Below are 288,358 nucleotides of genomic sequence, written 5' to 3' on the forward strand. Positions count from 1 at the left end.
TATTCGCCCGAACCTAATGTACAGGCAGAGGTAGGCTGATGTGGTGGCCATGTTGAAATGCGCCACAGAAGCTTTAATATCCACTGTTGCCCGTCCAAGACCATCACACAGCTTCGGCCGGCCTTGCCAGGAGGGGCCCGACTCTGCCAACAGGTGCTGACACTGCCAAGATCCCTGGCACACATGCATAATACACGCACACGCTCCCCAACAGCACCTTCCCTGACATCCAGAAGGGCACAGAGCTTCAGAGTGCGCCGGTGATTTGATCAGCCGTGATTATTATTTAACACTCAATTATCTAGTAGAGAGCGTATAACAAAATGTAAAATATAAAAGGCCAGTTTCTCCAAGCTGTTCATTCACGCCAACAACAAACGATTGGTGCTGGTACAGGCTTAGTTAACGCATCAGGTAGACTTGCTTATTGAAAGAAAGCAGTGTGATCTTTCCACATAAGCCACCTTGATTCTGACAGATCGCTACACTTACTGAAATTTTTTATAGCATAATAATCACGCTAGGTATTACAGTAAGTCTCTCAAATCAGAGATTACATTATTGGATGCTCAGTCTTGCTCCCTGCAATGTAGCCGACGATGATTCAGTTAAGTCTTTAGTTTTCTGTCAGCTCATGTTACAGTAAGCCCTTAACATTTAAAAACTTGCAACTAGCGTGCACTCTTGCTGTTTCTCTTAAAGTCATTACATGATACACCATCACAAATGAAGCATCATTTTAATTTTATGGAGCCCCAAAAAGTCAGAAATGTTAAAATCTCCCACTATTATTTGCATCTGCATAAGGCAGTTTGCATTTCAGCATGCTTAAGCTTTGGAATGCTGCACATTTGCATGAACACTTTGTTTAATTTGGTTTAAAATGTTCAGCTTTGTCCTCTGCTTCACCCTCCCCTATGTGCGCAACCTGAAGTTTGGGCTTAGTTAGAAATGCACATGGCAGAGAATCAGTACAGCATACAGTAAATCAGTGACGGAAACAGTTTCTCATCCAGACCCCTTTCACCAGCGCTGTCCTGATCGCTTGTGTAGGCGTTGTTTTGTCTCGGCGTTCGCCAGTTCTGCGACGTTAAATGTGCATTAACGTGATTATTGGAGCTTGCGTTATAAATCAGGGCCAAGTGTATCTCGGCAGTTTGATAATGTAACCAGCATGGGGTAGAGTCATCACTGCCCACTTCGCTCTCTCTCTCTCCGCGAGGCTTCTGCACGCTGATAGAGCCAAATATACTGGATATCAAATTCAGTATTGTAGTTTGACATGCATGTCTTTGCTTAAAGGAACGCTCCAGCATTTTTCAAGCTAATTTCTATCTGCCGTATCTGTAGCATGCAGTTGATTACCATGGACAGACGTTTTCCTGTACTTAGGAATAAACAGAAAACCCATTAATTCAAAACACACTTATAATAGAAGCCAGTGGGCAGGTGCTTCAATATGTATAGTGTCAACGAGTTCTCAGTTCTTTTACTAAGCACGGGAAAATGTCAACATTACTGTCTATGGTATGCGCTACAGAGATTACTTGAAAAACACTGGAGTATCCCTCTAATAATGTATATGGCGCACTGCTATGGATGGTCCTCATACACTGTGCAGGCCTAATTTGCAGAATGTTCAAAAATAAAAAATGTATTACTTCCCAATTGCTATATATGCAGTCACAAAATTGGATGAGAGTGATGCAGCTACCTAGTCTCTTCTCTCTCTCTCTCTCTCTCTTAGTGCAGACAGATTCCCTTCATGGACTAAGCCTGTGATGAGCACTGTAAAAAATCCCCTTGTGGCTTTTTACTGTCTAAACGTGTGCCAGTCTGAGTGTGTGTGTATGTGACTGTGTTGAGTAAGTTAAAGGTACGGCACTGTCCCGAGGTTTGGCCGCAGCAGTTATGTTTCCACAGCTAAACATTTAAACCACAAAAAGGGCCCTGCTCTCCACCGCCCCCCGCAGGAGCCCGTATTAATGATTTAAAACCAATTATTCCCTCTCGGCACATGATGAGAGAGAGAGAGCCTCTTTATCTGCTCATTCCCCCCTTGTTTATTCCTCCTGCTTTTATCAAATTATAAAACAAATTAGTCAGAGAACAATCAACTAACATCAGTTTCAAGGCCTTGGAAATGACTTTTCTGTCACTGGTGCAGGGGCAGTATCACATGATCGAATAATTAGACCTCTAATTCCTGCCTCGTGGATTGCAACGTATCAACGATTAATAGAGTAAAAGAGACAGGGTGGTGTGTGTGTGTTTGTGAGTGAGAGTGTGTCGCTGTGACCCTTCGGAAGATTTCAACTGAGAAAGACAGTCGTTGGGAAATAAATTTGTGTGGATGGCATTCCTTTGAATCATATTGAATATTTGTGATATATTTTTGATACTTTTTTTTTTGATTGACTTGATTCAAATAGATTATATATCTAATCTAATTATCTGAATTGATTCAAAATTAGCCATTGCAGAGTGATATGCAAACTTAAATGCAAATAATAAGAACTAAATTACGGCTCTTCTGATTATAATAAAACTCAGGCCATTTCAGAGAGAATGTATGGACAGTCGTTGCCAAAACAGCTGAAAAAGAACAAGATGTCATTTCTTATCATAACGTCCTGCCCTTATATGCCTACATGCCCTGTGTGAAAGTTTCAGAGCATATGTCTATATATTACCCCGCGTGAGGCGTGAGGACCCCGAAACCTTTAGCTGAACTTTCAGGCCAACCGGTTTACAGGCCTTACTTCGAAAGAAGAACTTTATCGATACTTGTCTTGTTCTTATTCTCTCCTTTTTTTGTTTGCCTGACTGATCAAAGCATTTGTCCTCTGTGAGGCTGGAGAACATTGCACATGCAAAGATTTGAATAGTCCTCACTGCAAGCTAATCTGTGTCTCTCTAAATCTCTTTCTCTGTCTCTGTGCGCGTGTACGCAAGCGCATGTGCTGCAAAAAAGAATATCTTTTTAAATTGTTTCTTTGGAAATATGTGGGTGGGTATTAACAACCTGATCTTTTGCAGCGTGCGCATCCGTCAGATGCACACTCTTCTCTTTCTGTTCCTTCAACCAGAACAAAGGATTCGAGAAAACCTACACAGATCGGATAACGACAAGCATAGAAATAAGAGACAATGGCGAGAGATCAAAAAACATATGGACGGCCTAAATTTAGGTTATCGAAATTTAAGAAGTTGAAGGTCCCGCTAAGCGCGTCTTCCAAATTCTATTAGGGATGGTACTGCATAACATGATAACATTGCTATTCCGATTTTACACATATTTCATCAAGTCTAACCATGGCAAAATCGACATGACGCACTTTTGCAGTTTTGTGTTCTGTTAGTATGTAGCGATGATTCCCCAGTCTGCATATGAAAGGGGCCGGAGATAAAAAAAGAAATGCAGCGCTTCAGGAATAAAACATAGACTAGAGATATTTACACTCACGTGCACGGCCGTCAAGTTGGTTAAACGTGCTGAGGCAGAGCAGCCCCGTCCAAAAAGTTGGAAAATGTGGCAAAATTAACCCCAAGTCTGAAACTGCACATTAAAAAAATGCGTCTGGGGTGGTATGTCTGTAATTGCCAGCCTTTTTACATTTTTGACTCAGAGCCCAGGAATGCACAAACAATGCCTATTAAGATCCCATTCATTATTATTATTTTCTTTTCTTTTTTTTTTTCAAACTGGTCTCAGCTTGTCATCAAAAAGCCTTCATTATTACCCTTCTTCTCTATTAGGAATCATAAGAGTGATTTTCCAAAGGAGGTGGAATCTCCAAACTGCCACATATCTTTAAAAAAAAAAAGAAAGAAAAGAAAAAAAGACGAGACAGGCACCTTACTGGCGACAGTCTAATAAATACATGCGCTGGCAGCTAAACAGGTATTTACTGGGCTCCAAACCACAAGTATAATTTCACTCTTTGCTGAGCTGTTATTTCACTGCAGCGTTCATTATGGCGGTGGTAAAGACGATGAATGGTTTTACCCTAGATATCAGTCTCGCCTTCCCAAGCAAACCAAAAACACAGACAGACCAACCAGGATGTTCGCGTTAATGTACCTTGGGCTGGGGAAATTCTGGAGCCCCCTGAAGCCTGCACAGTTGGGCTCCTTTTGTTTTCCCTCCTCCCGTGGAAAAGGGAGGCGACTGAAACACGGATGAGTTGAAGCCCTGTCATTTATAAGGGGACAAACCAGGTGTGACAGAATGGAAATAATTCATCAAGGACTGGATGGTTTGATTATGCTCTGAGGTGCTTTTCTCCCTCACCTCCAACCCACTGATGCACTGGGTGGGTTAATTGGTCTCAAAGGGTCTGAGGATATATGTTGTTTCACTCTCTCGCCCTTCCTCTCACTCTCGCTCTACTGTTCAGTCATAGCAGCATGTACATCTTTTGTAAAGAATCAAACCGCTGCGCTCTGACCACCCTCGCTGACGCAGCTTCACTCTTGCCTTGTGCAAAGTCGTGCTGTCTGACAATTTGGAGGCCAATTAAGCAGGAATCTTACGCTGAGATGTGGCCTGATTGAGGGTGGGGTGGGGGGCTATTGGCTTGTTTCTGAATCTCTAAACACACTTTGACTTCCTGCAGTTACTGGCAAGACTTCAGCATGCACTACTTTCATTTTAGGGGACTGATATAGTGACCTACATGTGCCCCAAGTTCACAAATACACACATGCAAACATTCTGCTATTTAAACAGACAAAGGAGGCTGTACTCAATACAGCTCTATGACAGTGCAATGTATCAGAACTGTATTCTTAATATTTCAATATTATATGTGATCTTAACAATACTCATATCATCAGTCATAATTATTCTTCACTAATTTAAATCATTTAGTGACAAAACTTTGACTTGCACTACTTTCATTTTGAAAGACTGATTTACTGACCTATGCAGGCCCCAAGCGCAAAAACATAGTCCTGTCCAAGAAGGCAGGAGTCATAATAAAGCGTAATAAAGCCATATAATACAACTATGTGAATTCAAACACTTCTATCAGTGGAGTCTTGCTTTCTTTTAAAACACAATGCATATGTATATTTCTCTGATTTAAAACAGTTGCTGGTAAGTCTTTGACGTGCACTGTTTTCATTCTAAGGGACTAATATACAGGCCTATGTGCACCTAAGCACACACATATACAAATATACATATATCAACTGCTGTCTGTAAAATATGTCCATATGTAAGGCTGGGTCCAATATTGTGCCATGGATTAAATTCTTAAAACTATGGCTATTTGTTCTTCACTGATTTTTAAAACAGTGTTCTTCTTATTTAACCTATCAGGTCTTTTTTCCACATCTATCAGCTATTATATGGCAAATAGAACCGCATTACGTAATTAAGGGCCTGCCAATTTCAACCCTTAATAAACTACCTTAGAGAAGGAATAACCTGTATGAAGCCTGTATTCTTCCAGTCTTTATTAGAACACATTCCTCTGTTCATTAGCCTCGTGGCGAGTGACTCAGGGAGATCTGTATCTCTTTATGCAGAGCCGGCTATCACTGTAACGATCACAGTGGCAAGTGTGAAAATGAGGTTAAGTCATGCCAATAAGGAGGGTTAACCTGTTTGAGTCGAGATCAAGGAGATGGGACCGGTTTCACATTAACAAGACTGTATAGATGAGGACCACAAAAAAGAGAGAAGAAAAACAAAATGAGAAGAAGACTAAGAGCAACAGAAGGGGAATTAACGCTCATAATAGTGCCTTTGATCTTAAACAGCACTTACAAGAATTGGCAGTGGCAGTGACAGGAAGAGCTCTGTGGCTCTGTTCTGCGAAATAGTGACCAGACAAACCGCGCTAATTCTACCCGAGGAGAACAAAATCACCTGAAGAACAACAACCTGAAATTGTCACCTCGCTCACTGAGCTAAAAAAAAGAAAAGAAAAGAAATGAGCGAAAGGTGAAATGGTGCAGACAGTACACTGTGCACTAGTTTTTTTTTCCGTACTGCTCAAGATAAACAATGCTTCTTAAACAATGTATCTTAAGCCTTTCAATTTAGTTTACACCTCAGTAAAAGATGAATGTCATTTTTAAATGAATTCTAGGCTTTCAGGGTAAGATATACCTGCATACACTGCTTCAGCAAGGGCAAAAATGTACTGTGTTTGTGCTTGTACAGTACATATCAAATTCACGTTTCATATTCATATCACACTTCAGATTTTCTCTCAGTCTGTATATATTGCTACAGCTGAAATAGTCACCTAAAATCAGCTTGTTTCCAGTGCAAAAATAAACTGATTTTATGTCTGCACTATTCTCACACATTCAGTAGCTGTGTGGTTATGTTGCTTCAGCAATGCAGGCATAATCTTTAACTATAATAAAAAATGAAATGACTTTGTGCCTGTGCCATGAGCACCAGTCACCTGAACAGTTAATATATCATATTAATTTCAGGACCTGTTTGTGTATGAGTTGCTTCAGTAGTGCAGGTATAATCTTTAACTATAATCATCACGTTTCCAGGGCAAAAACAAACTGACTTTGTGCCTGCTCCAGCCGCACCAGCAACTTGTACAGTACATACATCAGACGTATGACCGTTAAATGAGACTTGAAGTGTGTAAGACACTAAAAAAAAAGTGAAGGTGCCCACTCATCCCTCAGACCGCACTTCCATTTCCAAGAAAAGAACTGCGGGATGGAGCCATATCCCGGAGCGATGCTTTCTCTACGCATGCATTTTCAGCATCCATCATCAATTGAATCTATGTATAGTTGTATATACGTGACAGCTGTCGGAAGAGGGTGGACGGCTAGATTTAACTTAGACAGAATAAGGTCTGGGTGACAAAGTCTGTCTGTTTATCACAGTTATGCAAGTTTGAAAGGGATCACAGACGGACACATGTGGACAAGATATCTGCATTTAATTTAAAAAAAGAAAAAGAAAAACAAGGTGTAGAATCTACATCCTACAAAAGATGAAGACCAAAATATAGTGGTCTGTGAATCAAACAATTGTGTCCAGAGTATAAAGGCCAATTAATTTTGTACACAGACTTAACTCATAAGCTCAATACTTGCATGGATTTTTTTCTTTTATACTGACAGTCTGTCCTTTTGCATCAGATTTTACACATCCACCAGGAAAATCCCACAGACGTGGTGCTGTCAGTTCACCTAGCACCAAGTTTTTGGCAAACGTGGACCAAATATGAGGAGAACAGCACGAATCATGAATTGTTTAACTGCCTTGGTTGTGAAGAGAAGTGTTTAAGAATTGAGTGCATACCTTTTTTCCTGGCCTTATCTATTCTTTATCAAGTGATTGATGAAAGAGGACAGCAAAAGGATGTGACAGTGAGTTATGAAGGCTCATCAATAATACAGGGAGCTTGTTTTTGGAGCAGGTGCTGTTGTAGCTGCTAAGTTGTGAAGGTTTTCAGTCATGCAGGTCATTGAATTGGCTAGTAGTAACTTAGTGAGTGACGTTTGAGTGGCCTGTGGTAAAATGCCTTTAGGATTAATACACTCTTAAAAAAGACGGTTCTTTAGTGAAGGCAATGGATCTATTTAGAACCATAAGTTACATAAAGAACCATTTGCATGCTTAAACGGTTCTATGCATGGTGAAACTGTTCTTCAGATTGATTGGGAATGTGTTGAATATGGTTCTACATAGAACCTTTTTGAAAGTGCTTCTCTATAGCACCAAAAAGGGTTCTTGTGTCGTTACAAGCTTAACATCGTATCACTAACAGAACCAAGAACCATTTTCAGAAAGGTTCTACACAGAATCACATTCAACACAGTCTCCCTCAGTCAGATAAACAATTTCACCATGCAGAGAAGCATTTAAGCATTAAGTGGTTATGCACAGACCTCATGGTTCTAAACAGCACCATTTTTTACTAAAGAACCCTTGGAGAACCGTCTTTTTTTAAGAATGCACTACAGGTAAGCCGCCTTACCAATAACTTAAACGTTAACGGCAACATTTACCTCAGAGAAGTCAGCACTCACCTCGTTTTTGCGTTGTTTTGCTCTCTTTTCTTTCTCCTTTCTCCCATCCAAAGTGAAACCAGCTCGTCTCTCTTCGTTCTTCCCACCTTGACAGGTTCGAAAAAAGCGAGAAAAGTCCTTCAAAATGAACAAAACAAACGAAAAAGACGCGCACAGACCCTGACAAACAGCGAGCGTTACGGGGTCGCTAACGGTCAACGCGCGCGCACACGTCAAATCGCTTCTAGAATTCTTTTTCAAAACACAAAAAGTTGGGAGGCGCGCGGCAACGCGGCGCGAGAAATGCGGGCAGCGCGGGACCTGCGGTCCGGGATAGAGCTGAAGGAGTGGGAGGGGGAGGAGGAGGAAGGGGGTGTAGGGGGGGTGCAGAAAAGGGGGGTGAGAAGTAGGGGGGAGGTGGGGGCAGGTATAAAAAGCGAACCGCCCCGTCCCCGCCTCGACTCGCTCTCTCGCTCTTTCACGTCTCCTCTCGCTCGTGCCCCACTTTGATTTCGCTCGTGCGGCGTCCTACCACTCTCTCCAGGGAAACAGAACGCTGTGGTGTTTTTTTTCCACGCCCGTATTCCATCAAGCCCCGCCCCCTCCCGCGCTGGGATTGACTACAACAGGCAGAGCCGCTTGTAATGATGAACTACTTAGCCAATCACAGCACAGGGGGGCGGGGTTTGTCGGAAAGCGGGTGGGGAAGAAAAAAGACATCCTTGAATATGAGCTGCTGGGCAGGAGACGGGATACAGCCAGCGCGAGCGCAGGAAGCGAACTTTTTGTCTGCGTCCAAAACCGTGTAGTACCAAAATAAACAGTGCGTCAAAACAGCACATCAATCATACACGGCGCCATTCATTATTATAGTACCTACAGTATGTACAGTGTAGTATACACACTTCTTCAAGGGTTCTTTAGTAAAGGCAGTGGTTCTGTATAGAACCATGAGAGCTATGTGGAACCATTTCATGCTTAAATGGTTCTCTGCAGGGTAGAAATGGTTTGGTGTGTTGTATATGGTTCTATATATAGAATTTTTTTTGAAAATGGTCCTATATAGCACCAAAAGGTGTTCTTCCATTATTACGTTGTCAAGCTTGTAACAACAGAAGAACGCTTTTTAATGCTATCTAGAACCCTTTCCAAAAAAATTCTATATAGATCTCGTGGCTCTAAATAGAACCATTCTTCTTACTAAAGAACCACTGCAGAACTATGCTTTTTAAGAATGTGTTGTATAGTATAGTAAAATGTGTGTTTTGGACATACATCAGAATACCAGTGGAAAAAAAACGCGGGAAAACAGGACGGCGCGAGGAGAGGGGCGGAGCCAACAGGAGAACCGTTAAAACTCCTCAGATTTTTTTTCACACAAAATCCGCGTTTAAGTGTAAAAAAGGTACGAAATCGCTTTAAACCTTTAAATCTGCTACTTTAACAGTGTCTGCTGTCACGTACGGTCACAGGTATTTAAAGCTTACATTGTTTCACTCTACTTTCTGAAGACGTAAAGAAAAATATGACATTTCAGGTGATGTCTTTAGATATATGAAGCGCTCCTGTAAACCCTCGTCATGGAAAGAGGAAAACACTTCGAGCTGACAGAGATTTAATGCTGTTTATGCTAATATATGTCAAACAAAACCTATATATTAAATATTACACATTAAAAATGTAATATTTACTATATAATCAAGAGATTATAATATTATAATAATTATTTTTACCTGTTTGGACTTGTTAAAACGTCTGATAACAGTTTTAATCCTTTTTGTTTGTTTGTTTGTTTTTTAAAGGGAAGAAACATGCAATGGACAAAATAAAAAGCACAGAGATATTCTGTATATACAGCCTAGTGAAATGAGTCATGGCCGTATTCTCTGTTTTTGAACTGAGAGTGATGAGGTGGGTAAAACAGGTGCCCTGAGCTGATCTTTCCTTGTGAGCATTAAAGGGGAAAATCAACATCACGATATCTTCAGTGCACTGGAACAGAAATTCTCCATGAAGAGCAGATTTCCAAAGGCAAAGGGGACTTTTATAGCATTAAACTGGAGCCTACAGTCTGTAGCTCTTATTTAAAAAATAAAATAAAACAAAATAAGGGTGTTTTTTTTTTTTGCACTGGTTGCTTCCACACAAGCACTGAAACCCATCACAGCACAGAGAATGAGAGACTCGTTTTACACGGATAATATACAGAAATAGAGTTAACCGTTATTGGTTCATTTAAATGCGTGTTCATTCACGCCTTTCTTCTATTTATTTATTCGTTCATCTTTTCGTTCATTCATTCATTCAGTGCATATAAATGCTGTGAGCTGAGATCTCAGGTTGAAGGCTACCCAGAAGCACACACTTGTTGCCGTTGGTCAGCTCTCTTGGTTTCCGGTTCTTTTCTCTGTCGTACCGCGATGCAGTAAGGAAAAAAACACTACCCTTAACCCCCCTCCCTTAACCCCCTCCAACAAACACCACCACCAAACCTGCAGCTGATGTGCAGCCCGAGCTTCATCCTGCGGAAACAAGAGTGAAGAGGAGGTGCAGAGAGTCCAGCAGCTCTGAGCTCTTAAACTGGGTCACTCTCACTCTCCTCTGCAGGACCTCGGGGGAAAGAACTCTCTTAAAGGGGATTTTCAACATTTCTGCATAATGCAGTGGTTGAGATGTCATTCAGGCTGTTTTTTATGTGAAATGGTTGATTGTAGAGGCTCTGGTGGTGATAGGAACCAGAGGTCACCATGACTACAACACAAATATAGAGATTTTATTTACCATCCCAAAACCAGCAGTGAACCTACACGAGTCTTCTGAGTTTTATATGCAATGTTGATGATGGTAAAATAGTCATGAATCTGAAAGAATAAGTTTTCTTTGGGGACTATTTTGCCTCACAACGCCCTGCATGTACCCCTCCGCCATGGATGGAATAAAATAAATTGATTCAAACTACAGTGTCTCAGACATCAGGCAATGTATTCTTAACCATTTTATGTAATAACTTTCTGTGAGGGAGCTTTTAGACGTGGACGTCTGGTTCCATTCATTCTAACGGACCACTTCACATCAAAACACTGAATGATTTTGTTCACATGTTAATCGTGTAATTATGCGGAAATTTTGAAAAATCGGTGGAGCTCCCCTTTAAATAACATTTAATAACACCAGACAAATCAGGTGCTTCAGAAGAGCTTGTATCCCTCCTGAAACTGACGCTATAGACTAATGAATCTCTCTCTCTTTCTTTCTCTCTCTCTCTCTCTCTCTCTCTCTCTCTCTCTCTCTCTCTCTCTCTCTCCTTTTTTAACGTTAGTCGTTGCTCGTTATCGGCAGATTGGAGCTGTTTCTCAGAAAAAGTCGCCCAGTCGTGGTTTTGGGACTCCACAAAAGCCATAAAAAAGTTTCATCTGTCACCGTCACACCTCTGTTTTTCTTTTTCTCTGTATGAATCACTGCCGCACATTGATTTCAGTGCGTGTGAGGTGCTGATAGCGATGAGATAATAATAATAATAATAATCCACCTGCACTGTAAATGTCAGTCTGGCTCATTTCACGTTAGTGCTAACGTTTACATAGAACGAGCACAAACTTAAGGCGAGCTGAGCTGACTTTGGTTTGTGCGATTCCTTTCGTGGCCACAAGAGGGGGCGTGTGGGCGCAGCTGCAGATGAGCAGAGCACATGGGGTCAAACTCAGGGTCTGGTGGGCAGTTTACAGTGGGGACGCTGGAAATATGCCCTCCACCACCACATTTTGAGAGCTGAGTTTGTTGAAAAGCTTAGAAAAAACTGTCCAAACACTTAATAAAGACCATCAGCATGTTTTTTTTAAGTCATTCCTCACTACTGAACGGAAATTCCACCGATTTTTCAAACTTTCTGCACAGTTTAATCACTGAGGCATAAACACAGTCATTCAAAGTGGTTTGATGTGAAATGGTTCATTGTAGAGAAACGGACTGATTTCTTTATAGGAACCAGCGGCTGCAAAGTCTACAAACATTTACTTTACATTTTATTTACTGTCCAAAACCACCACTGAGTTCTGAGTTTATATGTAACATTTATGATGATAAAAATAGTGATAACTGAAACTGAAATCTGAAACTTTTCTTTGGGGATTCTTTTGCCTTACTGCACCCTGCATGCACCTCTCGTCTTAAAAATACAGTTTACAAAACTTATTAAAACTATCATAAAACAATGTCTCAGGCATCAGGCGGCATATTCAAAGCCATTCAGTGTAATAGCTTACTGTGAGGGAGCTTTTGGAGGTGGATGTCTGGTTCCATTCACCACCACTGTGAACAGTTCTGACTGCAAGTTTCTCTAGAACAGGGCACTTCACCCCAAACCACTCTGAATGGCTTTGTTCTCAGCTTAACTATGCAGAAATTAAGCAGAATTTTTTAAAAATCTGTGGAATTCCCCTTTAAATTGACATATGACGACAATATACAGACACATACAGAACAGTTGTTCTTATTGATCATGGAAGTTTCTACTCTCTCGCTTCTCCCCAGCACTTTTCAAAACAAAGTTAGGCCAATGGAACAGAACTGTAGATATCAGCTCCGTCAAGAAAACAAACGTATTAATGAGAGAAATGCTGAACTGTGCAGTTTATTTGAGTTTGAGATACAGTCCTAAATGGAAAGTCTAACCACTTGGCAGCTATTTTAGCCCAGGGGAAGATATTTCCAGGCAATAAACCTGACCTATATATGTGAAATCTCAGGGCTTACATTTCAAAAACATTTGAAATCACTGGTAAAATGTGGGGAAAAACTGCAAAAAATAGTTTGTGCACAAAAAATTGTGTGAATAAAAAAAGTGAAAACAAGTTAGAAGAACACATTTCAGCAAATTTTAATGCACAATTATTGTTTATTGCCGAAACACACTGGAGTCATAAATGTGACCAGTACAAAATTTATGGAGCATTTAAATTTTTCCTTCTTTATTTTCAAAATATGTCAAACTCAGCAAATAAATAGAAACTATGCACTAGAATTTGCAGGATGTAAGAGGATGTGTTAACTTAGCCCTTAGAAAATCAATATTTATTTTTTCAGGTTGTTGCAGCTACTAAGCATGCACTCTCCAAAAAAGATGTGTGTAGTTAAATGCGGGGTGATGTGGGGTGGTTGGGAGGGGGGGGGTGGTGTTTTCCCCATCTTTTTATGGCTTTCTATATACTGTAACTACTATAACAACTTGAAGGCAAACTTATATAGATACTGACATGACTGTACACCCACGACTCATCCACTTTCTCAACAACATACCTCACCATTTAGCTTCCATCAACACTACACAGACAGAAATGACATCTATTTATCTTCCACTGATTCATAATGATTTTTATTCATGGTATTTCAAAAGGGCCTGCAGAATTGTATATTTATCATTCATAATTCTTGCAAGATTTAAATGATAGATTAAAAAATATGTATTTTATTAAACTGAGTATGTTGGTTTCTCGGAAATTTATGTAAACTTCTTATTTGCCTGAAAGCTAAATATGTGCCAGACAGCTAAATATGGTGTATAATTACCCTGATCCGAACATGTTCACATTTAGGTGAAAGGGTCCATAACCTAAACTTTTTTTTCTTTTGTTATGACATTTATCTTACACTTATGACATTTGCGTGGTTTTTATGTACCAAAACAAGTCATAATTCATTTTTACTAGATCATTTTCTGACCCCTCTTTATCCTTTAAAATTAAACAGGCTGTGCCTTTAAAGGGCCCATGTCTTGGAAAATAAAAAAATCCCTTTTTTCCAAATGAGAGTTTCATCTAGTGTGTAAATATTATTAAAGTTTCAAAATATACCATTAACTCCCCACTATGTACAGCCCATATATGGAAATGAAGCCTGTTTTAAATTCAGTTTTTGTGATGTCACTTACGCCTTTTCATTAACGTATATCTGCACAGCAGTTTAGCCCTGCCCATTCACACTGACGGTATAGAGCGTGTTTCAACCTGGACTATATTTTGAACAAGAGCACAATACAGGACAGCCAATCAAAACACAGCTCATTTGCATATACCAGTCTTAAAGGCACAGTAACAAAAACTGACAGTTTTGTTCATGTAAAAAGAAGAATTATGACTGTTTCTGGCATATAAACATTCACAAATGTGAACCTGGGTGGGGGGAGAAATAAAATGCAAGAATAATGCAGGATATAGGCCCTTTAAGGCTGACATATGTAAATGAGCTCTGTTCTGATTGAACCTCAGTGAAAAGCAGCCCGGGCTGAAACACTGCTGAAAAGCTGGATGCATGCAAACGCATTGGTTTTTGTGATGTCACAAGAACAATGGATTTATAATTGGCTGTTTTTGCAGCTTTCTATATAGGGACTATATGGATGGGTGGAGTGAATGGTATGTTTTGAAACTTTCAACAACTTCTATGCGCTACATTAAAGTCTTAATTCATAAAAAGGGAGGAAAATTTGGCTTTTTTTTATTGAAAAGTAATTTTGAGAGTAATTTTCATTTTGCACTGAAGCCAATAAGATCCTAGTTAAACTCATATTTCGGTTCACATTTCAACCAGTGAACTATCTCCTCATGTAAGCCTAATTTCTCTGTCAAAACCTTTGATTTTGACCCCCGCACGACCACCCACAGGATGTCTTTCCTGTTTATGAAGCTTCATGAAACCATTAATAACCAGCAAAAGTGGGCAGAGTTGCAAAAGAGATCAAAACAATTTATTAATGCACAGATAGATGTGCACAAGGGTCCAAAATGCACCACTTTCATAGGCTCAAAGTTAACAACGTTAGCCCTAAAGAGCGACGTGTGAGGGTGCAGCAGCGGCGTCAGTGCCGGGACGTATCATCAGCGCCTTGTTGTTGTTGTTGTTATTGTAGTAGAGTAGGCTACAGTGGGTGTGGAAGTGGTCGTGTGGGTGTCTGAGACAGGAAGGATGCTTAATTATGTTGACAGTGCTGCACTTTCCCTGACGCAGAGCAAATCTGCACTGAAAGGAAAGCAGCAAGACAGCCTCAGAAGAAGAAGAAGAAGAAGAAGAAGAGGGGATGAGGAATAGTTGGGGGGGGGGGTTAAAAGTAGATATGTCACACTGTAACTTTCGTCCTAGGTATTTTTATCTGTTGGCAGCAAACAGCAGCATGAAGAGAAACAGATTAAAAAGAGAACAACACCCTGAAATTAATGTTTACAACAAACAGCCTATGGGACGCGAACACTGCTGCGTTTTCATCATGCGGGTGTGCTTTAATTACAGGCGTTATTTACAATAGAGGGCAATTTGTCTTAAAAAAGAATCCCGGTGGAGACAAGTCAGGCGTCCTGTCTATTTATGGAATGCTTTTTATGATATTGTTATTGTGGTGAACATTTACTCCATGTGTGAATTATCAGTGTCCTTTCATCTTCATAAAATACTCGTAAAGAAGTTATTCACGGCCCACGGGTTACTGTGGAGGTCTGTAATCATTTTAGACAGGGGTCTGGGGCTTCATCTCTCTCTGTCTCTCTGTCTCTCTCTCTCTCTCTCTCTCTCTCTCTCTCTCTCTCTCTCTCTCTCTCTCTCTCTCTCATGTTGTATCTGTTAACTATTAGCTATTTCTTTACTCTAACATGTAAATCTCTTAATCAAAAATGCTTTGATAAAGGGGCTTAAAAGTCGAAGTCTCTCTGTCTACCTCTCTCTCTATTTTTCCCTATTCTCTCTCTACCTTTCTCTCCCTTTACCTCTCTCTCCTAACTTTCTCTCCCTTTCTCTCTCTTTTTCTCTTCTGACTTTCTTTCCCTGTTTCCCTTCCTCTCTCTCTTTCTCTCCTTCTCTCTCTTTAGCTTTCTCTCATTTTCTTTCTCACTCCCTCTCACTCTCCTAACTTTCTCTCTCTTCCTTTCTCCAACTTTCTCTCGCTTTCTTTCTCTGTCTCCTCCTCCCTATCTCTCCTAACTTTATCTCCCTTTCTACCTCTCTTTCTCCCAACTCTCTCTCTGTGTCTATCTATCTATCTATCTATCTATCTATCTATCTATCTATCTATCTGTCTGTCTGTCTGTCTGTCTGTCCATCTATCTATCTATCTATCTTAGTCTTCCCTGTCTCTCTCTATTTTCCTAACATTTTTGTTTTCTCTCTTTATCTTTCTTATTCCCTCAATTTGTCTTCCTTTATGTCTCTCTCACACTTTCTCACTCTCTCTCTCCCAGTTCACTCTTGCTTTCTCTTTTTCAATCTCTTGATCTTACTTTCCCTCCCTTTCTCTCTATCTCTCTTTTTCTCCCCTTCTCTCCTAACTTTCTCTCCTAACTTACTCTATCTCTCTCTTTCTCTCTGTCTCTCTCTCTCTCATCTCTGTCTCTCTCTCTCTCTCTCTCTCTCTCTCTATCTCTGTCTCTCTCTCTCTCTCTCTCTTTATCTGTCACCTAACTTTATCTCCTTTTCTCTGTCTTTTTCTCCTAACTTTCTCACTCTCCCCGTCTGTCTCTTTCTCTATTTTCCTAACATTCTATTTCTCTCTTTTTCCCCTCACATTTTTTCTCTCTCTCTCTCTCTCTCTCTCTCTCTCTCTCTCTCTCTCTCTCTCTCTCTCTCTCTCTCTCTCTCTCCCCCTCTCTTTCTCTCTCCCTAGTTGCTAACCCCCGGCCCCCCCCGCTGGTCTGTTTGTGATGGTGGAGGGGTCTTTAAGTGTGTTCTGGTGTATTAAACACACGTTGCGCTACAGCCGAAGCACCATTAATCCCCATTCATCATCTCCCTCAGGAGCGCGCTCTTTGTCACTGCAAGGACTCCACCGACCAGCATCAAGGAGAGGGAACAAAGTGACCCAGAGAGCCAAAGGGCACGTGCCGAAACAGCACTGACATTGGACCACTGAGATAACAAAGGTATTTTGGGCACTAGTGCAAAAAAGGTGAATGGACTCACCATTATAAATTACAGTGAATAACTGAAGGACTGTGTAAATGTGTATTCACACTAGACACATACAGTACTGTGCGATAATCAGAGATCACCCATCATTTTTTTCATTTCCAGTCAAAGCAGCCATTAAGTACAAGTTATCATACAAGCCTCAACAAGTAAATATAATATCAAATAATTCAGTATTTAGTGTGTCCATCATTTGCCTTTATTACAGCTTCTAATCTTTTCAGGAGACCTGCAGGGATATTATTCCACACCTCCGCAGTTCAGTCTTAGAAGCTGGATTTCCTTTCTGCTTCTCATAATCCAAGTATTCCCAAACAGTGACGTTGAGGTCTGGACTCTGGGTGGCCAGTTCATTTTTCTCAGAACACCAGCAGCTTCTTTGTTCAATTTGCAAATGTTCTACATTTTTGTCCATTTCCTTTTCTCAGCAAGAGCTTCTGAACAGTGAATGGGCATTACATAATGGCCCTTTTGACTGGAAATTTAATAAATAAAAAAGTATTTAAATATTGAAACACTAATGCCTTTTATGATGTGCAGTACACATAACAGTAATGCCAAGTTTGAACTATACTAGCTAGCTAGATAATTATGTCTACTGAAACCCCATAACCCTCAGCAATCCTGGGATACCATAGCAACAGTCTAAAAACCCCACAGCACTGTAGCAGTGGCCTCGCACCACTTTAGCAACCACTTGGGACACCATAGCAATGGCCTTGCCCCACCTGAGCAACCACCTGGGATGCCATAGCAATGTCCTTGCACCACCTTAGCAAACACCTGGGATACAATAGCAATGTCCTTGCACCACCTTAGCAACCACCTGGGACACCATAGCAATGGCCTTGCAACACTTTAGAAACCGCTTGGGACACCATAGCAATAGCCTCGCACCACCTTCACAACCACCTGGGACACCAAAGCAGTGGCCTTGCACCACCTTAGCAACCACAAAGGACCCCATAGCAATGGCCGTGCAACACCTCAGCAACCACCTGAGATACCACAGCAATACCACCTTAGCAGCCACCTGGGACACCATAGCAATGGCCTTGCAACACCTTAGCAACCACTTGGGACACCATAACAATGGCCTTGCACCACCTTAGCAACCACCTAGGACACCATAGCAATGGCCTCACACCAGCTTAGCAACCACTTGGGACACCATAGCAATGTCCTTGCACCACCTTAGCAACCACCTGAGACACCACAGCAATGTCCTTGCACCACCTTAGCAACCACTTAGGACACCATAGCAGTGGCCTCGCACCACCTTAGCAACCACCTGGGACACCACAGCAACAGCCAAGCAACGACACCTAACAACCGCCTTCCCTTTCTAATTAGTAATGAATTACTATTCTAGAGAAACACTCTAAACACTTCTAAGACGACTAATATTTTCCCTTGACTCTTTACTTTTCATGTTTGAGCCGATGCAGTAGAATAAAAGCAAAAATCAGTAATAACATCAGTTACGGTAACAATGTATGCAGTGCACGAGCCACTTTTCTCATAACAGCACAAAAAGTTCTCCAGGCTCTGCTTTTTCCATATACAGAGTGCACAGTGTGAACACCGCCTAATTTGCTTGTTTACTTACAGTTGGTATGACTCAACCAAGTCGGTGCTCTAACGGTTGAAGTAGATTATTAAGTTATTGTGGCTATGCATGAGTCATGGGTGAAAAATTGCACAAGCAGTGATAAAAGGGGTCCAATAAAGACATAGGGGGCTACCACAGACCCCCTCGCGCTACAGGCCCCATCTGCACCTCCTTTATTTACACTACTGCACAGAGCCCATTACAAGTCAGACTGGAGCGCGCCTCAAAAATTATTTATCATGTCTGGGCCAATTGTGCGTTTCACAATTACACCCTTTTCCAGCCCTCAGGCGCTGGAGCACAACCACTTCAGCTGATTAGAGCCGAACGCGCGGAGAAAGTTACCACCCAAGTTATGCCTTTCAATGGAGAGAGAGCTATGCAGTTCAGAATGAATTCAAACCACAAGCTGCATTGCAAGCAAGTTGAGCTAATTTTGTCTGTTTGCAAATTGTATTTAAACCCTCAAACTGCAGGCTTATCAATCTTAAAGGAATACATCAGTGTTTTTCAGCCTTAGTTCTACCTGGTGAATTTGTAGCATGCAGTCAATTATCACAAAAAATATTTCAAATGCATTTCTCTATACTGAGAAAAGAACAGGAAAAACATAGATTATAAATACTCTTACAATAGAAACCAGTGGGCAGGTGCTGAAATTGCTTATTCTGTAACTATTTTGGGACTACTATGAAACAAATATATAAGTAATGCAGTTTGAGAATGAGTGGGTGGGTTCACATATGAGCCCTTGCAGTTTAAGGAGTTTAACTCCTTAATTTGCCCAGTGAGTGCAAACTTTGATTACAGGCTTAAGGATAACTCAGCTGGTCCATGTGTTTGGGTCATTCTGCCATTGCAGTGGCAACAGAGAAACCATGAAAATGGCTTGTTGTTGGTATATTCTTTGTTCTATTCTTAAATTAATCAACAAAACACTGACATTTTTTAAAATTATTTTTTAATATGAGTGTCTTGCAGCTTGTTTCTCAGTTGAAATTGTACAAAAAGCATTAAAATTATTGTCTAAAATTATTGTGCTAGGTTATATTTACTTTGGATATATTGATATAATTTGAAATTAATAACAATAACATTGTCCCAAGATTTTTTGTCAGTGGTGTTACAGAAACATAAAATATCATTAAAAAGGTTGTTATGTAAAACAACAATTTTGCTGCATGTTTTTCAGTTTTCAGTTAAAATAGTAAAAAAAAGCATCTAAATTATTGTCTTTCATAGCTTTCATATATTATTTTAAATTTAAAAATATAATTTAAATTTATTAGTGGTCAGTGCTGCTACTGTCAGTGTTGTTATAGTCAGTGATATTGTCAGTGGTGTTACAGTCAATGATACTGTCAGTGGTGTTACAGTCAGTGATGTTACAGTTACTAATGTTCCAGTCAGTGGTGTTACTGTTAGTGGTGTTACAGTCAGTGTTATTACACTCAGTGATGCTACAGTCTGTGGTGTTACAGCCAGTGATGTCACTGTCAGTGATGTTGCAGTCAGTAATGTCACTGTCAATGATGTTAGTCAGTGATGTCACTGTCAGTGTTGTTACAGTCAGTGGTGTTACAGTCAGTGATGTTACTCTCAGTGGTGTTACAGTCAGTGTTGTTACAGTCAGTTGTGTTACAGTCAGTGTTGTTATAGTCAGTGATGTTACTGTCAGTGGTGTTACAGTCAGTGATGTTACTCTCAGTGGTGTTACAGTCAGTGTTGTTACAGTCAGTTGTGTTACAGTCAGTGTTGTTATAGTCAGTGATGTTACTGTCAGTGGTGTTACAGTCAGTGATGTTACTCTCAGTGGTGTTACAGTCAGTGTTGTTACAGTCAGTTGTGTTACAGTCAGTGTTGTTATAGTCGGTGGTGTTACTGTCAGTAGTGTTACTCTCAGTGGTGTTACAGTCAGTGATGTTATTCTCAGTTGTGTTACAATCAGGGTTGTTGTAGTCATTGATGTTACTGTCAGTGGTGTTACAGTCAGTGTTGTTACTGTTAGTGGTGTTACTGTCAGTGGTGTTACAATTTTATGGATGTTATGCAATATAACAGACTGTAGCCTGTTTACCACTGTAATGGTATAATGACCCAGTTACTGAATAATAAGCTCTAGGATGTAATAAGCCTGTGATTTTTGTAGGTTAAAGCATCTATCATTTCTATAAATTTCTAAAATAAATAAAAATTAGTTTAGTATCTTTTACAAAGTAATAGATGTAAGTGACCTCAGCATCAAGCAATTATTTGGTGACCAACCTGAATAAAATTAATTCATTCACTTTCTATAAACTGGGACAGAAATTCAATTTATCAAGGACTCTTTTGGAAAAAACAGACATCACCGCTAACAATTCGCTGCCAAATCGCCGCCATGCATCTTAACACAATGTTCGAGCCCCAGCAAGACATCATATTTTCAGAGAGTCCATTACGCTTGCTTAATTAAACAGATGTGATTAGGCAGATCTGAAGTCAAGCAAGCGCTATTCTGATAAGGATTCCTCCATGAGAAGACTCGCCTGGCTAGGCTTTATTAGCCGTTCCTGCTAAAGAGGCCCTGGGCAAGAAAAAAAGACATACTAAAAGCTAATAATATGTCTCTTTATGAACTGCATGTTGCCACATATCAAAACGTCTCGATGCCTTCACTGTAAGCCTCTTAGTCATGTAATTTGTGCATTTTTATCAATTAGCATGAGACTCAAATTGCTATGCGCTAACTAATTCATAACTCGCACTTAGACTGACAAAGTTTCTTTCTTTCTTTTTTTTCCACGGGGATTTTCCTGCGTCTTTTTCCACTCTTTTTACACAGCTTATTGCAGATTTATGACCTGATCCAAGCAGATCCCAGGTAATTCAAGATAAAGGTTAGTCACGTATAATGAAAGCGCCTCTAAACCGCACGTTAATTCCTAAAATTCCATCACTGGGTTCCAATTGCGGCGCTTCGCAAATGAGCGAGAAGATTGCTTGCCTTCAAACAAGCGCGTGATCTACAAGAATGGACAAATCGCTAAGCCCCGTCTCTCTCTCTCTCTTCTCCCTCTCTAATGGAAAATTAGAAATACTTTGGCAAGGATTGACGTGTACACAGTATATTTACCCTTTGTTGAGAAACCAAGTTCAGCTGTTCTGCATAATTACATAGGGCCGCAGGATGTAACCATGGCAACATCTGTCGGCATCAGGGCACACCTGTGTTGGTCGGGTTTGGGGGGGGCTGGTAGTGGAGGAGGAGCAGGATGGAGAGGAAACTAGCTTCATTAAGACCATCAAAACACTTCAGTGCAGCATTTAAGACGTGACTTGATAATTAACATTTGTCCAAGAAGAAGCGGTTTCAGACAAAAAAAAAAAGATACCGGTGGGGGCGTCTGTTTTGTGCGGCCACACTGACAGCTGGAGAGCCTCTCCAGAACATTCTACAGTCTGTCCCACAGCCCTTCTGAAGCAACATGAGGTCTAGTAGTTCATGGTCAGTTGCTCAAGTCAAGAGAGATGGCTTTGAACCCACAATACTCTGCTGTACTAAAATTACAACTAAAGTAGCATGCCCTGTAGCTATTGTGCTAACACTGTTGTTAGAAATAAAGGTTCTGTGCAGGTACAATGTTTTGTTCATCAAGGTACAAACAATGTAAAAGTTCCCTCAACGGTACAGCAGTGGTTTTAAGGTCCAACTGTGTACCCTAAATAGGTTTTTTCAGGTGAAAAATACATATTTGTACCTTTTCATAACCTGATGTTTTGAAACAGAACAACAAAATAAAAAGCCTGGAGACGAGACGGTTTTACAAAAATATAATTTACAAAATATAATTTCAATGGATTATGGTACAATTATGTTCTCTGACTAAGGGTACTGAGATGGACCCTTAAAGGTACCACCCCAGTGACAAGAGGGGTACTGCCCCAGTGACTGTTTCATACCTTTATTTCTGAGTGTACTGTATTTAGGATCACTTAAATATTAATGCTCTGTGCCATAACGGTCCATATGTGGACCTACACGTCAGTTTCTCACTTCATAATATTAACTGAAAAATTACAAATTACACTTTGACCTGTATTTATTTGAAAGCAATACCAAGACATTTAATTTTATCTTATCAATGTCACTGTTTTGTAAATATATGATCTTTCTGAAACTGACGCCTGCAGCATGTTCAAAAAAGTTTGGACAGGGCAATTTAAGATAGGAACATTATATTCAGAGGTAACTTACACATCTGTGAAAGCACCATTGACGCTGGAAAATATACACAACATGCCTTTTAGATGCCGTCTTTTTCAGGGACGTCCATGCTTATTTTAACATAACAATGCCAAGAAACATTCTGGACTTGTTACAACAGCATGGCTGCATAATCAGAAAGTGCATTAGCATCACAAGACAATGTAATTTTCTCTGTAATTTTTATGTTGTAATGTACTGAGTTGTACACTTGAGGTAGGTCAGTACATATCCATTTGATTTTAGCCACAAAGAACACAAGTAAATGCTACTTTGAGTATACATATAAAGCTTCCTTTTCCACAGAATGTGATAGCATTTTTACCAACATGTCAACTCACTTGATCAATATAACCTGGTGTTATTTCTATAGGAGGTAAAAGATGCCGGAATCTTTTCTGACACCAGAGTGCGATGTCCATAAAAATGAAAGACGGAGAAACGCTGGTAAAAATGACATAAAACTAATCATGTCCGAATATTGATCTTAACTAGTAGGTCTGAAAATGTACTACTGAGTATTTCTTTCCTCAAAATAGTAATTTTTTTCATAAAGCTTCAAATGACAGTGAACTTTATGCAGGCTAGATTTGGCCCAGCAACATCCTCTTATAAACCATGGCCTACATTTGACCATAGAAAGAATTTTTGTTTAAATTGTTTCATGAATTAGTTTAGTTTTATAGGGGAAATCCAAAGATTTAATTAACTAATTAATTTAAAGTGGTTTGATATGAAATGTTCTGTTGTAGATAAACACACTAATTCAGAATTGTTAGCCGTGGCAGTGATAGGAACCAGACATCCACCTCTAAAAGCTCCCTAACAGAAAGTTATTACATGAAATGGTTATGAGTACACTGCTTGCTGCCTGAGACACTGTTGTATGATAGTTTTGAGGTGAGATTTAGGTGTAAAATGTATATATTTTTAAATACAATACAGGGTGGTGAGATATATGCAGGGGGTTGAAAAACAGTTCAACCACTATTCATCAATATTACATATCATCGCTGTTGGAACAAAACCTCATATCTATAAAATGGTAACTTTGGAAAAACATTCTTAAATTGTAATGGGAGTTAATGTAACAAGATATTTTCAAAGTCATTTTTGGTCATTTTTATTCATGAAATTTTAATGGACAAAACATAAACACAAGAATGGAGATACAAGGTTTTTGCATGACAGCAACAATATACAAACTCAGGAGACGCGTGTAGGTTCACTGGTGGTAAGTAAATAAAATGGCTGTATTTGTAGTTAACATATCCTCCTGGTTCACCACCACTGTTAAGAAATAATTTAGTAAGGTTCTGTATAATGAACCATTTCACATCAAACTGCTCTGAATGACTTCTACTGCTCTGATTTTTTTTATATGTATAGTAATGTTGGACCATTTCTGTTAGACCATTCACCATGAAATGTTTATATAGTTTAAAGGGCAGCCTAAAGGTCTGCCATGACAGTGATGGTGTGCTACTGATGACGTTTCCTTTTTCAAAGTAGAAAGCTTTTCAGAAAGCTTCAACTGCTACTGAACTTTTACGCAGCTGTGACTCTCTTGTACTGAGCACTGTCTCTTGTAACAAGTGGCTTACGTCTGACTCTACAAAGACTTTCAATTATGTGCTCATGTTAAAGACTTTTCCCTTTCCTTCTTTCCAAATCATTAATCCTCTGATATTCCATGTTGCTTTTGACAGCCACTCGACGACACTCCTCTGAAAGCAATGGGGGTTCCCTCCTCTCCGGCAGAGAGAGAAAGCCCCGGCTCCGCCTCGTTTCCCCGGGAGACCGTGACAGAAGTCAGTAATTGACGCCGCCTTGGACGACTTCATTAAGCGTAGCGCTTGTGTGCACGGCTGTACCGCCAACAGCCGTTACGCCGTTACTGCTTTGACAGGTGGGGGCCTGCGCCCTCTGCGGCTTCAGGCCCCGCAGTCTTGGGGACTCGCGGGGTAGCCCTATCATCACTCATCCTGCTGTCATTAGCCGGTAATGATTTGATTATTTTGCAGATGAATCGGGGCATAAATCTCTTTCACAAACATTTCCTCCATGTATTAATCAAAAGCGTTAGGCCATGAGCAGCCAGGGAAGCGGAAACACGGCTCGACTCAATTTTAAAATGCCCTGCACTCTTAAAACTAAAGGTTTATGAACAGTTTTCGGCTTGGGTGTACAGTCCTTTAATTGGAAGGTACACTCTTTAAAAAAAGGTGATACTACAGAAGAACAGCTTTTGGTTCCCTAAAGAACCATGTTTCAAAAATAGAACCTTTTAAAGGCTTATATAATAAGCTTATAAGCTTCACATAATCTAAATATTCTTTACCAATTTAATAAGGAATTCCACCATTTTTTTCATTTTCTGTGTAATTCAGTGGTTGAGATGTAAACAAAGTCGTTCAGAGTGGTTTGATGTGAAATGCTTCACTGTAGAGAAACTTACTGACTCAGATGTCTCAACAGTGGTGGTGATAGGAACCAGAGGTCGCCATGGCTACAACACAAAAATAGCTGTTTTATTTACTATCCAAAGTGACCAGTGAACCCACACGTGTCTTCTGAGTGTTTATACGTAATGCTGATGATGGTATAGTGATACATCTGATATTATGTGGAGGTTCTTTCAACTTTGAAATGGTTCTTCACACTCACACATCTCATTTACAAAAATGCTTCCCCCAAGAACCACCATTTGGTTCTTTAGGGAACCAAAAGCAATTTTTCTATTGCATGAAGAACCTTTTCTGGCACCTTTTTTGAGTGCATGTAGAACCTTTACATTACATACACAGTGTAAACTTCACATTTGTATATCTTAATGTATACCTCCACTTTTGTCAGTTTTCTTTTTTTTTCTTAATTTAAAAAGTCCAGATATCCTTTTCCTTGTTTTAAAATTTCATGATGAACAGACCAACAGAAATGGTCCATAATTACTTGGAAAAAAATCATTTGTATAAGAATGTAGACAGTATTATCAAGCCTTTTCCTTCTCCTGTAAAGATGTCTCCTGTAAAAGCATTTTGGAGATACAAGGTTTGTTCAGACAGTGACGATATGCATAATTCAGAATCATACTACATGATTCAGAATATACCCGGGTGACTGGCTTTTTAATATTTCACATTGTGCATGGAAGAAAATTCAGTCATGGGCATAAGTTGACATGACATTTGCTAATATCAGAGCCAAGCAGAAGGCTGAGAATGAAAAGGCTCATGTTTTCATTCAAACTAAAGCTATTAAACAAACAACTGAACTATTTTTTAAAATTAGAGCAAGACTCTATCAATTTCAAACCATCAGTTTTTTTAAAGAAATCTGCTGGAATATCTCTCCACACCTCCAAAGTTCAATCTTAGATGTTGACTACACTTCCTGCTTCTCATCCAAGTAATCAAGTAAAACATTCGGTGATGCTGAGGTCTGAACTCTGGGGTGGTGAGTCCATTATTCAGCTTCTTTTTTTAATGTGTCACACATCCTTTCAGACCCATAGCGCTGAGTTGTCTTCTCACAGTGGAAGGATGGACAGAAAGCTTTAGCCCAGAGAAGTCAGCGGCGTTTCTGGATGTTGTTGATATATGGCTGTGGATTTGTTTCAGATTTGAAGCAGCTTGATTTTCTCCTCTCTTTCAAAGACCAGAGCTTGAATTGCTGTTCATTTGATGGGGACAGTGTTGGTGGTCCACCAGGTCTAACAGTCTACCAGGAGTCCCACTTTCTCTGTAGCTTTTATCATTTTTGAACTCCAATTCTGGAAACTCCTTCTGCAAGTGGATTATTGTATATCTAATCTCCTCAGACATATCTGGAAAATGAATAACTTGTACTTAATGGCTTTTGACTGGAAATTAAATATATGTAGGGTGGTCTCTGACTTTTGCACAGTACTGCATATGAAGATGTTTGTTAATGGAACCTGTAATGATCTAGCAGAAGTGCAATAAGAATCAGTGTTGCATGTGCATTTCTTAAATTCACCAGTTTCACAGAGCCAATTTAGATCTAATTAGTCCAAAGAATCGCACATGCATATTAATTTGTGCTGGCTGGAGAATTTTGTCTTTAACTCTTATCACATCTCATCTTTTTACTGCCAGCAATCCTAATCAGCTTATTGTCTCTGTAGGTTGTGTTAAAGGCCTTTGCACCACCATGGCAGGTAACATGGTGAATGTTTGACATGTAGCCATAGAACCTAAAGATAATTGTAAAGTTAAAGAATAGTATTGGCTAATCTACCTATACTTGAAGCTACACATTTAATAGCTTAAAATGTTTAATCTGAAGTCCAATCTCCCATTTAGCAATGAGCCTGATATTGAAAGAGCAGCCTTATCAGACATCCTTTAAGGGAAATTCCACAGATGGCACAGAGACATAACAAAGTGGTTCACATCAGTGGTTTGATTTCGGTGGGTTGATTTGATTTGAAATGCTCCATTCTAGAGAAAATCACAGATTCAGAATTGTTTACAGTGGTGGTGAAAGGAACCAGACGTCTGAAGAGTTCTAAAAACTCCCCAACAGAAAGTATTGCATGAAACTGTTATGAATACACTGCTCTAGTTTTGGGCTGGTTTTAGCCTAAAACATATTTTTTGAAATCTAATCATGGTGGAGAGGTACATGCAGGGTGCTGTAAGGCAAAATAGTCCATAAAGAAAACTTGTGTAGGTTCACTGGTGGTTTTGGATAGTAAATAAAATGGCTATATTTGTGTTGTAAAAATTGTGACCCCTGGTTCCTATCACCACCACTGTAAAGAAATCTGAGTCTGAATTAGGCAGAAATTTTCAAAAATAATCCACTTTAGACTAAATTAACTCTTCTTCATGCTCATTAGAATCATTTTAGAACTAAATATAGATGACCTTGTATGTGACCCTGCCTCATCATTTGCAACTGACAGATGGGATTAGGAGGTGCTTCTGAACAAGGATCTTGCATCTGTCATCAATACATTCTCAGTAATATATCATCACTTATCTTATCAAGGCATAGTAACTCCTGTTTTTTTGGTAGTTTTTCATTTATTTATTAATTCTTTTTTTAGTTTATTTTGTATGTTAGCATTCTAAAGTGTACATTAATGTGCAATAAAGTTAAAAGTTCTGAAAAGTTCTTACAAAGTTGGCAATGACAGGTTTTGTTTGTTTAGCGCCAGTATAGAATTTATTGATAGTTAGGTGAACGTCAATAAAAGAATGACAGAATTTCGCTTCCAAACTCGCAGTAAAGATGAGTTTCTTTGCATTTCGCCACTTGCCATTCATCTAAGGAATGTGAAGGCTGTGGAACTGGCCCCCGTCCCCAGCGACCCAGAGCGCACCTCCAGCAAACACATTCCTTTCATCCCTCCCAGAATGCACCGTGACGCAAAATAGCCCCTTGTTGAAGACATATCATACCCAGCCACCGCTCTGGGAGCCATCAGAAGCAGCGGGCTGGTGCCAGGCGCTCAGGGTTGGCCGAGAAACCCGTGAGGATGGGGTGGGGTGGGGTGGGGGTGGGAGAGTTGTACTGTCTCTACAGGCCAGTAAGCCCCAAGGCCCCCCAGCCCCCCAGCCCCTCCAAGCCCTGCTAAACATGGCGAATTGTGAGCAAGCTTGGCAGTGCCTCACCGTTCGCCTAAGGTCTGTCACAGCTCAAAAAGAGAGCCGGCGCTTGCCCAGCAATGTTGGGGGAGCGTGTCTTTGGGTTCATCTGGATTGGCGTTGATAAGCGACGGTCGTCGTCTCCTCGGCGTATCGCTGTGCCGCACCGTGCGATGGCTTGAGCAGAGGGAGGCACTCGGGGGGTGCCACAGGCCGAACCACTGCAGGCCAAGCTCCTGCATGCCAACACTGGACACTGCCATACCAGCACAGGATGCCATTCTTCGGCTGCTCCGCTATGCCTCGGCAGGCTAGCTCAAAGTCCTCGGCTCAGTGGCAGAGTGTGTCACCGGCGGTGCTGGCGCCAAACACTGGCTCCAACCACGCTATCAGTTAAAACAGCAGGCCTGAGTTTGGTAAGCTTATCTGTGGTGTTTAGCATCTCTTTAGGAGCATAGAAATGGAAGAGTTTTCACAAGTAATAACTTATTGCAAATATTACTTACTTTCAAATACATTTGAGATTGCTCTTAAAGGGAGTTCTTATCAACACTTTTCGCTGGAAATGCTTTATAGATGTTTATCTTCACCTCTAACTGACGTTCAACTAAATTTTAAGTTGTATTATGTGCAAACCCAATTCCAAAAATGTTGTGACAGTATGTGAAATGCAAGAAAGCAGTGAATACAAGTAAATGCAGATTGACCTGTATTAAATTGTAAACAGTGCAAAAACATGATATTTGATGTTTTTCCTTATGAACTTTAGTTTTTTGGTAAATATATGCTCATTTCAAGTCTGATGCCTGAAACATGTTTCAAAAACATTGGGATAGGAGCATGTTCACACTGCGCTACATTACCTTTCCTTTTAACAGCACTTAATAATCATTTAGGGACTGAAACTACAAAATGATCCAGTTTGGAAGACCAAATGTTTTGCTATTCTTCAGTTATTCCGTGTGACGCTATATGTCACTGCAAAATGTTTACATATCTTTCAGCATTAAAAGTACTTTCTCAGATGTGAACGTTACCCATTAAAACCCTACATACCGTGACAGGCACTGATTTTTATACTATTATGCTGGTAACAATCTGGATGGTCCTTTTCTTCTTTGGCACAGAGAATACAACATCCATTATTTCCATAAACAGTCTAAAAGGTTTACTTGTCAGATCACAATACACGTTTCCACTGAGCATCGGTGCATTTCAGTTGAGCTCGAGCCCAGAGAAGTTGGCAGCGTTTTTGGCTGTTGTTGATATGTGGCTTCTGCTGTACACAGTACAGTCTTAACTTGAGTTTGTGGATGCAGCAATAAACAGTTTTTATTAACAATAGTTTGTCAAAGTATTCTTTAAGCACCTTACAGAAATATCCATCATAGAAAAATGACAGTTTTTATTGCAGTGCCGGCTGAGGAGTCGAAGGTCATGGGCATTCAGTTGTGACTTTTGGGCTTTTTTTTTATCAGATTCCCTGAATCTTTTGATGATATTATGCACTGTAGAGGATTGAATACCTAAAATCTTTGGAGACATTGTTTTGAAACAGTTAAAATATTAGCTAATGCTAGTAGTAGATCATTCACTCACATCCTCGAAAGACACCACGTTTTGACTATGTTTTTATGAGGAATTACACATTTCCAAGAGAGAGGTCTTCAAATCCCCAAAACTTGCATAGTGTAGCTCTACAATAATTTAATATTGACTTAATTTAATTTAAAATTAAACTGAACTTTTCCCTAACCCTAAAGCTACTCATGGGCCTTCTGATCTAAATGCTATTGATAAACTACTGGGTTTCCCCAGTTTTTTTTCTTTTTGAGCAAATTTAAAAAATAAATATATATACAAACTTATGTTTTTGTGTTGAATTAATATTTCCAACTCATTGTGCTGCAAATAAATGTATAAAAGGATGTCATGTATGTATGTTAGCCTCGTGCAACTAAACATTTCAAATAATTAACAAATAAGTTCTGTACAGTATATACAGTATGTACGATTGTAAAATAGCTGATAACGCAGTTTAGCAAATTTGTAATGAACTCAATCATGTCTGATAACTAAAGTTAGTGTGAGAAGGAAAAATGTTACAGTGAAGTGTAACAGTGAAGTGATGGTATTCTATATGAATATAATTTTGATTATGTGCCATATTCACACTTCTATTCATAATGAAATACGGACTTTCTATTTTGTTAAAATATGACAAAAAGGCTACATTTAATATGATAAAGTAAGATAAAAACCCATTTGAGATATATGGTTTAGATCTGTGCTCAGGCTTCTTCACAGCTATTTGAATAAGACAATATGTTTATATGTTTATTGTTATATTTATATATTATTGTTGTTTATTTGAATATATACATCCAAATATATAGAAATCCAAAAATACTTGGAATACAATATTATATTAACTTACTTTAAAATTTAAGAATGTTTTTTCATTTCTTTTTTCATCAGAGATACAAGTTTATTATGTTTTTATTTTTATTTCTTTATGATTTTCATTTATAGGACTTCTAGAATAAAACAAATAAAAAAGTCATATTAATAATGTTCGCAACCACAGATCACATGCTTGAGTGCTTGAGATAGGAACGTGTTAGCAAACTGAAACTCTGGAGGACTTTTCCCTCACTATATGAAAAGACCTAAAGATCACCTGTGTGCAGATCATCAAAGCGTAGTGTTCCTTCAACTATTAAAGTTGGGTAGGAAATACCCACAGAAACCTAAGGTGGGGGAGGGGTGGCTTGGGAACCGCAGACAGAAATGTGCCAAAACTTTATGTAAAGTCAGATTCTTCCTGTCATCTCACAGTTCTTATAAACGAGTGGTTTAAGATAAATGGTAGAAAAAGCTAGTTTATCTGATTAAAGAAGCTTCCCAGCATTTACTTCAGAGAGATAACTGGCACAGGTGCTGAGTTCTGGGACATTAATATTAAAGATTACAGAATGAGTGTGTAACTAACTCATTCTAAGCTCCTTAGCTTTAGGTAATCAATATTGAAAATAGCATATGCCATAAAAAGTAAAGTACTAGCACTTATTTATCTTGCATTTTTGGTATTTTATTTTTCTCCCTGAAATCCACTTATAACATTTGTGTGGTTTTATATGCTAATAAGAGTCCTAATTTATTTTTACCTGACATTTTTCAACTCTTTATCCTTTTGGGCTAAACCTCTCCTTGTAACTTCAGTGTGAGTGGGCAGAGCAAAACTACTGTAGGCTGAATAGGGGTATATATGTAAATGTGTTGGTTTTCATGACATCACAAAACCAGTAAATTCAAAACAGACAGTTTGTGACTGTATGTATGAACTGAGAAGTGATCAGTGTTTTGGAATCTTTGAAATGTTTACATACTACATCAAACTCTTCATATTAAAAAAGGACACCGTTTTCCATGATATGGGCCTTTCAAAACTAATTACTAATTATGTTGGCAATAAACTGTTTATATTTTACCCTATAAACTTTATAGATTTTTGTAAATATTTGATAATTCAAATATTTGATGCTTCTAACACATTCCAAAAAAAGTTGGAAGGCACGGGGCAGTGTATGACTGGGAGGTTTGTGAAATCATGAAAAACAACTGTTTTAGATTTTTCCACAGGTAAACAAGTGAAAAAGTAACAGGTGATGCTGTTATGATTGGGTATAAAAGGAGCATTCATGAAAGGCTCAGTCGCCACTGCCAGAGCAAAAAGTCCAAAAATTTAAGAATAGCATTTCTAAATGCACAGTTTCAAGGAATTTAGGGATTTTGCCATCTACAGTTCATAACATTATCAAAAGATTCAGAGAATGTAGTGAAATCTCTGAGCATAAAGAGCAAGGCTGAAAACTAATTTTGAATTCCTATGGCCTTCAATCCCTCAGATGGCACTGCATTGAAAACACACTTCTGCAATAAATATAACCACATGGGCTCATGAATATTCAAAAAAACCTTGTAAGGAAACACAGTCTGTCACTGTATCTACAAATGCAAGTTAAGATTCTACTACGCAAAACGAAAGCCATATATCAACAACTTCCAGAAATGCTGCCGACTTCTCTGGGCTAAAGCTTTCTGTCCATCCCAAATCAAACAAAGAAGGTGTTGGTGTTCTTAGAACAATAGACTGACCGCCCCAGAGTCCAGCCCTCAACGAAACTGTGTTTGGGATTACTTGGATTATGAGAAGCAGAAAATGCAAAACAACTTCTAGACTGAACTTTGAAGATATCATATAAAATATCCCTGCACATTTCTTTGAAAACCTGAAAGCGAGCTTCCTGAAAAGAATAGAAGCTGTAATAAATGTACAGAGTGGACACACTAAATACTGAAAAAAAATTATATTACATTTAGTTGTTGAAGCCTTTGTGTGATTTTCTGTTGAATATGGTTTTTTTTGACACTGACACTGAAAAATGAATTCATTCTTAATAGCTGTTTTGACTGGAAATTAAATAAATGAAGGGTGGTCTCTAACTTCTGCACACTACTGCATTTCATCAAGCCATTGTTCAGGTTTACTCTTCTATATGCCAGCAGTCATTGAAAGATTTAACAGATTACAATCAAGAGCACTGATCTTAACTGCTAATCCTGGCTTAAACCTTCCTCAAATTCCACAAGGCAACTTCCCAGGATTCCTTTTGAGTATGTTACCCACTTTTGGCAACCTAGAATTGGCAAAAAATCATACAAGCTTTTCTAGAGAGTTTAAGGAATGTAATGGTGCTTTATACAGACTTAAAAGTTTTGTTAATTTAGTACTAAAAAGATATTTTCAAGCCTACAGCTTTGTAGAAAGTGCATGATCGTGTAGTTTTAGCACGTGAAATTGAAAGTCAGCCTTTCAGTTCTGTTCAGGTCTTTCAGGAAGGTACTGCAGCGGTAACATCCTCTAGCAGTGTGTTGTCGAAGTCGTAGTGGAAAGAACAGGCGTGACTGACTTCAGGTAAGCTGTAGGAGTATAGAAACAGGACCCGCCACATCAGAGGGTAAAAACACCAGACATTTTTTCAATACGGTGAGTTCAGTGAGTAATATCTGAACTGCAAAAGTCATTGTAGTGGTGCGAAAAATTCGATATGACACGCGGCGGATTCCCCTGATTACAGTAAATCGATTTCAGTATGTTCTCACGTTTCGGCGGACTGTGGGAATTGTGCCCCATGGCGTAGTCTCATTAAAGAGTCGGTTTCGGGTCTGAAAGCTGAAAATTGCTATTTAGTTATGATTTGAGCTTTTGAGCTCACTTGTTGTAGGCAACTGATGGTTGTCTGGCAACCATCGAGACTGTTTACAGCGGAAATTGTGAGGAATCTTGACAGCAGGGTAGCCACGTGACGTCACAGGCCGTCATAAACAGAGGCCGCATTTACCTGCGAATGGGCATTCCAAGCCCGAAGTATTCCGAATAATCCAACGCATGTAAACACGTAATTGTTTCTATGAACACAAATTCCAGTTGTGCAGTTTTTCCAATTGTGCCTTAAAAAACAACCTGAAAATGGAAAGCTTGTACACCCAGTTCCATACACTGATGTGGTTTGCATATGCACAGATTTGAAAGGTGTCATGAGAGCTGAATTATAAATGGCATGTTCTTCAAAGTGACACCAATGCTGTTTGCTGCTGACTCGCCATTTTTCCTTCCCACGTGTGCACATACGGATTAGAAAAGCCGTTCATAACAAAATTATACTTCGCAATAAAGCAATACTACATGTTCCTTATTGAATTTCAGCTTGGTTTGAACCTCTGGGAAAAGCATGAACATGCTCATTCTTAGATTACAGGTGATTAACAAGTGGTATTCATGCAAGAATATTCAAGCTAACCACATGAACATAAATAGAAAGAGTTTATTCATTTCAGAGCCAGAAAAAACCAAAAAGACTTTTCAGTGCCTCATCATGACTAAAACAAGAGTCATCATTCGGAAAATGATGCGAATATGGTCAGTGATGAGCTGACATTTACTTCTGTACCAAGGCTATAGCTGCAAGTGTGATTTTTTTTCCATGTAGGTGAATTAATTTTTCTTATTTTAGAAGCACTTTTCTTAGAGCTTTTAAAAAGGTTCCAAATTGGGTGAGATGCAGTTCCAAAACAAACCTTGCGTGGAAAATCACATGACTCATCTCCCCACAACAGAGCCCATAATACTGTAGCAAACAAACTGACCCTAGCAAAAAAAATGCTAATTCAATTTTGTAACCTCAGCAAAAAAACAAGACTACTTACCTCTCAAAAATACTACACTGTGAGGAGATAAAGCTGAATTCACTCCTCATGTTGTGAACTGAGTCTTAAAACTGCTTAAAACATAAACTAATCACTACTGTGTTGCTAGCATGTAGGCCTAGTTAGCATCTTGGTTGACAGTCTTTGTCAGGAGCTGGTGGTGACTGACATTGGTCTAGTGGAGTATAGTCTTGGTCTGGAGGCTTATTGGGTTTCAGGCTTAGTAATTGGTCTTTTGGATTCAAATATTGGTTTAGATGTGTGGCCTGGGAGTGGCTAATTCAGCTAGCAAGTCTGAGGGAGGCTAGCTAAGCTACATACTCAACTCTGAACTCTGCACCTAGTCTTGGTCATATTTTGGTTGCAGACACAAACCCAAAAGGACTACAGAGAACTGTACATGCCCCATTGTGCAGAAACCAGTTCACATTTTCAAGAAATCTGTGACTACAGTTGGATGTTGGAAACCGCAAGCTATAGTTGACACCTTTGCAAGAGCACCTTCCACTATATGTGTATAAAGGGCTCTTAAAATGCTTAGAATCCATTTCAGCATGAATTCCAGTCCATGGGATTCCACTTTCCATTTTCAATGTGCAACATTTTCCAAGACGTGCAACAGTCTGATAATGTGTTGAGTTTTTCTTTCTTATATTATGATTATTACAAATGCCATTTCATACAGGAAACTTTCTTCTAAAAAACAACCCAAGACCACAGGACATCAGCAACCAGGAAATGCAGAAGTGTAATAGATTTAACCCATTCGGATCCAAAAACTAAACTTAATACATGTTCTAACTGATCTAAAGTGATGAAATTTGGTAATCATACAGGATTTTATTATTATTATTATCACAAAATCTATTTGTTGTGGCCCGTGTTGAGGTTACATATACAAATAAAAATGTATGAGTGTCCAAATTTCAATTTTTCATTTTTATTACAGGATCTGTTAAAAAATGTGTGGTGTTTAATTTCAGTAAAGTAAGTAGCAAGTAAGTAAACAATACTGTTTTACCATCATCAACATTACATATAAAAACTCATGTGGGGGCAAGTATAGGTTAAATTAATTGGTAAATAAAATGGCTATATTTGTGTTGTAGACATGGCAACCCATGGTTCCTATCACCACCACTGTAAATCTGAGTCAGTTTTCTTACTTAAATTCATGACCAAATTTGTATTTTCTTACATTTTTTAAAAAATTGTGTTATCAAAAGGCAGAATTTAATAGGATAAGTGTAAACACTCACTTTTTCTTTATACGTTTTGAACTTCCAAAGGAAATATGGATATTAATGGGTCACATCAGGTCCATGGTGATCAATCAGGGAATGGAATACTGTCTTATATGGAAAACTTTAAGATATTATTTTCAATACAAATGCATGAAAAGCTCAGAAATGTTCTTTTCTCCTCAGCGCATCACAGAGAAATGAAATTTAAAAAAAAAGCAAAGTGTCTTTTTTGTTCAACTATTAAAAGCAAGTGTGCCTCGACAAAATGAAAGTGACCATTATTCACCCTCCCTCTCTCTTCCCAAGCAGCCACCAGGGAGGAGCAATTACACGTACCCATGGAGAACATGGCAGGTCTAATAAGAAACGTAAGTAGAGAAAGAATCAATTAAAGCGCTGCTGACCCTGGGTGAACACGGCCCTGCTTGTTCAACAAGCCTGCCCGCAGGCCATGTCCAATTTTGCTAAATGAGAACGAAGCAAAAAAGACCTGTATGCAAAATGATATCACATCAGATAAAGGACCACTAAAGCTGTCTTAAATTAATTAGCCACGTCAGCGGCACGCAGTAAATGGTATGTAACCGGTAAACAGCACTGGGTTTTAGATAAATCTGCATTCGTTGGTTCAAAGATGAGTCATTGCAGTGCAGAGTGATCTCCCCACCCTTCCCAAATGAGCACAAAGGTGCGAAGCAAGAGGAAGCCTGCAGAATACGCCCCCCAACCCGAAAGCAACATGAATTAGTGGTGACTTAACGTTACATCAGTCCATATGACATGACATGAAGTGGTTCAATAATATATGTTTTACAGGGACTGAGGAATTGCTCAATGGAGAATTCTGCTCTCAGCTGTGGGTAGTGTACTGCCTAATTGGATGGTTAGACGGATTTGTATTTGCCATGTTTGCATGCAGAGAGAGCGCCTACGAGTGACAAACGTTGAGACAGGAAAATTCCTGGTGGAACGCCGCTTTACGCTGCAGAGAATTCCCCTGCTTTCATGCAAAATGGCACAGACTACAACACCTGAGTAAGAACACTGAAGAAATAGTGAACACACCACGAGAGAGGAGAGCAGGCTAATGAAAAGTTGGATTGTCTCAGTTGTGCGGTGTTTAAGAAAACAATTTATACATGGAATTAAAGAGTGCATACAGTCCTCCTAATTTGGCTCTAATTAAACAGTCAGCTCTAAATGCTGCATTCGGCGACCAAATGGTCGTACGAGCTGAAATGCGCCGTCCCAGGATATTAAGACCAAAATAAAGTTAGTCCCGCGAGAGGATGCCAGCCTCGGATCCTCCTAAATGACAGCTGATGGCTTCCAAAAGACAATTAACTTTTCAATTAGGACAGCATCTGACTGTTGTGTCAACTTGAACAAGGAGTTAGCAAGAGAGGCTGTTATTAATTCAGGATGTATGTGTAAAGAGTGAAAATAGGCAATGTGAATATATAGGCAATATATGTATACATACACAATTGTCCACTTACCCCAGATGTAGTTAATCAGACAAGACGCGTTTGATGTCCAAACTCTGCTTTTTTTAGTTTAGCATTGAAGCTATGAGGCTAACATTGCTAACAAACACTAGAAGTCAATAGTCACCCAAATCTCCCACATCCTCATCCCTAAAATTTCTCTCAACCCATTTAAACCGCATCCAGGTCTTCATTCACGTTGCACAGACTTGTGAATGAGGTTCAGAACAAAGTGTGACTTACTGTGAACCATAAAAATATTGTCTAAATACATGTTGAATATGATGGCTTCCTGCAGCATTCAGCTACGTGGTGAAGTTCTGTTAATTTTTTTCATTCACAGTAAATCATACTGTGCCCTAAACCACATCGACAAGTCTGCGTGACCTTACTGAAGACCAGGATGTGGTTTGAGCAGGTTGAGAGAAGTTTTGGGGCTGTATTTACAGAAAAGATCTAGGTGACTATTGACTTCTACTGTCTGGTAATAATGTTAGCCTTGAGCTCCAGCACTAAACGAAAGAAGAACAATTTGGACACCAAACATGTTTTGGCTGTTTGAGTAGATCTGAGGTAAGTGGGAAACTGTGGAAGTTAGATTTTTTGCCTGTGTTTTTAATCTAAGATTTTTTTTTCATTTGGAAAGCAGTGCATTTTGTTGAGTGGACAAAATAAGCAAATGTTTTTGCTACTCTCAATAATTATAACATAAATCTGAATAATCACATGAATGTAGGGTGAACATGGAAATGAGGTGAACACTGTTTCTAGTTGTCATCACTGACATCCAGAAACAGTGGCTGTATGTTCTCAAATTTTCCACGAATCTTGCTTCTCGCTCTCATACCCTCATGTTACATCTCGTTTTGAGGGGAATTGGAGCTTCTTTCCACTTTTGCTGTTACTTTTGTTAACTTGCTATTCATTGATTACCCATAATTCTCCTGCGAGCACTGTCCAGCGTAGTCTGCTGAAGGTGTCTTCTGATGCTAATGTTACTGATATCACTGAAATTGACAGCCAGTAAATGATACTTCAGACTCGTTGTACTTCAGTGATAAACAAATTTACAGCATTGCAAAACTGAAAACAACTTTTATTTTATCAAGAGAGCCACCAATAGAAATGCTTGCTGTTTAAAAGTTGTGTTTGAATAAGACGACGACAATCAAAGAGTCATAGCAACATAAATTGCGCTACAGTTGGACTTCATACTAGAACTACGGATGGTACACAGGGTCAAACTTGGAAAACTGTGTCAAAGTTAGTGTGTTAAGAACATGATGGATTATTAATGCCACTAATGTTCTAATGTTTAATATTATAAATACATATATGGAACCCCAGGCCAATTTGCATGCTTTGTTCATTTTCTAAGTGAAAATAAGTGAACTCATCCTCGGCAAAGAACACACTTTAAATATTTTAATGCACAATTACTGCTTATTTTCTGAATTTAGCATACTGGGGGCAAAGGTAAAATATAAAATGTGGCCTCTGCAAAAGTTATGGCACATTTTATCCTAAATGTTTTTTTTGGAAAACTATTATTTTTACCAAAATGTGGCAGAAAAGGCAGTGACTTCTTACTGTTGATATAAAACTTATTTATTTTTATTTTAATGTTATATAAATAGGAAAACAATTTTTCGTTTTTTTATGAAATAAAACTTCGTTTGTCCGATTAACGAGCAAATAATGTTGCTTAGAAAAAACAATAATACTAATCAGCTAAGAAAAATCAGCCAAAAAAGGCTCATTTGTAAAGAAATTAGAATAGTTATTTATTTATATATTTATTCCACATGCATATTTACCACTCTCGACTTGTATTTGATATAATGTTTGCTTTTGTCTCTGTAGTTATTCAGTATCACAGCCCTGCTGCTATAGTATAGCTGAACTGATCTGTTGTACACTAAAGAAATAACTAACCACTAAAGAACCGGTTATTAAAAACCACTGAGTGGCCAGACAGTGGCATCAAAATACAAAAAAGCTTTTGTTAGGTATCCATTATTTCTCCAAACATGCAAGTGCATTTGTTTAGAAGACATTGCGCCGTCTGAATTTGATACATTCAATTAGTGAGCGTCTATTAATTTGCCGCTAATATCACAGCCCGCCCTGTTTTTTAATTGAGACGGCTGTGGAGCCATGTGCATGGGAGAGGACGCGCCTGATAATTTACCCAGCCGCTCTCCACCTGGGTTTCATCCAAACTGAGGGTCAAAGGTCAGGCAAATCTGTACCATAATTATTGACAGGCAGATGCTATAGAATCATTTATGGTAATGCAATCACAGTAAACGCCTTTGTGTTCCTAGGGATAAGAATAAACGTGCAACGTTTGGTTAATTCAGTAAAAAAAAGCCACTCAATGGAGGCGCGCCGAAAGAGTGTTTGCAGGGTGGATTCTGGACAAGAGCCGCGACCTCCGTGACTCTTTTGACAGCTTGTATCTACTGCTGAGCTGACAAGCACTTCCCACCGGCTGAGACACGAAAAATAACCCCGTCTCCATCTCGACCGGGCCCTAAGACACCCAATATCAGCAGCTAAAATGGGAGCGACCCATTTATAGTTGCTTTTACATATTGTCTGTAGCCATAAGTCTCCCATATCTGTCTCTTGAAATGTGTCAGGAATTACACCAAATTTGAGCCTCCCCAAATCCAAAAACATGCATTAACCCCCTCCTTAGGTGCCACCACTCTTTTTCTGCTCACGAGGCTAAATATCGCAGCGAAACACGGCTCTTTCGAAGGCAGCAACCTGGCAGCCGGACGAAAACAGCCCGGCGCCGGGAAGAAAGCATGCGTGTTATCATGCGCACACATGTGGCCTGTGTAAAGATTAAGCCGTATTCATCCCTGGCTGCCTCCACTCCCTGCCTCAGTCCATCACAAGATATGGCACCGGTTCAGCCAAGCTAGCAGGAGAAGTGCCACCAATTTCTCACGCTTTCCCGAAATGGCGGGCCCAGAGATCCTGAGGTGTGGTAACTCCCAGTCACCCACTTATTAACCGCCAAAACAGCCCGGCAACCCACATCCCGCCCCCCGCCAACCCGGCTACGACAGAACCTTCCGGTACCCGCTAACAACATTCACAGCGCCCGCAATTAACAATAATCCATGTCTGGAATTCCCTGAACGTTGGCTGATCCATCTCTTCCAGGAAAACAGCTTGGAAAGCTTGCATTTTTCCCCTCGCTCTCTTTTTGTCTTGGTAGATGAGCATTCTGCTAGCAAACTAGCAAGCGAGCACTGTGCATCGGCTTCGTTCGCTACATTTGAACGCACCCTCGGCTTGGAAAAGGGATCAGCAGAGTACCTTGGACTCGAAGAGAAGGCTTACACCACCGGAGCCGCTCTGGGGGCCCTCCGAGTGCTAAGCTGCTAATAATTCCTGCTGTTTGCTAAAATAAAAAGGGGGCAAAGACCGAAGCACAAAAAGCACAGAAAGTGCTGAAAGCTATGTAGACGATAATAGTCAGCCTAAGAGGACAATGGACGGCGGGCTTTCACAAAGCAGGCTCCACCGGTGGGACAGACTAATAGGCCACAGTGTTTATTTAGGCAAAATCATGATTAGCCGCAGAGCTAGCCAAGCTAACAACAGCTGAAACTATACTGCAGGACTTTCCATAAAACCGCATGCGATGTGGATGGATGCGTCTGTCAGCGCTGCATATTTAAGCAAAGCGATCCCGTTCCTTGCTCATTTGCACCCTTGCTTCATAAACGTTAAAAATACCCGCCTTTGACATTCGCCGAAGCTGATTGTTCCTGGAGGGCTTTTGCACCAGTTCAACCCAATTAAATCACTCCAGAAAGCGAAGATCAGACAACTGGAATAGAACAATCAGGTGCAACTCAGGGTGTAAGACTGACGTTTGAAACTCCCCTCGACTCGTCTGAGCCGTTAACACACTCCTGCAGGTAATCGTGCCTGTGTATTCAAAAGTCAGCCTTCAGGGGGGTCTGCGAAGGGGCTGCACTTTTCCAACCGCTGCAGAGACCCCACCAGTTTTCCCTTATGTCAGTTATTTTTGATTTAATAAATAAATAAATGACTGGATGAATGAATGAATGAATAAAGCCCCCTACTCACTGGTGCAGTATATTAGCCATAATTTCTGTTTAGCATCTCTTGGACCCCAGATGACTTCAACAAACCATTTAACACTTAAGTTGGCGCACAGCTTCCCCGCTTAATAGCTATTCTGCCTGAAGGAGCACTGTAAAGATTTTAAATCATTTCTTTGAGCAAACACTAATGAATAGTGTCACAATAACAACTATCCGGAAGGGCCTGCAAACCAGTGGCAATTAGAGAGAGAGAGAGAGAGAGAGAGAGAGTGTCATTGTGTCACATTTATGTTCATAAAATATTTCCAAGCCATATAACTGCATGAAGTATTACTTACATTTTTTTAAATTATATATCACAACAGATCAATGTCATATTTAAATATCTGTCTGTACATAATTGTTTTTATATGTTTGAAAACTGTGAAAAAAAAGTTCTTAACATAGAGAGATATTAATGGAATGAGATTATTTCCAGGTAATTTTGGAGCATTTGTATTGGTCCATTCATCATGAAAATGTGACACATTGTAAAAGGTAGCTGTCATTTTCAAACTGTGGTAAAAACTCTATATATCAGGATTTAATTGGAAAATGGTATATATATATATATATATATATATATATATATATATATATATATATATATATATATACCATTTTCCAAAAGTAGAAAAGTACAATTTTTACTTTTCTACATCTACTGCAGCGGCTGTTATTTTTATTGTGTGAAGACTTTATGAAGATTGAACCAAAAATGCTTAGAATACAATCTATTTACATTAACTTACATTGAAAGTAAAGAATTTTTTGACCTCTCCTGTTGCTATTTTGGAGATACTTGTTTCACTTTGGACAGCGATATATATATATATATATATATATATATATGCATATATGGAGAGAGAGAGAGATTATTGTTCAAAAGTTTGGAATCATTGTTTTTAACATAATAAAAAATACAATATTGTTGTTAATACATGCCTACTATGGTACTATTCTACAGTCTTCGGACTATTTGTAGAAAGCAAATTAAGAAAATTTCAGTTTTAAATAAATGGAAAATTGGAAATTTCTAAATTAATGACAGAAATCTATATAACATTAAGAATTAATACCCAGAATGACTCATATTCAACAAGCAGTGGAATAACTCTCACTGATCAAAAGCTTTTCATAGCAATGTTCTGACAAAAGGTTGCTATAAATAGACAATTACAATTATTGACAATTATTGATGTTCTCTAAATACAAAAATACATTTTTGTATCTAGATTATAACATTTCAATCTATACTGTGCAGGTTATTACTGGATAACAGTTATTAATAGGGCAAGTATCTTCTGCATATATATTATTATTAATAATAATGATAGCAATATTCCCTGTTAGTATCATAATAATTGCATTTGTTGCTGCAGTAAGTCTGCAAATCCAGTGCTGTTTATAAACCACTCTTACAAAATGGCACTATGCAGTCAAATTTAGAAAAAGGCAATTAGACGAGTTAAATTTCTGTTTGCTACACAGGTACATTTAACCTTACGGTATTAAATGAATAATCAGAATTCAAAGTGCAGCACTCAAATATCTGTGATATTAAGAGTGCCTAAAAATGAATATTTTGTAATAATTTAGTGTTTGTTGAGACTCACATAATACAGATTTTTTTCAAATCCTCATGTGGAGGAGTGGGTTGGGGTGGGGGTGTTTGTGTGTGTGTGTGTGAGGATACATATCACAGCCCAGCCTCTGCGCGCTGACACAAGCAGCGTATTAAGGAATTCTCCTCTCCAGCCCCCATTTGTACAGTCAATTACACTCCAGATCACGGCTTATTTACTCCCTCCTTCCATAAACTTGATTGCTCTTTGAATAAAAACACTTAAATGATCATTTTCCTGTGGACAGTTATAATGGGAATTATTAATGTTTTGAAAAGTACTGGTGCTGGAGGTAGCCGTAATGAAAGCCAGTTAAAGACAAAGCTTACCTGAGAGTAGACATCATTTGCAAAGTGGTTTTATTGGACACATTCAAATAGACACTATAGGGTTTTGTTATGTTTGACTCATGTAATTTCATCACAGCGTAATTGCTGCATGTCCTTTCTGACATGCATCATATTAAGAAGTTAACAGCCGCACGGTGAGGCGAGCACAGCGGGTCAGATCTGACTAATGATTCCTGATGGCATCACAAATTCACCGTGCCAAAGTAAGGGTGGCGAAAATGCAACATCATGATACTTCACATATGCAAAAATGCTAACACCTCCAGTCAAATTGCATGTTTTGTTGAATTTTTAAGTGAAAATAATTTAGCATATCTCATACAGGGAACTTAAATATGGCATTTTTCTGCAAAGTTTATTGCACAGTTTGTATTTATTTGCTTAAGTTCAACATGCCAAATGCGGAACATGATAAAACATATAATGCGCCGTACGTTTTGTATTATTTTATATATCTGTTGTCCCATTATGTTTAATTTAGCTGATAAACAGTCTGTAGAGAACGTGTACTTAGAAAATTGCCTGCCAATCAACAAATACGTTGTTTGTCCGGGGGTGCCAAAACTTTTGCACATGACTGTACAATACGAGAGTTTTTTCAAGGTCTGCGAATATGTTCGAACCGACAAAACGTAGCAGCAAAACAGTAGGTCGTGTTTTAAAAAGGCAATGAAAACCTGAGCACAATGAGTTTTTACTTGTTACTATGCAGTTCATCCATTTACTTTACACTGACTGTTGGGTCTCTATAATTGGTCTAAATGTGTTTTTATTATGATCCATGCCTTTTGCGGTGTTCTAGACGTACTGATGACACCTGATGATATTGATATTTATCACAGAAACAAGAACAACATCATTTCCCACCACTGTAAACGCGATTGGAATTTTCTACATGCTAATGCAACTGAAAATGAAAACGTTCACCAAACGTGGACTTTTCCAGACGTTAGCAGGCTTGGGGACACTGACGGGAAAGTCCACGGTAAGCTCCGGCTCCTCGTTCCACCTTGCCGAAGCTTGTGAAGGTGGACTAAATTTAATTACAGCCTCAGAAATCCATTTGGCAAATATTTCAAGGTGCAACGCGAGCCCAGAAATGGCAAACAGGACTGGCAGAGGCACACAGCGGTGGCGACGGCTCAGTAATCCACCAAGAGAGGAGACGTAAATGACTGCGTTTATTCTCCATGCATGCTCTCTATCCCCTCATCTGTTTGTTCTGACATATTTACATGAGGGAAAAACATGCATCTGCCCAGCAAATATTTCAAATAATACCTTCTTCTTTTTTCCCTGTCCCTGTTGTTTACAGCTGAAAGCTGAGCGTCTTTGCCAAAAACCCACATGTTCACAAATACCCCTCTATAGGATTCAGTTATTCGTGGGTTAATTTCTCATGAAAGGCACAGTTTTTGCACATTTTGAAAGAACCGCTCCCACTAAAATCACAACAAATGTTTTGCTCCTTTTGCAAATAATGACATCATTGCTAATTCCTCTTTTCTGAGGTAAATACAAGTGTCTAGCATCACAAACATACAGTTAAAAGATCTTTTATTGCAGTCTGACTGTGGTGAGTGACAACAATCATATATCTAGTTGTTTTAAGTGATACTTCAGCCAAAAAATCATACAGAAACAAAATGACTGCTAGTTGTGTTTTTAGCTATGCTAATGTCCTTTTTCTAGCTATCAGTATGTCATACAGTGTCACGAACCTCAAAAGCAAGTCTATTTGAGATTTCTTATCCTTTCTTAACACAGTCTGAGACAAGTGGGATGATTTAGGCATGTAGTTTGCATGATACTATTTACCTGTTAGCTACATTAGCCTTGTAGCTCACGTACACAATGAAAGAAGCAAACTTCAGACACTAAACACGTCTTGGCTAACTGTCTACATTCAGAGTAAAGAGTGAATTGGGAAAGTTTTTTTTTTTTTCTGAACTTCTTTTCATATAAACAGTGAAGCACGGCCTACATTCTGGAGGCTGCGCCTGCCTGGCAGATATAATCTTCCCTAAGTTTGTTGAATGAGGCATGCAAGCGCCAAAAGACCACACAGGCGCTGCCTCTGACGTGAGATTACATCGCCTCACCCACGCTCCCCCCTCACTCCAAACGCCAAACCCCGGCTGCCCGAACACCTCCAGAAGCTCAAGAGATGCGGCAGATGCAGCTTTCTGGGGCGCTGGGTTTCAAGCCGACGCGCTGCTATTAAACCGCCACGCACAGGAAATGCAAACCCTCCCTTGACCTATATTGCGCGTGTGCAGGTGCCGCAAACCCCCTCTGCATTTTTTTTTTTTGGTCTTTTGTTCACCTGCCTGCTGTTCGTTGTATTTCTTTCAATGCACTTCCTGAACAGATGAACATGAATCAGGAGCTATAATGGCAGCAAATGTAGTTGTTTTTAGGAATCGCAAGAATGTTTTACCGGCATATTGCTGCATAATATATTTCACTACTGTAGTTAAGCCACGTCAAAACTAATATGTTCTCAACTCTAGGAATATTAAGTGAACATATTGTATGGTGCTACTTAAACTTTGCTTAGAAATAAAGACTTTTGGCATTTAAGAAACTACAGGATGGGATGACTACAAGACATACTTGCATCCAAACAAATCGGCTTAATGGATCTAAACTGTTTGCTTGTTATTTTCTAGACTACCGAAGTATTTTATTAACATGCTAAGTACAATTTTAACTATGTTAAGAAAACAAAATAGCTTAACAACCACAAAATGGGAGGACTACGCCAATGTAGCCATACCCAAACAAATGTGACTCAATTACTTTGAACTAAAATCTATAATATACGCTGATTATTTTCTTTTTTTGTAATCAAATGTTTATTTGGGTTTTTTTTAGGATAATTTTTTCATACTACTAAATACTTAAGTATGTTCAGATATATTATACAACAAGACAATCAGATCAAGATAAATTCAGGCTTTAAGGTGCGGCTACTGCTGTTTTTAGCTATGCTAACATTGACATTTGCTCGTTTTTTATAAAAACTGTATGGCGTACAATATCAAAAACCACATAAGCATTTCTATTCAAGATTACTTAAATGTGAATTGATTGTTTATTGCTAAAATCTAAAGTGTACGCAGATCATTTTCATACTACTTAAATATTTGCTAGTTTCAGCTAAGCTAGCATTTAACTTTCCTAGTATATAAAAACTATGCCTGTATCTGCACCCAAACAAATAAATATAAATCAGAAGTTCTGAGAGTCTAAACTTTACAGTTATTGGAATTTATAAACGTACCATATGATGCTATTTAAAAAAAAGAATTAAGCTTTTGCGTATGGGATGGAGCGACTATGCTAGTATTAATAGGCCTTCATTTTTTAGGCGTTACTGTAACAACTACAACATATAAATGAAAGAATGAGGTGCCTAAATACGAGTTACAAGTTACAAACATTTATGTTTAAGCTAGAACTTGAAATAGATGCCATAAAATATGAACATGCACCACTGCCAGGTTTTCCTTTTACATAACATAGCAGTGCTAGCAGAAATTAGCCTTATGAAAGTGGTACTCATTTATTTTAGGTCTTTACTGTAAAAACTACAAGATACAAATGAAAGACTATGTTACTAGCTAGAACATGAAATAGATGCCATTATAAATATGAATAAACACAACCTTGAGTTTGCTCTTAACAGAACTTAGCAGTGCTTGTGGAAATTAGCCTTGCGCTAGTGGCGGTATTCAATGAAAAGGGCTGTTCACAAAGAGAATGGCAAGGTTTCTGCATGAAACATTACTATTTGATGGCATGCACAGCTGACACATCCATGATTTTATGACTAACATTTTCAAAATTATACAAAATTATAGAAAATTATACAAGATTATAGAAAAGAATACCTTTCAAGCCCTTTACTGAGCAGCTGGCAAGAAGACACATCAGCGTAGAGCAAGTAGATCTAAGATCTAAACAGTCTTTCCTCAAGCAAATAATTATGTATGTACATACATATATGGATGATTTAAGGTGATCATTTTCCAATCTATAGGAATATTTTACTAACATACTGTATGCTATTTTAAATGCGTTTGGAAAAGAGATTCTTTAAGCTATGGTAAGGAGCAGCTACGCTAGCTGTACAAAAAAGAACATAAATCTCTTAAAATGGTCCTGTATAGTGGTCAAAGTACATGAATATTTTACTAAGCCACTGTACAGTGCTATTTTAACTATGTTAGGAAAAAATAACTTTTAAAGCAGCTACATCTGTTTAGCGACTAGCCTTGCAGCTACGCTAACTACATTTGTGAGCAGTCGTCCTGCCACTGCTGGGTATAAAATCAGAGCAAAAGTATGACAGTGAGGTGGAGACGCCATTCCCAAGGCCAGGCCGGGCCGCATACAGCGGGACCGGGCGCCGCGGAGAGGGGTAGCGCTAATCAGTCATGCTAGCAGGGGGAATGAGCAGGATAAAGAGTGATTCTTGCCACGGGGCATTGCGGGCTCCTGAAGAGGCACGGACCGGGGGCAGGTGGGAGGGGGCATTGTGTGCTGTGGCTGCGCGTTATAGGATTGAGCCGCAGTTGCCTTTGTGCGGCGATTTCTGTTGAGGGATTATGTTCTTTGATAGAGTTGCGCAGGCAGCCGCTCGGGATGGAGGCGGTGATGGGGCGGGGGGCGCTATGTCTTTGTTCAAGGGGGTGTAGAAAGAGAGAAGTAAAGAGAGTCAGGGGAGAAACAAGAAAGAGGAAGGAGAGATAGAGAGCAACGAAAAAGGTGGAGAGAGACATGGGGGGGGGTCATTTGTGATACTGGTGTCAATGAGCTGCTAGTCAGGCCATGTAAGCAGCCATGTAACAATTTAAAATCAATTTACCGCCCAAGAAGGAACTGTTCTCCGTGGACTGAGTGTACTCAGTTCAAATGTGTGCATCATTTCCACATGAATAAAATATATATTACATTCTCACAGTTATTGGAAAAAGTAAGTAAACAAAAAGGTGAAATTGTGTTGATGTAATATATAGTTTATTCATGTGGAAATGATGTGTCGCATTTGAGTCAAATCAATTCATTGCAGTGCAGTTCACATTAAAAGCCTTATTGCTCTACTTTCTGTGCAGATGAGATATTTCTGTTTACATATGCATGTGTAGGTGACCCATATATGAACAAATTTGCACCCCAAATGGGCCTGTATGCTCGCATTTTAGCATCAAGTTAGCCAGCTAACACACTAATGACACAATATGACTAGAACTCAATAGTCACCCAAATATTTCTGTAAAAATACTTCCCCAAAAGTGCTCTCAACCTGCTCAAACCACATCCAGGTCTTCATTTAAGGTCATGCAGACTTGTCAGTGTGGTTTAGTATACAGTATGACTTGTTTAAGAACATTTTGTAATGTGGGTTGTGCTTCAGTCCCCTTCCCCAGCTGGGTTAATCTGATGATTGTGAATGCTGGAAGAGTATTCAAAGAGAACTCAATCAAAACTTGGCAAAGGACGTGTCTTCCAAGGATGTAAGAGATTAATCTGCTAGTGTTATCATATATTATGACATAAACATTGAGTTAGACCTCCATTTGAGTCATATTTCAGTGTGTTTTTTTCTCCTGACTTAATAATTTCTTTCAATTTTATCTCCTTAAAAGGTCAGAACCTGCCAGCAGCCTCAAAGTTTTATTACACACTTCTATAACCTAAGAAAAGATCAACCAGTTTGCATTGAAGTCCCTGTAGTTATTGAGTATTAAGTCTTAGCCTGGGATTTTAAGGGGTTAACCTATGAAAAAAATGAAAGAAATTAACATAAAATGGTAAGCGTTTCAAAAACCATGCTGCTTCCCTGCTAACCCTGATGCTGCGTTTACATTATGGCGATAGATGGACGATGGCAAACTGGGTATTCTATGTTTTTCAATGGAACAGCGGCTGCAGCGGGCAGCGGCAACTGCAGCCTATCGCAGCGGTCAGTGGAACATTTTGTCAAGGGTTCAGTTTTCAACATTTGCCGTTTGCCGCGGCAGTGGAATAAAGCAGATATTAATATTTTATAGAAACATGGGCGCTAAGGGCTAGTAGTTGTGAACATACCTGTTCATGTACAAGAAATCCAAACTTTAACACATTATTAGATACATTAGCATGTGTGTAGAAGAAATTTTGGATAAATTAGTGGCTAACACCATCATATTCACACATTTTGACCCTGTCATTTGACCAGCGGTGTTCTAAACTTTTGCATACAGCTGTAGACAATGACCAAATTGAATAATTATGCACAATTCCTAAACAAAAATCACTTTACAACTGCCTCCAGTTAGGTACGTTAATGAAACAGGATTTTATACCAAGTGATTTTTTTAACACTTCTATTAGTTCATTCATAAAATGTGTACACAAAAAAGAGTTTTTTTCAAGTGGTCCAAAACAACAGAATAAAACTTAAAAGAAAAAAGTTTTAATGTGGTAGTGATGAGATGAATTTTGAAACTGTTAATGTTGAATGGCCACATATGTATAATGTAGGTGCATGAAACAGGCTTAAATCCGATTTTAAAAAACTCAGTTTTTGTGTTCACACTGAAGCAAAAAAATCTGATTTCTGCCACTTCAACCCTGTAATGTGAATGTAGCCTCTGTCCATTTAAATCAGTCCTCTTTAACATTCTGGTGGCAAAGCAAACGTCTGCATCACATCTAGACTGAGAAAACTTTCCCTCAAAGTTAGTATTCAGTGGACGCACACGAGCAAAGAGTGTCAGTCCTGCACTCTATAAACCCACCGACGCCTCAGGTTTTCAACTCCGCTTATCAGGTATCTCCGACTTGTTAAAGCAGCACACGCAGCATTTGCATAGGATAACCAACGTATAGCACATCATTTGCATGCCTGAAAGTACACTTGAGTAACCGTAATTACACGTGACACCAATTACTCTGTTACTTTGTATTAAATTATAATGGAAAATTCCACTGGAGAATTGGAGCCTAATTGCATCTTAATTTGCATAATTTTGCATATTAATCACATCTCAGATGAATAATAAATTTCAGCAGATTTTTTAATTTATGCATAGATAGAAAAACAAGTTGAAAAAAATCATTTGCCGGGGAAAAAAATCTGAAACTATTACTTAGAGCATTTGCACTAATTTTTCTCATTATCTGGAGCTGAAAAGTTAGAGTGGAGATATTGCTCTGTGTGTGTGTGTGTGTGTGTGTGTGTGTGTGTGTGTGACTGATTTTGTACAGAGTGTTTTATAAAAGTCATTTCCTTTTGGTTAATGGGGTTAAGGTCAGTGTTAGGTGCTGGATCAGGCTTATAAAATTATTATTACATACAGATGTTTACATGCATATCATGTATATGGGACATATTATTACATATAGATTCTTACATATGTATGAAATCCATACGGAGCATATTATTGTAATGACATATGGTGTTTTCTTTGCTGAGAAAAATGGTCTTTAACAACATGCATAGATGCCTAAGAATTTCATGATGAATGGACCAAAATTACTTGGACAAAAAGTAATATAAATATATATATAATGCATATGCTTATGCATACATTTAATTATATTATGGTATGTTATTATTATATATAGATATCACATTTCTTCACTACCCAAAGAAAAACAAATATCTCCAAAATAACAACTTTTAATGAAAAAATGGAAATGGAAATGAATGTAAAGTGATTTTATTCTAAGTAATTTTCAGGCATTTCTGTTGGTCCATTCATTATAAAATTTTTAACACAGTGTAAAGAACAGCTTATGTGTTCAAATGATGTAGAAAAATGAAAATCAATAAAAACAAAGATGTTGACTTGTTTTTTGGACAGTGATAGTATATATAATACATATACATATACAATTACAACACTATTATGTTAGTATTAACAACACTGTGCAATGTGTAAACAACAATAAATGTGTACTGGAGTCAGATTTTTGGCCAATATATTAACTGATATATATATATATATATATATATATATATATATATTATATATATATATATATATATATATATATATATATATACATATACTTGTGTGTCTGTGTGTGTGTGTGTGTGTTATACATAATTATATATGTAACTCTAATATAATCACATACAAGTCCTACCACATGTTTGCAGAGTAACACTGTTCTCCTGATACACAGCCTGAGTTAACGAAGCTCCATCTGATGATGTGCATTGTTCAGAACAGCGCTGCATAGTGGAAATATCAGGAAAAGCCTTCATCATCTGAGTGAGTTTCCCAGCTGTAACACATCTGAACCAACTCATCACACCTTCCTGAGGTGAGCATGAGCAGGCAGACCCTTAAATACAATGCAGGGGGTCTACGGGGCAGACTGGGATAAACTAGTCTTTTGAGATCAGATTAGACCAGATCAGGTTAGATTATTGCCCTGTCGCAGTTACACAGGGGAAGAGTAAAGCTCCAACAGTCACAATCAGAGAAGATGAAGCAATGTCATGCAGTGATGTGTGTGTGTGTGTGTGTGTATACATATATATATATATATACATATATATATATATATATATATATATATATATATATATATATATATATATATACATATAGCTCAGTAGTGTTTAGAGTGTGAGGGCTCATTAACTTATATATAATGTAGTGATGTCATGAATATTAATTCATCTCATGCTGATAAAAGCTTACAAAATTTGAAAGGAAGATTTTATAAGCAAAAATATGTCTAAAGAGTAACAGTGTATTATTGTGGAAAACCTGTATGATGCTGCTGGGCTCAGCCCACAGAAGGCTGAGTGGTAATTACTGCAGTGCATCATGCAGGATTTCAGTATCAGAGCGCTTTAATTACTGATCAATACACTGAGCGCAGGTGTCCCAGTGACTGCCTTCAAAGTCTATGAATATAATCATCATTTACTATCGAGGCAAGAAAAAAGAAAAAAAGAAAAAAACCCCAGAAAAAACAGATACACGCGCGCAACGAGCAAAATAAATAAATAAATAAAGGAAATAAAAGCCTCTGACCTGTAATCACCAAGAACAGCGGGGGATTTAACGATGGTCTAGTCTGCTGATCAAATTTAAGCTTTTTTGAAACGATGTTTTTTTTCCTCCTTTGCACCTGTGCAGTGGAAGCCTGTTAAAAAATTTATATAAAAAAGTAAAAAAATTAATTTACATTTTAAATATATGTACCCTGCTGTTTTTTGTTAGCTGTAAATATTTCCCCAAATTTTGTTAACATGTTTAATAAAAATATATATTTTTTTCTCATGTAATAGATATATTCTCTACTTTGTATTACTACATTCTGATAGATTTAGTGGTTTTTTTATTTGTTAAGTAAATAAATCTACGTCAGAATGCAAAAAAACCTGAATCACTGAACAGAAGCCTGAAATTTTGTCTAAAGCAAATTCAGAATGATTTTTCCCGTCCCACTCATCTTTTCTGCTCTAAAGGTGTGTATCTGCATGTATCTGGTTTCTAAATGATGATCGAAACTGATCTGATGTAATCCGAAACTTTCTCACCAGCTCGCCTCGCTTTCACAAATCGCGGTTGTTTGTCTCCATCTGCTGGTCAAACGCAGCAACGCCACAGCGCAGCCCAGCAGTCTCAGCGTTATGGGTACCACGTGGGTGAGTTTCGCAACTGTTTTTATTTTTCTCCGCACCCGTATTGGATCTAGCCCCGCCCTCCAGCGCTGGGCTGGATGGCAGTGTTACAGACTGCGTGCGAGTGTAAACTAGTAGCCAATCCTAGCCATGAACGCGGGCCCGTTTCAGCCAATGAGTGCCTGAGCATGCTCGTAGCCAATCCCAGTGTGAATGAGCTCCTATTAGCCAATCCCAGCGTAGGATGTAAAATACAGCTAGCCTGTCCAAGCGGAGGAGGCAGTGCACGGCTAGCCAATCACAGCGCAGGAGAAAAGGCCTTACTAGCCAATCCCAGCGCGGTAGGCGGGGCTTTCCGGAATACAGGTGGGAAAGTATACGGTGTCTGTCAGTGTTGACGGAAGAGACCTACCCGATTTTGTGTAAGTGCTAAATGACCACCGACGCGCCAGCACATAAAAACCCGGAGCTGTTTCACCATGAGGCGGATTTCGTGTCGAGAACTGTCCGGTGTTATGGTGGCTTCATCACCGAGCGGCAGCTGGACGAAGGAGCTCTCTGCAAACAAGCTTCAGTGGTCAAAGCAGGCGTGCAGGGCCCTGTATGGTCCACGAAGAGAGTCCAGGCTGTGCTCAGCTCGTGTAGACAGACACTTCTGCAGCAGTACTGTACCCTACAGACAGTACTGCAAAAGCACTGACCATGATAAGGGTCATCTGGGTATCTCCGTGGTGGGCACCCCTGATCCCATCACATGGATCAGGAATAAGATAATACTGGCTCTGACTGAGCTCTACTTCGACCTGGACTTCAGTGTGGAGTTTGACCATGGAGTCAAACAGGTACTGGTAGCTGAAAGTAGTAAAAGGCGCAATGGTCCTTCAAAGGTTCTCTAGTAAAGGCAACAATTTTATTTAGAACCATGAGTTCTGTATAAAACCATCTCATGCTTAAATGGTTCTTTGCATGGTGAAATGGTTCTTCAGATTGATGGAGAATGTGTTGTACATGACTTTATGTAGAAACTTTTTGAAATTCGTTTTGTGTAGCACCAAAAATGGTTCCACTATTGTGATGTCAAAATTGTAACAGAAGAACCCTTTTTGGTGCTATCTAGAACCATTTTCAAAAAGGGTTCTGCTATTGTTATGAAGTCAAGCTTGTACCAATAGTAGGACCCTTTTTGGTGCTATCTAGAACCATTTTCCAAACAGGTTCTGGTATTGTCATGATGACAAGCTTGTAACAATAGAAGAGCCCTTTTTGGTGCAATCTAGAACAATTTTCAAAGAGGGTTTTGCTATTGTTACAACGTCAAGCTTGGAACAATAGAAGAACCCTTTTAGAAGCCATCTAGAACCATTTTCAAAAAGGGTCCTGCTCTTGTTACAATGTGAAGCATGTAACAATTTCTGTATAGAACCATATACAACCAATTCTCCAACAATCTGAAGAACCGTTTCACCATGCAAAGAACCATCTAAGCATGAACCACTCATGGTTCTAAATGGAACCATTGCCTGTACTAAAGAACTCTTGAGGTATGTAGACCTGTGGTGCCAACCAAACATCCTGTGTCACTGTTGATGAAGGCTATAATGAAGTTTGTTGAATTGTGTGGTGTGGAATCTTCTACTGTGGTGTTACAGAACTTGTTCTCTTCTGTTCTGTAGGCAGTGTTCCAGGTGTCCACTATGGTGTCCAAAGGCAGGTTTGAGGAGCTGATGGGCTTGATGTCTGAGGAGGTATTCAGCACTAATGCTAGCTATCAAAGGCATGACAGTCTGAAGTCTATGAAGAAACAGTATGATAATACATTAAGTAACTATAAGGCCTGTATACTGTGGTATAACAATCATATAACATTCTGTAATAACAATTATATAATATTCTGTAATACGTTCACCTTCATATAATATTATTTTGTTCTGTTTTATTGGAATTTGTAGTAGTTGTGTATCAGGCTGGGCTTTGAAATTAAATACTTTCATAATAATGATCGAATTACTACTAAGTATTTAAAAAATTCCATGTCATTCAATACCAAATTTTAGTACCTTAGTAATCAGTTTTAGCGTCAGTGAGCCAATAAGGATGCTTGTTCCAAAATCTAGACTGCTGATTGGCTAACGACTGTCTAAATCACCTTCCAAACGAGCGTTATAAATGTCCGCACTTCTTGATTATACATTTGTGGCTGATTCACGAAAGACTCCCTACTCCTTAAATAGTGCACTACACACTTAAAAATGATGGTTCTTCAAGGGTTCTTTAGTAAATAAAAAGCTTCAATATAGAACCATGAACACTCAAAGAACCCTTTGCATGATTACAGGGTTCTTTGCATCATGAAAGGGTTCTTTCTTCAGATTGATAGAGAATGTGCTGTAGATGGTTCTATATAGAATCTTTTTGAAACAGGTTATATGTAGCACCAAAAAGGGTTCTTCTTTTGTTTCAGGCTTAACATTGTAATAATAAAAGAACCTTTGAAGAACCATCATTTTAAAGAGTGTATGTAAGTCACAAAAGGTTGGGGTGAAATCTTTAAAAGGATCTTTAAGGAACAATATACAATAGGTCTCCATCATACACGCGTAGCAAAAATGGTTCTATATAGTACCAAAAAAGGTTCTATCACTTGTAACAATGGCAGAACCCTTTTTGTGCTATATAGAATCATTTTTAAAAAGTTCTTTAAGGAACAATATACAACAGGTTTCCATCATGCGCTCAGCAAGAAGTGTTCTATATAGTACCAAAAAAGGTTCTATGACTTTTAACAATGGCAGAACCCTTTTTTTGGTGCTATATAGAATAATTTTTAAAAGGTTCTTTAAACAACAAAATATGCAACAGGTTTCCATCACAGAGAAAAACCATTTAACCATGCAGAGAATCGCTTATGCATTCAAATTGTTCACAGTTCTATATTTAACTATTGCCTTTACTGAAGAATCATGTTTAAGGGTGTAGAGAAGGACCATTTTAAGCATTTAAATATGTTCTTTGAGTTGACATGGTTCCATATATGATTACTGTCTATACTAAAAAAACCTCTGAAGAACCTCCTTTTTAAAGATGCATGTAAATACCTGTTGGAGTTCTACAGAAGGATCTCTAATTATTTTTTTTAGAATTACTGCTGTATAAAACTGCTGGATGTGTTTTGTGTGTCGAGGCTGTAGCAGATGTCAGGAGGAGGTATAACACTCTAACAGAGGTCCAAAGAAGACATCTCGCCATCTCTTTGGACGACATTGTGTTTCTTCTTCCTGAGGATGTTTCTGTAGTTTTTGATAGTAGAGGTGAGCGTTCCTAATGGTACAAGATCGGGGCTGATTAAATTATCAGCATCGCCCAGAAATGCTACCATGACTATTTGAAGGCTAGCTCCATAACACATGCATAAGCACTGAATGAGCTATTAATGAAGCAATACTTTGCCAGATGACACTATAAAGAGAATGTTCATTAATGCTTAAAGCAGTTGCAGAACACTGTTGGTTGTTTTTGATATCTTAATTGGGTGTATATAGTAATTCAAGGTAGTTGCTATGGTGTTGTTACAAGGTTAGTATGGCATTGCAGTTTGTTGTTAGGGCTTTGCTTTGTGAGTGTTAGGTGGTTGCTAAGGTGTTGCTAGGCTGTTGCTATGGTAGCCCAGGTGGTTGTTAAGGAATTGTTAGACCATCGCTATAGTGTCCCAGGTGGTTGCTAGTGTGTTGCTAGGCTGTTGCTATGGTAGCCCAGGTGGTTGTTAAGGCATTGTTAGACCATCGCTATAGTATCCCAGGTGGATGCTAAGGTGTTGCTAGGTATTTGCTATGTTGTCCAATGTAGTTACTAAGGTGCTGTTAAAAAGTTGCTATTGTATCCCAGGTGGTTGCTGAGGTGTTGCTAGGCCTTTGCTCTGGTATCCAAGGTAGTTACTAAGATGCTGCTAGACTGTTGCTATTGTATCGAAAATGGTTGGTAAGCTGTTGCTTGGCCATTGCTCTGGTATCCAAGGTCATAATTAAGGTGCTGCTAGACCGTTGCTGTTGTATCACAGGTGGTTGCTAAGGTGTTGCTAGGCCATTGCTCTGCTGTCCAAGGTAGTTACTAAGGTGTTGCCAGGCCTTTGCTATGATATCCCAGATGGTTGCTAATATGTAGCGTGGTCATTCCCAGGAAGTTTCTGAGATGTTGCTTGGCCTCTGATATGAATATAGAACTGACTTATGATGTTTGTAACAAGGCTTCTAGTTCCATTTCTTGGGAATGATGCGTATAAGAGTGTTATAAGCTGAAAAAATGTCTGTCACCTGAGTTTAATGCTGTATATGTCAATGCAAGGTCACTTACCTCATAGAATATCTGATGTTATTTTGCGGATACTGGCATGAATTGTTACCGATTCATGCATTTTGTCCCAGTGTAGGTAGCCTTTAAATAAAGCGTTACCGTGAAAACTAGTCAGGACCAATTAGCGTATTCTCATCTTCATGACTGAAATTGGCCCTGTTCTAGATTTCTTTTTGTCAGCACTGTTTAGCAGCTGTCACTTTAGTTTAGTTCAAATATGATTCTTATGAAATGATTCAAATGATTGCATACTTTATTGAATATTATAATTGATTATACTTGAAGCCACCATTCAAAATCAATGCAGTTGAATCAAAATCTGTGCAGTTGAATCGCCCCGTTCAGATGCATGTTTACACCTTGGTGAGCTTCAGTGATACTGCAATTATGAATTTGTCAGCTATGATTCTTTTGTGCTGTTTCTCCAGGCAGGAAGTTCTGCAGCATCATCATGAGACTGTGGCACCTGACCAGTGCGGATGTTCCAGAGGACCCAGAGAGCACTCGCATCTTCAAGGTGGACCCTGGCCTAGTAGATGGACCACCAAAGAAAATCATCACTGCAGTTTATGAGTGAGTGTCTCCAGTAAAGGTTTAATGATACACAAAATTATTTTTATTTGACAGATGATAAATGAAAGACTCTTGGAAGAAACTGAGGAGTGTATTGACAGTACCATTATATATATTAATACACAGTTTGAATTGAATTTGATTTTTCGATACATATTAAAAGTAAAGAACATGTTGCTTGAATGCCTTAGACACTTCAAATGTGCAGCTTTTGGTAGATCCTACCTTACATCCTATTAAACCCAGTGTGGAAAAATGAATATTTGGTGCCAGTAGCTGGATGCTAACACAATACAGGAAATACAATAGAGGCACTTACGGGAATCAGTATTACAGTTGCAATGGAAAATTGATCAGATAAAGCTACTAAGTGAAGTTTTTCTGATTTTATCGGAAGAGACTGCTGGTTGGGACGGTAAGGCTTGTTTGGACTACATTTAACACTTATTTGAAATAACACAGTAATTTACATTGTGAATGAAATGCTCTATTAATTTCTAAGTGGTTCAATTTTACTTTCAACCAACAACAATGACATGGAATAATTTCAAAGATTCAGAGAAATCTCTGGGTGTAAATCGCAAGGCCGAAAACCAATATTGAACATTCAATCCCTCAGAAGGCACTGCATTAAAAACAGACTTGCTTCTGTAATGAATATAACCACATGGGCTCAGGAATACTTCAGAAAACCCTTCTCACTAAGCACAGTCTGTCTCTGCACCTACAAATGCAAGTTAAAACTCTACTGTGCAAAGCAGAAGCCATATATCAACAACATCCAGAAACGCTGCCGACTTCTCTGGGCTAAATCTCATGTGAGATGGACTAATGCACAGTGGAAACATGTATTTTGGTCTAATGAGTCCACCAGACCTGTCTCCTATTGGAAACGTGGTGCATTATGAAGTTCAATATATGACAGTGGAGACGCTTGACTGTTATATCGAGCAAGAATGCGAAAAAATTACACTTAAACAACTACAACAATTAGTGTCCTCAGTTCCTGAATGGTTACTGACCATTGTTAAAGGAAAAGTGTTGTAACACAGTAGTAAACATGCCCCTCTCCCAACATTTTGGGACATGTTACAGGTATCACATTTAAAATAAGTGTATATATACATAAGACAAAGTTAAATAGTTGAAACATGCACTATTTTCTATTAAACACAGGTCAAAAAAGAATTGCAGATCATTGCTGTGTGTTTTTTGTATTCTATTTTTCTGTCCCAACTTCTTTGGAATTAGATTTGTATCTTTCTAAGCCTGTCAAACTGCACAAATTATGATGACTCCGCTGGAGTGAACGGTTTATAATACAACTCAGAAAGCTTTAAAAGTAGTTTAACATTTATAGCATTTTTATCGTGGCTTTTAAAGAGTAAAACTTTCTCAGTGTCTCCATGAGCAGCTTGTTGAGATTGCCCCCCCCCCACCTCTTTATGAAGTGTTTACATACTCGATGCCATGAGACTGGCTGATAAATGTGACGAGCTGTAGATGCTTTTAAATGTAGTTAATGGGTTTCTTCTCTTATGACAGACATTTGTTTTCTGTGCTGCTCTGATGGATATATAGTTGCTAATAGGTTTGCTCTCAGCTATTTGCACGCTTTCTCTCTCTCATGTCTGAAAAATCACCCCATCTGTCACATTAGCGCTCCAGCTTTCCGCACGTCTCACGCATACTGTCATTTATAAGTAAACTTTAAGGAAATGTCATTTTTGAGTTCAGCGTTCCGTGAGTCTGATTTACTGCCGCCTTCATTTTGGGTCGGGTAGCGGAAAGTTTAACTTTTTACAGTCATTGGTCATTTTACTGCACTTTTTTGTGTATGTTGTGCCACAACATTTGAAAAACAGGCCAAAAAAAGGGTGCTACAATTTGCCGTGACGTTGCTCATAATTACTTTACAACACTATAATGATTAACTTGTTAAAAGTAAAGCTTGGTTAAAGTAAAACCCAGTTAAGTGTTAAAGCACAGTATGAAAATGCTAACTTTAGAAACTGTGGTAACTGCTTAAACTGATCTGAACAGTTGATTTTTCAACATTTCTGCATAAATTAATCGCTAAATTAAAGTAAACAAAGTCATTCAGAGTGGTTTGATGTGATATGGTTCACTACACATGCATATACGTCTGGTATGCTACAAATTGTTATAGTTTTAGACCAAAATCTTCTCAAAACTAGCAGAAAACAGTGCAGCAGGCATCAATCAACATATTGGTAATCATTTTAGGTAATAACTTTTTTTTTATGCATTTAACTCTTGACATATCTGGTTTCTGTCACTAACATTGAGATTCTGAGTTTCTCTAGAACAAAGCATTTTGTGGATTGTAGAGACTGCTGAAAAGTGTGAATTTACGGTCCAGAATTCTATACAGTTGACCAAGATATTTTAATCTACAGGCTTGAAAACATGGTTGGTTTAGACAGACAAGTTCTTGCCTGGTTTAAGTCTTAATTCACAGACCACTTCAAATTTGCAGTGTAAATGGGGAGCGTTCTAAACATAGAAGCTAAATATGGTGTGCCACAAGGCTCTGTTTCAGGGCCTTTATTGTTCTCCTTTTACTCACGGCCACTATCCAAAACCACCAGTGAACCTACACATGCCTTCTGAGTTTTATATGTAATGCTGATGATGGTAACATAGTGGTGCTCACAACACCCTGCATATACCCCTAAGCCATTAATGATTTAAAAGAAATATATATTTTTAGGTCAAAGCTTACTCTCAAAACTATCATAAAACAATGTCTCAGGCACCAGGCAGCACATTTATAACCATTTAATGTAATAACTTTCTGTGAGGGAGCTTTCTGAAGTGTTGAAACTCTTCAGACGTCTGGTTCCATTCACCACCACTGTGAACAATTTTGCCAACAACATTTCTCCAGAACAGAGCATTTCACATGAAACCACTCTGAATGACTTTGTCTACATCTTAACAAATTATTTCTGCAGAAAGTTTGAAAAGTTGGTGGAATTCCCCTTTAAACTTTCCACGTTTTATTGTTTTATAGTTATGATGATACTATTTGTTCATTGGTACCTAAGTTTGGGCGCCCTTGTTTATTTTTAGATGAGTTTTGTTGATTTTCTAAGTGAAAATAAGTTAACAAATCCTCAGAGAACACACTTCTGCACAATGTACTGCACAGTTACTGTTTATTTGCTGAGTTTAACAATTTGGAAAAAAATAAAACCGGAAATGTGGCCTGTGCAAATGTAATGGCACCTCTGACATGGCCTGTGCAAATGTAATGGCACCTCTGACAAGTTTTATTTTAAATTCACCAAATAAACAAGTTGTATTTTAAAAATGTGTATGTTTTTGGTGCAACTCAGATATAAACAATACAGCATAATAATAAATAGGTGCCTAGTTGTGATCATTGACTGTGGCTTCCACAAAAGACTGTAAATGAGACAATCATTAGAGACTGAGGAACTTACTGGCCATACCGTTTTAAATGTCCCTAGACTGTTTTAAACATTCCTTTCTTATATTGTTTGACACTGTACTGAAATTGTCACACTTTTAAGCCCTAGTCCAGTGAGTTAGTGTGGTGTTTTGAATTTTCTAGATGTTTACGTTTGTGACATTTTCTGTCGAAGGTTTCATCGGGAGCTGACGGCTGGGGCTAACCCCGACTGGATGGTGACTCATGTCTGGCACTGGAAACAGCTTGAGTGAACCTGGCAGAACGAGGAAAACCAAGGAACTCATAAAGCCAGAGAAGCCCAGCTGAACTTAACTCCAGTAGCCCTATAGAAAGACCGCCTTTAGGTCTTTAACTGAAGCACAATACACAAACCCCTAAACTGGAGACCACTCCTTTTGTACTGAACTTTTCTCTCTAATGTCCACAGAGCAATGCGCTACAAACCCATGACAGGTGTTCAGAGGTCAAGACTCAAGTCTTTTGCAGAGACATTTACTTTAATCTATATTAGTCATTTTTAAAGGAAAGAAACAAAACAGCTTAAAACCACTGGCTATTCTGCAGATTGTATAGAATGTATGCTACTAGCTGGTGCAATCTTTTTAAGGGAATGTGATCTGTAACTCAATTAAACCTTAGCTAGATGTAGCTGAATAGCAGCTGTAATAGCTTTTGCGCTAGCTACCATACTTGCTATCCAAACTATGTGCTATCCAACAGTTTTGAGTTGTTTTGCCTCTTTTTTAAACACCACTTTTACTGCCTGAAGAACTTTATTCTGTCATTCAGAATTGTAGGAGAGTCTGAGTCAAGTCTCAAGTCAGTTAAGAGAGAGTTTGAGGTAAGTTCCGAGTCAGTTAGAAAGACTTCTGTTTAAGTTGCTATTGAGTTTATGAGTCTGAGTTGAGCTAAGAGTCAGTTAGGGAGAGTCCCAGCTGAGTTGCGAGTCAGTTTGAGGAGAATCTGAGTTGAGCCACAAGTCTGTCTAGGGAAAGTCAGAATCAAAAAATTGTCAGTTTAAGGTGAGTCCAAGCTGAGTTGCGAATCAGTTAAGGAGAGTTGAGCTACAAGTCGCTTAAGGGTCAGGCTAAGTTGAGTTGCGAGTCAGTTTAAGGTGAGTCCAAGTTGAGTTGAGAATCAGTTAGGGAGAGTCAGAGTTGCAAGTCACTTAAGGGTGAGTCCAAATCAACTTGTGAGTCGTTGAGGGAGAGTCCGAGTTGGGTTGTGAGTCAGTTTAGAGAGAGTCTGAGTTGAGTTGTGAGTCTTTTATGGAGAGCCTAAGTTGAGTTGCGAGACACTTAGGGAGAGTCCTAGTTGTCAGTCAGCTTAAAGAGAGTCTAAAATTGAGTTGCGAGTCAGTTAGGGAGAGTCCGAGTTGAGCTGTGAGTCAGTTAGGGAGAGTTGCTAGGCAGTTTAGGGAGAGTTTGAGTTGAGTTGCTAGTCAGTTAGGGAGAGTGCGAGTTGTGAGTCAGTTTAAAGAGAGTCTGAGTTTAGTTGTGAGTCATTTGAGGTGAGTACGAGTTGAGTTGCTAGTCAGTTAGGGAGAGTCCGATTTGTGAGTCAGTTTAAAGAGAGTCTAAGTGGAGTTGAGAGTCAGTTAGGGAGAGTCTGAGTTGAGTTGCGAATCACTTAGGGAGAGTCCAGATTGTGAGTCAGTTTAAAGAGAGTCTGAATTATGTTGTGAGTCGGTTAGGGAGAGTCCGAGTTGAGCTGTGAATCAGTTAGGGAGAGTCCGAATTCTGAGTTAGTTTAAAAAGAGTCTAAGTTGAGTTGAGAGTCAGTTAGGGAGAGTGCAAGTTGAGTTGTATTCAGTTTAGGTAGAGTCCAAGTGGAGGTGCGAGCCAGTTAAGGGAGAGTGACAGTCTCAAGTGAGTTTAGGGATAGTCTGAGTCACTGACTTAAGTCCCCACCTCTGACACACGTTGACCAAACCGTACCGTACCTGTTCTAAATTCGGTTACCCTTCATGCTTGGGGTACCCAGCATTGCTTTTAACAGAAGTGTCACATGACAAATCACGTGACCACATCACAATCTTCAGAGAACCCCGCCCCTTTCTATGTTTCAGTTGTGTGACACAGGTGGTGGACCAGGGTACAGACAGTTCTAGATTTAGATTAGTAACCAGACTGTCATGGGACACTCTGGAGTAGCCACACATAAAGGTCATCATGCCTAGTGCAAAGCATGGGCTAGAGGGTTATAAAGCCCCCCAGTATTGGACAGTGGAGCAGTGGAACTGTTTTCTGACATGATGGGACGAGTTGGAGTGATCCAGAACAGATCATCCAAGACCACTAATGCTCTTGTGGCTGCCATCAGATCCTCACACCAATGTTCCTACATCTAGTGTAAAGCCTTCCCAGAAGAGTAGAGGCTGCCACTATTAATTAATTAATACCCTTCATTTCAGAAGAAACGCTGGATGAGCAGGTGTCTGCACACTTTTGGAGATGAATCAAAGCATTAATCATTTTCAGCCAGTCAGATGAATTCAGTCATAACATCATATCTTCTATGTGCCAAAGTAATCGTGCTAAGCTAAATGGCTACTTAACACAAGACAAATGCTGTGTATAGAGCCTTAGCCAGGCCAGCATGCACTCCTCATACAATCTTATTGAAAAGTCTGGGCGTCCCAGGTCAAGTGATATGTCTTGTTGATAAATATGCGAAAATAAGTGAGCACATCCTCTACACAGAACAAATGTGGGCTGCGCAAAAGATATATTTTATATTTTTTCCAGTATGTTGAAATCATTAATTACACAGAAACTGTGCATTACAGTTGCATTTGCAGAACAGTGCCATATTTAAGTGTGTTCTCTGAATGTGTTCACTTATTTTCACCTAGAAAAACAACAGAACGTCATTAGACCAGGAGTGTTCAAACTTACACACACGACTGTGAGGTTTTTGTTTCCACCAACTAAACACCAACTTCCCCTTTACATTGTGTGAACATTTTACCACAAATGGACCAAAAAACCAACAGACAGTGCAAAATTACCCAATTAATAATGGCTGTTATCATAAATAGTAACAGCTGTTAAGCAGTTCCACCTATAAAATCACTGATTTGGACATACAAATTGTCTAATTTTCCCTGTTTGTTCATACAGATGTGCTTCTTCACTTCTTTTGCTGTTACACAAACGCACAATGTTGTCACACTATATGAAATAAAGACTTGTTTTGAAAACGCCAGCTGGCCTTAACATGGTGCAAAACAATTCATGATGAATGAAACATTGTCCAAAGTTACTTGGAATAGAATATTTTATGCTAAATTCCAGTAAAATTCTAAACATGTTTCCTTTTCCTGTTTTTTTTTTGCAATGAAAAGTTTGTAATTACCGCAATTCCTAAAGGCATTAATCTGGTCTGTATTTCATCCTGGACACCCTGGAAAACCTTAAGTGCCAAACTAATGTTAATGTTAAATACAGGCTTTTTAGTAAATAATTTTTCATGTTTTATTTGATCTGGGACATTTGCAGTATGTACACAGTCACAGAAAAGTTTAAGATGAGTGTTTTTATTGATATAAAACACATTTTGTTGTAGATAAATGTATAAAATAATTGTAATACAGAAGCCCTCTAATACTTATGAGGGTGGCTGTATAAAAAAAATAGATCCATAATGAATATAATATAAAATGACTGAGAAAGCTGTATGAAGATCATAAAGTTATAATAAAATTAAGATCCTGAGTGAAGTTATAGTACCATTAATAGCCGATTAGATGCTATAATAAAATTATTATCCAGAATTAAGTTATATATGAATTAAGTTATATATGATAACGTTGTATAGTATATATAACTATATATATATATATATATATATATATATATATATATATATATGTGTGTGTGTGTATAATATCAAGAATGAAGTTTTAACAATTTATACTAAAATAATCCAAAATTAAGTAAAAAATAAATAAATATCCCAAATTAAACAATATCTATATTGAAGCTTTAATCAAATTACTCTCCAGAATAAAGTTATAATAAAAATAATATGCAGAAAGTATATTACAATAAATATCCCGTATGAAGTTCTAATAAAATTCATCTCCTGAATTAAGTTCTAATAAAATTAATATCCAATATGCCCCATAATTTGAAAGAGGTGAGCAAATGTCATGCAGATAGCTTGACAGTATATTATTTAATTAATTTATTTATTAGTAATATTAATAAGCGAATGGTTAAATAGGCTAAATGGTCAAACTAATCTTATACTCTTTTACATTATATATTTTTACATTTAATATTCATATCTGATATATAACATATAATGAAGTGAATTCATGTTTATTCATTATTAAATGGAGGAACTTCATCAGCAGCTGTGCATTCAGATTGTACAGTGTTTTTCCCTTTAAAATGCTGCTGTTTACTGAATCCCATATTCAGCTGTGGAGAATAATTGCTGCCTTATTAAGATATGAAAAATACATCCTTTATGAAACTGACAGGAGAACATCTCTGAAACACGCATGTCATCCTATTTCTGTGGAAAGAAAAATCCTTTGTGCCATATTATTGTTCGTGTAGTCTTGGATTACCAAGAAGCAATAGAATTATATCATTGACCAGAATTCATTAAATCATTTAGCAACATGGTAGCAGGATTATAATTTTCAGCAGTAATGGATTGTTCAAGTTTGCGGGGTTCGGCACATGTGTGCAAACAGGTCTTAATATGATTACCGGAGTGGATATCATTTCAATTTAAATTAATACGTTAATGCCATTTAGCCAATTAATCATGCAGGCATCAAACAGAACAGAACAATGCAGGAGAATATAAGAGCACACTGTTGTAGATGTGCACTATTTTTACAGTCAGGGCTCATTTTCACTTATTAATCTGTTTATTATGCAAAACACAAACTCGTCTCTGTTCTCACGTTATAGTGTAATAATAATGCAGCTGAACAGTGTGTCAGAAATCCCCTCGCGCGTGTGTGTGTTGTTATTCTTCACTCGGCTTTGGGAGATTGTAACTGAGAAGCCGATTAATAGAATAGCAGAATTAATACGTGTGAAAATGAATAAATGAAGTGCGCGGAGTGACAGTCAGACTGCTCAGAGAGCAAAGCATCTCCTACAGGAGAAATACTCCACTGAGGCTTATAGAGCTTCACACACACTCACGCACACACGCACAGACCGATCAGACTGATGTTACAGATTGTTTATAGTCCGAGATTCTCTCTGAGCACAGCAGCCCTTCATCACAATAAACTCACTCGCCTTATTCCGAGAGCCTAAACTCTATCAGCCTGGGAGGATCAGCAATATGAACTGAAGTTTATATCACAATATTTTCCTCTATCTGGACTCTGATGATATGATATATTATTATTATTATTATTATTATTATTATTTCTGTTGTTGTTACTGATATTATTAACACTAATACTACTATAATATAATAATACTATGTTACTTAGAATAAATAACTTCTCCATTATCTTCCATTGAAAGTAATGTTTTTCCTTCTCCTGAGAAGTTCAAGTCATATAATTTATATATAGCAACAAATTGTTATTTTATATAAATAAAATAGCAGATAATATTCTTGAGAAATCATGATATTGTCATAGCCCTGATAATAAAAATGTATTATTATAATAATAATTATTATTATTAATAATAATAGTAATAATAATAATAATAATAATAATAATTTTGGTATATCATAATATCACATTGTCATTTTCCAGGTTGTGGAAAACAGTATATTACACACACACACACACACACACACACACACATCCTCTAAACTGCTTATCCTTCTGGGTCGCGGTGGGGTGCTGGAGCCTATGCCAGCTGTCATTGGGCGGAAGGCAGGATACACCCTGGACAGGTCGCCAGTCCATTGCAGGGCAGACATTGTCATTGTCCCGATAAATAATATTATTACTACTACTACTATTATATTATTATTATTATTATTATTATTATATTTATAACATTCACCAACTGATCAATTTTAATAATAATAATAATAATAATAATAATAATAATAGTAGTAGTAGTAATAATATTATTTATCGGGACAATGACAATGTCTGCCCTGCAATGGACTGGCGACCTGTCCAGGGTGTATCCTGCCGTCCGCCCAATGACAGCTGGGATAGGCTCCAGCACCCCACCGCGACCCAGAAGGATAAGCGGTTTAGATGATGGATGGATGGATGGATGGATAATAATGTCATTGTCAAGGTTGTGGAAAACAACCTTATATAATAAATTTAATATAATATAATATGATATAATACATGTTATTTTATGTTATTATGTTATAATATATATAATATCATTTTGTATTAAATGATACCTTTTTAATGTAATTGCAAATATTGTTTTTTGATAGAAGCTCACAAAGAAAACTGAAGAATAAATGTGTCTCATGCATCATAACCTTTTCTAATACTTGGTTAATAACATTTCCAGTTATGTCAGCTAAGCATTCCAGCCAGTGTTCCTGTGTGCCCTGTTCCAGCATTTCACCTGCTGTTCCAGACTGAGAACTGGGATGGACGTCTGGTGATTTTGCTGGTCAGTCAGACAGTCTCAGTGTTCCAACATGTGTGTTGAACCAGTCACATACACACACCCTACAGCTGTCATCTTTGAACGCAGATGCGTCAGTACTGTGTTCTGCTTGGACATGACAAGCACAAAGTTAGAGGAAGAGTGGACTAAAATGGTCAGGAACTGACCCCAGAGACCGGTATAATCCTTTCCTGACAGGACTGCTCTGTAAGCTTGACCAAGTTTTATGATGATGATGTTATGATGCCATACTGTCACTGTCCAGAGACCTCTACTATACTACTACACTACTATACTACTATAAATCCTGTGTATCAGCTTGTACATTGGGAAAAGCCAGGAAAGACTATCAGCTCTTTACCCTCTGAACTCCCTCTTTTCACGCTGCTACTTAACACTATCGGAACTATTTAAATCCAAGAGTGAATTCATTCAGCAAGAAGTACTTTGAATTGACTTGATTCAAATATGTACATAGTTTCCTCATGAATAAAACATATGACAACAGCACTATTATTGTCAGTAATAAATAAACAAATTAAATGTAATGATAGGATATATTTTATTCATGTGCGACTGATGAAGCCAATTCCAAGACCTTTTTGATCAAGTCTGTTTTGATCTCTGTGCTGTTTTGTGTGCACAGTGTGAAATGAACACTGTAAAAGCAGACAATGCTGCACATTTGTTAATGTTCCTGACCTCTTTTGACCTCTTCTTATCCAAAGTGTATCTTTTTATAGAATTCCCGCTACTGATTACAGGAAAAGGTCAGCAAGGTAAATGCAGCCTCTCAGGAAGCAGCAATGAAAGCCTGTTAATATGTGCCTCGTGGGTGGACATGAAGCTTTATAGCTTATAAATCGAGCAATTAACAAAACACGAAGCCAAATGTTAAACTGGCGTAGCTTGTATTCTGCCTCAGCGCCAAAAAGTGTGAGAAATGAAATCAGTTATGAGTTAATGATGCTATTATTAGTCTTTATTGGACGTGGCATTTTTATAAAAACTAAAAGATAAACATTTGTTCGGAGACACTTAATGTGTGTTTATGTATATATGTATATATATATATATATATATATATTATGTATATATATATATATATATATACACATACACACACACACATATATATATATATATATATATATATAAATATGAAGATTAATTCTTCTTAATTTGCCTGTAGTTCTCTGAGAACATTCCGGAAGCTCTCCACGCACACTTCACCAGCAGGATGTCTCATGGATGCTAACTTCCAGGCCTCCTCAAACATCTGTTCGGAAACACGCAGGCCCACATTCCGGAAAATCTGCAGTATCTGAGACAGAAAAGGTACACACAAAAAGGAAGGTTCTTCAAGTGTTCTTTAACAAAGGCAAAAGTTCTATTTGTAGAACCATGAGTTCTATATAGAGCCATTCCATGCTTAAATGGTTCTTTGCATGGTGAAATGGTTCTTCAGGTTGATGAAAAATATGCTGAGTAAACTCTTAAAATAATAGATGGTTCTTCAAGGGTTCTTTAGTAAGGAAAATTGTGCATGATTAAAGGGTTCTTTCTAGCACACAAAAGGGTTCTTCTTTGTTGCGATGTCAGGCTTGTAACAAAAAAAGAACCCTTTTCAAAAAGGGTCTAGATAGAACATGATAAAGCATGCTGGGTATTGTAGTGTGAGGACACTGATAAACAAAGACATTAAAACTATATAAAATTGTGAACTTTATTGAACTGATGAGGCTCAGGGACACAACGCTGCACTACAGAATACTGTATAATATGACAAAAAATTATATTCAAACTCTAAATTTAGGCCAGAATGCCAGTGAAATGGAATTCTAGAGTGATTTTGAAATCACTACGATTTCCCATAACGCATCTCTAGTCAATACCGGTCACTTAGCTGAATATATACCAAAATATATTGCAGGTCTCTTGTTACTAGGCAACTGGCAGATGAGAAGTTATAATAAAAATAATATATAGATTGAAGTTATAATAAAATAATACCTACAGAGAAGAAAAAAATAATATCCCTGATGAAGTTATAATAAAGATAATATCCAGAATGGTTAACAACAATAATAATAAATTAATATGAAATTATAATAGAATTAATATTAATGATGAAGTTAATACAAATAATAGATAAAATTTTAGTCCTAAAGAATGACCAAATTACAATAAATATTTATATGATTATAATAATAATAGCAAATGTTTCAAAAATAATATAAAATATAAATTATATACTATATCAGTGAGGATGTTATAATAAAAATAACATCTACACTGAAGCTAATAATGAAATAATATATATGTGGAACAATATAATAAAAATAATAAAATGAATGTCCTGAATAAACTTATAGTAAAAGTAATATCTAGAACACCTTATATTTAAAAATGGTAAATAACTTAAATTTATATATAAATATCATAATTTTTTAAAATTATTTATTATTTACATTTGTTAAATGTAAATACATAATTACAGAATATTTGTTATTCTTGCTCTCAAATAACTTTAAATATTTTTTTAAATTATTAATACGATAAGTGACTTCACACTTTTAAATAGCATTGTATGAAGTGATGCTGATGTTGTTGTTCTACCTCATCTTTGCTGCGAGGGGAGAAGAAGTGTTTCTCATGCACTCCAAAAAGTGAGTGCAGGGTGGGATACAGCAGGTCATACGCTGTGGCCTCGTCTCCATAGTTTGTACGGTCGCTGATGCGCTTGATACGCGGGGCGGGTAGATCCGTACGCACTGATGGAACTCCGTACGTCCGATAATCTAAAAAAAATATGCAGAAACATGTTTTTAAAGGCAGATTGACACAGCAAAAATTAGCATGTATATTTACGTTGACACTTTCCCCCTGCAGGAGGAACAGACTCTTATTAGTCTTATTAGTCTTAATGCTGCCAAATCACAGATTGCTGCATTTCAGTAACTCCAGACCAGACCTCTAAGAATGTTCTTAACCCTGAGAAGGTGCAATTATCACAGATGATAACAAAAGCATGTTGTAATTATATATATTTGTGTTACTCTTCGCTCATACACCATTGAAACAAGCAGTGGAATTGCGTGGAAAATGCAGATTCTAAACATTCAACGCACACCACAACTGTGGTTTAAGATTTGAATTTAATGAAAAGTCATTGCTGAGTGTAGTTGTTTTGCAAAAAGATCATCTTTACATCAAAACAGAACAAAAACTGGGTTGATACAAAATGTAAATATTATGAATTACTTAACAACGCACAGTCCCATTTCCAAAAACGTTGGGACGCTGTGCAAAATGTAAATAAAAATAAAATGAAAATCATTTAAACCATATATTTGATAGAAAGTAGCACAAAGACAATGTATCAAATGTTGAAACTGAGAAATTTCATTTTTTTTTTTTAAATATTTGCCCTTTTTGAATTTGATGCCAACAATACGTTCCAAAAAGTTGGGATGGGGGCAACAAAAGGCTGGTAAAGTTGTGTAATGCTAAAAAAAATACTTGGTGGTTGATTGACAACAGGTCAGTAACATGATTGGGTATAAAAAAGCATCTCAGCTTTCAGAAGTAAAGATGAGGGGTTTCACCACTCTGTGACAGACTGCATGAGCAAACAGTGCAACAATTCAAGAATAACGTTTCTCAAGGTAAAATAACAAAGAACTTTTGTTTTTCATCATCTACAGTACATAATAACATTAAAAGATTCAGAGAATCTGGAGAATCTTTGTATGTAAGGGACAAGGAAAAAAACAGTATTTGTTGGCCATGATTTTCAGGCCCTCAGGCGGCACTGCATTAAAAACAGAAATGATTCTGTAGAGGAAATCACTGCATGGGCTCAAAAACACTTCTGAAATATACTGTCTATGATATATAAATATACTGTCGCTGCTTCCACAAATGCAAGTTAAAACTCTAAAATGCAAAGAAGAAACTGTACATAAACAGGATCCAGAAATGCTGCCACCTTCTCTGGGCCCGAGCTCATTTAAAATGGACTGAGGGGAAGTGGAAAAGTGTCCTGTGGTCTGACGAATCAACATTTGAAATTCTTTTTGGAAATCATGGATACTGTGTCCTCCAGGCTAAAGACCACTCAGCTTGTTATCAGTGCACAGTTCAAAAGCCAGTATTCATGATGGTTTAGGGGTGCATTAGTGCACATGGTATGGGTGATGTGCACATCTGTGAAGGCACCATTAATGCTGAACAATATATACATATTTTAGCAACATATGCTACCATCCAGACAACGTCTTTTTCAGTGAAGACCTTGCTTATTTCAGCAAAACAATGCCAAACCACATTCTGCATGTATTACAACAGCATGGCTCTGTATTAAAAGAGTCTGGGTGCTAAACTGACCTGCCTGCAGTCCAGACCTGTCACCCCCTGAGAACATTTGGCGCATTATGAAATGAAAAATAATTTGTAAAAAAAATAATAAGTGGGAGGCAGGCTTTTGTGTCATGTGTTGTGGACATCTAGAACAAAATTTAAGGATGCACTGATATAGGAATTGTGGGCTGATATCTGATATTTTTCACGTACATATCTGCCCATGCGGACACACCAACATTTATAAATATCAAAATTGAAACTAGATACATCCATGTACTTTTTCAAGCCTTCTAAAGAAACAGTAGATAACATCTACTAAACTACTACCTTGCACCTGCCGCTCACACGTCTTAATGTTCAACCCACTTGTTAATCTGACTCACCGGTAGTGGGAAGCCCACCCACGACAGCGGAGATGAATGACGAGGAGGTGACGAAGCGATCCCTCTCTGCTCTCGACCTGCAGAGTGTTCTGGGGGTCTTTAGGGTGCTCCACACCTCCACAGGCTCCAGGTCTTCAGGCCTGGCCAGGCTTTCTGACCAGGCCTGCTTCTCTGAGTCTGATCTCTGGAGCTCCACTCTCTGGATGTTGGCTGGGGCACTACTAGCATTGCGTCCTGGGGGGTGGGACGAATGGAAAGTTAAAGCCATCACTGGGTGCAGAAGCCCCCACTACTCAATGCTGGAGTGGTGAACTTTTTTTGAGTTTCTGAATGATGTTGCTAAAGCGGTCGTCCAGTGTTTTTCAATGTAATCTCTATATGACTGTGTTGTATAGAGTGACATGAGAGAATGTCTTACCAAAGCTCGTCTTAGACTAAAATTTAAACTAGTTGCATGCTGTAAGTTGCATGCAACATCATTTCTATGCAACTTGACAGTTGCACAAAGCAGTTAAAAAACAATCATTCTATTTCAACAACACATTCCATCACTCCACTAAATAACCAAATTGGCATCTTGTATTTTTGATATATCATTGCATTCTTGCTATAAAAAGTAATATTTGCAAAAGGTTATGGCATATTTTATATTTTTATTTTTACATTTTTCCAATATGTTAAACTTACCAAATAAATACAAATACAAAATGTGCACTGTAATTTGAGAAAAATGCCATGTTTAAGTTTGTTCCTAGAAAGAATGTGTTAACTTATTTTCACTTCAACAAAATGCCATTTGACTGGCGTTGTTCAAAATTTGCATAAATAAATAAAAAACTCTTTTTCTTATTTGGATTGTGGTTATCTTTGCATTAAGTGTTGTACCGCTCCAGGTGTTCTAAATGACCAAAACTAGCTGTTCCTTCATGTTGTTGGCTAGAGAGCGATCATCCTCGAAACTGACTGGCCTGCTGTGAATGACATATAATACTTTTTCATGGCGCTTAGTGGAAAAATGGACATAAACGCGTGAACGAAAACCAGGAAGCATGCTGTACAGGCTAGAGTGGAGCTTTGCAGTCTATGTGCAGATAGCTTCATTAATGACAATCAAAAGAAGTGTTTTAGAAAGAGTTTGAAAATATATTGTGTGAACACCTCTTTAAAGTATCACTATGTAAGTTTTGGGGATTTGGAGACCTCTCTGGTGGAAATATGTAATTGCACTCAATGTGTGAAAGAAAATTCTGTAACATTGGTTGTGCATCAGAACTCCACAAGCAAATAAGTCTGACCTTTGTGAATGTACATAAAGAGTATACGAAGATAACGCAGTCAAAACTTGGAGAAGGGTGTGTTCCGAGGGTGTGAGTGAATTATCAACTATCATCAGCATATCAGTATAATGTTAATTTTGAGATCATTTGAAACCTAAACATCAAGTTGGACTTTCTTTTTGAGCCTGTGTGTGTGACATTAATACGTAAAGATGCATGGCGTGGTCAGAAAAGCGCCAAATCCATCCTGATACCTCTGACTTTCAAATTATTCTTTCAGGTTTTACAGGGCGACTCGCAGCAGCACACGGTCACCATATTTAATGTGTTCTTTTCTCTCCACACTCAGTAGTGCTAATTCTTTTAGTTCTAATTGAAATGTTACATAGTGCTGCTTTAAGTAGCTGAATTCACTCATTAGAAGGGCTGTCTGGATACTTTTGGATATACAGTGTATCTGTGTAATACTTAATGCTTTGAAACACCACCTCTTGTTAAAATCCTCTGCTCTGCTTTACTGATGGGCATTTTGTCTTTCCAATTAAGAAAGTTGGCAAATTCCAGGAAGTTGATGAGGCCGTCTTTATCGACATCGCAGTAGTCCATGAGGCCGTCCAGGACGTCACCGCTCAGGTCCAAGTTAAACTGATGGCACATGTCCCGCAGGTCCTCCTTATCAATCTTCCCCTGATCTTTCTGCACCAGCACAAACAAGCAAAAATAGCATGAGCAAGCCTGTGAAAAATGCTAACACAAATGATACTGAAATGCTAACACTCAAGACATGGCTAGCTTCAACACGTTGGTTGCGGCCGGCACTTTACAGATCATGCTAAAGCTCACAGCTGCACCAGGGACCATTCATACAATGCTGCCATGTATGAGTCGGTCCCTTGTTTTTATAGTAATAGTGATTTACAGCCAAAACGGCCATTAAGTACAAGTTATGAATGTTTCAGCAATTAAAGTAGCAAACATTCATACCAAAATGCAGTCTAAACATAATTTCATATTTGCCAGTATTTAATGTGTCCTCACTTTAAATTTATTACAGCTTCCATTCTGTTCAGAAGAATTTTCCACACCCTCCAAAGTTCAGTCTTAGAAGTTGGTTTTTCATTTTCTGCTACTCACAACCCCAAACACATTTAGTGGTGTTGAGGTCTGGACTTTGGGGTGGTCAGTCCATTGTTCAGCTTCTTTGTTTAATGTGTCTGTCTCCTTTTCTCAGTGGGGCTTCTTGACAGCTACACATCCTTTCAGACTCATAGTGCTGAGTCGTCTTCTCATAGTGGAAGGATGGACAGAAACACCTGTGGATTTTTTCAGATCTGAAGCAGCTTGATTTTCTCTGATTTTCTGGTGTATGTGCCAAGTGGTTGCCAGGTGGTTGCTATGGTGTACGTAGTGGTTGCCAAGTGGTTGCTAAGTGGTTGCTATGGTGCATGTAGTGGTTGCCAAGTGGTTGCTAGGTGGTTGCTATGGTGTACGTAGTGGTTGTCAAGCGGTTGCTAAGTGGTTGCTATGGTGTACGTAGTGGTTGCCAAGTGGTTGCTAGGCGGTTGCTATGGTATACATAATGGTTGACAAGCTGTTGCTAGGCTATTGTTGAGTGGTTGCTATGGTGTGCTTAGTTGTTGCCAAGTGGTTGCTAGGCAGTTGCTATGGTATATATAGTGGTTGCCAAGCGGTTTCTAGGTGGTTGCTATGGTGTATGTAGTGGTTGTCAAACGGTTGCTACACAGTTATTAATAAATAAAATGAATAACTTGTACTTAATGGAGGTTTAAACTGGAAATTACCCAAATGAGGGGTGGTATCTGACTACTGTATGTTGCTGTAGTGGAATATTAGCAATAATAGGAGCTTCTGACCTTGTCGTAGTGTCTGAATGCTTGCAGCAGGGAAGTAAAGTTGTGGAAGTTGGCCTTCTTCAAGTGCTGTTGTACGGCGCTGACCAGAGCACGCCTCCTGTCCTGCCCCCTCACGTGCTCTGAAGGTGGGGTGGAGTGGAGGAGGTCACCTGCACCTGGAGGGTCCCAGAAGCTCTCTTCAGTATGGAGGAACAGTCTTATAATGAACTATACTACTGAACGGTCCTACTCTGAATATTATAGCACTCAGATTTTTTTACACCAAAATCATTCCCCACAAACTCTCCCAGTGAGATTTCAAAGTGATAGTTTAGTGAAAAATCAACATTTGCACTTATCATAAATGCAGTTGCTCAGCCAAGACATGTTACACAAGGCTAGTGTAGTTAACAAGTAATTGAGGCTTATACCCCACCAATTAGCATCATGGATAAAATGGACTAAAGTCATACAGTGTCAGTAACCACATAAGCAAGTCTATTTCAGATAGTATGAGGCAAATGTGTGACAATTTGGGCACGCAGTTTGCACAATGCTAATTGGTGGGGTATAAGCCAAAGTCCATATAGGAAAGTCAGTAGACCTAGCAGCCCTTTTGGCAACACTACTAATTACTAAACACTAATAAAATCTGAAAAAAAAAATCACAATTATTTATTGAATTTGGCTCAAATAGTGCACAAAAACATGTTGTTTCAGTTTGTTCTGGCTACTGTGCATATGCAAATCTCCACAAATGAGAGTGGATTCTCCTGCTTTACCAACAAGCTGAATGGCTCTTTTTATTAAAATGTGGGACTTTCCCTGTAAACAGACACAACATTGAGCGTGAACTGTCTCCTCCTCCTTTATAATAACTCTGTATAAGCTTCCATTGCTTGTTAGCTATATTAGCCTCATAGCTCCAGCATAAAACTAACAAAGCAAACTTCAGACACCAAACATGACTACATTTGGGGTATGGTGGGGGGGGATTGTGCATATATAATTTTTGCTAAACTATCACTTTAATGTTGCAGAGACAGAGCTGGTTAGATTGATTGCTGTATCCACATTACCAAACTTGTCTGGAGGCAGCAAAACTCCAAATGTGTGGTCAGCTGGGACCCTCAAGGTGTCTGCAATTCTAGAACAGATGAGTAGAGGCTAATGATTTCCCTGTGACTCATTATAAACGAAAGTGATGCACTGAAAAGCCCTGTATTCCATGTTTTGCTGGAAAATGAAACATAAAATGTGGCCTTTGTGAAGTTTTGGCACATTTAAACACATTTTATGTTTTATTTTTTGTTCCTAAATGTAAAACTCAGCAAATAGACAGAAACTGTGCACAAACACTTGCTGAAAAATGCAAATTTGCAGTAAAAAATATCTAAGTTTGTTCTCCGTAAAGGATGTGTAAACTTATTTTCACTCATTTTCAGATCAACAGAACTTGTCATTTGACCGGGGTGTTCAAACCTTTGCTTACGACTGTATACTGAATGTGGTTGATTAGGACTTACGGGTCATGAACTTTGCCTATCTGCGGCTGTGTCCTCTCTCTGAAGTCTTCACATCGCTTTGAGACAAGTTTTGCACTGTAGTTCCTTCAGGATATAAAGATTCATTTTAATGTGTTACATTCGTAAACTTTACATCTGTAAAAACGGGTCCATAAGCTCTGCATTCTTTTGTATTCGTTTCACAAAGTCTAGTACTGATAATAAGCTGGTGACCTGTCTTTAAATACCTCCCAAAATACATCTCAAAGGCTGAGCTCTAGAGGGCTGCAACTCTACCGAAGATGTTATTAATATTCAAACTTCATACATTATTATCCACAATTAGAGTGTAACTCTAAAATGTTTACATCCATTCCCACAGAACTCTATAGAGCCTTAAAGAGACACTCTGACCAAAATGAAAAATTCACTACATCTGCTGTAAACATGCCTACTCGCCTCTTACTGTGGCGCCGCATCAGTCCCGGGTTTAAAGACTAGAAAAGTCCCCTTCTAATGATGCATTTTGAAGGTGGACATAAATTCACTCGCTGGATCATTCGTTCATAAATAAAATAGCAACTCACAAATGGCTAATCGCTAATGCTACCTACACCACATATATGTCGTACAAGGCTTTGTGAGGTAAAATAATAGCCAGTGAAAACATGTTATTTTGGACAATTTACAACTATTTTACCATCGACAACATTACATATAAAAACTCAGAAGACACATGTGGGTTCACTGGTGGTTTTGGATAGTAAATAAAATGTCTATATTTGTGTTGTAGACATGGTGACCCCTGGTTCCCATCACCACCACTGTAAAGAAATCTGAGTCAGTATGTTTCTCCACAATGCACAATTTCACATCAAGCCACTCTGAATGACTTGGTTTATGTCTGGATGACTGAAGCAGGCAGAAAATTAAAAAATTGTTGGAATTCCCCTTTAAATATGATTAAAATCATACCCTATTCTAACATAACATATTCACCACCTGCAGATCAATGCATCATAGTACACTGATTCATTTAAGGCATCAGTCCGAATGAGACGCTTACGCCTGCATGTCGCCGAGCCAATGGAGAGACCTGAACACGTTGTGTCCGTCATGGCGATGGGGAGTGGACACACCAAACCTGCTGTCCTTACTGTATGTACTCTTGTTGTATCTTCTATCCACACGCTCACCTGAGATAGCAAACAAAAAACACACCCAAATATCAAAATTTCAGGAGATTTTGGTAAAATATAACTCAAATAGAATCAAATGCATGAAACAGAAACATGTATATAACCCAAAGCACAAAGCAGAAAATAGCTGAATATAAAACAGAGGCATCAGCACTAGCTGTTGATGAACTGTGCTGATAAACTCTTACCGACAAAGTAGGAGCTATGTGAGCGAACATACTGCTCATGTCCTTCCTGCGCCTCCTTTTCCACCTGCCCCGCTGTTTTGGGGGGATTGATGATCTCGCCAGCGTTACAAGCTGCAGAGATTCAACAAGGAGGGACATCACAACAATTAATTTGTAATGATGCTGTAAAAGATGAACCTGAAGTTTAAGCCAAGTAATGAAGCCTTCAGTAGTTAAAGGGGAATTCCACTGATTTTTCTAAAATTCTGCCTAATTCAACAAGTGAGATGTAGACAGAGTCAAACAGAGTGGTTTGATGTGAAATGGCTCATTGTAGAGAAACTTACTGACTCTGATTTCTTTACAGTGGTGGTGATAAGAACCAGGGGTCACCATGACTACAACACAGATATAGCCTTTTTATTTACTATCCAAAACCAACAGTAAACCTCCATGTGTCTTCTGAGTTTTATGTGTAATGCTGATGACAATACAATAGTGGTGCATCTGAAAAAATACATTTTCTTAAGGGACTATGTTTACTTTAAATGATCTGCTATTATACAAATATGCTTTAGGCTAAAAATTTATCGCAAATCTGTCATAAAACAACGTCTTAGGCATCAGGCAGCGTATTCATAGCCATTTCATTTAATAACTTTCTGTGAGGGAGCTTTTAGAGGTGGACGTCTGGTTCCTATCACCATCACTGTGAACAATTCTGACTCAGTTTCTCTAAAATGGCACATTTGGCATTAAACGATTCTTAATGACTTTGTTTACATCTTAACCATTTAGTTATACACATGTTTTTAAAAATCACTGAAATGCCCCTTTAATATAACAGTGCAGGCAATATGGCACAAATTTGATGACATTTTTGAAGATACACAAAATATATCACATTTCAGAGGTTTGCAAACAAGCTGCAATAGACAAAATGCCAAAAATGTGTTTTTATTCCAATGAGCAGAAGGAAAAAACAATAAATAAATGAATAAAACTAGATGATGTCATAATGGCCTGAAATAGTCAGCTACTTGTTACTATGCAGTTTTTACAGTTACTCTACACTGACTATTGTTCACAGGTTCTCAATAACTGGTCTGACTGTATGTTCATTATGACACATGCAGCTGAAGTGTTCTAATACTGAAGACATCTGCGATATACTAAAGCAATAGAACACAAGAGGGAGTGTGTTATCGCGAAATAACATCACGGCTGTGATTTGGTCGCAGGCACTAGCCGAGGGTGGCCTCAGGTGGCTTATTTTATAAAATGGTGGCCAACATAAAATATGATAAAAAACACAATTTCAGAAAATAATTTAAGTTATTATTAATAATAATTGACATAAGCATTCCGCCAAGAAATGTAATTCCTTTACAGTGTGCTATCGTTGCCAAGCAACCATGGACCACGGAATAAGAAGAACGTTCGGTCGCCCATCGCTGCAAATTGCAGTAATTTCATGAATTTCTAAACTTTTTGTCATATAACAATTAATATATGATAACACAGCACTGTTTAATGCTAAAACATTGCTTTATAAGTACATTTCGGTCTCCAAATTACCACCACGAGTCTTATTTAGCACCCTCCCCTCGTCGTGCTGGGGCTGAATCTCAAACGGCTCCCTGCTCCCTACATAGTGCACTACGTTGGAATTTAAATACTGGATCCTGCAGCCCAACAGTGCAAAATATAGCTAAGAAATAGTCATTTGACACATCCATACTCAATAAATAGTGCACTATTTGTAGAGGCTAGACTTTCTAAACTTTCATAGCTATTTTTCATACACTATTTAGGGAGTACAGAGCCGTTTGGGATTCAGCTTGGGTTTGATGCTACTCCTGACTGAAACATGAACATTTGAAGCGTGTAATCCATTCAAGTGACATTTTTAGACTTTTATACTGTCGTTTTACAGTTAATTATACCATAAGGACTTTAATTCAAGCCTGTGATATTAATGATGGAGTTGTTTAGGCTGTTAGCTATCTTTTAGCCTGCTAGCTCGCTGAACAGCATAGTTCTAGTTAAGAACATAAGTTGCTACACCCTCAGTTTAAACAAAAAAACAGGTTCTTACTTTATCAGTATACTCTGCGGTCCATGTGAGCAGCATAAACTTCAAAGATTATTCCATTTTTTCGTGCCATGGTGCAGTAATACACAATTCAGTTGTTGTGCGGTCAGTGTGCGTATATCATGGATTTTGGAATGGTTTTGAACGCAGCTCAGCCAATCAGATTTTAGGAGCGGAACTAACCATTTTAAAATCATAAAACAGTACCGTGGCTTAATTTATCACAATAACAGTACCACAGTACTGTCATACTGCCCACCCAGTAGCCCTGGATATGATTCTGTTATGACTCTTACGGAGAAGCGATTTAACACCAAACGCTGTTTTCTCAGGGTCAATCCAGTCTGGAAGCCCGGGACCCTTAACTTGGGACCTTCCAAGAGGAGCTTTCTGTTTGCTGTCATAAATGGCCTCCTGAAGCTCACAAAGCCTCTCCTGGTAGCGAGTCTTAGGCTGTGGGTTGATCACAGATCCACTCTGTGTAAACCAACAACAAAATGAACATTCATAGTCTAATCATTGTAGTGACTCTCACATATTGAATAAAACTGCCAACATATTACAAAAAAAAGAACAAACAGTGAGTTAGAACTTCTTATAATGGCCTCTTTTATCATAAGCAATGTATTAACATGGTTAGGGTATTTACAGTGATGGACGGTCTTGTGCTTATTCCATGGACTAGTGTACTGGCAATATCAGGGTCATTCGCTTTTCCAAAGAACACCCGGATCACTCCTGCCTCCGGCCGGGTGCTGCTGAGAAATTTCCTAACCACTGGAGGTGTGGCAGTCTGCAGGGAAGCGCAAAGTTAGGAGTCATGTTTGAGCAAACAAAATATCTTTTGTATTTCATTCATCGCTTTGAAGGGGAATTCCACCCATTTTACAAAAATTGCATAGTTAAATTGTTACAATGTAAACAAAGTCGTTCAGAGTGGTTTAATGTGAAATGCTTCATTGTAGAGAAATGTACTGACTCAGGTTTCTTTACAGTGGTGGTGATAGGAACCAGGGGTCACAGTGACTACAACACAAATATAGCCACTTTATGTACTATGCAAAACCACCAGTGAACCTACACATTCACGTTTTTATATTGAATGTTGATAATGATAAAAATAGCAGTAAATCTGGGGAAAAAATGTTTTATTGGGGACTATTTTGCCTCAGAACACATTGCATTGACCTCTCTGCCATTAATTATTAAAAGAAACATGTTTTGCCAAAAGCTAATCTCAAAACTACAGTAAAACAGTGTCTCAGACATCAGGCAGAGTGTTTGTGATAATTTTATGTAATACATTTCTGTGAGGGAGCTTTCTCTAGAATGTTTCTCTAGAATGAAGCATTTCACACCAAACCACTCTGAATTACTTTGTGTACATCTTAATGATTTAATTGTGCAGAAATGTTAAAAATCAGTGGAATTCCATTTTAACAAGCTAACAAGTTCACACAGAATTTCTAATAAAATGCCCAAAAAACGGGCCAAGAGACGCCTTCAAAGCTCATATGTGTATCGCCATCAACCTAATTCACAGGCTAATAAAGCACACAGAGCGAGAGAAAACTCACCCTTGGTGTTATTTCCTGCAGACAGGCCTTTGCCCTGTCGCCTAGTGGTATGACTTTCCCTGCCTTTTTGAAGAAAAGAAGATTATTAGTCACTTGGAACTTTTGGTTTCTACAGAGCCCCTAAAGTGGCATGGTGATTATTTTTTAACTAGGCAGGGCCACAAATTACTATTTTGATGCCAGGAGTTACTGTATCAAGGTGACAATTTACTATATTGAGGCCAAAGATTCATGTTTTAAAGGGGTGGCTGAAGTGGCCAGAGCCTCTACTGATATCTGACTGTCCACCTCAGATGCCGCCCCATATTTCTGCCACATCATTGGCTTCCACCTCATTGTGGGGGGTGGGTGTTTGCACCTTTAAGAGGAAAGAGAGAACAACTCTCCCTGCAACTGAGCCCATAAATGGCTACTGGCTACTGAGGCCACAAATTACTATTGTGAGGCCATAAATTAATATATTGAGGCCACAAATTACGATATTGAGGCTACAAATTAATATACTGAGGCCACAAATGAATATACCGAGGCCATAAATTACTATATTGAGACTACAAATTAATATACTGAGGCCACAAATTAATATATTAAGGCTACAAATTAATATACTGAGGCCATAAATTAATATATTCAGGATATAAATTACTATATTGAGGCTACAAATGAATATACTGAGGCCATAATTTACTATGCGGAGGCCACAAATTACTATGCTGAGACTACATATTAATATACTGAGGCCATACATTAATATATTGAGGATATAAATTACTACATTAAGGCTACAAATTAATATACTGATGCCACAAATTAATATATTGAGGCCATGAATTACTATTCTGAGGCCACAAATTAATATACTGAGGCCATAAATTAATATATTGAGGCTATAAATGACTATACTGAGGCCACGTTTTAATATATTAAGGCCCTGAGTTATGAGAAACATATTAAAAATAAAAGAAATAAAAAATAATCGTCGTATCACCTTAGAGGCTCCTTAGGTTTCTTAGTACAGAGATGTACTAAAACACCAGCTTGCACTGCAAACAGGTAGTTAGCTAGTATCTGGCCACAACTGCTGCATTAGCAGGAAGCGAACTCGTAGCTAGTTAGTTAGAGTTCTTAGAGTTTAGAGTGGTAAACTTACCGCTCTAATATTTGGAAACGTGTCCCTGCGTCTCCAGGTGGTCGTGTTCTTCTCTGAAAGAGTCATCGTAAGCGCTCAGTAATGTCCGGATAACAGCGCATTCGTTATTTAATAGCGAAGAACGAAGCAGGTCGTCTAGCCAAGCCAGCGCTGCAAAACGTTACCGACAGAATGTTTACATCCTGTTACTAGGCAACGCATTCTGACGCGTTCACCTCACTGAGACTTCAGGTCTATTAAACAAGCAGTGGATTAGACCTGACATACATTATCAATGATATACATTATCATAAACACCATGAAGACATGGTGAGGATATTTCTAGGATATTCACACCGTTGAGCGGTCTTGTGTTTACTACCCTGCGGCTGTCAGTAATGGGATCGTTTGCATTATTTTCAGAACGTCTGCGCTTTATTGCCTTTAGTTTCTTAAACGGGAATTTTTCAACATTTCTGTATAATTCAGTGGTTGAGATGTAAACAAAGTCATTCACAGTAGTTTGATGTGAAATGGCTTATTTGTAGAGAAACTTGTGTACTCAGATTAATGTACAGTGATGGTGATAGGAACCAGGGGTCCTGATGTCTACAAATATAGTCATTTTATTTACTATCCAAAACCACCAGGGAACCTACATATCTTTTGAGTTTATATATGTCATGTTGATGATGGTAAAATTGATCAATCTAAAAAATAAAAAAAAACATTTTCTTTGGGGACTATTTGCCTCAGAACAGCCTTCTTCTATCCCTCCACCATTAATAGATTAAAATATGTTTTAGACCAAAACTTTATAACAGAACTATCATAAAACAATGTTTTAGAGATCAGGCAGCATATTCATAACTATTTCATGTAATAACTGTCAGTGAGAGAGCTTTTAGAGGTGGATGTCGTTCCTATAACCACCACTGTGAACAATTCTGACTCAGTAAGTTTCTCTAGAGCGAAGCGTTTCACACTAAACCACTCTGAATGACTTTGTTGACATTTTAACCATTTAATTATGCAAAAATTTGAAAAAATTGTGGAGTTCCCCTTTAAGAACAAGAAAAATTCTTATAACAAAAGAAGTAAACCTTATTCAATATTTGAAATTGTTGATGTTTTACCATTTATGTTGTTTTAGTTTTAAACGAAAGGCCCCAACTATAGTCTTGGAGGCATGAAGGTGATCTCATTCATCTCATCCAAAAAAGTTCATTAGTTCATCATGTGCATTACTGTATCTGGAGAAACAGTGTATGTTGGTGACACCAGCAGACAGCTTAGCTGGCAATGTGTGTTAAAGTGCAGCGAGTTACGGCTGAGGTTGGTTAAGAGGGCTGCTTTCGGTTTTAATTCAAATTACAAACCGGTTATAAGGGTGTGGATTAGGCGTGTAGTGTGTGTGGTAGAGCAGGATCTGTTTATACAGGGGTTGTTGGAGGCTTCATAAACTCCCCTCAGCATGGAGGATTATAATTTTATCAAAGACTAAATGTGGAAAACAACACTAAAAATGAAAAAAGTAACCACTGCTTTGTCTGTTGTGAACATGGTGACTTGATTTTCTGATTTAAAGCCTAAACCCTCCCCTTACAATAATATATTTTAAAGGTGGGAGGGACTGTTTAATTACTTTTTGTATTTTATTGTAATTTTTTTTCCTGCAAGATGGCTAATGCAAAAGGAAGCCAGATAGCTAATGATACTGCCAGTAAACTGAATCAGTGGTCAGTATTTCTCAGCCTCTACATCACTGCACTTCTCTACTGGCATTGGGGGATGTTGTTGGGTGGCGTGTTGTAGCATTTGTACAGTGCATGCTGGGTATGCAGAACATTGATAAACAGAAACAGAAGAAGGACAGAAAATTCATCACTGAGCTAGAGAATATTACATTACATGACAAATAACAATGTGGTGTCAGAGCATGCCTGCGCTTTAGTTAGTTCAAGAAATGTTGTGCATGTTGGTTTTAGGTTATTTGTTCTCCAGTGATTGTTTGCTTGGTTCATTTTGCTAAGGACTGTGAAGGGCAGGGTTAGGAACCACCCCTGAGCTGAGTGTATGTGTGTCTGAGCTGAGAGAGGGGGGAGTTCTTTGTGCTTCTTCTGAGAACACTACAATGGTGTCAGAAGTGGGACTGTCATTCTTGAGCTTTCGAACTTAGAGTAACGAAGAACCATTTCACCATACAAAGAATTATTTAATCCTACAAATGGATCTTTGAGTGTTTTCTTTACTAAAAGCCCTTGAAGTGCCATCTTTTTTAAGAACATGCTTTGTTTTGACAAAACACTACAATTTGAACTACTTTTAGGCCAGAATGCACCTTTAAATGATAAAAGTGAGGAGTAAAAGCCTAGAACCAGAGCATTTAAGGGCGTAAACCACTAAATTATCAATGTAAATAAAATGATTGTATTTTATTATTTCATTCCCTTTTACCTTCTTTACCTGAAGTCACCCTTGTGAATGGGGAATACAGCTGCGAGATTTTGCATCCTGATTGGCTGGCTCACTCCGCTGCGTCATCAGTTGTCAATTCCAGTCATCCGTTCTGTCACCCGTTTGCATGTAAAGGGGGGGAAGTTGCGAAAAAACAAACGGTGAAGAAGGTTCAAGCTGCGCTCCTCTGCTGCTCCTGTGGCTCGGGTTTCTCTTTAGCTTTGGTCTGTAGCTCAACCGACTCCCTGAAAACCCTCCGGCTCATCTGGAAAACAGGAAAGCAGGTAACGATAGGGCTTTCGCAGGGGTTGTTTTGCCTTCGTCGCGGCTAAAGCTCTCATGCTAGTCGCTAGTTAGCAGCAGGTCGTCGCTTGAATTGCGGCCTGTCATATTTTTTATGTGTCTTAGTAGCTCAAATTGCTATGAAACACCTCCACAGTCAATAATATAACGTGTAGTTTACGAAGGGAGGTCGTTAGTTATAACGAAAGTGAAGTCAGCTTTCTATTCGCCAGCTTCTTGTTCGAATTTTCCCGTTCCACCTTAAATGGTGCAGCAGTTACGTTCTGGCGCCTGAGGTTCAGAATGTAACTGCTGCACCATTTAAGGTGGAACGGGAAAATTCGAACAAGAAGCTGGCGAATAGAAAGCTGACTTAGCTAACTTAGTGTAATTCTGTATTCCTAGCCTTTAGCTAATTGGATCACTTCTTCGCGTCATAAATGGTCATAAATATTTGTAATTAGATGGATTTACAGTTAGAGAGCTGATTTCTATCTGAATTTGAACTACAATCCTGATAAAGCTGTTATTACTGTGTGGAACACTAACGTTACGCTGCTAACCGGCTAGCTTGCTACAAACCTCTGTCATTACAGTGATTACAGTGCTGTCGGTTAGGTAGCCAGCTGTAGTTAGCATTTATGAGAGGAGATATTTGGCTTACAAGGTTCTTTTTCTCTCATGCCAATAAGTCGTTTTAAGACTATTTACAAGCTGCATAACCACTGAGATCGTAGTGCACCACCTCGCTTCTTTCTTGTGGGTGTTGTTTGTTAGCTAACTAGCTAGCTAAGTTAGCTTTTCGTATCTGTCTCTTCATAGCTGGTCAGTGATGTTTTGCTAACCCAGAAGTTGTCATTGCAGAGCTAGACTGAGAAAATCACGTGCTTTATCTTATAACAGCGCTTAGAAAGCTGTCAAAAAAGTCATGTCTCTTTACATATAGTGTAAAGGAGAATTCCACCGATTTTTCAAAAATTTCTACATGATTAAACGGTTGAGATATAAGCAAGATATAAACAAAGTCATTCAGAGTGGTTTTCTCCTTAGAGAAGGAGCATTTCACATCAGAGAAACCTGCACAGTCAGAATTGTTCACAGTGGTGGTGATAGGAACCGGACGTCTGAAGAGTTTAATGCCTCTTAAAGCTCCCTCAGAAAGTCACTGTATTATATGGTTACGAATATGCAGACATTTTTCACTCACGTTTTAAGGTAAGGATTTGGCCTAAAACTTATTTTCAAAAGCCATTCATGGCGGAGTTGCACATGCAGGGCATTGTGAGGCGAAATAGTCCCAAAAATGTACCACCATTTTACACTCATCATCACATATACAAAATTAGAAGACACATGTAGGTTCACTGGTGGTTTTGAATATTAAATAAAATGGCTATATCTGTGTTGTAGACATGGTGACGCCTGGTTCCTATCACCACCACTGTAAAGAAATCTATCTCTACAGTGAAACACTTCACATCAACTGTGTTTATTCACAGCTCAATCACTGAATTATGCAGAAATTTTGAAAATTCAGTGTGATTCCCCTTTAAGTACTTTATTCCACCCATGTTTGCTGAGTTAGTAAGTGAATGGGGGCAGGTGTTGATGTAATGACAATATTGTGTAATATAATGTACCTAAAGTGTATTACATTATATAATGCTGCTGTTACACAGGTTGGTTTGTTTGCTATTTGTGGACTGACACTGATGTCACGACGTGTGTTAGGTCAGATAAACGTAATAGCAGGTGGATCATGGATGTGAAATGAAACTGCAGGTATATCATGTTGGCCTGCGGATAGTAAGCATCTGCAGTCAATGGTCAGATAAGATAAGCAGTGCTTCTGCAGACTCTTAGGTCAAGGGGCAAAGTGTTTAGTATTCCTACAACAGGCTTGAGTGTTTGCAGGTACATCTTCTGTAAAGACAAACAGCAGTTTTACAAGCTTTCTTAAAACACAGTTTGAGTGAAGCAGGCTCATGCAGAGGGATTTGTGAGTATGTTCAAGGTTCATTCTTGAAGTGGAATTCCACAGATTTTTCAAAATTTCTGTCTAAATAAATGGTTAATATGTACAGCTAAGCTGTCTGCTGGTATCACCAATGTACACGGTTTCTCCAGATATGTAATGCACAAAGGGGAACTCCACCAATTTTTCCCCATTTCTGCAAAATTAAATGGTTAACACATCAACAAAATGTTTCAAAAATGTTTTCAAAATGTTTTGTTGTGAAGTGCTCTGTTCAAGAGAAACTTGGAGTCAAATCTGTTCACAATAGTGGTGATAGGAACCAGATGTCTGAAGAGCCTTACACGTCTAAAAGCTCTCTCACAGAAAGTTGTTACAGTAACTAATTTAAGACAGGTTTAAGTTCACTGGTGGTTTTGGGTAGTAAATAAAATAGCTATATTTGTGTTGTAGACATTGTGACGCCTGGTTCCTATCACCACCACTGTAAAGAGTCAGCAAGTTTCTGTACAGTGAACTATTTGACATCAGAATGATCTTTGTAACGGAAGTATGCAGAAATGTTGATGTTTGAAAAGTTGTTAGAGTACCAAAATGCTGCCATTGCAATTATTTGTGATGTGCCATTCAATGCACTAAAACGCATTATGTGAGGTCAGCCTTTAACTTTGACCAAAATGACATTTTTGTTTAATGAAATTAATCTCAACTCATCAAAACAATCACAGGAACAGATCTGCTATTGTGATTGGCTATGAGGCTTCAAGCAAACAGTTAAAAAAAAAATTGGTGATTGGCTAAAGAATGCATTTGCAGGCCAGTATTGTGATTACTAATAATAGACATTGTATTGTATTAGCCCTGGAGTTGTTGATTTCAGTATACTGCAACACCATTTCTGTAGGCCTTAGAGCCACTGTTTTGATCAAGCACCTTTTTTTTTCCTTTTCTCTGTTCAGATTCATCAGTCGGAAATCACCTTTAGTCCTGAACAGGTGACTGGCGTCTGGGTCATGGCAGGAAGAGGTGGAGCTACGAGACCTAATGGGCCGAATGCAGCCAGCAACAAAATCTGTCAGTTCAAACTCGTGCTGCTCGGAGAGTCTGCAGTGGGCAAATCCAGCCTGGTCCTCCGCTTCGTCAAAGGCCAGTTTCATGAGTTTCAGGAGAGCACGATAGGAGGTAAAACTCGTATGAACTGGGGATATTAAGGAAGTAGAGCTTTTGTTTACAGTCAGCTTCCCTGTGGTAAATATTTCTGTGCTTCAGTGTTTTCCTGATGGCACTGGGCTTTTCCAAAGCTTGCAGCTAATCTACAATACATAGTATTAGGTAATCTTCCTTCTGCCAGTCTGGAAAGGTAGAGCAAAATCAAAAATGCAGACAGAGTCTTTGTAAAAGGTGACATGCCTCATTTAAACTCTTTTTCCCACACATAAAACCCAAGCCTTGAGATTATTAAATGACAAAAATGACTATGAATATGCTATGGATTTCATCCATGTATTGTACAGCTTACCAACTTTCAGGTCAGTCTTTGTAGGGAAACAGAAGACTGTAGAGCCTCTATGCAATAGTGCGTACATATGCAGAAATCTTTTGTCAGAAAGTGCTTTTATTTCAGAGGTTTGAAAAAAATTAAAGCCATTGCAGAGATTAAAATAAGGAATAAACAGACCAGCGGTGTCTTTTATCTTTATCAAAAAAAAAGAAGAAAAAATAGGACCCAAGAATTACTGCAGCAGCATGATGTGCACGGTCTATATACTCTACATGCAGTCACTCAATCCCTTCAAACATGCACATGCCAGAAATGGTAACAGTTAATCCACTAACGCACAACAGAAAAGGTAGTCTAACAAACTGCGAATGCAGTGCGTTTACACGCACGTAATAATCAGATAATGGGAATTCGCAGAAGACGAGACTTCTTGCCGCGGCTTTTAAAATCGCTCCACTTTACCTGAAACTATGAATATACATCATCTAGAAGATAAAGAATATTTAAATCGTTTATTATATTCATTTTTTTTACTTGGTGTCAGCGTCGCTCCAGAAGTGTTTTGCTGCCATCTTGCGGCAGTGCTGCGGTGTGTTTTCGCACATGCACAGACTGAGAAATCAGAGTAAGAAAGAAACCGAAAGAATCTACATGTGCTGAGAAATCTAATTACTGAGCTAAAATTCAGCTCTCTTTATCAGATTTTTTTAATCAGATTTTTAGACTTTACTCTGATCTAAGAAATCAGAGTATACTGTTTACATGATCATCTAAGTGATCAGATAATTGCAGAAATCTGATTATGATCGGATTATTGAGTGCATGTAAACGCACTCAGTGTTAGCTCAGTTATTACAGATTCGGGTTTTCTGTTTCTGTGTAGTGTCCACAGAAATACTGAGCTCCAGTCTGGATTTGAATGGTGATTCAAAAGTCCAAACTTTTAAATTCTTTGTAAAATCTTCTGCCACAACGTGTTTTCAACACATGGTAGTGTTTTTCAATACAAATGACATGTTTTGTTGCAGTTTGGGTTATTTATATCAACAGCAACTGTTGTGTCTTTCGTAGACTTTCAGCAGTGTGTATGTTGACATATTGAAAGACTTGGAGTAAAAATGTTTATTATTTTAACAGATCCTTGGTTGTTGCAGTGCTAAGATGATGTAGTTCAGGGGTGTGGCCTTGCCCATGCAGTGCAGAAGTAGCCAACTGATCAGTGCAAAGGAACTGCAGGGAATGTGGGAATCAAGCTTAATAGGTTCTGGAATAAAACTTCATTATCTCTAGAAATGTCATGATTTTTGTTCTGAGCATATATTTAGAGGGAAGGAAAATTGAGCAAGAGAGTGATTTTTGTTTATTATTTTAAACGATCAATGCCTGCAGATGGCTGCTACTACTCTTTTTAGGTATGCTCTGTGCTTCAGCCCATTTTTAAAGATATCTGTACAGCATTTAGTGTTGGAAATCACAAAAAGTCTGTTACTTACAAGTGTGTTATGATTTAGTTCATTATTCTGAATTGCTAGGCCACAACTATTTTACTTTTTAGCTACATTTAGCCTCACAGCTCCAGTGCAAAACTAAAGAAGCAAACTTCAGACACCAAACATGTATTTAGAGGAAAGTTGTGTAAATTGTAGGTTTTGGCCAAACTGTTCTTTAACCTTACTGAATTTAGCACTTATCTGATCTGCCATTGTTTTTCTCACTTCCTCAGCTGCCTTCCTGACTCAGACAGTATGTTTGGACGACACGACAGTGAAGTTTGAAATCTGGGACACAGCTGGTCAGGAGCGCTACCACAGTTTGGCTCCCATGTATTACAGAGGAGCGCAGGCTGCCATAGTGGTGTACGACATCACGAACGAAGTGAGTCTGTGCATCTCACTTTTGCCTGACCAGGGCTGCATGATATGGATAGAATACATTGTGATTGTTCTGCTGCGTAGTCCAGTTATGATATGTGAAATGATTCATTATAATATGTGTATTAAAAATGCATGGGTGAATCAATAGTGTCTCGTTTAAACACTGGCTTGAATTATTGTTTACATTCATGTGAGTGGTGTGATTTGTCAAAATAGCACAGAAAAATCACCAAGAAATGTCTGTGATTGGTCACGATGTTCATAACACAAAGGTTCCTTTGCATGTTACAGTGTCTTCTGCAGTGTCAGTACTGATTAAAGGGGGATTCGACTTTTGTAAGTTCTGATAATTCGGTGGTTGAGTTGTAAACAAAGTAATGAAGAGTGGTTTATTGTGAAATGAAAACTTACTGATGGGAACCAGGGATCACAATGTCCACAATTGAGATACAGCTATTTTATTTACTGTTCAAAATGACTGGTGAACCTACATGTCGTCTGACTTTGTACAGGTAATGTTGACAAAGATTAAATAGTGGTAAATCAGAAAAATAAGTTTTCTTTGGGGACTGTTTTCCCGTATAACACCCTGCATGTGACTCTACACCATGAATGGGTTTACAAATATGTTTTGGCTCAAAATCTCATCTCAAAGCTTTCAAAAAACAATGTCTCAGGCATCAGGCAATGTATTCAGAACAATTTCATGTAAACTTTCTGCGAGGGAGCTTTTAGAGGCGCTTCAAACGTCTGGTTTCCACCATTGTGAACAAGTCTGACTCGATACGTTTCTTAACATTGGAGCATTTCACATCAAACCACTTTGAATTACTTTGTTTACATCTCGAATTATGCAGAAATTTTGTAAAATCAGTCATGAACAAGCGATATATCACAAGCCTGTCCCTTTAACATGAGCAACAGTCTCCATAATTGCATACTCGCACTTTACTCTGCAAAAGAGAACAAACAATAGCTACTGATGTGACATGAATTTCCTTTTTCCTTGAAATAGTATGCAAGCAATTATCCAGAGGAAGTAATCTGTTATCTTCCTTTCTTTGGCAGGAATCATTTGCACGTGCAAAGAACTGGGTTAAAGAACTTCAGAGGCAAGCAAGTCCCAATATTGTAATAGCTTTGGCTGGAAACAAGGCGGACCTTGCAAACAAGAGAGCACTGGACTTTCAGGTTTGTCTGTAATGCTCAGTTGTTTTTTTTTATAGCTGCAGTGTCTTTGCATTGCACGGTTGTTGAATCGCTCTCTTTTTGCTTGCAGGATGCACAGTCTTACGCAGACGACAACAGTCTGCTTTTTATGGAAACATCAGCGAAGACGTCAATGAACGTGAACGAGATTTTTATGGCTATTGGTAAGTGTCTTTTAGCACATTTGCCAGAGAAATGGAAGGACCTCATTCAGACTGCAAAGAGGGACCAGTAGCTTTATAATGGTAGCCAGTAGGTATGGGCAATATGACAATATTTATCGTTATCATGATAACGATGTCATGGTATGCTTTTCTGAGTATGTTGTGATAGTTCTCTGTTGTAATTGAATTTAGCTTGGCACATAATTCAGTAAGTGATGTTAAATAAAAATCAATGCTGATACTTCTTGATATTTTTTAAAAAACTAATTGGGGCTTTAGAACTTTTTACTATATCGGTCTCCTCAGTAGCCCTGACCCTGCAAGCTTTCATTGACCATGTTAGACTTTTTGAGTTAAAGTGAAACTTGGAAACAAATAAAATGAAGGCAGTTTTGAGAATGACGTTTTGCAAGGCTAATGTAGATACATGTAATTTTGCAGGACTGTGTCAGAGCCAGAGACCATTTATTTATTTATTTATTTATTTAATTTCCGGTCAAAATGGCGATTAAGAGCGAGTTATTCTTTTCTGGGGAGTTTCTATATATGATCATCCACTTGCATAAGGAAGGAGAAAGTTATAAGAAAATAAGTGACTTTTGTAAGCTGTTATATTTAAAAATTCAATTTCAATTTGTCAAATTGAATTTTAAAATGGCTGCTGACTGCAAAGATGGGAACCCTGGGTTTTGTTCCAACTACAGTGATGCCTCTGATCCTATTTTGAGCTAATTAGTGAAGCCAGGCTATTAGAACATTTTTTTTTTGTTTTGTTTAACAGTTAACTTTCTGGACCTCAGCTGCCCACATCTGGTTTTGTGACGTACTGTACTTTGCCCATTTTTATATAAAACAGTATGTCAATCTCTGTCGAAACCAGCAATGTGATGATGAATTAATCATGCAGTTTGCATAATGCTAACTGGTATACGATACTCATTAGCTAGGTTAGCCTCATAGCTCCTGCTTAAAACTAAAGAACATGTCTTGATAATAAATGTAGTTAATCAAAGTTGGCTTGACAAAGCCAATTCCTTTTCTTCATTTTATAACTCTGTGCTTTTTTAAATTTAATTTTCACAGGTTGCAGTTTTTGAGCTGGAACCTGCTTAGCAGGATCATAGAGCCTATACGGCAGAGGTGCTCAGTCCTGGTCCTGGAGCTCTACCACCTTGCAGCCTTAATCTTACACACTGATGAAGGCATTTGAGGTGTCTGAACATTAGAGCCAGGTGTGTTGGATAACGACTTTCCAGGGTGGTAGATCTCCAGGATCAGTGCTTAGCACTCCTGCTGTAAGGGAACAGTGTGCTTATGCTTTTGGGACTGATCGCATGTACGGTGTTTGTATAGCGTTCATACACCCCCCCACACACACACACACACACATATATACACATACATCTGGGATACCCTTGCAAACACCTTAGCAACCACTTGGAATTACTTTGCAGTGGCCTAGCCACAAACTTTCTATTTGTTATGTAAATCTGTTTTTTTTTTCTCTCCTCAATAACATTTATCCATCGTATTTTTCTTTCTTCAGCAAAGAAACTACCCAAGAATGAGCCACAGTCTGCCGGAGCAACCACAGGCCGCAACCGAGGAGTGGACCTCGAGACTGCCCAGCCTGCCAAAGGGCCCTGCTGCAGCAACTAACCACCGACACACCAACGCACACCTCACCTCCCAACTAACTCTGCATCACTTCTGGACATGGGGCGCATCCTTCCAAACCTCGCTCCTGGAACTGCTAAAGACTCTGTATAGCTATGTTTCTAATACCGTTTTTGTTTTGTTTATCTTTTACTTTTATTTTTTAAGAAAATATATGTACTTCAGTATAATGGATGCATGTATCACTACAAAGCCTAAGTACACATTTTTAACTTAACTCAGCAGGAAAGTTAACTAGATTGAACAAAAGAGGAAGAGTGCTGTGCGTGTGAGTGTGTATGTGTGTGTGTATATAGTTTAGTGTTAGGAAGTGATTTAAAGCTGTGGAGGCACAGGAATCTGACCCTGCTAGGGATGGGTCATATTAATGCTTGCTTTGGAGCACTCGTCGGATGCTAGTATTAGTCACGTGGTCCAACCGAAGAGTGTGTGAGTGCCATAGTGTGGGGAAGATGCAGAAATCAGTTGCCCTGTGGAGGCCTGACCAAGAATGGATGTATGTTCACCTGTACAAATTATACAGAGAAGCTGATGTTCATTAATCTGGGACAAGCATTTTTTTTTGTTAAAACTAGTGTAGCATCCAAGTCTCCTGAATCTCCTGCTTGTAATTCTGAATTGTGTCAATCGGAAATTAGCAGCTTACCTCTCTTATCTTAGCACTTGGACGCAGCACCGATTTCAGTCTAGTGTTTATCAGTCTGAAAGGTATTAAAGAAGTGATGGATGCCGAACGCGTTTGTTTCGCGAGGGCTTGGTCCAGACCTTTCCCCAGCTCCTGGTTCAAGTCTACCTGTTGTATCTGCTTGTGCAGTACTGGTGCAGCGATTAGGCAAGGAATCCTCATTGTAACTAAGCATTCCTCCTTGTGCCTGATGCCTGAAGTACAGCTTCTCCTCACTTCTTTCCTCCCTCGCACAAAAGAATATCGGTGCCTGGTGGCTTCGCTGCATTCATTGCTGTCGTAGAGATGCTCTGTTGCTTACTTGTTGCTAATTTGACGAATAGCTCTGAGGCATCATGTTATTTACTGAGGGAAACCGAAATGAGGTTGGTGGTCGCTGAACCGTCTGAGTGTTAAGAATAGTTAGGCAAATAGTCCACCTTTACCCTAAAGCCTTAATGTAGTCGGTTAGCAAAGCCATGTTTGCTAGTTATGTTTGTTGCTAAGTTTGCTTCTTTAGTTTTGCACTGAAGCTATCAGGCTAATGTAGCTAAGCTGCGGTTTGTCTCACAAAGCAGCTCTCTTATTTTAACATCTAGTTTGATGTAACCCTGGATTTTTTTTTTTCTCAGGATGGTGGATTACTTGCTGCTACCAGTCTTATGAGTATCTAAATCTGGATCAAAAGAGAAAGCTGTTAACTATCGTTAGCCATGTTAGCCATAGCTGGAATTTGTTAGGTTTAGTGGAGCTGCAGGAACCTTCACCCGCGTGCTTCATAAAAGAGGCCCCTGATTTGAGAATACTCAACAGCTCTGCATGGTTTGAGGCTAGCAATTTAGGCAAGCTGTTGTAACTGGTGCAGCTTAAGTTTCTGCTGTTAGCTATATAAGCCTCTCGGCTCCAGGGAAGCCTTAAGAAGCAAACTTAGAACACCAAAAATGTCTTGGCTGATCAACTGCAGGTTCAAAAATGGGCAAATTTGGATTTTTTCACTGATCTATTGCCTGCTGTATGGACTACTGTTAGCTCTGCTCTCACTGTGTTTTTGTCTTTGTGTTTCACATATTCTAGTACTGCTTTGTCCGGGGCAATGAGCAAGAGAAGAGCAGTGGGGGAGAAGCCCTCTTTGTTCTCTCAGATATGTGAAGGGTTTGGTGGCCTGCAGTATCCTTCATGATGTTTGGGCCAGCCATGATTGTTTCACAACACATGGCTGATGCAGTATTAAGATGCAGTCTAGCCTTCGCGGCTAACGGCCGATCAAAAGCGATACTTTAAAGACTGCGCCCTTTTTATTTATTCGCTATATGAACATATTCCAGTCTTTGAGGGCTGCTCGATAGTAAAGAAGACGAGACGAAATAACCAAGATTGTCGTATGTGCTGTGGACAAAGGCCCAGATCAAATATTATTGTTCGAAAAACCCAGTATATCTTGATACATCTCAACTGCTACTATACCAACCGCTCGCCATGACAGACAGTATGTATGCACTCTTCTACATTGTACAGTTCCCTTTAAAAAAGCCTTTCTTTTCACAAATTGGTCAAATAATGTTTGATGGTAGTTTTTTTTCAGTGTATGTAGTGTTATTAACAAATCAACTTGACATTTACCCAGTGGTCTGTCTTGTACTTCTTCTCAAGATGCTAAAAGTTTTTTTTATCGTCATTATTATTTCTGAGGTCCTATCTAATTGCACAAGTTTGGGTTGTGTTTTTAATGAGTTATGATGAGATTTGGGACTGCTTGGTGTCTCCAGAGTGGGATCAAACTCAAATCGTCCACTGTGTGCTTCTGCTGCCACAGTTGGCTGAGGATGATTTATCAGCAGAGCCAAAAAGGATTCAGTGATGAAACAGCATTAATCACTGAAGGACTGATTTGTTTTTTTTATGTCCAGGTACTAGTTACTATTTCCAATAAAGGGGGTGAATTGTATATGGATTAATGGTGTGGACATTTGATTTAGATCAGTTTTGAAAGAGATCTTTGGAATAGAATTGCACAGAATCGAAATTCCAACCCTTACGGAAGAACGATGACCAAAATATTGTCCTTCCATCTGGCAACCAGAACTACCTTCACAAGTTCCCAAAAAAAGGTGGCTTACCAGATGTTGGAGCTTGTTTGGGACGTCCCAGTGGCTATGGCCTGACCCAGCTCCAGCTTTTCTGGAATGTTTGAGTTCCTGTAGTGCAGTGGTTTTCAAACTTGGACCTTGAATTCAGTTTCTGGTCTTGGATTTTTGTGGCTGTTAGCTCTAAGACTAAGTAGCCTATCAGTTAGTTCATTTATCTATCAGTAATTCTAAGATTCAGGACCTGAAACTGGTTGTCAAATGCTTCAACACCTAGCATGGTGCCAGACAATCTTCTGGATTACACCTTCCATTATCTCCTCTGATGCTTCAACATTATTCCAGCATGGAGCCAGAGAATCTGGACTGTACTTTCCACCACCTGATCACCTGATGCTTCAACAGTTAGACCAATATGGTGCTGAATGATCTTCTGGATTGTACTGTCCATCACCTGGTCATCTGACGATCCGACACTTTGCCCAGCATCGTACTGAATGATCTTCTGGATCGTACCATTTACTATCTTATCGTCTCATGCTTCAACATTTATACTAGCATAGTACTGACCATTGTGGCTGCTGAAAGGTTAGCTCCGTGTCCAAAACCACTATTTGGGGCACAGGGATTACCGTCCTCTTTGGCTTAAGGTCCCGAAGTGTCTAAGCCTTCAGTTTGCCCGTGATAACCCCTCTACCAATTCTTGCAGTTTGTTGAGGCTGAAGTGGCCACCCCAGTGAAGGATGATGCTCTTCCAGATTGGATGTTACGTGGTTTCTGGTCAGACACATTGCCTTAATTTTGGTATCATTTGTCCAGTTAATAGTTGCTATTATTTTATGTGATAGTAAATTAAGAGCAGACTAAATGCTAAATAATATACTGTAAGTATCTTTTAGAGTTTTTTTTTTTTTGTCAAATTATGTGTTTTCATTTTATTATAATGTTGTTTCTCATTTTAGAATCATCTGCAGCTCTGTTCATCATTCTGAACACATCTAACATTTTCTAAATTTTCCTACCAATTATTTGAAATGTATGAGTTCTGCGTGCTAACATTATAACAGTCAGATAAGGGGATCCACACCTATTCAAAGGATCTGTATAGTTCCCAGCTCCACCACACCTGATTTGAAGACCCTTATAGCGTTCCTTCTGTGTATGTAATTATGTATCCACTGCCCATCAAACATTTGGTGATATGTTGCCTTATTTTGAAAAAGAATTTTCTCACTATTACTTGTAAATTAAGAAACAGCAACTGCAATAGGTTTGTTAGCATAAAGCAGCTATTTGCTAACCCATCATCTTCATGTCTTGCTATAATATAGCGCCTGATCGATATATCCTATAAACCTGCTGCAGTTAAGGTTCTACTGCCAATAAAGCACTGGTACACTGCCAAAAATGGTATCGTCAAGTAAAATTATCGTCAAATATTCAATATATATAATATTCATCATGTTGAGATCGTTGTAAGTTGCACACGATTGAACTTATTTCTGCCATCAAAAGCCACTATATTAGGGCTTTGCTTTATATGCACAGTTCTAGCGTAAGCAAATCACAGATAGGGATGCACTGACATGGGAATTGTAGGCCTGGTACATATATATCGGCATTGGCAGATAAACTTTATATAAAATTGATGTAGCATTGCAGAGGAAAAATAAAATTTCAGCTCTAGAGGATTACAAATGCAGTCAGGTGAATAAAAAATGCATATTTAATGCAGAGCCCAATCTTCATTTACTTCATCTACAGTTATAACTGCCAATAAGTACAAGTTATTCATTTTTAGTGCCCTAAAAAAAGCAGCACATATTTAACAGAACATTATAAATGTAATATCACATTTCCATCCTTTTCCTTTTATTGCAGCTTCCTTTATTTTCAGTAGACCTACTTTCAATTTTTCAAAGAAATCTGCAGGGGCTTTTTTCCACACCTCCACAGTTCAGTTTCCCTTTTCTCTGTATCTTTCAATCTTTTTTGAAGTTTTGGAAGCTTCTGGTTTTTCACTTATTTTCTTTGACTTTCTTTTTCCTCATGCAAGTGGATCTCATCTCCTCAAAAATATCTCAGTGAAATTAACAGTTGTTTTTTGACTGGTTAGATTAAAGTCTCTGACTTTTGCACAGCACTGTACGTCATCAAATTGAACTGGCGGGTAAATCTCACAGAGCCCCTAAGGTGACATGGTGATTATTTTTTAATAAGACTTGGACATGAATAAATACACTGAGGCAACAAGTTGATATAGTAACATATTAATATAGTAGTAAAGTTAATTGTTTCGTCAATATAGTAACTTGTGGTCTCAATATAGCAAATTGTAGCCTCAATATAGTAAATTGTGGCCTTCATATAGTATCTTGTGTTCTCAATATGGTCATTTGTTGGCCCAATATAAAATCTTATGGTCTCAATGTAGTAAATTGTGGCCTTTAAGTAATAATCCATGGCCTCAATATAGTAAATTGTGGCCTTAATATAGTATCTTGTGTTCTCAATATGTTAATTTGTGGCCTCAATATAGTAATTTGTGACCTTTATATAATAATCCATGGCCTCAATGTAGTAATTTATGACCTATTTATATTAATTTGTGGCCTTCATATATTAATTCATGACCATGCCTTATTAAAAAGTTATCACCCTGTCTCTTTAGGAGCTCTGTAAAATCCAAACATCTATCCGATGCCAATCATTTTTATGCGGTTATCCGCTGATTCATCCCTAGTCACTATGCTTTGTCATGTTACTGGCTGTAGTTTCCATGGAGCGTGGTGTATAAATCTGAAGGTGACAACTTCACTTTCCCTTCAGCTGGATACTTAATCAAGTGACAGTCACCACCTTGTTCCAAACTGACTGAGAGAGTCTTTTAACTGGAGTTAATTAAAAACACTTCAGCAGAAAAACCCCAGCCAAGAATAGCAGTGGCAAAAACAAATAGCTGGCTAACATCCTTCAGCAAAACAAGCATAATTTCAGACTTCAGCAGGCCCGTTTGGAGTGCGTACCATATTTCCATTCTGCTCTTGAAATCCTTAAGTGCCACTTGGACCAAGTTCAGCTGTTCACTTGCCTCCCCATAGCAACAGTTTCCTTAGCGACAGTGTGAACTATGACAAAGGCCATGCAGCCGGTGACCAGAGTCTGCCAAAAATCTGTCTCTGGGCACAAGCCGAACCCTTCAGATTCAAGCAAAGGTCATCCCAAGTGGATTTATAGTGCATATAATGGTAATTTAGTTTTTGTTGTGGCTCCATCGCTTGTGCACAACCAATCATAATTAGCTTCAGTAAAAGTCTAATTATGCTGTATTCTGGCTTGTAATTTGACTTCTGCAGTTTGTACATTTTGTCAGATCACCCTTCCAGCAGAGTTAACAAACTGAAATGGCATTTCATCAAAATAAATAAAGGAAAATAAATAAATAACTTGCTGTGCAACTGCTTGTTGTCCAGTAGATGGCAGCACTGTGCTTTCCATAAGAACCTGTTCTACATAACAGATGGCATGAAAAGAATGAGGATTAACCTTTGCAAAGAATCCAACTGTGCATATTATTTCAATAAATGGGCCTTTTCAGCTAACTACACCAAAAGCTTTGCCTTAATCAGAAGAGTTGTTGCCAAGGTTCTGACGCTCCGTCAGCGCTGTGCGCGACGCTGAAGCGGGTCCAGGCTGTCTGGTGCTACATACTGCTTGTAATTTTTATCATCTGACAGCCATCAAACTGAATCAGCACATTTTTGTACAAGAGGTGCAAATTACTCTGAGGTTTCGTGGGTAGCCTAATCAAAATCGATGCTCATGCAAATTGGACGGGGCCCAATTTACATGGGTCGATGCAGCATATTCCACTACAAGAGGCCGTTTCTTCACATCATACTAGAGGTGGATAGAACAGCCTAGGCCCACTGTTACTTAATAGAGTGAATGACTCAAGCAGAAGTAAAACACAAAAGTCATGTAAAAAAACAACTGTAGTAAAGCGTCAGGTGCAAAAACTCCTCAAGCACTAATTTTCAGACCTGCAGTGGAATTTTTTGGATCGTTTCTTGGGATTATTTGGATGGTGAGAAGCAGAAAGTTCAAAATCAACATCTAAGTCTGAACTTTGGAGGTGGAAACATATCCCTGCAGATTTCTTTTGAAAAAAGTGAGCCTCCTGAAAAGAATGGAAGATGTAATAAAGGCAAAGAGTGGACCCACAAAATTCTGAAATATGTAGCCCATAATACACTCATTTGCAAAGGTTTGGGTGCCCCTGATCAAATGACAAGGTTTGGTTGATTTTCTGAGTGAAAATGAGTAAATAAGTCCTCTGTAGTGAACACTGCCACTGGACTCTGGAGCAGTGGAAACGCATTCTGTAGAGTGACGAATTACACTTCTCTATCTGACAGTCTGATGGAGGAGTCTGGGTTTGGTGAATGCCAGGAGAACATTACAGTTGGCGCCATGCAGTCAGGCAGGTAAAGTTTGGTGGAGAAGGAATAATGCTATGGGGTTGTTTTTCAGGGGTTGGTCTAGACCCCTTGGTTTCAGTGAGGGGAAATCCTAATGCTTCAGCAGACCAAGACATTTTGGACAATTGTAGCTTCCAACTTTGTGAGAACAGTTTGGGGAAGAACCTTTTCTGTTCCAGCATGACTGAGTCCCAGTGCACATAGCAAGGTCCATAAAGGCATGGCTGGGTGAGTTTGGTGTGGAAGAACTTGACTGGCCCTCACTCAGCCCTGACCTCAACCCCATTGAATACCTTCCACTTGAATGGAGATTGTGAGCCAGGCCCTCTCGTCCAACATCAGTGTCTGACCTCACAAATGCTCTTTTGGATGAATGGGCAAAAAGTCCCACAGACACTCTCCAAAATCTGGTAGAAAGCTTCCCAGAGGAGTGGAAGCTGTTATAGCTGCAAAGGGGGAACAACTCCATATTAATGCCTGTGGATTTAGAATGGGATGTCAGAAAAGCTCATTTAGGTGTAATGTGTAGGTGTCCTAATACTTTTTGTCCATTGATTTAATGCACTTAATGCACTTGTTTGCTAAATTTAACATATTGGGGGTGTTCACCATATTTAAGTTCTCTGTAGAGAATGTGTTGACTTTTTTCACTTTGAAAATAAAGAAGACATGTACTTTGACTTTGCATATGACTATAGAAGTACATGTCTTCTTTATGTAACCAGTTATACCAAATTTTATTTGAATAAATGGTATTGCAGTATTGACCCTTGCAGTATTGATATTGTAAGTGACTACAATATGCGAATGAGCCTATCACAGTATGAGCATACTGAACAATCTCACACTAGATCTGCACAATATGTTGTTCGTTAAGCGCTACTGTGATATTGTAATTTTGATATTGTATTGGGAATATGCAAATGTCCCTCTAATTGCAATGTTTTAATGCGTTTTGAGCATCCTGAGGGTCTTTTGACTAATCAAGGCCTTCAACTAACCCAATAAACATAAGTAAATTGGTCTTTCCAGTGCTGGCTACTCTTTAACCGTGACATCAAGGGTTGTCCAGTGTGTTTTTAATAAATTGCAAGGCATATTGTAATTGCAGTATTGTTTTATAGCCATATTGTGTAACCCCTGCTAATTTTGTCTTTGTCTTTGTGTGCATGTTTTATTATTACCAAAACAACAGCCCCAGACTCTGTGCCGTTATCTTCCCCTGATCTGCCAGGTCTCCAGCACGCTTCACTTGTCCCACCTGTCACCTGGAGTCCTGAGATGACACGCCGCTGACAGGCCCATTAAGATGATAACTCTGCTGCTGCATTCATTACTGTCATTCGTGAGTTGGGATGGAGAAAACTGAGGGGGATGGAGTCCCCCGTCCCGGGCAGAGGTCTGGATAGCAGGCCGATTGCAGTGTCGCTCGGTGTATCGAACGTCTTTGACACTGCGACATGCTCAACATTTCAATACGCTGACTTTCGACACGTTCAGATCTTTATTTAAATAGGTTTGTGTTTATATGCACTTAATAATCTGAAAACTGCAGAACACTTGATTTGGTTAGTAATTTGTTCAATGGGTTTACATGCACTTCAGTAGTCAGATAATGGGGAAACTCTAGGTCTACATGAGCCAATAAACTCACAGAAGACACGACGTAAACAAAACATGAAACTCAAACTTCATGCTGCGGCTTTTTTGAAGAAAATTAGAGTCTTCATGCCGTCGAGCGTGTAGTTGGTTTCAGCGTTGCTCCAAATGTGTTTTGTAGCTGTTTTGCGGGTGCTTTGTTAAACACTGCCTGCTGTTTCCAGATTGTTTCCAGAGATAGTTGCAAGAATATAAGATTATGTAACTTTTTTCTAGAAGTTTTTTTACTTAGGCAATTTTGTTAAATTATGTCACTATATTAGCAAATAATTTTGCTTGTTTTAAGAAAAACTGTTAGAAACACACAAAATGATCTGCCAATGTAAAGAGATAATTTGAATTTGAAACCAAGTAACATAGAAGTAATGCAATAAGTAATGAGATTCCAGGAGGTAATACATAATCCCATTACATTTTGTAATTAGTAACTTGTAATGGATTACTTTTTGTAAGTAATTGTCTTAACACTGCAGCTATAAATAACATAACATTAACGCTGGCATTATGTACAGTTCACTGAGCCATTGCAGCACTCTGTTCTAACTGAATATATATCCACACATGCCTACTCTGATTTAACATTTGGACAGCTTTGTTTTGATTCCAAAGAAAAAGATTAAATGTAATAGATATGGTAAACAAGCATTCTGGCCTAAATTTAGCACTCGCTGTTCGACTGAAGCTCATAACTGAATTTCTCATCTATGACTGGGAACTGTCGCCCTGTCAACTGGGAATTCCTACTTGCAATGTCGGGATAGTGTTCTCAGTTCCGAGCTCAGTGTACTGTTCGCCATTGCTGGTCCACCCTCGGACCACCCAGATTACTGTCCTGCATACAAGCTGTAGCTAGTTTTTAGTCTCCTCAAAACAGATTTTAAATGCACAGAAACTTATTTCAGAAAATAAACTTATAGACAAAAATAGGCCTAAAATAAAATGACTTTATAGAAAATGTTGTTTCTGACACTGTGCTGGATTAAAATTATTTGCTAAACTAATTTACAAAGTGTAACTAAAGATAAGAAGGAAGGAAAAATCAGTAAATTGGACTCTAAAACTCTTGGAAAATAAGCAATAATAAGCACAGTTTTGCCTATTACTCTGCCTAACTGCTGGTGGGCAGCCCAGAAAATGCTGAGCAAAACGTCAGTGGACCGCCAGTTTAGTCCACTATCCTCTATCAGGGTCCTCTATTTTTAAATGGGATTTGCTTTAAATCAGTCAACATACAGACACATCAGTTGGTCAAACTGTAGAACTGACCATAAAGTTCACTGTTTAGAGAAGGTTGATACATTGCCAACATTTAAATTCACTCCTATCACTAGCATTAGTGTGCTAGCCTGTTGCTAACAATACCTACTTTCATGGAGACATTTGTGATTTTCCTATTTTGTAACTTGAATCCACAGAGGGAAAAATTACATAATTCCAAACTCCGACGTCCCCACCTTCAAGTCAAGTCGAACACAGCTTAGATACAGCTACTGCCACATGCAAGCTAATACTGCTGTGCATTGTTAGCATCATAGAACTGGAAACCTGATCAAAATACCCCACAAATCATTTAGCTTCACTAAATGTGGTAGTTAAGTTGCTTTGACAGTTTTAGGCTACAGTTTGAGTAGCTGGTGTTGGCATATAATAGTGTTAAAGTTAACTTTCAAGCTGTGTCATTTCAGTGCGCAGGAGTGTTAGCTTGCTTGTAGCATACATGTAGCATCATTCATATTTTGGCTGCTAAATGAGCTCCTAATTCTAAGTATCTAGTGACATTCAATAGGGAAATGTACACAGGACGAAACATGTTAGATTTGGGATGTTTTAGTTTACCACAGAGCGCAACGGAGGGTATTTATGAAAAAATGGAATTGATTTTTCCCATAGAAAGTAACAGCTTAGACCAGAGTTTCTAATATGGGAAAAACGCTGACTACACAGTGAACATGACTTTAGTCCATGACCACATTGATGATAAAGAAATCCAAACTACTAGCATAGCCACAGATGTAGAGGCTAATTTGGCTTCCTAGCATCCTAGTTTTGTTAGCTATCTTTCTTCCTTTTCCTTTCCAGTTAGCGGGAAAAACATTCCACACTATCCTTCCCAAAGCAGTTGTAGTTTTTTCACCTTTATGATACATCATCAGGAGGGGTTTTTTTCCTTTTTTTAAACTGGAAAATCTCACTCTAGAGACAACTGGGACACTGCTGTAAGTAGTCAAGTAGGCACGTTTACAAAAGACAAGGCAATGGTTAAGTTTTAATCTTGACCAGTGTACTTTTAAGCTTTATGAATTGGAATGTTTTCCAGTGTACAGTCCAATTAACATTGCCATGGTATCATTTTGGCATCAAGTGTTGTGATTCTACACTGGTATCGGGCCAGTCCTACCAATGGTGCACTATCCTGAGGGCCCACTATCATGTGTGCCCATTTCTGTAACGCATTTGTTTTAACTCAGCAGGTAATTTTCAAGCCCTTTGTGGACTGAATCAGGTATGTAAGCTAATACTTTGAAAAATAATGATGTTGCTATGGACTGGACCCAAAGTAAAACCATTAATGACTGACCTCATCTCGATAAAAAATTCCAAAATATCATCTTGCATGGAAACAGCAGAACCATCTGAAGCTGTAGTTTTTACTGGACTCATGGGAGACTCCATTTAAACAAGCTGCTATGTGTTTCTCCCCACCCGCAAGCTAATATTTAATACATTTATGTGGAAAGATAGTTAGTATGACCACTTTCCTGACTGTAATACATGACCTTATTCCAGTATACACTCACCAGCTACTTTATTACAGACCCCTACCTTGTAGGAGACTGTAGCCCATCTGTTGAAGCTTATGCTAGCCATCCTCTAGCACTGGGATCATCAAATAGCGGCCTGCTGGCCAGATCCTGTTCATTAACAAGTTCTCTCTGGCCACAACTCATCCTTTTTTTTATCCCTAATACAATGATGTGATGTCAATAAAAAGGATAAAGCTGTAAACACTGTTCTACCACCAACACCTACTGAAACATATAAGCATATACAGAGGACATTGTAGCAGCAGAAAATGAGGCCTTTTTTCATGAGACAGCAGCCACTGTGTTCTTTGCATGCCAGATAGCTTGGCTAAGCATTTGGGAATGATGGTGAAATAAAGACATTTTTCAGTCTATTTTATACAGTTCAAATTCCCTTATTTTGATCTCCACAAAAAATGTAATAGTTGCATTTTTGTGTTACCGTAAAGCTAAGTGATTTATACTCACTGCTCCATGTATTGCAACGCTACCTCAAACATGGACATTTGAAGCTTCTAAGAAGCATTCAAGCCACATATTCTTCAACAACCCCTTTAGCATTACTGGTGTGGGTTCACAGCAGTTTCCTCTCTTTCAATGATGTGCACAAAAACCAATACTACGTGTACTACTAGCTCCCCCAGGTGGAGAGCCTTTAGTCTGCTATATTCATTCATTTATTCATTATTAAAGCTGTTTATCCCCCTGGGTTGCAGGGGTAGCTGGAGCCTATCCCAGAGCTCATTGGGTGGAAGGCAAAAACACCCTGGACAGGTCACCAGTCCATCACAGGGCAGATACATTCACATACATATACACGCTCACACCTAGGGGCAATTTCGTATCTCCAATCGACCTGACCGCATGTCTTTGGAATGTGGGAGGAAACCAGAGCTAGCCTGCTACAAATATGTATATATAACATGGCCAAAAGTATGTGGACACCTATACATCACACTTCTATGAGTTTGTTGGACATCACATTCTGAAAATGGGGTTTTATATGTAGTTGTGAACCCCCCCCAACCCAACCCCCCCACCATGTTAAAATCAGTAAATAAACAGTAATAGTAGATTAAAATGTGCAGAACTACCCTATATTGACAAAAGTATTGGGACACACAGGATTTTGTGATATCCCATTCTAAATCCATAGGCATTAATATGGAGTTGGTCCCCCCTTTGCAGCTTCAACAGCTTCCACTCTTCTGGGAAGCTTTCCACAACATTTTGAAGTGTGTCTGTGGGAATTGCAGCGAGCCATGTACATGGTTCCATAAACTCAAGACTGAGCAGTGAGCTGCGGAAGAACTCTCCTTAAGTAGAGCACACACAGCTGCACCTGATCAGCCTTAATCAGCTCTTCCCGGTTATCTGACTCCTCCTAGTGGTTGGAAGTGGCCTAGCAAGAGGCCTGGGTGTTACACTAGCAGCACAGAAATTTCACAGACATAGCCACATACTTTTGGCTATGTAGTGTGTATATGTATATATATATATATTTATATATGTATATTTGTATACACATACGCACTTATCAAGCACTTTATTATTGTCCATTTTATCAGTTCCACTGACCATATAAGAGCACTTTGTAGTTCTACAATTACAGACTGTACTCCATCTGTTTCTCTGCATACTTTGTTAGCCCCCTTTCACCCTGTTCTTCAATGGTCAGGACCCCGTCAGAAACACTGTACACATAATATGCAGCAACTGGGTTCACTCATGTGACTTCCCACCACAAAGAACCTACAGCATTAGGATAATTCCTCCAAATTCAGGGTCAAGAATCATTAAATTATGCATTTTGAGTAGGATGCTCTTGATATGAGGAGACAGTTAAATCCAATTAAATCTTAATTTAATTGAATCCAACTCAGTCTTAACTGCATAGCTCTCTTCACAACAGGCATTCTCAGAAACCAGCTTTATAGACTCCCTTAATGAGCAAGTGGAGGGCAACAGAGGCCAAAACTGTTGGAGGCCAAAAACTATTGTAATTTACATGGACCAAGATCAGTCATTTGTTGCAGCGCTAACTGACCTACTGACAGCAGTTCCAAACTGCAGAGCACATGAATTGAGTAGTGCTTTGGAGAAAAATCAAACTGATACCGTATTCCTCTTACAGTGTAGCTGAATGGAAAACACATGGCTGTGTTTGCTACCTTAGTTTTGCACTGGAGCTACAATGTGACCCTGCTAGAAAAAAGAGCATAGCACTAGCAAAACCAGCATGACCATGCGGGCTGACCAGCTCAACCAGCATCACACAAGCACAAGACCCGCATAGACCAGCTTAGACCAACATGGACTTTGTGCTGGTCTGTGCTGTTTTTTCAGTAGGGTAATGTAGCTAACAAGAAGTAAAGCTTCTGACCACCAGTTAGCTTTGTCCAAACTGCTAAAGTCATCACATACTTGCCTCAAATTGCATCAAGTTGTTAAGTAATCCCGAACAGACTTGCGTGTTTGGCTCCTGGCACCGTATGACATACTGTTATCTTTTAAAAGGGACAAAGTATGGACAAAATATAGGCTTCAAGACAGCTGTTAATACCGTTTTTGGCTATGCAACATAGCTTTACAGTAATACATGTGGAAATAAGGGGTTTTTGCTGAATTATTGTTTTAAGTTTAAGATGTTCCAGGTCTTTAGTATGCAACTCAATATTGCCAACACATAGCATGACCACTCAGCGTCTACCTTCATGCTCTGGATATATTTATAGGTGTTTTTCAGTGCAAAGCATATTACAGGAAGCTATTATCAATCCCTTCATCAGGCCCATATGTTGTGCAAGTTCTAATATTTCATTTCAGTGCCAGTTTTTAAAGTTGCCTTTTAAGATTTTGGCTTCTGGACTTGATCAAACTATTGTCACAAGCCAGTAAAATTTTGGATTTGTAGGTTTAACCCAGTCCAGTCCTACTGCTCGTTTCACTACCGGTTTTAACTCGCCCTCATTCACTTGGCCTGACACAATTTTAAGGGCTGTTCCGTTACTTTACTGGTTCAAGTGAAGTTTATTAGTTGAGTCCTTGGCCCTCGGAGGGACGAGTGACCGAGTGATCACAAATGTTGACTTTTTTTTGGCAGCAGAACTTCCCCAGAAATCAACATGATCTGATGCATTTCCCTTTATATACCTCATAAATGGTGGACAAAGCTGTTCCACAATGACACTTTTTAAAATGCTTAATATTCCAAAACCATAACATTCAATTTGCTATATTCAGACTGAGGTTTAGGTAGCAAATTACTCCATCTGTTCTACTGATTCTGCTGACACAAAGTCATTAGTGAACAAGCTAAAGGCTACATAGCTAGCAACAACAAAAAGAAAGGCATTATAACACAGTTTTAGACCAAAGCATATCTACATGAAGCAGTTTTTCACAAAATGTGTGTAATTTATATTCAGAATTCTCCAAAAGTGCTCTGCAATACAGTTTGCATGGCTACATATCTAGCTTACTGAGGCTGTGCACACTTTGTAATGGAGAACGGCTTTTAAGAAGTCTGAACGTAAAGTAAAATAAGTTTTGTGAATGATTTCTTCATCTGCTATAAGATGTAATCCAAAACCACGTTGGACTGACTTTCTTTTTGTTATTGCTAGCTAGCCTTTAGCTTGTTTGCTAGCTAAATAATTACCATAAACCATGTAAACTTTGTAATACAATTTTCAAGAATATAAACTACATCAGTTTTGTGAGCAACTGCTTCTGACTATAACCTGGTAAAACTGTGCTGTATTACTTGTCTTTTTGTTGCTAGTTGATTGCCTTTTAGCTTGTTTGCTAATTAGGTAATTGGCAAACGTAGATCTGCAAACATAGCCGTGCAACGAAAAACGGGTGTTTTTAGTCATCACTTCGCTAAAACTGAGCTCGTACTGCGGTGGGAAGCACCGTTCCCCTGCATTAGCTTAACCTAGCTGGCTAAAGTTTAAAGCACTTCAGAACAGGTCCATTTTTGGCTTTCTGTCACTCCAACACCGATCAGCTGACTTAGCTGTCACTGGTATAAGTTTTTTCATCTATACTTGTGATAGCAGAGCAGCAGTTAGTCGAATCAATACTGCACTGGGGTGTTTGGATCTCTTCAGCTAAGCTAAGTTAGCTAGGAGAGAGGACCTGGGTAGCATTAGTTTAGCTAGGAGGCTCCAGCTCTAGACACCAGAGAAAAGGTTTCGGCTTTCTGTGCCTCTAATGTTAACAGCTCGACTTTACGTCCTCAGATTTTAGTCATTATTATATGAATTTGTGTCAGTAAAGCTTTTGTTAGTCAGAATCGAACCTCTGTGGTGAGCAGAGATGGCAGCAAGCTAGCTAAGCTAATACTAACAGCTTTTCTCTCAGCTCTGTTTAACATTTAGAAACTGGTGTTAGACTGAGGGGCGGCACGGTGGCGCAGTGGTTCGCGCTGTCGCCTCATAGCAAGAATGGCCTGGGTTCGATTCCCGGCCAGGCGACCGGGGCCCTTTCTGTGTGGAGTTGGCCTGTTCTCCCCGTGTCTGCGTGGGTTTCCTCCAGGTACTCCGGTTTCCTCCCACAGTCCAAAGACATGCAGTTGTGTGTGTGTGTGTGTGTGTGTGAATGTGTATGTCTGTCTGTCTGTCTGTCTGCTCTGCGATGGACTGGACTGCGATGGACTGGCGACCTGTCCAGGGTGTATCCTGCCTTCTGCCCAATGACAGCTGGGATAGGCTCCAGCACCCCACCGCGACCCAGAAGGATAAGCGGTTTAGATGGTGTGTTAGTTAGACTAAAATTTTTATATTTATTGAGTGGTGGATTTAAAATCATGCACTGCTTTCATTTATTTGGCATCTGTGTGAGTGAACTGAACTTATTATATTGCTTTTGGCTTTTAAATAATACAAGTGGCACAATATCGACATAAACATTGACAGTCCCACATAATGGTTCTGTGGCACCGAGTACGGTTAGCTAACCATGCTGGAAAAACTGTGCTGAGCCCGGTTTTAAGGGCTCCGTGTTGAACCATGTCAGTGTGGAAAAGCCACTGGAACTGTTACCCTCCGCGCTCAGAACTGTCTTTAGTGTAAAAGAGGTGATAGATAACAGAACATCCAGCTCGTACAGATTGCTATGAGAACAAATTTCAACAGGTGTAAAAGAATAAATGTTCGGTACAGAAGGGGCAGACCCCAAACTAGTTCAAATTAATTCCCACCCAGGCTTGCTTTTATGGGTAATTGATATGGGAGTTCTGCTCACAGCAAAAACTCCCTTGATTTAAACCACTCTGTAGTTTGGTGAATGCATGCTACATTACCTCCAAGTCAACCTGAAATGAAATCTTTTCACGCAGATATTTAATTACCTTCCACCGAGCATGCAGTCAATTCCTGTCAGACGTAAACGGCCCCTCCGAGTCGGCGGCCTAGATCATCTCTATTTTTCTTTCTTAAAAGTAAACTTCGGTGCATGTATTAGGCCTCATAATTGTCTTTGGGCATGTCAGGTATGGCACTTTAATGGATAACGACAGTCATTAAGAGCGGGCCGATATTTCAAATCCTGATTAAAATCTTAGACCCCTGATGAAAACTCTGTCAACATGATCCATGGAATTCCTCTGCCGTGCTGCGGGGGATTAGCATGATGCATGGTGAGGGTATCGCTGCTGCGAGACACTCGGTACAGTACAGAATCTGCCGGAATAAAGAGATCTAAATCCTCCTGGACTGGAATGCTAATTGCTACATTTGTCTTGATCGGGAATCAAAGCAGCACTCCGGCAACTGAAGCGTTTGAATTTGCCCATCCGTCTCTGGGGGATTTGGGCGGCCCTCTAGATCCATTAGTTTTCTTCACATCCTCCCTGAGGCACTTGAAGAGAAGGGCAGAGTTTCAAGTGGTGCGAATGTGCTGTGTTCGGGGAGGAAGAAGGAGAAAAATACATACCGGGAACACACTTTGAAAGACAGTGAGCTGAAATAGCCACTGAGTGGAGACATGAGTGGAAACCCATCAAGCCTTAGAGGCCATTTGATATTCCCTATTTCTCATTCGTAGGTTGTTGACACAAGTGGAGAAATTCTGATTCTAAACTTTCATACGACACACTACTATATTTCTAATGTGACTTTTGTGTTTAAAGGGGAATTCCACCAAATTTGATGTAAACAGTCATTCAGAGTGGTTTGATGTGAAATGGTTCAGTGTGGAGAAACTTACTGACTTTCAACTTTGAGATTTCTTTACAGTTGTGGTGATAGGAACCATGATGTCTACAACACAAATATAATCATTTTAATTACAATCCAAATTGACCAGTAAATCGATATGTTTTATATATAATGTTGTTAATGGTAAAACAAACAAATAAATCAGAAAAGTTGTCTTTGAGGACTATACTGACAGCACCATCCATGTACCTCTCCACCATAAATACAAAAAAATTAAAAAATACATTTTCAATCATCATCTTAAACCAATGAGTGCGTTTACATGCTAACATGATAACTGCAGAAAATCAGATTTTTAAGTAATCTGATCAACGTGTTTACATGCACTTGAGTAATCAGATAATGGGAAACTCCGGGTCTACATAAGCCAAGCAAAAATTTCTGATTTCTGCTTCGCTACCAGCCAATAAACTCACAGAAGAAGACGTGACGTATTGTAAAACTCAAACTTCTTGTTGCAGCTTTTTTCTAAAAACATTGTGCTGCTTTACCTGAAAATATGAACATACATCATCTAGAAGATGAAGAATATTTAAATCCTTCATTTCGCCAAGCATGTTGTCGCTTTCAGCGTCGCTCCAAAAGTGTTTTGTTGTCATCTTGTGGCAATGCTGCTCGCTTATTTCCGGTATCACAGTCTGCTTTCGCACATGTGCAGACTGAGAAATCCGAAAGAAATCAGAGTAAGAGTTTACATGCACTGAGAAATCTGATTACTGAGCTAAAATCCAGCTTTGTCAGATTTCTTAATCAGATTTCTAGACCTTGCTCTGATCTAAGAAATCAGAATATGTTGTTTACATGAACATCTGGATAAGCAGACTACGATTGAATAATCAGATTATTGAGTGCATGTAAACACACTGAACGTCTATCACAAAACAATGTCTCAGCATCAGGTGGTGTATTCATAATCTTTTTATGTGATAACTTTCTGTGAGGGAGCTTTTAGAGGCATTAAACTCTTCAGACGTCTGGTTTCTATCACAACCACTGTGAACAATTCTGGCTCTGCTTCTCTAGAATGGAGCATTTTGCATTGAACCACTCTGAATGACTTTGTTTACATCTCAAACATTTAACTATTCAGATTTTTTTCTCTCTAACATTAGGAGATATTTTATTAATTGAATGTTGAAAGAAGTTTTTACAATCTTCATTTGGTGTACAAAAAAACTTGCCACGTTACCAGTAAAATAAGTGGAAAGTCGGGAACAAACGTCTCAACATAGAATGTCACATGAATGTACATACATTATACATTATGTGTAAACAATTATTTTTACATGACCTTTTTCCAACTTCTCTCGTCCCTTAGAATTAAGCAGGATGTTTTTGTTACCGTGCCTTTAAGAGTGACCTCACTTCTGATTAGCTGCCCTGTATTGTGCCTGTGAAGTGAATGTTAACTTTAACAGTGTTTACATACTACATCAAACTATTTTATTGGACAAAAATGTGAAAAAGTCAGTGCTTTTATGAAAGTAGGCATAGATCAAGTCAAATAGTTATACACTGTTGTAACCACATACAAAGCAGTTTGGTAGCTTCATGCTCAATGCAGTTTTACTTTGAAATATATCCGCCTATTCGGCCTACAGCAGTTTAGCTCCACCCACGCTATACAGCATGCATGCTGCTTTTTGCATGAGGCACAATACTGGGCAGCCAATCAGGACAGAGCTTATTTACATATACGTCTAAAAGGCACAATAGCAAAAACAGCCTATTTAAGGGATGAAGTTGGAAAGTGGTCATGTAAAAATGAATTAAGACGGTTTTGGAGCATAAATCTATGCAAATGTCATAAGTGGACCTCAGGGGGAAGAAGAAAAAATAGGAGAAATATAGAATATGGGCCCTTTTTAAGCAATAGCTCCAGCATACATGCTAATGTTACCAACAATGCATGGAAGCTAGTAGCACCGATTAGCATAATTGAACTGAATAATGCTAATCTGTGACTGTTCCCTTTTTATACAGCGTTAGCAACATTAGCATTGATGACTGAACCATTACTTTAAAGTGTATTTTCAAAAGCCTGAGGTTAGAGCGTCATACTCGATTTGCTTTAACTGCAGCGTTGCTTCCTCCACTGGCTAGGACGCAACCAGCAACGTGTGTCTTTGTGTGTCTGCGTTTATACGTGTGTGTGCGCACGCTGACAGCTTTCTGGAACAGCAAGTCGAGACGAGCACGTCCCACGTACAGTCGCTGGCCACCATTAGTGCAGAAATAAAGTGCTGGAAGCGGGACGGCACTAGCAATACCATTCAGCAGCTCCTGATATCTGCTAGCCAGACTAGCGACTCTGTTGGGTTTGGACAGTGGCGGAACAGGGAGTGCGTTCTAGGGGGATTTTTCCCATCTCTTTCAGGCACAGATAAGTCATAGTGGGAGCTTTTACGCAATGCAGAGAGCGAGTTCAAGTATAGGTCCGCAGAGGGAACAGCTGAGTTTGTCCAGCACCTGGAGACTTAGCTTTTTTGTCAAATATGACTCACTGAAGGCTCAGAAAGAGAAAGTGGTTAGCAACAGCAGTGCTTAGAGGACACACGGAGTTGGGCCGTGTTTTGAACCAAAGTTGTCGGGGTGATGGAGGCCACAGTACGTGATTTGGCCTGTTTATTGTTCTCTCTGGACCTATCAGCGTAGGGTGAAAAGAGTTCGAATAGATTTATTAATTACTCGTGACTGATTTTTCACTAGCAACATTTCAAGCACCAGAATAAATAGAAACGCTTCCAACAATGAACCAAGATGGATGGGGCTATTTTCTAGCAATCCATCACCAGTCATGGAAATAATCAAAACAACCATATATAGCGTGAGTGTAAGTGCGAGTGAATGAGTGAAAGCAATAATTTTGGCAAGAACAGGTTAGACAAAAGTAAAGTAAGACTTTATTCATAATTGTTCATCCTTTTTTTCACATTGCTAGATAGACAAGCTTCGCCAACCTCGTGACTCATGTAGACTTTTGCAGGGGTAGCTTTAGGGGGAACGGAGGACATACGCATACCCACACACACACACACACACACACACCGACAAAGTGATGTTTTGAATTTACTCAGTTCAAATGTGTTTCCACATTAATAAAATATATGACATCAGCACTGTTCTGTCTTTCATTTAACTAAAATTTAGCATTAACTGTGTTGATGTAATATACACTTCCCTTGGTGGGGAACCCTCAGGGCCGTCAGAACAGGTCAGTTCATTCATATTTAATAGAACTGTAATGCCTGTTGTATTTAATTTCTACAGGTTCTGTACTGCAGTAATACTCTTATTTCAAACAAAAGGGTTGAAATGTTGAAATAGCTAATGAAAAAATGGTCCAATCAGGATTGTATCTATCAGTCACATTTTGCAGGCGAAATTAGATTAATTTCAATGTCTATGCACAAAACTGTTTTGATCTAACAGAAGATCTTAGATCAGATCTTTGGAGCGAATAAATTTCACGTGTGAAATTTGCATCAAGATCAACTTTTATGAACTTTGACAAAGTTAGCACTTTGGCTGTGTTGACCATGGCTGGGGCAGGGCTTCATATAGCAGCACTGAAGATCCAAAATACATTAAATGCTAATTTAACCAGAGTTTAAGCTCAAATCTTTTAAAATTTTTTCTCCACTTGCTACAAATAAACACATGAAACACTGTATGATACACAGATAGACACGAGACAGTATTATTATCTTAACTTTTGTGGTTTTACTCTTTGTAGATGAGTTTGCCAGCTTGCAACTGCAATGTTAACTTTTTGGCTAATCACTGCTGCACACAAGTCACAACCACACAAGCTATCAGTTTTTTGTTACGGATCAGTGTGCTGCAGTATAGTATATAGTGTATAGTGATCTGATATCATTGTGTTCACTTTTGTGTTTTACTGGGTTACTAGCTTGCTAACTGCACCAAATATTGAGATTTTTTTTTTTTTTTCTCACTAATCGTCTGGACCAGCCTCAGTTTCATGAGGTGATGTCAACTGCGCATAAACATTAGATTAACTGAAGGATTAGATGAAACAAAGGATTTATTGAATCAACCAATCATGTTTTGATTTACAATATGACCAATTCTGTGAGAAAAAATGTCAACCTAGGCCTTCTGGAAGTTCTAGATACATCACTGACTGCAAATACAAGTTGTAGCTTAACCAGATTTCAGTTTTTAGAAATGGAAAACAGTGGCAGCAGCTTTATGCTAGGACTGTTTTCTGAAAAAGTCTCTGTAAAACTGTTTCAAGGTAAATGTTAATATCTGTTACAGGCTTCAAAAAAGCAAATCGAATATCTTTCACAAGCTTCAAATGAATCTAGAATGGCCCAAAAAAATCATTAACATAACATTCAAATTCCCCTAAATGAACTAGCAGAAACAGTGTTTTGCTATTTATGGCCCAAAATGAAGGTCTAGCTCTGATACTCACAGTTTGCCACTGTTTTTTCATGTGAAACACTGTACTCTCATGAGTCAAGTAAAATGCATCACTTTTTTGCACACAAACACACACACACACACACACACACACACACACACACACACACACACACATGTATCTGCTTAGCATGTATCCAAGGTATCCTGCTGTTCTTTTGCACCTAGCTTTGAAATATATCAGCAGTATTTCACTTTGGAGAAGACCCACTTTTTTATTCTCATTTTCCATTCACACTACATCAACACGCACACGCACACATATAAAAACAAAGACCATATACAGGAAGGAATAAGACACGTTCTAGCCATCTAAAGCACTGAAGACATCCACAGAAGGAGAGGCTTAAAGTGCAACCAGCAGAGCAGTAGAACTTATTTTACCCCAGACTATTTTCAGCCTCTTTATTTTCATACAGAAAAAAATCCCTTTTTCATAGAAGCAACAAGACACTATATCAAAAAAATAAACAGAAAAAACAATATATCCCTAAATACATTTATAGAGTCAGTGTGTCACGTGGTGATGACAATGCATAGTTACCTGGTTTGTCTCTTTAATTATTGCGGTACAGTATCATACATCATGTCCAGTCTTGTGTGACACTGGGTGGGGATGGAGAAAAAGGCAGTGATCCATGTTACGACTGGACCACATTACCGCAAAGGCTGAGACGGTGCATCAGACTTATCGGAGGTCACAGGTCAGAGGTCAGTAGGGAGCAAACAGTACCGGTGCATGGGAGGTCCTAATAGGCCCGGGGGCGGGACGCAGAAGGGCCGCAGGGAGGGACTGAGTCTGAAAGACAGAGGGATTATGGCTGGCACGCAGCGGGAAAGCAGGGCCTACAGCAGCGGCTGCTGCTGCGACAGCTGCCAGGTGGGAGGGCACTATCGTAGCTGTCAGCGGCTGGCACAGGTCCTTACCCAGAGGAAGTTTCACCTGCTGAGAGATGACATACAGTAACTCAGTCTAAAGCTTGCTTTTTTGCTTTGGCTTCATATGTGAGCAAAAACCAATGGGGATAAACAAACAGAAAAGAGAAAACAAAAAAGATCCCAGGACTGAGCCCTGGGGCACACCAACATTATATATTGTTTTTCCACACTTTAACATACTCCTGGCTTTACATAGTAAAACCTCCATGCAAATTTAACTGCTAGAAACTTACTGGAAACAGCAAATGAAGATGGCAATAGTGTACCAGGTAAAGATGATATTATTTAAACTGACTGATATCATTTGACACATCATAGCCAAATAAAACAGGATAATGACTATGGTGAGAGAGATTAACCTGATTTACTTTTTGAGAAGGTTGGTTTTACTTTTAGAAGTTTCGCTAAGGTCAGTGAATAATGTTTCTTGGGCTATTTACTGTGACCAGTTAGCTTACTTGGCCAGCTAATGTCAACATGACAGCTGTTCTGCCACTGTTTTTTTCTGCTTTGTTATATAACAGAGTTCTAGAATATCTAAACAACGATGTGTTGATGCAAAGCACCACTGTTAAGGCTGTCACACACAATGTGATTTATTAATGCGATTTATTCATTTGATTTAATCTGACTACAGTAAATTAATTCAAGCACACATCTTCCACACCAAACATGATTTTTCAGATGGCAAAAATGTGGCATTAATTAATTCGCCATTTGTTAGATTTTTGCAAACTTTTGCCAGCGACAAAAACACCCTGACCAATCCCGGTAGCCAAGCTGACGGAGCAGCTGTGGTCTAGCAAATACAACTTGTACACAAAGGCTAAAGGGATCAGATGCTCCAAAAGCAGCTCAAACTGAGCTACAAACTGTACTACGAACTAAATTATAGCCTGTGTGGAAGCAGCTTCGGAATGAAGCGATGAAGATATTCATGCTACATTCACCTTTCCATAATGGACAGCAGCCCAGTGTCATTGTTTACTTGATCTGTGAGGAATGAAGGAGATCTCATTGCACTTAAAGTCATTCTGCCCGTTTGTGCTTCGTCTGCATCTCCAAAATCAGCGCAGACTGAGTTATGGAGATCCGATCTTTGAGTGAACGCTTTAGCGCCTAAAATGAAATGGAGAAACTCTCTTTTCTTTTTTCCAAAGTGGAAAGCATCCTGCACACTGTCACAGTTTGCCCATTCTGTGAGGAGCAAATGAGATCTTATTTGCACTTGAAGAACTATGCAAGACTTACGCAGGTATGCGCTCTGTGCGAAAGAGTTCATGAAGTTTTAGCTCCTGAAGTGAGATGGAGAAATGCCCTGCTCTTCTTTCGCTTTTCCAAAGTGGAAAGCAGTTCGCCCATTTTGTGAGAAGTAAAGGACATTGTCACAGATGTTCTGCCCATCTTTATTTCATGGTGCGGACAATTTGGCAAAATGAACCTTTTTCCTGTAATTTTTTGGCGTCACGTTCGGTGTGTAACAGCCTTTTTGAAGTAGCAAAAGCTACTTGAGTGCTGTTAGTGCCCCCTTCTGGAGCATTATTAGACTGCTAAAGGTGAATGAGTGAGTATTTGAGTGAATTAGTCCCTCTGCCACTTAGCCCTAACCTTCTGTTTTGGTGTAGGGGTAGGGTGTCCCAATTCTTGTTGGGATAGAGGGGTAGGGCGAAGTGTTAGGGCTACATGGCCCTCCAAACGGAGGTTTTTCAGAGACAAACTCCAAACAGAGGGTTATAAGAAATCAACACACAAATCAATAAATACATTATGTGTGTACCACAAAAGGGTTCCTCAAACTTTAACAGAATCCAAAGTCACTAGCGTCGTACATGCTAGCTAGTATGTTGTGTTGCTAGGCTAACTACAACAAAACTTGATTGCAGTCTATCCTACATACCACAAACCGATCCACCAGCATTCCCAGGCGTTTGTAGAAAAAGATTTCAACCACTATACCTTGTAACTCAGTTCCAAGAGGGAAGGTGTCACTCAAAAACAAGGGGTAGGGGTAAAAATAAGAAATGGGATTGGGCCTTAGTTACATAATAGGCTAAGCTCACAATGTACTTTGTATGAAATACTAGTTACTAATGTTGCAACCTCTTGGAATAATCAAATATGTTTGATCTGCTAAATCAGAACTGTTGTGTGTTACAGAAATATATACGTTTTTGAAGTTCTAGAGGTATACTGTACTGTATCGCCAAAAATGGAAAACACTCAGCAACGAATGACACAGATCATTACAAAAATATACAAAAGTATGCAAAATTGACATCTCGCTGGTGAGGTAAAGAACATTTGCCCTTCCATGTCCTTTCCCTTCACTTCATGCATGCTAAGTTATGATGCTGTTTTGTGTTTTCAAGTACCCACCGTTTGCTGTTTGGTCTGTCCTCTTTGAGTCTTGGTGTAGGGGCTGTATTTGGGTTTGGCGGGTTTTCCAGCTGCTCTATCCTTATGACGCCGGCTGCTGATATGCTGAAAGGAAATGCAGAGTGGGAAATTAAACAGAATTATTGGGCCATCTTAAAGCTTCATAAAAAAACAATAAATGAAGCCTCTTTTTTCTGTTGACAAATGTCTCAAATTTTCACATATCCAGCAGTCCTAGGTGCAAGACTGCTTTCCAGCATCCATTTAGCTTCTGACCTGTTTGAGCTGCGTCTCTGAGTTCACGTGCACGTCACATGTCTCACAGTGGAACGTTTTGTTCTGGAGGCCTGTGGTTGAGCCTGTGGGCATTGTCAGCTTATTCTTCACTCCTGGCCTGGGGAAGGATTTGATGGAACCGTTGCCACTGCGTGCCTCCAGCATGGTCTTGTGCTTGGTGCCTGAGGAACATGACAAGACAAATGTGCTACCAGTGAAACACGTCTCTACTTCTGTGCTTCTGTAAGTTGGAAGTTGAAGTTTGCACAGACTAGTCATCCAATATATCATCGCTGTCTCATCAAACCCTCATTTCTTGACGAACAGACCAATACAAATGATCCAAAATGACTTGCGATGAAATCTTGTCATAATAACATACATTAAACTCGCTGTGGACAGTGTCTGATTGTAATAATGAATATGGCAGTGGCACAAACAGGTCAAGGGTTTCAGAAGGCAGTTTCACTGCCAAACACTAAGCTAAACAGACCAAATGCCCTGTGCATCCTGGAAGTGGCCACTCCCACCTGGACAGAGATGCTTCATCATAGAAGGTCATCAGTCAGAATAACTTACGTATGATTTGTTCACTATAAATGGACACAAACCATGCCAGCAAAATGCCCCCACAGCATAACAGAGCTACCAGACCCCCTCACTGTAGGGGTCAAGCATTCAGGCCTACACTCTTCTCTTGGTGTACGCTGCACATGCACTCTCCCACTTGTTGAGAATATGGAGAAGGATGAGTCATCTGATCAGATCACTGTTTTCCACATCTCTGTAGAGCAGTGCTGATGGTTTTTACTCCAGTGACCTCTCAAATGGTCATTTGTCTTTGTAATGAGGGTTTATGCTCTGCAGCCCAACTATAATATCCCTCTCCATGTAGTTGTGGATGGACTGTTCTCGCTGACAGTCTGATCACCTCCTGCATTGACACACACAACTCCACAGTTCCGACAGCCAGCAAGGGAATTTCGGTAATTTCACGGTACAAAGTCACTTAGTCAGCCTGGAAAGAGGAGAGAACGGGGAAAAGTGCATCACACAGGAGGCCAGCCCAGGAAGCCTTGAAGGCTGAAAATGTCCTTAGCCACGAAGGGGTAGCATTTTCCTGCAGCTGAACACCACCAGTTCAGGCAGCCTCGTAGCTGCAATGCAGCGTCACCCAAGTGGCCGGCCCAGGCATCCACGTAGCTGTGATGTAACGACGTTTAGGCAGCCAGCCTTGGAGGCTTCATAGCTGCAATGTAGCGCTGCTCATGCAGCCAAACACCTGGCCTGTCGATGTCATGACGTTTAGGTCCACAGTCCAGAGAGCCTCGTAGCCGCAATACAGCGTCTCTCAAGTGCGCAGTCCAGGCCGCATCATAGCTGAGATGCAGCGTTACCGAAAGAGCCAGCCCAAGAAGTCTCTGAGCAACAGTTGGAAAATCGCTCTTGATTGCACTTGTTACTTTTCACCACTCATTCATTTTTCCTTTAGTTTGACAGTCATCTGTACCTCACAATGAAGCATCGGGCACACAGCATTATTAGAGGGTTAGTACACAATAGATACATACATGCTAATGAAAATGACATAGATAGGCATATTATAGCTGGGCTACAGAGCATAAACCCCCATTACAAAGACAAATGACCATTTGAGAGGTCACTGGAGTAAAAACCATCACCACTGCTCTACAAAGGTTTGGAAGAATTGATCTGGTCTGACGAATCATGTTTCTCCATATTTTCCACAAGTGGGAGAGTGCATGTCTGAGTGAACAGTGCAGGCCTGAATGTTTGACCCCTACAGTGAGAGGTTCGTGGGCTCTGTTATGCTGTGGGGGCATTTCGCTGGCATGGTTTGGGTCCCCTTAGAGAGAACAAATAAATACAAAGTTATTCTGATAAATGACTTTTCATGATAAAACATTTCCATCCTGATGGGAGTGGCCTCTTCCAGGATCCACAGGGCCTGAGAGATCCCTGAATGGTTTGATTTGCATGAAAATGATGTAAATCATTCACCAGATCTCAACCTCAATTGGGAGATTTTTGACTGCCGTGTTGGTCAGCATTCAATATTACATATTGATGTGTTTTTGCTGCATATGCTATTGGCTTTCTAGTCTTGCATAGCTTCCTTTTTAACGTGGTCTGTGTTTTAAAGCATCCGTGAGTATGAGAAAGGCACAATATAAATGAAAATAATGATAATGATCAAATACTAATGGCCTAATAGTAAACACCAGTGTGCAGAACACGTTTGTTGTTTTATTTTTATCTTTAACTATTTGTAAATGATGACTGGTTGACCACTTTTTTGAATAACCAACAATTAGTGGTGAAGCATATTCAGAGTTGGATATTGCATCACATTCCTCACTCTGTTTTGGGAATAATAATTCTTGCTTATAGGGACAACAACTGTTTTGTTGTTTAAGGTCGTACAGTAGGGTTGTTTTGCTCGGCTGCAACTGTTTGGCAGTGATTTTGAGTGAAATCTCACTGGTGACTCATACTGCAAAGATGTGCAAAGACAGCTGTTGTGTGTTCTTGTTATGGTCAAATACTTCTGCTGATGACGTCTATTTCAGCACAAATTATAGCTGTTTATTTTAACAGAGTATCAAGCTTATTGCTCTAGCAATTCTGTCTGAAGTAGGTTGAAGAGTACTGACACTGAATACGATTTATGCTGGGCTTTTTAAATTACTGTGCTGTCTTTGCGGCAGAATACTCTGAGGAAATGTAAGTCAGTGGTTTTAGACAGCATTGCTTTGTACAGAGGCCTAAACTACACATTATGACAGGATTTCAAGCTATAAAGCAGCACAGGTTTGAGGAAAAAATAGTTTAGTCCTAGTTAACCTGTCTTTTCATGTCTTTAAAGCAGGGTCTCATATTCAAATTGTCTGGTGGCCACTAGCCAAGTTGACTTTACCAATGGGGACGGTCTAAAAAAAAAATACAGGGAAAAAAGTGCTATATTTGTTTTTCCAGGTATTATTTTTTACTATGTAACATATACACTTATTTAAGTGCATTTGCATGCACTTAATAATCCGATAACTGCAGAAAATCAGATTTTGTCAGTAATTCGATCAATGCATTTACATGCACTTAAATAATCAGATAATTGGAAAACTCCAAGTCTACATGAGTCAGGCAGTAATCAGATTTCAGCCAATAAACTCACAGAAGAAGATGTGACGTAAACGTATTGTAAAACTCAAACTTCAAGCTTTTTTTAAAAAAAACATTGCGCCACTTTACTTAAAAATATGAACATACATCATCTAGAAGATGAAGAATATTTAAATCTTTTATTTCGTCAACAATGTGGTCGGTTTCAGCGTCGCTAGAAAAGTGTTTTGCTGCATCTCACGGCAACACTGCTCGCTTATTTCCAGTACCGTGGTCTGTTTCGCACATGTGCAGACTGGGAAATCCGAAAGAAATCAGAGTAAGAGTATAAATGACAAATCTGATTACTGAGCTAAAATCCAGCTCTCCTTTTAGGTTTTTTGGATTTCTTAATCGGATTTTTAGACGTTACTCTAAGAAATCAGAGTGTGCTGTTTACATAACCATTTGAATAATCAGATAACTGCAGAAATCCGATTATGATCAGATTATTGAGTGCACATAAACGTGTTTATTAGCAATTCTTCTGTCACGACAACATTCGTTTTTCAGGTAAAACAAGTTAACTCACATTTAACAGTGGAACTATAGGACTCTTACTGTGAAGACACTGGCATTCCTGCTAAATGCGAGTGAAGTTATTGCAAGTGAAGTGCTAAATCTGCGTTCTCAGTAAAATCGTTTGATAAGTCCATTCATTTCTTAATTCATGCTACCACTGCTATATCATGAATGAATCCACAAAGGCAGATGTAACTAACTATCAGTCTAAGTTAAATAATAGCTAAGTTAGTTATAGCTAAATTACAGTCATGCCTGCTCAGTTTACAGTGTTTATGCTGCCAGGTTTTTGTTGGAATAGTTCCACTTGAAGGCAACGCTGTATTTTCGCTTTTAACATTATTATCATCAGCCCAAGCTGATTTTGTATAACTTATGTTGGGTAAGTGAAGCAAATCAACCTGTTAGATTGGAATATTTAGATGCAGAAAAATAAAAAATGGTTTGTGGACCATATGTGAGTCTATATGTGATAGGCCATATGAGCCTGGATGTGTTGTGTTTGGCAGGCCGGTAGTTTGAGACCCCCTGCTCTAAAGTAAATAAAATTCCATCTCTTCCAAAATGGCAATTTTCTTCATTGCAGTTCATCAGTTGTTCCCTTAGTCATGACCGAACACAGCAGTCACCAATCTGCCTCCTGGATATCTACTTTCATTCAAAGTTCATTTCCAGTCTTAATAAGCAAGGGTGCAAAATTTTGAATGAAAATGAAAAACTACAATTTGAGGACCACAATTTGATGGAAAAAGAAATAATGTTGTTTCAGTGTCAACAGGGCCATCATGGCTATCAGAACAACTGTGGGAATTCCCAGCAGGGCCCTTTATCTGTAGGCTGTGCTGTTGATTTGGAAACAGAGTGGGAGAGAAAGGGAGACAGTGATAGAGGACCAGGGGGAGACCAAATGACACCGTGAATGGCTTAGACACGCTGCCTCTATAGTGCACCTGTCCAATCACACAAACCAGATATAAACCTCTCCAACAACCCAGAAATCCAGCCGAATGTACAGAGCGTAGAACGGAGGAGACATGGATGAAAGTAGGGCTGTTTGATTCCAAAAGCTTAGGCGTCGACACTGTTTCCAAATTCAAGCCATGAGAATTTATGGAACTGATTCCAAAGATTCCACACATTACATTTTCTTGATTCTTAATTCTAGAACTCAAGACAGTTTTGGCTAAATTGAGTATGACATTCAGTGCTTAATACGCTATTATTATTTACAGCATCAGTGAAAATAGACACAGATTCAGTTAAGGGAGAGTCCAAGTAAAACACGAGTTAGTTAAGGGAGAGTCCACATCGAGTCGCTAGTCAGTTAAGGGAGAATCTGAGTAGAGTTGCTAGTCAGTTAAGGGACAAGTCCAAGTAGAAAAGCGAGTCAGTTAAGGGAGAGTCTGTATCGAATCGCTAGTCAGTTAGGGGCGAGTCCGAGTGGAGTTGAGAGTCAGATAAAGAAGAGTCTTATTCGAGTGGCTAGACATTTAAGGGCAAGCCTGAGTCAAGTCATTAGTCACGTAAAGGAGAATCCATGTAGAGTTGTTAGTTAGTTAAGGGTTAGTCTAAGTCGAGTCGCTTGTCAGTTAAGGGCGAGTCTGAGCTGAGTCACTAGTCACTTAAGGTAGAGTCCAAGTAGAGTGGCTAATCAGTAAAGGGCAAGCCTGAGTCAAGTCACCAAGTCACTTAAGGGAGAAACTGAGTAGAGTTGTTAGTCAGTTAAGGACGAGTCTGAGTTGAGTCACTAGTCACTTAAGATAAAATCAGAGTAGGGTTGTCAGTCAGATAAGGGCTAGTCTGAGTCAAGTCACTAGTTACTTAAGGGAGAAACTGAGCAGAGGTATTTGTCAGTTAAGGATGAGTCATGAGTTGAGTCATTAGTTACTTAAGGGAGAATCCGAGTCGAGTCGACAGTCAGTCAATGGCGAGTCAGAGATAAACTGCGAGTCAACTGAGGAAGAGTCAGAGTCAACAAAATCAAAAAGAGATATTGAATCACATTTTACGTTAGATCCCTGCAGATTAGCCACACTTGCTCCATCTAATCTGAGGTTTTTTTCAGAGTGTTTTAACAGCTGACCAAGATTTTCTGGGTTTTGGAGAACTCTGGATTTTTGTTAAACTCTGCTTGGAGATAAGAAAAGTGTTGGTGACCACTGTCTTAACACAACGGCCTTCAGCAGTGTCCACTGAGTGAAGTGTATGAGCTCTCACCGCTGTTGTGTGCTTCCAGCTGGGATGGTGAGTTGACGGCCACCTTGCAGAGGGAGCAGTAGAGGAGGCGCAGGGCTTTCTCCTCCTCCGTCTCTCCCTTTTCCGTTTCAGGCTCAGGCTCCGCCTCCTGCTCTGTGGACTGGGGGGCTCCCGGCGTCAGGCAGGGACTCTCCTCCCCACCTGCTGCAGGCGCTGCTGAGGTAGACTGGGCCTCGGCCGGGCCAGAGCTTGAGCCAGACTGGACTGGGGATAGAGGCACTGGACTGCCTTCTAGAGGGAGTTAGAGAGAAAGGTCTGAATTAACACACATAAATTTCTGAAAGCTTTAATAAAGGCACCTAAATCCCAACTGCTCCCCGGGCGCTGTGGATAGGGCTACCCGCTGCTCTGGGCAAGTGTGCTCACTGCCCCCTGACAGTGGGACTAACAAGGGTCACTTAATCAGTCGCTTATTTAATAACTTACTACCATTCAAAATGTTTTTTTAATGATATAAAACACATTTCTGTACAGTGAAAAAGTCAGTGACCACCCTTCATGTGTTTTCCAGTTAATTTCCAGTTAAAATGGCCATTAAGAACTGGTTGTTTTTCTGCATTGTAAATGAGCCCTGTTCTGATTGGCTGCTCTGTATTGTGCCTCATTCAAAAAGCAGTCCAAGCTGAAACACAACTTTAACTATAACTTCAGCGTAATTGGGTAAGCTAAACTGCTGTAGGCTGAATAGGCGGATATATCAGAATCAAAATTTAGAATCAGATTTATTGTAAACAATGTACAAATAATACAACAATGTAACAATAATACAACAGACAATATACAACATGCACAGTATACACAGTATACAAGCAACATGAAGACTATATGGAGAAGTAATATACAATGTACATATTATTTACATTTATATATGCAATATATATATATATTCTTTATATTCATACATACAAATGCATTGGCTTTTGTGACATCACACAAAGTGTAAAATCAAAACAGGCTGTCCTTGTAGTTAAGTTTCCGTATATGGACTGTGAGACTACACCACTTCACACAGTACTATGCAAAATGTGCAGCATATGAGAATTGAAATCCACTTTAATTTAAAAAAAAGTAAGGAAAATTCGGTTTTCCATGATATGAGCCCTTTAAGATGAGCAGTTAAAATTAAATTTCGTCATTTTAAACCTGTTTTTCACATTTTGAAAAGTGCAGCACAGCAAATAAAAGATATTCCCACTGTGGCAGTGACTATGAGGTTTATATATATATATATATATATATATATATATATATATATATATATATATATACATACATAAACCTCATAGTCGAATTATTAAGTCAAATTATAACATCTTAAAGTCAATTCTAATTGGCAGCTGTTTCAGCTTTTGTTTCCTTTTTTCTTGATCTCAGGAATTCAGTTTACACATGTGAAAACTAAAATCCACCTAGTTATATGAAATTTTTGATATCAGGAACTTCATGTGCACATGTGAAAATGAAATATTAAATACCAACTAGTAAAAATGCAGTTTTACTTGCAAAACATGAATTTTTACAAGTAAATAAGTCATATTCACATATGTAAATTGAATTGAAAATAGTGCTAAAAGCTACTACAATAAAATCAATTTAAAATGTAATTAGAATCTGAACATGTCAAATTCTCCTCTCCACTGATTTGGATAACAAGCTGAACATGCTTTCCACACTCAGGAGGTGGATTCCTGAACTCCTGAATTTCATGCAGGAAGAAGAGGCCGTTTTAAATTCAGTGCCAATTAAACCTGCTGATCTGAAGTCTGCTTCAGTCTTTTTTTCTCTTCTGTCCTGCTACAGCAGAAGTTAGAAGGTTTGTCATGCTGTTCCATCCCAACAGACCAAAACATGTCATTTGAATATATTAAGTAATCAGCTGAGTGTGTGATTTGTTGCATGTGTGACCAAACATGTGGAAACATTGTAGAAAATGTAATTTGATCCACATCAGCTTCTTACTGGGAAAATTACTGTCAGAGACAGTGTGGGACTGTGGTGTATTTAAAATTGCTACCGCCATATTTACATGAGCTAAACGTGTGACCGCGTCTCACATCGTCACATCACACCAGCAATCCTCATTTATAAACAAGCAGACGTGGTACTGCCATGATATTAAGTCTTAATGTCAGGGGCCCATTGCATATAAGGAGTATAGATCAGCATATAGACTGTATGTATCTTATAGACTACTGAGTGCAGCCTATTTTTCTCATTAAAACAAGAAAAAGACTGACTAGACTGCAGCACCCTGTTCTCACACAGCACTCTGACAGCTCTGACATTCATACTGACAGCTTGAAAGCATCATAATGCCAATTTAACTAACAGACGGCCAACATTTAGACATGTAGCTGGGCTTAGACTGTAGTCGGACATGTGAGACATGCTAGCTAAGTCTGTTTTATTCCAGTCCCCCTCAGTCAAGCCCACAATTCCACCAACGGGTTTTCTATTTAGCTTGTATGGCATTCTTATGGTAGTATATGAGAATATATTCTGTCACAGAGCCTGTGGTGGGTAGAACAGCCTAAACCCACTCTCACTTCAATGAAATAATGACTCAAGTTGAATAAAAAATAGCTCAGCAAAAACCAACCTGAGTGAAAAAAATAATAAAGTAAAAAACTTCGATTCCCCACAGAATATGTTGCCTATAGAAACTTCTTCAGCACTCAGCATCTATCAGAATAGGGGCTGAAGTTTAGGCACTATTCTTTTTCTTTTTAGTCTAAAATAAAATGCTGAAGCTCTAAAGTGAGAGCTGTGAGCAACAGCAAAGCCGTCCAGGAGCTGAACCAACACAAAAGAATGAAATTAAACCCCAGAAGAGAAGCAGTAAGTGAATATGAATAACTACAGCTGAACTGAGTCAAAGGATTACAAAGGATAAACACACTGCACTTGAGGAGATGTGAAAGTATTAGCCAGATCCATCAATGATTTGATTTAAATTTAAAAAGCATTATGTGCAATTTTTTTGACTCAGTAATGCTACTTTATCCAATTTTGCTAAAATTAAATACGCTTGAATATGGTGTCCATGCACTACTGCAAATCACCCTAAGACTTTCTAACGTCTTTACATATTAACGTCACACGCACAAGCTCAAAAAGGAGGCACGGCTCAATGTTTAGGTCTCAAATGTAAATCAACATCACACTGATGAAGATATGATGACAATCATTCACTCACATCCTTGGAAGATACGACCTACACCAAGCTCGCAATGATTAGATTCATCTGCTCAGGGAAGGGGTCCCAAGTATAACCCATGACACAAAACGGTCTTTTGTACATAGCATGCAATTACACATTTCCACAAAAGAGGTCTCCAAACCCCTAAATCTACATAGTGCAGCTTTAAATACATGTAACAGATGATATAATTACTGGCAGCGCAGCATAGAGGTCAGAGTTACTGCTTTCTTATCACAATGGCGGTAGGGTGTTTTTTTAATGATGTAATCAGCGAGAGAGAGAATGCAAGAGAGAAAATGCATAACAGTTTGCAAAATATATGTAGGCATATTAAATACATTTAGAAACACATAAGTAAACAAAAACAATTACATGAGTAAATAAAAACATACTACAATAAAAAACCTTCTTATAAAACAAACCTATCCTTAGCCCAGTGTTGTACAACCAAAACCCAATATTTGGTCAGGACCCTTTGGGTCAGGTGGCAGGTCCCAAGTGCAGATGGGGTAAAGGCACTGGCACTATGGCCCCCTAACATCTTTGTTGGAATCTTTGTATTGCTATCTTATGCAATTTGTTTATGCCATTACATTGTCATTGTGTTATTCACAGCAACAAGGGACAATAAAAAATGAACTGCAATCATATTAATTCCAAAACTCTAAAAAAGAAAAAAATCATTCTTTTGGAACAATGTACTCTGGTCAGACGAAACAAAAATAGAACTTATTGGCAAAAATTTGGCTTATTGTATTTGTAGAAAGAAAGGTTGTATGTATAAACAACCCACAGTGAAGCATGAAGGTGGGAGCATCATGATATAGGCCTGCCTCTCTGCAGACGGGACTGGGGCAAGGTGCGAAATACAGGGGGTCCTGGGGGTCCGTGACCCTCAAGTTAACCTCTTGAGCCCACTGAATGTTTCAAAATCAAAATTCAGGGGGGTGGTGTTGTTATGACCTTATGCTGTCTTTAGGAAACAATACAAATTCAGGGAAAGGTCATTGTTTAGCCTGCTTTACCTAAAAAATGGGAAGCTTCTGACTTTGATATTGTTAATCAACCAGTGAGGCAGCACCGGTTTACCTCAGGGTGGCACTGTAGTGAATTGCCAACACTGGAGTAACCAGTCAGCACAGGACCCCTGCAATACCAGGGAGTACTTCACACACTGTACTGGAACATTACACACCCTCAAAGAAAACATGAATAGAGTGATACACTGGGACATATTAATCTCACTGGACAAGAAAACGAGTCTAGGGAGAAGACAATGACCCCAAACATACATTCAAAGTAGCCCCTCTCCTAACTTCAATCCTATTGGTAAGTTATGGAGGATTGTCCAACAGAGTGACCTTTGCAACCTTGAGGTGTTGAAGATGGTTTGTCAAGATGAAAGGGGCTAAAATTTAACCACAATGCTGCAAAAACCTGATTAGTTCTTAATGTAGATGTCTCAGAGTTGTAACTGTCAACAACAGCATTGCAAAAAAAGTACCAAGGTAAATACTTTTTCCCTATCTAGTTTGTTTTTGAAACATATCTTTGTTTATAATCACGAATACATACTTGTTTATTCAGATTTCAAAGTCAAAAGAAGTGTTTAAATCTGATTTGAAATATTTTTGCACCAAGGCCCATAAGATCCTTATTACAGCCCTGCACGTAACCGAGTAAGTTATTACCCACTACCGCTCAGAACTTTAGCTGAATATAATATTGTCAAATATCGAGACTGTGCCATCAGCCTTCAGTATAACCTAATGCAGCTGACAGCAAAATTAATTACAGCGAATAAGATAAACTGCCTTTGGTTTCGTTGCCCAAAATGAGGTGCAGGCTTGGCGGCGCGCGGTGATCAATGTCTCATGAGGGCCTGGGCTCTTTGTGCAGACATAACACAGAGGCAGCATCCACTCTCTTCATCTCAGCTCCAGGGATTCAATCGATATTGAATTATGTCCTTCTATTTTGGTGAGCTCTGAAGTGGCTCTCTTATTTATCTCTCAGTTCTCCCGCTAGTACTGCGGGGATGATCTTTGGGGACAATAAGCGAAGTATAGCTGACGCCACCATGTATCAAACCAGTTAAATGGCCTGCATATGGAAAGAAGTTTTGAAGTGAGCCAGTGTCCCAAGCGGATGGCCATGGAGCTGGCCATAGGTGATTAGCCCATTGCACGGTGGGCTGAGGAGGGAACTGGAGCAGTAAATAGTGCTATTACTCTCCCGCTACACATCACATCATTGACTCTAAGTGGCCCACGCACTGCAGAGCACAACTTGCGGCTGCCACATGGCCATTCCAGACTGGCACAAAGGGTCACAGAACAGTGGCCAAGAGTCACTACACTGCCAGTCAACAGTCTGCTGACACTTTTGTTTCTTTTGTTGTTTTCAGTTAGGTTCTGCAAAGCGTTTGTCAAAAGGACACTCCTAGGTTTGGGCAGTATCCACTTATTTCACAACTTCAAACCATCTCCAAATTTTACCATGGTATACGTGTTAAGGGGGATAGGCTGGGGGAGTGGATAAAACATAAAAGCACCACAAGTGACCTCAAAGCATGTCGCTTTCGTGCCATCTTGTCCTGCCTTACTTCATTTACATGGTCACCAAATAAGTGAATGCAATGCTTACACAATAAATGTCAAACCATCTGCTTAGCAATTTATTCGCAGGCAAAACGGTTTTAACCTTCATAACTTCAGAACGGTTAAAACAGCGACATGAGTCACACATCAGATCACTCATCAGACTCTGCCCTCACAATCCAGAGTGACTTCATCCACCTGTGACCATCCATCAGCCAGCAATCCAGCTCCAAAATCACCCAAACCCCACTTGCTACTGTCATATTACATCTCTGCTTTTAGCCTTCATATTATAAACAAAGGGCTTTCAGTTTACATTGATTGTGAGTATTAAAAAAATCTGATATTAAATATGCAAATCAATTTGTAATTAAAAATAAAGACTTTCTTGCTGTATATCAGAGTTTTAGCACTGAGCATGAATCCAAGAGGACAGAAAATCAATAAAAAAGATGTCCACCTTATGCTAATTGTTTATTTTTACTCAAAATAATCAATGGAATGATTCACCATCAAAATTATTGCACTTTCAGCTCACAGACACTCCAGACTAACAATTCCTGAAAAGATAACTACAATTCCACTTGTTTTCAAGATCTCTATAATTAAAAAAAACACAAAATTTAGCAGGCGCTAGGTAAATATTTGATCAGAAATGACCCAAATTCATAAAGATATCAAATTTCTGTTAGCATTTACATGTCAAACAATGACATTTTTGAGTAGACCAGGGTCTCCTGAAAATAACAACATATGGCATGTGTGACTGTCACACGTAAATACTTTATAATTGCAATTGTAATTGACCCAAAAAATACCAAAAAAATGTTTAGATTTCTAAGGGTTAACTAAGAGAGGGAGGCTGGTTAGCATTAGCTTAGCTTGAATGATAACAGCTCTGCTCACCATAGAACATGTTTGATTCTGGGTAACTAAAGCACTGACACAAGTTTAGATGATAATGATTCAAATCTGAGGGGGTAAAATTGAGACACGTGCTGAAAAGACAGAAAGGCAACATTATACCTGTTCTGTGGTGTTTGGATCTGCTAACTTAACGTTAGCTTAGCGAGCAGGCTGCATACCCAAACGGTGCTACACACCACAGCACAGGCTTGATTCTGACTAACTGTTATTCTGCTGAGATGAGTTTAGATGATGAAAACTAATGTCTGAGAGAGCAAAGGTTAAGTGAGTGGCGTTAGAGTGACAGAAAGCTGAAATCTAGCTTGTTTTGTGGTGTTTGGGACTGTAGTGTTTGGGCTAAGCTAAAGATAGCTTAGTTAGCAGGCCAAACATGCTACAAACACCACAGCAAAGGCTTGGTTTCAGCTAACTGAAGCTAAGATGACACTTATTTAGAGGATATCTGACAGCACAAAGTCAAGTAATTGGTGCCCAAATCTAAGGTGCCCGAAGCTAAGATGACACTTATTTAGAGGATATCTGACAGCACAAAGTCAAGTAATTGGTGCCCAAATCTATGTGTTTTGTGGTGTGTCTTAGTCAATTGCTTAGTCGCTATCATGCTATGTTTTTCCTGATGTTTTTCCTGGCTTTACTCTACCAATCCACACCTGTCAGTGAACTCCCACAACACCAACTTTTGAAAAACTACAACTGCTGTGGATTTGCTGATTTTTTTCTTAATATTAGCTGGGAAATGCAGGAAGAAACCAGATAGCTAATGTCACTGCTAGGAAGCCAAATATCTTATTGCAGCCATATAACTGTAGTAACTTAGTCTTAAAATGAGAAGGACAAAGCTAAAATGAGCAAGTTTTGGTGTGGTTTGGCCTTCTTTCTCTGACTGAAAGGGTCCATTTTGCACAGAATAAAGACAGAATCACTGTTTCTTTACAATTTTGTTTGATGGCTAAGCTAAGAGTTACACTAACACTAGCCTGTTTGTATTTATTAGCCTCAGGCTAGCAGTTAGGATTGGTTGACACAGGGAGCCCCAATGGCTGATATGTTTGCATAATGCATACTGGGTATTGTAGAGAAAGAACACTGATGAACAACAACATGAAAGCAAAATAAAATTGTGAATTCTGTCAAACCAACGAGGCTGAGGGATGCGATGCTGTGCTGAAGAATTCAGCATAACACAATAAATAACATTAAACTGCAGTTTTGGGTTGGAATGTGCTGATTTTTTGGGTACATTTAGCTTGATGTTCATCCAGGTTTTCAGAGCAGGTTTTTCTAATAATGTTTTGACAGTTTTCTTTTTTCAAAGCACACGTTGAAACTCTTTTGTCCCAAAAGGTGGTTTAAACACTTTTTAAACAAAGATTTGAGTGCTGACATCACAACAACGGGATAAAATGCATTCATTCTCAAAGTAGCACTGTCACTAATACTGTCACTAATATTCACATGTGATATTGAGGTTGGATGGCCTGCTTAGTCTTTAAAAAGGTTGTTGCAAACGGACAAAACATGCTCATTTGTTAAAAACGTTTTTTGAAAAGTTAGATGTCTTAAACCATATCCGAGGTCTGGGTTGCAGGAGGTTCAGTAAAGGCCCAGTTCTCCTCAGTGGGTTCAGATTGAGAGCCCTTAGTCAGAAGAGCTGACAGAGCTCTTTCACTAACGTCAGGGGAAACGCCACTCAAAACGAGCAAACACACGTACCAGCACTGCAGTCTCAGCAGGGAGAGAGTACAGCTCCATTATTATGCTTACTGTTGACAGACATGTGCTAGGGGCATACTTTTAAATTGTACGTTTTGACACTTTATATAGGGGTGCCTCAGGGCTATATGCTGGGCTCTCTTCATATTACACTTATTTCTCAGAGCAAGTCAATTAAAATTTCCAATTTACTTGATCATATTATAGGCCTCATTAAGGATAATAATTAAGTCTGTTATCGACATGCATTGGCTACCTGGAATACTGGCACTGACCTACAGCTTAATACATCTTAGACTGTGGACACTATTATAGATTTTAAGCTCAACCTCAGGTTTAGGTCAATCCATTTCTATAGATGACTCCTTCAGCTTTTTGGGGAACTTAGTAACTGGAGAATTAATACTATCTATGTTCAGAAGGCTCAACAACAACTTTTCAACAACTCTGTTTCCAAAAAAGTTGGGACGCTGTGCGAAATGTAAATGTAATAGAATGCAATGATGTGTAAATCATGTATATTCTTTATTTGATTGGGAATAGCACAAAGTTCAAATCAAATGTTAAAAGCGAGAAATTTTATTGTTTTTCAAGAAATATATGCACCTTTTGAATTTGATGCTAGCAACACATTCCAAAAAAGTTGGGACAGGGGCATGTTTACCACTGTGTTTCATCACTTCTTCTTTTAACAACTCTCTGTAATCGTTTCTAAGGAGACCAATTGCTGTAGTTCTGAAGGTGAAATGTTTTCCCATTCTTGTTTGATATGGGATTTCAGCTGCTTAACAGTTCGGGGGTCTCCTTTGTCTTATTGTTTGTTTCATAAAGCTTTCAGTGGGCGACAGGTCTAGAATGCAGGTGGGCCAGTTTAGCACCCGGACCCTTTTACTATGAAGCCATGCTGTTGTGATACAAGCAGAATGTGGTTTGGCATTGTCTTGCTGAAATAATCAAGGCCTTCCCTGAAAAAAATGTCGTCTGGATGGCAGCATATGTTGCCAAACCAGTATATATTGTTTAGCATTAATGGTGCCTTCACAGATGTGCAAGTCGCCCATACCATGTGCACTAATGTACCCGGATGTTTTTGTACAGATGCTGATTTTGAACTGTGTGCTAATAACAAACCGGATGGTCTTCATCCCAGAGGACGCAGTGTCCATGATTCCCAAAAAGAATTTCAAATTTTGATTCCTCACAGGACATTTTTGCACTTCACAGTACATCTTAAATGAGCTTGGGCCCAGAGAAGGAGTTTGTGTTTATCTACATTTTGCACAACGTCCCAACTTTTTTGGAAACAGGGATGTATTTGTCCATCATTGATAGTACTCTGAGTTCTAGTACAACTAGTTCTGGAAGGTGAGATATGCAAACAGTATAAAGTAGGGACTGTTTTGCAGCTTCAAGGATAACTGGATGTTCCAGATAACTCTCAGCTGATTCCATATTCATTCAGCACATACTTAACCATGGAAAGAAGAGCATTTTGATTCTTCTCACCAACGTACCTTCTTTTTCTGCTGCTGGCATCAATAACTTTGATAAGTTTGATAACTTTGAAAGATTACATTTTCATTTAGACCTTCTGAGTACTCATTACAGTCAGATTCAATCAACTTCATATTGGTGTAAAATTTCACTGCCCACAACTATGTTAATTCATCTTTTTGGTAGAAAAATGAATCTTCGTGGAAAAAAGCAGGCCCCCTAGTGGCCATTTCGATGGTGAACTTGAAACTAACTTGTACATTTTTTATTTAGTATGATCATATTTTAAAAATCACCCATAACCCTATCAGATGAAGTAAAACACTGTTGCCTCTTGTGTGTGAAATGTTGTGACTTGTGTTGAGCTGCTAGCAAGCGTTGAGAATTGAAAAGGTCGGGGTGACAAATTCCTGCTGTGAAAACGATCCACGCTTTTTCACAGATTTTCACACCCAAACTGCCCCCAAACTTTCACTTACATACAGTTTCTCTACTCTTCTAGCCCACATATCGACATAAGTATGTTCCACAAAACAAAACAGGTACTCATTTAATTATTCGCATACATGTGTCAGAAAGCATACTGGTCATTGGTAGAATAACCTAGACGGCTGCCTGAAGACAGCATTATATAAATGTGGAGCAGCGTCCCAATTATCACCTTCCTAGAGCAAACCCTGTCCAGCCAGCAAATCAACACATTCCTAATGGTTTTAGAGAGAAAACAACAACAACAGTCCATTAACTGACCAAACTAGAGCAAAAAAAACATGCAATTACAGATGTGTGTGTGTGTGTGTGTGTGTGTGTGAGTGTATCTGTGTTGGGGTATGTGTGTGTGACAGCTCCCTCCATAAATCAATTAGAGCTCCTTTTTACATTTGAAAACAAGTCATTAAAAGCTGCTTTCTGAGGCTCGTGGGCCGCTTTGATTCTCTGTCAGCCGCTAATCCATACCCTCAGGTACAGTGACCTGAAACAGCAGAGAGAGAGCGAGAGAGAGAGAAAGAGAGCGAGGGAGAACAAACTCAGTCCCCCCTCATTAATGTCAGTAATGACTGTGATCAATCTCCTGGTCATCTACAGTATCCACTCGCGAGGGCGAATGACAGAGCTGAGAAAGAGAGTGAGACTTCCATATTGCCCTACAAAAGGCAAAGAGCAAAACTTACACTAAGAGAGAAGAAACCACCATAAAAGTTCTCAAGGTCCAGCTAAATATGTTACCGGTATAATGTCCCTTTATTGTTGTATTTGTTTACTTAAAGCTGCACTACGTAAGTGTTGGGGAATTGGAGACCTCTCTGGTGGAAATGTGTAATTGCGTGCAACGTGTGGAAGAACATTTTGGAACATTGGTTGTGTTTCAGACCCCTTCCCAGAGCGGAAGAATCTGACGATTTGAAGGACAATTTAACATCGACATGTAATTTGACCAAAGATATTTAAACTTCATTTTATTTCATTTCATTACTTCATTACTACTTACGTTTCTGCTTTTATGTTTTTAACTTACTTTTCCATTGTAAAGTGCTTTGAGCTGTTCATGTAATAAAAAGTGCTCTAAAAACACAGTTACTGTTATTATCTTTCTTATTATTATGTTTTACATTAATTTCCATCAAGTGCAAAATGTTAATGTTCTGTTTCAGACAATGCTATCCTACCAAAATCCAGGCACTAGATAGTGGCCACTTTTCCGCTGTCGAGCCAAATGGTTCTCAGGGCCGTACTGGGTCGTTCCGCGCTGGTCCGGAATCCTGAGACTGGTTATGGTTTCTTTTAACATCTGTTGTACCACTAAATCAGAACCAGGAATTATTGAAGAAAACTACGCAAACGAGCGGCTAACTGCTAACAGGCTAATAGCTACAAACACACCATCTACCACAAAATACGTTTGGTTCTGTCTGTCACACAAAGTTCATTCACAGCGTGCTCTCAGATTCTTTATCTTCTAAACGATGTTATTTGGACATCAGTTACTGAAACAGCCTGTACTGTAGTGTGTTTCATCTGTAGCCAGCTAACTACACTAGCATTAGCGTCGCCTGGCAGGGTGCAGCTCAAACAGCCACAGAGCAAATCTATTTTTTATCTTCTTATCACTTTAACACTTTAGATATGAGTCTTTTACTGTTAGTCAGAATTGTACCTGTTCTGTAGTGAGCAGAGCTGGCAGCATGCTAGCTAATGCTAACCAGCTATATTTTCCTGCTTATCAGCGCTGTTTAACATTTACAAACTGGTGCTAGATTGAAGCTTTGACATTTATTAAACGGTGGATTTAAAATTGTGCACTGCTTTTATTTATTTGGCGTCCATATGAGCGAACTGAACTTATTTCATTGTTTTCATGTTTGAAATAGCGCAACAGGATGTGGTGGCACAATGCCGACATAAACACAGAACCAGTCAGCGAAGAGCTATGTTGTTACATCATCCAAAGGGAATGGTTCTGTGGCCCCGAGTACAGTTAACCATGCTGAAAAAAACTTGCTAAGCCTGGTTTTAAGCGTTCCATGTTAAATCGTGTCCATGTGGAGAAGCCACTGGAATGGTTCCCTCTGTGCTCCGAACCGTTCGGCCCTGCAGTGGCAAATAGGCCAGTAAGGTACACAGTGTATAGTGTAAGAATACAGTGCACAGTGCCTGGATTGAGACAGTGCCAGGCCCTCTGACCTTTTCCCTTTAAGCCATATTCTCTCCCTCTGTCTCCTTGTCCTCCCTCTGTCCACTTCTTCTTTGAACCAAACTTCCTGCCAATCTCCTCTCTTTAATTACAGTGGGCAGCATTAAAAACCATCTCAGAAATCCTTCCACCCTCGTTAGGCTGCGGAGTAATCAGACCATTCCCACGAGTTCTGATTACATTTTCTCCATGATGCTGGATTAAGAGTTTTAATTAAAATGATTAGGGCCCATTATATGCCTCTGTGACTTGAGAAATCAGTCCCTGGAGGCCCTGTTCCCCTTTCACACTTTCGCTTTCACTGCTAATCGTGCCGATTTCCTCATTTCCACACAGTCCACAAATATCCCGGACAAAAGCAGCACTGCACAAATGGAGGCCAAAGTTGAGAAGGTTTCAGCAGGGGCCAGAACCGAGCTGGGTCACCCACTAACCCTGCCTCTCATTTCAAAAACTATGCGCTATATTTATACACTATGCACTATACACTGATCAGGCATAACATTGTGACCACCTCCTTGTTTCTACGCTCATTGTCCATTTTATCAGCTCCACTTACTATATAGGTGCACTTTGTAGTTCTACAATTACAGACTGTAGTCCATCTGTTTCTCTGCATACTTTGTTAGCCCCCTTTTACCCTGTTCTTCAGTGGTCAGGACCCCCATGGACCCTCACAGAGCAGGTACTATTTGGGTGGTGGATCATTCACAGCAGTGACACTGATGTGGTGGTGGTGTGTTAGTGTGTGAGGTGCTGGTACGAGTGGATCAGACACAGCAGTGCTGCTGGAGTTTTTAAACACTGTGTCCACTCACTGTCCACTTTATTCGACACGCCTACCTTGTCAGTCCACCTTGTAGATGTAAAGTCAGAGACGATGGCTCATCTGCTGCTGCACAGTTTGTGTTGGTCATCCTCTAGTCCTTCATCAGTGGTCACAGGACGCTGCCCACAGGACGCTGTTGGCTGGATATTTTTGGTTGGTGGACTATTCTCAGTCCAGCAGTGACACTGAGGTGTTTAAAAACTCCAGCAGCACTGCTGTGTCTGATCCACTCAGACCAGCGCAACACACGCTAACATACAACCACCACGTCAGTGTTACTGCAGTGCTGAGAATGATCCACCACCCAAATAGTACCTGCTCTGTGAGGGTCCATGAGGGTCCTGACCACTGAAGAACAGGGTAAAAGGGGGCTAACAAAGTATGCAGAGAAACAGATGGACTACAGTCTGTAACTGTAGAACTACAAAGTGCAGCTATATAGTAAGTGGAGCTGATAAAATGGACAATAAGTGTAGAAACAAGGAGGTGGTCATAATGTTATGCCTGATCGGTTTATATCATTAAATAAGTCTAGATTTTTGTAGGGTAGTATTGTCTCAAACTGAACGCTAATAATGCTTCAGAATGATCCCCATAAACTGAATTTCTGATTTGAACATAAGCAGGTTGCCCTTAAATGGCTGACAAGGACATATGTGTACATGGTAAACTCTGATTCTGTGTTAACTGAGTTTGTGAGTCGTGACATCACCCGCAAGTACACCAGACAGTCTGATACCATGGCAACACAGCAGACCAAGCTGGCACTAGTCCATCTTAGGGGGCATTCATGGTATTCTGAGGACATCACACAATTGAACTGCCACCATTTTGGTAGGCAATTTGAAGTTCATTCAGCAGCACAGTGGTAACCTTTTAAGATAACAAAGCCTGCAAAGTCAGTAAAACACATTTTTCTTAATAACTAACTTTTAAAGCATGTTAACATCTAAACAGCTGAGACTTCCCGCTCCGTTACAAACGCTGCATGCCAAACTGCATGGCAGCACAGTAAATAGTATGCAAAAAAACAGTGCAGTACTATTAGAAGTGAACTCTTTAGTGTAGCAGGTAAAGTACAGAAGTGTGTGGTTTAAGATCTAAGCAGCTCCAGTGACTGATTATTGCTTTGCTGTGCCACTCATTAGCTGCTCATTAACATTTCTAAGCAAAAGTTGAAGGACAATTAACTCCTTTAAGGGTTTCCTGATTAAAGATGCATTAATTGAGGTAAATTGGATGTCTACTGCTTTTTTGCTGGCTTCTTGTTTGCCAGTTTCTTTTTTTTTTTCAATTTGTTCTATGTATTAGGCACCTACAAGTAACTGCTGCATTTAAGTTGGAAAATTTGAATATGAAGCAGGAACGTTAGGAGAGACACAGAGGCAGGATGCAAGTGCAAGGCTTTGGTTATTATTAAAAATCCATGACACAAAGGCATCCACAAAGATGACAAACAAAGACAGACCAAAAATACTGAAAGAAAAAGAAAAAAACAAAGACAGAGGGACATGATGAAAACTAGAAAACAAAAGGTAAACAAAATAGGACCTGAACACACAACCAGGGGTATAAATACACATGGAACAAACCAGAAACACCTGTTACTACAGACAACAGACAGGTGAGACAGATGACAAGAAGGCAGGACCAGGGAGGAGACAAAGACCAAAACAACAACAAAAGAACATGGCTGACGTAAACAAAAGCACATAGAACAAGAAAACAAAGGCTAAAACAGAGAAAGACAAGGACAAGACAACACAGGATGTTACACTGGTGAATAAGAAGCCAACTCCAGCTTAATAGTGTTTTTATTCAAGAGCTTTGGCAACTTTTTTTGGTTTTTCTAGATTAAACACATCAATTTGAGGCCTATAAAATACATTCTTTATGTTTTTTTAAATCTTGTAACGGGCATTAACATACATTTCACATTGTATTACATTGACAACAACTGGCCGAAACCTGCTTAGGCTACGGCTCATCAGTGATGTATCCAGAGGCCTAGAGCGATGCTTTTTCTCAGTTCTGCCCACTGCATATATCAAAATGTAATTGGTTGATTGCTCTGTCAGTTCCTAATTATGTCAGTAGTTAATCTAATGTGTAAGGCCTTCAGTTCAGCTTCTATCTCAGGGGTCAGCAACCCAAATGTTAAGAAGAGCCATTTTGTCCTTTCAACAAAATTCTCTCTTAATATGTGCTAGCTAATGACCTAGTATAGGCTAAAAAATATAATATAAACAAAAACGCAGACTTTCTTTGCTCTGCTTTAAGCTTTAGCTCAGCTATAGCCGTTTTTCTCGCATCTCCGGCAGGAAACTTTTCCACAAAAGTAGAATAGTTTCTTGTAAAATGTCTCTTAACGTTCGACTTTGTACAAGGCTGACGTCGCTTCTCAATCGCCAGTTTCTTATTCGAATTTTCCCGTTTCACCTTAAATGGTGCCTGAGGCGCCAGAATGTAGCTGTTGCATCATTCAAGGTAGAACAGGAAAATCTGAACAAGAAGCTGACTTGTGAATTTTTAATGTTTAACAGTTACTCATTGCAGATCAATTATATCACAAAACCAGCTGGAGTGATTAGAAACACAAATAAGTTAATTTGTCTCCAAATTATCAATGTTTATCTTAAATCTTTCTCTTTGCCGTTTCGTTAGCTACTAGCTAGGTGAGACTGTTGTCTGCATTGCTATGGTGACCAGCAGTCTGCGCACCAACTTTCGGGGTTAAAGGGTGAATTAGCAGTTATACACTAAGTCCAGCATTCAAGACCATTTATTCTTAATAACTGTGTTAAAATGATCAGCAGAGCTTTATTTTACTGCAAAGTAGGATTATTTAAGTTTTACATAAAATCTAGTTCTGCTGTGGAGCCGCAACAGGACAGTAAAAGAGCCGCATGTGGCTCCGGAGCTGCATGTTGCTGACCCCTGGCCTAATAGGAAAGGGCTTGGCTGTATTTTCCTAGATACCACAAAAAAAAAAGAAACTGTCTGGATCATTTTCCATTGGGTATTTCAAGTATTTAACTCTTCTATTTCCAAACAAAAGAATGAAATAAGAGGATTACTACAATACTTATAGAATTTAACTAAAACAAGCAAAATAATCTTAAATGAAAACAAATAAAAACAAAACTTTTTCTTTCTCTGAAGGCCCTGAGGGCTGCTAGAAATTCAGACACTGCGAGCATGCAGTGTTCCACTTAATTTTGTTGGCACTTCTACAACATCATCCAGACGTTAACGGCACACTACACCCTGTATCTTTGCAGTACAAGCGGCACTAGTGCACTACGGAGTATTGGATTTGAGACGCAGTCCGAGCCCCTGTTCTAAGAGGGGCGTCTGGGGAAAGTTCTTCTCCTATCTGGGTGAAAAGTGGATTTCATTTGCAGCAGCGTCATCAGCTTTGCCAGGCTGTAATGTGTGTGTGTATGTGTGTGTAAGGGTTTTTTCCAGTCCGGTGCTTGGTGAATGGCTGTGTGGCGGCCCAGGCTGGGGAGAGATGTCAGTTTGGCTGCCGCTGATGACTGAACAAGCTGAAAGTCGGCATGCCTTCCCTCTTTTTCCTCCTTTCTCTCTCACTATTTCTCCTCTCACTCTTACTCTCGCTCTCTCGCCCCCCCACCCCCCAACCCCCCTCTTCGGCTCCATTGTACAGCTGTCAGGAGCTGGCATGCCTCCCCTGACAATCTGCTCTTTAATAGCTAATATCAGGGTACATTTCCTGCGGCACTGGACTGGAACTGAGAGATGGTGGCTGGGCTATAGGCATCTCTTTCACACACACACACGCACACACACACACAGAGCCCACTGACAGACGGCTGCTGAGTCATCTTCTAATCTAAAGCAACAATCTCTCTGTCCTCTGTCCATCTTGGTGGAACAGCAAGGCGTGGACGTGCACACACACTTTCTCTATTTGTAAACATCTACCGCACATACACATCTGCATTCTGCATACACATTCTACACTCACAAAGTTTGTATTTCTGTCTCCGTGGGTTATTGGCTTATGTATAATTTACGGAAGTAACCGAATGCAAATACATTACTGGGAACGAGCAAATAATGCAAACACATAAGAGGAAATGTTCTATTTGTTTTGCTAACCGTAGGAAAGTTTTCATCTATTTGAAACAACTGGCAACTACTTGCTTTTTTAGGCCTATAAGTGACACAAAAGACCACAAAATGCTCAGCAGTCTTTGTCTCTGGTAGTCTGATCTCTGTCCTTCCCATTAACCAGACCGAAACACAGCTAATCTGAAATATAATCCCATACTAGACCTCAACATAGTTTTGTTAATCCTAAAATAATCCCATAGTTCTATACCAAATCAGATCTAAACTCATCCTTATAATCTCAAAAATAATCCCGTATCTTTATACCAAACCACACCTAAATAAAACTTTATAATTGCCAAAAATCCGATAATTTTATACCGAACTATACTTCTATACAAAAACACAACCTTATAATCTCCAAAATAATCCCATAGTTCTATATCAAACCAAGCCTAAACATAGCCTTGTTTATCTCCAAAATATTCCTATAGTTCTATACCAAATCAGACCTACACATGGATATGTTAATCTCCAAAAATAAACCCATATTTCTCCAGATCTAAGCAAAGCTTTATAATTTCTGAAATAATCCCATAGTTCTATACCAAACAAGACCTGAACATAGACTTGTTATTCTCCAAAATAATCCTCTAGTTTAGTACCACACCAGACCTAAACTGAGCCATATAATCTCCAAAATAATCCCACAGTACTATAATAAATCAGATCTGAACACAACATTCTAATCTCCAAAAAATAATCCCATACTTCTCTATCACACTAGACCTAAACATATGTTTATAATCCCCAAAATAACCTTATTGCTCTACACCAAACAAGGCCTAAACACATCTTTATAATCTCTAAAATAATCCCATAGTCCCACAGTTCTATATCAAACAACAGCTAAACAAAACCTTATAATCCTCTAAAAAATGTCAAATTTCCATACCATACTAGAGCTAAACACAGCCTTATAATCTCCAAAATAATCTTATAGTTCTATACCACACCAGACCTACACACAGCCTTACAATCTCTGAAACAATCCCATAGTTCTTTACTAAACCAGACCTAAACACAGCTTTAAAAATCCCATAGATATATACCACACCAGACCTAAACTCAGTTTTATAATCTCCAAAATAATCCCACAGTTCTATACAAAACAAGACTTAAACAGAGCCTTATAATCTTCAAAATAATCCCACACTTCTACACCACACCAGACCTGAACACAGGTTTATAATCTCCAAAATAATCTCATTGTTCTATACCAAACAAGACCTAATTTAGCTTTATAAACTCCAAAATAATTTCATTGTTCTGTACCAAATAAGACCTAAATTTAGCCTTAAAATCTCCAAAATAATCCCACTGTTCTACATAAACTAGGTAATTGAATGATAGGACTGTTTCCTCAATATTTAAGGACATTGGGAATCTAATGCTGACCTTCATGTTACAAATCTCAGTGGTTTAGTAGGAAAAAAATGAATGTATTATTAATGTTAAATTTATAGGCTTCATGCATAAAAACTAATTTACATGTTTCATGCTTCTAACTGTCTTTGTGGGCTTCATGGTTAAAGCTTAGCTTTTGCTTTTATTCATCGATTACATATAAATGTTATAGACTCACTCCCCCTGTTATTTCACTGAAAACAAAAAGAAAAGCACTGAAATAAACACGTTAAGCAGACACTCCAGAAGGCCACCCCCCCACCCCCCTCTCTGTCGCTGGCCTGTTACTCTCTGTGCCCCCTGCTTTTCATTGCAGCTCCTGATACGGTGCCAAATAAACTCCAGCTAATGCGCCTTTCCGCCGCCTCCGCTATTCATCTCCCTGACATCTCCGCGCATTAATATTCATTAGCGAGTGGCATTTTGACAAACAAACACTCACACGCGCCGCTGTGCCGCGAACGCTGGGCTGAGAGAGGAGAGCGGAGTGAGGGTCATCTGAGCGCAAGCCCCATCCGCTCTGACCGCCAGCCCCTCAGCAGCAGGTACCTGACGCTGCCACTGCAGTGACCCTTTTTGTTCAGAGCCCCTAATAACAGGAACGAGCCCAGGCCTGATTTCTGCCAGAGATAAACTCAGAGACAAGAGCGCGAGAGAGAGAGAGAGAGAGAGAGAGAGAGAGAGAGAGAGAGGGAGAGAGAGAGAGAGAGAGAGAGAGAGAGAGTGAGAGAGAGAGAGCATCTGACTGTGCATAGAACAGAGAAGAACGGAGAGTTTATACAGAGAAGAGAGAAGAGGAAAGAAGAGAAAATGGAGAAAAAAGAAGAAAAGATGGAGAAGTGGAAATAAGACATGATGAGAAAAGAGGAAAGGACAAAGAAGAGAGAGAAAGGGAAAAGAGGAGAGAGGATGAAGAAGACAGGCAAGTAAAGAAAAGCAGACAGAGCAGAGTGGTGAAAGGATGGAGAAGAGAAGAAATTAAAGACAACACAGAATAAGAGAGAAAGAAAGAAGAGATAACAAAAAAGACAAGAAAATAGAAAACAGAGATGACGAAAGAATAGAGAAAAGAACAGAAGAGAAGAAAAGAGAAGAGAAAAAGGATGGAGAAGAAAAGAAAGTAAAGGCAATACTGAAAAGAAGAAAAGAGAAGAGAAGAGAAGAAAAGAGGAGAGACAGCAGAAATTAAAGGATGAGAAGAGAAAAAATAGGAAACGAGAAGAAAGCATGTACAGCAGAAGAAAACAAATGGAAGATAAGTGAACAGCAGTGAAGAAGGGATGGAGACGTACCGAAGAGAAGTGAAGAGAAGTGAAGAGAAGAGAAAGAATACAAAACAAGAAGAAAAAGGAAAGGATGTAGACCAGAGGAAAAGAAAGCAGATAGAAGAGAACAGAATAGACGTCAGAAAAGGATGGAGGACAGACGAATGAAGAGGACAAAAAGGAAGTTGAACAGAAGAAAAGAAGACAATAGAAAAAGACACAAGAAGAGAAAATAAGAAGGACCAGAGGAAAAGAAAGGAAAGAGGAGAGAACAGAAGTGAAAAAGGACAGACGAGAGAGGAAATAGAAAATGAGAAGAAAGGGAAGAGAAAACGGATGTTGAACAGAATAAAAAGAAAAAGAGAGAACAATAGACGAGAAGAGAAGAGAAGAGAAGAGAAAACAATAAGACAGAAGAAAGGATAGAGAAGAGAGGAATAGGAAACTAGAGAAGAAGGAGAGATGAATAAAAAAAGAAAAGGTAGAGAACAGTAGACACACAAGAGAGAAGAGAAGAAAAGAGAAGAGAAGAGAATGAGAAGAAAGAAAAAAGGATGGAGAACAGAATATGAAGCTAGAGAAGAAAAAAAGGGTAAACAGAAAAAAAGGAAAAAGAGAACAATAGACATACAGAAAGGACAGAGAAGAGAAGAGAAGAAAGAGAAGAGAAGAGAATGTGGAAGAAAGGAGAAGAGAAGAGAAAGAGAAGAGAGAGGATGGAGAGGAGAAGAGAAGAGAAGGTTGAAGAAAGAAGAAGAGAGGAGAAAGAAGAGAAAAAAGGATGGAGAAGAGAAGAGAAGGTAGAAGAAAGGAGACAAGAGGAGAAAGAGAAGAGAAAAAAGGATGGAGAAGAGAAGAGAAGGTGGAAGAATGGAGAAGAGAAGAGAAGAGAAGGTGGAAGAAAGGAGAAGAGAGGAGAAAGAGAAGAGAAAAAAGGACGGAGAAGAGAAGGTGGAAGAAAGGAGAAGAGAAGAGAACAGAAGAGAGGAGAAAGAGAAGAAATGATAGGGAAGAGCAGAGCTTGCACGCTGGATTGCCCACACATGTAGAGGAACCTGAGGCGCCTGCTGCTCCACATTTTTGCATTTATCTTTTTTCAGACTCCATCTGAGGCTGAAAGGCTAAAATCTCTCAGCCTGGCCTCCAGCTGACAAGCAGGATGTTGTTACTGAAATTTAGGGGTAATTTAAGACGCCGGAGTCTGGGGTCTGTGAATGGATCTCTTCCAGAAACTTCAGGGTAACACCTGTCCCATAAAAAAGCCATCAAATTGTTGCAGGTGTCCAAGTAGAAATAGATGTTCTCTGAGGACGAGATGAGCCCTGCTAAGCCTGAGAGGGCATATCAAAAAAGAAAAAAAAGAAAAGAAAAGAAGAAAGAAAAAAGCGAGGTAAATTATGATTCCACGATGCGTTCCAAACATGTGTTGGGTGTAGCTAATTCCAGAAAGTGCTTACGCACGCACTCTTGGGCCAGGGAGCTTAGCATGATCCACTGGGGCAAGACTCCATCTTCTGAATCACTAATAAACCTCGACATGGAAAGACTGTTTGGGTCGCTTCATTTAAAAGCGGCACTAGAGATTCCCGGGTATCGGAGACAAGGATCTATAACGTGCTTGCCCTGAGGGTTCTTGTTTACGACTGGTATCTAAGTTAGGTGAGGTCAGTACAATCCCTCTCCCTCATATGGGTACCATGTTGCTCTGTATTAGGCCAAAAGAGACGGGTCAGGCAGTGCTTCAAGAGCGAGTTTTTCACAGTGACCTTTACTGTAATGAACATCAGCAGCATTAATGCAAGAAGCAGCTCGGCCTGTCATACAAATTATGCCTGTGATGCTGAATTTAAGAGCGTTTCCTGTTTCCAAAACTGAGAGAAATTCTTCTGGTACGAGAAGAAAGAGGAAAAACCCTCACAGTTGGAGTAACTCAGTGCACACTGAGGGGGATTTAATCAGTACGAATGTTTTGAGGGCCAAGGAGCCTTTTTTCATTTTCAGAGGTAAACAGGTGCGGTTGATAAATTCTCAACACAAAGCGGTCAAGGAGCCTTCATCATGAGTGCTTTTCTGTGCCGACCAATTAGATCAAAAGCAAAGCAGGCCTTCAGTGAATATGTTTACAAGCAAAGATTTTTGCCAAGCCGAATAAATACATTCTGATTAAGATTAGATAGATTAAAACTGAGGTGTTTATATGTTCACTCTACTCAACAATCTGGAAAATCTCTGTTTACATGCTCAGTACAAGTAATGCGATCGAAAATGATGCGTATGTGTGGAGAACCACTTAGTGTAGACATTATTATTCTTCTATTTAACAGATTATTACAGGATTACCCACTTTGTTCAGTCAGGTAGGAATTGTATTCTGAATGGTGTTTACGTGGTGGTGTTTACATGGATGTGTTCTTTTCCGATTTAGCTATTAGTCGGATTATTAATGGATTATTAGGCTGCATGTGAATGTGGCTACTGACAGCTGGAATAAAGGAGGGGTTGGGACTAGTGGTCTCAGTCGACCCCCAAATGTATGACAAAGAGTTTGGTTCAGCTTGGTTTTCCTGCCAGCAGCCACTTGCTAGATATTAGTAGGTCACTTTCAGCCTTCAAATGCACTTTGAGATGCAGTGCATCTCACGTTCTTTGTGCAAGGCGAAAGCAATACCCCAGAATGGCACTTACCTAGTAAGGTCACATTGCATCACTGATGTGAAACACCACCCTTCCATAGCACCCCTGAAACTTTTCTGCTTTCCCAACCTAACTACAGTATCGCTAGTACAACATAGTGAATGTTTCTGATATCAGAAAACAGCCCTACAGTGTATACATACTTATATACGGTGTGTTTTACTTCACATACATGCCAAATTTTAGCCAGAAACATACATAATAAGATCCTGCTGGTGTGGGTTCATGCCAGTTTCCTCCCTCTCAATGATGTACTAATAGTGCACCCTTGCAGTAAAGACTGAATGATTATTATTCTTATTGACTTTTTTGTCAACTAGTAATAAAAAGGGAGTCGAATGCTTGGTTTACTAGTTGGCCCTTAGCATAGCTAAAGAAAAAACAACAGGAGAGTTTCAGATATCGAAGAAAAGTATTCTACAATAGTACCTACAAGTGGCTAGTAGTGTAGGCTTCATTCTGAGGTGGTAAAGAAATATTTTGGTGTATTTCAGGGTAGTCTTACAGAAGTTGACAGTGGAATTGGTTTAATCTCCTGTGAAGTACTACTAGGCTAACAAAGAACATTTGGCTCTATGTTTAGCAGAAAACCTGTTTTCTAGACTCTCCTCCTGAATGCTGACTGTTGCTCCTGCCATCGCCATGTTTCACTGCTAATATCAAGCAATGTGACTGTCCACAGCACTGACTGACAGAAGTATCAGACCAGTGGTTCTCAAACTGGTCCTCTAGGACTCGGTCCCTTTATTCTTGTGTGTTGCAAATTAGGTTGGAGCCAAAATCTGGACCAGTTTGAGAAGCACTGCACTAGACAACTAGTCTGCTATCACATTTGATGTCTACCTTATGGAAAAAGTATAGAGTCCACAAGATAATTTACATCCAGCAACGAAACAAAGGCAACAACCCATACAAACAGCCAATGGTGACGCTTACCTTTCCAGTCCGTGCCATTCTGCAGTGGCGCAGGAGGAGAGAGGCTCTTGGAAGGTTCCTTGTTGGCACTCTCCCTGGTCACCACCGAGCTTTTCTGCTTGCATTTGGGGGCATCCAGGGATTTGAGCCTCTTGGCATGCTTGGTGCCTTTGTAGTGGGCCAGCGCTTGGCTCTATGGAAGAAAGAAACAGTGGGGCCAAGCCACAGAGTGAGAGAGGGATGGGTTGGAAGCAACCACCAGCAAACTAACAGCTAGCATGTTCTCATCCCCAGCATCAAGTTAGTGGTCCACCAGATCTTTTTCCCAACTGCTGACTTTTAACATCAATCACTGGCTCATAGGTCATTCCTCTGTTTAATCTGCTAACCTCACATACATGTATGCAGCACTGTCCAGTGCTGAGGAGGATAGGTTCCCCTTCTGAGTCTTGGTTTCTCTCAGGTTCTATTGTAATAAGCCTTTTGCATCACTTTCAGGCACAAATTGGACACATCGTGCCTAAGCATTTCATGAAGGATTATTGTGCAAAATGTGGGAAGATCAGGCACAAAATAGGTGGATATATAAAAACTGTGGCTGATAACATATTCTGGGCAATTTACTAAAGTTTGGGCAACTAGTCCAGTTTAGCATGTAATTTTCTCCACCTTTTAAAACGAACCACAAATTTAGGTCTAAAAATTCTGGTATCAGGAGACTTCCTTTAATAGTAGCAGCAGATACAGTGGCTAGACAGAAGAACAAGCCTTGAACATGCTCTGGAAAGATTATTTACCATTAGAATAACTGTTTAAACTCTCGGGATCAGGTGCGGCCATAGTATGGGATTGCAGGCTGTATGATTTGCAAATTCTATTCCTGAGTAGAAGTACACCCCTGTTTTGGTGGGGAAAGACTGCTATGACTAAACTTTCATTTTCTCTTTTGTTCTCGAGCGTGTTGGCAGCTTCACTATTTCACCTCACTTCTGAGCACAGTTGGTAGATGGAGCTACATGCAGTTTGCAATTTTCTACCTTAGTAAATCCCTCGATTGATATATCAGTTGGCCAACAATACTGTGCCTATTATCAGCACCATTTCAGCATGAGTTACCGGCAGCATCCAAACTCACAATCTCCCAATACAGGCTGAACTTCATGGTAACCATCACTGTGGTAGTGCAAACACATCCAAATCTACACCTTAGCACATTTTAGCATGATAATAACATGATAAAACACACACAAGAACTTCTTTATGAAGAGAGCTAATGAAAATAAAGAGGTGATAACCATAAACCAAGTGCACAAAGCATTCTTTGCACCCAGGGCTACAATATATTGAAAGGAATGAGTTTCTGAGTTTAAGAAGTGCGATGAATGACAACTGACAATCATACCCGTCATCAAAATGCTGCTTAACCTAAACAATTGGAGTATAAAATTAAATAATATTATTATCATCAGTTATCTGAATTTTTAGCCCCCCTAAAATTGGTATTGGCCACAAAATTTTCATATCAGTCAGGCCCAAAACTCCAATGTCAATTTCAGAGCTCATATGACAGACATAGGCAACTCTGCTCTCAAATTTATATCCACCTCTTTTCTGTGCCTGTCTCCCTCTGCGACACTCATTAGGGGGCTGGACCTGCATTTCTGGGCAAGCTGTTTTAGGACAGAGTCTGTTGTCAAACAACTCTACACCAAATGAAACTGATATGAACAGAACATCAGGTGGGGTACAGAAGCTGTGAACTGCAAGCACACCCCATTGGAGTCATGGTTGAACGCTCGGCCCGATTGTGCCTCGCGGGACTCAAACCGAACAAGCAGTGCCCATCTGCTGCAGGGGAGAGCGAGGACTACAAGAAGGCCTCTCAGATCTTGCGTGTCATTTTAAGTCTGGCCAAGTCCATCTGCAGAGCAGTTTCACCAGCTTTAGAGCAAGCTGAAGCTCGTAAATATCTCCCCGAATTGTCTGAGTGATTTACAGGTAATTGACGGCTTTGCTTTGAGCAAACGTTGGAAACGAAAAGGGAACTTGTCAGGGGAGAGAGATCCCATCCTTATTGCTGTGGGATATTACCGTTTTTTATGACAGAAACCTTGGCATAAATATGCCGGTTTGCTGCCTGCCTACATGGCAAAAAAAACCCAGGCCTATTAATAATGCAGGGGCATTGTCAAAGGCGCCTAACGCCGGGCGACACCCGAATTCACCTTCAAAGCGGGTTTATTATGACTCACTCGGACGGGGCCATATGCAGGGACTTTCAGTTGTCCTTGTTTACCTCGGCGCGCTCCCCTGGCCGACGGTCTGACATTGCCTGCAGCGGCAAAGGAGACAGTCGGGAGGCAGCAGAATGCCTTTCGGAATACATAAGGCAGCCGTCAGCTTGCTGACAAGCAGAGGCAGGCATGTGAACGGCACGCCACCTCGCTGAGTGACACAGGGAGTGATGTGCACACACAAATATTTCGCCTGCTCTGCTCATTTCCCTCCTGACATCCCCCGTTAAGCCCACGCTCACGCTTTTAAATCTTCTTACAGCAGCTTTCATACATGTATTCTCTTAGATTTCACAGGTTCGCACATCGTCTGCAGCCGGCACGCCGGGGTCTTTGAGCCTACTGTTTACGGATGATAGCAGCGTAAGCCGCGTTCTGAAACTTAAACCCTGAATTAAGCGTTTTCCCCGCTCCAGCACACCTGATTCAACCTTGCCATGCGACTGACGAGCTGAATCGAGTGGAAAGGATCAGGGAGAACATGAAACTGCAGCCTTCCACGACTGTAGTCACAGGAAACACTGACGATCACTGTTTAAAACTCCTGTCTGAGGTCAGGATACACTGTATGCTGCCCATCAAAAGCTTGGGGACACCAAGATTTTCAAAATGTTTGACATAAAGTGTTGTATATCTGTTTGTAACAAGTTTGGACATAACAAGTTTTTGAAAAGAATAAAGGCTGACGTATAATGGGAAATAAATATTAATTTCTCGTCTTAAGATAGTATTAATCATGAAGTATTATTGATATTTCTTATCTGTGAATAAGAAAATTAATGAAAATGGTCTAAAATGTGTTTTGGAACAAACCCCTTCATATATGAACCATTTTCTTCATACGTTAGCATTTCCTTAAAGGTGCAGTGTGTAAAGATGTACTTGCATCTAGTGGTGAGGTTGCAGATTGCAACCATCTGAATCCCCCTGCCCTCACCCTCCCTTTCTAAGTGTGCAGTAGAGCCTATGGCGGCCGTCCCTTGTCCCGATTTTGTTTTGCTTCTTTGTTTTCGCATCTTTGATGATGAGGATTCACCCTCCATTGTTTTTTCTTGTGCTAGATAATAAGTGTGGTCCTCCATTTGTCAAAGTTTCTTGTTCTTAAAACTTCTCATAACACAAATAGTTAGCCAGCACCGGCAGCAAACACTGATTCTTTTTTCTGGCGTCCAACTGGTGCTACAGCGCCAAATTCAAGCTGCTGCTTCAATGAAAAAAATGCAAAATGCACCCTCTAGAGCCAGCGTTTGGTTTGTCCATTCCAGGCTACTGTAGAAACATGGCACCACAACATGGTGGCCTCTTTTGGAAGAAGACCCACTCCTTATGTACATGTGAAGGGCTCATTCTAAGCTAACAAAAACACAACAATTCAGTTACAGGTGATTAGTACCATTTGTATGGTATATTCCATTTATGCTAATAGATCACCCTAAATCTTACACACTGCACCTTTAAAGGGACACGCAGGCCTAAATGGAAAATGTAACCATCTGTTAACATGCCTACTCTTGCTTAGTTGTATTTATTAGCCCATAGATTAATGGCTAGCAATCATGACTGGATGACACCACAGGGATTTCCAGTGGTTGTGTGATGTATTTGCATAATGCATGCTGGATATTGTAGTGAAAGCACATCAAAAATATAAAAATGGTTTAAAATACATTCTGTCAAACAGATAAGGTGGAGGGATACAATGCTGTGCTACAGAATACTGTATAACATAATAAATAACAATAAACAGAAAACTTAAAAGTTAAAGTTGAAGTCAAACCTTGAAAATAACACCAAAGGCCACACATTTTATCCCTTTGTTGTGCCTTTAAACCCAACTACCTTTGAGCCAAACGACTTTCAGTATGTGCTTTGTGCAGTAGTAGAAAATGCTAAAGCTGAAAGCCAAATTTACCCAAAACATTAGCACATGTAATAGTTGTTTTCATGGTTGTTTTATGCTGGGAAAAAAAGTACATTTTGTTACTTTAAAGTTTCAAAAAAAGGCACAGCAACTAAAACACATCTCTAAATCAATTCTCTAAATTGCATACTGCACCTTTAATATCATATTTCTTTCCACCAGCCATATGGAGCAAAATAAGAATGCAAAAACCATAAGTGTGAAATGAATCTCTTTGTGAAAGCAATAATCTCACACTGCTATGGAAAACACTTTGAAAAATTGTATTTATAGAGACAGACGCAAGAGACAGTAATGAAACAGATTTATATGGTTTGGGTTTGTATGTACAGCATCATTAGAGGAGCATATTGTCATGAAAATGGTGCTACTGGCAAGATAAATGTGATGTCATATGCCATCCTTGTAGCATTCATAGCGCTCCACTGCAAAGACAGAGCCAGAGAGAGAGAGAGAGAGAGAGAGGGTGATAGAGAGAGGTGTGATGCGGATGGATGTTTTGTGTAATCTCCACCGCAATCAATCTTTCATTAAAGGGCCGATATGGAAGAATTGTCCTTAGCGACGCTCTCAGTGTGACAGTGCTGTGATTGAAGCCGGGGGGATGGAGAGATTCCTCTTCGGAAAGTCTTTAACTAAGACGGGCACCTGCGACGGGACTCCGTTAAATAACGCTATCAGTCAATCAGACAAGCAAATTAGCGCTGCAGTCCCTGAAGCAGTGTGTTTAGCAGATAAGAGGCGAAACGCTTTAACCGTTAAAGGGAGTCTTTTGGTGGGGAAAAGAAGCATCGATATCGCCTTTCAGCTGCATTGATTTACGAATGTTGATTATAATCGACTATAATAATAAAGTGTGGGCTCATTAGCTTGTAGATGGGGTAAAAAAAGTACTTTTATTATCTATGTTAGTTTAATAGCTCATCCACTCAAATTTGTGTTGTTTTTTTTTATCGTAGGTGTTCCACATTCAAATAGAATCTAATTGTGGTGAGATTTCATGATTCTGTATCGTTTACTAAAGAATCGTAACCGAATCACATCAAATCATTTTAAAAGTTGGGATTTCATGATGCACTGAATCATTTCCTAAAGAATCATAATAAAGAATCATAAATCTTAATAAAATTTGAGATTTATTATGCATTGTTTCTGAAAGGATCAATTTCGATTTAAATGTAGTGAAATCTGAAACTTCATATGCATTGATTAAAGAATCATAATCAAATCAAATCATGGTGAAATTTGAGACTTCTTGAGGCATTCTTCTTAAAAAATTCTGACTGAATTAACTTGAAATGTGGTGAAACTGAAATTTTACATGCACTGAATCAATCAAAGCAAATAAAATTGTGGTAAAATCTGGAATTTCATAATGCACTGAATAATGTTCTAAAGAAACATAATTGTATTGGACAGAATTGTGGAGAAATTTGAGATTTCACAATGCAACGAAAAATGTATTAAAGAATCAAAATGTGATTGTGTCAAATTGCAGTGAAAATCTGAGAACTCACAATGCACTGAATCATTTAGCTAAAAGAATCACATTCAAATTGAATCTTATCTGGCACTGTTTCCTAAGGAATCATAATCAATTTGAATCAAATTGTAGTGAATTTCGAGAATTTGTGATGTACTAAATCATTTATTACAACTATAATCAAGTAACAGAGGTGAGGTCTGGGATTACATGATGAATTGTTTCCTAAAGAATCATAATCAAATTAAATCAAATCATTGTGAAATTCGAAATTTCACGATGCGCTGAATCATTTGCTAAAGAATTGTAATCAAATTGAATCTAATCAAATTGTGGTAAAATCTGAGATTACATAAGGAATTGCCTCCTAAAGAATCATAATCAAACTGAATCAAATCATCAAATTATTTGAGATCTGATGAAGCACTGTTCACTGAAGAATCAAAATCTAATTAAGTTGAATTGTGGTGAAATTAGAAATTTCACAATGCAATGAATCGCTTGCTAAAGAATCATAATCAAATTAAATCAAATCACTGTAAAATGTGAAAGTTTCATGATGCACTGAATCATTTGCTGAAGAATTATAATCAAATTGAATCTAATGAAATTGTGGTGAAGTCTGAGAATACATGTGGAGTTGCTTCCTAAAGAATCATAATCAAATTGAATCAAGTCATCAAATTATTGGAGATTTAATGAAGCACTGATCACTGAAGAATCATAATATAATTGAACTGAATTGTGGTGAAATTAGGAATTTCACAATGCAATGAATCACTTGCTAAAGAACCGTAATCAAATCGAATCTAATCAACGTAGTTAAGTCTGACATTCCACGGTGCATTTCTGTTGTAACTGAATCAAACCAAGTCACTCGAGATTCCTAAAGGAGAGTTTTCTGACTAAATGTAATCGTTGAGAGATTTATGCCTCTGTTATCTCCTTGTGCTGTCAGACACTGTGTTACTTCATATTCTCTTCTCACGTCTAATATTTCCCAAGGAGGAACAGGACGCACTGCATCTCTCTCATAAAATTTTGAATCCTGAAATGTCACGAAAACCAAATTTCATTTCCAGAGTTGGCGGCCCGGCCTGTCCCCGAAGCGAAGTGCTCAAAGGCCCGTTTAATTTTTGAAAAACGTGACACATAAAAAGTTCCCGTCCCATTCTGAGCCGGGAGCGTGCTGGGCACAGAGAGAAGGAGGACAGAGTTCCTCGCAGTGCCGCTGTGATCTGAATGTAAAATCTCCCCCAGGGCTCTCTGCTCACACACAGCGCTGTGGAGGACGCGATAGGACAACAGCGGCGGTCCTGACGGATGACTCTGACAATCGCTGATTATCCCCCGATAGAGTGCAATGCCCACGATGTAATAACTCTGACAGTGCGTCAGAATAGATATCCGTCCTAATGGAGGGACGCAGAGAAAATGGTGATTTTAATATGATGTTCTGTGGATTAAAGACCTCAGGTAAAACAATATTGCAGAGAAGGAAGTTCTCATGAATTAAAAATGTCAGTGAATGGGCTTTGACTGTGTAAAGTTTTGAATTCCTGCCATAGCGTGGAATTATTTTCAGCAGACAAAGCCTTATTTGGTCAAAAACCTTCTTTAAAAGAGCACAGGTTAATTAGTTTTACGGTAAGTAAGAAAAGAGCACAGTGGAAAAAATCTGGATTAAGCCAGTAATTTAACTCAGCTGCACTGGCCACTTTATTCGACACACCTTGTACTTCCAGTCTCTCGTGTAGCTTCACTCACTGGCTACTTTATTAGAAACACCTCCTTGTACTTCCACTCACTGGCCACTTTATTAGAAACACCCCTTTGCCCTTCCATTCACTGACCACTTTATTAGAAACGCCGACCTTGTACTTCCACTAACTGGCCAATTTATTAGAAACACCTACCTTGCACTTCCACTAACTGGCCACTTTATTAGAAACACCAACCTTGTACTTCCACTAATTGGCCACTTTATTAGAAACACCAACCTTGTACTTCCACTCACTGGCCACTTTATTAGAAACACGTCCCTTGCACTTCCACTAACTGGCCACTTTATTAGAAACACCTACCTTGTACTTCCACTAATTTGCCACTTTATTAGACATGCCTACCTTGCACTTCCACCTACTGGCCACTATATTAGAAACACCTACCTTGTACTTCCAGTAATCTGCCACTTTATTAGAAACACATACCTTGCATTTCCAATAACTGGCCACTTTTTTAGAAACACCTACCTTGTACTTCCACTAGCTGGCCACTTTATTAGAAACACCTACTTTGCACTTCCACTAACAGGCCACTTTATTAGAAACACCTACCTTGCACTTCCACTAACTGGTCACTTTATTAGACACACCTACCTTGTACTTCCAGTCTCTGCCCCCTTTATTAGAAACACCTACCTTGTACTTCTATTCTCTTGCCACTTTATTAGAAACAATGACCTTGTACTCTCACCAATATTTTTTATATGTTAATGGTGGAGAGGAACACATACGCCGTTGTTAGGCAAAATATTACCAAAGAAAAAACACTATTGTACTGTTACAACTATTACACAAAAAAATGAGAGGACACATGAAGGTTCACTTGTTGTTTTGGATAGCAAATAAAATGGCTATATAACCAGGTGACTTCTGGTTCCTATCACCACCACTGTAAAGACAATTTATAACTTCAGTATGTTTCTCTGCAACAAGCCGTTCTGCATCAAATCACTCTGAAAGACTTAGTTTACATCTCAGTGAATGACAACCTGAGCTGTAACGTTGCTTTTGTTGCCAAATAAACAAAACTGACCAGATGTTAAAGGAATACACCAGTGTTTTTCAACCTAATCTCAATCTGCTGCTACAGTATTGCACGATCAGTTACCGCAGACTGTCATTTTGACACATTAGAAATGAACCAAAAAGCCACTTCTAATAGAAACCAATGGGCAGATGCAGATGTGGCAGATGTGACATTCCTTATTCTCCTTCTAAAAAGTTACCATTTCATATATGCAAGGTGTTCCTACAGCAGCAATATAAAGACAGGTGTGGGTCATTTGTGCCGAAGCATGAGACGCAATCAATCTCTCTGTTTCTCACCTGTGAATTAAATCGCAGTTGGCACACGTTGCAGGAGGCATGTTTCTTTTTAGCGGAAGCGGTGACGCCAAACGTGTGATGTAGAACAGCTTTCTGAACCGGGTCCATCTGCAGGAGGGAGAGAGAGGCAAGAAGAAAAGAGAGAGAATTAGAGAGAGAGAGAGAGGAGAGAAAGAGGGGGCAGTCTAATTAACATCACAGCAGCAGATAGTCTTCCAACAGAGAGATAAAACGGAGCTCGAGGCCTTCCTGAAAAAAACAGAGGTGCCCAGGTTGCGGTGCAGGGTCTGGAGAGAATTACGGGTCCATAACGCAGCCGTCCTTTTCACACATACCCCGCAATCACCGTGGTGCAGTGTGCGAAAGGATCGCCGCCTTGCTGTGGTTGTCATGGTGAACCCAAATCAAAATTATACTCCTTGGAAAAAGTCTATTCAGACTGCAGGTGCACACGTGAGCACTAGTACACAGTATACAAATCATACTACATCATATGCACTCTTCATTAAGCTCAGCTCCTCGTATCAACACTCGTCCATTTTATCAGCTCCACTGACCATAGAGGAGCACTTTGTAGTTCTACAATTACAGACTGTAGTCCATCTGTTTGTCTGAGTACTTTGTTAGCCCCCTTTTACTCTGTTCTTTAATGGTCAGGACCCCCACAGAGCAGGTATTATTTGGGTGGTAAATCATTCTCAGCACTGCAGTGACACTGATGTGGTGGTAGCATATTAGTGTGTGTTGTGCTGGTACGAGTGGATCAAGGATGAGCAGATCATGGCGGAAAAAACTGGTCACATTGTCATTACTGAGCATCATCAAAACGCAACAATGAACATCAACTGAACTATTTTTGAATCAATTCAATTGAACTACACTGGCCACTTTATTAGAAACACCTACACAACCCAAAACATACAGGCAGTCAGTGCATTCCTTTCTAAATGTGGGTGAGAAGAGCTCTCTGTTTTGGTTAGAATCCGTGCTGCTGCATTTTGTATGAGTTGTAGGGGATTACAGTAGATGGAGCATTACAGTCATCAGCTCTGCTCATAACAAATGCATCAACAAGTTTCTCTGCGTGGCTCTGAGATAGAAAAGGCTGAACTTTGGCAATATTTCTCAAATGATAAAAACCTACTTTACTGATTGTGTTTACACACAGGATAAAGCAGAGCTCAGAATCTAAGACCATACCCACGTTTTGTACTTTAGGTCTGGAAAGAAAAGTTTTAATACCAGCTAAACACTTTCACTAATAACTGTTTTAAGTCTAAGTTCTCAAAAGATGTCAAAAAGGAAAAAGTCTTCAGATGCTGAGTTTGTGGAAAAGGGAAAAAGGCTTCGTCTTTATTTCATCAAGTGGTCTCGAGAGACCCAACTGCGCAAATATAGTGTTCCAAACAGCAGTTTATATACCGTTTATCTGGGGTAATTTGATATCTGTAACGGCTGATGAATGTTCAGACAAGCGCAGAGCAGGCTATAGTAAAAAGTTTTTTTTTTATAGGCTCGGTAATGCACAGGGACGTAACAATACTTCACAAAGACAAAGCACTAGTAGACAAACATTTATAGTCCTTGAAACAGGTGTAAACAATCAATACTCAGGTGAGCACAAACGTTGGTAGGTGGATGGCTGAGAGTTTCTGATCATGTGACCTCCCAGTGAATTCTGGGAGTTGGAGTGCTGGAGTTGGAGTGAGGGATGTCGGTCTCTGCTACAGAAGGCGTGACAATATCCCCCCACCTTACATCTCAAATTTTGATATTAGCTCATTCTCTAATAGGTGCATCTCTTCGTCCATCAATTTGGCCATCGCATGATGAGCTCACTCCTCAAAACTGGCTTCAACAGGTTTTTACCAGCCTGCTCTACCTTTCAAGGTCAACTTGTCCCTCTCTTCACTGGGTCAGTAGGTACACACAGGACTCTCAATGAACCCAAGGGCGTTCCAGTGTCTAGAATCTTCTATGCAGACAGACTAAGGCCGACCCTTTGTGAGAGAATTCATATTCTCTGTTAGCCAATACTACCTATTTGGTTATTGATTACAATATCTAATCTTTTTGATTACTGATTAAGGGAATATTTATTCAAAATCTTCGTCAATATGAAGCAAAAGAGCAGAGCTTTCCATAAAGCAGCTTTCTCTGAGTTTTGGTACCAAGATTCAGTATTTCCATTTTTGCATGATTTAGTTGTTGGAAATTTTGTGACATCCACTGAGAAACACCTGACACACAGCTGGTCAGCCTGTCAACAGAGTCTTGATTATCAGAAGGAACAGAGGTGTATAATTGTGTGTCATCAGCATAGCTATGAAAATGAATATCATGTTACCTAATGACAGTACATGACAGGTAACGTAAAAAGTGAAGAGCAGGGGCCCTAAAACTGAATCTTATGGGACTCCACAAGAAATTTTATTTTATTATAGTTTTTTGCTGAATGACTTTCCAGTGAAATCAAGAACTGTCTATTTATTTAATATGATTTAAACCATTCCAAAACGTTGCTTAAGAGGCCTAACCAGTATTCAGAATGGTGGATAAGAAGTCAACAGTTTCAAAATCTGCAATAAGATCCAACAAATCCAAAATAGAAAGATTTTGTACATCAGTTCTAAGTCTAAAGTAGCTAGCTGGTGGATGTAGTGTATGCATAGGCGTTTTGTGTATGCATAAAAACAACACAAACAGGTTGCGTCTTTAGACTGAAACAGCCATATTCCAATGCGTAAGTACTGTACATTTATTTGCTATCATACCTCATCCAGAATGAATATGCACCTGCGCACTCAGCGAGAGCTGTTCAGCTTTAATGGAAAACTGAAATGTGCTGCAGCTGCCTGTTTACAGTGATAAACTTCCACCAAGTGAGACGAAATGAGAGCGATGCACTCGCTCATTGCCCACACCATTGCTCACTTCTCATTCACTCTATGACCTGCTCATTCCCTGGGCCTGTAACAGCGCTCTGACTCTTCAGCCTTGTCGGACATATTCAGGGAAAGGAAGCCTGTCCATGTGTCTGTCTCTTTTTCTCTTCACATGGATAACTGGAGCTGGAGGCACGAGCTACAGGGCTGTTTTATGCTATAAGCTGTGTAAGCAGTGGCCCCCAATGGGCCCCTTGAGTATGTATTTCTGTCAATACTGTCAGAAAAAATCATTCAGAAAGATATCCAAAAAAAGATCCCCCGAAAAATCAAAAACGCAGAAATGATGCACTCATCGCTTAAACACAAATTATAATTGATTTTATTTGCTATTTGTTTACAGAGATTATTTTGCTGTTTAAAAATTCTGTTTCCCTGTTTTATTATGTTTCCTTATCATTTATTAAACTTACGAAACTAAAATATTAATTCATAGTATGATTATGAATTGAATGGGGATAATGATAAGTGAATAGGGATCTCCAAGCACAATTAGGGTGCCCAAATGTTCAAAAATGGCCCGTTGGTGGTTTGGGTTGCACCACACAAACTAGTTTTAACATTGCACTTATTAGCAACTACATACAGTCAGGTCCATGAATATTTGGAGGCTGGCATTGTTATTGTTATTTTAGTTGTCTAACACAGCATATTGGAGTTTACATTAAAATGCAGACTTAGTCAGCTTTAATTTGAGGGTACTTACATTCCAATCAGTTCAAAAGTGTAGGAATTACAAGCATTTTCATACCATTTTTAGGGGCTTAAAAGTAAATGGACAGTTGGCTGCTCAGCTGGTCCATGGCCAGTCGCTCACAGTTGCAAAAAAAGTTAATTAGCTTATGTTAGAATGTTAACATTCCATGGCCAGTTGTGTGTTATTCCCTCATTATCTCACACACAAGTAACCAGATAAAAGGTCTGGAGTTTTCAACTGTGGCATTTGCATTTGGATTCTGTTGCTATTAACTCTCAATATCAAATCTCAAGATGTCCAAGCCATCAACTAAAAGATCAAAACAATTCTATTTAGTACATTCTTAAAAGGAAAGAATGCACTGGTCAGCTCTGAAACACCAAAAGCTCCAGAAAATCACAGAAAACAAAATACAGAGGGTACACCACAAGACATAAATCATTGGTAAGCCTTTAAAAAACAGGAAGATTAGAGTTCGTCCAACTTGTATCTGAATGAGGAAAAGAGAAGACTGTGGAGAAAGGATTGAACTGCTCATGATTCAAAGCATGCTGCTTCATCTGTGAAGCATGGTGGAGGTAGTGTTATAGCCTAGGTACGTATGGCTGCCAAAGGAACTGGTTCCCTTGTGTTTACTGATGATGTGACTGCTGACAAAAAGTAGCAAGATGAATTTATACACATGATGAAATTCACTGGACAGTGCTTTACAGTGCAGATGGACAATGACCCGAAAGCATACTGCAAAGACTTATTTTTACAGCAAAAATGTAGAACGTTCTGCAATGGCCAAGTCAATCAACTAATCTTAGTTCAACCAAGTCACTTACTGAAGGCAAAACTTAAGGTTAAACGCCCCCTAAAACAAGCCGGAACTAAAGACAGCTGCACTAAAGGCCTGGCAGAGCATCAAAAGGGAAGAAACCCAGCATCTAGTGATGTCTATGGGTTCCAGACTTCATCCAGTCATTGAGTGCAAAGGATCTGCAACCAAGTATAAAAAAAACAAAAGGTTTAATAGATTTATGATTATGCTAGTTTGTCTAATTACTTTCGAGCCCCTAAAACTGGGGATAGATGTATTAAAATGGTTGAAATTCTTACATCATTTACCCAATTTGGTTACAAATACACTCAAATTAAACCTGAGAGTCATTTTGAACATCATGACATCATCACATGAACATCACCAACTTTACCACTGTTTACGTGAGACTTGCTTGTTGTAAATTCAGAACGTCATAGCTTTACAAGTTAAAGAGGTTCGTCCAAATTCACAACCAGTTAGTTTCTCTAGCTACAGCTTCACTTACAGATTGCTGGTGGACCCGAATTTAGTAAAACACTAGATCGAAACTAACTGGTAGTACCTTAAGCCTTCATGAAAACTTTACGTGCAAACTCAATCATGAACTTGCACATAACCAGAGCACCCCAGGCTTGTACTGTAGGCTGATCTGACATCAGTCATTTGATCAGCCATTTGCTGCTGAATACATGTTTATCTGCGGGCCGAGTCAACGACGTTACACAAGCAGAAAATCACCCTCCATTAACAATTCCTCAGCTTCACCCAGCTGTGCATGAAACGGGATACGTTGGTAACACTCGGGTGATTTCGGCATCGCTTTCAGGGGAGGTAGCGAGATGGAGTGAAAAACGTGTGACTTGCTATCATCGGAGCTAAAAAAATTGACTAATCAATTTCAATAAGTTAGGGTGTAGCATCAAATCCATTCTAAAAGCAGGTCGTATTAGAACCATATGGATCTCTGAAATGAGCTCTCTCTGGATACAGAGTCTAAAAAAAAGCTACATAATATAATGGGTGCATAAATCTTCTGCACAGCTTCAAAAGAGGGGGGAGGATACGTAATGCCACAGAGGAGTGTGTGGAAGTTTAACAGGCTACGAGGATTCTGGGAAACTCGGGGTAATCTCAGGAGGGAGAGATGGATGAAGTTGGAGAGGTATAGAGAAAGAGAGAGAGAGAGAGAATGAGAGAGAGAACATCTGTGAGGGGGAGTGGGAGTGTGACCTGCTGTTAAATGCGGCCGTGCTGTTTCTCCCTGGAATCGCTGCCCATTCAGTGCGGGAAAACAAACAGGCCTGTGGCCTGTCCACACGAGCCTAAAGGAAATACTTCGGCAAAAAAAAATTTACACAGTTGCACCCTCCCTTATTTCCAATGCTTCTTTAGATTTGTAATGAAGCTATTAAGCTAATGTAGCTAACAAGTAATGGATAAGTACGTCACCAATTAGCATTATACAAAAAGCACACTTGTTTGAGTCATTAAGTAATCTCAGATAGACGTGCTTATAGTGGTTATGACACTGTATGACACACTGTTTTCTATACAAATAGACAGAAGTCTGTCACAAAGCTAAAAACAGCAGTAGCCATCCAGCAGCAGTAGCCATTACTAGCTACATTAGCTACATTAGCCTTGTAGCTCCACTGCTAAACTAAAGAAGAAAAAAGCATGACGCTAAAGCTTATAGTAGCAGCAATCTTAAGGCCTGAAAAGCCAGAAAGTCTATCTGAGATTATTTCAGGCAACTGTGTGAGAATTTAGGTACAATCTTATTAAAATAATGCTGATCTAAGCTGGTCTGTGCTGGTTTATGCTACTCTGATGCAGGTTTAGCTGTTCACCCAGTGTGGTCATGCTGGTTGACCAGCGTACCAACATCCAAAACACAACATATGCTGTTTTTGATGGTGATCAGCATATCAGCTTCCATTGCTGGTTGACCAGCAAACCAGCGTCCAAAACAGAACATATGGTGGTTTTGCTGGCTACCAGGCATGCTGGTCTATGCTACTTTTTCCCAGCAGGGAATGCTAACCGTATGACTGTAAACTTCCATTACTCGTTAGCTATTAGCCTTGTAGCTCCAGTACACAGCTAAAAGAGCAAACTGTGGACACAAAATTTCTTGGCTGATTGACAATGATGGAAGTTAATGGCAGCTTATATGCCACCAGTTAGCATTGTGCAAAGTGCATGACAAAAGTAGTTGTAGCAACAAGCTTGTAACAATCTGAATTTTCTCCACACTTTTGTCCATTTTTTTAAATTCCTGCTTCAAAAAACAGCATAGATCAGCACATATGCAGTGTTTTGGATGCTAGAATGATGGTCAACCAGCTAAACCCGCACCAGACCAACACAAGGCTAGCATAAACCAACTTCATGGAGGTCTGTGCTTTTTTTTTCAGCAGGGATAACAGCCCATCTTACAGTGTCCGAAACCACATAAGCAAGCCTGTTTAAAATTACTTAACTACTTACTGCGGTTTGAGGCAACTGTGCGATAATTTAGGCCTGTAGTTTGCACTATGATAATTGCATGGCTATAAACTTCTATTATTTGTTAGCATAAGCCTCATCATTCCAGTACAAAAGAAAAGAAGCAAACACATCTTCTACATTCATTCTCAGTGCATCTCAGCACATTTGTGCATATAGTTCAGGTTTGTGAGTGTTCTAGGATCAGTTGCCTGTTACATACTTATGAAAATTCTTTTTTTACATAGCTGGATCAATGCAGCTCATAAACAGTGACAGGACAGGCTATTTTTTAGCTCACACCCCATTAAATTGCTCTCAAACAGGCATGTTTTTGCTTAGGCCCGTACACTTGAGCTAGAAGCCTGAGAGTAACAAGATGCCGCACTTTTTCCGAATTTCCCTTCCTTAACTGCGTTCAGTGGCACTTCAAAGTGAAGCTTAAACTGCCCCGTGTTTTACACATCCACCCTGCTGGGGCATCAAAACACCAGGCAGAACTTTTTGATGCTGATGTCTCAGCAGGACAACTGTGTCCTGCTTGAACGGAAATGTCGGGAGTTACGTTCATGACTAATGTGATGCTCTCCACCCCCCAGGTCCCTGTCACATCCTCCTGCACCATCTCCACTGGCTGTCTGAAAAGTCGGAATGCAAGCATGTCAAGATTTGCCAAGTCATGGTGTCCATCTATGGGCCGCCCAACAGAGCGAGCTTCCTTCGACTACTTAGAGTTTCAGAAAATACAGCATGCTGTGTTAAAAATAACATAAGTTGGATTACTCTCTTTTTGGTATGGGTTAGTTAGCTAGCTGCCATGCTTTATAATAATGATGTCCATCTATGGGCCACTCTGCAGAGCCAGTTACCCTCTACTACTTATAAAAAAGGATTAGAAATGGTACAATTAACTAAACACAAACAGTATATAACAAAAAGCAGCAAAGTTTAGTAACCAGTGTAGCTAGTATTAACCTTAAAGGCACAATGTGTAAGATTTAGGAGGATCTATTAGCAGAAATGAAATCTACTATACAAAGCTATGTTTTATTCAGTGTATTATCACCTGTAAATGTGAATCTTTGTGTTTTCATTAGCTTAGAATGAGCTCTTCGTATCCACATAGGGACGAGGTCCTCTTCTAACAGAGGCTGCCATGTTTCTACAGTAGCCCAGAACGGACAAACCAAACACTGGCTCTAAAGAATTTGGTGGTGCTGTAGCATCATCAACCAAGAATCATTACTATATTTACAGAATTGAGTTTAAAATAACAAAGTCTCTTTTCAGTATATGTTAGCTAGCTAGCATGGTTTGGGAGCATTTTAGCGTCACAATGTCCATCTACCATCTAGGCCACCCCGCCGAGCCTGCTTCCCTCTACTACTTATAACTGCTAGAGGAAACAGCATAGACCAGCATAGCTGGTCAACAGTTTTGGATGCTGGATGACCAACTAAACCAGCACTAGACCAGCATAAACCTGTTATGCTGTTTTTTCAGCAGTGATCAGATGAGATTAGGAATGGTACAATAAACTAAAGATGCAAAATGAACAAAATAATCAAAAAGCAGGAACAAAGTTGAGTAAGAATGTAGCTAGCTTACTTTAAAATGTGTTTAACAGGCCATTAACAATAACTCTGTCTGGTTTATTTTCATGGACTGAGGACTAGAAGCAAAATAATTATTATTTTGGTTCATTCTGAAGAGAAATGGCATTTTCTGTTCCTGTTCCAGTGTTCCACACTCAGTTCTCCAGTTTCATAACCAGTTAGAACTGCTAAAGTGTAGCCTAGCTACCCATAATTGAATCAAGGAAAAAAGCCACGTGAATACTTAGGTAGCCTAGTTTATAATTGTTGCCAAATTATTCATAGTTGGTATTTTGCTGTGGCTATTGCTCATAGAGTGAAGACTACAAAAAAATGTTCATTTTTGTTGGCTCTGAACAGGAATAGTATTTTCAGTTCCTGCTCTAGCGTTTTGCGCTCCATTCTCCAGTTTGGTAACCAGTCAGAACTGCTAAAATGTGGCCAGCATTGACCTTAGATGAAGAGGTACCTTTCAGAAAAGGTACTCTGTATTTACAGAATTATGTTTAAAATGACATAAAATTGCCCAATTCTCTTTTGGTTTGTGTTAGCTAGCTAGCTAGCTAGCTAGCCAACTAGCTAACACAGCTGGAAAGGTAGCTAATGCTAACCCATTTATTTGAAAGAGTTAACGTCTGCCAAAACAGGCCTTTTCCTACCCAGCCCGGGGCTTCACATCATCACTCTGTGGGGGTGCAACTTGATACTCGGCCTGTCAGAGGGGTGCCGCCCTGAGACAGCGGAGAATGTCCCGCGAGTCGGAGGATGGGAACTGACAGGCAGCAGTGCCTCAGCGGTCAGAAAGTTCAGCAGCCGTCCTGCGAGCGAGGAGGGAGGACAGAAAATGGACAGGAAACTGACAGGAGTGACTATGAGCAGAGCAGGCGTAATAACCACATGCCAAAACTGCTATTAAACCATTCATCAGGACGTGTCCCATTCGAGAACTGAGATTGCTACAGTAGAATAAATACCAGACTGACATGATTTAACTCCACACCATTTAATTTAGTTCAACGCCTTAAAGAAAAACTCTGCCAATTTTTAATAATATCAGCATAATCACACTGCTATCATGTAAACAAAGTCATTCAGAGCGGTTTGGTGCAAAATGCTCTTTTCTAGAGAAACGTACCGAGACAGGATTGCTCACAGTGGTAGTGATAGGAACCAGACGTCTGAGGAGATTAAAGCCTCCAAACGCTCCCTCACATGTACATAGTTATGAAGTTATATGTGTGAAAGGTGCCTGTAACATTGTTTTATGATAGTTTTACCAAAAGATTTTGCCGAAAATTCTTTTTTTAATCCATTCAAGGTGGAGAGGTATGTGTAAGGCATTATAAGGCAAAATAGTCTTCAAAGAAAAGTTATTTTTTCAGATTTTTTACCACTTTTTCCCCACGTGTAGGTTCACTGGTGGTGTCGAATAGTAAATAAAACAACTATATATGTGTTGTAGACATTGTGACGTCTGGTTCCTTTCACCACCACTGTAAAAAACTCAGTAAGTTTCTCTACAGTGAACCATTTCACATCAATCCACCCTGAATGACTTTGTTTACATCTCAGCGACCTAAATTATGCAAAACTCGATGTAATTCTTCATTAGACTGCAGGTTTATTCTTCATTCATAAGCTCGGGAATTACAGTAAATAAAACTACTATTAAAAAACTCCTTTAAATGGCAACATTATGTATAAGCTATGCGAGACGTGAGAAAGGAAATGAAGTGTGAATACTCTAACGTTTCTAATGAAAAGCTCAGATTGCTATAGTTAAAAGGCCATAAAACATCTTTTATGAAGTTAGTTTTATGAACAGTTCCCCAGGACATGATGATCCACCTGTGTAAACCTGTGGGGAAAGGGGGAGGTGCATAATAAGTGCTGCCCGCAACCCCCTGAAATGCGAATCCAGCGGTGGCCAACACCAAGCACACTCACTATTAACTAAAGTGGGATAAATGACCTGTCAAAAGTAATACCGGCCCCTATGTTTTGTCCAATTACGTGGCCCACACGCGTGAGACGGAATCAGTGCGGCTATTGATTTTAACTGCTGAAAATTTACAATTCAGATTAACACGAGAGGTCCCGCAAGGCCGGCATGATGAACAGCGCTAGTGCATGCAAGTGTTGATCAAACAATGCGGAATGTTATTCCGTACACCCACACAGAGTCGCTGCAGGTAAACCTAGCTGTTTGGCAGTGTAAGATTGGGTCCATCCCGGATGGTTACAGATTACAGCCATTACCTCACAAATCTGAAGACTATTAGTAAAGAATAGATGTGGCATTTGTGCTTATGAGTATGTGTGAGAGAGAGGAGGGGGTAGTAAGGGTTGACGATATGGCAAGATATCATGATACTTGAAAACACTGTCATGATATACGATATGTATCATAATATTTTGTGGTTTTGAAGTTGGAACGGACAAGAGACATCAGCAAAGCAGCAGTGCCACATTGTAAATAGGCCATTACTTTAGAGTAGAGGTTCCCGAACACAGAGCTGTGGAGCGGTACTGAGCCATGGATCGTTTGATACAGAGCTGTGGATCGTTTGATACTGAGCTGTTAATAGGTTGACATTGAGCCATGGATCATTTGATACTACGCTGTGGATCGTTTGATACTGGGCCATGAATTATTTGATACTTGGTCATGGATTGTTTTAATTTTGGGTTGTGGATTGTTTGATACCAGGCTGTAGATAATTTAAAACTAGGCTTTTGTATAGTTTAATATTGGGCCATAGATTGTTTTATACCAGGCCATGAAATGTTTGATAACAAGCCGTGAATTTTTGATACGAGGCTATAGATTGTGTAAAACCGGGCCATGTATAGTTTAATATTGGGCCAGGGATAGTTTGATACCAGGCCATGGACTGTTTGATACCAAGCCATGAAATTGTTTCATACCAGGCCATGGACTGTGTGATACTGGGCCATAGATTGTTTTATACTAAGCATGGAATGCTTGATAACAAGCCGTAATTGGAGGCCGTGGACTGTTTGATACCAGGCTGTAGATCATTTGATACTGGGCCATGTGTAGTTTCATACTGGGCCGTGTATTGTTTGACACTGGGCTGTACATTGTTTGATACCATGGACTATATGATACCAGGTCATAGATTGTTTGATACCAAGCTGCGGATTGTTTTAATTCTGGGCCGTGGATCACTTTAATTCTTGGCCGTGGACTGTTTAATACCAGACTGTAGATCATTTGATACCGGGCCATAGATAGTTTGATACTGGGCAATGGATAGTTTAATACCAGGGTATGGATTGCTTGATAATAGGCCATGGACCATTTGATACCAGTTTGATATTGGACTGTGGATTGTTTGATACTGTGCTGTAGATTGTTCTATAATGAATCATTTAATACTGGGCTGTAGATAGTTTGATAAGGGCCATGGATACCGAGCTATATAAAGTTTACTGTTCAGTTTTCAATCACTCTCTCTAGTATTATATACATATATATGTACTTATACATATATGTACTTATATCTATCTATCTGTCTATCTATCTATATATATAAAATATGAGATGTATGATTGCAAGTCTTTAAGGTATAAAACACAAGGTATTTGTAGAGAGAATGATTGTTGTAAGCTGCGGGGCAAGCTGAATACTTTCCCTCTCTGTAACGGAAAGAGTGCCCACTGAGAGACCCGGAGCTGATGGGTAAATGGGCGTCTCAGCGGTGCATCTATTGAGATCCTCAGGCTCCTTCCTGCCACACACATACAAAAGGGCCCATCTGAAAGGCCCAGATACCACATGCTGTGCCACTGCCCCAACAACCTCTCTCATTACACTTAGGATAGACACACACACATTTCCACTCGTTTTTTCCATCCTTTTCTCTCATAGTTGTTTTCTCTGAACCCCCCTTCGTCTCTCAGTCTAGTCCCCTTTCTGCATCTCTTTCTCTCTCTCTCTCTCTCTCTCTCTCTCTTTCTCTTTCTCTCTTTCTCTGTATAAACTAAAATCAGGCTCCTAATGGGGCTCCTAACAACCTCCTAGAAGACCTAGTAGACACCAAAACTGCCCTATCAGATAAACAGCACTTCAAGTTTCATCTGTGAGAGGGAGGAGAAAATCAAGCTGCTTCAGATCTGAAACAATCCACATCCATCCTTTTTTGAGAAGCTCTTATTTAGACAAGGAAAAAGAACAACTGCAAAAAGAACCTGCTAGTATGACAGCGTTTTAGGGCCACTGTTAAAAAAAATAAACAAATAAAAAAACTTCAAGAAAAGTTGTAATATTTCAAGAATAAAGTTGTTTTTTTAGAATAAAATCATAATATTTAGAGAAAAAAATTCTGATTTCTAGAGTAAAATCGTAATATTTCGAGAAAAAAAGCAGGATGTTTTAGAATAAAATTGTAATATTTCTAGAAAAAAGTTGTATTTTTTAAGGTAAAATCATAATATTTAGAAAAAAAGTCATAATATTTCAAGAATAAAGTCATAATTTTAGCATAATTGTAATATTTTGAGAGAAAACGTCATAATATTTTGAGAATTAATATTTTAATTAAATATTTTAATAATATTTAGATTTTTAGAGTAAAACTAATATCTGAAGAAAAAGTTGTAATATTTCTAGAATAAAGTTGTATTTTTCAGAGTAAAATCGTAATGTCGAGAAAAAAGTCATAACATTTCAAAAATAAAGTCGAATGTTTTAGAATAAAATTGTAATATTTAGAGAAAAAAGTAATCATATTTTGAGAATAGTCGCATATTTTAGAGCAAAATGGTAATATTTTGAGAAAAAAGTCATAATATTTCAAGAATAAAGTCTTATTTTTTAGATTAAAATTGTAATATTTTGAGAATAAAGTCGTATTTTTTCGAGTAAAATCAGGATATCTCAAGAAAAAAGTCCATATATTTCAATAATAAAGTCGTAATGTTACAAGAATAAACTTGCACTAATCTGAAGATATTGGCAGGGAGGTGTAACCACCGACAGCCTTGTAAACGAACACTGCCTGCTAGTTCTCCTTCAACAAAACAGACAGTTTCCTCCAAGTCCGTCTGAGTCTTTATTCTAAATAAACAAAGTTTCTTGCACAGTCAGTTCAGTGTTTTTGTACTAATAACAATCTGCTGCTGATGTGCCAGAAGAGACAGGGAGACTGAGTATTTCTTTATGGGTGAATTCAATATGAACGTATAACTCCACCAACTCCTCAACGTCTCTCATTTTAACACGAGGAAGTTGCTACCTTCCTTTTGCAAACCTTTTGGCCACAATATTGCGACTATTCCTGGTATTAATGCCACTTTAATGTCATAATTCTATGACTTCTCGAAATATTATGATTTTATTCTAAAAACATACAGCTTTATTCTCGAGTCCAATGCTGGTGTTCTGAGAACAATAAATGCAACCAACTTCTAAGACTGAACTTTGGAGATGTGGCTGCAGATCTCTTTAAGAAACTGAAAGTGAGTCTCCTGAAAAGAACAGAAGCTGTAACAAAGGTAAAGAGTGACACAGTAAAAACTGAAAATGTGATATTGTACTCATATGTTGAGGCTTCTGTATAATTTTCTGTTAAATATGAAAATTGCATAACTTCTGCTTAATGGCCATTTTGACTGGAAGTTAAAATAAATAAAGGGTGGTCTCTGACCTTCACACTGTACTGTATCTCTCTTTCTGTCTTTATTCCTGTCCTCTCTGTGTACATGTACTCTCTACGTAAGTGTGATATGAAGGTTACTGACCTCACTGAAAGCTTTCCCCTGCTACTGCTTCGAGCTAAAGCTGGCCCTGCTAATGTCCATCCCGGCCAAGGGCTATATCATCTCTAGGCTGCATTCTGAACCAGCCCTGAATGCATACAGTAATTGCAGCTGATCTGAAGTGCTTCCCGATCCAGGCCGAAGGGACCACAAAAGGCCATTTAAACACTTAACTCAGCTGATTCCACTGGGCAGCTAATCAACAAGCCTTTGATTCTCTGAATCGTCTGTCTAATACGTGCAGTGCTAATGCGTTAGGTCATGACCTCACCCAGCGAAAAAACCTGCTTCATTGTAGCACATTATATTTATACAACAATGCATTTAAAAGACATTTCTAAAGGTCTTTACGCAGCAAGCAGGATTTACTGAACGTCAATGAATAAATTCAAACCTGTAGAACTGCTGATGCATTGCACAATTTTCCAGACAGCCAAAGTGCGACATTATTTTATTCGCCATCTGTTTGAATAGGGCACAGGCGACATGAGGTTATGCCATCAGTCACTGTTGTCGGCATGGGGACAAGCGATTGGTTGTATCCCAGCAACTAGAATGTTTTGACAAACATCAAAAGGATTATTTTGTCGTCCGCTTTACCACATATCTTCATAAGCAGCTCACACATCGAACATTTAAGGAAATATTAATATTTTAGTTAGTGAAATCCTTGCATATGTTATAGATGCAACCATATGCAAAAGCCTTGGTCAAATGACACACATTTCTGCACATTTTAATGCATAATTACTGTGGTACCACTTTAAAATAAGACCCTTACAAAGGGTTTAAAAGGAGTTTATTCATAGTTGTTAGTTTCATAAGCAGTTATAACACATTAATAAAAAGGTGAGCTGTTGTGAGCTGTTGTATCTAATGGATATGAAAATGTGATTAAGCTGACAGGTTTAATACTAACTGATGAATAAGAAATATAATCAGTAAACATCAAAATCTGAGGTGAATGAGCGTTCACTATTATTCAAACAACAGGTGGCCATTTTTATTTATGTGTTGTAAATGCTTATTAATGATTTTAAGGTCTTTATAACCTAATTAATAACCATTAATAAACACATTTACCCTTTATAAAGGTCGTCTTATTTTAAAGTGGTACCGTTACTGTTTATTTGTGGAAATTGACAAAAACACAAAATGAGGCCTGTGCAAAACTTTTTGATATTTAGCTTTTTTTTACATGTTAAACTCAGCAAATACATCTTTTTGTGCAATAAAATTTGCAGAACAAATTTACCCCTGTAGAGAATGTGTTAACTTATTTTCACTTAAAAAAAACAACAAAACATAGATTTGACCAGGGATGTTCAAACTTTTGCGTGCAACTATATTTTCGGCATATGTAGGAGTTTCCATTTGCGCCACAGGGGGCGATAAAGCCTTAAGGCAAAATTCATGGGCGCCTGAAAAAACAAAACCAAAGTAACCAACACAAAACATTCACATTTAGAAAAAAAAAAATTCACATTTAGACAAATGCCATCTTTCAGAGTTTCAGCTCCTGAAAGAGGCCTTTATAAGAAGGAAAGTAGCCTTAGTAAACTTTTTGGACCGCAAAGTATAGCTTTGTAAAAATAATAATAAAAAAAGAATATTTTGTATTTTTGTGTTGTTTAAACAATGTGTGCATTGTGTTCAGTGTGCAACAGACCTCTGAAGTGCTATTGCCATTATGCTCATATTAGGAACTCTGGGTCTAAGCTGGATTTCTCTATGATAAAGATGAGTAGGATTTTCAAAAATCGGCGCTATTGCATCCTGTGGTAAACAAAAATGGTCCAGAACCTGATACGTTTCACGCTCTATACATGTTTCCACCAAATGTCACTGGATCCTCTGAATGAGGTTGTTAAGGAACCGAAATATGAAGACTTCTACATGTTCAATGCTAATCGCAAGCTAACACTCTTGCACACTGAAATGATGTTCCATGAAAATCAGTCTAATATCAAACTACAAGCCTTTAAACATTTGCAGGTCTGTGTCGAGCATTTCAGCAAGTCTTTTGACGGTCAGTGCGCAGCAGCTAGCTATGGAGCAAAATTGATACTTTGACTTTGTAATGACCTTTAACTCATTGGAAGTAATTCAAAAGATCCAGTGACATTCAAAAAAATGTATGAAGGAGAAAATGTACAAGCTTCAAAACATCTTAGCTTGCCACAGAACATGATAGGAGCAATGTTTGGAAATCCCATCCATTTTATTATATAACAAAACAGCTCTACCTGGAGTTACCAATATGGGTATGACGCTGACTACAGCATGACAACATGACTTTAATGGTCCATGGTTTCAATTACATACACATTTAGGGTTCCAAATCTCTGACCTCACAAATGATTAGCTTTGCAAATACACTTAAAACACAAGTATGACTTTAGGAACTATTTACAAAGTAGTAGAACACACACATACACACACACACACACACACACACACACATATATATATATATATATATATATATATGTATAACATTTAGAAATGATGGCTCAATATTAATATATTGAATATATCAATTCTAACATTTAAAAATCAATGCAGTTGCCATCTTCAGATCAATGCAATCTAAAGTAGAATTACACTTTACATCCATTAGTGCAGGGTGAACATCTTCATGGGTATCCACCCATGCTACACAAATCAAACCCCCCCCCTCGCCACCCCACACCCGCTCATCGTCTCTGTGAGTGAGCTTTCACTGAACTCATGCACTTTATAATCGCTAATCCGATTGCAGCCTCCCACGCAGGCCAGAAGAACGGCCACAGCGGAGCTGCTGTTAAATGCAAACTGCAAACAGCTTTTCTTAGTGATAGCTCACCCAGTAATGCTAGCATGGAGCTTTAAAAGGACAATTCTTTATGCAAAAAGGCTAGTATGGAGCTTTAAAAGGGCAATTCTTCACCCAGTGATGCTAACATGGCTAACAAACTAATGAAAGTTGACCTGTTAGCATCATTTCATTTGCATTATGCTAACTTTTTCATTTATCTGGCACACATATGAGACTCCGCATTAGCTTTTAGACGTCAACAATTGGTGAAAAGAAAGGAATTGTTTGTCTAAAAATTCTATCAAGGCTAAGAATTAGTGATGACTAAGAGGCACCAGTTAGCATTATCTCTCTATCACTGTGCTAATTTTTCAATTACTTAGCTCACATGCATGAGGCTCCCCTCTAGCGTTTAGGCATAATAAGCAATTGTTGAAAAAAAGAATTATTTGTCTAAAAATGCTAGCATAGCTAACAATTAGTGATGGCTAAGAGGCGCCACTTAGCATGATCTCTTTTGCATTGTGCTAACCTTTCAAATACTTCTCTGCTAGGAAAACTAGCATTGACCAGCATGGCTGGTCACCAGCAAAACCAGCATATGTTGTGTTTTGGATGGTGGTATGCTGATCAACCAGTATGACCATGCTGTTTGACCAGCTAAACCAGCACCAGACCACCACTAAACCAGCATCAACCATAATAAATCTCCTTATGCTGTTTTTTTTTCTTCAATACATGCATGAGACCCCCCCCTAGCGTTTAGTAATTATAAGCAATTGTAGTATTTTTTGGTTGAAGTGAAAAACCAAAACAGTGTTCATGCGCCGATTTTCTTTTTCACTGCTTTCCTAGTTTTCCTCCAGAATTTCATTTTGAACTGAATAATCGCTCGGTCGCACTTCGAAAGGATGAGCTGGGGGAATTGCGTAATGAGTTCCCTTAGATCATAGATGAGGCTATTCATCTTCGGGAGGACATCCTTTGATGCTTATTGAGCAAGATTGATCTTGGTGTAATGAGAAACTGACAAAGAGCGAGTGCGATTATGCACCCATGAGCAAGGGAACTGAACGAAGCATGAAACGAAATGCCTGGTGTTACTTTTACCAATTACACCGCGTGCCCATGATTTGTAAATTTATTACATCCCTATTCATAAAAAATAGCTCCTATTTGCAGCGGCGGGGCGGCAGAAGGGCAGGAAACTTTGTTTGACCTTTTCGTTTCTGAGTGCCTGCTGGTTTTCATAAGCTCTGGAGTTCCTGGAGAAGTGAATGAACATGTGGAGATTGACAAGGTCAGCACAGAGGTGTAGTTGGTTGTGGGGGGTGGGGGTTTGGGGAGGTGGTTGAAACCCCCTGAAATATATCATGACAGCTCCATATGGTTATTCATGTCACCTTTGTGTCAATGTTAGTTTGTGCATTCCTAACACTAAAGCGGCATCCACGATAATGCATTAAGTTAATAAATGCATTAAAAAGTCCACCACCTATCTTTGATTGACAGAAAGTAAACCTATCATGAACCTGCTACCTTGTTCAAACACCTGCTATTGGCTATTAGTTGCTATGGCAATAAGTATACAAATCAGGTATAAGTATTATTCAAATTGGAAACTAGCAACACACTCCAGAGGTGCTGACTCATGCTTGTGGTGAGTGTTTTAGTAATACTCATTTTATTGTTGAGTTTCGGTTGAAAATAAAGGGGCTAAATTCTTGTAACGCCCTACAGAAAAATGTCGGGATATTCAGGATTTTTCCCTGTGTTATGCAGGTAGATCCAGCCAAGCCAGCTCTCCTATTGGTTAGGCCTTTAGAAGCTGAACTGAAGGCCTTACATATCACCGCCGTTCAATGAAAAACATGTATCTCCATTTTTTTGCGATTTTTACTTTCCTGCATCATTTGAGCTCAGCTGTCCTTTACATTGTGTAAAATTTCATGATGTTTGGACCAATAGAAATGCTCCAAAATTGCTTAGAATAAAATCTCTTTCCATTAACTTATATTGAAAGTAAAGAAAGTTTTTGCCCTCTCCTGTAAAGTTACTATTTTTGAGATACCTGTTTTTATTTGGACAGCGACGATATACATATTAGGTTAACCATCAACATAATTAGGAAATGACAGTGGAATTAACCAATTGAATTTTAATTTCCAGTGTATGAGACCAATTTCATGAGAATATTTGTCACTCTAGGCCTTCTGGAAGATAATGTCACTGATTATGAGCCATAGCCTAACCCTGTTTCAGTCAGTTGTTAGAAGTGGGAAGTTATTAGAAATAGCAGCAGCTCTCTCTACTAATAGAGTCACTGTACAACTTTACGAGGTAAATTATATGTTATTATATGTTATATTTTCAAATATATTCAAATACAGCATGTCAAATGCCTGTGTTTAATCTAGAATGGTCACAAAATGTTTATACGATATCTTAGCGCTGACATAGTACCCAGAATCCATAGCTAGTGGAAATTAGCACAAATTAGCACAAATTAGCATCATAGAGATGGGTTTTTTTCCTTAGATTTGACATAGTTTTGCAAGCACATGCACAGGTCTACTTCACTGATGTAACAAAGAAGTTAAAAAATGACCATTTTTCCAAGGTGGGTTGAAGAATCAAAACCTCAATGCTTTTCTGCAAGGATCAAAATTGGGAATGCTAAGTTTGGAAGATGTAGTGCATTTATGAAGTGGTTAGTGCTGCTAGCTAACTTCTTTAACCTGGTTTTCTGAGAGGTGGGTCACTTAAATTACAGTCACAGAAATTAACTGCCTAGTAAAACCTTTGAATTCCTCTCTATGAGTATTTCCATGAGTCTTGTTTGTCTTAGCTTTTAGATTCTTAACAATCAAACAATAATGCTTCTTGCTTGGCGGTGCAAAGGTGTCAAAAATGCTAATCGCAAATTAGATGACACTGTGTTTTGTGACACATAAGAGCAAAAGCAACTTACTTTTAATACGATTACTTTAGTCTCATGTTTTCACTCAAGTAAAAGAGTTTTTACAACTCACAAACCTGTAATTAAGCTAATTCTGAATGCGTTGTTAGCATTTAGCTGGGAGGAGCAAGGCCTCGGGCCACCTGTTCAAACAATGGCGCCCTTCTGGAATGTAAACTAGCTTTGTAAAATCACATTTGGCCTGCACTGGAAGACATGAGCACGTTTCTGGGGTGACCCAAAGTGGCAGACGTGCTATTCATTACGGTGCGCTTCTCCCAGACGTGCTGCAGGTGCAAAGTGCTAGCATGACAGACCAGATGTCTCTGTTGCAGCAGTAAAATCACGTCGCCAGACGCTGTATGGAGCAGGACATCTGATTTTTATCCCACCCTGTGTGTGCACACGGATATTCACGGCTGAAAACCACAAGGGTAGATGTCTCGAACATAATTCTGATTCTAACTAGCCTGCGTTAAGGGGAATTGAGCAGACAGGCCTTTACCAGGCTTTACTGAGACAGCAGCGCATTGGTGCGTGGCACATTCGAACATGATTTATTGCGATATTGTGTTCAACATTTTGACACTGAACGATGCCACAATCATTGCCTGCCACAAACGCCCGTGTTGCCTTTTTATTAATGGATTTAGTGGGGTTGAAAACAATGCTACGGATGATTTAGAGCCTTAAGTACACATGCGTGGACACAGCCAGTGGAAAGCTGGAAAACATTTCAATTTATCCAGCGAGCGAGGCTTCAGCTTGAGATATATCTCCATTCTCTCTGTAATTCTGCATCTACAGTGCACAAAAGGTTTTAATTAAAACCCTGTATATTATCGGAGCTCTGTTGCGCAGACCAACTGGCGCAAAACATCCTCATAAAAATCTCCATTTGCTCTAAGGCATTAGCTGTACATTCCATCAGGAAAAGCCCATTGGCGAATACAGACCCCCACCCCCCCCAAACACACACACACACACACTGGCTGAAACCCTTGTAGTAAAACAGGACAAGAAAGATACTAATAGAACAATACAAGCATGGATACAGCAGCCTGCAGCTACACCCATAACAGCAGCAGTGAACTCTTATAGGAGCTGTATTTTGGGTTGCACTACTAGAATTTCTTGACTTTGAAGTAGTTATAAGATCATAAGTAGAGTTGTATGCTGTTGTATATGTTACATCATAAGTGGTCGTTATTACATCACGGCTAACAAAGTATGCAGAGAAACAGATGGACTAAAGCAGGGGTGTCAAACTCAACCACTAAAAGGGCCATATTGAAATTTGTTGCAAATCCGTGGGCCGAAAAATTGCATTTTTACTTAACATTTTGCCGGGACCTGAACAGCCATCGCTTATTCAAAATATGCCAAAACTGCAACAGCAAAATAGACTATAATAATTAATAATTCTAAATAAGAATAAATTGTTTTTTTAAAACTGCCTGTTTGCTTGAACCAGATACCAGGCATCTTTTCTTTCTGTGTAACTGCTGGCCCATAGATTGTTGTTGGGGAAAGGGGGTCGGAGTGCACATTATGTTGCAATACATGCTGGGAACTGTAGTGCATCTCAGCATGAAACGGGCTAATAATAATATAATATTAAGCTAATTTGGGCTGAATAGGATTGTGTGTGCCTTGTGTTTGACACATGGGGACTACAGTTTGTAATTGTAGAACTACAAAGTGCTCCCATATGGTAGGTGGAGCTGATAAAATGGACAATGAGTGTAGAAACAAGGAGACAGTTTTACTGAAGTGGCTAGTCGGTGTATATATTACTACATCACAGCAGCGTTTTTTTGTGAGCATTTTGACCAATCTCAGTTCTATATGAGTGTTTCTATGGGTGTTTTGATGAATCAAAGTATTCATGTAACCCAACAAAAGTAACTGATTTTGGTGAAAATAATGTTGGCCAGTCTTTAAACCTTATTATCAAATATGACTGATTCACAGTTATAGTTTGAATTTATTGCAAAGTGTATCGCAATCGCAATATGTAGTAATATAATTCCTACACATTACTAGTATTCTGTCCACATCATTCAGCCCTAGTGTATATTTATGAGCAGATAGGCCCCCCTCGGCCCATCGGCCTAGGTGTTGGTGAGGCCTGAGGCAGTTGGGGCTGAAGCCACAGGGACCCTCCTGCCGTTCCACTCCAAAGCAATTTTCCATGGAGCAGCTGGGCGAGAAATCGATAGCTCCCAATGCTGATTGCTCTACAGGGGAAATAGAGTTTGTATTGCTTCTCAAAGACAAATGTAGGCTTCAGGCGAGATAAATGGTATTTTGGGGGCCGAAGAAAAGCCTTAACCGAGAACTGCTCGCTTTCATTCATTCGTCCTGTCGCTTTCCAGACGCTTTCCGTCCGTTCTCTGGCTCGCTCGTTCACCCGGTTCTGCCTTGCACCTCGCTCTGTCAGCCTCTCTAAACAGCACTGAGTGCCAGTCCAATCTCCACCCTGCCTCTCCACTCCTCTCTGCTTAAGCTGTAGCCCCTCCAGCCTCAGCAGGTCATCATCCAGTGACTCAAAACATCACTGCTTCTTGATAGCCTCTTAAATGAATGGAGCCACAGCCATCCTCTCCTCCAGCACAGCGGCGAGACAGATGATGTGTAAGCTATGGCTGTTAGCTGCCCCAGGCCAAAACACACAAACTGTTAAAAAAAATCTTTCCCCCAACTCAAATCTGATCAATCAGCCACATGTTGCTGTCCTAGCAAAGTTTCTCAAATGCTAAATTTAGTAAACATAGAGATTTTATTCCCAGCAGTTTTGAATCATTGCTATTGGTCAACATGTGACAGTGTCGGAGTGGGTAATCGAAAGAGTCGGGAGAAAAACCCCGGTGGGCTGATAGTGTTTTGGGCCAGTTACTGTGAACCATATAAATTCACGCATATAAAAAGAAGAACGCTCAGAGAAACTATAGGCCTAAATGTGAATATCTGTGGGAATTTAGGGGTTAAACCAGCCCCCCCACGCACATTATGCTAACTGTTATTGAGTTTCAAACAATAGATATTAATTCTCATTTGCTATTTTGCCTTAAATGATATAGCAGTTACATTCAGACGTCTGTAGCGCTAGCACCTACTGCAGCACTATTTAAGGTGGAACAGAATTTTGGATAAGAAAATTGATGGAGTCAATCTGACACAACAAGCGCTGCTCTACAGCGTACAATTTTTGCTAAATCGAGCTGTGAATTGTAATGAGATGGACAGCAGCGGCAAGATGGCACCAAGAATACAAGAAAGAAAAAGCTACTTCAGTAGGATGAGGACATATACGAGCAGCATATGGGCAGTGAGAAATTAATTTACTTAACTAGCATTAGATTGTAGCATATTGACTGTCATGATTACGTCACAGACAAAAGCTTTCGCCTGTTTTCATTTAATCACTCGCCACCTACCTTGGCTATCTTAGTGAAGCATAAATAATAAATAAAAGATAAAAAATAGGAAATGATTTAGATGAGAATGTTCAGATTTTAGAAAAACATTATTTTGCACGAAAGCAGTGGTGGGTGGGTATGTGCAGAGTTTGGGGGCTGGTCTGTATCATGGAACTCCCAGTTTGAAAACAAGCCCCAATCTGGCCATTATTCATGATGAAGTGTACACACCATGTAAAGAGCTGCTGTTACTTTGAAACTGTGTAAAACATATAAAAGATGAAAGAATTATGAGGGTTTTGATACCACAGCGATGGTGTCCAAAGTTTGCTTATTTAGTTTGTACTGCAGCTACAAGGATAATTTAACTATCAATCAATGGAAACTTTGAAAGCAGTGACCGCACGTCATCATTCGTGCAACACATCATGATGCAGAAAGCTTGCCGCATGTTAGCAGTGTAAAAGGCCACATTGATAACACTGCAAATGGCAGTGGTGCAGACGTGAAGTTGTTACCACTTTGGATCTAAAATGCAGTTAGCCCACCTATACTGTTGACGTGACCACCATGGTCGGCATGCTACAATCACGGTGCTGCAGGCAGTGTTTCAGCTCTACTATGGTCTGCAGAATTAATGCTCTTCTTGAATCAAAATGCACTGAGTAAACGAATCAAGGACTCTGATTTTAGTAAATTTTTTGTGCATCCAGTGTAAGAAACCATATAAACATAAGTCTGTTAGATTACTTGAAGCGCCAAGGAACCCATGTTTTCTTTTGAAGTACGTTAATCTTGCTCTTGTGTGCGCACAGTATATGTACAAAGTACAGCCTGTGAAAAACTTTCTAGTGTCTAATAAATGGCCCATGTATTTTTGGGAAAATTCTCTTCTTTCGATGTAAAGTGGGCACAACTTATGTACACTGAAAAAAAAAAAGTTAAATTTATGGTAAAAAAAATGGAAATTTACAGCAGCTGTGGTTGCCACAACTTTACTGTAAAATATATGAAAGAAATGTTTACTGCAGTATGGTAAAATCATTCCCTGACATATATATATATATATATATATATATATATATATATATATATATATATATATGTACAGTAAAGTACAATAATAAAAATACAGACATTACTGTAAATTGAAGGGCAATTTTTTGCTGTAAAAGTTATGGGCAAGACATTTTTTCCTTTTACAGTATTGCTATTAAAGATGTGGTATTGCTGTATACTAAACAATATTTTTCTGTGAAATTTGCAGTAAAACACTGGCAGCTGTCGTTGCCAGAGATACACTGTATTAAAATGGTAATTCCATACACTATAAAACAGTATTTTTCTATAAATACACCAACTTTACTGTAAAACACTGGCAGCTGTGATTGCCAGAAATACCTTAAAGTATGAAACTGAGAACTAAAAATACTATAATGCAATTCATAATACTTGTAAAAGTATTTTCTGTAAATAAATAGCCATTAGAAACCAACAAATGATGACTTCAAAGCTGAGTAACACTGAAAACTGAAGGGTAACTTCAACAAATGTGCAGAAATATACTACGATTTAACTAACAATTATTTCTTCAGAGACAAATTATTAATTATTATATAGTATATAGTTTGAGGTTTTTTAATGAAAAGTCAACTGGCCTACAAGTGAAGTCCATAAATGCACCAGTTTGGGCATGTATGATTAACGGTAAATGTTTGTCACTGTTACATAACAGTGTTTGCACGTCACTTTTGAAGGTAGATAGTTTTTAATACAGCAAAATTTGTATATGTTTCCCAACTGTTACTGTAAAAATCACAGGATTGTTTAGTATTACTATTTAAGGTCTTTTAATGTTTCTGTAAATTCCCGTTATTTTAATTGCTGTTTTTTACTGTTGCTATTTAACAGTATTTCCCCTGTAAATTTTACAGATACCTTTTACAGTGTAAGCAGTATCCTTATCAGTCACAAGGGTGATGCGGGATGCCCACCCATACAACTTCAATAAACCTGTGTTCACCTACAGTCTCTCTGAAGCTTAAAGAGAAAGCTAACAACCAAGCAAAAGCTAACCTACATAACCTTGTTTGTCTGGTGTCCATCTTCATTCGTCTCTACTTGTTTGTCTGTTCACAGTTGTGTCTACTTTTGCTTTGGTTTGACAGTCAATCGAGCATCATCATTAGAATATTAGGCCATGCCCAGGCAGTTCTCAGATAGGTCTGATCAGCAGTTTATAAACTCTCAACAATCCAGGTTTATTTCATACAAAGGCTTATTATTCAGTAACTACAGGGACTTCAATGTAAAACTTATGGAGCAATTTTTAGTTTATAGAAGTGTGTAATAAAATTTTGGGCCTGCCGGTGGGCCCATGGCTGATATATTTCTATCTTTTTTCCCATTCAAACTTTTCTGGATTAATGATATAAGAATCAAATGTAGCGTCAGAGCAACAGTGTTGATATTTGACCTTGTTTTCTGTGATTGTACATCAGCTCAACTTAGTTTTAGGCAAATGTGGGATTATTTAGGCATGCGGTTTGCTAACTGGCGGCTAGCTTGCACTACTTGTTAGCTTATTTATGCTTGTGGCTACAGTGCAAAACTAATAAGAACACTTCAGACACCAAATATGTCTCAGCTTCATTTGCGGTGTGGGGGAAAATTTTGAAAATTAGATTTTGGCGGAACCATCGCTTTAAGCTGGTTTCCGTCCAGAGATTCAAAAATCACTCCTTCTCAGTGAATGCATATCTTGCACTGCGGTAAGATAGATGATGTGCAAGCCATGGCCGTTAGCTTCTTTTATTAGGCTCAAAAAACATACACTTAATCCACTCGGCCTCCTTTCCGTCTGCACTGAGAGTCACCTCTTCCTCCTCCGCTGCCAGCAGCAATTTACCCACAATCTTGCCTTGCCTTGGAGGAGCACTACACAAGCATGGGAAACTACCCTAATATTTGCCTAATACGTCATGTGAGGCAATAACAGCGTCTTACCGTGTCGGAGTAGCTCGGATCGGGCGTTTATTGAGCGCTCTGAGTGGTGTAATGCTCTAGACTGGTTTATTTGACGGGCTTTATTTGGATGTCGACTGCCTCCAGCACTGCTTTAAACAGCGTGGCCCCACCAAACAACTTTAAATGAATAAACTGACCTGCATTTGCACTTGCTAAGGTTGGTCGCTGTGGCTGCGGCTGTGGGCTGTGTGGGAAGCGCCTGCAGTGTTCGGCTCCATAACAGCACTGTTCATATATATGAGGGCTGGAAAACTGGTGCCGTCACATTCTATAAGATTCTCCACTTTCTCAGAGATTTATTATGGGAGGAATGTTTAGGGCACCACTGAGACCGAGCGTTGAATCTGACCTCACTGTTTCCCCAGAAACACACACGCTCATCCACCCTTACAGTAAGAGGCACTAAAGACATCATGGCAGACACATGAAACCCTCAGCTAACCGAGAGAGAGAGAGAGAGAGAGAGTGAGAGAGAGAGAGAGAGAAAGGGAAGAGGTTGCAGTGGGTCGTCTCAGCTAATAAATTAAGTAATAAAATAAGATAACATACATGAGTAAAAAACAAACATTAAAACCTTCAGTTCAACAGTACATATTAACTCTGGTGCAAAGCAGAGCTCATCATCAGGTACAGAGCGCACTGCCTCCCCCTACTCTTCACTCTTCCCGGACTACAGAGAGTACTTGTTGCCTCACAATCTGTATTTCGTGCTGCCTTGTTTTTCTGGGTAATGTAAATAGCCATTTTGGCCTGACCAACAACAAAACTGAGCAGTCTGCATTTGGACCTCTCTCTGCTGACATAGTAAAAACAAGGATAAAAGTCACAATTAAAGACATGAAAAAGGAAGAGAGAGAGAGAGAGAGAGAGAGAGAGAGAGAGAGAGAGAGAGCAGTATTGAGCGAAGTGGGAAAGAAGGAGAGAGAAAGAGAAAGAGAGAGGGGGCAGACAGAGCAAGAGAGAGGGAGAAGGGGAGCAAATTGGGAAAGAAGGAGATAGATAGAGATGCAGACAGAAATATGAGAAAAGAATGGAGAGAGAGAGAGAACACAACAAGAAACACAGAAAGAAAGAAAAAAGAAAAGATGTGTGTGAGAGGCAGGAAAGAAAGAGGACAGAGAGGAAAATATGAAGATAGAGATAAAGGAAGAGTACACGGAATGAGACAGACAGAGAGAGTAACAGAGAGAGAGAGAGAGAGCTAGAAACAAAAAAGGAAGGAACATCTGAGATGATCTGAGAGTAGAGAGAGAGAGAGAGAGAGAGAGAGAGAGAGAGATTACTCTGTGCTAATCCAGTATCGTTTTTCCTGCACTGGAAGGAGACGCTTGTTGCATTAGTGATTATTGAAGGAAAAGTCTGTTTAATACAGATTAGAGTCAGAGCTCAGTGGAACTAATGTGAACTCTGGCAGCTGTGACACTCTCTCCCTCTCTCTCTCTCTCTCTCTCTGTGTGTGTCTCTCTCTCAGGCCCTCTCTCGGTGCGTGTGTATGTGTGTGCGTATCTAACACTGTGCTGTTCTGCTCAACAGGCACTCTTTTGACTCGAGCGTGCTCAAGTGATCGCTCTCTCGTTGGCTCAGCCTTCCTCTCTCCAAATCTGCTGCACCCCGGCCGCTGCTCCTGTCGATTCGCCTTTTTCTGAACTTGATGTTTGCCAGCGGTGCTTTATTCAGACATTAGGCCGAGCGCGGAGGATCACTGTGGAGGATGCCATCTGTTGGCGCGGAATGACAGCAAAGCTAATGAGCGTTTTTGCAGTGTTGTCAGGATAATGGTGTCGGCTTGGCTATTGTCTGGAAAGCGGCGTGCAGAGAAATGGTTTGTTTTCCGCCCCCGTTTCCATGGACGGATAAAAAGCTTTAAAAAAAAATCTCACATCAAGAGAGAGGTCGTGTGGCCTGCACATAAACATCTCACTCTTTGACGTTAGCAAGTTAGCACGCAAGCTGACTTTACACACTTAAATAAACAGTGTAGCTCTCTCTTTCCTTATTCCTCCCTTCTCGTTTCCGACCTTCCTCTCCTCACTCTCTTTTTTATGTTGTTAAAAATAATGACATGGCTAGCAGAGTAGCTAGCAATTAGCAACGTGATTTTTTTTTATAATGCTAACTGGCAGTTGTTAGCTTCAGTTCATTGTTAGCGATGTTAGCAATAGGGCTATCGATTACTGAAACGAATAATCGATTATTCGGATCATAAATCATTACATTACCAAATGACTCTTATGTAGCTGTTGGCTTTTAAATTTTGCTCGAGATTGTTTTATGCATTTGCTAACTAACAATGAAGACAATAAAAATGCACTGTTTTTATGAACTTTCCCTCTAATACAAAAGATAAATAAAACTCCAATATCTTTTTCCTGTCAAAATTTAAAACCAAGGTTGTGCAAAGTAGCAGCAATAAAATATAACAAAACTACATGAATTTTCCCCTAATCCAGTAAAAAAACAAATCAATCTAAATTTAAAACTAAATTTAATCAGTGCAGTACGTGATCTGTGCATTCTGCTGTCTGCCTACACTCTGCTGAAACCAAACTCTACAATAACAGGTCGTTATTGAAACGGAGTAAAGTCAGCTTGTCTCCGTGCTTCTGTGAGAGACTCGCTCTCCTCTGAGTGCAGATACTCCCTGATGTGCTCTGATGGAGCAGATGGGAAAGTGGCGAACTTGTTCTATTTGAACAGTTAAATTTGAACGATTTTGAAACATTTCATTTCAACATTAACCCTTTGTCCAGCTGCCCTATATGTTTGTGTGGAACTACCTCATTAAACTGTTAGCAAGTGGTGACCAACATTCGCAGAAAACAGAAACCTGTTTGCAGTCGCTCTCCTGCGTTCACTGAATTTGAACGCACCGGCGGCCTCGACGTGAAGACAACGATGCAGTGTTCAAAAGTGTAAAAGTTATCTGGAAAGTGAACAGACTCTCTGTGAATAATAGTTACTTGCTTCTCTGTTCCAACTCCAGTAACAAATACAGAGAATGTGCATTCTAGCCCAACTATCGCTGCGTCCCAAACCACACACTTCTATACTTCACACACTACACTAATGAGTGCACTTCTATGCTCTCATGCCAGCTAAGGTCGGCTTACAAAAAGCACAACTGACAACCTTTTTTCTAAGTTTAGCTCCACACTTGTTGTTAACTCTCCAGTAAGTGGCAATGTCAAAACACTCCTAGTGAGCGCAAGAAAGATGTGTAATGAAGTCACCAACTAATCGACTACTAAAACTAGGGGTTGCCAACTAATTTGGTCGTCGATTTTAGTCAACTAAGTCGAATAATCGTTGCACCCCTAGTTAGCAATATGCAATATGTTGTCACAATACTGATTTTAAAGAGCTAATCATTGATTTGCATAGAATAAAATGTATCTACAAAAAAAGTAAGAACCCATTTTTTGTTTAAACTGAGGGGCTGATAACTTGTTTTCTTAAGAAGAACTAGGCTGGTCAGCTAGCTAACAGGCTAAAAGATAGCTAACAACCTAAAGGACTCCATCATTAATATCACAGGGTCATAAGTACTTATGATATGATTCACTGTAAAACAGCAGTATAAAAGTCTAAAACACATCAGTTGAATAGATTATACACTTCAAATGTTCGTGTTTCAGTCAGAAGTTGCATCAAACCTAGGCTGAATCCCAAACGACTCTGTACTCCCTGCGTAGTGTGCTAGCTATGAAAGGTTGCACATTCGAACCTCTACAGCCAACTAGTGCACTATTTATCGAGTGTGGATGTGTCTGAGTCCCAAATGACTATTTCTTAGCTATATTTTGCACCGTTGGAGTTTCAAGATCCAGTATTTAAATTCCTACATAGTGCACTATGTAGGGAGCAGGGAGCCATTTGAGATTCAGCCTCAGCGGGAGAAGAGCGGCGCTGCTGGATTGGTGCTAAATAAGACACACAGTGATAATCTGTTGACCAAAAAGTACTTATAAAGTGAAGGTTTTTGCACTAAACAGTGCTGTGTTACCATATGTTCATTGTTAAATGACAAAAAGTGAAAAAGTTAATGAAATGACCGCAATATACAGCAATGGGCAACTGAACCTTCTCCTCATTTGCGGCCCATGGCTGCTTGGCAACAATACCATATGCTAAGGGAACTACTTGGTGGAATACTTGTTTATGTCGATTATTAATAATAATAATAACTTGAATGTTTTTCTGAAAAACTGCGTGTTTTATCATATTTTATGTTGGCCATCGTTTTATATAAAAGCAATAAACCATTTAAGCCATACGTTACTGTGATTTTAGCGCGGGAAGGGAGTTTTAAGCCCGATGCGAAGCAAAGAACACCCTTCCCCGTGATAAAATCACAGTGATGCGCAGCCTCTCGTGGCTTATTGCTTTAATGTGATTGTTTCTGTAAACTCAGAGGCAGAAGCTTAATTAATCTTACATGATACAAAACAAAGCAAGCCTCTTATGATAACCTTTTAACCATCCAAACAGAAAAGTTAAAAGTCTAGGAACACCAGAGGTGCTTTATAAGGATCCTGGCCTTTTCCTATTTCTCCCATTATATCAAAAACAGGACTGCAAAACAGCAGAGGCCGCCCACGAGTGAGTCCTCAATGAATGAGGGTGAATAGAGATGAACGGCTAAAAAGTAAAAGTTAAAATAGTTTCTAATTACTTGCCCAGAACTTTCCTTTAATTTTTGAAAGTAGAAGGATGTATTTCACTAAAAAAGCAAAGAAAACTCACTTGTTTAATTCCTTTTTTCTACAGCAAACGGGTTTTAGGCAGCAGGACATTAACATTACTGTTACTGAGTGCTGATTGGTTGGCGAGCGGAGCAGCTCATTGGCTGTTCGCGCACACTGACGTCATGAATTTACGAGACGGCTTTTCAAACTCCTATAACTCGAGTTCAAAGCTCTTAAAAATATAACAGCAGTGTTAAAATGTTTTACGCTGTTTAGTGTTCAGGAAATGAAAGTATTCTTTTACATTGAAAATGTTTAAACATTATACATAAGTATAAACTATGTATAAACTATGATTTTAACCCATTAATTTTGGACTCACTCAGGAGCGCCCTCTAGCTTTTGAGAAACCGTTACAAAGTGGTTATTATCCTCTCTACATGTTCTCTGGTAACACCCCCTTCTGATGATGCGTCTTGAAGGTGGCAAGAACCTTTGAAATGCTAGCAGTCAGGATTACAAGCACAAAGTAAAGAACAATATTTTTCTACTAATAAACATACCTCACATTATCGGTGGAACCTTGATTTTGGAACTCTAAATTGATACACAAATATAGTTTAACCCACACTCCTCCTCTCCTGCACTCACCCAGGCCACGTACTCCACTACGCAGCATCCCTATACACCCACACAGAGCTTCCAACTGAGCCGCATTGAACCGCTTTGTTGATGTGTTGATAGGCGCACCGCAAGCACACATTTCCCCCGCCAGCGCTCACGCAGTAATCGTCGTAAAAGCCATGTTTCGAATTATACAGAACGCAGTGGGTACCAGCCAGCAGCAGTGCATACAAAACCTCATTAACAGCACAGCCTGTGTGTGTGTGTGTGTGTATACAGTTGTGTTTGTACTATTGTTTTAGGCTGAGTCCACACACATTTGGACATTTTTGAGAATAAATTTAGTTTTTTTCCTCTGTTTTGACCTCCTATTCACATGAAAACAGCACTTTGATCACTGAAAACCAAGCTTTTTGAAAACACTCTCCGGGATGGAGATTTTTGGTAAGGTTTTCAGTGTTTTTGGTTGGACTAGGCCTGGGCGATTAGGCGGTGTAATCGGATACATTGATGATGGACAAGTAACTCAATGGTGATGTGTAAAAGTCATTCTATGGAAACGTCCATTTTCGTGTCCCCAGCGTTTACAGATATATTACACTTAAAAAAACATGTTAGGGTTACAATTTATTTATATTTGAAAATAAAGCAATACGTTATTTTAACATTTACACCTTGAGCCATCAGTTTAGCAGTATTGGTATTAATCAATCATATAGAATTTGAGGCATTCTAGTCATTTTTTCTGTTTGAGAGAGAAAAAGAGTGTGTGTGTGAGAGAGAAAGAGAGAGAGAGAGAGAGAGAGAGAAGTTTAAGAAGCTACCTTTTAGTTCTCTCTGCTACGCCCTTTAATGCCAGCTTTAGCTTCAGTTAAGATTCAGATATTCAGTTAAGTGAACTGTGGAACTTCAGCTTGCTTCAAAGTGAGTGCAGTAAGAAAAATGAGCTAAAGTGACTGGGTATTACCGTAGAGCAGCTAGCTCTAACATGGTTCTTCTGATCCCTGTATATAGCAAAGATAGTAAATAACATTAAATAATACACTTTTATTTTTTATTCACTTTTACTGTTAAAACACTGAATTATAATGGGGCCTTTAAAAGGCTGCAGTAGAGTAAATTCCCTCACTCTCTCTGCTGCATCTGAGATATTGGGTAAAATTTGCAGTATTTATGCACAGCTTAAGTGTCCTGGTGGTTAGTTGAGTTATGAAAATGCTGCTGTAACGACGGGTGGGGGGATTTAGTGATTCTGGGGTCCTAGGCCAAAGACATGAATGGGACCCCATGCATGCGTATATCTTGGCAAGTGAAATCATCTTAAATTCAGTAGTTTTATCTATTATTTCTCCATTTGAGACTGCTGTAAGAATAATATGAGATTATTTAACTCATATCTGGACACTTTTTATTTTAATTAACTCACTATTTGGCAGATCGTTTTACTTGTTTTAAGAAATATGCAAAAATATGCTTTAAACAAGCAAAAAATGTCTGCCAGTATAATGAGATAATTTGGTACTGTAAGGTAAAAAAGAGTCAAAAGTAGTGAGATTACTTTTCCAAGAAGTAATAAATAATGTAATCCCATTACATTTTGAGAAAAGTCATTTGTAACTTTTTTAAAAAAGTAATAACTACTTTTCTGAGTATTTATCTCACGACTGGAGCTATCTAACACTGTAGTGATCCGCTACTGGCCATGGGCATGCTGGTGGCCATGCAGGGTGGTAACATGGGAGCGCTGGACTCACAGCCGTTCAGTAGCGCTGAGTGGTGGGTTTACCCTACTGTTATGTTCAATAAAAGAGTATTGCTTTGAAGAGCTATCTTCTTCTAATTGGGTTCCTCTTCTTTGGCTTGAAATTTGATCCCAATCTGAGCCCAACACTAAACTTCAGTTATCATGGTTAGCCTAGCCACACTACATTTCTTCAGTCTTCTCAGTCATATCTGTGCCATGCTAATGCAAATGCTGTGTCCCAATTCAGGGGCTGTATCCTTCAGAGCGTGCATTTAGAGGCCGATTTTGTCACAGCGGCGCAAACAGGCTGTCCCATTTCGAAGGCTCCTTCACATGCGGCCGGGAAATGTGTCCTTTTTTTCCATGGCAACAAACCATATTCCAACATGTCCTGAGGTTCTTTGCTTGCCGGTGACGATTCGAGAACGTGGCGGCGTCAGCAGAGGAGTTTATTGGGTTTAAACTGAATCGAATAGCTAATGATACAAATGTTAAAATAAAGTCAATGTGGTCTGAAGCAAAACATACAATAATATTTTGTTTTAGGTAGCAAGGAGAAGACAGAGAGAAGCATCTGCAGCTCTGAAAAATGAAAGAATAAAAAATAAAATCAAAGCTTCTGGCTCCATCTTTAAAGAACTTAACAAGAGCGACGTTTCGTGATGCAACGGTAAGGGCAAACAGAAAATCTGCCGTTGAGCAGATATCAGTCCAGCCTTCACGAGTCTACGCAGCCTTCAATAGACATGCCTTCGTAGACCATGTCCTTTGAAGGATGCAGCACCTGAATTGGGACACAGCTTATGTGTTTGCATGCTTGTGTAAAGCCGATTTTACATTGAACACAGCGCATAACAAACCTAAACCGCTCGACAACCCTCGTTATTTCACACACTGACTCACACACATTGCGTTAGTGACGTGAAAAGTCTTTTGTGCTCACATATGTATTCTACCTAATTAAATGGTTTACATGTAAACGAAGTCTTACAGAGTGGTTTGGTGTGAAATGCTCTGTTCTACAGAAACTTACCAAGTGAGAACTGCTGGTGATGATAGGAACCAGATGTCTGAAGAGTTTAATGCTTCTAACAGCTCCCTTTCAGAACATTATTACAAGAAATGGTTAGATATACACTGCCTGATGTCTGACGCATCGTTTTATGATCGTTTAGTGATAAAGTTTTCGCTTAAAGTGTATTTTAATCTATTTATTATAATCCATTCACTGAGGAGGGGTGCATGCAGGGTGTTGTAGGGCAAGATATTCCCCAAAGGTAACTTTTTTTTTCAAATTTACCATTGTTTTACCATCATAAACATTCCATATAAAACCTTAGGAGACACATATAGGTCCACTGGTGGTTTTGGATAGTAAATAAAATGTCTATATTTGTATTGTAGTCATGGTGACCCCTGGTTCCTATCACCACCACTGTAAAGAAATATGACTCTCTACAATGAACCATTTCACACCAAACCACTCTGAATGACTCAACCACTAAATTATTAAAAAAAAATTTAAAAATTGGTGCAAATTCTCTGTAAATAAACTTTATTTGAGCATAGCAATCAGCTATTAACAGTTCGAAAGAGGTTTTGATTGGCTCATTCCTTTTTTTCCACCTGTCCGAACAGCGAAAATAGAGCTGAAGCAGAGCCGCATGCTACATGTAAAAGGCTAAACAGGAGCGTATTGTGTGTAGCACAGCAAGCAGCCCAGTCGTGTAAATTGGGCTTATGTGTGAGCCTGTGTGTGTGCATAACTCACAGCGCTGAATCCGGGCACCAGGTTGAGTGGGCTGGCGTCCAGTGTGAAGGGGAGAAACTGCTTGAGGCGCAGAGACGACTGCACTGGGAGAGGAGCCCGCACCAGAGGGAGCAAACCACTCTGACACGCATTACCTAGAGAGAGGGAGAGAGAGAGAGAGAGAGAGAGAGAGTCAATACTAGTCAAAGCAAGACCAGGAAATTTAAAGTGATGGATTAGCCCAAAATCAAAATCACCTTAACCCAAATGTTTATCAGCCAGGTTTGATTTTTAAAGTTTGCTTTTTCATTTTGCACTGAAAAGAATAGCCTGATTTTTCTTTGCAAATAGCATTTTTTATCTTTTAACTATTTTTGTTATTGTACATATTTTAAAACGAGCAGTATATGAGCAGCATATGCCAAACAATAAAATATTTAAGTCAGCCTGACAAAGAAAGTTTGAGCCAGGATTGTAGAACCTAAATGGGAATATAGCACTTGTGCTTGTGGGATCGATCGCACATCTAGTTTTTGCACAGCGTTTGTTCAAACATGACTTTTTTTCCCTGAAATAAGTAGCAGAATGTTCAGAAAATTCACTCCAAACTGCCAAAAATGAAGTCACGAACTGCCTCTCAAAGGCATTATATACAGATTCACATACATACGAGCACATATTAGCAACCACCTGGGATACCACAGCAGTGACCTAGTAACACCTTAGCAACCACCTTGGTTACCATAGTAATGGCCTAGCAACACCTTAGCAACCACCTGGGATACCAAAGTAATGACCTAGCAACAACTTAGCAACCACCTGGGATACCATAGCAATGGCCTAGTAATACCTTAGCAACCACCTCAGTTACCATAGCAATTGCCTAGCAACACCTTAGCAACCGCCTGGGATACCAAAGCAATGGCCTAGCAACACCTTAGCAACCACCTGGGCTACCGTAGCAGAGGCCTAGCAACACCTTAGCAACCACCTGGGATACCATAGCAGAGGCCTAGCAACACCTTAATGACCACCTGGGCTGCCATAGCAATGGCCAAGCAACACCTTAGCAACCACCTGAGATACCAAAACAACGTCTAGCAACACCTTAGCAACCACCTGGGCTACCGTAGCAGAGGCCTAGCAACACCTTAGCAACCACCTGGGATACCATAGCAATGGCCTAGCAACACCTTAGCAACCACCTGGGATACCATAGCAATGGCCTAGCAACACCTTAGCAACCACCTGGGATACCATAGCAGAGGCCTAGCAACACCTTAGCTCAAAAGTTGAGTTCCAGTTGATGTGAGATGTGAATCCATCTGCTTTATCTGCAGTTTTCTTTGAGGTAAAAGTCTGAAGTTAACCTAAATGATATATTGGCCAGCCTGCAGCATTCTGAACCTTCTTGAAGAGAGTTCAAATCCTCGGTTTTCCCTTCTTACATCTGAACTTAGGCCAAAGAGGGGATGCGAAATGAAAAATGAGATGAATTTGAAGTGATATGAAGTCAGCCAGAACCCCCTCAGAAAGAGGTTATTTTCAGCAGGCAGAGTGGTGGTTCATGCTAGGTGGGGGTGGGCCGTGCCAGCCGGTATCAGTCAGAGAAGAATGTGAGCCGTGTCAGATCTTAACGAATGGGCCTGGAAAAAAAAAATACCCCAACATATCACAAGCACTCGGCATTTGATCTCAGACTCTGTTTGGCTAGATGTTGTGCCTTAGTCGTAGTGCTCTCGATGGATTCTGTCAGTGAGCTGATTACATTTATTCCATGCTTGATTTATGTAATTACCTTTTTGAGCATTTTAACAGGCGAATTATACTTAAAGCTGTAGATATTTTTGTAAATGGATCATTTGGCAAGTGATTAAATGACTTTCAGTTCATTTCAGTTCATCTTTCAGATGCATTTTATGTATGAAAGGTGCTACAGTTATATGCAAAAGTTTTGGCGCCCTGGTCAGTTTGCATGTTGTGTGGATTTTCCAAGTTGCTCTAAAGAGGAACACACTGCACATTATCATGTACAACTACTGTTCATTTGCAGATTTTTGCATATCGGAAAAAACAAAATAAAACATAAAAAACATGCTCTGCTTTTGTATGTTTTGTTTTATTTTTTCCAATATGTTAAACTCAGCAAATGAATAGAAACTGTGCATTAAAATGTGCAGAATTGTGTTCTTTGTAGAGAATGTATTAACATATTTTCACTTAGAAAATGAGTAGTATGTTGTTTGACCAGGGGTGTTCAATCTTTTGCACGCCAAAGTCTGTGCAAAAGTCAGAGACTGCTCTTCATTTATTTCATTTCTTGTCAAAACAGCTGCTACGAACTTTTAATAAGCTTTTCATTAATATGTTTTCAGTTTTTTTAGTGTGAGGAAATCAGCAGAAAACATATTTAACAGAGGGTTTCACAGAAACTTCAACACCTGAATATAATTTTATATTTTTCAGTATTTAGTGCCTTTATTACAGCTTCCATTCTTTCCATTCAAAGACAACTGCAGCCACAACTCCAAAGTTCAATCTTAGAAGTTGGCTGCACTTTCTGCTTTTCACAATCCAAGTAATCCGAACACATTCAGTGATGTTGAGGTCTGGACTCTGGGGTGGTCAGTCCATTGTTCAGCTTCTTAGTTTGATGAGTCTGTCTCCTTTTCTCAGTGAGGCTTCTTGACAGCTACACATCCTTTGTCTTATCACAGTGGAAGGATGAATGTGGATGTTTTCAGATGTGAAGCAGCTTGATTTTCTCCTCTCTCTCAAAGATGAAAGCTTTAAGTGCTGCTTATCTGATGGGAACAGTTTTGGTGGTCTACCAGGTCTTGCAGTGTCTTTATTCAAGTGGATTGTGAGATATCTAATCTCACAAACATCTCCAGAAAAATAAATTACTTGTACTTTATCTGCTTTGCCTACAAATGTAGTGTTGGAAATTTGCACAGGACTGTAAATAAAGTTTTTATTATTGGTTAAAAAGCAGGCCTGGGGTAAAGTGTCAGGAGCTATTGCACTGTTGGAGAAAGGCCACTCAGGATAACATTGGAATTCCAGTGTTTTCAATTCAACCGTTTGTCGGTCATCTCAGGTCCACTCCACTATCCAGCCCACTTTATCATATAATACTTAACGTCAGACCCAGAGATGGACGTCTCCATTGCTATTAAGACTGCACAAAAGCCCAGTGCATTAAGCTGGCCGAGCCAGCAGGAAGGACATAAAGCAGTTGGGGAAAACAAAAGTAAATACTTGGTTTTATTATCATGTGAGTAAGAGGCGTCAGAGTGGGGATTTATATGGGCAGAATTAGAAACAGCGCAGGCTGGATACAAAACCAGCACCGTGGGTCTAAACGAACAGCCTCGCTTATTAGTTACTGCCTTGGGTTAAACGCACTTCAGAGCGTTTTTTCTTTTCTTTGCTTTTTTGTTTCATTCTTTTTTGAACAAAGGACCAATGACTAATGACAACAGCATGAGCTAAAAGTAGGAGCCGTCCCGTATCAAAACACCAGCTTGAGACGAATTAAGGACATAATGTTTCGAAACGCTTCCAGTCCCGCAGGCCATTAAGAGGAGGGAATAAAAGAGAAGGGGTCGTAAAAATAAAGAGCCGCAGCTTTGTTACAGCCGGGCCTGCATGCGAGTAAAGACACGTTTAAAGCCTAATCCTATAGCATACAAGCCTGACACATGTCACATGACATTCAGCAGAAAACACGCCAGCCTAAAGACCCCGAGTGGAGTCAAGAAAGCAGAATTAATGCGACAGTTCAGTGAACAATCTGATTTTACGTCATTTCCACGCTTCTCCCCAAATTACGTCTGACATTCGCGTCTTTAGTGAAGCTACGAGGCTAATAGCTAACAAATGATCAATGGGAATCATGCAGACTGCATGCCTAAAGCATCACACACTTGCCTCAAACAACATGATGTTGTTATGTCAAACAGGCTTGCTTATAGTATGCATGAGTTTGGGCGCCCCTGGTCAAATTCCATGTTTCGCTGGTTTTCTAAGTGAACATAAGTTAAAGCACCCTCTATAGAGAACACACTTCTGCACATTTTAATGCACAGTTCACGCACAGGGAAAAAACATAAAATAAGGCCTGTATAAAAGTTATGACATATTTTATATTTTGTTTTCCCAGTATGTTAAACTCAACTGGGCACTAAAATTGACTTAATTTAGTAAATCAACAAAGCGTCATTTGACCCTGTGCGTTCAAACTTTTACATATGACCCTATGTTGCTTCTGACATCTTATTAATGTGTTTACATATTGGTGCTAGGCAGCTGATGGCAAACCGAATATTCTATTGTTTGCAATGGAGCAGAAATGACAGTGTACCGCAGCGGTCAGTGGAATGTTCCGCCAAGAGTTCAATTTTCCAAACTTTTGGCATTGACCGTGGCGGTGAAATAAACCAGATGTTGGTTTTTTTGGGAGCCATGAGTGTCAAATCATTGAAATCATATTATACACGAAATATTAAAAGAGTACAGAGACTTTTTTCCATCTTAAATAAACAATCAACAGTGCGGTGAACGGTCCTCAAATAATCACCTGTTTTCGCTGGTCCAACATTGGCGTACTGCTGTAAGGCAGTAGCAACATGTGAAAGCAGCATAAGACATACTGTTGTATATTAAAAAAATGCTATACTGTAGCCTTTTTTGTGCTATGAAGAAGGTACACACTCTTTCAGCATGAGATGTGGGCTTTATTTACTGTTGCCACAACTTGCCTCACATTAGGAATGAGATGCTAACAGAGCTCTCTAAGCCTGAGCTACGTCCTGCTTCCTGAAATAAACGTAAACAGTCAAAAACAAAAGGTTAGTTCAACCTTTACGATATAAGTCCTTTTTGAAAAGAAACCAGAAAACAACTCTGGGGAAAACCAACCCAAATAACATGCACCCATTTTCTGAACTACAACGCGGACAAAAGCTTCAAGTGGCTAGCTGCTACTAGCTATGCTAATATACTTTTTTTATCCCTGTGTATAGCTTTAACAATACATCATACACATTATCAAGTCTGTTTGAAGCAAGGTGTGAAGATTCTGGAAGGCAGTTAGCACAATGCTAATTGCTGAGGTATAAGCTTGAATTATGTTAGCTACATTAGCCAGCTACATTAGCAGCTCCAACGCAATCCTAATTAAAGGAGCAAACTTAAGCCACCAAAAATGCCCTTGCTTTTTGTAAGACTGTGGAGTTTCTATTTTGAGTGAACACCTAACTGAAACTTCACCCAAACTAACTTCCATGGCTAGCAATTCAAGCAGCGGAGAACGGTTAGCATGTTCTCATGTCTGTAATGCTATCAAGCCTAAACTTCCCCTAAACTTGCTAATGGGGGGGCAGAAATCAGGTAGCATGATCTTTGTGTAAAGCTAAAGAGTTCTATGTTTTAGGTGAACACCTAAACTAAAACTTCACCCAAACAAGCTATTGATCCAAAACAAATGGGAACGAGTTAACCTGATTTATTTTATGTAATGGTATCAAATTCTTGTATGACTTAGTATAGCTGTATTTAGCAGCATTTGCATTTTCTGACTATCATGCTACTCCAAGACTGATTATCTCATGTTGGATAAGGGGGAAATCTAACGTTTTACCTAGGTACTGCTTTAAAGTGGCACCTGCAAGAGACTGTGAACTCCATCTCCCACAATTCAGCTCTGTAACCAGCTGTTGCTTAGAGTTCTGTACATGTTATTGAGTAGAACATGCGTGAAAAAAGTGCTCTGTTTTGCATTATTAAAAAAATAGTTCTCCTAGAGAACTGCTCTGTGTTGCAGGCTGGGTTTGTAAACTGCAACGTTGACGTTGGAGGAGAGCCATTTGGATTAAGGCTTGTATGGCTTATTAAGTCGGAGAGAGGGAGTTGGATTGTTATGGGGGGATTTTGACACCATGCCCCATTGCATGAGCCAGCGTGGGCCTTTCTTTAACAGCTCTGTTTTTTTCCCGCCGAGCAGTAATGTGGAAAATGTCCACATGGCTTAGTGGTGCAGTAAATCTGTATGTTGATGGCATGCTTCTCTCGGGATGAGTGCACTAAACCCGTACGATCCTCTCACCTCTGAGGAAAAACAGGTCATTGCTGACCCACCAAAACACACATACTCACACAAAACACCCTCAATCCTAAAACCCCCTCACTTCCAGCCATGGTCAAACACACACTGCTAAGTCCCTGACCACACTTCAGCACTTCAGAGAAAAGTGGCTTTGAACTTGAACCGCCCTCACTCTGGCTACGAGTGCGAGCTAGCTCAGGCTAGACCTTGGGGTTGTTCTCGGTAATTGTGTGCTTGAACCAAGGCAGACGCCCTGCGGTCTAGTGGCGTGCGTAATGATAGACCACAGAGCAACAGAGGGGAGACTTAGAGGGAATACTTCACCCAAGCTAGCTATCATGGCTAGCAGTTTAATTAAAACTAGTGGAGAGCAGTTAGCATGATATCAGTTCTAATGTTATCAAGTCCGAATAAGCTTTGGGGTGAATACTTCATCCAAACTTGCTAATGTGGCTATCAGAGAATTAACCAGAAATTATAATCTCATTTCTGTAAAACTACAGAATTTCCATACATTTTTGGATGAATACTTCACCCAAACTAGATAATGTGGCCAACAATGAATGACAATAAGCACAGACTTGCTAGCATGATCTTATTTTTATAAGGCTGTGGAGTTTTCGAGTGAACACAACATAAAATTTCACCGTACGTGGTTAGCTTGGCTCGTTAGCATGGTCTCAGATCTGTAATGCTATCAGGCCTAAACTTTCCCCAAACTAGCTAATGTGGTGAACAATGAATTAAAATTAGCATAAATCAGGTAGCGTGATCTTTGTGTAAAGCTATAGTGTTCCCATACGTTTATAACACCTAAATAAACTTCACCCAAACAAGCTTATGTGGCTAACATTGAATTAAAACAAATGGGAACCAGTTAGCATGATTTACTTTATTTAATGGTATCAAGTCCCTGTAAGATTTAGCAGCTGCAGTTAGCAACATTTGCATTTTCAGACTATCATGCTACTCCAACATTGATCTGCTTTGTGAGTTCTGACAAATGAAAGCTCCAAATCCAGTCCCACCCTAACTGACCACTTTCCCACCCATCACACGTCCACCCAGAATTAAACATGACTTTCCTGGACAGACAGCGACACTGCAATGGAATTTTCTGGAGAAGATCATGTTTCCAATACATATAAATCAGTCTTCTCTTTTTTTTGCATGTTGTGCTTGCAGTCTTGCTCAGTTTCATAGTCAAATCCAGATGTTGGTGTGAAACTCATGGCATACAGCAGGTGTTGTGGGTGGGCAGGGAGTGGGCAGGGCCCACTCAAAATGGTTGTCTGCCCACTGAATGCATTTTAATTTAAAAAACACTAAGAGTTTTCACTTTTTTCTGTCGATGACTTACAAGACATAGTCTCAGCATTTGAACAGCAGTCTCTTGGTTTCAAGGCTGTCATCAGCACACACTTATTTTAATGGTTAGGTAAGTCAATATTTTAGAAATGTCAAATTCAGAATTTAGTTTTAAAACGTTTCTTATTTTTCCCATCTATATGTTTCTTCATTTGTAGTATTAGTGTATTTAATATACAGCTTGAGTAATATTAAGTAATATTAGTGTATTTCTAATTGTGTTTGAGGTTTGGATTTTCTTAGCATTGCCACTGCAGACGTTCTGGGCCTGCAGTGGCAAAGACAGAGATGCTATCCCCCCTATTATAAGCCAGCGTACCATCAAAATGCTTCTAAAGCTGCTATTTTAAGGTAAAACTGTTTTGTAATGTTGCTTTAAATGACCACGTTGCAGTTTGGGATGCAGCATATGGTGAAAATAGCTCTGGCAACATACTGAAATATTTGGCCGGAGTAGTACGTCATATTTGGTGTGCTAGGAAAAAATTCATGTTGGTCACATACTGCACACTACTTATGACTTTGGGCACAATCAGGCTACACAGCCAATCTCTCCATGTCATAAAACATGCAGTTGGTCAGTGTTCCTTATTTGAAAGCCAGTCAAACGACCCTTCCCTGTCAGGCAGCTTCCAGTCACACTGAGCGATGAAACCCCCCCGACCCCCTGACAATCATCAGAAGTCTGGCTCGCATTAACGCTGTTACTTATCTTTTTGTTATGTTGATGACTTATTCAAAAAAGCGCATTAACATCTCACCAATTCTGACATATAAAGTCATGCTAACCCGTCCACCACCTCCTGGGACATGCACTCTGCATCCACCACTGAAATTTACCTTGCCACACAACTCCTGCCTTGACTTTGAAGCACAGGAGGCTTAGCGTGAGTGCGCAGCTGTGTGTTTGTGTGTGTGTGAGAGAGAGAGATTTGCCCTAAGCAGTCTCCGTCTCTTCTCTCAGATGTGCCTATCATCCTAAAAAGCTTTTAAAGCTCCTGCCCCTCCAGGTTGCACTGAGAGAAGAAAAATGACGTCTGCAGGGACAAAAGATGGCGCCTTAATAATTAATACACATCCGCCCTGCTGTCTAAATCTTCTTGGCTCACCTGAACTTAAGCCTTTTCACACCCTCGTATGTACACAAACCTGTCCTTCGAACGTGTCTAAACCAGACCAGTGCAATCGAATAGAAACGTCGCATTAGGCCCCCAATCCAACTAGTTAGCGCTGAGATAATACAGATTATTACAGTCTTTCAGCGACCAATAACGTTTAAATTAGTCTCTGTTACTTTTCAAGTACTTCCTATTGAAAGACTGACCAAATGGAGTCTTGGAGTGTTCTCGTCCAATAAAAGCATTCCTGCGAGAGGTCATGCTTATTATCAGTGACTCATGTTTCAGGGCTCTTTTGAATTACACTGTCTCAAGTGAGTGGGCTGCTTAAAAATGTCCTCTTTTCTAGAGCTCCTAGTCCTCTTAATACCACAGCTTGCATAAAAGTGTGTTAATTTTAAAAGTAATCTGATTACTGCCAATATTTTTATTCTTTTCCTTTCAGAACTTAAAGGGGAATTCCACCCATTTTTGCAAACCGAGACAGAATTGTTCACAGTTGTGGTGATAGGAATCAGACATCCACCTCTAAAAGCTCCCTCACAGAAAGTTATTACATGAAATGGTTATGAATACACTGCCTGATGCCTGAGATATGATTTTGGCCTGAAATTCATTTTTTTAATCCATTCATGGCACAGAAGTATATGCAGGGTTTTATAGGTTCACTGGTGGTTTTGGATGGTAAATAAAATGGCTATATTTGTGTTGTAGATATGGTGACCCCTGTAAAAGATCATCACCATGGAAAGGAAATCAGGGTCAGTAAGTTTATCTAGAACAGAGCAATTCACATCAAATCACTCTGAATGACTTTGTTTACATCTCAACCACTGAATTATACAGAAATGAGCATTATGTTGTTGCTGTTAGACTAGAAAGTAAAGTAGAAGTAAAAAACGTACTTTACTTTTAATGTAAGTCTATGGAAACAGACATTTTTCCAAGTAATTTTGGGTCATTACTTTTGGTCCATTAATCCTGAAATTTACACACAATGTAAAGGCCAATTTTCTAATTATGTCAAAAACTGAAAAACCACAAAAATGGAGATACAAGGTCCAACATATATGTATATATATATATATACATATATACATACATGTATACATATATATAATCTAAGGTATTTTCAATTAATCCTGGAAATAAACAACAGATTTTTTTTATAAAAAAAGCAAAGGCTAGAAAAAAAGAAATATTCAAATTATACAGTATTTCTAGGCCACTATTCAAAATTTAAGCAAATTTGTGAAATTGGCCATGTGGAACCATTTCACATCTCTGCATGACTTTGTTTCGTCTCAACCACTGAATTATACATACATTTTAAAAAATTGGTGGAATTCCCCTTTTACCCTTTTTTAAAACCAGAAGCGATCTGAATTTTCATTTTTGTAGGTGAGCAAGCCAGTCAATTATAAGAGTCACTGCAAAAAATAGCACAACAAATAATCTGTGCGGTAGATGTGAGGATGAAGGAATACATGGAAACATAGTGGCCAGCATTGGGGAGGTCAGTGGGGGATGAACTAGGACAATTTACACACTACAAAATAAAGCACAGATATTATTATAGACCAGTCAAGGATAAGTGGGTAGCGATCTGTGCTGGAAGTGCAGGGCCGAAGCAGACAACTTCCATGCCCACAGGAAATGTGGGGATGCTTCTTTGTTTATCCTTTTTGGAAGCAAGTCATCGAAGGTCACAGAGAGCTTTTGGAAAAAACGCTATCAGGATCAGGTCTCTTTTACTACCAGGTTTGTCTGAACCAGACTTTTTGGTCACACTTCTTAATTTAACCTCCTCATTCCTCCTCTTTTTCCCAGATATTCCAGCTCTATAAAAGCAGGTACATCACCACACTCACATTAATGTGCTTCTATAGAGCTCAGTCTTTGTATTAGTTCATTATTTAATAGAATGTTTTCTTTTTATCTTCTCATAAACAAAACAAACATGGCAGCTGGTGAGACAGACGCTCACCATCTCCAAGACCAAATCAGACACTGTTTTTGAATCATCCTGTAATTATTTCAGAAATGTTTATGTCCTTTTAGAAGGTCCCTGTTGTGAAAGGTAAAAGGAATAGATATTTATTTCTACATACACAAAAAAAGAGATCCGTTTTAATGTACAATAGTCTGGACATTGGGACATTGGAGTGAATTATGCCCTTGTGTTCTTTGTGTTCTTTGTGTTCTGTACGCTCTTAATTTTTTATTATGATATGAAAATGGCATCATCTCAGGAGCCAGGATGTTCCAAGACTTCAGACACTTTTCATGCAGCTGTGCCTCCAGTAAACACAGGAAAAGTTCAGTGCCTGCTTTGTGTCTTAGTTTGGAGATAAATATGCTAGTTTTTATTAAAAAAGTTCACATTTTATGCACCACATTCCAAATTTCCAGTACACTGGACACTGAATATTATATGTTTCCCAGTAAACAATTAAAAAATCACATATTTATTTAATACGCAGCAGAGAACATAGTGTTCCCATGGTGTTCTAATGGGGTTCTGGTGGTGTTCTGATGGTGCTCTGGTGTTGTTCTAATGGTGATCTGATAGTGTTCTAAATGTGTTCTAATGCTGATCATCAGAAACACCTTTAGAACACAATCAGAACACCATTAGAACATAATTAGAAACATTAAAAAACATTAGAACAGCGTAAGAACACCACCAGTAAATCATCAAACACCATTAGAACATCATTGTTTTTTGTTTGTGTCCAGTCGCTCAGTTGCTCATGATGCCTGACCTGTTCTGTTAGTGTGTGTAATGTTAATGCTGTTGTAATCTGTCCAGGTATTGTTTATGTATGTATTGTAATCTATGTAATGCGTTATGTTTTATGCTGTAAAGCTCATTTAAAAGAAAAAAAAAATGAAAAAGTTGCAGTCAGCATGATCTCATTACTCTAATGTCATGGACCTCCTATAAATGTTTATGACAGGCATAATGCTCATTTAATCTTTCATAATTTCTGTACAATTCAGTTGTTGAAATGTAAACAAGGTCATTCCGTGTGGTTTGATGTGAAATGCTCTAAACTTACTGACTGTACTGGTGGATGCCTTACAGTGGCCTGCATGTACCACTCCAGCATTAAGATATTGATTCTTTAAATATTTTGTTGGCCAAAACTCTCAGGCATCAGGCAGCATTTCATGTAATAACTTTCTGTGAGGGAGCTTTTAGAGATGGACGTCTGGTTCCTATCACCACCACTGTGAACAATTCTGACAGCATTTCACACCAAATAACTCTGAATGGCTTTGTTTACATCCTGTGGATTGAATTATGCAGCAATTTCGCTTTAATTCAGTTCTTAAAACTTATTATCCACTACTGTAAACTATTGCAGCATAGTTATGGGCTGTTGCAGTTTAGTTTTTTATGTTTTGCTGCATTTTAAATATGCATATATGTCTTGTTCCATATATTGCACTTCTGTATAACCCTGACGAGCTATCATTGCAGGCAATGTTGCTATTAACCTTAACTCAGCCCCATTTAATAATACTGCAAGCGGCCTGTTACAGCACAGTAATTCAAATGCATGTTAAGACTGCATCTTTCACTGCAACCAGAGCCGCTTCCCATGTGCGCGGTGGGAACCCCAGTGCACAGCGGTCATTTGTGTCCAGCTGGACTTAAACAAACACTGTAGGTGGCAGTTCAGAGCTGGGGTTTGTGCTGCACGCTCAGTAATGTGAGGTGAACCACAGCCATGTTAGTGCACGATTACCATCTACTGCAAAACCAAATCCAGCCTGCCGTCCCTGATTGCCAATCACAGCCGGTCTATTCACATCCCATGCGTTTTCAAACCTGCCTGTCAGTATCCAGGCTTGACGCGTGAGCTCATTCTTGCACAATCCAGAAAGCATTTCCTACCCTGAGGGTATACAGTACAGGAGGCAGTAGAAAGCCTGCAGCAAAACTTTTGTTTTGATCTACAACAATACCATGGAGATGAGGGGGAGTTCGAGAAACGGCTGGATGCAAAATTCATGGAACTGTTGCAGTTTAAATGCTGCGTACTATACGGTATGCATGCGGGGCAAGGTAGTAGTTCCATGAACTCTGGACGAAGCCCTAAGCTAAAGAAAGAGCAGAGGTGATTCATTCTTGCATTTTTCTTACTGTACACCATGTACAGTTCAAGGGACTGCTGCGATTGAAATTCTGCGTACTGTACACCATGCATGCTGGGTATTGTAATAAATGCATGGCTTTTTACAACAAAAACAACATTCCATGAAGTAGTAGTTCATGGAAATACTGCTTTTTTAGTGCCACTGGGTCCTCAGAATTACAAGGTCATTTAGCCGTCAAAATAATGCCACATGCAGGCTAAAACTGCTGTGCATTGAAATGATGTTGCATGAAGGAAGACACTTGGTGGTTTGGGCTATTATGATGAGGTTGCCATCCTTAAATGTCAGTTCAATACGCAGCAGTGTTGGCTTGCGTGTTGTGAAAATTCATATTTTGGCTCCTTAATGGCTTCAATTTATGCAAACTTTCACAGACGGCATGAACTCACCCAACCAACCGATGTTATCTGTGATGCTGGCATGGCGACAACCAAGCTGACAGATCAGCTGTGTCCTTTATGACAAACGTCAAAAGGATTGGTTTGTCTCTGCTTCGTCAAATGTGATGCTAGCATCTCCAAATGTGGCTTAAAATGATTTCTGGATGTCCAAGCTACATGTGAAATCACAGCTCCTGAATATCGCACTTTTAAAAAATGAAAAAACAAACATCTACATTTACCTAGTTTGTAAGGGACAAAACATCATGCTTGTTTCTTTTCTAAATATTATATTGTTAATTTGTGTTGCGAATGTATTTTAGCCTTCACTATGCTCTGCATCTAAAACGTCTCCTGATTTTTGATTGGTTCACCATGCAGCAGTGGGCGGGGAAAAATAGTGATGTTTCACCTCCCCCTCCCTCCAACCCCATCTGTCATTGAGAGAACACATTCAGCTAGCTCAGAGACCCTCCCTGACACTGTCTCACTCACGAATACATCACAATACTCACAAGTACATCCCACTAAAATGAGTTACGATTTCCTGTTCATGTTAACTTCAATGTTGCATACATTGCGTACACTATGCATGCTGGGTATTGTAGTTGCATGAAGTTTGGACACCAGTTGACCCTACATAATTGCATTATTACAGTATTATTGCATCATAGCAGAACTAATTCTATCATTGCACCATTATAGCCATTTTATTCATGCACACAGTGCATGCTGGGCATTGTCGTAGTTGCCTGAATTTTCAGACTTACTCTGAGAATCAACATATAATGCCATCATTTCATCACTGATCACTATGCATGATGGACATTATAGTGTGGTTCCATGAATTCAGGCTGATACTTGACCCAAAAAGACTGATAATTCCATTGCACTATGCATTCTGGTCATTATAGGTATTCCATGAATTTTGGACTATCCTAAAGAATACCAGATGTGATTCCAACATTGCATCATCATTGCAATAAATCTGTTGCATAAATACAGATTTATAAGCAGTCTGCTCCTTTTTCTCCCCCCTGCCTCATATCAGTCACTTCTGGAGGAGCGTTCATCCGAGAGCGGATTAAGAAACAGAGCGAGGCAGCATGCTTTTCCTTCTCTACAGCTCCGACAGTATCGTAGGATTCTTAATGCTATGTTATACGTATTATGACAGAACATCGCTGTCATAAGAAAACCTCTCCTAAATATCCCCTAAACTTAACATCTGTTTATGTATTGGGATTTTGTTTGTTTGTTGCTGTCATAACAAAACCTCTTATCTCTAAAATGTTAACTTTATACAAGAAGGAAAAAAAACACGCTTAGCATTAAATTTTACATAATGCACATTTTCTGTGGACACAATCTAAAAACCTTTTTCAAATAACGTGAGAACAAAAAAAGCGCAAAAAAAATTACAATGTTTTCTTACGACACATGATTCCCCTCTTATTTTTAAGTAGCTGTAGTCTGCAAAGCAATACTGAAGCATCCTCTAAACTCTTCACCTCCTGACCTACAGATTTCTCATTCCGTCCATTTCCGACCATTTCCGACAACGCCGCCGCGACAAATCAGGTGTGTGTTAAAATTCGTGCCCCCTGCTCCTCCACAGATGGTCCTGTTTGAACTCCCCCTACCCCCATAAACCCACCAAGAGAACCACCACGCTGACATCTAAGCAGACTTTTGAGCCACGCGCATGCATGTGCAGAAAGTGATGGACAGAAGGCTGCAGACCGCTGTAGGGGTCAGTTTAAGGTCCGGCGGGCTGCAGGATGAGCGGTCACTTACCCAGAAACATGCTGCTGCTCTCCATGGCTCATCACACTCACATATCCCCGGCTACAATGCGCACTCTGCTGCTGCCGCCGACTCCACCAGCCGCTCCATGATCTCAGCACGACTGAGAGACTGAGAGAGGGAGAGCGAGAGAGAGAGCACCGGGCGTGTGAGTGTGTGGCTTCGACTGTGTGTGTGTAAGTGTGTGGCTGCCACAACACCGTGGCCCGTCCCTCCCCGTCACTCTCTCTCTCTCTCTCTCTCTCTCTAGCTCTCTCTCACTGTCTCTTTCTGTTTACCCCTTCTCTCTCTCTCTCTCTCTCTCTCACTGTATGTCTATCTCTCTCTATTTCTTCACTGTCTCTGTTTCTCTCTCCCTCTCTATCTCACTCTCTTTCTGTATATCTCTCTTCTCTCTCTCCCTCCCTTTCCCGCTCTTTCTCCTTCTCACCCTCTCTTTCTTTATGTCTTTCTCTCTCTGTGCTTATCTCCCTCACTCTTTCACCTTGTTTCCCTTTCTAGCTCACTCTATTTCTCTTTTTCAGCCTCTCCCTCTCTCTGTATGTCTCTCTCACTCCTACTCTCTCGTTATGTCTCTCTAGCTCATTCTCCCTATCTGTATGTAACTCTCTCCTCTCTCTTTCTGTATGTCTTTCTCCCTTCTTTATCTGTCTCTCCTTCTTTTTCTCTCTGTATGTCTCTTTATTTTATTCTCTGCCTCTCTGTGTGTCTCTCTCCCTCCTCTCTCTCTGTATGCGTCTCCCTCCTCTCTGTATGTCTCTCTTCCCTCCTCTCTGTATGTCTTTCTATCTTATTCTCATTCTCTCTTATTCTCATTCTCATTCTCTCTTATTCTCATTCTCATTCTCTCTTATTCTCTATATCTCATTCTCTCTCTGTATGTCTCTCTCTCCCTCCTTCTGTATATCTATCTCATTCTCTACCTCTATCTCTGTATGTCTATCTCTCTCTCTGTCTCTCTCTCTATGTCTTCCTCTCTCTGTGTAGGTCTCTCTACCTTCTTATTTCTCTCTATTTGTCTCTCTCCCTCCTTTCTCTTTCTGTATGTCTCTCCCTCCTTTTCTCTGTGTGTGTCTCTCTCCCTCCTTCTCTCTCTGTATGTCTCTCCCCCCTCCTTCTCTTTCTCTCTGTATGTCTCACTTACCCTCCTTTTCTCACTATATGTCTCTCTCTCCCTCCTCGCTCTGTATGTCTCTCTCTTCCTCCTTCTCTCTCTGTATGTCTCTCTCTCTCCTTTTCTCTCTGTATATCTCTTTTCCTCCTTCTTTCTCTGTATGTCTCTCTCTCCTTGTCTCTGTATGTCTCTCTCTCTCCTTCTCTCTCTGTATGTCTCTCTCTCCCTCCGTCTCTCTGTATATCTCTCTCTCCCTCCTTTTCTCTCTCTCTGTATGTCTCTCTTACCTTCCTTTTCTCATTGTATGTCTCTCTATCTCCTTCTCTCTCTGTATGTTTCTCTCTCCCTCCTTCTCTGTCTGAATGCCTCTCTCTCCCTCCTTCTCTCTCTGTATGTCTCTCTCCTTCCTTCTTTCTCACATGCAGAGTATATCCATCTCGTCCAAACTGTGCTGCTCTCTCTCTCTCTCTCTCTCTCTCTCTCCAGCTGTAATCGGACTCCGCACTGAATGGGCTCTCGTCGCCGTGGCGATATCAGTGAGAGTCGAGCTGCTGCTTCTCCTTCACTCATTTGTTCTGCAGGAGTGTTTCACACACAAGCATACCACCTCTCTCTCTCTCTCTCTCTCTCTCTCTCTCTCTCACTCTCTCTGCCTTAAATCACACTCTCTTTCTCTTTTTTCCCTCTCTCCACCTTTCCACTTTCCTCTCCATCCCTCTCTCTTTATCTCTCTATATTTCCTCCTCTTTGCTCTCTCTTGCTACCTTCCACCTCTCCTACCATTTCTTTCTCATCTCGCTCTCCACATCTTTTTATGTCTCTATCTTTTTATGTCTTTCTCCTCTCCTCTCTCTACCTTTGTCACCTCTTTCTCTCCTCTTTTGTCCCTTCTTTTTCTTGCTTGCACTCCCTCATTCTAACCTATCCATTTTTTCCTCTTCTCTCTCTTTCCACCTCTTTCTCTTCTCTCTTGCTCATTTGCCCTTTCCAACTCATCCATTTTTCTCTTCTCTCTCTTTATACCTCCCTCTCCCCTCCCTCTTTGCCACTCTCATTATCTCTTTCTACTTTTTCACCTCTCTCTTTCTTTCTCTCTCTCTCTTTCTCTCTCTCTCTCTCTCTGGCTGACATTAGGAAGGACAACAAATCTCTGCATCGTCCCGTGTCTCTTCAAACTCTTCTGACCTCTTACTTCTCTTGCTTCGCTCTTTCTCAGATCCTCCTGCCTGAAGGTCAGCAAGAATTGACCGCTGCAAAGCCACCCAGCACATATCGACTACAAATGAGAGGCTTAGCTTTAGAAAAACTCACTGGACAGACACGTGCGCGCACACACACACACACACACACACACACACACAGACACACACACACACACATAGAGAGAGAGAGAGAGAGAGACAGGAACACAATTCACTTAGATAATAATACTCTCTCCAGTAACAGCAGAGGGGAAAGAAATCCTCATTGTCTCTGAGGAGCGCGATTCCTCACTCTGAGTGCCCGCAGCTAAGAGACGGCAGACTCTTCACAGCCTCGGCCAGATGTTTTCAATTAATCCCAAACTCCCTCGTCCTTTTCCCAGACACTCCCTCCACCGTCACCAGCACTACTAGCAGCACTTTGCATAAACACGTCACTGGAGCCAAATCAAATCATGTTTTATTTGTTCAACTTTGCTCTACTTTGTACTAACTCACTGTACAATAATGATACAGTATTTTATTCCAAGTAATTTTGGACCATTTCTATTGGTGCATTCATCATGAAATGTTCACACAATGTAAAAAAATGGTCTTATTAGGTTTTGACAAGCCAGTTACAATACTTATCTGGTTTGGTCATCAACAAATCAAATGTCTCAACCAAGACTTTGGAGATGGGCCCTTAAACACATTGAAATCTGCCGCCAGAGGAGCTTTTCCATGTACACTTCCATGTTGGCCACAGTCATGCATGGTTTTAAAGAGGTGGCTGATGTGGCCAGGGCCACCCCTGAAATCTGATTGGCCACCCCAAAAGCCACCCCAAAATTACTGCCACTTCATTGGCTTCCACCACGCTGTGGGGTGGGTGTTTAAGCCTTTAAGAGGAGAGGTGGAACAACTCTCTACTCCCCCCTGTACCACATCCCCCACCCCCTGCTTGCACTTTCTTGCAGGTACGTCTGTTCCATGTTGGCAATTGGGGGAAGAACTGTTCCAACTCACGCTCAACCAACCCGCCACCGCCTGGTCACACTTTCATACAGCTGCCCTGACGAAACACCTTTTTTCTAGAACCACCACTGAACAGCAAATGCTAGTCTGTACAACTGTAGCTTTCTTTGTGCTACTGTGTTACCTATCACTGCATGAAAGATGCACAAGGCTTCCTTTATTGTTAGATGCCCTGTGATTTGTTTTGAGTGAGCATGTGAGCCAGGGCTATTATTTGTAATGAAAATAAAAAATAGCCATTATATACAAATATACTCATAAACTAAAATAAAAACAAAAATGTATTTATTTAAAAAACACAAAAATGATATCAAAACAAGTTAGCCAGCTATAATTAATGATATGAATGAACTTTAACATACATGGTGTATGAAACTTTATGGTCAGCATAACAGACTTAACCAACTAATGTGTCTGTATACTCATTGATCTAAAACTAATTTTATTATGGAATTCGGAATTCCTATTCCTGAGTTCATTCCTATTCATGAGCTTCTATTGAACGCAGCATTCATTTTCAGTTGCTCACTGTTTTACACATTATACACATTATTTCATCCACATTTTTAGATTTTTGAACCCCCCCTCATGGTTAGAGTTAGGCTTACTTGCGCTATTTGTTTGTAGCTAAAGCTTTTATCTAGATAGCTAGCTATGCTAACTATGATAACTTGCAAATAATGCCAAAAACTACTACCTTTAGTTCAAAGTAATACAACCCAAACAACGTTAGAGTGACTCAGATGTGTGAAACAATCCAAAGCAGAGCTTGATTGGTATCGGTTATCGATCTGATACTGTGCTTATTTACTCATACTCATCTCATAAAACAGGCACTGCTACTAACATCCGATACCAGCTGATACCATGTGACGTAAGCCGAATGTACGCTGCCGCACTAATGAACAATCAGCTTAAGCTAGCAGTGAATGAGGGTCTGCACATACAGAGGGGTGTTACTGACTCTGTGGAGGTCAGACACAAAGTCACCGGTCATTTTAAACATTCCACCTTGGCAAATTCCTGCCAGAACCACACTGCCATTTTTAAACGCATTCAAACACAATTGCTTCCCTTCCCAACTGCTTTACAGGTGGAGACACGTAGGCTAGCTAAATGGAGGCAAAAATAGTCGACATTTGCTACTGAATAGCAAGGCATAAACGTTAATACATCATTTTTCAAACTGTCTTTACAAAATAGGCTGTAGAGAAACGACATTGTCCTATAGTGGTTTTAGCAGTTAGCAGAGCTGCTGTAGCTCAGTTTCTCAGCATGTTTGCTAAGTATTCGGGTATCATTCAGCATGTTATTTTGAATGAAACAAATTTATTTGAAATTGTTCATTCACAGAGCTGTCTGTAGGGGCTGCATTTCACGTAGCATGTCAATCAGAGTGTTTTCACACAGTGTGAGCATATTAATCATAAGCTTTGTCAATACACGATGTTCTATTCAAACCTACATGTGATTTGTTAAAGAACTAAAATTTATAAAATCACATAGTAGCTTTAGAGGACGTTTAGCCAAAACTGAACCAGCTAAACAAAACAAGATGTAAAACTCTAAATGTGAGCATTAACCTTGGATGTGAGTCCTGCTGTCACTGTGCAACAGAGACTGTTGCTGAATAAGCCTGATGAGGAGCGGTGATCAAAACTATGAAAAGTTCTGTACAGCAGCACGTCTCTAATGTGGAACAAAGCCTGCTCTTCTCCACTGCATTACTACTCAATCCAAGGTAACTAGCATAGCTAGCTAATGCACATCATTTAAAATCAGCTAGATTTCAATGATTTAACTGTTAAGGTACACTGCACTCATTTATACCAACAACTACCTAATTCTAACTAGGTTACTCAGTATGGTATTGGGTCCTAAAAAGATCTCATACCTGTACTCAGTCAGATAAAAATGGTATTGATGCATTCCTAATTCAGACAAAGTTATATTTTAGCTGGGTAGCTAGCTAACTAAGCGCTCTGCTAGCACAGCGAAAGTTATACTACAGGATTTAGCCACTTGCCCTGCAACTGCAGGTGTGAAACTGCAGATTTCGAACTTTTGCTGGCTCTCCGGCGCTCCTCTCCTTTCCACCAAGCTCTGCGCTGGTAAATGTGTTTTTTAACCTTGACTTGGAGGTGTCAGCGCTCAGATAGTGCATTATTTGTCACCGTGAATAGCATTTAACAGCGGCCGTCCCCAGAGGAGCCCGCTGTTCCCCACATGCAAGAGAGGCCTGGGAAACTTCATTAATCTTTCTGTCACTTCCGTGACGCTTTTCATTAGTTATGGCGGCTATCTGATCAACAGGCTGATGGCTGCTTGTGCATGTGTGTGGGTGTGATTGCATGCGTTTTGAAAGCCGGTGAAGAGAGGAGTGGAAAGTGCGAGAGGAGAGGGAGAAATCGAGAGGAAAAAGAGTTGGAATGGGAGAGTGAGCGTAGATGGCTTGTGCTCCTGTAATGGAATATGCAAACAGAACCAACAGCAGGCGGCTACTGCATCACACATACAGCAGGCAGCTGGACCTCTCTGCTCCGTCACCCCCTTTTACGTCACCGCATTCAGTCACTTTCACCGCAAGGTCAAAATGCTAGTGCACACACACACAGCGCACAAGTAAAAAAGGCATTTTCATAAACAAATTAAATAACCTAATTCCATCAGAACTGCCCTTCAGTCTAGCAATTCTACCTGTCAAATAGAATATCCTGTTTGCCATTTGGATCCAGCCTAGCACTCTATCATATTCTGCTCGCTTCCGTAAATGCGAGGAAGCATATACATAGAAATAACTTAAACCAAACATTTAGGCCTATAGCAGGGGCCAGAAACTCAAATGTTAGGAAGAGTCATTTTGCCCTTTCAACAAAAATCAAACCATCCTAGGAGCCACAACATTTTATGTCCATTTTACCATCTTGGCTGTAAACATGTCTCAGTATGTGCTAATGCACTAGAATAGGCTAAAAAAATATATAAATGAAAACACAGACTTACTTTGCTCTGCTTTAAGCTTTAGCTCAGCTATAGCCGCTTTTCTCGTATCTCCAGCAGGAAACTTTTCCTCAAAAGTAGAACAGTTTTTTTGTGAAATGTCTCTCAACGTTTGATTTTTACAAGGCTGAAGTCAGCTTCTCGTTCGCCCGCTTGTTGTTTGAATTTCCTGTTCCACCTTAAATGGTGCCTGAGGCGCCAGAGTGTAACTACTGCGGCATTTAAGGTGGAATGGGAAAATTAGAACAAGAATCAGCTTCATGACTTTTTGGTGTTTGACAGTTTCTCATTGCAGATAAAATCAGCAGTATCAGGAAACCAGCTGGAGTGCTTATAAATGCAATTAAGTCCATTCGTCTCCAGATTATCCATGTTCATCTTAAATCTCTCTCTTTATCCTTTCGTTAGCTACTAGCTGGGTGAGATTGTTGTCTGCATTGCTATGTGACGAGCAGTCTGTGTGCCAGTCTTCAGGGTTAAAGGGTGAATTAGCAGTTACACATTAACTCCAGCATTTAAGACCATTTCTTGTTAAAACAGTGTTAGAATGATCAGCAGAGCTTTATTTTATTGCAAAGAAGGATTATTTCATTTTTACCTAAAAATCTAACTCTGCTGTGGAGCCACAGAAGGGCAGCCCTGGCCTATACAGTAGCTGTCTAATGAGTAGTAAACTGTAGTAACCGTCCAAGTGTACTGAAAGATTCATGTAGAATTTCCTGTAGTATGACTATAGACTATGTTCGTTTCCATTTTCAATTTTTTTGAGCATTCAACATTACAAAAGTACACACAGTCTTCAGAAATGCAAGATGGGGTTTGATCCATTCAGACTGGTTTCTAAGCAGCATAGCATACCAAACAAAATCTGCTTTATGGTACAAAATCAAAATCAAATTAAATCAAAAGTGAAATAGTGTATGAAAATAACACAGAAATACACTGAAGACTTCTCTTCTAGAAGAGTGGTTGTGCAGAAGAGGGGACATTCCATTGCAGCCATGAGGTAAAATGCTAACTGTGAGCCAACATGCAAACTGTGAAAAAACATGCTAACACACTAAGCACAAACTGACATGCTAGCCCTGAGAAAATGTGCTAACTAAAGCACTGACTGTGAGCTAATGCACTAACCGTGTGCTCACAAAGAGCTAACATGCTATCTTTGAGCTAATGCACCAACCACAAACTAACATGCTAGCCCTGGGCAACTGCGCTAACTATGAAGTAAAACACTAACTACATATTAACATGCCAGTCCCAAATTAAAACTTCGTTCACACTAGACGGTCACCTCACTCTTTTCTTTGCCAGGGAGGAAAAATCAGGCGATTATGGCCGGTCCTGATGTGCTGTGGTTTTCCGAGGGAAATTATAGGTGTAGTTCAGTGAAAAGCTAATTAGTGTTAGCTAGTGTTAGGTTTGTTTTTCACAACTCTGAGTGAGCAAATATGTTGACTGAGAAGCATTTGAGGACCTGAGTACGGCTGGAGTGCTCACACCTGTGAAAAAGACAGGAAGTGAGTTCCTTATCATTCATTTACTTGGGTTTGGAGTTACGACTGCTTAACCCACAAACTAATGCAATGCTCCCTGAGCTAAATTACTAACCACAAACTAATGTGGCATTGCAAATTAATGAGCCAACCGCAAGCTAACACGACAGCTCCAAGTTAACATGTAAAGGCTCGTGTAAACTCCCTTTACATAGAAAAATAAATATGTCCATTTCAAAAAACTGCCCACATGCTTCCATGCATCCTTTACATTGGCATGGATGTTAAGTAATACATCCACTCGAGGGCAGTCCAGAGTAAAAAGTTTCTGGCAACAACAAACATAGTGACGGTGGAGGAGGTATGTAATGTACAAATTACCTACTAAGGAAGAGACAAAAGAGGCAGCGTTGAAGACCCTGGCTAACACCCTGCTTAACCACCGGTGGGCTGCCCGGAAAACGCTGAGCAAAAAGCCAGCGGGCTGACAGATTTGCCATCAGTGGGCCAGCAGTGGTCAAAAAAGAAGAAAAAAGAGAAACAAGTAGAAATTAAGAGCGGAAGGTTGGTGCATGATTTTGTTTTGCAACAGAGCTACAAGGCTAATGTTGCTAACAAGTTGAATAAAAACAAATGCTCTACCACGAGCATTTCAGACTTCTGGCAGAACTACCGGCCTCAGAGGAAGAAGATAAGAGTTAGAAGGCATTCGTTGACATGCTTTTCCCCCAAAACTATATCAGGGAAAGTAGAGCTGATCTTTTGGTTGTTGACATTAAAGGGGAATTCCACTGATTTATCAAAAGTTCAGTGGCTGAGATGTAAACCAAGTCATTTAGCATGGTTTGATGTGATGCTACATTGTAGATTTCTCTTTACAGTGGTGGTGATAGGAACCACCATGTCTACAACACACATCTAAAACAACCAGTGAACCTACACATGTCTTCTGAGTGTTATAAGTAATGCTGATGATGGTCAAATAGTTGAAAAAAAAAAATCTGAAAAAAAAAAGTTTTTTGGGTGACTATTTTGGCTTACAATGTCCTGCATGTACCCCTCCGCCATGAATAGATAAAAAAAATACATTTCAGAATTAAAACTTATAATTAAAAATATCATAAAAGAATATCAGAATGTGTATCCAGAACTATTTTCTGTAATAACTTTCTGTGAGGGAGCCTTTAGAGGTGGACGTCTGGTTCCATTCACCACCACTGTGAACAATTCTGACTCTGTAAGTTTCTCTAGAACAGAGCATTTCACACCAAACCACTCTGAATGACATCGTTTACATCTCAACCAGCTCATTATACAGAAATAAAAAAAAAATCAGTGAAATTTGCCTTTAAGGTTAGGGTTGGATTAGGTAGAGCCAGCAGCATTTGCATATGTTCATATAGACACACATGAAAACACCCCCATATTCACACTAATGCAGAGCTGCGTTTATTTTTCTGCATTTCTGTCTTGCCAAGGTACAAAAATAAGCCTGTGCAGGTGACTCAGATGACTTGTTCAGCCTGTTTGAAGTGATTATGGTGCAGTTTCAGACTCCTCTTTACTCTGAGTGGGGGATGTGTTTTTCCCAAACAAGTTTTTTTTTCTGAAATGTGGGCCATTTCTCTGAAAACCAAACCTTCAATTTGTCATGTGTGGTTGAGTGGTGAATAAATGCAGCATTAGCATGGAATACAAAGTAAACCACAAGTGTTTGACCAGCGCTGAAAAGAAAGGTAATTTTTCAGCACAAAGCGCAGAGCACTCAACACCAACTGCAGTTAGAAATGCTCATTTGCTTGAATGCTGCTGCTTACTGTTGTTTCACCTTGAAGAAATCCCATCATACTAATACAGGAGTCGGCAACCCAAATGTTAAGTAGAGCCATTTTGTCCTTTTGTCAAAAATCAAACCACCTTGTGAGCCACAACATTTTATGCCATCATTTTTACCATCTTGGCTATAAACATGTCTCAGTATGTGCTAATGTGCTAGTATAGACTAAAAAATATAATATACATGAAAACCCAGACTTACTTTGCTTTGCTTTAAGCTTTAGCTCAGCGATAGCCGCTTTCCCGCATCTCCAGCAGGAAACTTTTCCACAGAAGTAGAATAGTTTCTTGTAAAATGTCCCTCAATGTTTTTATGAGGCTGAAGTCATATTCTCGTAAGCCAGCTTCTTGTTCCTGTCCACCTTAAATGGTGCCTGAGGCGCCAGAATGTAACTGCTGCACCATTTAAAGTGGAAGGGGAAAATTTGAACATGAAGCTGGCGAATCATAAACTTCAGCAACTTTTTAGTGTTTGACAGGTTTTCGTTGCAGATTAAATGTATCAGGAAACCAGCTGGAGTGATTGTAAACACAAATAAGTCCATTCATCTCCAAATTATTGCTGTACGTCTTAAATCTCTCTCTTTGCCATTTCGTTAATTACAAGCAAGAAAAGACTGCCGTCTGCGTTGCTATGGTGACCAGCAGTCTGCGCACAAACTTTCAGGGTTAAAGGGTGAATTAGCAGTTGTAGGCTACATTAACTCCAGTGTTTAAGACCATTTATTGTTAAAACTGTGTTATAACGATCAGCAGAGCTTTATTTTACTGCAAAGGAGGATTATTTTATTTTTACCTACAAATCTAATTCTAACCACCAGATCTGTTATGTCAGCTAACAGACGCCTGCGCTGACAAGCATTGCACTGAGTGATGGGGGAAGACAGGGGGCCATCCTACTCACCCAGAGAGAGAAAGGCCAATTGTGCTGTCTTGGTTGAGTCACTCTGGACCAGTGAAATGGAAGTCCTCTCAGAAAGCTTTGATTAATATGACCTAATAAAATGTTTCCCCCAGTAGCTCTGTTATCAGATGAACCAGGACACTGTGGTCTCTCAGTGGAGGTATGTAATGTTGTAACTCAGTGTTGAGCTGCTAGTGAGCAATGGGGGGTTAAATGGGAGGGGTGAAAAACCCTTGCGGTAAAAACAATTCACACATCTCCACAAAGATGACCATGCCAAGAGGAAACAGACACAGCTGCAACTTTCTTTATATAAAACTTTTGTGTAAGAGCCACAATAAAAAAAATGCTTGCTGATCTGCAGAGATGAAAAATCTGGTTTACTTCTGGTTTTATTTCATCAAAATATATTTCATCAACGTTATTGAGAAAAATGCCTAGTGCAAAAACAAAGAGCTGAAATAATGCATTTTATAACTACTTTGAAAAATGGTTAAATAAATACACTCACTGGCCACTTTATTAGAAACACCAACTTTGTACTTCCACTAACTGGCCACTTTATTAGAAACACCTGCCTTATACTTGCACTCACTGGCCACATTATTAGAAACACCTACATTCTACTTCCACTCACTGGCCACTTTATTAGAAACACCTGCCTTATACTTGCACTCACTGGCCACATTATTAGAAACACCTACATTCTACTTCCACTCACTGGCCACTTTATTAGAAACACTGGCCTTATGCTTTCTTTAACTGGCCACTTTATTAGAAACAACTACTTTGTAATTCTACTCACTGGCAAAAACACGTGCATTAACAAATGAGTTACATTCCCCAGCAAGGGAGAAGCTACAAGGGAGGGGTTTCTGATAAAGTGGCCAGGTGAGTATATATTCACTGTGCTGCTGTTCTTCGTTTCTTTTGTTTCTCAGACACTTTATCACAATTGCAGGTCAAGCCCCTCTTTATGTCGGCCCACAATGAAGCGGATTTCAAAGCGGAACACGTGGCGGAGGGTTCAATAGGACATTAATGAGAATGCTATTGATGATGGAGATTAATGGTGCTGTAATGGTCCACAGGATCCCACCCTGAGAACACACGGCCGCTGTAGCGCCTCCACCCCCCAACCCTCCCCACAACCACCAAGAGTTTTTATTAAAAGCACATTTTTTTCCTGTGCTGAGCTCACACAGCTTTGATGGATCGAGTTTCTGTTTGCTGAGAATCTCTGAGCAGCCTCCACTTTATCTACAGCTATCAGAGAGCTAATGCAGCACAGGCCTGTCAGACAGCAGCAATCAAACCCCGCACACATACCACCACCAACTAATGTGCTTTTTTAGAGCTTTCTATCAGACTCTCTCTCTCTCTCTCTCTCTCTCTCTCTCTCTTGCTCTCTCTCTTCCGTTCTCTCCCTCTCTCTGTCTCTCTCAACACTTTCTGTCTCACTCTTTCTTTTCTTTTTATCCCCCTTTCTTTTTCTTTCTTCCTTTCTTTCTTTTTCTCTTTTTCTTTTTTAGTTCCTTCTTGTTCTTTTTCTGTTTCTCTTTTTCAGCTCACTCTCTCATTCTCTTTCAGCTCCCACTATATCTCTATCTTTCACTTTCAACTCCCTGTTTCTCTCTATATCTCTATCTCTTCTCTTTCTTATTCCATCGCTTTCCTCTCTCTTTCTCCTCATCTCTCTCCTTCAACTACCTCTTTCTTTCTGTCTCCTCTTTTAGCTCTCTCCTCTCTTTTTCTCTCCTTCTCTTTCAACTCTGTCTTTTCCTCTCTCTGTCGTTGTCTCTTTCTCTCTCTCTCTTTCTTTTTTCCTTCTCTCTCTCGCATGCTCTCTCTCTTTCCTTTTTGACTCTCTTTTATTTTCTCTCAACTGTCTCTGTATTTCTTTTTTCTTTCTCTCTCTTTTGCCTTATCTTTACCTCTCTCTCTCTTTTTTCTCCCTCACTCTTTCTCCCTATCTCTCCCTACACCTCTCTCTGTCTCCTTACCCCCCCTTCTTTCTCACTCTCTCTCTTTTTCTCCCTCTCTCTTTTTCTTCTTACCTCTCTCTTTTTGCCCTGTTTTTCTCTCTCTCTCTTTCTCTCTGGCTCTTTCTCTCACTCCTTCTCTCTCTCTTTCTCCCTCTCTCTTTCTCCTTACCTCTCTATCTTTTTCCCTCTTTCTCTTTCTCTCTGGCTCTTTCTCTCTCTCTTTTTCATCCCCTCTCTCTCACTTTTTGCCTTCTCTCTCTCTCTCTCTCTGTGGTTCCTTCTCTTGCTCTTTTTTGCTTTTTCCCTTTTTCACCCTCTCCTTTCTTATCTCTGTCTCTGTAGCTCTCTCTTTCTCCTTATCTCTTTTTCTTTTTCTCACCATCTCTCTTTCTTCTTAACTCTCTCTTTATTCCCTCTCTCTCTTTTTTCTTGTCTCTCTCTCTCTCTCTCTCTCTCTCTCTCTCTCTCTCTCTCTCTCTCCCTCAGACTGGGGTTTTATTCTCACACAATAACAACTAATAAGAGCTCTTAGGCTAAGACTCTGAGCGCGTCGTTCACTTACGTCTGTAACTCGATTAAATTGTAAGTCGTTCTGGATAAGAGCTTCTGCCAAGTGCCATAAATGTAAACAAGCAGACACCAACACGTTTGCTCTCGCTCTCTCTCCCTCACACACTCGCTCTCTCTTTTATCTGCTTTAACAGCTTGTAAAGAGCAGCGGTGGTGGGAAAACAGGGAAGTTATTGATCCCAGCACGGAGCAGGATTTCACTCTAAACACCCTGAGAGGAAGACAGAGAGATTTTATCCGTGCGGCAGAATCACTGGCGTGCAGAAAAACGTGTAGAATCTTTAAAATCCCCCCCAAAAAAACCTGTCTTTTGAAAAACTTTACAACCACATGAAAACAGAGGGTCAAAGAAAAGGGTCAACTCGGATGGGGTCCTCCATTGATCACGTCTAAGACTTTTAAATTAGGTTTTCAAAGAGGCAGAATCGCTTAAAAGTACAACTGCAGCAATTATCTTCATTAATCTGATTAGTTGTACTCTCTGTACTGTGTGTGTGTTTATCGATCGGTGTCTGGCATTTGAGTTTGAAGCGTTGTTGTGATTTAGAAAGCGATAAGGGTGTGTAAGCCACAGCCTGCTGTACCAAAGCACTAGTTTCATGTAAGGCAGGGGGGTGGGGTGGTGCTGGGATGGGGCCTGAGTCCCTGTCTCTTTTGTCACAAAATTAATAGTGCCCTTTTTTGATGAGCTTTAAATGCTCATTAAAAAATCTGATTGGCTGAGCTGCGTTCAAAGTCATTGTAAAATCCAGAGAATGAGAGAGTCAGCTGAAAAAGAGAGAAACAGAAAAAGAACAAGAAGGAACTAGGAAAGAAAAAGAAATGAAGAGAGAAAGAAAGAAAGAAAGACTGTTGTAAAATCCATGATACATGCACACTGACCAACAACTGAACTCTGTATCACTTCACCACGGCACGAAAAACCCCTTGTCCTGTTATCGGAATAATCTTTGACTCTCATGCTGCTGACATGGACCACCGAGTATATTGATGAAATAAGGTTTGAATTAAAGTTCTTACGCTTCAAATGTTTGTGTTTCGGTCAGTTGTAGCGTCAAACCCAGGCTGAATGCCAAACGGCTCTGTAGTCCCTAAATAGTGTGTTGGCTTGCTAGCTATGAAAGTTTAGGTATTTTAGCCTCTACAGCCAAATCCCAAATCATCATGCATCATTTATCGAGTGTGGATGTGTCTGAGTCCCAAATGACTATTTCTTAGCTGTATTTTGCACTGTTGGAGTTTCAGGATCCAGTATTTAAATTCCTGCACTATGTAGGGAGCAAGGAGCCATTTGAGATTCAGCCCCAGCATGGGAAGGGGGGCGCTGCTGAAATGGTGCTAAGTAAGACTTATAAGTGGTAATTTGATGACCAAAAAGTGCTTATAAAGCGACAGTCTTTGCATTAAACAGTGCTGTGTTATCATATGTTCATTGTTTTATGACAAAACGTTAAAAAATCATGAAATGACTGCAATATACAGCAATGGGCGACCAAACATTCTCCTCATTCAGGGGTCCATGGTTGCTTGGCAACAATATCATACTCTATAGGAACTACATTTCTTGGCAGAATACTTGTTTATGTCAATTATTATTAATAATAAATTAAATTATTTTGTTAAAAATTGTGTATTTTATCATATTTCATGTTGCAATGGCCCAGCTAATGAGAGCTGAAACCTCCGTGCCACACTAACAACGTCCACCTTGTATCAGGAAAAAAAATACACGCACCACACCATTCCATTTTACAAACGAACTTAGGTTCAGGCATTTCAGAACGCTGAAAAAAGCTTAGAAAAAGCACCCAGATCGGACCGTCTGTAGCCCCAATCGTTTCTCACTTATTGATACATCATTGTTTATTCAAAAAACCCTTTTCCACCACCTTTTTTTTGCAACTTTCCACCTTGTCTTAGCGTAAAACTCTTTTTGCAATATTTGAGTGTTTTTTGGAATTTCAGGCTTTTTCCAATCAGTTTTTTTTTTCTTAAACCTGGTGGATGGAAAACCAGCTACAGACTCCTGCCAGAAAATAAAAGCTTAAAAAGAAATAAAAAGAAAAAGCCATGTGGTTCTTTATGCTGCTATGGTTACCATCACCATGTGATCAAGTTTACAGCTTTTAGCTCCATTTTAATATTTTTCCATATGTGACTTTTGGTTTGGTCGTATATATTTAAATTTATTAGGATAGTTTTGATATTGATATGTTTGTGTCCCTTTAACAAGCTGGCAGCCAAAACCAGACAGGAGTGCATAGTTTTCTGTTTCAGTTTATTGATGAGCCAAACATGATTATCATGATTTGGATAAAGAGTTTGGATAATATTACATTGTCTCTGAAGTTATTTAATAGGACATTTATTAGGATTAGGTCTGTTCAGGGTTCTTGCAACAAGATAAACAGTCTTGAATATACATTACATTTGTATACAGAATACTACAATATTAGAGCAACTTTGTCTGTATTGATGCTCTTAAGCTGGACTAGTAAAGATTTGAGCCAATTAGTTTCAAAGCCGTCTAGTTTCAAAGGGATCATGGATCTAATAAATGCACAATAGAAACGCAGCTCAATAAGAACAGTGTGAGCAGCGTTGAGTCACTATGGGCCCAGCTATAACCAACGAGCTCTTTTATATCATTTGACAAAGTGAACACATTTAATTCCACTACGGATAAAAAAGGCCCAAAAGCAGCCACGCTGCAATTCTTACGTGACCAAATTTTAAGAATTTGAAAATAACTTTTCAGTGCTAATTTTTCATTCAGCGAATCTGTCACCCAAAACAGCATCGGCGGAAAGCTCTCCTTTCTCAGAGCTGACATAAAGAACGGAGCCAAACTTCTGCCGAACCAGGGCAGTGTTTCCAGCTCTAACAGCTGCTAATGATACACCGATGTGGGTTTTTTTGACATCATCACTGTGTGGCCGCAGCTGTACGCGCCGTCATGGGGCTCCGCAGCAGATCTGAAACAGAGAAACCCTTTTGGCAGAAGAGCCAGAGAACAGGCCGCGTTTATAAGAAGAAAAAAAGCACTGAAGGGTATCGCTCTTCCCCAGAGGAATGTTTTAAGGCCTAGTGCTGAATTTTAGTGCGCAGCTTTAGTGCACTTACAGGATAACTGCATGAGCACTTAGGCACTTCTGAGTAGTTTCCACATTGCAAAATAGAGCAGGCTGCAAAACATGTTTTGGAAATTACATGCAATCTGTTCACAGGCAGAGCAATGTGTCACTGTACAGTGTATCAACTCTGATACCTTACAAATCACACATAGTATTTGCTATTTAATAACTATTCCAAAATCTTGTGGATGCTTCTTACAGTAGGGGTTTTTAAGGGGAGCTTGAGACGTCCTGATTTGCTTTTGTTAGTTAGCTGCTCATTGATATTATCCAGGTCTCCTGCAATAAGTGGGCTACAATTGTAAATTTTGCTAAATGATGTAAATGATGTAAATTTTATCATAGCAAACATGCATCATGCTGCAGCTGGGCTTCAGCCAGCACTACAGATGGTTTGTAGGGTCAAAACTAGGAAACTGTGTTAACAGCATTTAAATATGAGTCACTGTCCAAAGAAAAACATTTACCTCCAAAGTAGTAACTTGGTACAGGAGAAGGCAAAAACCTACTTAGCTAACAATGTAAATCAATGTAACAAAACTTTAATAATATAATTTAATATTTATGCTCAAAGGTCTACATACATATACAAATGATCATTTAAGGGTGGCAGATCAGCTTTTTAGTAATCAGAGAATTAATACAGACATTTGCTCATAATCCATTGTAAGAAAACAAGTAAATATGGATTTGATAAATGCTTCTCTGTTTGGGTTCAGGTTTGCCGTTTGTGCCGTGTTGCACCGGTTTAAAACTGAAGGTGCTGAAAAATTTAAGATACATTTGACTGTAAATCTGCAGCAGCAGTAAACACATAGAGGAAACAGGTAGTAAACAATATTGTTTGCATCAGTCATGAATGTTTGGACTAGCCTGTCATGTCTTTTGATAACATGTTATTTACGCAAGAGCCAATATGTGAGCGGAATTATGCTTGTTTGTCCAGTAACCTGCATCATTTTCGGACATCGTGACCTGCATTACAATTCCTAATGGGAACTCTGAGATATTTACCAAAACATTTCAAAAAAAGGGAAAAAACTCTGAAATTAAAATGTAATTGACTGATTTTTTTTCTTTACAATTTACTTTGACTTAAAATGTACACAGTTTGCGAACTCAACAAACACTCAATAAAGTGTTTCATAAATGTACCCAAGTCTAAAGCAGAATATTATCACTTTTGTGTTGCTATTATGCTGGAATTAAACCTCGTATTTCCAAAAAGATAACTTCAAATGAGAAAGACAAAATGTTAACTTTTAACAGAAGTTAATGGAAAAACTTTGGACTATTGCTGCTTGTGGGTGGTACCATGGCGCGGTGGGTAGCGTTGTTGCCCCACAGCAAGAAGGGTCTGGGTTCAATTTCCCCAGCCAGGCAACCAGGGTCCTTTCTGTGCGGAGTTTGCATGTTCTCCCCATGTCTGCGTGGATTTCCTCCCACAGCCCAAAGACATGCAGTCACGCCAATTGGAGGTGTGAACGTGTGTGTAATTGTATATGTATGTCTGTGTGTCTGCCCTGTGATGGACTGGTGACTCGTCCAGGCTGTTTCCGTGACTGGATAATTTTTGGATTCCACTTGACAGCTTGAAAAGTGTGGTGTAAAGACATCCAGGATGCATTGGGAATGGATTATAATCACTCAGCCCACACTTGGAAGTGGTCAAAGATGGATCTTGATTGCATTTAATGCAAGTGAAACAGGAATGCATTTTTGTTAATCTGCTACAGTTACGTGAGCTGCTGAGCGCTGACTACCAGGTGAGAAGATAAACAACTAAACAAAAGACAGAGGATACACAAAGCTTAGTTGCCCTAACTAAGAGCCTTCTGGCACTCTAGGTTGATGAAAGTGTCCAAGCTGAGCTTGTCGACATAACAGGGAACAAGTAAACAAAAGAAAAACGGAAATGACCTGTGTGTTGATATTCCTTTTACTCAGGAAAAATAAAATCAGATCTCACTGGGCCAGACTTGGAACACATTGCAATGAAAAGTGTAAGCCAAAGTTTATCCAGATATGATCCAGACATGAAACACGTTAATGCAAGGTGTAAACAGACTTAAGAATGGAGATAAGGTTTTGTCCCGACAACGACTATCTGTTTATTTTCGATACACAAGTCTCCAACAGTGTTAGTCCCTTCATTAATCACAACAAAACACTGTGGTACTTAAAGATATAATATATGTGAAATAAAGTAGTCCTGCACTTGTCCTGCGTTGCTCTCCACTGCTGGATTAAAGTGTAACTAAGTGAGTGAAAAGTGCTGGCACAGCTGTGCGAAGGCCACTGGGTAACAACAGGGAACAGCTGGAACATGCCTTCGCTGTTAGTCACTACATGAATAGTTTGCTGTTTTGTTTTTTTGCCTGTAAAGTCTTTTTGAAGGATTATATTGCAGCAGATAGGAGGCCGAGTCTGATCTGAGCTGTGGGAGCTTTGAATTCAGTTGTTTATTATTTTATCAATATATTGGATAAAACATACACATAACGTATGGATCATTCTACTGAATTAGTTCTTAGTCAAAGTGACTTTTAACTGACGGCTTTCGGACTTTTAATGGAGTTGAACTTTAGAGGAAAAACCTTTTGCTTTGATAGACCCTAAACCTTAATTATGTTTATTCTATTAAAACAAACGATCGAGTATTCTACTTTGTCACTGCCAAAACAGTCATAACACTACTGAAAGTTTATCAAATGTTTCAGTAGTGACTGTTTCGGTGGTGACAGTTTTAGCTCACTTTGAGCAGAACTCAAAAATGCTAGCTAGTACATGACTAGCAAACACAGCTTTGAGCAGTTGTACACACAAAAAAATCATAATATTTTTCATCAAAACAGAACAAAAAATTACTTAGTTGCAGAAAATGTGTTTCAGTAATGACAAATGTAAATGTTCCGCATTGATTCAGACTTTGGGGCATATTCAGTTCAAAACAATGGGATCTAACTGCTCACCATGTGGCCATGAGGGACAGGGATGTAGCCTCACTTCCTGCTCTAAAATGCAGGGGTGTGGCCCAAATTAGGCTCCGCCCATGGACTCAAACTCTTTGTGTTTTGGCTGTGACATGAAAATGTGAAGATGTAAAGTGTAATTTTCATAAGCTGAAATTTAGAGATTACGGTTTGGAACAGCCATCTCCCGATAGAAAGTATCCTATAAATGATGATTTTGTGTATATTTAGCTCATTATTATCTTTATTAATGTCTTGGTATTAAATAGATCATAACGTAATTTCATAAATATCTAAAGTCTGAAGTTTTAACGGATTCAGTAGTATAGTTTGTTGTTTACAGAAAGCCTTTGGAAGCATTATATTGCAGCAACTTTGTCATGTTTTTGTTTTTGGTGTGGCCAGAATCAATACAAATATACCTCTATAAATGTGTTTTATAAAACACTGTAAATGCTAATTAGCTGGTGGGAAACATGATTTTTATCTAAAATCAAGCTGCTAGGCACAATATTGGTTGGTTATGATTTCCAGCCAAGCCTCGCTCGTTTTTGTTGATCTGGGAGGGCGTTTAATTGCGAGTTTTTGTACGCATGAAGCAGCGGAGTGGTCCGGTGACAGACAGCGAGGGAAGCTGAATCCCATCTCAGCTGTGGGGGCTATCGATTTCTGCCAGCGCTCCTTAAGCCCTCAGCACCAGCGGGTCAATATGGATTTGATTTACACAACTTAAAAAACGAGTCGAGACCCTGCGAAAATATCGCGCCATATTCCGAAAATGGGGGAAACGGCCGAGTCAGCAGAGCGCTAATTAAAATGACAAAGGTGGCCTGGAGATGAGTATTGACCGAAAATCCGTGGGCAGTGTTTGGTTAGCCCGCCTCCCTGATACTTTCCAAAGTGTAGGGGAAAACATCGGCCTGGAAAGCCTCCTACCCGGACCAAAACATTGCCTGTAATCACATTTCCTGGGAGCAGGTGAGATGGAAAGCTTCACAGAGACGGAATCATACTGTCCTTAAGCTACACGCAGCCGGGGGCAAGCCTGACATACATCCTGCTGCACACCTGAGGATTTTCACAAACATGCGGAGCTGAGTTTAAAACAAGGAACAAAAGAGAGAAAAAAACAACAACAGTCCATCTTCGTCTCGGATTGATGGAGTGATTCTGGTCTATTTCCAATTATTGGAAAACTTCCTCGAGCAGTGGACTCTACCAAGGTTTTCACAAGAAAAGTCATCCATTACAAAAATGATGAGTTTTGCTGGCCAGTTTTCATGTGGCAGTGTTTCCATCCAGGAGGCCTTTGGAGATTGGCAGGCTTATACCTTAATGCTGAATCGCTTACTGAGTCAAATCAATCTGATATAGTCAGCAAAGTCTAAAGCCCAATCCCATTTCACCTCTTGCCCCTACCACTTAGCCCTAACCCCTTTGTTCTGCATGTTTACGTCTAGGGGTAGGGTGTCCTGATTTTTGTTGAGATAGAGGGGTAGGGTGAAGTGTTAGGGCTACATGGCCCTCCAAACGGAGGTTTTTCAGAGGGTCACTCTAAACGGAGTGTTGTGAGAAAAAAAAAAAACGACTAGATGGCTGAACAAGCGACCAAAGAAACCCACAGATGTGAGTATTTCTCTGTTAAAAATAACAATAACCATTGTATTAGCTTAGTTTAATGTTGTTTCCATGTATTATGGTCCTTTTCTTTATAACAAGCATAAAAAAGTGCTAGTAGTTTGCTGACGTCTTGGTAGCTAGCTACATTTCCTATTACACCTTAAATGGCATAGTAGTTACATTCTGGCACCTCAGGCCTCAGAACTGATGCACCATTTAAGGTGGAATGGCAACATTTGAACAAGAAGCTGGCGAATAGCTGACTTCAGCTTCATATCACTGAAGAATTAGGGGTGGGTTTTAATAAATAATTGTCATCCCCCTCTTTGAAAGAATATCATACTCTAAACATAACTAAAGCCCAGCAGCGATGTTGCTGAACTAAACTTTTTATTTCCAGGTTAAAATGGAAAAAAAGCAGATTTTCAATGTGGTCTCAGACTTTTGGACCCCACTGTACCTCACAAAAAGCTCAAATTCAGCTTTTAATATCCATTAAGGGATTATTACTATCCGAATGGCTCTAAAGATTGTGTGAAATGATTAGGTAGCTAACAAAGACCACTTGCTGCAGGGGCTTATAGTAGAGACAGAGAATCAGGGTGGACTGTGACTGCTAAACGTTTTGCTAGCTAGCACACTGACTCACTTGTTAGGTGTTTCTTTTAAAGACAGACTATCAGGGTTGTAGGGTTGACTATGAGTGCTTATTTTAGAGGTGGACTAGTAGTGTTAAAGGTTGTGTGAGACTGTGGCTACCAAATGATTAGCTTGCTAGCAAAGACCACATGCTAACTAGCTAAAGGGAGTTATTTTTGGGATGGGCTATCAGTGTGATTCTAAAGGTTGCCTGGTACTGTGATTAAATGATTAGCTAGCAAGCAAAGACCACTCCCTAACACAGCTTATTGTATTATTAGGGTCATGGTAAGATAGCAAAGACCACATTACCTGCTACCCGGGTGAATTTTATAGATGGACTATCAGAGTAGTTCTAAAGGTTGTGTGGGACTATGACTACTAAGCAATTTGCTAGCTAGCCCTTCTTAAACAAAGCATAGACCAGCATGAATTCCTTGCTGGTTCAAACTGGTTTATTCTGGTGTAGTGCTGGTCTGGTGCTGATTTTGCTGGTCACCCAGCATCTGATACATACGCTGGTTTTGCTGCGGACCAGCTAGGCTAATTCATCTGGCAGGTTGCAAGGACCACTTGCTAATTTCCTACAGAGCCTTTTTTTAGTCATTTAGCACAGGACTGTGCTAAATGATTTTCTAGCAAGTAAAGACGACTTGCTATCTTTATTATTTGAGACAAAATGTCAGAATCGAAGGGTTGTGTGGGACTGTAACTACCAAAAGGATAGCAAGCTAGCAAAGACCACCTGCTGCGGGGGCTTATTGTAGAGATAGAGGATCAGGATTGCATAGGGCTATGACTGCTGACAGATTAGTGAGCTAATAAAGACCTCTTGCCTACTTGATACAGGGTCTTTTGCCAAATGATTATCTGGTTAGGGGTACTGTAGAGGTGGACAGTCAGGATGCTTCTAAAGCACGTCAGGCTCCAGTCCTTGTGGACCAAAGCACTCTGTCTCCTTAAACACCCCTGATTCAGCTCATCAGCTAATTAGCATGGCCTTCATGAACTGAATTCAGAATGTTAGTTGAGGGTAAATGTTAATATCCACAGCACTTTGGCCTGGAAGGCCCCCAGTTTGACATGTCTGTCCTAAAGGTTGAGCCGGACTGAGAGGGAATCTGTGAAAGTAAACCAATATTTCTTGGGGACTCAAAACATTTGGTACCAAGACTAGCAAAGAACTAAACTTTGCAGTGCTGTGTCTACTCTGGATCTCGGGTTGACCTCCTTAGCCACATTTTGTAGGCTTATGTCTTTCAGAGTTACATTTGGAAATATTGGCATCTACAAGATGAAGTACAATGAGATCATCATTATTGCAGGCACTTGCGCAAGCAAACACTGCGTCTGGATCTGTTTGGCTGAGCAGCATCCGCAATGAGAATTGTGCTGTGCTAATGTATTAATGTATTCACTGAGCATTTAGCTTATAGCTCATTAACAGTGCCATCACATTCTCAGCCAGGTCTCTGTGGGTTACGCCTTATCACGTTTCTCCCGGCATATGAATGAGCATTCGTATCCTTGTACTGCACATTTAACAGGAAGTGCAGGTTAGGCCACAGTGTTGATGGGTCAGTTAACCCTTAGAAGCCAAGAGATATTACTGTCTTTTGCTGTACTATACAAATGTAATTATGTAATTATATAATTAATGATGAATGACACTTGCATTGAATTTACATTCAGAATGTCAAGTCTGCACTTTGTTTTTTTTTTTCCTAATTTCCGTTTGTTTTGATGTTGAGAAATGACAAAAACGTGGCAAAAATATGAAGAATCGTTTTCCTTTGTAGAAAGCAAGACTGTCTGAATAACAATAAGGTTTCATACAATTCAAATCATGATATCTTCTGCTCACAAACACAAATATAATATGGATTGAACTTAGAAACTTCCCTTTTTCATATAACTTGCCTGCTTCTTTCAATGAGCTACAAGAAAGCAATAATAAATATGGAATTAGATGTTTTATTATCATTGGAAAAAAAAAGTGTTAATACAGTTACACACCACTTGTCCCAACCTGAAACTCTCAAACTAACCAGACCGCCTTGCGCATTTATACATTCCTGAAGGCATTCCAGTGTCATGGCTGTCTCCTCGGAAGTGCTAGCAACCCTAAATTTATCTAAATGTATCTCTCAATGGAGCACGCAACTGCAAGGTTATTTACGGTCCTCTGAAGACCATCACATGGTGGCTAACGTCTGGAGAGAATGCGCACCTTGTCAGCTCATGACACTGAAAGTCCACTAAATCCAGAAACGGCAAAGATGGATGCCCCGATCCTCGCGGCTACTGTCAGAGCTAGAGATTAAAGCCTTTATATTTTTCTTCTTACTTGCCAGAAACCGAAGGCCATGGAGAAATACACAGTTACCTGACAGGGAGGCGAGAGGTGAAGACAAATCAGTGTAATTTCAATGTTCGTAATAACTTTATGTCTTTGATACAATCAGAACTGTTTGACTGGGCAACTAGTGAACAATTCACACTCGGAAGTGACATCAAAGAGCCCATAATCTATATTTTTCTTTATTTTGCATTCTCTCCTGAAGTCCACACATGATATTTGTGTGGGTTTATTTACCTAAAACAGTCTTAATTCACTTTTCTAGCTTCTCTTTATGCCTTACCATTAAACAGGCAGCTTTTGTTAATGCACCTTTAAGACTGATATTCTAAATGTAAATGAGCTCTCTTCTGATTGGCTGCCGTGTATTGTGTCTCATTTAAAAAGCAATCTGGGCTGTAACACTCCTTAGAATTTCACTGTGAAGGGACGGGTACTGTGGGCCGAATAGGTGGATGTGTAAATGTGTTGTTTTGGCATCACAAAAGCAACCAAAAAAGCTTTCCAAACAGGGTTTTTTGCGTATACAGACCACCTGGACTGAGGAGTGAATGGAATATTTTGAAACCTTAAGAACATGTGAGAAAAAATCTGTTTTGCATGATATGTCCGCTTTAAAAAGAACTCAGTAGCCCCCTTCTACATTTCCAATTAAGTAACAAGCCACAAAAAGCTGTCTATTAAAGTGATTTTACTTTAAAGCCCCAGCAAACCCAGATCCATGTTTTTTTTTTGAAGGCAGTTTAAGGAGTGTTGTTAGGCATGATGCTGAATGAAACTGTGATAAAACCACTGCCATTACAGGCGCATTGCTTTTATGAATAAAATGTCAGCAAAATACAATATGATAATATACACTAAAGCACAGTAAAGAAATTATTTTTTAATTATTAATTATAGTCACAATAAACAATTCTTCTGCCTAGTAATGTAGTTTGCTGCCAAGCAAACATAATGATCAGATTTTATCCCATGAGCATGAGAACTAGAGGAAATAATACAGAATTCACTTGATATGTGTGGTCATAATACAACGGCTACAAACATGGCTCTGCAAAACAGAACTGGAAGTATCTCTCCAATAGTTGTCAACATGTCCATGTTTACAGTGTATTGACCAGTCGTACTGATTCAGCTTGGACAAATTTAATGCGAAAGGAGTGAAGGGAGGAGAGGCATAAGGAGCAGATGCGAGAACCCTGTGAGACTGACACGTGAGTAATGCTGAGCGGGGCTGAGAGCAGGGGTTAGTCCTTGAGGAATTTCAATAAGCTGTTTATTAGGTAGACACAGATCAGTGGCTGTAATTACCAGTCAGTGCTGAATAGGACGGCCCTGAATGATGACCAGGAGAGGCAGACGCTCAGGCTCTGGCTCAGTATGAGTGATGCTCCAGCTGCCTGAAACAATGCCCGCACCTTGACTTTCAGGTTATAGCAGGAGCGCGCGGGCAAACAAATAAATCCTGCTCCCACGGGACCATTAAAGCTAGAAAGGCAAAAGAAATCAGCGCTGAGGTTACAATAGAGGGAAATTTGTGGACCAATGTTTTGCCTGTCATGTTTTTATATACTGAACTATAAAGGTGTTCCAATTAACAGAGGGATATCATATAGCAGAGCCGGAGTTTATTCAAACTGACAACACAGGCTGGTAACCTCTCCAGTGACATGCAACAATAAACACATACTTAGAATGAAACAGAGAAACAGAAGGTAGCACAAGATTCAGTCTTAATATGAAACTCACTAGGCCAGCTATACAAAGCCTTTTGTGCAGGCCTGTTCACATTTTTGGGGGCAGGGGCTCAGGGTAAACATGCACCCTCAATATCAAATGAATCTAATAGAATTTTAAGGCTGCACTATGTATGTTTCTCAACGTAAAATAGCAGAACTTGAGGATTTCATCATCTACGGTACATAATATCATTAAAAGATTCAGAGAATCTGGAGAAATCTCTACGTGCAAGGGACAAGGCCAAAAAAACATATTTGCTGCCAATGATTTTTGGGCTTTCAGACGGCACTGCATTAAAAACAGACATGATTCTCTAGTGGAAATCACACTTCTGAAAACCGCTGTCTGTGAAAACAATTCTTCGTTGCATCTGCAAATGCAAGTTCAAACTCTTAAATGGAAAGAAGAAACCATATATAAACAGTTTCCAGAAACCCTGCCACCTTCTCTGGGCCCGAGCTCAATTAAAATGAGAGACAGAAAGAGAAAGAGAGAAACAGAAGGTAGCATTCAGTCTTAATATGAAACCCACTGGGCCAGCTATACGAAGCATTTTGTGAAGGCCTGTGCACATTTTTTGGGGGCAGGAGCTCAGGGTGAAACATGCATCTTCAATATCAATGAAATTTAATAGAATTTAAAGCTGCACTATGTATGTATTTTTGGTCAAATTGAAAGAAGTAGTAGTTTTTCAGACCAACACATCAGCATACATGTAGGCTCAAAAAAAGGTCCAGCTCAATATTAAAGTCTCAAATGCAAAATCAACATTGTACTGATGTGAGATGATGACATGATGACAATAGCGATTAATTCACTCACGTCCTCGGAAGACATGGCCTTCACCAAGTTTTGACTGAGTTCTCTTTGAATTCAACATGCTCACAATCATCAGATGCACCTAGAGCACAACCCATGTTGCAAAATGTTCTTCCGCACACTGCGTGCAATTATATATTTCCACCAGAGAGGTCTCCAAATCCCCCAAACTTAGGTAATGCAGCTTTAAATAAATATCAGAGTGCAGATGGGGTGTCCTAGCCAGAAAAGAGGGCCTGAACTCTTATCCTCAGTGAGCAGGGCAATCATGCTATCCACTATGCTATCCAACTGCTTTAACTCATTCAGTTTTAACTCACTTTAAGGTTTACAATGTCTAGTAGTATTTTTTTTTCACAATAACAAAAATGTGGATTATTATTTACAAGCAATGGCATGAAAACTGATTTGATATTTTTAATCAATGCAAACAAATAAAATATGTTTCCTAGTAACTTTACAGCTACATTCATGCAGCACTTAAAAGTGGCCCAAATCTGATTTTCTCACCAAATAAAATTTAGTTGTTTAGCTGTTCACAGTATCTTTTAAATGTGACCTGTACGTGACATCAATCTGAACAGATCAGCTTCTAAATTGACCTGCATGTGCAAAAGAACAGTGCTTCACGTGGCTCATCCAGAGGTAAACAATCACGACTGCCTACGAACGCCAGTCACTCCCAGAGCTTTCAGTTTCATCTTCACCAGCATCACAGGATGAAGCTTCACTGACTGACAGCTGGGCTTATCACCCAAAATGTGTTCGAGCTCACTGAAAAAAGGGCTTGGTCACTTCTTTGGTTCGTGTCCTCAGATTCTTTAACCTTTGCTTTCAGACTTTTAACTGTTCTTTGACGCTGCAGCCTCGCTCTCCCACGGCTGCGTACAGCTATTTCTTTTGAAATCTCTTCAAAGACAGAGCAGTTTGGATACGTGTCTTTTAACTTTTTGTACAGAAACATCAGCCCAAATGTTTATGAGGTCTCAGCAGCTCGAAATTATGACGAATGTAGAGTTGGATTTACGTAAAAGTCGCATGAATTCCGATCTAATTGTTCAGACTGAGTCGCATTGCCGCATATCAGATCAGATTTCAGTACCACATATGAAAACATCTCAAATCAGAATTGAAAATGTCAGATGTTTTTTGTGTTTTTTGCTGTTTACACTGACACACAGAGAACACATCTGTGTCATATATGAAGAAAAAGATCAGATTTGGGACACCTTTACCTGCTGTGTGAACAAAGCCTAATATAAGTTTGTACATCATTGGATCTCTGTGTTTCATCTGTTGTGACTCTGTGTTGAGCTGCTAGTGAGGGACGAAAGAGGAGGGGTGAGACCCCCTTGGTGTAAAAACAACTCACACCTCTCCACAAAGACGGTCGTGCCGAGACAAAACAGACAACTGAAACTTTCTTCATATCGAACAATCCTGTAAAACTGATCCCAAAAATGACATTTAAACACAACAAAAGCTCTTTAATCAGTGTTGACCTACTTGTTCACATATAAAGAAGAAAATCTTGTTCACTATTTTTTTGTAATCACACAATATATTCCATCAGTGTTAAAAAAGAAAAACTAGTTCAACCCACTAGGGACCCCCAAAACATTACATGTAAGGGTTCTCCAAAAAGTTGAACCTTTACATTATGTTTAGGTTCTTTACAATAAAGGATATTCATCCTCACAGATCTGGTTTACAAAAATGGTTCTTTAACGAACCATGACTGAAATTGGTTCCTCTATGGTGTTGCTTCACAGAGAAATGGCAGCTTTATTTTTCCGAGTGCATACGAACTTCTGGCCCATCGTCTCCGCAGGACAGTTTGAACACAAAATTGCAGTGCAAAGCTTGATGGACACTCACAAAGCTTGACAGATCCGCCTCGTCTTCAGCAGGCAGGGAGTCAAGAAATATACGATACTCCAGCAGAAACCTGTCTGGTCTCTGTTACTGCCAGGAACCCATTTTGTCAAATCTTAGAGCGAGATTCATAATGGTGTTGTGGATTGTCCAGCAGTGCAAGCCTGTCAGGCAGCATCTTTCAGGATTCATCTTGAGGTTTAAAAGCACCACAGCTGCATGTGCCTTGGCGAGGGGTCTATCAGGAGTGAAACCTTGAGAAAATGATGGCAGACATTTCATCACCATAAATTACATAATAATGAATGAGTACAAAATTCAAGTAGGACCATTTCAGAGTGTTAGGTAGAAACTTTTCATTGGGAATATTAAAATGTTCAGACCCAAGTAGGCAAAACTGTTAGCCAATGTTTCTAAACTCAATCAGAATTTTTTGTATCATCCATTACTATGGATGATAATCTTAACACATTCCCCTGCAAAAGATTTCCCCACATATTTCAACAAAAAGCCTCACTTAGAAGCCAATAGGCAGCTGCTGAATTCTGTAAATGGGTCATTCTACAGAAATGTCCATTTTTGTGTCCCTAGCGTTTACAGATATATTACACTTGAAAAACATGTTAGAGTTACAATTTATTTATACAATAAGTTTAACTTTGTTAATTTATTTATTAACAATAAGTTATTTTAACAATAACACCTTCTTGAGCCATCAATTTAGCAATATTGGATTTTAAATCAATTATTTAGAATTCCAAGCACCACAGAAGTGCTTGTCCTCACAGTCATGTGTAAAGGGTGAGCACCAAATGCCAAATAAATATTATAAAATATATAATGAAAGTTGGGGTCCCCAGGTGTCGCGTCACTCATGTTACCGTGTAACAAAAAGTCTCTTATTTTGAAATAAAAATCACACTGATGGCATCACTTTTTTTTTCTGCAGATCTATGAAGAAAAGTCCACTGTGTTCAAATGGATTAAATTAAATATTTTAGTGGATATTCCATGATTGACAACATGTGGTTTGATGCTCTGTAGCAGCCATTTTGTAAAATGCATTTTTCATTAAAAATGTCACTGGTGTTACTGTCTCTGGTGTTACCTTTCTTATGTGTAACACCAATGAGGATTGGCAACACCAGTGACACCTAGAGATAGAAGATCTGTAGAATGACCCAAATAAACATTTGAAATATTTAAGAATGCAAATTTGCTGCAAAAGTTAGAGTATAACAGTGTAGTTGTTAGGATGACACAAACATTAGAAATGTACCAAGGGGATTTTATGAAGTTTTATCCAATTCACTAGAGTACTCGTGTCCAGGTCTTGAGACCACAAATTAACTGTTTCAGTTATGTCTCGGTCTCAATAACATTAGAATTCAGGCTCAGCTTGGTTTTGACATCTTCTGGGTTTGGTCTTGTCTCAGTTTCGACATTATTGGGACTCGTTCTTGTCTAAGTCTCGACATCATTGGGCTTCGTCCTTGTCTCAGTATCAGCATCATTTACACTCAGTCTTGTCTCAATCTCGACATCATTTTGACTCTGTTTTATCTTGGTCTGAAAGTCATTTGAACTTTGTCTTGTTTCAGTCTCAACATCATTTGGATTTGGCCTTGTCTTGGTCTCCACATAATTTGAACTCGGTCTTGTCCCGGTCTTGACATGATTTGGACTTGGCTTTGTCTTGGCCTTGACATTGGACTTGGTCTTGTCTCAGTTTCGACATTATTGGGACTCGGTCTTGTCTAAGTCTCAACATCACTGTGACTTGGCCTTGTCACAGTTTCAACAACCTTTGGACTCAGTCTTGTCTTAATCTCAATGTCATTTGGACTCGGTCTTGTCTTGGTCTTAACATCATTTGGACTTGGGCTTGTCTCAGTCTCAACATCATTTGGACTCGGTCTTGGTTTGTCTTGACATCATTTGTATTTGGCCTTGTCTTGGTATTGACAACATTTGGACTTGGTCTTGTCTCAGTCTCGACATCACTGGGACTTGGCCTTGCAAACACTAAGACTATAATATAATAATAACTCATATTTTTTGGCTATACACACACACACACACAGACACATCATCTAAACCGCTTATCCCTCTGGGTTGCGGTGTTTTTGGCTATATATCATTTATATTATATTCTAAAATATAATATTATTTATTGATAATTATCATCTATAGTGAATGACAATGAATGTGCAATGAACTACAAAATATGTAATATGAATTTTTTTATTTATTATATTTCTTCCTTTCACAATCTGGTCTCAGCCTTGACTACAAGACCACAATTCGCAGCTCTCCAATAAGACAATCAGGCCAAGGTAAAACAGACAGTACAACTGCAGTTCTTCAAAAAAAATCAGGTCTTGTCTCAGTTGCCACAATAAAAAATGTAACCCATAAACGTAATACTTACTTATAATTGCTCACCTATAAAAAAAACTCTCAGTTCTCTTCCATCTCAATATATTCCACCTACATTGTTGAAGAAAAAATGCATAGTTCAGCTGATGGCCTTCCTCCAAAACATGTGGAAACATCATTTTATGGCTACTGTGAAAAGGTGTTAAAACGAATAAACAGTACAGGCTTTGCATATGTCAAAGCCTTGGTATTGGATCCCACTCCCTTACATAAGGATTCGATTAATACGCCTCTATTCAGTAGAGCTCAAAAATGAGATTTTGTAATAGATGTTGTTGAGTAAACATTACTCATAAATGTTCTGGAAAAGCCAGTGGAGCTCTGAGGTGCTGTGGATGAATTTGGCCTGGGGCAGCCAGTGGGGAGAGAGCAGATATTCCTAGTGTGTGTTGCGAAACCCAGTGTTGTGTATGCTTGAATGATTTATGCACTGAAAATCGGTACAAGTGTATATCATAAACTCCTATACGGCTCAGGACATAAAGGCCATGATCTTGTCTCAGTGCATATTTTTCACATTCTACATTAAATGTGCAGTAAACATGTCACACCATAAAAAATCTTGCTGAAAGTTCGTATAAAATGACTTGACGTAGTTGCATAACTTGTGCTAGTAATTGAATCAGTATTAAAGCAAGGAGAGTAGAGATAAAAAAAAGATGGATTTCTCCATATTTTATTTAAGTAGGCTGAATTTACAAGCTTTTGAAAAGCTTAACAGCATGATATATAAGTATGTGAGTGTTTGGGGTAGGATAATATTCTGTAGCATGTAGAATTATGCATAATGAAGGGGGGAAACATTCAGGGCATAGGTCTTCAGAAGAGGCCTTATGATTTCTGTGAAATAAAAAAATACACATCTGTAATTTTTAACTCATTTAATAGCTTCACCATGCTTGCAGTATTTAAACTCTGCAGGTATTGTGGTAATACGCTTATGTCATTGAATGCGTTTACATGCACCGAATAATCCAATTATAATCAGATTTCTGCAGTTATCTGATTGTTTAAATGGCCATGTAAACTGCGTACACTGATTTCTTAGCTCTTACTCTGAATCAAGACCTTACTCTGATCTAAGAAATCAGATTTTTCAAGCAAGGTCTTGAAATCCGAGTAAGAAATCTGATAAAGAGGCTGAAATTTAGCTCTGTTGTCAGATTTCTCAGTGCATGTTAACTCTTACTCTGATTTCTTTCAGATCTCTCAGTCTGCGCATGTTCAAAAACAGCCTGCGATACCAGAAATAAGCAAGCAGCGTTGCTGCGAGATGCAGCAAAACACTTTTGAAGAGACACTGAAACTGACTACAAGCTCGACTAAATGAAGGATTTAAATATTCTTTATCTTCTATATGATGTATGTTCATATTTTCAGGTAAAGTTTGAGTTTTACATTATGTTTCAGTCACGTCTTCTGCTGTGAGTTTATTGGCTGGTTGCAAAGCAGAAATTACTGTCTGACTCATGTAGATCTGGAGTTTCTCATTGTCTGATTACTCAAGTGCAGGTAAATGTGTTGATTGGATTACTGATAAAATCTGATTTTCTGCAGTTATTGTATTATTAAGTGCATGTAAACACACTCAGAGTTAAGTTTTGGTTGTAAACACAAGAGTTCAATTATTTAAATGCCCAATGGAAAATTATTTAGTATCTCAGTAGATACAGCCAAGCTAGCTCTCCCTGACTCTAACCCTACACTCTTAAAAAAATAGTTCTTTGGTAAAGACAATGATGCTATAGAACCATGAACAGTCAAAGAACACTTTGCATGCTTAAATGGTTGTTTGCATTGTGAAAATGTTTTTCAGATTAATGGAGAACATGTTGTATGTAGTTCTATATAGAACCTTTTTGAGAAGGGTTCTATATAGCACCGAAAAGGGTTCTTCTATTGTGACGATGTCAAGCTTGTAACAATAGAAGAAACCTTTTCAAAAAGGTTCCATATAGAACCATCTATAGCACATTCTAAATCAATCTGAAAAACCCTTTGCTGATGCAAATAACCCTTTAATCATGCAAAGGGTACTTTGACTGTTCATGATTCCATACAGAACCATTTTCTTTCAGAAAGAATGTTTGAAGAACCATCTTTTTAAAGTGTGTAACCTGAGATCTTCAGGAGCTGGACTGAAGGCCTAGTGTCTCAGAATTACCCACAATCATATTTAGGAACTGAGAATGGAATCAACCAATCATGGGAATTCATGAGAAAAATTCTGGACTAAAAAACTCTAGACCTTCTGGAAGTTCTAGATATGTCACTGACTGTGAATAGGAGCCATAGTCTAACCAGGTTTCCGTTAGTTGTTAGGAACGGAAAACAGCAGCAGCTCTATGCCAGCACTCATTACTAAAAGAGTCACTGTAAACGTACAAGGTATATGTTAACGTCCGTTACTGGATTAAAATAAAACATATAGGATGCATTTTACAAACTGTGAATGTGAAGTAACTGCCAATAAATGAATGTGAATTGCTGTTAGCTTAGCTAACATACTACTAGAAAACGCATAGGGGTGTTAGCAGAAATCAGTATGATCAATGTGATTTGTGGCCTGAACTGAAGGCCTGAATCTAATGGTCACGGTTTAGCACTGCTAAAATGTCTTGCTTTAAATACTACCTAACAGAGATGGGTACTTAAGCCAGCAACTCAAACTTGAGCCACATGTTGACTGGAACATTGCACTATGGGTATTGTAGTGAATTATGTTATTGGCTATGGGAGTCAGTGCTACAATGCAAAATGCTCCCTTTTTTTTTCTTTTTTATTGCATTCTCATTTTTCAGGATTAATACATGAACCCACAATAATTACTAAGGACTTCACCAACATACCTGTCCAACTCATCTTTTTGGAAAAGGGAATGGTATTGACCTAAGAGTGGCAGGAAAGTTGAACTCACTCTGGCCTTGGAGCTAGTTGTAGGAAAAGCTCCCATGAGAAGTTGTGACCATGACCTGGAGGTAGAAATCATGAAAGGTAAACAGCAGTAATTATTGTAATGTTGGTCTTCTATCAGCTTTGTGAGGTTCAATATGGCTTTAAATACTGAGCCTTTCAACATCAAGGCCAGTTTTAGCATTTTGGGGGCCCTTAGCAGGATTTTGGGGAGGGCCCATGTGCCTAGGCAGTCCTCTAAATCTACACTGCCAAAAATGAAAAATAAAGGCAGATAGAATATTTTTTCCTCTGAGGCCTCAAGCTATCGTTTTGAATTAACAGTGTTAGTAACTTATTTGATATGTCCTATTTATTTTCACTTTGTTTACGTTTAATATGGAAAAGATTTGCTGAGTTATTGTGTGTATAAGGACCACTCTTAAGGTAAGTTCTTGCTAAGATTAGCAAAACCGTTAGCTTGCTAGCTGATGTACTATAAAATTAGAGAGTAAGTAATAACAATGGCTATCACAAGTGGTGTATAAAACGTAAAAAACAATAATAACTTACTACCTAAAAGTTGTTAAAAGGCCCCCCTGGTGGCCACAGGGCCCTACGCAGCTGCTTATGTCATTTATTAGGTACAGCTGGCTGTGTTCAACATAGAAACTATTTCAATCTAAAGGACAGAATGAAACATAACACATAGTAAATGTAATGTATAGATAAAGACGCAAAACTAGTAAGAGCTTTAGCTTTGGTTGTCAGCTAATCTAGTTGTTTTTCTAAGTTACTGATCACATTAAAACTTACTGAAACTTCAGATGGATTAGCAATTATGCTAGAGAGTTAGCATACTGAAAAACTTCAGACTAACCAGCCATTTCAAGCTGTTTTGCCCTTTTATTTTTAGCACCATATTTTCTGCACTCAGTTCTTTCCTTCACACTGCTGGTTTTCCTGTAATGAAAGACTCATTATTTAAAGCCATGTCAAACCTGACAGGTGCAGTTAATAGATGAGATTCTCCACTGAAGACTAATCTTCTACCTAACTGTATTGAATACTGAACATAAAATAGATTAAAATGTTTACATACAGTCGCACACAAGCATAAGCATATGTATTACAATCCTTCCATATTCCTTGTTCTTTTTTCAACGTGTAATGAGACATGAAGGGCACCTGCATGAGAAAACATTATTATGCATCATTTCTAACATGCCAGGCCATGCTGATTTATCTGCTAAACATACCCCGCTGTAAAGACTTAGCCATGATGATAAGCCACCATGCGCCTCGTGTGATTTATTACACTATTCACGGTCAGCCGTGGCCATTTTTGCTTCAGGTCCACCAAATTGCAAATGCAGTTTCTCACTTTCAGATTATATTTGCAATAGCAATTAGCAATTGTGCAAAAATAGGGGGGGGGGCTGGTAGTATGCTGCCAAATTTGACACACATCAACAAGGCAAACCCCATTTAATGACCAAAAATAAACAACCGTCCAAAATCCTGTAAACATTTTATTGTTTTGTTGTGTTGTGTTATTTATTGTCTTGTTGTTTTTCCAAACGCCATATTGAGGCATCTAGGAAACTGCGGTGCATTTTAGTTTTGGAGAGCCAGTTGAGCGAGATGAAATCAGGGGTGCACTTTCATTGGGCCGTTTCATTGGAACGCTGCAGCTTTGGAAATAAAGGGAGAAAGCTGTGCTGCCAGCTAGGGGCCGGATATTGGGAAAGAAACAATACAACAGGGCAATCCGTTACTGCGTCCAAAAATACATAAATACGCTTCCTCCTGAGATATAATGGAGCTCACAGGGCACCATACACAATGTGGCTTCGATTGAAATGGCTGGCTTTGGCCTGCCAATTTCCCCTGAACTGCTCCTTCACTCGGGCAATTACGCTCTTAAAAGGTTTTAAGGGTTTTACGTTTGCCCCAAGCTAGCATCGCAAAGAGAGCTGAGAGAATTAAATAAGCCCATTTTAAACACACAACTCTCAAGAGGCAGAGTGATTTCCAGCTGAAAAAGACATGTTAGGATCAGGATTTACAGCATAATGCAGCATTTATGAGACTAACCCTCTCAGTGTGACTGATTGATCTCTGTTACTTGACTCTTCAGTGGTTTGGTGTTGGTACCTGTTTGTGAGCTGAGTCACAGATGGCTTATTTTGTGCTGTTTTCCCAAACTTAGTAGTAGTGATCACATTCATACAGTTATAAAGCTTTCCTCCTTACCCCAAATGTAGTGGATCAAACAAGACATGCTTTCTGAAGTTACCCAGTTAGCCAAATGTGTCTAGTCCACTTATGGGCCACATCCTTTGGTTTGTTTTAGCCAGTACATGGCTTGGACCTCAGCCCAGATCTGGCCCACACACTGCAAAGTGCGTAGAACTAATGGATGTGGCCCAAATCTGGAACAACTACGTTGTTGGTCCACAACATTAATGCCAGAGTTGGTGGATAAATATAGACAGAAGGCAAAACCGTATGAAGCTGTCCAGCATCTGGCCCTATTCTGGCCTGCATGGCTAACATCTGCCCGGTAGTCAACCAGTACTCACATAGGAAAGCCAGATTCAGCCCAAAACTGTCTGCTATCTGGGTTCTTAGTTTTACACTGGAGCTATAAAGCTAGTGTAGCTAACAAGTAAAGTTTACACCTTGCATAACATCATAAACGCCACACACCTAAATCATCAAACACTTCAGTTCTGTACTATGTTGTAAATTCTGATACTACCATGTCTTTTTAGCTAGATATCAGTCTCTGCCTCAAATAGGTTGAATTTTAAATGAGCTTGACTTAGCTACAAGGTTAATGTAGCTATAAAATACCACACAGATTAACGTAATACTAACCAAACGCCTAAATCAACACACACTTGCCTCAAACCACATAATGCTGTTAAGTAATCTCAAATAGGCCTACATATATGGTGTCTGACACGGTATGACATACTGTCATCAATAAAACTTGACAGAAGTACCACATAAAAACACCATGCTAATTGCAAAACGAGCATATATTGTGTTTTGGATGCTGGTATACTGGTTAACCAGCATGACCATGCTTGGTGACCAGCTAAACCAGAACTAGACCAGCATAAACCACCTGAGACTAGCATGGAATTTATGCTAGTCTGTACTGTTTTTCAGCATAGCAGCAGCCATCCTGAAGCCACAGTTTTGTCCATATTTTTGTTCTTTTTTATAGATAACAGTATGTTAACCCTAGATAACAGAGCATTAACCATAGATAACAGTATGTTAACCATAGATAACAGTATGTTAACCATAGATAATAGTATGTTTAGGCTAGTGTGTAAGGATTTAGGCATTCAGTTAGCTTAGTGCTAATCTGTGTGGTATTTTATAGCTACACTGACCTTGTAGCCAGTTCAAGCCCATTTTAAACACAACCCATTTGAAGCAGAGAGTGATTTCAAGCTAAAAATACCCAGTAGGATCAGGATTTACAACATAAGGCAGCATTTATGAGACCAACCCTCTCAATATGACTGATTGACCTCCCTCAGTAGGTTAGTGTGGGTACTTGTTGATTATCTTAGTCACAGATAGCCTATTTCTGGCCATGGTTTTTCTAGAATTAGAAGCAGTGAACTAGCCAAACTCAGCCTTTCATGTCGTTTTATATCAAGCACTGACCTCAGTAGCCAAGCCAGGTTTTGCCAAATTTTTGCGGTTTTGCGGGCGTGCCAAATTTGCGGGTGGGCAGAACCTTTCACTCCTGCGGATGGCAAGTTATAGCCTTCACAAAAAAAGCAAAGTGTCATCCATGTGGTATGTGCTAAATATCTTTTAGAACACATAACTAGAGCACATAAAGTTCAGTGCTCAGAAAAAATTCTAAACAATATCTCATCTTTGCACACAGAAGCAATAATGACCAACATAACTTTAATATTATGGCAGTTTTTGCCTTTTTTTAGCTGTTATTGTTAATGAGATGGTTGATGACTGTACTACGGTAACTACAGCTGTAGTTACTGCATTTGTCAAATGTTCCTGGCAACTTTTGTTTCCCTAAACAAGTCATGTTCACACGCTCTCAATCTTGGAATCCACAAATCCAGCAGGCCTTCCCACATTTATCTCCAACATGCTGACAGTGTTGCTGCTAATGCAATGCATAATTTTGTACCACAGTGATGAGATTTAGTGACTATAGCTGGGTGCTTGGTGCCTCAGGAGGGAGCGACACTTAGCATGCCACTAGTACATTTATAGTTATTAGTTAAAGTGGGATTTTCATTGGTCAATGTCAAAATTGGAGTTTCGAATATATATCATATATATAGCAAGTGCACTTTTTCCGATTTTTGGGTTATTTATTCATGATGTTTTAATGTTAAAAGTAAATTTAAGCAGTCATTATGCGTGGGCCAGCAATAAAGTGGGTCTGCCTAGGCCCACTGGGCCCAATCGTAGCACCTCCACTGTCTGACTGTTGAATTTTAAAGGAACTTGTACATAATAATGTCAATGTTAATATTTCTGCTGCTTTTTTTAACTACTGGGGGTATTTTACCAAGAACATGGAGACTTAATCCATCAGCATATATGCATACATTCCTCAATCTGTAGCTCAATTCATAATGATGAAATAAAAAATATAGACTTTTATTATTCTGCTAAAAAACAATTTTACAAGTTTTTAGATGTATGTGGTTTCTGACATTGTCTGGCGTACTGTTAAAGAAATAGTTTGGCGAAAAATCAATTTCACCCAGCTTCCCTCTTACACCAGATGTAATCAATCAGCCAAGACATGTCCAAATTTTGCTTCTTTAGTTTAGGGCTGGAACTATGAGGCTTACATTGCTAAAGCAATAAAAGTAAATAGTCACCCAAATCTTTTCTGTCAATACATCCCCAAAACTTATCTGAACCTGCTCAAACCGCATCCAGGTCTTCATTAAAGTGGCACAGACTTGTCAATGTGGTTTAGGACACAGTATGACTTATTGTGAACTATAAAAATAAATAAAATTCCACCGCAGCCATTTCTGATATCACAAATGCTGTTATTCACAAAGCTTTACTGATCCTGGATCAGATTCCTTCTTATTTATGACAGACATTGTCACAAATATTGATTCTAGATCAGCACCTGAGGTGGTTTGTAAATACAGACCCTGTTGTCTAAAGTAGCTACCCACAGTTTGGTACATTTTTATAGCTTACCATAAGTCATACTGCAAACCAACCTGTGCTACCTTAGTGAAGGCCTGGGTGCAGTTTGAATGGGGTTGAGAGAAGTTGTGGGGATGTGCTTTTAAGTTAAGTTATCCTTTATTAATCCCACAATGGGGATTAACACCGTCACATTTAACCCATCCATGCAGTGAAACACCCAAACACATACTAGTGAACACACACTAGGGGGCAGTGAGCACACTCGCCCAGAGCAGTGGGCAGCCCTATCCACAGCACCCAGGGCAGCAGTTGGGGGTTAGGTGCCTTGCTCATGGGCACTTCAGTCACATACTGTCAGCTCAGGGGATCGAACCAGCAACCTTCGTGTCACAAGGCTGGGTCCCTAACCTCCAACCCAGGACTACCTCTTAGAGAAACAATTGGGCTATTTGAGTTCTAGTGTTAGAGCCACCACATTTTTGGGTAAAGGGAGTTTGTGTTCATTTTTGGCTGAACGATGGCTGTTGCAGCAACTCTGAGAAAAGAAAAAGGAACATGAAGTTCTGGAAACCAAGGCCGAATGTCCATGTTCACTCTGCTGAACCAGATGTCTTTTGTTCATATGGACTTATTAAAGATTTACAGTGGGCCATCAGGTATACATTCATCTCCCCACATGCTCTATTACATACAGAAGGTGTACTGTCACCACTCAGACAAAGCCTCAAATGAGAAATATTTCACTAACTTTCATGCAATTTGTGGTTTGCTGGATCTCACCGAAACAGATTATGTCATTTCCTATTGGACCTGTTTGAAATCCTGACCTACGGGGTCAATAAAATGAACAGACTCTGAATATTCATCTGTGAAACTAATATCCATCCATAGGAGCATGTCAGGAGAGTAAATCACAGCCAGTAACTCCATTCCAGTGCTGCACGTACTCCCCACGTTAATAATCTAATCAAAATGAACGAGCGTGCCAAAAATTCAATTCCACGTTCTTAATCCCATCCGAAATGCCGTTCGTCTGTGCAAACACCTATCAAACAAAAGGCCCCCATCATCTGTCACTTTGCTGGAGGATCCTGAGCGCTCTGTCTTTATCTGCGCTGTGGGACCCTCCGCCACTTCAGAAACACAATAAACTCGAACATAAAAAAGCCGCCTGGGGTTGGCCAGAGGAAGTGTGAGAGAGAGCAGGAGTCCCGCAGGGCCGGAGCTGGGAAGATTTCCCAAAGCTGTAGGGAAGCTGTACCCGCTCTGAATGGAATGAATTTGTTTTGTTGCAGCATTCGATAATTCAATGTGTGTCCGGCGTCACAAAAGGAATACTTTGGTGAAAAATCAATTTTGGACAATGTAGCACAAATGTAGTCGGACAAAATATGTTGTTGAGCGGACACTTCGGTCAAAAAAAACATCGTAAACCATTATTACAACATGCCTACTCGCCCCTTACAATGGTGCTAGTTTGTCGATTGCTGATTTAAAGACCAGAAAACTTCATTTCTGATGATGTGGAAGGAACTTTTGAAAAACTATGGCTTTGAGAGGATTTTTGAGGGCTGTTTTTGTTAGCTGGTCAATGTAGAAGGAAGCCAGAAAGCTAGCATTATTGCTCGTATGCTAAATATCGTATTAGAGTCATGTAATTATAGCAACTGTCTTTAAATCATCATTATAATAGAGAGAATGGATTACTCAAACAAGAGAATTAACTAATCTGATCAGGAGGACAGCAGGCTAAGAGCTAAAGGTAGCTGGCTATCAAAATCCTGCCTCGGTTTGGCTTCTTTTTCCTGACTGAAAGGGTGAAAAACGTCTCTCTGAGTCCATTTTGTGCTAAATAAAGATAGAATAGCCTTTTTCTTTATGGTTTTGTTCAGTGGCTGAGGTAAGAGGTCTAGTTATGCTAGCTTGGATGTATTTATTAGCCTATAGATCAGTGGCTAGGCTAGCAGTCAGGGTTGGTTGACATAACAGGAATTCCCAGTTGTTGTCTGAGGTATTTGTGCAATGAATGCTGGGCATTGTAGTGAGAAGATGAACAAAAACATGACAACGATGGTGATTTCTATCAAACTAATGAGGGATAAAATGTTGCGCTAATACTGCATGTTGGAGAATGCTGATCTAGAAAAAAGGCTAAAATCATGTTTTAAGATGGCTGTTACTGCTTTTTAACTATGTATGTACTTTTACCCATTTTTATAGATAACTGTGCATCACAGTGCTAGACGCCACATAAGCAAGTCTATTTAAGACTCAGCTACCAACCTGACAAGGTTCAGCAAGTGTTACATGATGCTAATCTGATGGACGTCCATTATGTTTTAGCTTCATTAGCCTTAGAGCTCCAGTGTGAAACTAAAGAAGGAAACCTAAGACACCAAACACGTCTGATCAGATACATTCATGGTAAGGAGAGCATTAGTGTAGTTTTTTTTTTTTCCACCAAACTATTCCTTTAACCAAGGGAACCAACAATGAACAGGCTGTGTTGATGAAATGCCTGTATTGTGTGGAGGATGCCTGAATGATTACTTCACTATATGCTCCGATGCACAACAAAAGGCAGAGGAGGGAAAACAAGCTTGTAAAAGCTCAGTCATCTGCGCAGACTCACAGCCTCGTGTTAAGAACCATGTGCCGGTAACCTCCACCTGTTTCGTATTTTCAGCCTAGAAATTGTTGGCCAAAGGAGTCGGTACAGAATGAAAGGAGGCTAAAAGAGAGCATTAAGATAGATGGATGCACCCCCTTCTCCCCCACTCCATCCCCCTTTTCTCTCTTTCTCCCTGAGGTTAGAGCGTCTACCACTCGGATTCCAGCAGACTCTGGCCCTCGGATATTTGTCATCCCTCATCTCTCCTTTGATCCCAGCGCAAACCTCTGCCTTCCAAAGCTCCATCTACGCTCCCTCTCCCATCATCCTTTTCTAATTAAGGCCAGACTCCCTCTGTACACTCCACTCAGTTGACTTCATAAGCCCAAATACAATCAAGCAAGACCAACTTCTGCGTAAGTAAATTAAAGCGGAAGTTTGTGTTGGGGTGGACTTTACTCAACCTTTAGAAGTCAAAGATTTTTGTTAAAGTGTTGCTAGGCTATTGCTATGGAATGGCTGGTAGTTGCAAACATGTTGCTAGGCCATTCCTGTCTTATCCCAGGTGGTTGTTAAGGTGTTGCTAGGCCATTGCTATCTTATCCCAGGTGGTCGTTAAGTTGTTGCAAGACAATTGCTATCTTATCCCAGGTGGTCATTAAGGTGTTGCTAGGCCATTGCTATCTTACCTATCTGGTCGTTAAGGTGTTGTTAGACCATTGCTATGAAATCCTAGGTGGTGGCTAGGTGTTGCTAGCCCATTTCTTTGAAATTCCATGTGGTTGTTAAGGTGTTACTAGGCTGTTGCTATAGTATACAAGATAGCTGAGAAGTTGCTGCTAGACCATTGCTATGGTGTCCCAGGTGGTTGCTAAGGTGTTGCTAGGCCATTGCTGTGAAATCCCAGCTGGTTGATAAGGTGTTAGTCTGTAACTATAATATCTATAATATCCAAGATGGTTGCTGTGGTGTTGCTAAGTTATTGCACGTGGTTGCTAAGGTTTTGCTAGGCTGTTACTAATTTATCTTAGGTGGTTGCAAAGGTGTTGCTAGGCCATTGCTATAGAATGCCTGGCAGTTGCTAACATGTTGCTAGGCCATTGTTATGGCATCCCAGGTAGTTGCTAAGGTGTTGCTAGCCTGTTCTGTGTTATCCCAGATGGTTATAAAGGGGTGCTTTATAGTGGCTATGTTATCCTAGGTGGTTGCTAGGCCATAGCTATGGAATGCTAAGTTATTCCAGGTGGTTGTTAAGGTGTTGCTAGGCCATTGCTGTGAAATCCCAGGTGATTGCAAAGGTGCTGCTAGGCCATTGCTGTGAAATCCCAGATGGTTGCTATGGTGTTGCTAGGCTATTGCTATAGCATCCAAGACAGTTGCTATGGTGTTCCTAAGTTTATTGCACAAGGTTACTAAGGTTTTGCTAGGCTGTTGCTAATTTATCTCAGGTGGTTGCAAAAGTGTTGCTAGGCCATTGCTCTGGAATACCAGGCAGTTGCTAAGATGTTGCTACACCATTGCTATGTTATCTGTTTCTATGGCTGTTTCAGTGGTATCCCAGATGGTTGCTAATCTTTCATAGTGGAGTTGTACATGCAGGACTTGTAAGGTAAAATAGTCCCCAAACAAAACTTTGTCTACAACAAACCACTTCACATCAAGCCGCTCCAAATGACTTTACATCTCAATAACTGAATTATGCATAGATTTTGAAAAATAAGTGGAATTCCCCTTTGATGCCCAAGCTAACTGCAAAATCTGACAACCCCTCGAGTGGGTTAAAAAGTGGTAAGAAGTGCTGCTGAACATCTAAACATGACACCAACGTGATGTAATTCAGCTTTGCATTCTTAATCTGTTAGCACAGAAAGTAATAAAGATTTGTTGTTTTCTCCAGCGGCTGCTCCAGCGTGGTCTTTAAGGCAGTGTTTGCTGTGTTTATGACAGAATCCCTCGCCTTAATCTGTATACATCTGTCCCACTCCACTTTAATTCTGGGTAATGTGTACACCATGAATTATTCAAACTGTAAACAAGACTACAGGTGCGAGGCATCACAAGAATGAGGGATGAGGGTTATGAGTCTGGATAATATATACAAAATATACTGTGATGTACTGTCACCTAATACTATATTAGAAACATCCACTTTGCTGGTGTACAATTATAAACTGTAGCCCATCTGCTGAAGCACAAATTGTGTTAGCTATCCCTTCATCTGTGGTCAGTTTCTGAGCTGCATTGCAAATATGTTGTGGACTACTACAGATCCTGTATTTTTGTACAAAATCTTCTAGATTAGATGTGAGTAAACTGTATTGTAGTAATTCTCCTTAATTTTCATTCTGAAGTTTTGGTTGTAAACAAAAGGGAGAAATGATTGTAACAGCCAGCAGAAAATTGTCCAATCAGAATTGTTTTATCTGTCGTATCTATGTAGATACACCCAAAGGACGTCTGCCATTCAGAAGCTGGAATGAAGGCCTAACATGTTTTGATTTACAATAGCAACAGTTTTGTGAGATTTAATGTCAGTCTCGGACTTCTGGATGTTCTAGATATGTCACCCAGAACTTAATGACCAGTGACCATCTAGCAACACAATAACAACCACCTGGGATACCATAGCAACACCCTAGCATCCACCTGGAAAGCAATAGGAACCACCTAGCCACCACCTGGGATACCATAGCAATCACCTTGCAACACATTAGCAACCACCTGGAACACTATAGCAGTCACCTAGCATCACCTGAAACACCATAACAACCACCTAGTGATTACCTGGGATACCATAGTAATCACCTCGCAACACATTAGCAACCACGTGGAACACTATAGCAGTCACCTAGCATCACCTGAAACACCATAACAACCACCTAGTGACTACCTGGGATACCATAGCAATTCACCTTGCAACACTTTAGCAACCACCTGGGAACACCTATATAACCATAACAACCACCTAGTGACCACCTGGGATACCATAGCAATCACCTTGCAACACTTTAGCAACCACCTGGAACACTATAACAATCATCTAGCAACACTGGCACACCATAACAACCACCTAAAATAGCAACCAGGGCAAAGCAACCACCTATGCTAAAGCTGAGCAATCACTCTGCACTTCTCGTCTGGGACACATACTGCAGATTTTGTGCAACATTAATGATGTCCCATTTAACGCTAATCAGGAATCCTGCGCTCTGCCCTTTGGAATAAGCTGTGACTCCGTTAGCGCTTCATCACGACTAACACCTGGCAAAACAAGACCCAGTGGAGCGCGGCTGGCCGGTCGTTCGTTATGCTGCCGCGTGTCATCTCATTCTCTCCTCTCTCCACTCGGCTGCCCCTGACCTTCCCACAACAATAGATCCGGTGAGTTAAAGGCTTCCTGGCCTTCTGGGCGCGTGCTGAAGTGCTATCAGGCTGTGTGATTCCGCTCTGCGCCGGGGGACACTGATACCCTGGATCATCTCACACAGCACAAGGAGGTGAAATTAAACACCCTCTATTAACATAGAGAAAAAAACTGTTCCTTTCATGTAGTACAAAGCTAAGAGAGATATCTGTCACGCTAGCTGTGACCTGCTCTGCCCCCTGACTTGAAGAAACCAGCTTGAAGAGCCTTCACTGCTTCTTGTCAAGTAATATTATCTTAAATCTACTCAATAAATCGAATATTTGTCCTGTTGAGATTGTTGTAAGCTTAATGTAAGATTATTTAACTCATTTCTAGACATTCTTTATTTGTTTTAAGTAATTTTATTAAGTACAATTATCTCAGTATAGTGGCAGATAATTTTGCTTGTTTTAAGAAATGTGCTTGAAACCACCAAGATTATTTGCCAGTATAGTGAGATCATTTTATTTCATAAAATTACTTAAAACAGGTATTAAAAAGTCTAGAAATGAGCTACATAATCTTATATTAAGTGCACAACCAACCCGAAATAAGAAATATTAGATAGATTGGCTAGATTTGTACAGAAGTCCGGAGAGGCCATGAGCTGTTTCTATATTTTCTGGATTATTATCTTGAGATAACAAGTTAATTATCTTGTTATCTCAAGATAACAACTTTATCTCAAGATAACAAGCTAACTCATTATTTCAAGATAACAATATAATTAACTCATTATTTCAAGATAACAACTTTGTTATCTTGAGATAACAAGATAATTAACTTGTTATTTCAAGATAACAACTTTGTTATCTTGAGACAACAAATAATTAACCCATTATTTCAAGACAACAACTTTGCATAAGATAACTAACTTGTTGTTTCAAGATAACAACTTTGTAATCTTGAGATAACAAGATAATTAACTTGTTATCTCAAGAGAACAACTTTATCTCGAGATAAACAAGCTAACTCATTATTTCAAGATAACGATATGGTTAACTCATTATTTCAAGATAACAATATAGTTAACTCATTATTTCAAGATAACAACTTTGTTATCTTGAGATAACAAGACAAATAACTTGTTATTTCAAGTTAATAACATTGTTATCTCAAGATAACAATATAATTAATGTATTATCTCAGGATAACAACTTTTGTTATCTCAAGATAAGATAATGTACTCGTTATTTCAAGATATCAACATTGTTATCATGAGATAACAAGATGACTAACTTGTTATTTTAAGATATTTTTAAGTGACCCTTATTAGTCCCACAACAGGGAAACTTTACCTCTGCATTTTACCCATCCGTGCAGTGAAACACCTCATACACACTAGTGAACACACATGCTGGGGGGGGGTGAGTACACTTGCCTGGAGTGGTGGGCAGCCCTACCCCACGGCACCCGGGGAGCAGTTGGGGGTCAGGTGCCTTACTCCAGGGCACTTACTGTCAGCTCAGGGGATCGAACTGGCGACTTTCCGGTCACAGGGCTGGTTCCCTAACCTCCAGCCTGTGACAGTCCCCAATCAACTTTGTCACCTTGACATAACAAGATAATTAACTCCTTATCTCAGGATAACAACTTTTGTTAGATAACAATCCTGAAAATTACAACTACCTTATGGCCTCTAAGGACTGAACCGTAGTTTTAAGATCATTTCACTTGACAAGCCACTATTTTTTGCAGTGTAGTCAGAAATGTGGTGGTTGTTTAACGGTCACCCAGAGGAAAACGTGTCTTTCTTAAGACTGTCTCAAAAAAATACTGCAGATCTCAATATTATATTAATGAAGCATCACTGATTTCTCAATTCTCTCTCCTGAACCCTCTTTAGGAGAAAAGAGGAGATTAACATCAGCATTTCATTGTAAGAAGTTCTGGTGATGAATGAGAAAAGCATGAGTTGTCATTCTACACTGATAGACTGCTGAAAGAGTTCTGTGATACAGAATTGAGATCTATAATAAAGCGATGATCTTACACTCTTATTATGGAAATATTATTCAGCTAAGCCTGGGTGAGACGAGTCAGACACAAGATTTCAATAAAAATAAGAAAATCTGAGGGTTTCTTACTTTGATCAAAACATTTCAGAAATAAGTACACTCTTAAAAAAGAGGGCTCTTCAAATGTTCTTTAGTAAAGAAAACTGTTCTATATAGAACCATGAACACTCAAAGAACCCTTTGAATGATCTTTGCATCGTAAAAGCGTTCTCCAGATTGATGGAGAAGTTGTGCTCTATGTGGTTCTGTATAGTACCTTTTCAAAAAGGGTTCTACATATCACCGAAAATGTCCCTCTTTTGAAAGCTTTTATCGTAACAATAGCAGAACCCTTTTCCCAAAAGGTTCTATGTAGAACCATATACCTCACCTTATCAGTCATCTATCTGAAGAATAATTTCACCATGCCAAGAACTCTTTAAACATGCAGAGGGTTCTTTGAGTATTCAAGGTTCTATATTGAACCATTGTCTTTACCAAAGAACTTTTAAAGAACCATAAATTTTAATAGTGTATATGGGATTAAGTGGAGATCTCATTTCAGGGTTCTTTCCTCTGGGAATATAGCATTTTACTGCTGTCATAAGAACCTCATAACTCATGACTTGGACTAAGATCTTATACATGTACAATAAGAATTCCACCAATTTTTTAAAATTTCTGCAACATTCAGTCATTAAAATGTTGACAGTCATTCAGAATGCTTCAGTTATTTTAGAGAAACTTATAGACTCAAACACAGTGGTGATGGGAACCAGGGGTCACCATGTCTCCAACACAAATTTGGCCATTTGATTTACTATCCAACCCACCAGTGAACCTACACATGTCTTCTGATATTTATGATTGTGAAATAGTGGTAAAAGTTTTTATACAAAGTTTTCTTTTGGGTCTATTTAGTCTTACAACACCCTGCATGCTCCTTTTCACCATGAATGGCTTGGAAAAAATACCTTTTAGGCCAGACTTATATCTCAATACTACCACAGATCAATGTCTCAGGCATCAAGCAGCACATTTATAGCCATTTTGTGTAACAGGTTTCTGTGAGGGAGCTTTTAGAGGCATTAAACTCTTCAGACATCTGGTTCCATTCACCACCACTGCGAACAATTCTTACCTGAGAATAGAGCGATTCACATTAAACCAATCTGAATGACTTTGTGTACATAATAAACATTGAATTATGCAGAAATAAGTGGAAATCCCTATTAAAAACACTCTTCCTTCTCCTGTGAAGAAACAGGCACAGTTTGGTCCTTTGCCCAACATTTAGGCTGTTCAGATCAACATACATCATTGTTAACTGTTGCTATGGTCAGCTGTAGTTACTTTATTGGATGCTATACTCGTCTGTCTAGTGCTGCCGGTAGGAATGGTGTTAGCTTTCTGAGGTTGACAGGTTATGACAGCTAACTGGAGTAGACTTAGCAAAAAATTAGCATGTGACATAAGCTGTCATGACATCAAACATAATGGCCTCTGTCATGACACTTAACTAATGTGACATGATAATACTGACACTTACATAACTGAACATGACATGTTCATAGCATGGCTTTGTTAGTGTTATACAGCAAGGTTCAAGTACAGAGTTCCTTTATTTTGGCGCAAGCAATTTAGCAGATGTAGCATTTTAGCAGTGGCTAGTGGTGAGAATGATTTGCATTGCTAGCAAGCCAACCAAATTTACTAATCATAAACTGTAAAAGCACAAAATGAGGATAGTTATGGCATGCAATCTATGTAATGTAATCTATGCATGTAATGTGCCACATTGTCTCTCTATTATGCTGAGTCATATTAGAGTAAGACAATTTCTATGTTATATGAAACATCTTGTCTAAAAATGGCTGAGCAGTCCTTCAGTTGTGGATCTTCAGTGCTGCTAGAGGGTCCTGTGTTCCCCATTCCCTTTATTTTCTCTTTGAAATTTTAGGGAAATAACCCCATGTCACTCCTATGTTCTCGGGTTTATTACTTTATTCTGCTACACTATTAGCAACAACAGAAAAAATGGGCAAAGTTTATGTATTCTACTCTGATTTCTCAAAAAATGCTTTGTATTACTAAGTTTAAGCTAGCTAGTTAGCTCACTTAGGCTAGGCTATCTGAGGGCAAGAACATTCCTAAAACCTGCTCCTCATTGTTCCCTGTAAGACCTTTGATGACCCCATGATTTTAACCATGACCCTGGGAACTCTTTCGTATGTTACCTTAATGTATAATGTGTGTATGAAATGTATGTATAATATATGAAATATAGAAATTTAGGAGCATGGAGCCCTGGGAATATAGAACCCCTGGAACATATGGCTCTGGGAACATAGAGCCTTGAAAATATAGAAGCCTGGGTACATAGGGCTTTGGGAATGTAGAGCCTTGGGAACACAGAACCCTAGGAACATATGGCTCTGGGAACATAGCACTCTGGGAACTAAGAGCCTGTGGACATAAGGCTTGTAAACAAAGCCCTGGGAACACAGAACCCTGGGAACATAGAGCCCTGGGAACTCAGATCTTTGGGAACATAGGGCACTGGGAACACAGATATCTGGGAACATAGGGCACTGGGAAAACAGAACCCTGGGAACATGAAGCCTTGGGAACCTAGAACCTGGGAACATAGTGCCCTGGGAACTTAAAATCTGGGGAACACAGAACCCTGGGAATATATAACCCTGGGAACTCAGAAACTTTGGAACATAGAACCCTGGGAACATAGTGCACTGGCAACAGAGGGCCCTGTGAACACAAAACCCTGGGAACATAGAGCCTTGTGTACATAGAGCCCTGGGAATATGGAACCTCGTAAACATAGAACCCTGGGAACATAAGACCCTGGGAACATACAGATACGCTCCTGGAGGGCCCATCTCTTCAGAGGACAGTGCAGCCATGCTGTTGGCTCCTGATGCACGCTAAAGACCCCCAGTGTTGACCTGGATCCAAAGTTTTGCACAGTTTTTCTAAGGAGCTTGTGAGGGGTGTGGGTCTGATGAGGTGAGCAGGCTACTGGCCCACTTTAAGCACAGTGATTACAGCTGCTCTGGTGAACACAACAGCACATATTAGAGTTTTCATATTAAAGATTAATGAAACAGGGCGCTGATACTCACTGGTACACATTTGGCTGTTCATCTACACACAGCCAGAAACGCTCTCTCTCCATGGTTAAACATTATTAATAACACTGTTCTGAAGTAATAGCGTGTTTGCTAGAGTTTGGACACCGCTGAATTAGCAGAACAACCACAGGAGTGTTTGAAACACTTAATCATTCCGGCGTCATTAATTTTGCCTTACGGGTCCCTTCATAATTCTCCAAAAGAGCCAGATAGAGCTGTGAGAAAGTAACTCGCGGGCAAAGATCTCCTGTATACACTGTGTCAGACTGCTGCTGACGAACAGCCTGCTGTAAACACACATTTCCCGAAGCCATTCTGAAATGAAAATCATCTCTTTTATTATTATTACTATAGTTATGCATAACTATATAAATATATGCACTGTATGTCCAACAGTATGTGCACAGACCTTCTAATTGAGCTACATTAATGTGCACCCATTGTTGACAACTTGTAAACACACACACACACATTATCTAAGCCGCTTATCCTCCTGGGTTAAGTTAAGAAGAACCATTTTGTCCTTGCAACAAAAATCAAACCATCTTGGGAGCCACAACATATTGGGCCAATCCCATTTCTTATTTTTACCCTTGTTTTTGAGTGTCACCTGGCCCTTGGAACTGAGTTATAAGGGGTACGAAATGGGACCCTCAAATAAAAAAGAACATTACTTCATTAACAGGCAACTAGTGCTGCTCTGTAGGCGACCCAGCCAGTCTGCAGTGACAGCAGAGGAGGGACAAGTTCAGCAACCTCACTGCTGGGCTTTAGTTACATTTAGGGAATCATATGCCTTAAAAGAGGGACAATTATTTATTATCGCCCACCACTAATTCTTCAGTGATATGAAGCTGAAGTCAGATATTCACCAGCTTTTCATTCGAATTTTTCCTGTTCCACCTTATATGGAGCAGCAGTTATGTTCTGGCCCTTCAGGCATCAGAACTGCTAAACTATTTAAGGTGGAACGACAAATTTAGCTAGCTAGCTACCAAGACATCAGCATACTGCTAGTGATTTTTATGCTTGTTATGGTGAAAAGGACCATAATACACTGAAATGTCATTAAACTAAGATAATACAATGGTTAGCGTAATTCTTTAACAGAGAAAATTCTCACATTTGTGTTTTTTTTTGGTCGCTTGTGCAGCCATCTTGCCGGTTTTTCTTTTTTTCATATAACACTCTGTTTGGAGTGAGCGTCTAAAAAGCTTACATTTGAGGGCCATGTAGCCCTAACACTTCGCCCTACCCCTGTACCTCAACAAAAATCGGGACACCCTACCTTTAGGTGTCAACGGAGGGCTTAGGGATAAGTGGTAGGGGCGAGGGGTGAAATGGGATTGGGCCCTAATGTCCGTTTTACCATCTTGGCTGTAAATATGTCTCAGTATATACTAATGTACTAAACAAAAATGCAAACTTGCTTTGCTCTGCTTTAAGCTTTAGCTCAGCTATAGCCACTTTTCTCACATCTCCGGCAGGAAACTTTTCTGCAGAAATAGAATAGTTACTTGTAAAATGTCTGAAATCAGCTTCTCATTCTCCAGCTTCTTGTTCGAATTTTCTCTATCCACCTTAAATGGTGCCCGAGGTGCCAGAATGTAACTGCTGCACCATTTAAGGTGGAACGGGACAATTCGAGCTAGAAGCTGCCGTATGACAAGCTGACTTCAGTTTCCCAGCTTAGTGTTTGACAGTTTCCTCGTTGCAGATTAAACATATCGGGAAACCAGCTGGAGTGCTTTTAAAAGCGAATAAGTTTATTCATCTCCAAATTATTGTTGTTCATCTTATATCTTTCTCTTTGCCTTTTCGTTAGCTACTAGCTAGGTGAGACTGTTGTCTGTGTTGCTATGGTGACCAGCAGTCTGCACACCAATCTTCAGTTAAAGCGTACATTAACTCCAGCGTTTAAGGGCAATTCTTGTTAAAACTGTTTGAACGATCAGCAGAGCTTTATTTCACTGCAGAGGAGGATTATTTTATTTTTACCTAAAAATCTAATTCTCCAGTGGAGCCGCAACAGGGCAGTAAAAGAGCCGCATGTTGCCAACCCCTGGCCTACATGCATGTCTTTGGACTGTGGGAGGAAACCCTTGCAGACATGGGGAGACTATGCAAACTCCACCCAGAAAGGACCCTAGTTACCCGGCCAGGGAATCAAACCCAGGCCCTTCTTGCTGTGAGGCAGAATGGGAGAATGGGACTCTCTGGAGTGATTGAGCTCCATCCGATACCTTTGGGATGAGTTGGAGTCATCCAGAACTGACCATCTAACATCAGTACCTGACATCACTAATCAAATCCTCACAGCAATGTCCCAACATCTAGTGTAAAGACTTCACAGAAGAGCACAGGCTGTTACTACAGCAAAGAGGGACAAACGCACTATTAATACCCTTCATTTCAGAAGAAATACTGGATGAGCAGGTGTCTACAAACTTTTGGACGCAGAGCGTAAAGGAATCTCTGGCCTGAAGCAGCGTTCACTTCACAGAAAGGCCGTGATTCATAAACATTTGGGAACATTAATAAATAAAAATGAAAGCAGCTTGTCATTGTGTCTGACAAGAGCGTACATGTTTTCCTCTTGGCCTGTGATGGAAAGAATGTCGACGAGGGAGAGAGAGAGAGAGAGAGAGAGAGAGAGAGAGGGAGAGAGAGAGAGATGCTTCAGTCTCATAAATGTTGAACATTCCAGAACCTGTCCGTTCACTGGCGTACATGGACAGTTCACACGCATACGAGAGAGCAGTGCAGGATTTGTGGGGAGAAAAAAAGAAAGGAAATAAAGGAAAAAAGGAAAAGGCAGAGAGATACGGGGAGGAGAGAAAGAAGTGGAGGGATCGTAAAAGTAAGAGAAAGAGAGAGAGAGAGAGAGAGAGAGACGGGGGTAAGAGAAAGAAAAAGAAAGAGAGAAAGAAAGAGAGAGGGAAGGGAAGGAGAGAGAGAGAAAGGGAGAATGGTGCGAAAGAAAGACAATAAGAAAAAGAAGGAGAAAAAGGTAGTGAGAGAGGGAGGGAGAGAAATAGATAAAAAAGAAAGAAACGCAGGCAGACAGAAAATGATAAAAAGGGAAGTAGAGCGTGAGAAAGAGCCACAGGAACGAAGGAAAGGAGAGAGAAAGAGAGAAGGGTGAGAAAGATGGAAAAAGAGAAAGAGGAAAAAAATGAAAAATTGTTGAGAGAGAGAGAGAGAGAGAAGATTAGAAAAAAGAAAGAGAGAGGGTGAGAAAGAGACTGAAATAGAAAGAGAGAAAAAGGGAGGGAGAAAGATAGAAAAGAGAAAGACAGAGAGAGGATGACAGAAAGGGAAGATGAGAGAGAGGAAGAACGTGATAGAAAAAGAAAGAGAGAGAAACAAAGACAGCCACAGAGAAATAGAGAGAGAGGGAGAGAGAGAGAGAGAGAGAGAGAGAGAGAGAGAGAGAGAGAGAGAGCACTTATATGAACCAAACAATGTGAATGGGGCATGTATAAGATAAAGGTACAGGTAACAGCAGAAAGACTCTTTTATCACTAACAGAGTGAATAAAACACTGTATTATCAGCTGCACTGCACTGTAATGTAGCTGTAATGAGACACTCTACATTTCACTCCACCATCACACACCACCATCTACACAAAACACTGAGCTCCTACAACAGCCAGAGACACTAATGACAAGCAAAACATTTCCCTGAAAGCTCTAGACTTATGAACCTGTTTCCGTTACGGGCTCTAGCTAAGGGTCTTTGCACACCAAATCCGATGTTCTTTGTTTTTCCATTTAGCGCGTGACCAAAAAAAGCAGACCTCATTCAGTGCACAAGAGAAAAAGAGTCCTTTTTCCAAGAAAAGAACAATAATTTACATTACAGATCCCTGGAAGTGCAGAGTCACCACACTTTCACTGAAGATGAATTGTAGTTGCCTTAAAGGGACAATTCCACTGATTTTTCAACATTTCTGCATAATTAAATGGTACAATAAACAAAGTCATTTAGAGTGGTTTGATGCAAAATGCTCCATTTTACAGACACAGTCACAATTGTTCACACTGGTGGTGAATGGAACCAGACGTCTAAAGTGTTTGATGCCTCTATAAACTCCCTTACAGAAAATGACTTGAAATGAACACACATGAAATGGTTATGAACACACTGCCTGATGCCTGACATAATATTTTAACAGATAAGATCTTGGCATAAAAGATATTTTTAAAAATTCACGCTGAAGGCAAAATTGTCACCAAAAAAAACATCTTTTTTCAGATTTATGAATATTTCGCCATCATCACCATTACATATAAAAAATTGCAAGACGCATGTAGGTTCACTGGTGGTTTTGGATAGTAAATAAAATGACTATATTTGTGATGTAGTCATGGTGACCCCTGGTTCCTATCACTACCACTGTAAAGAAATCTGAGCCAGGAAGTTTCTCTACAATGTGAAATTCTAAAATTTCATATCATTATTTTACATTGTGCAAAGGTCATTGACATAGTGTTCATTTTTTGTGTCCAAGTCAATTTTTTCCCCAAAAATAATTTAATAAATGTGACATATATCTTATTCAGCAATACATCTTTTATGTCAAACAATTTTCAGTGCATCCGTATAAAATTAATTTCAATTTCTTTTTATGTCAATTAAACTATATAAAATAGTTTGGCATGATTTTATGTTTAAAAACTTTCAAATAAAAATCATTTTGCAAGATAAGACACCTTTAAAAGCTCTCAACTCGCACCTTTAAGTTCTAACTTAAAAGCTTTTGTCTTTAAATTCTAACTTCTTCAAATGTCAAGCAGCACAACCAAAAACAAAGGACTTTTATTTTGACATGCTTTTACAAAAGTGGGGCCAGTGTGCTGCATCATGAAGAAGACCCAAAGTGACCTTCACAGTGCAATGCCAAGGTGAGTAGCTCTTACACAAATCTTACACAAAAAAAAAGATTTTTTTGTTTCATTTTACCATGTCAGATGGTGTGATCTCAGAACCATGAAAATGTATGAAACATTACTACAATAATGTTTATTTATTTGAAAAAATGAATGAACTTACAAAGTATGAACTCAAGTTCAGTGACAAAGGTTTCTACGAGTGTCTAAGTAGATGCTTGTTTACTTGGAAATTAGTCTGAAAAGTCAGGTGGCGCAACCAGTAAGTCAAATGGAGCAACCAAACCAGCACAGTTTTAATAACCGAAATAGGCAATTAAAAGCTTTGAAAACGCTCACTATGTATACTTAAGATATAAAATACACATAGATATAAATATAAATACAACTATATATGCAGATGCAAAAATACGCATCATTAAATTGTCATTGACCCACAAATATCTGCAAAGGCTTTCACTAAATCAGCATCTTGCGACATACTCAGCATCCACCATCCAGCTCTTTCAGCATGGCCTGCCCTCTGTACTCCATACCGCTTACATAGAGCAAAATCATTAGCTCTATTCCACGGAACATGTGCTGAACTAATGCACAATAACAGCAATGATAAGGATAAATCAGTGGTGCTGTGGAAAGAAAGGCGCCTTCCAGATGTCTCCTCTCTGGCGCGTGGCACCTTGCGTTTCTGATAGAACACACAAATCCTTCTTTTCAGCTTTCAAGAAAAATGTCTAGCCTTCAGAAAAAAAACACTGCAAAAAAAAGTAATTTCTTTCTGTCTGAGCCAAGTGCGCACTTATGACTCATTATGAATCATAAAGAAAACGTTTTTCTTGCACAGCCTCTTGGTTTTAAGTTTGTCCAGCTGCCCTTATCACTTGTCATGGATTTGGAACGATGTGCCGCTCTTGCATATTTTCTCCCATATGCAGCAGTTTGGTGGGCTGTATGTATAGGCTGATGAATGGACGCACCCTTTGGCCTGACACCGGGTGTATTTAAAACGTGAACGCTCTTTAAGAGCACACACACACACACACACACACACACACACACACACACACCCTTTGAGGAATGACTATTCATCACCCAAACTTGTCGGTGCAGCAGGATTCATAAAAGCATCAACATATAAACACAAATTTTATGTCTTGTGTGCAAGAGTGCAGGCGTGTTATGACAGTACTCATACTGTCATACTCCTCATGCTTCTTAAAGTGAGGATGCTGATCTAGCATAAGTGAATGCCTTTTGACTGCTTATGACTCTGATTATGTCAGCTTATTATTATGATTATTAGAAACATATGATTCATGGCTGATTATTCTGACTATAACTATGGTAATCTATTTATAACTGTTATATTTGCATATGGCTTACAATTACAGTCATACCTGCTTATGATTGTGATCATATCTGCTTATAACTGTGATGAGATCTGCTTATAACTCTGATCACATCTGCTAATGACTGTTATCATATCTGCTTATAACTGATTATATCAGTTTATAATTGTGATCATGTCTGCTTATAACTCTGATCATATCTGCTTATGACTCTGATTTTATTGGCTTATAACTGTGATAATATCTGCTTATGAATCTGATCTCATCAGCTTATAACTGTGACGATATCTGCTTATGACTGATTATATCAGTTTAAAATTGTGATCATATCTGCTTATAACTCTGATCATATCTGCTTATCACTGATTATATCAGTTTATAAGTGTGAGCATATCTGCTTGTAACTATGATAATATCTGCATATGACTGTGATCATATCTGCTTATAACTCTTAGCATATTTGCTTATGGCTGATTATATCAGTTTAAAATTGTGATCATATCTGCTTATGACCATGAATATATCTACTTACAAGTGTGATGATATGGACTTATGACTCTTATAATACCAGCCTACAGCTGTGCTTATATCTGCTTATAACTGTGATTATATCCACTTATGACTATGTTAATATTTGCTTATAACTGTGATCATATATGCTTATGACTCTGATCATATCTGTTTCTAACTGTGATCATATCTGCTTATGACATTATATTAGCTTACAGCTGTGATTATATCTGCTTATAACTGTGATCATATCTGCCTATGGCGTAAGACTACAATTATGTCTTCTTATGAATTTAGTAATGTCCAATTATAACTATGATAATATTTGCATATGATTTTGATTATATCTGCTTGAGACTCAAGCAGCAAACAATTCACACACAATTTTTTGGAACATATAATATCATAACTATAATATTATCTGCATATAACTGTGACAATATCTACTTATAACTGTTATATGTGCTCATGACTAATATTCTGATCATATCTGCATCGAACTGTGACCACATCATCCTATAATGATCATTATATTTGCTTATAACTGATCATATCTGTCTATGACTATGATTATATTTTCATGTAACTATGACCATAAACTATCATCTTATATTACAGCTATAATCATATCTGCCTATAACTATATCATATCTGCTCATTACTGTGATCATATCTGCTTGTGTCATAACTGCTGATAACTATGATTATATATGCTTGAAACTATATCTGCTTAATGCTGTGTTCATATGGCCAGGATTTTATCCTAGATCAGCATTATTAATGAATGATCGTGCGATGCCGTGAGGTCTTGTGAAAAGCAGTCCCACACATGGCTGTGAATCCGTAAATTGTTTCTGAGTTTAGAGAGCTCCATCAGAGGGAATGGTGTGAGTCACGGTAATGATATCAATCACAGAACTTTGGAGAGATGCAGCTACGCATGTGTGAGCCATCTGCGGACAAGTACAAGACACTGGCGGGACGAACATGGTCGCTGCCTGTCTTGGGACATCGGGGTGACTAGAGGCATAAATTTCACAAGGAATTACAGCACTGAAACACAGATAATAAAAAACCAAGCTTTTTTAACCTCTACAAACTTAGCCATTGCTAATTTCCACCTGGTAGTTACGTCTCACCTTAGCAACTGCCTGGGATACCAAAGCATTGGCCTAATAACACCCTAGAAACTACCTGAAATGGCACAGCAAAGGCCTAGCAACACCTTAGCAGCCACCAGGAATAGCAAAGCAATGGCCTAGTAACACCTTAGCAACCACCAGGGATTGCACTGCAATGGCCCAGCAACACCTGAGCAATCACATTGGACAGCACAAGAAAAGTCTAGTGACACCTTAGCAACCACCAGGGATGGCACAGCAAAGGCCTAGCAGCACCTTTGCAATCACCTGGGGCAGCAAAGTAATGGCCTGGCAACACCTTAGCAACCACCTTGGATAGCACAGCAATGGCCACAACACCTTAGCAATCACCTGGGATAACACTGCAATGGTCTAGCAACACCTAAGCAACCACCTTGGACAGCACAGCAATGGTCTAGCAATACCTAAGCAACCACCTGGGACAGCACTGCAATGGTCTAGCAACACATTAGCAGCTACCTGGGATAGCACAGCAATGGCCACAACACCTTAGCAATCAACTGGGACAGCACTGGAGTGGCCCAACAACACATTAGCAATCACCTGGGATTGACAATTATAACAGCATAATTACATATGTACACATGTGTAACAAGTTGAGGGTGATTGCATTTGAATGAACGGATGTTCTTTTATTAAAGCTTTTCTGATTGTAACAGAAGGTGTATAACTAGTTACACTGCATCTGCACAGAACACTTTCCTAACATTAAGCTAGCTGTCGTAGAAAGCTTGTCTTGACATGGTAACCAAAGTTCTGGCTTTAAATCATTCTCTAATATGACAGCATTTACACAGAACGTTCCAAAATTTTGACCCCCCAAAGTGTGAGGTCGTTCTGCTGAAAGGGACAGACCTCAATGTTCCTCACGCCAGCCCAGGAGAGCCTGCAGTGCGTCCTCTCAGCTCCAGCACACCTGATACAGCACAACAGCTAATTAGCGAGCCCTTCAGGAGCCCTTGGAACAGGTGTGTTAGAGCAGAGAGAGCATGGACGCCTTCTCTCTCTCTCTCTCTCTCTCTCTCTCTCTATCTATCTATCTCTATCTATCTCTGCTCTCTCCCACCATCTCAATCTTCTTCTCTCTCTCTCTCTCTCTCTCTCTCTATCTATCCATCTATCTCTGCCCTCTACCACCATTTCAATCTCTCTCTCTCTCTCTCTCTCTCTCTCTCTCTCTTCAGTTTGCTGCCTGCAGATGTTGAATGTCAGTTCTTCACAGGAAGTTGTCAGCTTGACGTTGGCAGCAGTGAGGATGAGGATGATGATGGTGATGTGTTTTTGTTTGAAAAGCTAAATGAGAATGTGTGTGTGTGTGTGTGTGTGTGTGTATGTGTTCAGAACTCATTATGCAACCACACTCACCTCACACACTGTACCTGCCTAGGAGCTTGAAGGAGAGATGTAGGTGTGTGTGTGTGTGGTGGTGGTGGTGGTGGTTGGGGGGGGGTTCATTACATGCACCGCTACCCCCAACACAGTCCACAACACACACACACACACACACACACACACACACACACACACACGTCTCCTCTCTAGCCCTGCAGACACGGACCATCGCTCTCAGAGTCCTGTCCCCAGCTCAATATAGTAGTGGGCAGTATGTCCAAAAATTAAAAACTGTGGTTTTGGCATAATGGCATTCCACCATTTAAGGTGGAATGGGAAATTTGAATGTGCAGCCAACTCCAGCTTTGTTGAATTTCTCAAGTCATTTGTCTCACATGTGCATCCCATACACTCGTACCTCCGACTGCCAGGCACTGCTGGAATTTGGAAAATATGACAGTCATTAATGCTTCAGCACCAGCTTGTCCATGGCTTGTTTCATGCTCAAGATCCCAGCCATGACGTTGTGTTCCTTTTTTATAATTTAATTTCAAACAGTGTTCTAGATATATTAAACATTAGAAGATGTGGAATGAAGACAGTATAATACTTCAAAGGCATTTAAAGCTGAATTCCAGAGCCCACTGCTATAACAATGGAAAACACCTTGTTTTTTAATATGTAGAACCTGTGGATGTGGCTTTGGAACTCTCACCTAGCAGTCTGCAGTTTCTCCAGCAGGGGGTGCTATTAGCATGCAAGTCAGTTTAGTGTGCATTATTTAAAGAGAAGAAACGTCAATAGGATCTAACAAATGAATGTGTTGGCAGTTATAACTGTCAAAAACAGATAAGAAGGGTTTTTTTTCCAAAAGATGATGAGTTTCTCATATTATTCATGTGATTTCCATCAAAGAATTTTATTGAATCAGTTAGTGCTGAAAAGCCTGTAAGCTAAAGAGTGTTCAGAACATAGACGACCATGTTTGAGTTTCACTGTTGATCTACTACGGCTCAAACTGTTTGAACAGCATTTTATGTCACCATTTCTCATTTACATTTAAATTTGAAGTTAAAATTTGACCTATTTAGTTGCTTTTTTGTCAGCCTTTTTTCTCTTTTCACACTTTTGAGTATTTTCCGATGAATTGGCAGCGCTCACTAGCATGTGGATCCACATAGCTACCAGATCAGGCAAAATCAAGGGCAGCAGATACCAAAGGACTATTTGGACACAGCGAGCTAGTTATACAACTTGTAATTGAATGAATACGATGTTTTCCGTGGTCGTGGTCAGATCACAAGCACAAAATGCTGAAATGCAAACGTATCCCTGGTCATGTTTAGATAAGTCTCCTCAGAGATCGGTGTAGCCATATACCTGCATACATGAACCATTACACTGCTGATTACAACCCACTCAATAAAACTCTAAGCCACTGTTCCAAGCCATACTCACCAGATGAAACACATCAAATCCAGTCCAATCCAAATGGTACCCATATGTTTTGCCATGTTTACACATTGACTGAAAGAGAAAAGAGGCAAACAAAATAACTCAAACAACACAAGGTCTTTGTTTTGTTCTCCAGCTGCCCCTGATAACCCCTCAATCGGAAATAAATTGATGAAACTAATCAATAGCTGCCTGTTTCAACCCTATGTTATCACCTCCTCAGTTCTCGCCTCTGTTTCCATCAGTCTGATCAATGTATGAGGTAATGAAAGTCCGAGGCTTCAGATTCAGGTGGAGGAGCTTGACAAATGACCACAAGGACTCAGTTGTCCTTCTAGGGCTGAGACATGTGCAGGCCAGCATTCACTTAGGTATCTGCCAGCATGCTATTCATTAGCGGGCAGTGCTTTTTACCAAATTAGAATATACAGAAAACTAGGAAGAAATTTGGCTACTCTACAGCCTTGAAGTCTTTAGTTCGCAAAGCCATCATTTACTTTGTCATTAAGATGCATTATGATCATCAGATTAACTAATTTTATAGAATGTTTGGGATCGCTAGCATGATTGTGCTGGATACAATAAATGCACAGTCTGTATGTATGCACGGCCTATATGGACCGTTCCACTGAATTAGTTTAAACTGCTTAAAAAGCTATTTGATAAACAACAAAGTATTCAGACCTTAGATATTGACAAGGATTATGTTATGATCTTTAAACCCAAGGCATGACTAGAGATAGCTATAGGCTAAATATACACAAAATCCTCATTTAAAGGGTACTTTTTCTTGGGAGGTGGCTGTTCTAAACCCTAACCCTTAAATTTACACTTGTGAAAATATTATTTATATTTTTTAATGTCATTTATTAAAAGATCTTTTTGACTTCTTTTAAATTGAAATTGAAAGATTAATTTTTAAACAAAAAACGCTGTCCCACATTTTCATGTCACTACCGAAACATAAAATGTAGGCCGAGCCTTATTTTAACCCCTGAATTTACATTTGTGAAAATAATATTTACATTTTTTTGTATGTTCATTTTCACTGTCACTGTCACTGTCATCTTGTTGACTTTTTTTAAAGTGAAGTTAAAAGATTTAGACTTATTTAGTCTAATTTTTGAACAGGGAATGCTCTTCCACATTTTCATGTCATTACCGAAACACAAAATGTAGGCAGACCTTATTTAAGCCATGCCCCTTCATTTTACAGCAGGAAGTGAGACTGCATCCCTGTCCCTCATGGCCACATGGTGAGCAAGTAAATGTGCCCCCAAAGTCTAAATATCATTGTGGAACATAAAGAATTGTCACTACCGAAACACATATCTTCTGCAATTAAGTAAACTTGGTTGTGTTTTAATGAAAAATATCATGACCTCATGTGTGTACAACTGTTTAAAGCTAAGTTTGCTAGTCATGTATTGGCTGGCACTTTTGAGTTCAGCTCAAAATGAGCTAAAATTGTCAGTACTGAAACATTTGGTAACATTTGGTACTGTTATGATTGTTTTGTTAAAAACAAAGACATCAGTGAGGTACAGTCACTCAGAGCAAAAGGATTTTATTCTGAAGTGTCTTCATTATCAACATGTATTTATCTTCACTGTCCACTCAAGAGGATGAGGAGGAGGAGCTGAGAGTTTTCACATGGATGCAAAAGAGCAGACCACTTTAAGAGAGTCTAGAACAGTGGCTCCCAACATGGAGTACCTCCTGCCCTGCACCTCTCAGGCTATGTTCACACTTGGCAGGTTTGGATCGATTAAAACAAAGCCTCTGTTTGTGCTGATCATTAGAAAAGGCTGAGAATTAGTAAGGCTGCCATACGAACACCGAATAAGTGCGCTGAGACTCCCTGAGGAGGCCTTCTCAGCCTGCTTCTGAGCCAACTCTGGCGCAGTTAATTTGACATATGAACACAAAACAGACCAAAGACGTCTAAATGGACCAAATGCAGAATGAACTGTCGTCTCCACTTTGCAGACCTTTTTCGATTCCCGCAGCTGACAGATTTCTGTTTTCATATGTGCATGCATGTGGTTTATCTTCTCTTCATGACCTCCGGATTGGTAATCGTAAAACGGAAATTTTCCATTTTTTAACAAAGCTGAGTCACACTCAAAACCATTATCAAATATTCCATACATCAGTTGTATTTTTAAATAATGTACCATATTTCTGCTGTTGTATAAAGCAATAGCTGCTTAAGGCAATTTTATTACTCTTCGCCTTGTGGGAAAACCAAAGTAGCACATGGCCTATTAATGCTTTAGATAGATAAATAAGGCGTGTATAAAACTGTTAGGCCTCAGTACAGCATATTTCAGAAGGTTTATTGGATAGAATTCCAGTTATTGTCACCACATATACTGTTATTATCTATATTTATCCAAATGACTTCATGTTAGCCTGAGCCCTCAACGATCCAAAGCTAAAATGCAACAATGTTAGAGGTGGGTGATATCACACTGATATTGCGATACTTCAAGAAGTTTTCAAGTCATGATTGTTTTTTTTCTGACATCTGATCAGTTGAAAAAGAGAAAAAAAAAACACTACTTTGCTCTCTTTATAATGAAACATGCAGTTGGTCAGTGTCTACAAGTACTGACGATATCTACAATGTACACCAATCAGGCATAACATCATGACCATCTCCTTGTTTCTACGCTCATTGTCCATTTTATCAGCTCCACTTACTATATAGGTGCACTTTGTAGTTCTACAATTACAGACTGTAGTCCATCTGTTTCTCTGTATACTTTGTTACCCTGTTCTTCAGTGGTCAGGACCCCCATGGACCCTTACAGAGCAGGTACTATTTGGGTGGCGGGTCATTCTCAGCACTGCAGTAACACTGATGTTGTGATGGTGTGTTAAGGTGTGTTGCGCTGGTCTGAGTGGATCAGACACAGCAGTGCTGCTGAAGTTTTTAAACACCTCAGTGTCACTGCTGAACTGAGAACCAAAAATATCCAGCCAACAGTGTCCTGTGGGCAGCGTCCTGTGACCACTGACGAAGGACTAGAGGACGACCAACACAAACTGTGCAGCAGCAGATGAGCTATCGTCTCTGACTTTATATCTACAAGGTGAACAGACAAGGTAGGAGTGTCTAATAGAGTGGACAGTGAGTGGACACAGTGTTTAAAAACTCCAGCAGCACTGCTGTGTCTGATCCACTCATACCAGCACAACACACACTGCCTGATCAGTGTATAATGCAAGTATGTTGCATAGTATTGTGACATAATTTATTACAATAACAAAATATACTGTCATATTGCCCAGGCCCTAAACAATGTATAATCTTCTTGGTCCTAAATAACGGAACCGATATAAATCCACCCTTGCATTTTGTTTACATGTTGCCATTGAAAAATGTTCTGTGCATCTTAGCAGTGCAAAACATATGGCAGCATGCAGCCATGAAAACGTTGCTATGGTGACAGCATCACTGACAAAAACGAATGATTATCAGATCTTCAACAGTGCTGATTTTTTATTAGGTGGAAAAAGGCAGTAGGATGCTCCATACTCTTTTAATCATTTGCCTGGAATTCTTAAATGAGATGTTCACTGCCTCTCGAAAATATCAACATCTGGTTTATTTCACCGCCGCGGTTGACAGCAAAAGTTGGGAAATGTAAGCCTTTCACAGAATATCCCACTGACTGCTGTGGTGCACTGTCGCCGCCGCTGATGGTAGCAGAATTATCTGTCACCTACCGTCATTGTGTAAACACAGCATTAGCGTTTTTCCCCACTCAAACATGCCCAGTTCAACTCAGGACAGGTTTGCTAATTAGCTGATTAGCCATGTATACGTTGCCATGGTGATAGCATTAGTGGAATAACAGTGGCGTTCCTGTGTGTGCAGGGCGATGATGTTAGTCAATAGTGTATCCTAGAAGGTGTTTTGAACTTATGCTAATGTACATGGTGTGTTCTTATTGAAGTTTTGGTTTTGTTGCACATAAACAGGCCTAGGCTTGTAGTGTAGGTCTGTGCCAGAGACAGAGTCCCCAGATTTGGGTGACTATGCGAAAAATAATCACAGAAAACAGTTTAATTTAGTTGAGTGGGTTTTGTCCTAATCTCAATAAAAGAACACAATAAAGCATAGTTCAGTAAAAGTTGTGTTCAGCGTATACTGTCATCTTTAATTTGGCCAAAAAACTGTAATTAATTGAATCAGAAAAATCAGAATTGCGAATGTCACTTGAACTTTACCATGTGAGAGTTTGTGGCCACTTATCTTTGCCTTTTATCTCCTTCTTTGAAGCCATTTCACCTAAGGCTGAATGATAAACGAGAACTGAGACGTGTTATTGCTGGTGCATTTGTCCTGAAACTGAAGTCGTTTTATGGTCTGAAATTCTGATGCTGTGGTATGAGGCTGTCCTAAAATGTACACCTACCATAAAAGCGGCTTTTTGTACAGGCACAATATCTGCCTGCAGCAGTGTGCACGTTCAACCAGCTCAGCTCAACAGCTATGTTTCTACAGCAATCTCTTCTATGTTAAGTAGAGTAAATGTGGTATCAATATAGGAGATCACTTTGCCCAACATGTTTAAAAGTTCAGTTATGTGGAGTCAATAGTGCTGTCTTGCTGTCGTTTGGGTAAAATAAATTAACAAACAAACAATTGTTTTGTTTTGTTTTTTAACTGGCGGTAAATGAGTTTTTACCTTCACTGGGTGCTGTTACTGCAGCAATTTGATTAACAGTCACTGGGCACAGGCCTAGTTCAGCACCTGTGTTTCCAGAAATACTGGCAGAAGTTGGGAAAACTGAACTCCTGATGGAACGTTCCGCTGAATTCCGCTGAATTTGCCATCGCTGCTCCATTCAAAACAATGGAATATCCAGTTTGTGTCATAATGTAAACACAGCATTGGTGTTTTCCCCATTATAACATGCCTACTTCAATTCAGGAAGGGCCTGATAATAGCTGATTAGCTGGATTTGGTGTGGTAGAGTGAAAATACCACAGAATTCTGTTGGATATAGAAGCGCCAGGACGAGGAATGGCCTAAAAAGTTCTCTAAGAGGTAATGTGGTTTGTCCAAAGCAGAGTGCATCTTTTGACAAGATCTGTGTACAGCTGATCTTGCAGCTCTAGTTTGGCATGGTGATGATCATTACATTATCTTTGTCCCAAGTGGGAACAGGGCAGCTGTGTCCTTGAACAAAAGCACTTAACCCGAATTGCTTCAGTGAACACCCAGTCTGGGTAAATGGGTACAACAGCAGGACTGGACGTTGCTCATTGCGGTGCGAGCCAAGCGATGATTTTGCAACGATACGAGGTCAAGGGTTGCCTGGCCTCAATTTCTAAGCAGCTATGGATGTGCTGTACCACTGAGTGTTTCCAATAAAAGTCTGGCAATTTTTTTTTTACTGAGGGCAGCAAATAACCATGAAGGTGTGACAAGACAGGACTGTACTACTGTCAGTCATCGCTTTTTCCGAAAGCTGTGGTTGACATTACCAATTGGAACGACTCGATTCCACCGAGACGTTCAGACGTTCTTGCGTGACTCCCAACAGCTTTTTGTGATGAAACTAAGAGCCATGTTCCAAATGGCTCAGTCGTACCAAATGGGGGTCATGTGCAGCTCAACTTGTATGATTTGGCATGCATGTCAGGATTGGTTGAAAATCTGAGATGTTTCTCAGAAGCTAATAAGAAAGCTAAGCATCTCAAGTTGCAGGCTTGTGTCAGGCTTAATGAATGTTGGCCTTAAAAGATTTTTTTGTTTAATCCCCTCCTGCTGTTGGCCCAGACGTCTGTGTACTGAGGATTGGAGCCTGTTGGATTTGCTTTCCATGAGATTGGCCAAACAGTAGACAAAATCAATGATAACGATTAGGAAAGAATCATATCATATTCCTCACTTAGATGATGAATGACCTGCATATTTTGCATCTTCGTCCAGGAATAAGAAGCTTAGCGTGTGTTCTGGTATCACTATTCTGAACAAATACATAAAAATTTGCCATAAATAAACAAACACGAACACTCATCCTCCAAGATCGCCCTACAGGAGAGTTCAATGTTCATTTTCTATCCTATTATTTTTCTGTCATATTTTTGTTGTATTTATGCATAATATTTTTCATAGTTTGTTGCAAAGAGCTCTTAAATCAAATCATAACACCCTGAGCTGCTGTTTTCTTCAACACATGAAACTTAAAACGTTTTCCTGAGCTGTCCTTTTTTTTGTGGAGGTCAGTTATCTGCAGCTGACTCTATTGGTGGAGCTCAGAGATTCTCCATTAGATGGGCTCTGAGACAGCTAATCAATGCGGCCTCCTGTCGCCCTGCGCTATCTACACAGCAGCAGTGATGCTTTGGCGGCCGGAAGAGCTTTCTTCTTCCTTTAGCTGATTGCAGATCAGTGGAACTGTTCCTAAAAAAGTGTCACAGGCTTTCTTTCTCTCTGCCTCTCTGCAGTGAGGGAGTCCAGATGCAGATGAAGGGCCACAGGACTGACCAGTACACTCCCTGCTGTAAATGGCCCACATAAAGCCTAATTTTAAGTTAAAAGAGTTTGATATATGTAACTTAAAAAAAAAATGTTTCAATACATCATAGATCAATGCATTGAATAATGTATTGAATTCATTGTTTTTGTGATGTCTTGAAAACCACCAAATAGTTGGGATGTTGTGCAAAATGTAAATTAAAACAGAATGCAATGATGGGCAAATCATTTAAATCCTACAAATGGTAAAACTGAGAAAATGTATTGTTTTTTTTGAAAAATAGGTGAACACATCCTCTACAGAGAACACACTTCTGCACATTTTACCACACAATTACTGTTTATTCGCAGAATCTAACATGAAAAAATATAAAATGTAGAATGTGCAAAAGTTTTGGACATTAGTTATCTGTGTCAATCAGTACATTTATTTATTTATTTCATTTAGTTGTTTAAACATTCTATTTCCCTGATGTTTTTCTAGTTAACTAGAAGGAAATGTTTGTGGTTTGACATAGCTATTGCTATGGAATCCCAGGTGGTTGCTAAGGTGTCATTAGGCCATCACACACCCCTGACTGAGACACCACTAATGATAACACCACTGACTGCAACATCACTGACTGTAACATCACTGACTGTAACACCACTGACTGTAGCACCACTGACTGAGACACCACTGACTGTAGCACCACTGACTGAGACACTACTGACTGTTACACCACTGACTGAGACACCACTGACTGTAACACCACTGACTGTAACACTACTGACTGTTACACCACTGACTGAGACACCACTGACTGTAACACCACTGACTGTAACACCACTGACTGTACATCACTTACTGTAACAATACTGACTGTAACACCAATGACTGAGACACCACTGACTGAGACACCACTGACTGTAACACCACTGACTGAGACACAACTGACTGTAACACTACTGACTGTAACAACACTGACTGTAACACCACTGACTGAGACGCCACTGACTGCAACACTACTGACCGTGACACCACTGACTGAGACAGGTGTTGCTGAGCCATTGCTATGGTATCCCTGGTGGCTTCTAAAGTGTTGCTAAGCTGTCACGTGTCCTGGGTGTTATTAAGGTGTTGCTAGGCCTTTGCTAAGTTATCTTAGGTGATTGCTAGGGTGTTGCTGGGCTATACATAGAAGGGCAGAAAAATAAAAAGAAAAACAATAAGTGGAGTTTGTCAAACCAACATAGCCCCTTAAATAGCCAGAGCCCACCTGCAGACCCACAGTTTTATTACACACTTCTGTAACCTAAGAATAGCTAAGCCAATTTGTATTAAAGTCCCTGTTGTTACTGAATAATAAGCCTTAGTATATAATAAGCCTGGGATTTAAGGGCTTGATTATTACTTTATTGTGTTTACCGTAGCATTTTTAATAAACTGAAGTATGATTTCAATTCTTGCATACAAAATAAAATGACTAGGGCAGGTTGGATGGCCCCTGAGAAGGATGCCGCTTACAGACCCCAAAGACTCAGAAATTGTTCTGTTGACAATGACAGTTTGTAATGATATAATTACTTTGTTGTAATGGATTATATTTATATTCGATTTACATTTTTTTACAAAACAATACTGTACTTACAACAATAATGTTTCATCAAAATTAAATTCATAACAAAAGATCTTCTCTTCTATTTATAAATGCATTAATTTAATTAAAAGTTTAGAATCTGCACTATTGATAAACATTCTCTGAAGTATGAATAAAAAAAAATACTTTAAAATGGCATAGCTTAGTTAACGCCAGTGCTAACTTCTAAGGATTAACCCACTTAGAGTAGACAAAATCTCATTTAGTCCCCTCAGGGAGTTGACTGGGACTCCCTCATTCTGCTGCAGACTTACAAAGCCCTCCCACTGCCCCAGGAAATCTATACACAAGTACCTACTATCTGTCCCATCAGACAGCAGCACTATCTATCTTCTCCAGATCAAGCCAAGGTCAAAGTCAGCCTGCTTCACCTTCAGATGATAGCCCAGATAATGCTGCAGTGACGTCCCCCTTAGGCTCTTCCAGCTACAATATTTACAGTCCCCAACAGGTACAATCATTACATTACTGTACATTTAGAATAAATTGTCATATGAACTCTAAAATGGCTAGGTTTGAATGGGTCCAATCTTCTACTACACACTTCTATAATTTAAGAATAACTTATCCGGTTTGCACTGTAGTCCATGTGATTATTGAATGATGAGCCTTAGGATGTGTTAAGTCTGGAATTTTAAGGGTTAATTATTCACTTTATATACAATAAAAATACAATGTGGACCGAAATATGATCTATGCAAAAGTTAATCTGTGATTAAAGTGTAAAACGTTTTCTGTTGTATTTGATAAAATTAGTTGTTGTAACAGCACTGACTGTAACACCACTGACTGTAACACCACTGACTGAGACACGACTGACTGTAACACCACTGAGTATAATACCACTGACTGAGATGCCACTGACTGTAACATCACTGACTCTAAAACCACTGACTGTAACATCACTGACTGAGACACCACTGAAGATAACACCACTGACTAAAACATCACTGACTGTAACACCACTGACCATAACACTACTGACTATAACACCACTGACTAAGACACCACTGACACCACTGACTGAGACACCACTGAAGATAACACCACTGACTGTAACATCACTGACTGTGACACCACTCACTATAACACTACTGACTGTAACACCACTCACTGAGACACCACTGAAGGTATCACCACTGACTGTGACACCACTAACACCACTGACTGTAACACTTTTGACTGAGACACCACTCACAATAATACCACTGACTGTAACATCACTGACTGAGACACCACTGAAGATAACACCACTGACTAAAACATCACTGACTGTGACACCACTGACCATAACACTACTGACTATAACACCACTGACTAAGACACCACTGACACCACTGAAGATAACACCACTGACTGTAACATCACTGATTGTGACACCACTCACTATAACACTACTGACTGTAACACCACTCACTGAGACACCACTGAAGGTATCACCACTGACTGTGACACCACTAACACCACTGACTGAGACACTATTGACTGTAACACCACTGACTATAACACCACTCATTGTAACATCACTGACTGTAACACCACTGACAAGATTACTCAAATCTGAGCTTATAAGTTACTTCCACTTTAGTTTCAGTCACACTAAATATAGAAACTTAAAATTAATGCATTTGTGGTGTTTTTTTATTCATGAGTTACATCACTGACAGTCTTTTTGCGACACATAAAGCTGTCAGTATTTTAGCCAAACTGATCAGAAATATAACAAGATTTTACTAAACGTGGACTTCTCCTAGTTAGTCTTTCTTCTTTTGAGATATCCATGCAAAAAGTGATTCAGAAAAACTTTCTAGTGTTTTTTAATGACATTTAATATTTTTATACACCACTGACAAAACATCTCAGGACAGGATTTATTATCCATCCATCATGTAAATCGCTTATCCTTCTGGGTCGCGGTAGGATTTATTATTAAATTCAAATTCTATTTACATATTTCAAATAATTTTAACATAGGACAACAATATGTTTATTACAATTTCACAATTTAAACTGAAAAACAAGCATCAAAATTGTTTCGCATGAAAATAATATTTCAGATTTGGTGAAGTCGCTGCTGTGACGCTGTTTTTCTTGGCACTGCAATATTCACACTGAGACTTTCACAAGAAGAAAAAAACATGTCAAGTTTTGGTCCACTGAGCAAAGAACAGTGAGCTAAATATTCCATTTAACTCTAATCTATCATTAAGCCTTTCCAGCTTTAGCTAGAACCTGACGTTCCTCAAGAGAAAAACTTTTTTTTGTTTGCCTTATTTTGCTTAGGAATGACTCCACTGCCACCACATGACATAATGTAAAGGAATTTTACCTATTTGCCATGTTCTTTTATATTAAACAAAACATTCCCATTAGGTTTATATATCAGATTTTAATAGTATTGGACGTGTACACTGTTTTAAGTCTTAGTTCCAGTCAGAGTTCCCTTGAAAAATACATTGGACATGATGTGAAGGTTTCACTGCAATTAAAAACGCATCATACTTGGTGTGAATAGGTCTTTAATCCAAGAGTTTAATCTATAACATGTTTGTGTGTTGCGCTGGTACGAGTAGATCAGACATAGCAGTGCTGCTGGAGTTTTGAAAACACTGTCCACTCACTGTCCACTCAAATGAGACCCTCCTACATTGTTGGTCCACTTTATAGATGTAAAGTCAGAGATCATAGCTCATCTGTTACTGCTCAGTTTGTGTTGGTCATCCTCTAGTCATTCACTAGTGGTCACAAGACGCTGCCCACAGGACGCTGTTGGCTGGATATTTTTGGTTCTCCGTCCAGCAGTGACACTGAGGTGTTTAAAACTCCAGCAGCACTGCACACACTAACACACCACCACCACGTCAGTGTTACTGCAGTGCTGAGAATGACCCACCACCCAAACCAAACCTGCTCTCTGGAGGTCCTGCGGGGGTCCTGACCTTTGTAGAACAGGGTAACAAAGTATGCAGATAAACAGATGGACTACAGTCTGTAATTGTAGAACTACAAAGTGCACTTATATAGTAAGTGGAGCTGATTAAACAGACAGTGAGTGTAGAAACAAGGAGGAGGTTGTAATGTAATGGCTGATCGGTGTATTTATTCAATATAAATGAAGAAACTGACTCATTTGCATAGATGACCTCTAGATAAAGTCTGTAATAAAGGGGAAAATCGCAGCTATTATTGACTTTACTTTACATAATGAAGTCTCTTATGGTAATTAATGATAATGGTGCTTGACAATGGACTGCATTAACTGACAGTAATGCAATATTTAACATACAGGCTAACAAAAGACCTCTCTGTTTAAATGCCGCTGAATAATGAAGCCACGGCATCTCTTTACTGCCCTCGGTGCTGCGTTTTTGACAAAGTTCAGTAATAAAGTCAAAGTGTCTTGTCCTAATATTTTTTCAGCGAGCTTTGACCTGCTAAAAGCCGGCTCGCTGGCACCGGCAGAGCAGAAAAACGCAAATTATCATGACAAGCAGAAGCCATTAGAACCCACCATTCAACAGAAGCGACGGCGGAAAAACAAATGGTTTATCTCAAGCGCAATGCTGAAATGTACCAATCACAGCCTGTTCAGCCGAAAGCAAACATTTATACTGAGACTTTTTACTGAAAGCAGTGGTTCAGTCTAATGTGGTTTCTGACACTGTCTGATGGACTGTTATCTATAGAAGTGGACAAAAGTACATTCATCTTCATCTTCTTAACCTGCTTGATCCAGCTAGGGTCGTAGTTGCAATAGGGAGACCAGAGAAGACCATACGACCCTGTCCCCTGCAGCTTCCTCGAGCTCATTTTGTGGAATCCGGAGCCACTCCCAGGCCAACTTGGAGATATAATCCCTCCAGTCACCTCGGGGTCACAGACCAGCTGGCCGTGCCTGGTAAATGTGCTCAAAGTACATTGCATAGGTCAGGGATCGGCAACATGAATGTCAAGAAGAGCCATTTTGTCCTTTCAACAAAAGTCACACCACCTTGGGATCCACAACATTTAACTTTCATTTTACCACCTTGGCTGTAAATATGTCTCAGTATGTGCTGATGTGCTAGTATAGGCTAAAAATATAATATAGATTTACTTTGCTCTGCTTTAAGCTTTAGCTCAGCTATAGCCGCTTTTCTCACATCTCTGGCAGGAAACTTTTCCTCAGAAGTAGAATAGTTTCTTGTAAAATGTCTCTCAAGGTTCGACTTTTTACAAGACTGAAGTCAGCTTCTTATTCGAATTGTCCCGTTCCACCTTAAATGTTGCCTGAGGAGACAGAACGTAACTGCTGCACCATTTAAGGTGGAACAGGATAATTCAAACAAGAAGCTGGCGATCGAGAATCTGATTTCTAAAAAGCTTCACATTATCGATGTTCGTCTTAAATCTTTCTCTTTGTCTTTTCGTTAGCTATTAGCAAGGCGAGACTGTTGTCTGCGTTGTTGTGACCAGCAGTCTAAACGCCAAGATGCAAGATTACTTCAAGGAGAAGTTTAAAAATTCATTTAAAGAGGACCTATTATGCTACTGGGGACCTATTTTAATGTTCAGAAGTTTATTTTTGGGGTCTACTAGAATAGATTTACATGCGTCAGAGTTTTAAAACACGTTCATTTTTACATACTGCACATCTCAATTCACCCTCTGTCTGCAATGCTCTGTTAGAGCTCCTGTGTTTTTAAGCCCTGCCTCCCGATGGGCCTAGTGTGCTCTGATTGGTCAGCTTGCCCACTTTGTTCTGATTTGTCAACTGCCAGAGAGGCATCCTGTTACAAGTTGCGCCTCGACACACTGTGGCTGTTCTTACAACAGCACCGGTTCTGCTGTATCGGTTTGAGTTAGAGTCCGATCCTGAAAGTCAGGTCAAACAAGCTGCTAGACCCAATCCAACTTCACAACACACCAAAGGAAAGGAAAAAATAAAACATGTTGAAGTGAAAAAAGTAAAAAAAAAAAACATGTCATTTGGCTGCGGGCGCCCAAACTTTGCAAACAATCAGAATTAAATTGTTAAGATGTCAATTCAGAGTAGTTTAAAATGTGCCATGCTGGAGGAAATTACAGAGTCAGAATTGTTCACAGTGGTGGTGATAGGAACCAGACGTCCACCTCTGAAAGCTCCCTCACAGAAAGTTATTACATGAAATGGTTATGAATACACTTGCCTGATGTCTGAGACACTGTTTTATGATAGTTTCGAGATGTTTTTGGCCTAAAACATACTTTGTAACATCCATTAATGGTGGAGGAATACATGCAGGGTGTTGTGAGACAAAATAGTCCCCAAAGAAAATTGATCATCAACATTCCACATAAAGACATAAGAAGACATGTGCAGGTTCACTGCTGGTTTTGGATAGTAAATAAAATGGCTATATCCGTGTTGTAGTCATAGTGACCCCTGGTTCCTATCACCACCACTGTAAAGAAATCAGAGTCTTAAATGAACCATTTCACACCAAACCACTCTGAATGACTCTGTTTACATTTCAATGAGACATTTTGAAAATTCCCCTTTAAAAACTTAACACGGTTTGAGGTGTGTGGTGCTAACCTGGTGGCTAAAAGCTTCCATTTCTTGTTAGCTACATTAGCCTCGTAGCTCCAGCGCAAACCAAAGACACCAAACAAGTTTTGCTTGATCAACTACATGTAAGAGGGACACTTGTGTAAATTTTATTTTAGGCTAAACTATCACTTTAACAGTCACACATGTTTTGTACGACACAATGCTGTAAAAAATGTTCCCCAAAGGCCGGCAGATGCTTATCTGTGCCCAGAGATGCCTGTAAATCCCCCAAACGGACACAAGCAGAGACCCATCCGGCCTCTTGCATTAATTATTTACAGTGCTGAGGCCACGTCTGGGCCAGATAAACGCACATTTGAAATTCTGCTGTGCTCTTGGAGCCATTTAGCCTGAGTGGAGAGCACTGTCGCTCGAGTTATCATCCACTTTATCTCCTCAAAAAAAACGCTTCCCACTCTTCTCACAAAGCAGGCCAAAGCACTGTAATGAAGAGAGAGAAAACACATCGCAGCAGGAGGATAATAGCTCAGACTGAAGGCAAGAGGGAGAAGCGCTGAGCCAAACATGTGCTTTTTCATAGCATGTATGTATGTATGGATGTGTGTATTTAGCACTTTGTGGGGACCGAATTTCTCCAGAACACATGAATATTTAGTGGTCGTGGGTCTTCAAGGCCTTTTTTCCCCTCCAAAAACTGCAGCTTCTGTTAGAAAATGTGCACCCTTAAATTGAGAACATGCATTGAGTAGGAAAGGGGAATTCCACCAATTTTCCCAAATTTCTGCATAGTTCAATTGAGGTGTAAACAAAGTTGTTCAGGGTGGTCTAATGTGAAATGCTTCAATGTCAAGAAATAGTGGTGGTGATAGGAACCAGGGGTCACAAATATAGCCATTTTATTTACTGGCATTAATCTTCTGAGTTTTTCATGTAATGTTGATGATGATAAAATAGTGAATCTGAAAAATATTGCTGCTCTTAGAACAAAACCTTGCATATTTATTTTTGTCAAATTTCAGTTTTTGTCATAATCTGAACATACCTGTTGTCCTTTACATTGTGTGTAATTTTTATGATGAATGGACCAAAATAAATGGCCTACAATTACTTGGAAAAAAGTCTGGTTACGTTAACTTACATTAAAAGTAAAGCATGTTTCTTGCTTCTCCTATAAAGTTACCATTTTGGAGATATAAGGTTTTGTTCTGACAACAGCCGTATGTTTCCCCCCAACAGTCTTAATGATTTAATAATGCAGACATTTTTAAACATGGGTGGAATTCCCCTATAAATATACTGCACATTTCTTCTCATACATAAAAAACAGCAAATGCTGTTTAAATCTAAAAGTTTACATCTCCACTCCCTCCTGAAAGAAGAAAAGCAAACCATCAGTATCAACCAAACTGTTGCCAGTTTTACCTGATTTAGCATCAAGGCCTTTTTGCATCATCAGATACCATCTATTCATTCCTGCAAACACACCTGCAGCCTCTGAATCTTTTAGCTATGCAGCATGAATCTGCCAGGTTGTTGGTCTGGACCCTCACTGACCGTTTATGCTACAGCTGCGAAACACAAAATTGAATCATACAGGTAACTGCTAATACACCCCAATAACACACAGCTCTGCCGCTTATTATTGTGGAAATGGCCGGGATGAAAGGGCAAATTTGCACCAGCTGCAGAGCCGCAGGTAGTGAGAGGGGGTGTAGAGGTGGAAAACATGACAAAAACTGAATATTGTGACATTCAGGCATTTTTAAAGTATGTGATATGGTCAGAAGTATGTGAACACAGAACATTTGCATGTAGAACATCAAGTTGCCACAAGCCAGTTTGTTAAATTTCTACCCTGCTAGATCTGCCCTAGACAACTGTAAGTGCTACTCTTATGAAATGGAAGCAACCACTAAAAGGGCCATATTAAAAAATCTCAACAAATTTGTGATCCAGCTGTGTTTTTATTTTATTTTTCCTTAATATTTTGACATGACAATAACAGTAGACTACATTAGCTGCAGATAAATGTTGAACCTCTTTAAATGTCCCAATGTACAGTGGGCTTTTTAAAACTGCCCATTCACTTGAACTAGAAACCAGACATCTTTTTTTTTGTGGTGCTATCGCATTGATCGTTGTTGGGGAAGGGGTGGGAGCACACTTTATGTTGTAGTGCATGCTGGGAACTGTAGTGCAGCTTATGGTGAAATGGGCTAATGTTAATAGAAAACTAAAATCATTTTGGCCTTGTGTTTGACCAATGGGAACTAGGAGTAACAACAACGCAGCCACGAAGCGGTAGACACACACACTCACAGAAATGGGTTTCCATGGCCGAGGAGCTGCAAACAAGCCCATGATCACTATGTGCAGTGCCAAGCGTCGGCTGGACTGGTGTAAATCACGCCGCCGCTGGACTCTAAAGCAGTGGAAACATGTTCTCTGGAGTGATGAATCACACTTCACTATCTGGCAGCCTGATGGATGATTCAGAGTTTGGCGGATGACTGGAATGCATGGTGCCAACAGTAAATTTTGTTGCGATTAGGGCCACTGTGGTGAAATGTCAGCGAACCCACCCCCCATCCCTATGGGACGGGCGTACTGCTCTCTGCCCCGCTGCCCTCAGCACTTTAGGACTCTCTCTATGTGTTATTGCAGCCTCTCTGGAACTCTGAAATAAATGTCCCTCTTTGAAGGAAATGGGATGCTTTTTTTTTAGATCCATTTTTCACTCTGGCATATATCTGATGATAGCTTACTTTCTCTTGCACTGTTCTCCTTGGAGGGAGGACAGAAAAACGAGAGAGAGAGAGAGAGAGAGAGAGAGAGAGAGAGAGAGAGAGAATGAGGTGCCATTACAGGAGGAAGAAAAGAGTTTGTGCTGAAAATCATGTTTTGTGAGAGAGCCGGTAACAGTGGGTGGGAGCTGGGCGCTGAATCGTGAAAAGTGTGCTACTGTTGCACTGCACCACAGCTGAACTGCAGTGGTCAAGCATGAGCTAGCCCATAGCACTGGTACACCTTACCGCAAAATACTCCACAAACACTGACCTGGGTTACTTATGGCCTATCACAGCTTTTAAACTGATTGCTTTTGTGATGTCACAAAACATATTTACATATATCCACCTACAGCAGTTTAGCCCCACCCAGTGGCACAGCTGGAATTTCATTTTAGGGGGCAGCTTACAGGTTGGGAGGCCAGCAAACAAGGATTAAAGAGGAATGCCACCAATTTTCAAAAACGTCGGAATGATTTAATTGCTGAGATGCAAACAAAGCCATTAGAGTGGTTTGATGTGGAATGCTTAGTTTCAGAGAAACTTACAGACTCAGATTTCTTTACAATGAAAGTGATAGGAACCAGAGGTCATGATGTCTACAACACAAATATAGCCATTTAATTATTATCTAAAAATGGTCAGTGAACCTACACGTGTCTTCTGAGTATTTATATGTAATGTTAATGACTGTGAAATAGTGATAAATCTTGGTAGGTAAGTTGCCTATAGGAAGTAGCACAGCTCAGCATCAGGAGAAACAGTGGCACAGGCTAATGCTGTGTTTATATGTTGGTGCTGAAAAACGGCAGCATGCATGGTGTAAATGTTACCATAGTGACTCTTGTTGACATTTCTTCCTGTTTTTACAGCTTCCTCTATTTTTTGAAAGCTGTGTTGTACAGGGTTAACATAAAACATAAAATAATAGTTGTACACTTTTTTTTAATAGGAACTAAATTGAATTTATTAAGTCCAAAGTTTTGAAGAATAGCAAACCAGGCTGTGTGGAGAATATAATGCAATGACTGATGACTGATAATAATAACAACTAAAGGTCAGCTGATCTACAGTGAGGACACAAATGCATTTCCATCTATAAGCTGAAAAAGTATAGCGGTTTTCTTTCATGTAAAGCCAAACACTGTGGATCTGTTAATAATAACACTACTGCCACCTACTGGATGGCCTAAAGCAGAACATCTCGCCCAGTCACAAAGCCAACGAAGTATAATCATCACTGAGACAATTTCCTGTCCAACTGTCATGCACTTATTGAAGAAAAAAACAGTCATTTTTGTTACTGGCAGGGAAATCTGCGGTGCTGCAACAGTGGCTAGTTGTTTTGGAATGTCTTAAACAAGACATTGGCATTCAGGGTACTGCATTAAAGTTTGGCTCCCATTTAAAATACAGTTAGGCTTGGGAATGTCTCTTTTCCTTTAGTATCCATCAATTGTGGGGTACCGCAAGGCTCTGTTTTAGGCCCAGTTTTGTTCTTTTTTTGCATGCACCCATAGGTTCCATCTTCTAAAAATATATTTTATTGTT

General features: G+C 39.4%; 5 protein-coding genes across 12 annotated transcripts in view; 2 read left to right on the forward strand and 3 right to left on the reverse strand.

The window, feature by feature from the left end:
• LOC118798847 (DNA-binding protein SATB1) overlaps nucleotides 1–8,530 on the reverse strand; it is a 62,395-nt gene extending 53,865 nt beyond the window's left edge. For 2 of the 6 annotated variants that reach the window (XM_036558428.1, XM_036558429.1), the window contains exon 1: nucleotides 8,026–8,530. The gene's annotated coding sequence lies outside the window, so the exon portion shown is untranslated. The remainder of the gene's footprint in view (nucleotides 1–8,025) is intronic. The other 4 variants (XM_036558426.1, XM_036558425.1, XM_036558430.1 and 1 more) reach the window with 2 other exon arrangements.
• A 45,002-nt stretch (nucleotides 8,531–53,532) lies between these two features.
• Nucleotides 53,533–64,751, forward strand: si:dkey-82o10.4 (uncharacterized protein LOC797793 homolog). Its single transcript, XM_036558657.1, has 5 exons — nucleotides 53,533–54,011; nucleotides 54,843–54,914; nucleotides 56,351–56,477; nucleotides 57,945–58,089; nucleotides 61,722–64,751. Exons 1-5 carry the CDS (start codon nucleotides 53,649–53,651, stop codon nucleotides 61,798–61,800), a joined length of 786 nt encoding a protein of 261 aa, XP_036414550.1. The 5' UTR covers nucleotides 53,533–53,648; the 3' UTR covers nucleotides 61,801–64,751.
• Nucleotides 64,752–69,304: 4,553 nt separating this feature from the next.
• Nucleotides 69,305–83,905, reverse strand: efhb (EF-hand domain family, member B). The gene is made up of 13 exons (XM_036558224.1): nucleotides 83,699–83,905; nucleotides 82,549–82,611; nucleotides 81,621–81,764; nucleotides 81,268–81,448; nucleotides 78,898–79,008; nucleotides 78,577–78,706; nucleotides 77,532–77,615; nucleotides 77,085–77,152; nucleotides 76,027–76,181; nucleotides 74,641–74,848; nucleotides 72,876–73,109; nucleotides 70,747–70,928; nucleotides 69,305–69,451 (listed from the first exon to the last, which is right to left on the reverse strand). The coding sequence occupies exons 1-13, from the start codon at nucleotides 83,762–83,764 to the stop codon at nucleotides 69,305–69,307; spliced, it is 1,773 nt and encodes a 590-aa protein (XP_036414117.1). The 5' UTR covers nucleotides 83,765–83,905.
• A 2,328-nt stretch (nucleotides 83,906–86,233) lies between these two features.
• Nucleotides 86,234–97,431, forward strand: rab5ab (RAB5A, member RAS oncogene family, b). The gene is made up of 6 exons (XM_036558225.1): nucleotides 86,234–86,418; nucleotides 89,351–89,573; nucleotides 91,616–91,767; nucleotides 92,835–92,957; nucleotides 93,046–93,139; nucleotides 94,686–97,431. The coding sequence occupies exons 2-6, from the start codon at nucleotides 89,405–89,407 to the stop codon at nucleotides 94,796–94,798; spliced, it is 651 nt and encodes a 216-aa protein (XP_036414118.1). The 5' UTR covers nucleotides 86,234–86,418; nucleotides 89,351–89,404; the 3' UTR covers nucleotides 94,799–97,431.
• Nucleotides 97,432–116,261: 18,830 nt separating this feature from the next.
• On the reverse strand, nucleotides 116,262–222,917 carry znf385d (zinc finger protein 385D). 3 transcript variants are annotated; one of them, XM_036558496.1, is made up of 9 exons: nucleotides 222,805–222,917; nucleotides 209,680–209,799; nucleotides 194,762–194,895; nucleotides 159,417–159,524; nucleotides 150,630–150,801; nucleotides 126,695–126,964; nucleotides 120,776–120,957; nucleotides 120,500–120,604; nucleotides 116,262–118,130 (listed from the first exon to the last, which is right to left on the reverse strand). In XM_036558496.1, the coding sequence occupies exons 2-9, from the start codon at nucleotides 209,702–209,704 to the stop codon at nucleotides 117,897–117,899; spliced, it is 1,230 nt and encodes a 409-aa protein (XP_036414389.1). In that variant the 5' UTR covers nucleotides 209,705–209,799; nucleotides 222,805–222,917; the 3' UTR covers nucleotides 116,262–117,896. The 3 variants fall into 3 exon arrangements, with proteins under 3 accessions (XP_036414389.1, XP_036414390.1, XP_036414391.1); XM_036558497.1 differs by lacking the exon at nucleotides 222,805–222,917 and adding an exon at nucleotides 210,686–210,704; XM_036558498.1 differs by lacking the exon at nucleotides 222,805–222,917 and having other exon boundaries at nucleotides 116,262–118,127; nucleotides 209,680–209,997.
• Nucleotides 222,918–288,358: the final 65,441 nt, after the last annotated feature.

The sequence above is a fragment of the Colossoma macropomum genome, unplaced genomic scaffold, assembly GCF_904425465.1.
Source record: "Colossoma macropomum unplaced genomic scaffold, Colossoma_macropomum, whole genome shotgun sequence".
In the NCBI taxonomy this organism is placed as follows: Eukaryota; Metazoa; Chordata; class Actinopteri; order Characiformes; family Serrasalmidae; genus Colossoma; species Colossoma macropomum.

Excerpts from the sequence above, each read along its gene's own strand:
- znf385d (XM_036558496.1), bottom strand. The coding sequence starts at position 209,704 with ATGGAGAGCAGCAGCATGTTTCTGG. Across the intron at positions 159,525-194,761 it reads TGGTGCCCGGATTCAGCGCT|ATGGACCCGGTTCAGAAAGC; the intron begins GTGAGTTATGCA and ends TCCCTCCTGCAG. Across the intron at positions 120,605-120,775 it reads CAGAGACGCAGCTCAAACAG|CATATCAGCAGCCGGCGTCA; the intron begins GTCAGAAGCTAA and ends ATTTCCTTTCAG.
- si:dkey-82o10.4 (XM_036558657.1), top strand. The coding sequence starts at position 53,649 with ATGAGGCGGATTTCGTGTCGAGAACTGTCCGGTGTTATGGTGGCTTCA. Across the intron at positions 56,478-57,944 it reads TGTAGTTTTTGATAGTAGAG|GCAGGAAGTTCTGCAGCATC; the intron begins GTGAGCGTTCCT and ends CTGTTTCTCCAG. Across the intron at positions 58,090-61,721 it reads ATCATCACTGCAGTTTATGA|GTTTCATCGGGAGCTGACGG; the intron begins GTGAGTGTCTCC and ends TTTCTGTCGAAG.
- efhb (XM_036558224.1), bottom strand. The coding sequence starts at position 83,764 with ATGACTCTTTCAGAGAAGAACACGACCACCTGGAGACGCAGGGACACG. Across the intron at positions 79,009-81,267 it reads TGGTGTTAAATCGCTTCTCC|CTTGTAACGCTGGCGAGATC; the intron begins GTAAGAGTCATA and ends GAATCTCTGCAG. Across the intron at positions 70,929-72,875 it reads GGGTGGGCTTCCCACTACCG|ATTATCGGACGTACGGAGTT; the intron begins GTGAGTCAGATT and ends TATTTTTTTTAG.
- rab5ab (XM_036558225.1), top strand. The coding sequence starts at position 89,405 with ATGGCAGGAAGAGGTGGAGCTACGAGACCTAATGGGCCGAATGCAGCC. Across the intron at positions 91,768-92,834 it reads TGTACGACATCACGAACGAA|GAATCATTTGCACGTGCAAA; the intron begins GTGAGTCTGTGC and ends TTTCTTTGGCAG. Across the intron at positions 92,958-93,045 it reads AGAGAGCACTGGACTTTCAG|GATGCACAGTCTTACGCAGA; the intron begins GTTTGTCTGTAA and ends TTTTGCTTGCAG.